Raw genomic sequence first — 263,188 nt, 5'->3', positions numbered from 1 at the left:
CACCCCACCTACAGCACTTACAGGGGGAATATGGGGCTCATTGAGCCTCCATAACAATGCAAATTTATTTAACCACCTCTCACTTCCTTTGCTTTCAATAGCATGTCTTCAGTGTTTTGGTTGGTTCTTTGGTAGACCGGGACTTTCAAACATTTTCAGAGTGCAACCCACAGTAAGAAATCTGTTTTACATTGAGGTTTGGAACAAACACAGTGAAACTGAAGTGTCACAAATCAATCCTTATCCTTACTATGAGTGATGCACTTTGGTAGTTTCTATTCTTTCTATTTCTTGTTCTCCTTTTAATGTTGGTTGCAATCCACTAAATTGAGTTTGGGATCCACTAATGGGTGCTGACTCATGATTTGAAAAATACAGTTTAGACTTTCCTCTGTGCCCTGTGTTTTTCTATACAACAGGGAGTTCATCTAGTTGGAGAAAGGCCATGGTGGGCATCACTGCCATTTTCCCCAGCTCATCCCACAGGGAAGGAAAGGGAACCAACAAAAACACCAGGAGGAGGGGTATGGATGGTGGGTGTGTCAGGAAAGAGCTTCAAAGGAGGGGCATGGTTTAGGGAGTCTCATGCAGGAGTGTTAAATTTCAGGTTTGGTTGGGGGTGCAGGTTTGGTGGGTGAGGAATGGGGAAGCAGAGAGGTGGGTGTAAAGATGGCAGCGTTGGGCAAAGAATCAGAAAGGTCCAAACCCAGCCCAAGGGTGGAGGGGAGGACAGGGAGGAGGAACCACCAGTATGAGATGGAAACAGAGTAAGTAGCAGAGGGGCTGCAGTGCGGGGAACGTAAGATGGGGCTCAGAGAAGAGAGAGAACCTGGGGGAGACGAACCTTGCTCAGGTAAGTGTGTTCAGGTTACTGTGGATGAAACCCCCCCAGAGTGTTTGCACCATCACCTGGGATGCAGGAGCAGCATGTACATTAAGATATGTCCAATGCTGGTGAGTGAGGCTCTCTGAAAGGGCATTTCAGCTCAGACGTACCCAAGCAGCATAAAGGTGAGCTGTTGGGGGATTCCACTGGCTGAGCCTTCTTCCAATAGCACTGGGGTGGCCAAGGAACCAGGCATCTCTGGGTCTGGTTGACCCCCTCCAAGTGCACTGAAGCACCCACTTAGTCATGAAGGCGAAAGTCTCTTTCTTGGGGTTGGGACTCAGAGGACTTTAGTGTTCGTCCCACTGCAGAGACCAAGGCCCTGGGTTCCCAGGAGGCCTTTGCTGAGGGAGCCAGAGCTCCTGGCTGAGCTCCTGAAGGACGGAGAGGGGGCTGCCTCTGAGCCGTTCGGTGGACCTGGAACAACTCCAACTCCAGATAAGGCAAAGGCTCCATCAGGGAATGCTTGCCTTTCTAGAGCCACATGGAAAACCATTTCCTGGCAAACAGGTGCTCCCTCTTCTGACCTCAGGGAGACACTGATCCAAGAACAGAGAATGCTTTGCCTTTGGGAATTAAAAAAAAAAAAGATTCACCATGTTGGAAACCAAATTTTGAACAATGATAATAGCTTTGTTTAAAAAAAAAAAAAGGCTTTGGGGACTTCCCTGGTGGTGCAGTCGTTAAGAATCCGCCTGCCCATGCAGGGGACACGGGTTCGATGCCTGGTCTGGGAAGAGCCCACATGCCACAGAGCAACTAAGCTTGTGAGCTACAACTACTGAGCCTGTGTGCCACAGCTACTGAAGCCCGTGTGCCTAGAGCCCGTGCTCCGCAACAAGAGAAGCCACCACAATGAGAAGCCCATGAACCACAGTGAAGAGTAGCCCCCCACTCTCCACAATTAGAGAAAAGCGCACACACAGCAACGAAGACCCAATGCAGCCGAAAATAAATAAATAAATAAATAAATAAATTATTTTTCAAAAGCCTTGGACTCCCCTGGTGGCGCAGTGGTTAAGAACCCGCCTGCCAATGCAGGGGACACGGGTTCGAGCTCTGGTCTGGGAAGATCCCACATGCCGCAGAGCAACTAAGCCCCTGTGCCACAACTACTGAGCCTGCGTTCTAGAGCCCACAAGCCACAACTACTGAGTCCATGTGTCACAACTACTGAAACCCGCATGCCTAGAGCCCGTGCTCCGCAACAAGAGAAGCCACGGCAATGAGAAGCCCATGCACCACAATGAAGAGCAGCCCCCGCTCGCCACAACTAGAGAAAGCCCGCATGCAGCAACAAAGACCCAATGCAGCCAAAAATAAATTTAATTAATTAATTAATTAAAAAAATTTTTTTAAAGCCTTGAGTTAACAGTAAGGTGAAAAACAATGAAATGAATAAAAATACATTTATTCAGTCAACAGAATTCATTTGTTTTGGAACACACTGTGTTTCAACTATGCTGAGTGTTATGAAAAAACTGTGTTGCTTTTTCCAACCCTGGATTGAACTTTGTGCTGAGCTTCCACTGGTTCTGTAGGTCATATTGCCAGATTTCCACATGGACATTTACAGGAGCCACTTATTTTCCCTTTGCTTCTTACATGTGTTTGTAGACACACAAGGAACCTGTTTTCTTCAGTCTTTTTTTTTTTTTTTTTTTGGTGGCCGTGCCGCGCAGTATGCAGAATCTTAGTTCCCCAACCAGGGATCGAACCCATGACTCCTGCAGTGGGAGCACAGAGTCTTAATCACTGGACCACCAGGGAAGTCCCTTTAGTCTTTTTAAAAGTCTCCCAGAATTTTCAATCTTGCCTCAACCCGAGGGGCGGAGAGATTGAGTGGAAAGAGCCACAGCATGGCCACCAAGGAACCTGGACTTGAGTTTCTGTCTCCCCCCAAAACTGGCTTGTGACCTCAGCTATGCCCCCTTAACCTCTCTGAGCTTCGGTCTGTGAAATGAGAGAATTGGACCAAAGCATGTGTCACCAGCCAGCTGGCCTGCTGCTGACTGTGCTTTGGCCCACGCGTGGTTGATCAAAGTTGTGGAAGTGAGGGGAGGGGTTGGGGGGAGGACATATTCTTCAGTCCCCCCCACTTGGCCCACCACTTCCTGCTGCCCTATTGTGTGCTCAGAGGCTCTGAAGGCCCTCCAAGTCATTGTTGGGCATATTGGGCCCTGAGAGGGTACGAGATTTTGGTCTACAGTGTGTGTGTGTCTTTCTCTGCTTTTGGATGAGTAGATACTCCACATCAGTGAGTAGTCCACCCTTGCACTGTGCATGGAAAGCCACAGAGAGCTGGGTCATCAGAGCTGGGACCCAGCCCCCACCAGCAGCCACAACAGCCACTGCAGAAGGGACTCCTCATTTATCTCCCCCAGGATCCACTGCTCAGATAGCTCCTGATTTTCCCCTTGACATTTCAGCCTCCAGATTTCATATCCTCTTTCAGTTCCTGCCCAGACTTGTCGTGGCTTTGACGTAAGTACAGCAGCGCCTGTTTTCCACCAGATAGGCTCTCTGAGCTCCGCCTCCCAGGCAGAGAGCCGCAGGTCTCATTAGAGCATGGAGAGCCCCATTTGGACTGAATTCCCTTTTACACACCTGCCTGGCCTCTCGTGTGGCTAGGAGGGAGAGGTGGGTTTCACAGGGAAGAGAACAGCTGGAACGTTCCAGAAGAACCACCTGGCTGGGAGGCCCCCAAGCACATGCAAAACAGCCAGGTTTCACTTGTAGATGTGTATAGCTCAGGATATCAGAAAATACATACTGCCCACTTCAAAAGTGTTTACAGAAACGGGGCCCAGGAAAGCCCAGCCACTGGCTTCATTGTTAATTGCACACTTGAAGTGAGGGTCAACCTTCTGACAAGCATGACATGAGCGCCCCTTCCTGAAAGGGAGCCACAAAAAACTCAGTTTCTAAAAATACCACGTGGTAGAGCGTTAAGAAGAACCACCTGGCTGGGAGGCCGAAGAGCAGAACGTCATGTGGACGAAAGACGGTGGCAAGAAAGGACAAGTGGTTTTCATTTTCTCATAGGAGAGTTACAAAATAAAACACTCTAAGGATGCAAAAGAGGGAGCAAACACTAAGGTCAAGGGAATTAAGAAACTCTCTCTAGAGAAAATGGTATTTAAAATAGGTTTGAACAGTTGATAGGATTCTATAGACAGAAATGGGAGCTGGGATTGGGAGAAGGTAACCCAAGTGGCAGGATGCCTTGAGCAAGGACCAGAGTAAGAACAGCTTACTAGGTGTGTTTGGAGAACAAGAAATAAACCAGTCTTCCTGGTGTATGAGGGATGCGTACCCGGGGAGAATAAGACTGAGAAGGTTGTAGTGTGCCAGGCCCCCACTGAGAGGCTGAGGAGCTCAGGACTGACTCAGGGGCGCTGGAGAGCCACTGAAAGGGAAGGGGTGATGGGAGCCTGAGGAAGCTTGGCCAGACAGGAGATGAAGGAGGCTGGAGGAGAAAAGGCAGGGCACCCAGAGAGGAGGCTGTGCAGAATTGCAAAGGCAAGTCAGCAAGTCTCAAGACTCTGAGAGAGGCGAAGAGCAGGGAAAAGAGGAGGAAGAATAGTATCTTCCAGAACTGGGAATTGCCTGGATGTATGTGTGGAAGGAGCAGGGCCCCAGGAGTTGAGCCTGGGCAGCTGTAAGAATAAACAAACCATGTAATATGGAGGGCGAGGTAATAGGCTTTCTGCTGGAGAAAATGAACAACAAGGTGGGTTTGGTTTTGGACACTTTAAGTATGAAGACATCCCAGTGGTCAGAATTGTGGTCCCGGAGCTCAGGAAGAGGTCAGGGTGTCCACTGTTAGCCTGACACTGTAAGAACAGAGACCATCCGTAGATTTGGGAGTCAACACTAAAAGACAGGAAATCGAAGTCATACCTTGGGTGAGATCACCAAGAAAGAAAGGAAAGAGAATGGAGAGGGCTGGAGGCTGGACCTTGAGAAGGGCTACATTTAGGGGTAGGAGGAAGAATAGGCAGCCAGCAAAGCAGCCTAGAAAAGATCATTGGTGAGGCAGGAGGAAAACCCAGGTAACCAAGGGCCTTAGAGGGTACCAGAGAAGAGATTGAAAAAGCATAGAATCGTCAACCCTCATGGCAGCCGACTGCAGAAGTGAAGCCGCTGCTGAATTGCAGTTCTGGGAATCACTGGGAGCCTTACAGAGAATAATTTGGTAAGGTGGTGGTTCAGGTACCAGAGATTGAGGAATACTTGGTGGAGGGGAAAGGAAAGCAGCAGCCATGCACATTGACCTGTGCTTCAAGTAACCCAGCAATGGAGAGAAAAATAAGGAAAATAAGGGGAGAAAAAATAAGGTGGAAACTTGGAGGAGACTCCAGGGAAAGCATTTTGATTGTTGTTATCTTAGGGGGTGTATCAGTCAGGATCATGGTAGGCTCTGCTGCAGTAATAAATTACCCACTAAATGTTAGTGGCTTACATGACAAAGATTGATTTCTCTCTTACAAATATTCCTATGCTGGGTAAGCCCTCTTCTCCACCTCAAGACTCAGTGATCCAAACTATTCCCATCTTGGGAGGCTATCACCTCAGCCAGTAGCTTCTAACTCACTGAGGAGGGGAAAAGAGAGTAGGAGGGTCATGCCCTGGCTTTCAGATGCTTCAGCTCAGAAGTGACCTGTTACTTCCACTCAAAGTCCATTAGCCAAGTAAGTCACATGGCACCACCTCCCTGCAAGAGTCTAGAAAACTGGGGGGAACATGTGAGTAGTCATCGAGCAATCAATGTCTCTGTTACAGGTGGGAGTGATAAAGAGAGATCTGGGTGTATGTATAGGTCTGAGGGGAAAGATTTAAGATGCAATGAAGAGAATAATTGATGAAGAGGTAGTAATGGTGAATCAGTAAAACGTGGCAGAAACTTTGCCAAGCAGCAGGGAAGGCATAGCTGATCTCTGTTAGTCCAAGGGTGCAAAATTCTCAGGACACCTGCCCTGGTGCCTTTCTCTGGCAGGTCTCCCGAGCACCAGGTCAGAAAGCAAATGTGTAGAATGCAGGGGACACGTTCCCCAGTGATGGGGCTGGCCAAGCAAGAAGGATGGAAGGCCAAGGCACGAGGAATTCAAGGAGAATGACCAAAGTACATGAAAATGGCTGACCACGAGCTCCAAGATGGATGGAGACACCGGAAGTGAGCTGCAAGAGTTGAGAAGACTTGAGGGACTGGTAGCAGGAGGACAAAAAGTATGCTCAGTGGGAACGGGAGAGAGGGAGACAGAGAAGAACACAGGGTAGTTTGTGGTCAGTATGTGTGCATTTCAAAGTTTGAGATTCTGCAGGAGGTAAACTTGTTTTTATTTTATTTTATTTTTTTAAATTTTGGACTGTATCGGGTCTTCGTTCCTGTGCACAGGCTTTCTCTAGTGGCGAGCGGGGGTTATTCTTCGTTGCGGTGCACAGGCTTCTCATTGTGGTGGCTTCTCTTGTTTTGGAGCGTGGGCTGTAGGCGTGGGCTTCAGTAGTTGCCGCGCGGGTTCAGTAGTTGTGGCCCGCAAGCTCTAGAGTGCAGGCTCATAGTTGTGGCGCATGGGCTTAGTTGCTCCACGGCATGTAGGATCTTCCCAGACCAGGGCTCCAACCCATGTCCCCTGCATTGGCAGGAGGATTCTTAACCACTGCGCCACCAGGGAAGCCCCAGGAGGTAAACATTTTTGAGCAAAATCTAGGGTGTCTATCATTTGCTTGTGAGCTCTATGAAGGTGGCAGTTGGGATGAAACTTTTAGTTACTGGATGGTAGGAAGACCAGGGCCGGGGCAGCTGGAGGGTATTCACGGCATGTTTCCCAGCTGGCATGGTGGTATTTCAACATCTTAACTGCTGAAATGGCTGAGTGAGTGCATATCAGCCCTGATTGTGACCACATCGCCTCATCTTTGCACCCCAGCATCCATCACAGGGCTTAGCACAGAGTAGGCACTCAATAAATGTTTGTCAAATGAATGAATGAATGGCAAAGGAATGGATTATGCCAATGAGCAGTGGGAGCAGAGCAGAGATAAATGTAAGTAGAACCGAATGAAAGGGAGTATGATCTGGAAGCTGGAATTATTAAGATGGGGAAGGGATGGAAGGGAAGCTTGTGATCTTGGAAGAGAGCCCTAGAGGTCAAGAGATTGTACTTGCAGTCAGGTAAGCCTTCCGGTGAGAAGTGGCTGCTAAGATGCACACCAGCCTAGAAGCAACAATGGGGAGGAGGAGGGGGAGACAGGGCTGCCTGCAACGGGAGATGTTCAAGGGTCCTGTCTTGGAGAAAGGTAGGGTTGGTTAACATAAGGAGGTTTGGGGAATTAGGGCAAGGTGCAGGGGGAGGGGGCCAGAGCTTGTTTACAAAGAACCAGACCAGCAGGTGACATCTTGCTGACCTGAGTGATTGATGTAGGCCTGGGGCAGGGAAAGCTGATGGAACCAGGGCAGAGATAAGAGGGGAATGAGTGGAGATGTTTGTTATGGGATGGGAAAGGAAAAGTCCAGAGTTGAATGGGAGGGCTGAGCAAGGGAATTCATGGAGGAAAGTAACAAGTCCCACCATTTTAACAAGAATATTGCTATAGCTATCTCTGTAGTCTTAAGCATCTTTGCCTAAGTGCTAGGTCTAGTCTGAAACCAGCTTGGGGAAGCTGGGGGTTTTGCTAGAGAAAAAAGAAAGAAACTAACACACAGTCAAAATTTTATTTAGAGTACAGGAAAGATTCTGTATTTATGAAAAGGTACTATAAAACTTAAGATGAATAAATATGGGTTTTTTCTTTCTTTTTTTTTTTTTGCGGTACACGGGCCTCTCACTGTTGTGGCCTCTCCTGTTGCGGAGCACAGGCTCCGGATGCGCAGGCTCAGCGGCCATGGCTCACAGGCCCAGCTGCTCCGCAGCATGTGGGATCTTCCTGGACCGGGGCATGAACCTGTGTCCCCTGTGTCGGCAGGCGGACTCTCAACCACTGCGCCACGAGGGAAGCCCTTTTCTTTTCTTTCTAAAGTAAAATGCTGGACTACAATCAGAATATTTAGAAGAGGGCTGGACTGGCACCTGTGATGGGGAAGTGAGGGCTTTTGAGGTTTCCTGGGCCTCAGAGTTCAGCCATGATCCTGCCCAGGATGCAGGCCTGAAGAGTAGGGCCCACCTGAGTGGTGTTTGCCCTGGAACCAAACCCAAGCAACCAGGAGAGTCATAAACCTGGAGCTGGCTGCACCTGCAGTCTAGAGAAGCGCCAAGCATGGGCTCTGTGAGAGAGGTTATTAAATCAAGCAGAAACCACCCATTTATCTACCCCGTCCTTTTTGCAGTAATTGGAAGGATTTTTGTTGTCCGGTGGCGGTTATTTTATTTGGGTTCCTCCCTCCATTGGAGGAAAGGCTGTGAGATAGCATTCAACAGGAAAGAGGGAACCAAGTAGGACTTCTGATTTTTTCAACTGTATAATATAAAATTCACCTCATAGTATCAATAGCACTATTTACAATAGCCAAGACATGGAAGCAACCTAAATGTCCATCGACAGATGAATGGATAAAGAAGATGTGGCACATATGTACAATGGGGGAATTCCCTGGTGGTCCAGTGGTTAGGACTCCGCTCTCACTGCTGAGGACCCGGGTTTAATCCCTGGTTGGGGAACTAAGATCCCACAAGCTGTGCAGTGTGGCTAAAAAAAAAGGAAACATATACAATAGAATATTACTTAGCCATAAAATAGAATGAAATAATGCCACTTGCAGTAACATAGGTGGACCTAGAGATTATCATACTAAATGATAAAAAAGAATATATATATACACATATATATGTACATTTATATAGTAGGTATAACTGAATCATTTTGCTATATACCTTGTAAATCAAGGTATATATACATTGTAAATCAACTATACTTCAATTAAAACATAAAAGGAATTAATGTCTACTCCAAATATATGTGTGTATGTGTGTATATATATATATATAGATAGATATAATTCACCAGGTTAACTATTTTAAAGTGTGTAATTCAGTGACATTTAGCACATTCACAATGTTGTGCGACCATCACCATTATCTAGCTCCAAAAATTTTCCATCATCCCGAAAGGAAATCATGGACCCATTAAGCAATCACCCTCCATTAACTCCTGGCAACCACTAATCTGCTTTATGTCTCTATGGATTTGCTTATTCTAGATATTTCATATGAATAAGAACCATACAATATGTGGCCTTTTGGGTCTGCCTTCTTTCACTTAGTACAATGTTTTCAATGTTCATCCATGTTATAGCAAGTATCAGTACTTCATTCCTTTCCATGGCTTCATTCCTTTCCATTCCTTTCCAATATTATTCCATGGCTGAATAATATTCCATTGCATGGATAGACCGCATTTTGTTTATCCATTCATCAGTTCTTAGACATTTCAGTTATTTCTACCTTTTGGCTATTATGAATGTTGCCACTGTGAATATTCATAGACAAGTTTTTGTTTAAATTCCTGATTTCAATTCCTTTAGATATAACCCTAGGAGTGGAATTGCTGGGTCATATGATAATTCTATTTAGCTTATCAAGTAAATGAACCCAGGTACATTTTTAAACCTTATAAGGGCTGAGTTCAGAAGTGCACCATGCATGGACTTCCCTGGTGGCGCAGTGGTTAAGAATTCGCCTGCCAATGCAGGGGACACGGGTTTAATCCTTGGTCCGGGAAGATCCCACATGCCGCAGAGCAGCTAAGCCCGTGAGCCACAACTATTGAAGCCCATGTGCCTAGAGCCCATGCTCCACAACAAGAGAAGCCACCGCAATAAGAAGCACGTGCACTGCAACGAAGAGTAGCCCCTGCTCGTCTCAACAAGAGAAAGCCTGCGAGCCGCAACGAAGACCTAACGCAGCCAAAAATAAATAAATAAAAATAAATAAATCTATTTAAAAAATTATTTAAAAAAAAAGAAGTGCACCGTGCATTTAACTACCAGGCCCACTGTTGCCCCCAGTGGTCAGTCTTGACTGACCAGACCCCTCAGTGTCTCCCATTCAAGAGATACTTGGGGTTCTCAAAGCCAAATCAGTTTTCATTCTCTTTGATTATAAAAATGTATGTAACATGCACTTTTAAGAAACAGATATCAGAAAGTAACAGGGAAGTGGGTGTCACACTCGAAGTTTGGGCATCCCAGTCCGAGATACCTCCTTCCTTTATTGAACAAAAACACTTCCCGATCACTGACCACGTTGTTTGGGAGGGTTTACTGTGGGCGCTACTTCTGGTGAGGAAAGAAAGCTGCTTCCGGTTTAGCGTGGGCCTGGGTCACCATGGGATGGATTTCATGAGTACAGAACAGGATGTCCATTTCCTGGCCTAAAGAAGATGGCTCGTGTGTGTGGCCAAATTAGGATTTCAGAAATGACCATAAAAGGCAAGGTTTCTGGTTGGAGCTTGAATTATTTGGGAGAATCTCTAGAAACCAAGTAAAAACAAGAATTCCAAGAACAAAGTACAGAAGTTCAGCAGGGCCTAAGACACCAGATTGTTTGAAATAAAGCACGTGCACTGTCAGTGACCTTTTGCCTGCTCAGGTTCTGCAAAGGCTTCTAGACCCTCACAGCCTGAGTACAAAATAAAACAGGTCTCGGCTCCTTCCCTCTCCCCCCTCAGAATTTAAAGATGAATTAGGTCACAGCAGAGACATAGCACCACAGAGGTGCTTCTAACCATCAAGTTTTTAAATTTCCATAGTCTTTTATTTCCACATTTCCAGAAATCTCACTTAAGAATATGGATTTTCCGAGACTTCCCTGGCTGTCCAGGGATTAAGACTCTGCACTTCCACTGCAGGGGGTATGGGTTCTATCCCCGGTGGGGGAACTATAGATCCTACATGTCGCATGGCGCGGCCAAAAAAGAAAAAAAAAAAAAAAAGAGTATGGATTTTCCTTGAACTCACTATCTTTCTTTCCCTGAGCCGCTTGACTTTCTATTCTTGAGAGGCACAAAGGAATATATCTTGCATGATTTCACTTGTATAAACTTCTAGAACAGACCCGACCATACTGGAGTGACAGAAAGCAGACCAGTAATGTCTGGGACCAGGATTGGTGGGGGGGTGAGCAGGTTGGCTGGGAGGGGGCACTGGGGAACTCTCTAGAATGATAGGAATGTATCTGGAATGATAGGAATTCACACAGGTGAATACACCTACCAAAACTCTTTGAACTGTACATTTAAGATCCATGTATTTTACTATATGTAAATTATACCTCAGTACCAGTTAATTAAAAAATAAAAATTTCATAGAGTTACTAGCTCTGTAGCCGAGTTACTTAAACTCCCCATGCCTCAGTTTCCCCAGCTGTGAGATGGCAATAATAAAAGCATTCTACTTCAAAGGTTGCTGTGAGGATTAAATGCAAGTTTCTTGAAGTTGTGTGTGTGTCACATGGTAAGCACTCCCCCGTTAGCCATTAGCTCTGTTCCTGAACCCATCTTTGTTCCCAGGCCTCTTTCCCTCCTGCTTTATTTCTGCGATGTCTTTTTCTTTTTCCAATTTTTTTTTCACATTTCCTTTTTTGCTCGATCCTAGCACTGATCTACATTTTCTCTTGAACGAACCACTCAGGTCTCGTGGCCCCAAGTCTCTCCCCGTCGAACCCAGCCTTCGTAATGATGAAGATCCATACTGATTCTGATCACGTCCTTCTACTACTCAAAAACCTTATTGCCCACAAAATAAAGCCACTTCTCAAGGGTGAGCATGCAAAGTCTTCCCTGAACTGGTCCCAAGAATTCTTTCCAGTCTTACCTCTTGCTGACATCATCATTGTTATTTTTTTAAATTTTATTTTATTTTATTTATTTATTTTTGGCTGCTCGGTATGGCATGCGGGATCTTAGTTCCCCAACCAGGAATCAAACCCACGTCCCCTGCACTGGGAGCTCGGAGTCCTAACCATTGGACTGCCAGAGAAGTCCAGACATCATCATTATTAGTATTTTAAAATAAACTCTGTCCTTCCTGCCACAATTGACCAGTGGTTTCCAAAGCTGGCCTTTGAATCAGTACCGACTTAGATGCCTCAGGTCCCATTTGGTAGGCCTGACATGGGACCAGGCACCCATCCTACTGTTTTTACATGTTTAGTTGCAGGCATAATGTCCATGCAGTGAAATGCACATATCTTAAGTATACAGCTAGATCCATTTTGAAAAGTGTCTGTGCCTGCCTACCCCACACCCTACCAAGACAGAACTTTTCACCACCCTAGAAATTTCCTTCATGCCCAGTGGTGTATTAGTAGAGGTGAACAACTGCTTCCCCAGGGGAAAAAGGCTCTGCTTTATTGCATTTCCTGATCTCTGTGGTGTGAATATTCCTACCATGGCCAATTTCAGGTTGTCAGTGTGATGACACTGAAAGCAGAGTCAGGAAGACAAGCTCACATTCGGTTCTTGAAAACCAGCACCAGCCGACTTCAGCACGGCCCCTTCCAAGTCCGTCTCTGCCACCCCGTCCCCAGGCAACCATGCATCTGTTCTCCGTCACCATAGATTCATTTTGCTTATTCTAGAGTTTCATACTAATGGAAGCATTTAATATGTACTCCTTTTGTCTGGTTCTTTCACTCAGCACGGTTTTGAGATTCATCCATGTTGCTACATGTATGGTAGTTCGTTTCTTTTTATTACTGAGTAGTATTCCATCGTATGGATATACAGTAGTTTATCTGGTCTCCTGGTGATGGACGCCTCGACTGTTCCCAGTGTGTGATGCTATGAATAAAGCTGTCATCAACATTCTTGTGCAAGTCTTTAATTTCTTTTGGGTAAATCCCTGTGAGTGTAATAGCTGGGTTGTAAGTTAGGTGTATGTTTAACTTTATGAAAACTGCCAGACTGATTTCCACAGTAGTTGTACAATTTTATACTCCTACCAGCCAAGTATGAGAGTCCTGATTGCTCTATATCTTTGTCAATACTTGGTGTTGTAAGACTTCACTTAAAAAAAAAAAAAAAAAAGAGTTCCTCAGGTCATTCTGTTTCACAGCCAGGCTTGGGAACCTGTGGGCTGAACTCCTTGCAGTTTCCTAAATATTAATGGCTAATATTAACTGAGCACTTGCTAAGTGTCTGGCTCTTCCCCAAGACCTTTAACAATGCTATATCATTTAAATATCACAACAACCCCGTGAAATAGACACGATTATTCTTCCTATTTTACAGATGAGGACAGTTAGGTACAGAGAGTTTGAGTAACTTGCCTAAGGTCACGCTCATATGTGACACAAGTTGGCTTAGAAACGGGCACTCTGGCTCTGGGCCCATCAGTTGAACCACTGAACTATACTTGCCCATACAAATTGTGTATACGGGTCCCCTGTTGGGCTTATCAATAATTGCTGCCATTATTATTTTCATTCAAATCCTACTCATCCTTCAAAGTTCAGCTCAAATTCCACCTCTTCCACCCAGTTTTCTCTGTCTCCCCCTCTCCTCCTGCCTCTGTGTAATTCCTCAATGTAATCATAAGTCCTTCAGAAATGGATGAGACTTCTGGGTTGTCTTATTTTTTTATTATTATTATTTTTTTTGTGGTACGCGGGCCTCTCACTGCCGTGGCCTCTCCCGTTGCGGAGCACAGGCTCCGGACGCACAGGCCCAGCAGCCATGGCCCACGGGCCCAGCCGCTCCGCAGCACGTGGGATCCTCCCGGACCGGGGCGTGAACCCGCCCCCCCTGCATCGGCAGGCGGACTGTCAACGACTGCGCCACCAGGGAAGCTCTGGGTTGTCTTTTATTTCTGTTTTTGACTGTCTTATCGTGCTCGCTGTATTTGTAAGATCACTGAGAACTGGGTCACTCCATGTTTATCTCTCTATTCCTGGCTTGTTGACCTGAATTTAATGTTTTTATAAATATGGTTGGCCCTCTATATCCACAGGTTCCACATCCACGTATTCAGCTAACCACATGGAAAATATTCTAAAGAAAATAATTCCAGAAAGTTCCAAGAAACAAAACTTAAATTTGCCCCACTCTGGAAACTTTACATAGTGTTTACATTGTATTTACAATTATTTACATAACATTTACATTGTATTTAGTAATATAAGTAATCTAGAGATGATTTAAAGTAGATGGGAGAATGGGACTTCCCTGGCCGTCCAATGGTTAAGAAAGACTCCACGCTTCCACTGCAGGGGGCGCGTGTTCAATCCCTGGTCAGGGAACTAGGATCGCACATGCCGTGCAGCACGGCCAAAAAGTTAAAAAAAAAAAAAAAAAAAGTATATGGGAGGATGTTGCATTGGTTATATGCAAATACTACGCCATTTTATAGAAAGGACTTGCGCATCCAAGGATTTTTCTATGGGGGAGGGGGTGGCAGGGGGGAGTCCTGGACCCAATCCCCCATGTATACGAGGAACAATTCTGTACTATAGGCAGGATCACAAAAGTCCTTTACAAGGAGCTGTCTCGTTGAGAGATAACTCAAGAGGGAATCACAGAAATTGGATTGCCTTTTCCCTAGTGAAAAGCACACCCCTTTACTTTCTTACTACTGAGCGAAAATGGATGTGCTGTTTTAAGGGGACCTGACGCTTGTCACAGCAGGCTACAGGAAACCATGTTATGTGGCCTCCTTAATTACCCAGTGAAGCTGTTATCTCCTGTCTGGCTGCCTGCTCTAAGGCTTCTGCTCGTTTTATCTGGCCTGGCTCCACTGGTTAGCTTCTAGCTAGTTGGAAGACTACCAGATTGTAATCAGTCATTTCTTCCATCCTGATGTATGAAAAACAGGACCAGCTACATAATTTGTGAGACCTGGTGAAAAATGAAAATGCAGGACTTCTTGTTCAAAATTTATTAAGAATTTTCAGAAGAGCATTAAACAAAGAGTAGAGTCCCAGAGGTGCCACACCCATGAAGCCAGCCTGGATGAAAAGGGACTGAGCCCTTCTCAGCCAACAAAAACCAGTCACAGAAAGCTGAGCATGGGGACAATTATCTCCAAAGCGCTTCACCTCCCTTCTTAGTACAAACACTGCTGAAAAGAAAACCATCTGTGTTCTGTGTTATATTAAGGCTGATTTTTATGGATTGAACTGTGTCCTCCAAAAAGATGAATTCCTAAGCCCCCAGTACCTGTGTATGTGACAGTATTTGGAAATGGGGTCTTTGCAGATGATCAAGTTGAGGTCATTAGGGTAAAACCCTAATCCAATATGACTGGTGTTCTTATAAAAAAAAGGGGGGGAATTGGTAACCAAAGACAGGCATGCATAGAGAAAATGACGTGAAGGCACGCACACGGGGGAACACACTATGACCACGAAGGCAGAGATGGGGGTGATGCACCTACACACCAAGGAATGCCAAAGATTGCCAGCATGGAACAGATTCTCCCTCATAGCCCTCAGAAGGAACCAACCCTGCCTGACACCTTGATCTTGAAACCAAGCGGGGCCCTGTGGGGCTCCTGGACACAGAGGCCTTTTGGTCTCCCATTTCTTGTAGGCAAGACTCCAGCCTCCATATCTTCCCTGAGTTCCAAAGGGCAGATTCGAACAGTTGCTAATCAAGGGGGGAGCAGCCACGAAGCCACCTGAGGCAAGATTAAAGGGACTAGAGAAGCTCCTCAAGATTAGGAGACCACTGGAGACCCTGCACACACCCGAATCTTGTCAGCAACCCCACCCTTTAGAAACTCCGCAGAAGAAAGAAGAATGTAAGACTATTACCGCCTTGATCCTTATTAAATACCCCTGACCACAAGCCCCAAATATGAGACCTCTCCCTACTCCCCAGGGAGGGGGGCACCATTCTTGAGGTGCTGGCCTGCTGTGTTCCCTCTTTGCCTGACAAAGAATAAAGCCACCCTTTCTTTCTCCTCCAAGACTCTGTCTCTGTATCTCATTTTGGCATCGGTGTACAGGGAGCCAATATTTTGGCATCAGTCTCAGACTTCCAGCCTCTAGAGCTGTGAGACAATACACTTCTGTCCTTTAAGCCACCCAGTCTGTGGTACTACACCCACTAACCACACCAGGTTCCTCCTGTTACCCTCCTTAACTTTGCCCCACTCTGGAAACTATTTACATAGTGTTTACATTGTATGTACAACTGCCAAGGTCCTGACACACCTGGCAAAACAGATGTCCCAACAGGATTAGAACAAGGACGGGCCAGCACAGTGTCAGTTTTGTTTTTCAAGACCTTTTTTCCTACAGAGGGAGGGAGTGTCTACATCAGCCAGGCCTCTGTGGTCACATTTTTAGGAAAACTGAGAAACCTGCCTTCCGTGACTCAGCCCCAATTTCAAGGAAGTTACGTGTTAGTATCCTATAAAGTGAGGCCTTTTTCGAGCGTGTCCCAGCCTAAGCTGGACTGTGGCCTGCTTGCTATTCATTAGGATGACGTCCCACAGTTAGGGGTTCAACGTTCAAGTCTGAGGTCACAGATGAAGGGGCAACATTGACTCGGATTCCTGCATCCTGAACCCCAGGAAGAATCTCCCTTCTTCCTGGCCCTTCTAAGGCGCGTCGGGGGCGCCCTTCCATGTGGGCTCGCAAACGGGGACTTTCCCCAGCAGTTCTTTGAGCTGAGGCCGGGGTGGGGGCGGGGCGGCCTCCCCTGGGGGGCCTGACGTCCCGGGCCACCCGGGGAAGGAAGGGAAAGGGGAAACGGGGCTGGTGTCAAAAGGGCGGAGCTGCTTCTTTGTGAGGAAACAATTTGCAGAGGCTGCCAAACCGGAGAGTCGGCAGGGTCGGCCCTCCCTAAAGTGCCGTGAGCAACCCGAGCCGGGGAGGAAGCCAGTGTCTCAGTGCCGAGGGGGCCCTGCGTGTGCCGCGCGCACCCCAGCACAGCCGCCGAACCCAGTCTCTCGGGCCGCGGCCGCGACCGTGGGTGACGCCACGGCGGCGGGTTGCATCAGCCTGCGCCCACGTGCTCCGCCCGCCCTTCCGCCCACGGAGCCGGGCGCCGATTGGGCCACGTTGGGGCAGTGCTCTCCGCCCCAGCCAATGGGTGGCAGCCACAGAGGGTTCCGTCCGCAGAGTCCGGGCGCGGGGTGCCTATAAAAGGTCCTCGAGACGGGCGCGCGCGCTCCACAGACGCGAACCGTTTTTGTGGAGGTTGTGGCGGCAGTGGCAGTTCCTGGCATCTGGGAGCGCCGCCAAGCCCACAGCACCGTCGACATGGAGCCCGAGCCCGTCACGCTCCTGGTGAAGAGCCCCAACCAGCGCCACCGCGACTTGGAGCTGAGCGGCGACCGCAGCTGGAGCGTGAGCCGCCTCAAGGCCCATCTGAGCCGCGTCTACCCCGAGCGCCCGGTGAGAGGAGCCCCCGGCTCCAGCTGCCAGCACTCCCCTAACTCCGGCTGTCATCCTCGCAGCACTCCTCGCGTCCCCCTTGGGAGGCCACGTCCTTCTCCCCTTTCCCTGTAACTTCTCGCTTCGCCGGCCTTCCACTGACGGCTGGTGCTCCCCAGGTCCCCTCTCCCAGGCCTGTGGTCTCCCCCTTCTGCCCTGCCGCCGTAGGCGCCCTCTGACGTGGCCCAGAGGCTGTCACTTCCTCGTTCTAGGCCGCCATCGTCCCGCCTTTCTGACGGGCCACCTTCCCCTGTCACCTCGCGTCCTAGGTCCCCAAACTCTAACGGCTGTCACACTCCCGCCATACCTCTTCAGACCCCTTCCCAGTCCCCTAGATCTGGCTTCCAGCCTTAGCCAACCCGCTGAAACAGCAGTTTGACCTTGAGTGAGTCATTTCACTCTCCAAGGCTCAATTTCCCCAAAACGTCGGAGTGACTGGGTGTTCCTCGTTAGGATGGCATCCGATGGGTAGGAATGAGGAAGCATAAGTGCTGCGAAATGAGTTTTCTGAATGTAGCCTCTCATTGCAGAGAGGTGAGAGCAGGGGCCAAGGCCCGGCCAGTGGCTAGAGAAACATGGTGAGCGCCCAGGCAGCGTGTACTTAAGGCTCCACACCCAGGAACAGGATGTGGCGCTTCCCCTCCCTGTGAGCTGGACTCCACAGCCTTTGCTTAGTCCCAGGGAGGAGCCCGGGGCACTTTCCGGTAAAAAGTGATTTAGAAGGAAAATAGGTGGAAGGAATCTCCTGGAGTCTGGGTTTTAAGACTCTGGTCCCTCAATTGCAGAGACTTCCTCGCTTTGTTTTGGTTGTCATATCTGTCAACATCACCCTTAGGGCCGCCCTCCCTCCCCACCACGTGATGGAGGCTATGAGCTGGACCTTCCTATATTTACTTTCTACTCTAATATTATGTAAGTGTCAACAGTGTACTGCCCACAACTGTAATTCTCCATCAAACAGGAGAGGGCACCAGGGCAGGACAAGATTGTGAAATTGTTCTTTCTTATCTGAAGTGTTGCAGCGTGTCAGGTTGTAGCTTATGGGTCAGGTTGGTTTTGTTCCATATTGTCAAGAACGTGGAAGTGAGTTTCCCTTCTGAGTCGTTCTTTTGAAATGTGCTTATTTATTTAATAAGCTCCCATTCCTCTAGCATTCGCCTTCGCACTATTTGCAATTTCACCATAGCTGCTCCCAAGAAACAGGTGGCAGTGCTGCTGCAAGAATGGCTATTAGGTACACAAATTGGCGAAGCAGGTGTAGCCTCTAGTTGCGTCATTTGGTAAAAGGCGGTGTTTTGGAGGAGGGCTTTCCTATAGGGCTTCCTTCGGCGAGGAACATCACTCCTATTAAGTCCGAGGATCCAAAGTTGTAAATAAAAGGTCTCTCAGGTCTGTATATTTGTGTTTAAAATTTTGGCTGGAGCACATTCGTCATTTGCTTTCTAATGTGAGAAGCCTTACTTTATAATAGTTGTTTGCTTAATATATATATTTTAAAATCAGCCTTCTGGATAAAGACGCAGAGTGTCGGTTCAGGCCTTTAACAGGCCTCAAATCACGGGCACCCGTGGTTTTCAAACCTTTTCTAGTGTGAAACTCTTTAATATAATGCAGGACCCCACCTATACAATAACATTTACAAGTCCAGGTTTAGAGCATTTACATATGAAGTTGAGTCAGTGAGAACAATGATGAACACAGCATCCAATATATTTCTGCAGTTTGTTATAGTTGCCCAGTGTCCAAAAAAAAAAAAAATCCTGATTTATGCAGATAAATAGGTACGGTTATTTTTTTGTTTGTTTTAAACAGCTTGCTTTATAATCTTGGGCTACTTGGCAGGAGCAGCTTTATTCCAAATTTTGCATAATTGGTTATTTTGGCAAGAGTAGATTGAGAAGTTGCTGGTGAGCTCCGGTGTACTGACTTTGGTATATATCACTTGAAGCCATTATTTAAGTCCAGTTTTAAATTTTATTTATTTATGTTTGGCTGCGTTGGGTCTTTGTTGCTGTGCGCAGGCTTTCTCTAGTTGCGGCGAGCGGGGGCTCCCCTTCATTGCGGTGCGTGGGCTTCTCATTGCGGTGGCTTCTCTTGTTGCCTAGCACGGGCTCTAGAGCACAGGCTCAGTAGTTGTGGTGCACGGGCTTAGTTGCTCCGCGGCTTGTGGGATCTTCCCGGACCAGGGCTTGAACCTGTGTCCCCTGCATTGGCAGGCGGAATCTGAACCATTGTGCCACCAGGGAAGTCCCTTAAGTCCAGTTTTTAAGGGAATTAAAAATGGATTTTAAAAGTGAGATTTGTATAAAAGTGTGTGGCACGACTGTGGTTTTAAAATCACTGGAATGGAGTAGAGGGTTCGGAATCTTGACTCTTTAGCAGCAGGAGACCTTGGACAAGTGAATTTTAGACTTTCCCCCTTAAAATAAGCATGCTAAATATAGGGTTGTGGTGTGGAATGTTACCACACACCGTCTCCGCTTTACCTGCATTTGTATGTTGGGAAAAGTCTCTTTGAGGGCTTAAGTTTAGAATTGCTTCATGTTATCTTGGGACAATGCTAGGTGGTTTTAGGGAAGGCTGACTTTCAGTTTTCTCTGAGACCAAACTTTGAGTTTTGAAGTTCGTTGCTGTAGGAGCCCCAGATTTGTGCTTTTTGTGGCAGAAAGCAATTTCCCTGGGAGTTAAGAAGTCAGGTAGCTTGCCATAGGTTTTGTGGACTGGAGGTAGTTTGCCATCCTAAATTTGTTTGCATGTTAGAGATCAGTTTAAAGTTAAGTACTTCCTAAGTAAAAGTTTTGTATATGGGGCCTTTGGAAAAATGTTTTCCTATGATGCTGGGAAAAACACACACGTTTAAATTATTTGTATAAAACAGCTTCTTCAATGTTGGGAACTTGAGGGGGCTAAATGCTGATCTGTGCTGCTCTTTCTTTCCATAAGCATCCAGAGGACCAGAGGTTAATTTATTCTGGGAAGCTGTTGTTGGATCACCAGTGTCTCAGGGACTTGCTTCCAAAGGTATCACTAAATATATTAACTTTTGAATGTTTTTGAGCACTAACAAGGTTGAATTCAGGTCCTAAAGTACCTCCTTATTTCTTTCAGCAGGAAAACCGGCATGTTTTGCATCTGGTGTGCAGTGTGAAGAGTCCTTCCAAAATGCCAGAAGCCAGCGCAAAGGTATGTCTGCTTTTTCATGATGATAGCAGTTCGTGTCATTCAGACTCTCAAGGTCAAAATAAAGGAAGTTGGATAAAACTCTTAAGTCTTTTTATCATATAATATTCTGTCTCTTCCCCAGTGAGAATCAGGAATAAGAAACACAAGTGAGAGTTCACTATAGTAGTAGTAGACTATTCCATTAGTGTTGTAGTGGAGAAGTGGAGCTCTGCAGGACACTCTTTTTTGGGATTTGATTTGATCTGTAGTGGCTGTGTATCCAGATCACCGAACTAGCAAGGCAGGCATGAATTTAGCACATAATAAATTTCTTCTAAGGAACCATTGATTTTTATAAAGGGTAAAAAATGACTATATTTCCTTTGGAAATTTTCATTGTGATTATTTGTTTGGATAGGAAAAGGCCACAGTCTTTATCAAGTGATCTCTTAAGACTTGCTTATGTTAGATGGTCAAAATCCCTCATTTTTCATTTCACAGTGTTAGTTCAAATATACGGTATTAAGGGACTTCCCTGGTGGCACAGTGGTTAAGAATCCACCTGCCAATGCAGGGGACACGGGTTCAATCCCTGGTCCGGAAGATCCCACATGCCACGGAGCAACTAAGCCCCCACGCCACAACTACTGAGCCTGCCCTCTAGAACCCGAGAGCCACAGCTACTGAGCCCATGTGCCACAACTACTGAAGCCCTCCCATCTAGAGCCTGAGCTCTGCAACAAGAGTAGCCACAACAATGAAAAGCCCGCACACTGCAACGAAGAGTAGCCCCTGCTTTCCTCAGCTAGAGAAAGCCCGTGCGCAGCAACAAAGACCCAATGCAGCCAAACATAAAAATAAATAAATTTATTTTAAATATATATATACAGTATTAATATTCTAATGTGGTGATACACTCTAAATTTGCATTACAACTGTACATCCTGAAACATCTGAATATAGTGTAAGAAATTCTTTAGGTTGCTGGCTGGGTTGTGTTTATAAATCTTACTGGTCAAATTTAATTTCTTAGTAAATTTAACACCATAAGATGTACAGAAAAAAACAGATGTATAGAGCATTAACAGGAAGCTTTCTCACCAATGATAACTTCATTGGGAGATTTTAGTGAAACTGCAGCATAGCTACTCTAGGAAAAAATATGGATTTTTTCTTAGTATCTGTATTGATACTGGGTTGAACAAATTTTAGAATATTCATGTAACATTGTATCTGTTTGATTTTGTCAAGTTCAGAGGTCAGGGTTGGGGACATAAGCCATTCACAGAGAAAGAATCCTTGAAGCTTGATTTCACACAGTTGCATCAGGCCTTTTGTTCTCATGTTCATGTTACACTTATCTAGGTTGCTGAATCCATAGAGCAGCCCGCAGGTCTCAATCAGGGACAGTCTCCTGGGGATTCCTCAAGTGACGGTTTAAGGCAAAGGGAGGTTGTTCGGAACCCTTCTCCCTCTGGATGGGAGAATATCTCGAGGTGAGTGTTGTAATAAAGAAGCAGGTTGTACAACATGAATGTGCATTATTTGCATCAACTTAAGAATAAGCTGGGGCCTCCCTGGTGGCGCAGTGGTTGAGAGTCCGCCTGCCGATGCAGGGGATACGGGTTCGTGCCCCGGTCTGGGAGGATCCCATATGCCGCGGAGCAGCTGGGCCCGTGAGCCATGGCCGCTGAGCCTGCGCATCCGGAGCCTGTGCTCCGCAACGGGAGAGGCCACAACAGTGAGAGGCCCGCGTACCGCAAAAAAAAAAAAAAAAAAAGAATAAGCTGTGTTTATACTATATAGTCATAGAATTTTTAAATGGACAAAATTTTGCTTTATAAGGGCTTCACTTTAAAGATCTCTTCTGTATTCAATTTTTCTTAATACATAGCCTTTTAGGAACATCTAAAAGGTGGAGACGCATGTCCTGAAAATCTGGGCATTTCTCCTCCTACGTGGGTGTGCTTCACATTGCGCTGGCCTCATGGTAGGGAATTAGTGCTGGTGCAGAAAAGCAGCTGTTGTAAGCACTGTGCAGCTGCTTTGCCGAGTGGCTTTGTGCTTTGTCTGTCGTAACAGTGGGTGACAAAAGGTGAAGGGATTGTTTGAGAAATGCTCTGCCAAGTACCGTGCCGGTGGTGCTAGGAGAAAAGGAGCAATTAGAGCTTTTCTTTAGCGCAAAAGCCAGAAGCGACTAAATGCTGTGATGTTCGGATTTCACAGCTCTTGGAACACCTTACTATGAAAGATCCTATGGGAAAAAACAGTTTATTAACTACAAGTTGAAACTCTGTTACTCCCCGAGTCCCCTGCCCACCGTTTCCTAGTAGGTTTTAATATCTGATTGTTGATAAAGTCAGGTGTTTGAGGAATGAAGAGTTGTTTTTTTTCTTAATGGAGGTTTTCAAGTATACACGAAAGTAGAGGGAACTGTATAATGAATCTCCATATAATGATCAAAGTTTTGCCATACTTGCTTTATCTATTCCTGCTTTCCATTTTTTCCTGAAGTATTTAAAAGTAATTCCCAGACATTATGCCAGTTCACTTCTACATACTTCAGGATATAACTCTAAAAACCTTTTAGTTATTTTGCGTATCTGCAGTGTCATCATCATCAGAGCTAACAAAAGCACTTTGTTATTTTCTCATTTCCATGTACTGTATCATTTTTAAATGATCAAAAACAGTATCGTACCAAGACCTATTTGTATTAGAATACAATTTTAGAAATATTCTGGGTATGGAATTTGGTTAAGTTCCATACCTAGCATATAAAGTAGATAATTGAATTCATTATTGGATAGAAACACTTAAAACTGCTTCCCTTTTTCTGGCTATATGATTTGAGAATTGAGGATCATATCTGACTATGAATTTTACCATAATAAAACTTGATTTCATCCAACAAATATTTATTGGACAGCCGGTGCATATAAGTTTGTTTAAGGATAGGAGTTGACCAGCAGAGATGACCACATAACAACTCCTGATCTTTCTGCAGTTCTGTTAGTTTGAATTTTGTGAAGTGATGCCAAAGGAGTTCACTGTGTAGGGCTCACAAAACCAGAGATGACTCCCACACACACCTTGCCCCAGGCTGCGCTGGATGATAGAAGCATGAGTTTGGTGTCAAACAGGTCTCAAATACAGCCCTACTGCTTACCGATTCGGTGACCTCGTGCAGATCCTTTGTCTTCCCTGAGTTGCACTCGGGCTCCCCTCTGTAAACGGCGGGGTGGAGAGCTCCCCCCTCACAAGGTTGTGGGGGATCCCGTGAGATAACAGCCCAGCGGCCTTACAAGGCACAAGTGGTCAGTAAGCGTGCATGGGTGGTGCCACGCATAACTCTGCTCCCCGTATAGTTCGGATCTAGGGGTGAGGGAGAAATGGGTATTTGGAGGAAAGGAGTATTTCCTGCAGAAAAGACTTTGGGAGAGGTGTGACTTTTTAGAGCTGCTCCCTAAAGAATGAATAGTGGGGTTTAGACCTTCAGTGAGACTCAGCAAGTCTAAAATAAGGGTGGGGATCCACTTAGACTGAAAAGGTCCAGCTTGTTTGTACATCATGGTGATGACATCATGAGACCCCAGTGCTGGGCAGAGGGCTCTTGTTTTCCCATGGGATCCAGACCATGGGAGGGGGGCTTTGTCAGTGCTTTCTGTGATTGTATTACACAGGTGCATCACCTGGAAATCTGCATGTAACTATCATAAAACTCAATCTTCTGTCTCTTTGTTTTGAATTCCTGATTGTAATTTAAACTTAATTTTCATTTATTCATACTAAACCAACTCAAAAAGAGCATTTTTTGAAATCTTTCATAGGCCTGAAGCTGCTCAGCCTGCGTTCCAAGGCCTGGGGCCTGGTTTCTCAGGCTACACAACCTATGGGTGGCTGCAGCTCTCCTGGTTCCAGCAGATATACGCACGGCAGTACTACATGCAGTAGTGAGTCTTTCCTCACGATGCTGGGTGTGGCCAGGGCTCCCAGAAATTGAGGGAACTCCCATCCATGTTACCCATAAAGTTAGGAAGGGCGGGATGAGTGTATTTTCATCACTTATCTGCAGAGGCCTTTCTGTGGGTGGAATAGAGTATAAATGATAACTACTGATTTGTGTATTGATGCATAGTTTGCTGACTGATCCATAGTTTGATGACTTTATTTAGAATATGTTATCTTCTCTTTTTTTCTTTTCAATTTGTGATATCTTTAACATTTTATGAAAATCTTAATTTGCTACTGCACCATATTTTCATGGTGGCCTTGGTGTTTAATTCCAGATGAAATTTACCAAGCACCTTCTCTTAGGAGTAGAAAAGGCATTTATAGATATGACTGTTAGTAAAGAAGTTCTTCACTAAGTTAAAGAAAAATCAAGTTTGTATATGCCTACTTAATAGTAAAAGATCCCTGCGTAAATGAGCTTATGAGAACAAGTCTTCATGGTGCCTTGCTCTCAACAGTATTTGCCTCTGTCATTTTTATTTTAGCTTAGCAGCCACTGCTGCGTCAGGGGCTTTCGTCCCCTCGCCAAGTGCACAAGAGATACCTGTGGTCTCTGCGCCTGCTCCAGCCCCTATCCACAACCAGTTTCCAGCTGAAAACCAGCCCGCCAATCAGAACGCTGCTCATCAAGTGGTGGTTAATCCTGGGGCCAACCAGAATTTGCGGATGAATGCACAGGGTGGCCCTATTGTGGAAGAAGATGATGAGATAAATCGAGATTGGTTGGATTGGACCTATTCAGCAGCTACGTTTTCCGTTTTTCTTAGTATCCTCTACTTCTACTCTTCCCTGAGCAGATTCCTCATGGTCATGGGGGCCACCGTAGTTATGTACCTGTAAGCAGATGATTTCACTTTCCCTTTTTTCCCTTTACTACAGATTACACTATGTGGTGACTCAAACCAAGTGCAGATTTTCCTCTTTTTTGAGCAGTCTCAGTCAATATTTAAGGAGGTGTATTTAAATAGTACGTCATTCTAGGATTTTCGATGCAAAGAATTGATAGCTTGGTTGCGCATTGCCAAAAACACAATTCTATGTTAATACAGGAACAACATTTTCTTCTTTTCCTCTAGTTAAGTTACCTGCCAGGCTCATGACCACAATAAAACAGCCATACTGAGGCATGGAAAGGAAAATTGTATTTGTGTTGAATAAGAACATATTTATCTTTTGTCAAGCTATAGCTGCCTTCTAGGATAAAGGTCAGGCAGTGGCTGTGGCATAGTCCTGAAGGGCCAGAGAGCCATCACAGACCTGGCATTTGGCTTTATCCATGGCTTAGAGCAGTGGTTCTCAACCAGGGTAGTTTTGCATCTGCCTCTACCCCCACCCCCCAAGACGTTTGGTGGTGTTTGGAGACGTTTTTGACTGTCACAGCGAGGGGGGTGGTCCTGCTGACATCTGGTTGGTAGCTGTTAAACATCCTCTGGTGCCCAGGACAGCCCCACAAGTAAATATCCAGCCCGGTATGTCAGCAGTACCACAGTTCAGAAACCCTGGCCTAGAGTTACATGTCCTTGTATGTGGTGAAAACTGACAGAAGAAATTTTTCCTCTATAGGAAAAATGGATTTTTATTTTAGTTTTAAAAAATCTTAAAAAAGAAATATTTAGAATAATGCATTAAGTACTCATATCCAGTATTAATCATTGTTACATTTTGTCATATTTGCTTCAAGACTTGGGTTTAATTGGATTTTTCAGATGCAACTTTTAGTTAATTCTTTAAATTCTATAGTCTCTAGAATCATATATGTAGGTGACTGAATCTAGGTCTTATTAGTATGTTATTACATATATTATAGTCATAGCTGTGTATGTATTTCCCCTTCCCCCTCTGTTCAGGTTTTCATGTGTAAGGCTTAGGTCAGATGAAGAAGTATTTATTGAGCACATACTATGTGTCAGATGCTGTTTATGTTGCTGGACACATGATAATGAATAAAGCCTAGTTTCCATAGTGCCTGTCAAGAACCTGACAGGTCAGTGAGAAGGTCTATGAGCCGGTGTGGTGGAATGTCTCTGCAGATGGGCCTGGCTGCGAGCTTCTAATCAGGTTCTGCTCTGATGAGAGGAGGGGAGCAAGGGGGACCTCATCTCATTGAGAGGACCCTAAAATTCTTGAGTACATGTCACTCTGATGTTCACTAAGATGGACTTTATATGCTTCCTTTGAAGGCATCATGTCGGGTGGTTTCCGTTTCGACAGAGGCCAGTTCAGAACTTCCCGAATGATGGTCCTCCTCAGGAAGCTGCAAATCAGGACCCCAACAATAACTTCCAGGTATGGAGCTTCCGCTGGAGCCCGGCGATCTTGGTGTGAAACACCGGGCTCTCGAGTCCTTAATCTTTAGATACCTTGTGGTGTACCATTTTATTAGGCTCAATATTTCAAGATTTTTTTCAAATTTATTCTTATAGCATTAGCTATTTTTAAAACATTGTGTGATAAAATCCATCAGGTATTTTTGTCATGTGGCAATTTGCATTTTGGCATATATAAGTAATGTTTTTTTTAAACTCACTATTTTTAGTGTTCATTCTCAGTAATGATATGTTATACCATGGAAACTGCTAATGGAGAGTTATTCTAATTAAGGATTAGGAACATAAGCCTGTCTCACAGAATAGGTTTCCTGGAAAATAACATACAGAAATAGAATTTTTAGGGACTTCCCTGGTGGTCCAGTGGCTAAGACTCTGTGCTCCCAGTACAGGGGGCCTGGGTTCGATCCCTGGTCAGGGAACTAGATCCCACATGCCGCAACTAAAATATCCCGCACGCGGCAACGAAGATCGAAGAGCCTGCGTGCTGCAACTAACACCCATCACTGCCGAATAAATAAATATTTTAAAAAAGAAATAGAATTTTTATAAGGCAGTTTAATGCATAATCCTAAAGGATATTCTTTTTTTTTTTTTTTTTTTTTTTTTTGCGGTACGCGGGCCTCTCACTATTGTGGCCTCTGCCATTGCGGAGCACAGGCTCCGGACGCGCAGGCTCAACGGCCATGGCTCACGGGCCCAGCCGCTCCGCGGCATGTGGGATCTTCCCAGACCGGAGCACGAACCCGTGTCCCCTGCATCGGCAGGCGGACTCTCAACCACTGCGCCACCAGGGAAGCCCAAGGATATTCTTTTTAATATAAAGTGTCACCCTTGAATCTGTTTTTAGAATCCTGTGTTTCCAGTTTTAGTTTTTTTTAACTCAGGACACTGCCAAAATTAGAAAAATATCCACATTTAATGAAGTGGCTAACTTAATTACTAGTTTAATAATAGTTGAAGATCTAGTTACAGTACTTCATTTGATCTGATACTTGCTGCCAGGAATATTGAAAACTATGAGAATGTTCCAGCACAGTTGTGCTACGGAGCCTGGAGAAGGAGCTCTGTCCAGCCGGGGATGTCGTCCCCGGGGTCCTGCCTACCTGGCTTGGCTTATGGGGCAAGGTGCCAGGGAGCTACTCTGCCCTTTCCTGACATTACTGGGTGCTTGTCACGGTCCTCTTTTCTCCTTGTGTTTTATTACCTGTAGGAAGACCCTGATCCTGAAATTGCAGACCCCAACCGCCTCCCTCCAGATAGAGACGTAGTGGATGATGAGCAGACCAGCCCTTCGTTTATGAGCACAGCCTGGCTCGTCTTCAAGACTTTCTTTGCCTCCCTTCTTCCAGAAGGTCCTCCAGCCATAGCAAACTGATGGTGTTTGCTCTCTGGCTGCTAGAGGCTTTGGCAGGCGTGGACTGGATCATCTGGCTCAGGCTAGATTTCCTTACCTGGATGTGGCGATGGCACAGAATTAGTAAAAGAATCAACAAAGAGGATGATATGCTTTTGTGATTCTACAAAAGCAGAAAGTAAGACGTGAAGCCATGATACAAATTGATGAACAAAAAATGCCTAAGGCTTCTCATGTCCTTATTCTGAAGAGCTTTAATATATATTGTTGTAGTTTAATAGACATTGTAAGTAGAAGGCATTAGTGTCGCATGTTTATGCCTGAGGAACTTTTCCAGATGTGTGTGTCTGCATGTGTATTTGTACATAGATGTCATAGATGCAGAAATGGTTCTGCTGGTACGATTTGATTCCTGTTGGAATGTTTAAATTACACTAAGTGTACTACTTTATATAATCAATGAAATTGCTAGACATGTTTTAGCAGGACTTTTCTAGGAAAGACTTATGTATAATTGCTTTTTTAAATGCGTGCTTTACTTTAAACCAAGAGGAGCTTTGCAGAGGTGAAAACCTTTGCTGGGTTTTCTGTTCAATAAAGTTTTACTATGAATGACCCTGGCAGAGGCTCCTGTCATCTTACCAGTTTACTCCGTGTCCATCACCTCTGGATGGTCAACAGCTGAGTTGCTGATTTTTGAGTAACCTGAATATTGTGCTTCTTTTTATTAAAGGACTGTTTGTGCTGATGAAGAATATAAGGTAAGGCCACGAAAGTTTTAATTTACTAAGATTATGCTTGTGTTTGCCCCCCATTTCCTGACTTAAACAGTACTGGCTTATGTTGTAACCATCAGAGTTAAATTCCCACGATTTAAAGTTAATGGCATTAAGTACCTTTCACCTGCTCACATGTCATGCTGAGCTTACTTCTGGACTTTAATCCTTCTTTTAAGTATTATTTTTGAGACTAATCTGAAAAGCAAAATGTTGGGTACTTTTTAACATGAGTGATGCTGTAAGTAGAATGCTGAAGGCCTGGGAGTGTTGTTTTGGGCAAAGTATAATCAGCTTGTGTCATGGTCATCATCATTTGAATGAATTGTGACTGGACACATTGACATCAAATAAACGTTCACTGAACAATTCATAGCCAGATGCTGGGTAGATGCAAAGCTGTTTTACGTATGGTCATGCTTTAAAAAGCCAACTAAGATAATTATAAGTAAGGAGTGAAATGGCATAGAGTTTCAGATAACACCTCCAGAACAGAGGAATGGTCAGTCAGGAGGTAGTGATTATTGATGAGTTACGAAGGCAATGTTTGCTTGAAGGAAGAAGTGACTTGAGACTGGAGGTTTTATAGTTTTACAAGTGAGGAAGTAGGTGACAGAAAAAGCCTGAGGAGCTGGAGAGAAGGGTCACAGCAGAAGCAAGAGTGCAGAGATGAGACTTCCCTCCTGCCATGAAGCTGGATTGATGAAAGTGGTCATTAAGAGTTGGTACGAAGGCCTTTTGAAACTGTTGGGTGAAAGATCCTATCGTTTTGCAGAGCAAGGGGCATCATCGTTTGGAAGAGGGGCCTGGAGCCCCAGGCAGCTGGTGGTGCCCAGCTCCTGTTTCTGAAGGAGTGGGGCCTCTCCCCCCGTAGTGTCGGGTTGCATCGATTAAACTCCAGATTCCACCAGCCCAAAATAGTTCCAGGATGGTGCTCCTGAGGACAGCTGACAAGGGTTCAGATTGTCCCAAACCGCACTAATACAAGAGAAGAACCTTCAGACAAGAGCCAAGGCTTAAGAGCGCTGTTGGGTGGGCGACATGGCAGAAATAACAGTGCTTCCACAGCAGTTACTAAATATAGCATAAGGATGTACTACATATCACTGTTAATACTTAGGAAATTATTGGTTTGGGTCTCTGTTGTTAAGTAGCAATTAAAAAGCTAAAAGCACAAACCAAAATTTTTCCAAATGTTAGCTCAAGCCATAGTAGCTTTTTAAGTTTGCATTTTCCAAGGTGTGTTTTCTTGAATCCTAGTTCTGTAGAAGAAACACTCCAGAAAATGAGCCCGTGGTCAAGTAAATTTGGAAACCAGGTTGATTCCAGTTGGTGGGTTTCTTCACTGCAGGATTCCCGGGGCCTTTAATATGCTGATGTACTTTTGAAGGAGGGTGTGTGGTCTGCGGCCCCTCTGTTCTGTGAACCTGCCCATGACTGAACGGAGTGCCACGGTTGGGGAAATGCAGTTGTTACTATTAATCAGCGCCTTGTTTGGCATTCTAAGCAGCAAACAGATGCATGGTGAGAAGTGATGGCATACATCCATAATGAACAATGGAGATAAATATTCTTTATATGGCCAGGGAGGGGATCAGAAGCCATGCGGATCTATAGTCTGACTGAGAGGGAGAGATAACCGGTCATCTTTGTCAGAAGTAGCTCTTTTACCCATTTCTAAGGTAGTTAGCCCTTTGTCAGAAGAAACTGTAGTGGCCTCCCTGAGGTAGTTACCTTGAGAGATGCTGCTGATTCTTCTCAGGACCTATGCCCACCCCACCTCTCTGCTTCTAGACCTATAACCAGACTCAAGTCCCAGCAGGCTTCAAGGAGTGAACAGCTTTTTGCTACACACTGAAAGAGCTGCATGATTTTTCGAATTTATACAGACAGATCTCGGGGGGTGCGTGGGAATGGATATTAATGGGTGCAGGTTAGTGGTGGAAGCAACATTGAGTTGGATCAGGCTGAATTTATTAACATGGATGCAGTAAGCAGAGATTCTGCGTTTACTGTTCTAGCATGAAGAGTGAGGAAGGACAGTAATAGTTTAGTTGGCTGAAATATAGTCTAACAGGTGGCCTACACTCAATGAAGTTGAAGTGCCAGGATTGCTTTAGGGAACTGTAGCAGAAGGTATTCTGAATCTTAGGAAGATTGGAATGTTAGAGTGGATTTTTTTTTAAAATATTTATTTATTTATTTCGGCTGCGCCAGTTCTTAGTTGCGGCACGCGGGATCTTCATTGCAACACGCGCGATCTTTTAGTTGCAGCATGAGGATTCTTACTTGTGGCATGGCCGCAGGATCTAGTTCCCCCACCAGGGATCAAACCCGGGCCCCCTGCATTGGTAGCGTGGCATCTTACCCACTGGACCACCAGGGAAGTCCATCGGAGTGGATTTATCATGTCAGACCTGCTCACCTACCCTGCGAGGGTCCAGAGGACACAACTTTCACCACAACTGTGAGAAATAAATTTGTGAGGGGAGCCCAGCGTCATTGCAGAGCTCTGTGGTCATTCTTCTCTGTAGGTCAGAAATTACAGCGGGAACCACAGTTACTGAACTAGGATCCTTAAACGCAATAGGGATAATCGGATTCCAGGGTGGCAGGGGCCAAGTGGTAGAACTTAAATCACCAGAGATAAGGTGGCTGTGGATACCATTTTGGTACCAGCGGAGTCTAAAAAGAAATAGAATCGTTCGACTTGCACAGACGTAGGGCATTGGCCAGTTGATCATGGTATCCCTTGGAAAGAAAGAAAGAATTGGGCAGGCTAACTGAATTATTGATCTGTGTAAGCAGAAGTGAACGGAAGTCTCAGTTGAATCACCCAAACAGAATTAGCTTCTCCATCAATTCCCGGACTTGAGACAGTTTCCAGACCCAGAAACCCTTGAATGAAGGGGGACAAGTCTCCTTGAGGAAGGACACTGCAACACTGGAAAAATTTACACTGTTTCGCCCAGCCTTCCCCTAAAGGAACCTGAAGCTTTTTATCAAGGTGACTATGCATTGGGGAAAAGGAAATAATCAGACTTTGGGGGGATGGCTGGACACAGCCTCTAAACTAAAACTAATTCAAGGAGACCCAAAACGTGACTGTGGTCCGCCAGTCAAGAGTAGAAACTTATGAGGCTTCCTTGGTGGTGCAGTGGTTGAGAATCTGCCTGCCAATGTAGGGGACGTGGGTTTGAGCCCTGGTGCAGGAGGATCCCACATGCCACGGAGCAACTAACCCTGTGCTCCACAACTACTGAGCCTGCACTCTAGGGCCCGTGAGCCCCAACTACTGAAGCCCTCGCACCTAGAGCCCGTGCTCTGCAACAAGAGAAGCCACCGCAATGAGAAGCCCGCGCACCTCAACGAAGAGTAGCCCCCGCTCGCTGCAACTAGAGAAAACCTGTGTGCAGTAACAAAGACCCAAGGCAGCCAAAAATAAATAAAATAAATTTTAAAAAAACTCAATTAAAAAAAAAAAGAGAAACTTATGGGGGTCAGGTCCATCTCACAGTAGGTCCAGTGGGTCCCTGAACCCATCTTGTGGTTATGTCCCCAGTTCCAGAATGTATAGTTGAAATAGACACACAGGCACATCTTGTTTTACTGTGCTTCACTTTATTGTGCTTCGCAGATAACTGTGTTTTTTTGCAGATTGAAGGTTTGTGGCAACCCTGCGCTGAGCAAGTCTATCAGGACCATTCTTCCAGCAGCATTTGCTCACTTCGTGTCTCTGTGTGATTTTGGTGATTCTCTCAATATTTCAAATCCTCCACCAGCAAAAAGATGACTCGCTGAAGGCTCAGATGATGATTAGCGTTCTTTAGCAATACAGTATTTTTAAATTAAGGTACGTACATTGTTTTATTAGATATAATGCTATTCCACACTTAATAGACTACGGTATAGTGGAAACATAACCTTTACAGGCACTGGGAAACCAAAAAAAGTTCATATGACTCACTTTATTGCGATACTCGCTTTATTGCAGTGGACTGCAACCAAACCCGCGGTATCTCCGAGGTGTGCCTGTACTTAGCAATGGGCAGAATCCCCACATTGGTTCCCTCACGTGTGGAGTGAGGCCTATTATGGTAGGAAAACCAAGTGGAAGTCACGAGAACTGCCTCTACCTAGGAAAATGGTAAATGAAAAACAATACTGCATCCCTGGAGGGACTGCAGAGGTCAGTGCCACCATCAAGGACTTGAGAGATGCAGAGGTGGTGACTCCCACATCTCCAACCCCCATTCTGTCTGTGCAGAAGACAGATGGATGACAGTGGATGATCATAAACTGATGATTGGAGGTGGCGGTTCCAATTGCAGCTGCTCTTCCAGATGTGGTTTCATTAGTTAAGCAAATTAACACATCCCCTGGTTCCTAGTTTGCAGCTACTGATCTGGCAAGTGCTCTTTTCTCAATACCTGTTAGTAAAGACCACGAAAAGCAGTTTGCTTTCAGCTGGCCAGACCAGCAATACACCTTCACTGTCCTGCCTCAGGAAGATCAGCTCTCCAGCTTGATATTATACTTTGATCTGCAGGTATCTTGATCACCTTTCCCTTCCACAAAATATCCCACAGGTTTAACATCGATGATATATGCGGATTCCATCTAGAGAACAAGTAGTAACTATAGATATACTGGTAAGACATTTGCATTGTCGATGGTGGGAAATAAATTTCACCAAAAGTCAGGGGCCTTCCACCTCAGTGAAATTTCTAGCGATGCACTGGTTGGTTGCATGTCAAGATATCTGTTTTTTCAGTGAAGGATAAGTTATTGTATCTGGCCCCTCCTACAGCCAAAAAACCAGGCACAACACCTAGTTGGCCTCTCTGGATATTGGACCTCTCTGGGTGTGTCACTCTGGCCCATTTACCAAGTGACCTGAAAAGCTGCCTATTTTGAGTGAGGCCCAGAACAAGAGAAAGATTTGCACCAGGTCCAGGCTGCTGTGTGTGCTGCTCTGCCACTTGGGCCACAGGATCCAGCAGATCTCCTGGTGCTTGAAGAGGCAGGGGCAGGCAGGGATGCTGTCTGGAGCTTGCGGCAGGTCCCTAAGGATGAATCACAGTGGAGGCCCTTAGGATTTGGGGGCAAAGTCCTGCCATCCTCTGCAGATAATTCCTTTCCGTTTGAGTAACTACTGAGCCATTGGATTTACATCTGCAAAGACTCTATTTCCAAATAAGGTCACATCCCAGGGTTCTGGATGGACGTGAACCCGGCGGGGGGGGATGTAATTCACCCTACAACAGGGAGAAGTGCTTTCCGGAGACACAACATTGATGTCATTGAACTGGAAGTTCAGACAGCTACCAGCCACTTTGGGCTCCTCAAGTCTCCAAGTCATCAGGCAGAGAAGGGAGTTATCCTGTTGGCTGGGGTGACTGACCCTGACTACCAAGAGGAAATCGGGCTGCTACTATACAATTAAGGGAGAAGATGTGCGGAATACAGGAGATCCCTAAGGCTACCCTGCCTTAAAGTCGATGGAAAATGCAATTAAGGCAGAACTGCAATTAAGGCAGAACTACTCATGGCCCTGACTCTTCAGGAATGAAGGTTTGGGTCACCCCAGCAACCATGACCAGCTGAGGTGCTTGCTGAGGGTGTGGAATGGGTAGTGGAAGAAAGTTGTAAAGACCAGCTACATCTATGTGACCAGTTGCAGAAATGAGGCCTGTAATTATCATGAATTATCTTGTAATTTTCATGTAATTCATCACCTTATTGTGCTGTTTGTATCTTCATACACAAACTTGTATAGATATATAGTAAGTATAAAGTGAATCTTTTTTTCTTCTTCCCTTATCGCCTTATCATGTAACATAAGATGAAATAATAATAGTTAACTTTACATAACAGGATCTTTCTTCCTAGGCCACGTGGCCTGCGGGATCATATTTCCCCGACCAGAGATCAAACCCGTGCCACCTGCAGTAGAAGCACAGAGTCTTAACCACTGGACCACCAGGGAAGTCCCTACATCACAGGATTTAAGTTACAGGATCTCATAGAGAAGAGTAACTGTCACCCAAGGACTTGGCATCCTCTTCTGGGGAAAGGATCCCTGTGTTTTGGGTTATAGACAGGATAGTTGCATCACATTCAATGGAAGCAAGCCTTTGTTATTTTCTTTATCTGGAGATTAAGTGTGGTTTAAGGACATGTGCGTGGGTAGCAAGTTGATAAAAGGTGAACTGGGCTAGGCCTAGTCATTCAATCAAACACTAATCTAGGTGTTGCTGGGAGGTTATTTTGCAGATGTGATTAACATCTACAATTGGTAGACTTTAAGGAGATTATCCTCTGCATCTGAGTTGGCCTCATCCAGCTAGCTGAAAGATCTGAAGACACGAATTGAGGTTTCCAGAGGACGAAGCCGTTAAGGCCACGGGTGGCAGTATCAGCTTCTTCTCAAGAGTTTCCAGCCTGCTGGCCTGCCCTGCAACGTCAGACTCACCTAGCCAGCCTCTACAATCATGTAAGCCCATTTCTTGAAAGACACAAGCAAATAATCTCATGGGTTCTGTTTCTCTGCTAGAACCCTGACTGATAAAGGGTCCCAGCTCTGGAGGTTAGGAGTCCTGCTCCTCAGCCTGGTGCACCATACTGACCAGTGGGGTTGCTGCCAGGCAGGCTGTGTCCCTTGTTCAGAATCAGGTGCCCCCTGACTCTGCTTGAGACCAAAGGCATATGGGGGCGGCTCCAGAGAGGTATAAGGCTTTGCTCTGTGCCTCACAAAGAAGGTTTCCCATTCCAGCAGTGGGCTGGGCAGCCTTGGGGAAATGGGAAGAGGTGGCCTCCGCTGGAAGCATGTCCTTAGGGTGGAAGGGGTGGGATATAACGGTGCAGGGAGCACGAAGTGAGGTGGGGCTAGCTGTCTCCGACGTGACACATCCAAGAGTGGCTTTGCCCGCATTGGTACCCAGTGGCCCGGCAGCAGCCGACTCAGACACTCTGATGCCTGTTGTACTCAGGCAAGCCTGAGTGTGCAGGAGCTTGCGTTCCCTGCCACACAGCTGGCTGAAGAGCACGCAGGCAGGCACGTGTCATGGGGTCAACACTCACAGTTATGCACTCAGGACCTTCGGTGCTGGGTGTTCCTGCCCTCATGGAGCCTACATCCTGGCAGGATGACAGAGACTAAAGAAGGAAACAAGTGGACATAAAATGACAAGTACTGGGGAAAAAACAGAGAAAGAAAAGAGAATAATGGGATGGGGGACACTAGTTAGCAGTGGGTTTGGGGAAGGACAAGTGGTTAGTGGTCAGGGAAAGCCTCTGAGGAGGTGACACCTGAATGATGAGCTGGAGCAAACCAAGCAAAGATTTGGGGAAGGGTCTTCCAAGTAGAAAGAGAGGTGAGTGCAAAGATCCCGAGGTAGGAACAAGGTCAGCATAGCCAATGCCTTAGAAGGTGGCAGGCGGCTGAAGTTGAGTGAAGGGGGTGGTGGGTGAAGGGATCCACAAGTGGGGGGACAGATCATATAGGGGCTTCTAGGCCATCGTAAGGAATGTGGGTTCTAGTCAAAGTGAGATGGGATCCATTGGAGGAGTCATAAGGGAGGGAACAGTATGGTCTGATGGATTATAGTTCAAGGAGCTGGAGTTTTCCAGGGTGGGGGCGAGGGAGGAGAAATGATTTACACACAAGGGGTATAGGAGGGAGGACTGCTCACTGAGAACCTGCGGGGAAGGCCTCAAATCCAAGGTCAGAGCAAGGAGCTGAGGGCATGGAGGAGAGTGCCAGTGACGACAGAAGGCAGGTGGGAGGATTTGGGGTCAGGGAGGACTAGGGGGTGGGTTGGCTGAGGGCTGCAGGGAGCTGCAGAGGGTAAGAGTCCTGGTGTGGGCTGACTGGGAGACCTGCACCTAGTGGTGCTGGAGACAGACAGGGAGGCTTTGGCAGGATGAGGCCAGAGAGGTCATCCCTAGGGGAGGGCAGAGGGTGCAAGGGCAGGAGAGCTGGTTTGAGCCCTGGGTCCTCTCCAGGCTGAGCCCCTGCTCCCTCATCCAAAACATAGGCCCCTAGGACATAAAAAACTGCTCTGTCCACCCCACAGGGGCCGTGAGGCTCAAAGTAATGCAGTGTTCTCCAAAGGCGGCAAACGTGCCCTGGGGTGGGTGTGCAGAACCAAATCTAGAGGGTCTATCCCTTATTTTAATAACCGTGTTACTTTTCAATGTATTAGATAAGCGTATTTTTCTACTTAAAGGGGAGATATGAAGTTCCCTTTTAAAATACATTTAAGTAAAAAAAAGCGAGTCGGTTTAAAAGGTTAAGTAAGTAACAGTCTAAAGCATGTGCAGAGAAGGCAGAAATCATGGCAGTAGTTTTTGAATGATGGAGGTCAGGAAACACTAAAAGCTTTGTGAACATACAGCCCATGAAAATGTTTAAAAAAAAAAAAAGACACGAATCTCATCGTGATCGTTTGTGTTTGGGTGACTCTTGTGGGTGCATGTGCACATGTGTGGGTGTGTGCGTCTCATAGGCAGATGTAGCTGGGGTTGGTGTGTATCGGCCTGTGTGTAGGGGGCCTGTGTGTGTACGTGGAATGCGCACATCCGTGCACGTGCACGCAAGGTTATTTGCATGTGCACGTGGATTGCTTTATCTGGGCAGGTGTGTGGGTACAGGTACACCAGGTATGCGAGCATCTTGAGTTACAGCCACCTCCCCCTCCCCAGCCCTCAGCGCTACCCAGTGGCACTGGGCTGGGCCGGAAGCCTGGGGCCAGCTGGTCTCCAGCCACCAGGGGGCAGCAGAGGCCAAGCAGGGCCTTCTTCAGGACGGGTGTCCTCTGAGTTTGGCATGCGAGGCCTTCTGAAGTCTCCCTCTGTCCTGTCCCCACTTCCCCTGATCGCCCCGGGCCTCTGCCAGATTAGCCAGTGGCCCGTGGCTGAGGCTTGCTGGAAGACCTAGGACTCAGAAAATGGACCTGTGGTCGTAGGTGGTTTGGAATTCCTGGGGTCATGGGGGGAAGGGACCCGGGTCCCTGAGGTGCTGGCATCTGGAATTCTGGGGGTGTGTACAGCTGGCTGGCCACTTCTGACTCTTCTGCAGGCTGGGCTCTGGGTCTCTTCTCAGGGGTGCTCTGTAGCTGTCTGTCTCCCCTACTCTCAGCCCCACGCCTGTTCAGAATACAGTTGAACCCTTGGGCTCACCCCTGGCTTGTGCCGAGTAGGCCCCTCCGAGGCTCCCAGGTTAGCATCGCAGGGGCAACTGGATCCTAGAGCCCTTCGGCTCTGTCCCTGCATCCAGGGCCACCACCCGCACTAACGGGGGAGCACCCCCAGGTCAGCCCAGTGGTGGCAGTGACTAACCCAAATCCCGGAAGCCCCCACAGTCTTTCCATCCACAAATACGTAACGAGGTCCTACTGTGTGCCAGGCACTGCTGCAGAAACTCACCTTCTAGTGATGGGCGACTTCTTCCCTGCCAGCCTTGAGCACCGAGGCCTCGCTAGAGCAGAGTATATTAACACCCAGCAGCTTTCCTCCCAGCCTGGAGAAGAGGATGAGCCACGATGATAAGACAGCCGACTGTGGGCCAGGCAAGCAATACCTCCTTTAATTCTCCCACCAACCCTAGGAGATGCGTAAAATGCGCCCATTTTATGCTTGAAGAAACTGAGGCTCTGAGAGGTTAAGTGGCTTACCCAAGTCGTGCAGCCGTGAGTGGCCCACGCTGGGAGCCACATGTAGCCTGCTCACATTCAGAAGTTCTCTTTCTTTAGAGACCCCTGGGCACAGCGTAGACACAGCCTCCTACTCTTTGTTGTGACTGAATATGAAGGAGCAAGTCAGTCCCCCAGGGACTCAAGGGTGACTTTATCTCCCCCATCCTTGCCCTCACCCCCACCCCAGGTGACCAAGTTAACAATCTAGTGTGTGTCCTTCCAAATAATCCGACATGGACCTACATATACATAATCAGGGTCTGGGGCTATCATCATTATCTGCTTTAGAGACATTTTTCTCCCTCAGTGAAACTGTGGTAAACTGAATAATGCCCACCTCCCCCCTCCCCCCACTAAAAAGATATCCCCGCCCTAATCCCTAGCTGACTTTTTGCACTTTCACAATCATCATGAGGTAGTATTCCATTTATACAAAAGGTCCAGAGCAGATTTGTGGTTGCCAGGGGCTGGGGGGTTGGGAGGAGTGACTGCTTATTGGGTGTGGAGTTTCCCTTTAGGGTGAAGAAGATGTTCTGGAATTTGACGCTTGCACACAACGCTGTGAATGTATTAAATGTCACTGAACTGTACCTTTTAAAATGGTAAATTTTAAGGTATGTGTATTTTACCATGATAAAAGTAAATAAAAGAGGATTAAATGAGATAATGTAAACAGCATATAGCTCAAAAATATAGCTGATACTATGATTATTAAGTTTTCAGAATTTAAGATGCAGGCTTCTAAGTTTGAAGGGATAGATTTTTTTAATTGAAATATAGTTGATTTATAATGTTGTATTAGTTTCTGGTGTACAGCAAAGTGATTGTTTTATATATATATATATTCTTTTTCAGATTCTTTTCCCATACAGGTTATTACAAAATACTGAGTATAGTTCCCTGTGCTATACAGTAGGTCCTTGTTGTTTATCTGTTTTATATATAGTAATGTGTATCTGTTAATCCCAACCTCTTAACTTATCCCTCCCGGCCAGGGATAGATTTTTTTTTTTTTTTGGTTTTGGTTGATTGCTTGGTTGGTTCTATTTGTTTTATTTTGCTTTTTAAACCTTTTTTTAAAAAATAAATTTATTTTATTTATTTATTTTTGGCTGCGTTGGGTCTTCGTTGCTGCGTGCGGGCTTTCTCTAGTTGTGGTGAGTGGGGGCTGCTCTTCGTTGCGTGGCTTCTCTTTGTTGCGGAGCACAGGCTCTAGGCACGCGGGCTTCAGTAGTTGTGGCCCATGGGCTCAGTAGTTGTGGCTTGCAGGCTCTAGAGTGCAGGCTCAGTAGTTTTGACGCATGGGCTTAGTTGCTCTGCGGTGTGTGGCATCTTCCCAGACCAGGGCTTGAACCCACGTTCCCTGCATTGGCAGGTGGATTCTTAACCACTGCGCCACCAGAACCAGGAGGCAAGATGACTATTTGCTGAATAATAACATCCACCATTCAAAAAAAAAAGGCCTTATTTTACTTTTTAGTCCATTACTCCCTGGGCCTCTCACACTCCCATGCCAGGCCCTCCAGCAGCCAGCTGCACTAAAGGATGGGCATGCCTCCCTCTCTGCTGTGGGTAGACCCGCGACCGCCAGAACCCTTGCCGGGGCACCCTCAGTCGCTGCCCTCCACGGCCCCAGGAGTGGAACATGCACAGCAGCCAGGAGGACAGTAGCCCGCCAGGGAGTCTTCCCGTTCCTGGGAAATGGAGCCCATTAACGAGGCTCCCAAGCCCCAGCCCATGGATGGGGATGTTGGGGATTCCTGGGCGGAATCTCTGCCCTCCAGCCCCCACCCTGGTGAGACCAGTGGGCACATGCCTGCTCATCATACCCTCGCGATGACTGTGGGTATGTACCCGCCAGGGGCTGGTGCCCAGGGGAAATAGGCCCCACCCAGCTGGGCCTTGGGAATCAGTGAGGCTCACCCAGCTCTGTGAGTGGGTGTATCACGTGGGGCTAGGGAGGGACCTGCCCGAGAGCAGTCTGGGCAAGCCCTCCCTTTGTGGATAGCATCCTGTCATATCCTTGAGGCCCTGGCTCCCTACCTGAGGACTCTTGAGAAGGAGAAATCAGCTGTTTGGTCTCAGTTGCTAAGGGGAATTCTTGGTCCCAGCTGTGAGTAAAACACTGTATGTTATAGTTTTTGAAAAATAATACATTCATGTGACCCAAAATTCAAAAGGCATGGAATTCCCCCACCCCTTTCTCCCAGACACTCAGTTCCTCCCAGAGGCAGCCCATGTTTTCAGCATCTTGTGTACCCACCCACGGATACTTTGTGCTGATCAAGCAAAAGCCTAATATAGGACTCTTTTTTTTTTTTTTTTTTGCGGTATGCGGGCCTCTCACCGTTGTGGTCTCTCCCGTTGCGGAGCACAGGCTCCAGACGTGCAGGCTCAGCGGCTCACGGGCCCAGCTGCTCCACGGCATGTGGGATCTTCCCGGACTGGGGCAAGAACCCGTGTCCCCTGCATCGGCAGGCAGACTCTCAACCACTGCGCCACCAGGGAAGCCCTCTTTTTTTTTTATTGGAGTATAATTGCTTTACAATGTTGTGTTAGCTTCTGCTGTACAACAAAGTGAATCAGCTATATGTATACATATTGGGTCCACTGCCTTTGTCTCCTTGGATGCAAAGGGCAACGGTCAACATTTTCCCATTTTACAGATGAGGCAACTGAGGTTCAGAGAGAGCCAGTGACCAATTCATGGTGACACAGTGAGTGAGTCAGGGGCCAACTAGACCCGATCCCTGACTCCCAGTGTGTGCTCCTACCCACCCCTACTCGGGGCTCGGGGACTTGTGAAAGCCCTCTGCACAGAATACAGACCTTATAGTTTAGGTCCTCCTCCTAATGTCCATCAGCCTCATCATGTAGAATATGTTAGTGCACCTCTCTGAGCTCAGATCCCTCACCTATAAAATGAAGATAATAATTGATATCTCCTTATGAGTTTATCATAAGAACCAAATAAGATAAAGCATGTAAAGAGCTCAGCACAGCACCTGGCTTTTCTACGCCATTCAACAAGCTTTTATTGCGGGCCTACTATGTGCTGAGCACCTACTATGCGAGGATCCAGTGCAGCCTTGATCCTGGCTCAGGGAGCTCTCAGCCTAGCAGGCTCACAATAAGAGCTCAATGAACGGTGGATGTTATTATTCAGCAAATAGTCATCTTGCCTCCTGGTTCTGGGAAGTGGAGGTGAGACCACCGTACCTGAGTCTCCACCCAAGTCTAGAATGTGGGACTGTGAGAGGAGGGGCTGGCATCTTGATCCCCACCCTCTGTGTCCCTGACTGGGGTCACATTAGTTGAGTAGGTGTTCAGTAAATATTTGTGGAATGAATGTGCAGAGGCAAAAACCTTCGTGGAGGAAAGCCCCTCACCCCCCTGCCACACACACACACACACACACACACACACACACACGCACGGACACACACACAGATTGCTCCAGGATGGGAGGACTGACAAGTGACTTGATTTCCTTTTCTCTGTGACTTTTGACTATGCAGATACCAGTGTTATATTTTAAAACTTAATTGATTAATATTTTAAAATGGAATGGCACAAGAGCTCATCCATGGTGAACCATGCTATGTGTCCTGTGACTGGTACTGAAGAGAATTCAGAATGGGAGGGGGTGGCAAGGACGAGGTATGTACTCCAGGAAGGTGGCCACAGAGACTGAGACCGTGGCACCAGGAGCCATGATCATTGTCAGCCTGGCTCCTGCTACCATCTTAGGACGTGGGGTTAAGTTCAATGTGGCAGAACGCCATTCTCTCGGTGTGTCCCCAGGCCTCCTGCCCCGCTGGACCTAGGCTTCCCAGACCTCCGGAGCTGCACCTGTGAGGTGCCAGGTGAATGCCAGCACGTCCCTCCATGTGTTCGCCTGTCGGTAGAGCTCCCGGCGGTGCGGGAGGGGGACACTGACAGTGAGTGCGCTGCTCGGGCCTGGGTGCGGCAGGCGTTCACTCAGAGTTGTTCCCTTCCTACCTCTCAATCCTCTGGAAGCCAAGGACATGGGAACCTAGATGGCAGGAGTGGTCCCGAAACCCCCAAAATTCTGATTCCAGCCTACTGTAATCGCAAAGAGACCTTGAAGGGTGCCAGCATGGGGCTGGGGGGGGGTACTCCAAGATAGCCCCTGGCCTCATTCCGCCCCAGAGAGAGGCTGTCGATGATGGAGGGGGTTTGGGAAGCGCCAAGGAGGGCAAAAGCTCTGGGGAGGCAGCAGGTCAGTGGGGGCAAAGAAAGAGCCCAAGGTGGGGAGGCCCTCTCACTGACTGTGTGGCCTCAAGTAGTTCGCTTCCTGTCTCTGGGCCTCAGCCTCTTGCACAGTTCAATAAGGGAGGCTAAGGGCAATGATCTCTAAACCAGAATACCGAAGTGTTAGGCACGTACCCCTGGAGGGCGTGCAAGAGGTTGCTGCGCGGTACACAGATGCAGCATTAAGTACCCTGGTACCAAATTCCAGCGAGGGAAAACCCACAAAGCTGTCTCCCTTTTTGAACTGAGTTTTGATTTACATGCAACAGCATGCCTCAAACTTAGGGTCATTGTCAAGCGAGAGTATCTGGCAACAATGAAATGTCTTCATTTTATTGTCATTATATGTTAGCCTCTTTCTATTTATGGCAAAAGAGATAACGTTTATTTTTACATACATTTGTTTAAGTAAAAAAAAGAATAAATTTTGTTTTAAGTATTAAGCAATTATCCAGATACATAGGAGAGGGCAAACATGGTGCCAGGTGGTAGAGGGGAGACAAGCAGAAGGTGGGAATCCTGGCTGGAAACCTCGCTCTGAACCGGAGAGAAGGCCGGAGGGGCAGTGAATTAGGCAAGACCCTCTGCCCCGGAAGTGCCTCCTGTCCCATGGGAGCTGTGCAGACATGAGCTCTGCGTGGGCCCGCCCACAGCTGCCCGAGAACCACGCTCGCTGCCTCCCTCCTGCCCCCAGCCCTGCTGGCCAGTGACCGCGCCTGCCCCAAAGGCATTTTGTACCAGGCGTTGTGTACCGACTTACCAAGCCTGCCCTCCTGGGGTGTAAGTACAACCACCACTGCTCTGTGCGTGCATCTGTCTGTCTACCCATTTGTCTGTCGGTCCAGGGCTCCTTTGGGGGGCACCCACTGAGAAGGAGACTCCCTGGCCAGAAGCCAGCTCTGATGCAGGGGCTGCCACACTGTAGCCCAGAGAGAGGACAGCCCTGGGCTGAGTGGAGCAATCCTCACTCTCTCCTGTCCTCACCTTCAAGTCAAGCTCTTTGGTGAGAAGGTCCCTGCGGGGCTGCAAACAGCCTGATGTGGGAGTTTGTGTTTGCCTGGGACCCAGGATCATTCTGGGGCTCGAGTTAAGTTTCAGAGCAGAGCCAGGTTGAGGGTCAGGTTAGAAGGTGAAGGTTAGGAGGTCCGTGTGTATTTGGTGTTGGGGATCCTTCCATGGCTGGAGTCAGGGGTTAGCATGAGCCCAGGATGGGGAGGCTCTGTCACTCACTCACTGCTGTGTGACCTTGGTCAGCTCCCCTACCTTCTCTGGGCCCTAGCCTCTTAAGGGCATAGGGAGGCTAAACGCAATGATCTCTAAAATGGAGGATGTCAAAGTTTGAGTCCCAGGACTACACACTCAGTTTGTATTTGGGGGAGGGGGTGTCCCGGCACAGCCTCGGTGACGCTGGGCTTAGTGTGTGGCTGGGTTCAGAGGCTGCCATTTGACTAGGATCATGGGGTTCCTGTGTGTTGGGATCCAGAGGCTAGGGTATGACTGGGATCTCTGGCCAGGGTCAGGGGTCAGAGCTCTCTCTCTATGTGCCCTGAGCATAGCCATCTAACTTATGCCAGAGTGAGGCCAAGTCCAACCCCTCATCCCAAAGAGGCTGAGCCACAGCTGAGGCCAGGGGACAGGGCACTGGTCCTGAACCTGCAGCCCCTCACCACTGCCTTCCCTTCTCATGAGCCAGGAGACCACCAAGGTGATCCAGACAGCCTCCAGCGATATCAAGGGCAAAGGGCCATGGTGATCCTTGGCCAAGTCAAGTAAGGTCTGCACAAGTGAGTCAGGCCTGGGGTGTGAACAGTTGGGGATTGGTGGGGAGTAGCCTGAAACTTGCCCCCAGCCCCCAGAGAGGAAGGGCAGCCAGGAGAACTCAGACCTCCCCACCTGACTTGACACCAGGGCCAGAAGCCTGGTATTGCACAACCTGCCCCCACCATGCTGCTTCAACCCACTCACCGTCCCCCAGTGCCCCTGTGGGGATTTATTGGAAGGTATCAGTCTCTCCAACAGCCCCAGTAAGATTTGGGCCTTAGAGGGAGGGTAGAGGGAGGCAGGGTAGTAAGATCTCTTGGCAAACTGAGTCTCCTGACTTTACCTGGGCTGAGGCTGTGCTATAGGCCAGGCACCTTTACAAACAATACCTCATTTTACCTTCAGCACATCCCTCTACTGGCCCTGCTTACTGAACAAGGAAACAGGAATTCAGAGAGGCTAAGCAGCTTGGAGGTCACACAGCGAGGCTAGCAGCGGCAAGCTCAGGTTCCAACCCAGGTCTAAGCACTAGGCTGGGCCCCTGGAACATGACACATCCACCTTCTGGGCCCCTCAGGCTGCAAGGGAACAGGTTTTGTGTCTGTGTATCTGTGTGAGTCCTCAGGGATGGGGAAGACACTGTTCAGGGACCTAATCTTTGTCCTAAAACCTCATCTTCCCCAACCGCCCCCCCACAAAGGACAAGCTCAATAAAGGTGGACTGATTTGCACAGGTAACAAACCTGGTGCTGGAGTCGGTGTAAACATTTTACTACCACTGGGGGGCGCTGGCGATGCTGAATGCCACCGTTACCTCTTGGGAGGAAAGCACCTGCCGCCAGCAGCTGGAGTGGGGGCGTCCCAGGTCTAGTGGGGCGTCCAACGGGGCTGCCCCAGCCCCGCACTCTCTGTGTAACATTAGACTTCAGTTTCCCTTCTGTAAAATGAGGATAAAGCCATCTTAGGCCTACATCACAAGAGGTCAGAGATGGCAAAGTTGCCTGGAGAAGTTAAAAGAGATATTACCCTGAATAAATCATCAACAATTCAATAAGACCAAACTTCCATGGAATAAATTTCATTAATATATAACTTATCCAAAATAAATATGGGTGGAGTAGAGATTAAATGTGATTGACCATGACTGATATTAGGTGAAGCTGGACTCAGCTCCAGGAGGATAGGACAGGGCTTTGCCCACTGCATCCCTGGGCAGCGCAGGATGACAAGAAGTGGAGATGTGACAAAAACACCCCCTTGCCTCTTCCCAGGCCCCCGACACCCTTCCTTATTTCCCTTTGTTCTCCCAGTGTCCAGATCAGCCACCTGTCCGTCACCAGCAGCCAGGTAGAGTTGGTGGAAGACAAGTCCACCAATGTCTCCATTCAGAATGCGCCTGTGATCTTCAAGGGGACCCTGGGGCGCCTGGAGATAAGCATTCCTGTTCAGCTGACATGCCTCTCCCTGGCCCTCTCTGGGCTGAGGGCGGAAAGAGGGTCTTGGGCCGTGGCCTCCTTGCAGGTTGAGGGTTCATCAGTCTGTCGACTTTGAAATCGACTCTACTGACCTTCAGATCAACACACACAGCTGAATGTGTGTCCTACTCCCTCTGGGGAGGCAGGGAGGCTGGACTCCAGGAATCCGCCTCAGCAGAGAGGGAAGGCTAGGCAGACCGAGGATTCTGAGGCTGCCAAAGACGGTCCAGCCTGGGAAGTTTGCTGGCTGGGGGAGCCCAAAGCTAGCCTAGCTCCTGGCTGGCCTGGGCAGCACATGGGTTCTGCCTGGAGGCCGAGGCTGCCCTGATGTGGTGTCAGGGGACTCTGCAGCCTGTGATTCTGGCAGTGTGTGGACCAATGCCCCTGAATGCTACCTATCTTTCCACACAGGCTGCTCCTGCATCTCCAAGGGGAGTGCAAGTAAGTACGCTGCCTCTGTGGCCCCCATTTCTACTTGTGCCCCTTCCTGTTAGCATGAGCCCCAGGAGTATGGAAGGGTGGTGTGTCCACTGCCCCTCCGAGGGTCAACCCCAGACCATGCCTGTGGCAGCCAAACCTGGGGGATCAATCTTTTCAGTGGGGTCATTACCTACCTCTCCCCATCAACACCCCCTTAAAGGCTGGAAAAAAATAATCGCTAACAGTTACTGAGAACTTGCTATGAGCCAAGCACTGTTCCAAGCTATTTGCATGGATTAGTTAATTACATCCTCACAACCCAACCCTGGAAGGTAGATTGTGTTATTAACCCCATTCTTACATATGGGCAAACTGAGGCACAGAGAGCTTAGGAAGGAAAGAAAAACTGATATCTGCTGGCATCCCAGGCATCACACAAGTTCGCAGCTACAATTCCTAGCCAAGCTAAGTAACTGGCTGAGGACACACAGCTCGCCACTAGGGTGTGGGGGCAGGATTTGAACCCAGCAGCCCCCCTGACTCTGGAACCTGAGATCCTGAGTACTCTACTCAGATCTTTCTCTTGGCCAACCCTCTGTCAAGCTGCTGTGAGCAGCCCTGATTCAGGCCCCTCTCTGCCCGTGGAGCAGATGGACACATGTGTGAATCTGGATTCAGGCATATCCATGTGTGTGAGTGTAACAAGTATGAACATCACAGGCAATGGGGCCTCCCGAGGGACTCTGGGCTGGTTAACACTCAGGTCTGAGGCTCCTTCTGAGGCTCAGTGTTCTTAGCTGTGAAATGGGGTTATAGCTGGGTTATAGGAGGATTCCAAGGCTGGCAGAGCCCTGAGCAGTGCCTGGCACACAGTAGGCGCTCAATGGATGCACAGGACTGGATCACCGCAGCACTTGCTCCCTTCAGGCCCCGGTGGACCAAGCAGCTGTTCACAGACTTCATCTCCTTCACGCTGAAGCTGGTCCTAAAGGGACAGGTGAGTGGGGCTCGCCTAGCCCTCTGGCCCGACCACTCGTTGTGGGGAGCAGTCCAGGGTTATGCCCCAAGGTTGGGTCCTCCTCCCCCCATTGCCTTTCCCTGAGAAACAGCCACCACTTCCCAGTGTGGTCAGTCCCCTGTGCCTGTTCCCAGCACTGCCACCCCCACGTGGCCCTGCCCCTCTTCTGGTCTCCTTTCCAGCCTGGTGAGCCACCTGCCCTGTCCGCCCCAGATCTGCGAAGAGATCTGCATCATCTCCAACATCATAGCCAACTTAGTCCAGACAAGGGCTGGTGAGTGTGCTTTGGTCTGCATGCCTTGGAAGGCAGTGGTGGGAACCAGGAGGCCACCTTTGGTCACTATGCAACCTTGGGACAGTCATTGCCCCTATCTGGGTCTCACAGCCCCTGTGTGGCTCTACCGTTTGGTGATTAGTTATGGTCAGGCTATGGCAAGTCACTTCCCCTCAGGGCTGCAGCCTGTCAGGCTGTGACCTTGGGCAAGTCACGTAACCTCTCTGAACCTCAGTTTTCTCATCTGCAAGATGGGGGTGATAATAGCAACTACCCCATACGGCGGTTGTGAGAATTGAGTGGGAAAAAATGTATATAAAATGCTTAAGATGGTACCCGGCCCAGTTGGTCCCTATTATTACTACTGCTATTACTAGCCTGGTACCCCCAGCATGAGCATACTGTCAAGTACTTCTCAAGCAGCAATAAACAACGGGTGAAAGCTAAGAGGAAGAAAGTGGTTTGGAGATCTAAGACTCCCCTGCCCTTCCCTGAGTCTCTTCCCTCCCTTCCCATACAGCCTTGGGCTAAGGGGGAACTCCCACAAGGCTGTGCAGTGAAGAAAAAACTACTCAGGACTCAGTTTTCTCATCTGTCCAATGGGGACATCACTGGGCCTTTGAGAGGGACCCAGGACAAGAGGAGAAGGTGATCTGAGAGGTAGGAAGCACTGTCCTAGTCCTAACACGAATACAAGCCAATGTTTGCAGAACGTGCTACCGACCAAATACTTGACTTAGATTAACTGTGGAATGCTCACAATCACCCAGCAAGGAAGGTAGTGCTAACACCCCATTTTATGGATGGAGAAACTGAAATTTAGGGAGTCGAGGGGAACCCCCCCCTTCCCCGAGCTGGGAAGCAGAAGAGCAGAATTCGAGCCTGGGCCATCTAAAAATTCCAAGTCCCTGTTCTTCCTACGTCATAACTGCTCCCACTGTGGTTGGCCAGCAGAGGGGGAGGTGGCCAGGCTGAGGGATGCGCCCGGCTCTTTGGACCCTGGCACGTAGTAGGTACTCAGTGAACAGAGGCAATAAAGGACAGTGAAACCTCACTGGGTAGACCCTCTGGGCTCCTGTGGGGGCCTTAGGAGGGGAGACCCATGGTGGCACCAGGTCCGGGGCAGTGTGGACTGGCAGTGTAGGGGTGGAGGAGGGGGTGGAGTGAGCATAATTCCGTCTTCCTGCATGCTGTATCCTTCCCCCGACCCCACTCCCATCACTGCCCAAACCTGGAACGGGAAACTTGCTCGTCTCTCTGGGAACACCACGCCAGGGGCTGTGCCATCAGAGTGCATGTAGGCAAAGCTAATGCGAGGGTGAGGCCAGCCTCCCTGGACAGGCCCAAGCAGCTGCCAGAGCACAGACAGGGCCAGGGGGCCAGGGGGCCTCACCAAGGGCATGGCTCTTGATGCAGTACTACTACACTCCCCCGCCACCCTCCAGCCCTCGTGCTGGTTCTGCACCAGGAGTTGGAAACTACCTCCCCAGGGCCAAGTTCGTCCTGCTGTCTGCTTTTATAAATAAAGTTTTATTGGCTCATGGCCACGCCCACTCATGTAGATGCTCTTGCCCATGACTGCTTTTGCCCTGCAGTAGCAAAGTGGAGTCATTGCACAGAGACTGCATGGCTCACAAAGCCTAAGATATTTACTATGTGGCCCTTTACAGATAAAGTTTGCCAACTCCTGGTCTGGCCTGTTGAACTCCATGACGCAGACCAGAGCTGGGGGTGGAGGTGACCTCCAGGTTTCTCTTGGGAGAAGATTAAGAGGAAAATCAGAGTAGCTCATGTTACTGGGCGCTCACCCACTTTTACCCGATTGTTCCATTAAATACATAGCTCTGAGGTGGATGCTCTCATTGGAGACGACACCGAGGATGCTGGGGGTGAGGCTCGGTCCCTGCCCACGGATCACCCAGCAGTAGAGGGCTGGGATTACAGCCCACATCTCCGACTCAGAGTCCCACACTCTGAACCACTCTTCTAGAAGGGCTCCTGCAGGGCAGGGCCATCCAGACAGACAGAAGTTGAGAAGAGAGAGAATGACAAAGTGCACCCTGTGCACCCCAGGACCCATTTTACAGATGGGAGCCCTGAGGCTGGAGGCTGGGGGCACCTGTGAGTGTTGGGCAGGGCCAGGAGGAGCAGGTGACTCAGGGCAGGTGCCCCATCCTGAGGCTCCACCCTGATCTCTCCCTCCCCACAGCCGACATCCCTTCGGATGGAGATGTCGGGTGGACATTTCCCTGACAGGATTGCCTGTCATCAAAACCACCCACCTAGGGTCCCATCACGAGGTGGCAGTGGTGTGAGGGCAGCCTCCACGCCCTCTCCAGAATCTGTTATTTGTAGACTTTTTAAAGATGGCCATTCTGACTGGTGTGAGGTGGTACCTCATTGCAGTTTTGATTTGCATTTCTCTAATAATTAGCGATGTTGAGCATATTTCCATGTGTCTATGGGCCATCTGTTTGTCTTCTCTGGAGAAATGTCTGTTTAGGTCTTTGCAGCTCAGAATCTTAAGCTTGCCCTTGACTTGCTCTTCTCATCATCCCCATTACTGAGTCCCTATTATGTCCTCAGTATTTCTGGAGCCTGTCCACTTTTCTCTGTTTCCATCTCCACCTGGGCCAGGCTACCATTATCACTTGTGGGGACCCATCTACAGCCTCCTGCATCCTGACATCTCCTGAATCTGTTCCCCACAGTAGCCTCCAGAAGCAAAGCTGATTGTTCACTTGTCTGCTTAAAACTCATCAAGAATAAAAGTCTTAGGATAAAAGCAAAATTCTCTGACGTGGGCTCCAGGGTCATGTATTTTCTGGCCCCTGTTTACCTCTCAATCTAGTTGTTTCGGACTCAGCATAAGCATTCAGTTTAAGGGATGGTGTCTTTCATCAGCTTTGGAAATTTCTCAGCCAATCTCTCTCCAATTATTGTCTCTCCTCTATTTTTTCTATTCTTTTTTTTTTTTTTTTTTTGCGGTACGCGGGCCTCTCACTGTTGTGGCCTCTCCCGTTGCAGAGCACAGGCTCCGGACGTGCAGGCTCAGCAGCCATGGCTCACGGGCCCAGCCGCTCCACGGCATGTGGGATCTTCCCAGACCGGCACACGAACCCGTGTCCCCTGCATCGGCAGGCGGACTCTCAACCACTGCGCCGCCAGGGAAGCCCTATTTTTTCTATTCTTAATATCTTGAATTTCCACTAGACGTATGTTGGGCCTTCTCATTCCATTCTATGTCTCTTAGTTGCTCTGTCATAGTTTCCATCTCTTTCTATCTCTGTGCTAAATTCTGAATCATTTCTTCAATTATCTCTTTCAATTCACTCATTCTTTTTATAGCTGTGTCTAATCCGTTTACTCATTCACTGAGTTTTTCATTTTAAAATTAATAATTTTCATTTCTAGAAATTCTATTAAGTTCATTTTTTAAAATTGAAGTATAATTGACCTTCAACACTATGTTAGTTCCAGGTGCACAACATAGCGATTCAGTATTTCTATAAATTACAAAATGATCACCATGATAAGTCTAAGTACCATCTATCACCTGAGTTATTACAATATTATTGACTATATTCCTCATGCTGTACATTTCATTCCTGTGACTCATTTATTTTATTTTATTTTTAAAAATTTATTTATTTTTGGCTGCTTTAGGTTTTCGTTGCTGAGCGCAGGTTTTCTCTAGTTGTGTTGAGCGGGGGTTACTCTTCGTTGTGGTGCGCGGGCTTCTCATTGCAGTGGCTTCTCTTGTTTCAGACCACGGGCTCTAGGCACACGAACTTCAGTAGTTGTGGACCGCGGGCTCAGTAGCTGTAGCCCACAGGCTTAGTTGCTCCGCAGCATGTGGGATCCTCCCAGACCAGGGCTTGAACCCGTGTCCCCTGCATTGGCAGGCAGATTCTTAACCACTGCGCCACCAGGGAAGTCCCCATTTATTTTATAACTGGAAGTTTGTACCTCAGTCTCCCTCACCTAGTTCATTCATCCCTCCAGCCCCCTGCCCTCTGGCGACCACCTGTTTGTTCTGGGTATCTACGAGTCTGTTTCTGTTTTGTTATGTTTATTCATCTGTTTTGTTTTTTAGATTCCACGTATAAGTGAAATCATACAGTATTCGCCTTTCTCTGTCTGACTTATTTCACTTAGCACAGTACCCTCTGGGTCCATCCATGTTGTTGCACGTGGCAAGATTTCATTATTTTTCATGGCTGAGTAATATTTGTTATACCACATCTTCTTTATCCATTCAACTATTGATGGACACTTAGGTTGCTTCCATATCTTGGCTTTTGCAAATAATGCTGCAGTGCGCATGGGGGTGCATATCTTTTTGAATCACTGTTTTTGTTTTCTTTGGAAAGATACCCAGAGGTGGAATTGCTGAATCATATGGTAGTTCTATTTTTAATTTTTGAGGAACCTCCACACTGTCTTCCATAGTGGCTGCATCAATACGCATTCCCACCAACAGTGCACAAGCGTTCCCTTTCCTCCACATCTTCTTGAGTTTATTTTCAAGTTTTCCTTTTCAAAATCTATCTTTTGTTTTTTCCCCCTGGAGTCCTATGCTTTCATTATGGCTCTATTTCTTTAATCATTGAAAAATTAGTTCCTTTGTAGTTTCTTCCATGTTCTATTATGTCAGAGCCTTGGGGTGCTTATCCTCTTGTTGGTTGTGTTTGCTAGCTCTCTCTCGTGGTTTCCTTGTATGGCTTGTAATATTTATTTTCTTAGAAGCTCACCTTTAGTGGATTTTGGTTTTTCTGTGGACAGACTCTGCTCCCTGAATCACCCACATTTCCTTAGAGAATAATTTTGCACTTATTACTGCCAGGGACCCCAAAGGTTACATCATCCATTCCTTCCTGGCTTTGTAGGTCCATTTCTCAGTTCAGGAAGTCCTGCACCATGCTGGCAGTATAAATACATACATAATTCAGAGCTGCACATCTGAATTATGCTGAACCCGAGCTGCAGGCTTGGGTTCTCAAGGTATACCCTCCCAGACCCACCTTGACGTTTCTGGTGGCTTCCTTTGGTGGGTGAAGTCATTTGGTCTCCTTTTCACTGAGAGGAGGTATTTCCATCCCCCCTCCTCTCACTTCTCTCCCTCTGACAGTGTTAAAACCTCATTTTATTTTATTTTATTTATTTATTTTTTTGCGGTACGCGGGCCTCTCACTGCTGTGGCCTCTCCCGCTGCGGAGCACAGGCTCCGGACGCGCAGGCCCAGCGGCCATGGCCCACGGGCCCAGCCGCTCCGCGGCATGTGGGATCCTCCCGGACCGGGGCACAAACCCACATCCCCTGCATCGGCAGGCGGACTCTCAACCACTGCGCCACCAGGGAAGCCCCAAAAACCCCATTTTAGTGTGGTCTGAACTCACATCCAGTGCCTGTCTCTCTGGGCCACCTTACTTACGGTTTTAGCTCTCATTTCCCTCTTCATCTTTAGTATCTGGGATTGTCCCTTTCTTTTGTATGAGCTCAGCTGTGTATTAAATAAAACTTTTTGTTGCAAGGTACCTATTGGTTCAATTTTTTGATGGGGAGAGGTCTCCCTGAGCCCAGCCCAACAGTCTGCAAATCGGAGGTCCTTTCCTCCTGCCCAGGCCACCTCGGGCCGTACTTCCCAGCCCCTGGCTGCCTGTGCATTCTGTGCACTGACCATGTTCCCCACCCACCACAGGGCTTTTGCACATGCTGTGCCCCCTTGCCCAGAGGCGTCCCCTCTTCCTTGCCCCATCTGATTACTCCTTATCCTCAGAAAGGGTCTCCCCATTCCCTAACTAGGTGAGATTTGCTCTCCAGGGCTCTCAAACCACAGCCTGGTGCATCCATCCTTTAAAACGCTCCTCAGGTGCCATTTTACATTTAGTTCTGGGATTATCTGATAAACGTTGAGCCTCCTGAAGGTAGAGACCAGGTCTATTGAGCTCTGCACTGTCCCCCATATCCTCACCCAGGGCTGAAGCATAGTCAGCATTTCATGAATATTGTTACACAAAAGCAATGGCAGCTTCTTTTGGAGGGTGACCATGCGCAGGTCCTTCTGCAAGTTCTTTACGTTGATTTTCTCATTTACTCCTTGCAACAACCCTCGGAGGTAGGTACTATTATTATCCCCATTTTATAGTTGAAGAAAGTGAGGCACAGAAGGCCTTTCCACACACTAAGAGGTGGGCAGGGCAAGGGATTACTTCACTATCACACAGGTGAGAAAACCAAGGGCCAGAGAGGGCAAGAGTGATGCCCAGGTCACTGGCAAATTAATGATGGGGTGGCCTGGGCCCCAGCTACTGCCCTAGCTGCTTCCTTTTTTTCTCAGCTCTGGGAACCCCGAGTCAGCTTTGTCCCTTGTGTCTCCAGAGGCAGTGGCCACAGCTGTTCTGATGGGCCCCCATCCTAGCCATGGGACCCCCTCTGTGTCTCCCGCTGCTTTCCCATAGCTTCCCCGCCAGCCAGGCCCAGGTAACTGTCTACCGCCTCAAGATGTCCAAGCTCTACTGTCAGAACAAGGGTATCATGGTTCTTCAGTGATGGTGTCATTCCCCTCCCTACGCCCAGGCAGGCAACTGTTTGTGGCTTACACTTTTTTTTTTTTGGCTGCACCAGCAGCATGTGGGATCTTAGTTCCCCAACCCGGGATCAAACCCACGCCCCCTGCATTGGAAGCATGGATTCTTAAGCACTGGACCACCAGGGAAGTCCCTGAGGCTTACACTTGAAGAGGTGAAGTGGGTACAGACTGAGGAAGGCAGGGAGATGGGGAGGCCGGTAGTTGGCAACCCCTCCACAGATGGACCTCTGAAACCTCCAAGTTCTTCTCACTGCTTCTGCTGTGATTGGTTGTTTCTAAAACATGGCTGTCCTCCTGATCATCAAAATCACACGACACAAGCTATGAATGGGGTACACGTGGGAGTTTTGACAGTTTTAGTAATATCTTATTTCTTAACCTGGGTGGTGGGACGTGGGTGTTTGTAACATAGGTCCCCAAACCACTGTCCATCTCCATTAGGGCCACATGACTTTCCAAATCCAGAATTTTGTGCATTTTAGAAGGTAGTACAGGTACATGCACACTGGATGTATTGCAGGGCACCCGCATGGGATCTGGGGTGGCACCCCACAATCAAGTCCACTGATATTTCTCTGCATATGAATTTTCACATAAAGCAAGATAAGTACTATAAACAGCCTTCCATCCAAATGGCCAGGTTTGCTGACAGACTTAAGAAAAACACTTGTAGTCTTCAGAGCGTGTTTGATTTTGTCATTGTAGGTAAGGAATGGATGATCAGTACTGCTCCTAATGCCCCTCTGCATGTCTTCAATATTTCTTCATACATGAAAACGGCAGACAAAAGTAATGTGGGCACAGAGTGGAAAACAGAGAAAAGTATAAAGAAAAAAACCCACCACGGTCATTCACAACCATGGCTCATTTGTTGTAACTTAAGAGATTAATGTTGGTATATTGCTATTAACCAACCTCCAGGCTTTGTTTGAATTTCACCAGTTTTTCCCCGATATACTTTTTCTGTCCCAGGATCCAATCCAGGTTAGCACATTGCATTTAGGTTGGTTTTTTTTAATCTTTTAAATTTTTCTATTATTTACTTTTTTTAAAATCTAGGAATCTGAAAAGTTTAGAGTACTCTTAACACCCAGCTGTAAACTCCATCTCCCAGAAGATCCCATTTCATTTCCCCTCCCCTGACTTTTCTCAGAGTCCCCTCTTGTTTCTGGCTCCTGAGGACTTCCCTTCTTGCTTTTGAGTCTGACTGTGGACATACATGCTTTTTAGGAATCTGTTAACCAAGACTTCTATGTGCTGGAGTGCTTCCAGAAGGCAGTTTGAACTGGCTCTTAAGGGGCAGGGAGAGTGCCAAGCGCAGGTGTCTTGCCTGGGGAACAGCAGTGACAGGACCAGGGGGAGGAAGGAAGCCCAGCGTGGCTGCGGGAAGGGTTGTTTGGGGGTAAAGGAGTTGCAGGTCAGGCCAGGAGTTAGGTTGAGATCATGTCAAGGAGACTTAAAGGCCAGAAGGAAGCAGTAGAAGCTCCAGAAGGCTTTGGGATGGGGTGTGGGAGGAGATGCCTTGGTTGGCGCTGGTGCGGGATCGCTGGATTGGGGAGGCGTCAAACTGAGCCTCTGCTAAAATGGTAGAGAGCGGCATGGCCCTCAAGGGTCAGCTGGACGCACCCCTTCACTGTACAAAGGGAGTTCCAGAGGCTGAGAACTAGAAGGACATTTGTTCAAGGTCACATGTCACATTCATATCAGAGTCAACAGTTTCTGTGGCCCCAGCATTTTTATGTATGTATGGATGTATTTTCAACAATATCTGTTGAGTTCTTACTCTGAGCCAGGCCCATATGGTTCATGACTTTGTGAAGCTTATAGTCTAGGGGACATAGGCAGAAATAGATAATAGCTAGCCAAACAAAAGACTATATAACCACTAATTGTGCCCGGAGCTATGAAGAAAAAAGGGGTGGGTGGTTGGGTGCTTATACAGCTCATAACCCCAAATCAAGAGGCTATTTGAAAGTTTTCTAGTGCTATGGGTCTCAGACTTTGGCCTGTATCAGAATCACCTCCAGGGGTTGTTAAAACACAGATTCCTGGGCTCATTCTCAGAGTTTCTGGTTTGGTGAGCCTGGGGTAGGGCCTGAGAGTCTGCATTTCTAACAAGCTCTCTCCCAGGTGGTAAAGCTAATGCTCCTGGTTGAGGATCCATACTTGGTCTCTGGAATGTAAAAATGCAGCTAAATCCAACTGCCAGCAGATGAAGTGTCACCTTGTTTTGCTGATGGTTTCATTTTGGAGGTGGAGGAAGTGAGCCATTCGGGAAAGTCCTGGTGCCGGTTCAAACCAGGAAGAAGCTGTTGAGAATGTGGATGAGTGAGAATCCAGGAGAGGATGTGCCACATAATCCCCAAGCGGCAGGTCCTGGGGAACTCCCTTTTGTTTGTAGAATATCAATGCTAGGCTGACCCCAAGAGTCCCCAGGGCCCACCTCTCCCCACACCTCTCCCATCTCTCCCCACACCTCTCCCATCGCTCAGCATAGAGAGTTGAGGGTCCTGGGCTTGGGGGTTGCTCTCTGCTCTGAAGAGGGCCCCTGCTCACAGGGAACCTGTTTTCTCTCCCCAGGATACCACCTGTGGGCTGCAGTCTGCAGGCCTGTGAGTCTTGTAGTTGCCCAGCCTCAAGACCATCGCGGATCTTGGACAGGGGATCTTAAGCAAAAATTCCTGGAGCGACACCTCACCGGTTAATGCCGGACGGGGCGGGGGTGGGGTGGGGAGAAGGAGGCTACCATTCATAGGGTAATTGACATCAGGTGGGGTCATCAGTTACCAGGGAAACCAGCAGCTGGGGCGTGTCCCTCACGGGCCCTCAGGTTAAGGACTATCAGGTGGGCAGTTGTTTCCCTTTAATAAACTAGCAGGTGGAGCCACTCTGGCCTAAGGATTAAAACAAGCACTAGCTGGGCGGGGAGCAAACGTGCGTTAACGTGAGTGGGGTGGAGGTGAAGCAGGGACTGGTCGAGCGCGGGATGTACAAAGAACAAGAGAACTTCTCGAGTGGGCTGACCACACACCATCACTACCATCCAGGCCTCCTGCTCCAGGAAGGAGATCTTAAGCCTCTTGGATTCCCAGTATGTCTGCAGAGAGGGGGTGAGTGGTTGACTCAGCAAATCCCTCCCTTGTCCCTCTGATGTCAGGCACAGGATATTGGTGGGGAAATATGGCTCCTTCCCTCCAGGACTTAGGACCTGACTTCTCGGGGGGAGAAGACTCCTACCTAGAGTCTTAATTCAGAGGAAGAGGCACCGTGAAGGATGGAGGGAGGGCATGGCCGGAGGAAGGGCCCGAGCAAAGGCCTGGTGGCTGGGATGGCAAATCTCATGAGAGAGCTCAAAAGGGCTCTCTATGGAGGGCCCTAAATATAGACGGAAGCACTTGAAATAATTCCTAGAGTTTCTTTTCTGAGGGATTGGGAGCACAATGGAGGGCCAAATTTTCATCTTTTTGACTTCAGGATTAAACTGACTTTTTCCACATTGACCAAGGTAGGTGGTCTTGGGTGCACCTGGAGAAATAAGCGCCATAGGGGGACTTCCCAGGCGGGCCAGTGGTCAAGGCTCCGCACTTCCACTGTAGGGGGCAAGGGTTCTCAGGGAACTAAGCTCTCGCATTCCTTGAGGTGCGGACAAAAAAAAAAAGCCCCATGTACCTCATGTCTTAGAGAAAGCGGGGGGCTTCCCTGGTGGCGCAGTGGTTTAGAGTCCGCCTGCCAATGCATGGGACGCGGGTTCGTGCCCCGGTCCGAGAAGATCCCACATGCCGCGGAGCGGCTGGGCCCATGAGCCATGGCCGCTGAGCCTGCACGTCCGTAGCCTGTGCTCCGCAACGGGAGAGGCCAAAAAAAAAACAAAAAAAAAGCGGACACAGAGTCCTAAAGGAAATCAGGCAACGGGACCAGATGATCCCTCCCTTATCTTGTGACCCTTCTGCCTGTGTGTCTGTTGGGATGATGCTGAGATTGCAGAAATGGAACCCTGGTGGTGTGGATTAAGGGGGTGGGGAGGGCAGGAGAGCACTGGCCAGCTGGCCGCTCCCCGGGCCTTGGTTCCTTGGACGGGATGCAGTCACAGCCCTCCCCAGGGCCTACGAGGGACCACTCAGGAGAGGTACCATTTGGGGGGTGGGGACAGGAAGAGAGGGTGGGTTGAAATGTAGTTTTTCATAGGCATATAGATGAATGCCCTGCAGGCTGTGGGGCCGTCTGCCCCATGGGTCACCTCTGTGCCCCAGGGAGTGCTCACAGTGGGCTCGTCATCTGAGGAGCAGTGTTGAGTCTACCCAGAACCTCCTGTGGACAAGGATCACCACAATGGGCACCCCTGAGGTCATATCTCAAAAGTCTGGGCTGGAGGAGGCTTTGGGGACACATGCCTGACAGGGAGGCTCTCATTCATCTTCTAGGCCCTTCCCAGGCGGAGCTGCAAGTGCCCCTGATTCTCCAGTCATCGAAGCTCAGCAGTCCTGGGTCCCCTTCCCTCAAGGTGCCTCCTCCTGTGGGTGGCAATGCACACCCATGACTTGGCCAGAGCGTGGATCCCTGTTCCTGCTTCACTGGAGAATATGGTTTCTGCCACCCCACGGATAGCTCAACCCCCCTTAAGGGCACAGGTCTCCTAATGGCACCTGATGTGGCAGGAAGAGCCCTGGGCTGGGAGGCTCATTCATGCCCGGCCCCAAGCCTCAGTTTCCCTTCCTATAAAATGAGAGAGTTAGACTTGATGATCCCCAAATTCCCTTTCCATGTTGACCTTGTAGGATATTTGTCCACATGAGATGACTCTAATGGTGGAATCTCAGGCTCCATTACTGGGGCGTGCAGGGGGTATTTTGGAGAAGGCCCTGCCCAGAGCTTTCTGTTTCCCAACAGGATACGCTGAGCTGACCCTGCTGTCTTTTTGAATATCTGCCTGTGCGTGTGACTTTGGTAGAGAGAAAGGGAGCAGGAGCTGGCTGGGTTTCTTTTTTTTTTTAAGGAGAGGTTTTTATTTATTTATTTATTTATTTATTTTTGGCTGCACTGGGTCTTACTTGCTGTGCGCGGGCTTTCTCTAGTTGCGGCAAGCGGGGGCTACTTTTTTTTTTTTTTTTTTTTTTTTTTTGCGGTACGCGGGCCTCTCACTGTTGTGGCCTCTCCCATTGCGGAGCACAGGCTCCGGACGCGCAGGCTCAGCGGCCATGGCTCACGGGCCCAGCCGCTTCACGGCATGTGGGATCTTCCCGGACTGGGGCACGAACCCGTGTCCCCTGCATCGGCAGGCGGACTCCCAACCACTGCGCCCCAGGGAAGCCTGGGGGGCTACTCTTTGTTGTGGTGTGCGGGCTTCTTGTTGCGGTGGCTTCTCTTGTTGCAGAGCACGGTCTCTAGGTGCATGGGCTTCAGTAGTTGTAGCACACAGGCTCAGTAGTTGTGGCGCACAGGCTTACTTGCTCCGCAGCATGTGGGATCTTCCCGGACCAGGGCTCGAACACGTGTCCCCAGCATTGGCAGGCAGATTTTTAACCACTGCACCACCAGGGAAGCCCTGGCTGGGTTTCTTAGCCTCCCCATCAGTCAGCAGAAAGCATCTCTCAGACCATCTCTCTTCCCTCCCCCACAGCACTGGGCCCTCTTCCCCACCCACCCACCAATATCCCATCTCCTGTTCTGACCAGCTTTCTGTATGAGGTGTCACCCGTTCTGTGTTCCATGTGGTTCCCTTGCTGGGTAGGAAATATGGGACCATAGGGGCTTCAGATCCAGAGGATGGCAGGGAGGGTAGGGGGCCCTCACAGAGGTCTGGTTTCTGGTAGAAGAGGAGGAGGATGGAGCCTCTAAAAAGCAAATCAGACTTTAACATGGAAGAGTAACCTCTTATGAGCACCAGCCAGACCACCTTATGATGCTCAAAGCGTGTCTTCTTCTTCCCACTCAGGCTAGAATACAAAAGGTTTCTTTCTGCCATCTCAGTCTTGGGAGGTACCAGCCTCCAGGGAGGGCATGTGAAGAAAATCCCTCGCTGCCACATTGGCCAAATGGAAGGGGGAAAAGCATAGGAAGACACTGGCATGTGCAAAGTCCCTAGGAGGAACCATGAGAGAGTCAAGAAACTTAAAGGAGGCCGGAGTAGCACAGAGAGCAAAGAGGAGAGGGAGAGAGAGGAGGTCAGGGCCCACATAATCAAGGTGCAGAGGAGGCCTGGCCTTTATTTTGACGGGCAGGAGAGACAGCCAGGAGGCAAGATCTGGGGTGGAGCTTCGCAGAGGGACACCTCTTCAGGTTTGGGAAGACTTGAGGGGAAGGCACCATCTTCTGAGCCCGGTTCCTTCCTCCTTGGTCCCCTCTAAATGCTCTCTTGGGCCTGTTTCTCTTCCTCCCTCAGGGTCCAAAGAAAGGGTCTGACCCACGAAGCTGACCAGGAGTGCTCCTGGGGGCTGGAAGGCAGGGCCCCTGGCACAAAGAGTCAGAGTGGTTTCACCAGTCCCCAGGTCCTGAGTCCAACATGGAAATTCCAGCCCTTGGGATGTAAGCTTTCAGGATAGTGACACCAGTTGGGAGATTCACTCCACCCAAGAGAGCACCCCCAAAGGGTTTGGGAAGCCCAGGCCCCCAACTTGATGCCCCAAAGACAGTATCAGGATGACCTGGCAGCCCCGGGCAGCTCCTTCCCCCAAATGAAAACTTTCACCATCACAAGGGGCAGACAGAGAGCTTGCTTGGAGTCTTGCCCCTTGTGGACCCCAGCCCAGCTGGGACCCTAGAAGGCCCTGGGGCTCATTTCTGCTCCAGAAAGGTGCAGCCCCTCAGCTTCCTTTGCCACTCCAGGCGCAGGAGAGCGTCTCAGCCAGGTCTGCACAGGAGGACTTACAGACATGGAACCCCAGAGCTTGCCAGGACAGCACTAACCTGCTGGACCCCTCCCAGCCCTGGCCCTTCCATCCAAGCCCAGAAACTCAGATCTAGGCCTATGACAAAAGACTGGGAAGTCCCCCAGCATGGGTGCGGGCATTTGCTGCTTCCTCCAGGGAGGAAACAAGGGCTGCCCAAGGCCAGGTCCTGTGGAAGCACATCCTGCCACCTGGGCTGCTGACCCAGGACAGGATAGGCCCCTGGTATTCGGGACCAACCTTGGGCAATGGGGAACACAGAGGGAAGGCTTGGCCTTCAAATCTGGGTCCAAATCCCAGTATCCTGAAATACTAATTTTGGGTCCCTCTGTACCTCAGTTTCCTCATCTGTTAAATGGGATGATAATAATACCTTCCACATAGGGTTCTGGTAAGGACTGTGTTAGCCTAGAGGGAGTATCACATGGTGACCAAGAGCAGGGGTTCTGGAGCTGCCCTGCCTGGGTCCAAATCCCGGCTCCTGCGCTGCTAGCTGTGTAATCTCGGCATGTTACCCTCTCTGTCTCTGTTTCACCTGTAAAAATGGAGATAAAAGGGCTGCCGTGAGGATTAAAGGAGCAAGCCCATGTACCCAGAACACTGTCTGGTATGTCCTAAGTGCTCACAAGTGCCACCTATTGGTTACACTCGACAGAGATGGTACTTGGCACACAGGTGCCCAGTAAATGTGGGCTCCATCCTCTGGTCCCCCTGACTCTCACATCTTGTGTTTCCTACCCCCAAATCCAAATACCCAAGATTCCCTTTGATCTCCCACCAATAAAATCTTATTAGCTTGTTCACACTCAAGTGTAAATGATGGACGGCCATTTAATTTATACCAGAGGAGCATATGCACACCTTCAGCCAAAGGAACAATGTGCTGATGGTAGACTCCAGGCCACAGGCCAGGCTGGGGGTAGGGAGCATTTGGGAAGGTAGCTCTCCCAGAGTCCTTCAGTGATAACCACCTCAGCAGGCCAGGTATCTCCAGGCTGGAAAGGGTATTGGGTTTAAGACCCAACTCTGCTCCTGATTGCTATGTGACTTTCAGCAACTCACCTGACCTGTCTGAATTTCAGCTTCCTCATCTGCCTAATGGGATAACTTGTCTTCTGCCATCCTCAAGGGGCTGTCCAAAATTAAATGCATCTGAAAATGGTCTGCATTTGTCTCTCAGGATTGTGGTTATTTGTCCACGTGTCCATCTGCTCTTCCCAGCCTGGATAGGGAGTAGGTGTTCAGGCCAGTAACACAGCAGGTGTTCAGTGAACATGAGCTGAACTGCAGTGCACATCCTGATCTTAGGGCATAATCCCTCCCGTGCACCCAGTCACAGCCACGTTCGCATTCTCATCCATTCCCCACCATGCCCCGCAGTGGCCTGGGGAAGCTTGGAATACCCCATTTAGCAGATGAGGAAACTGAGGCCTGGGAAGTCAGGGCATTTACCTGAAGTGGTGGAGCTGGGAATCACCCACAAGCACTTGACTGCAAAATCCGTGCTGTCACGTGATTTCTGGATATCAGAGTTGGTGCTGGAAGGGGAGCAGTTTCCCTTCTCACAGGGACGTGGGACCGGCAGAAGGAGACAGAAATGCAAGGACACCTATTGGCTTCAGGCACAGGCTACATTAGCCTGAACTTTAGGTCGTCAGATTCTCGTGACCTCTCTGCGTGGAGGGGTTCTTATCATCCTACAGATGGCAAACTTCAGGCTCAGCGAAGTAAAGGCATTTGGCCAGTAAGTTGAAGAGGACGACCTGAAGCCAGGGGTGTCTGACACTGATGGTTGTGCCTGTGACCATTACCATGCAGTGCCCTCACCCACACTCACACACACCCGGCTGGCTTGAGAGGCAGGGGGATAGAAGAGCTGGGAGTGAAAGCTGCTGCACTGTTGGGATGTCACGGGAAGGTGGGCGGATGACCTTCCTAGAGGGCAGACCTGTCCATGGGGATGGATGTATCCTCTGCAGGACAGGAGCTCCTGTCCCCGGAGGAATGCAAAAAGCCAGGGAGGTTGTAGTCAGCTCTGAAAGGATAGCGGACTAGCGGCCACTCAGGACTGCTGCTGACTCCCGCCTGGGGGAGGCTTCTCACCCTCTTTCTGCTCCTCCTGTCCTGTTTGTCCCACCTCTTCCTCATCTCTGCCTGTGTCCCTTGTGTGACTTGGACAAGTTCCTTCACCTCTCTCCTAAATTCATAGCGTTTAACACCATCCAAAGGGCCAAGGGCTCAGTAAGCGCAATTATGGTCGTTTTTCTTTTCTCCCCTCCCTCCATCCTGGCGAGCGCTGAAGAAAAGGAGGCTGGACCCCCTGGGTTCTAAGTCTCCTCCTGCACAGCAAGCATCTCCTTCCTATCGTGTCCCATTCCTTCTTAGTCTCCAGGGAGGCAGGGAGAGCCGAACTCAGCCCGGGGTCTACTGGCGCGACCCGGGTGTGCCAACCCCTCATCCCTTCGCCTCAGTATCGCATCCACGAAAGGGGCGAGCGCTCCCCGCGTCCCTTGGTGCCGTCTCTGGGTGTCCTCCGCACAGGTGGCTGAGCTCCAAGAGGCGCGGGACGCGGGCCCTGCAGGAGGGCGTGTGCTGCCCCCGCCCATCCCGCGCTCACGCCCGCGCCGGGGCACCGAGAACCCACGTGATTTCCCGGCAGAGGCAGCCGGCTCCCCTCACCCGCCGCCGGGCTGCTCTCCGCGCCTACTTTCAGTTTCGTGCACAGCGCGGCGAAGCCGGGAGCGCAGCCGGGAGCGCAGCCGGTGAGTGCCCACCACTTCGCGGGGCAGCGGGACCCGGCTGGGGCGAGCTGCGCAGGGAGGTTCGGGGTGCAGACGCCGCGCGGAGCGGGGAGGAGGGGATGCCAGAGGACTCTGGAGCTGGACGTACCCATGGCCAGGTAGCTGACCTGAGGGATGGTCGGGCCGACGGACGGCTGGACTGATGAACGGGTGGGTAGATGGGGCGCCGGTGGCGGGGGAGCGCTCAGCCTGCCACCCTGCAGAGTTTGGGGGATGAGTTTCGAGCCGCAGAGGAAAGCAAGTCTGGGTTACCCGGGTTGGCTTTCGGGACGCAGCTGCGTTCCCGCTCCTTCCCATTCCTCCCCACCTTCGCACCGCTCCTGTCACCTCCTGGAGCTTCAACTTCTAATTGTCTTTTAAAGAATTCAGAAGTCCCCGCTGCTCATTGCGTGGGACTTTTTAGCCTAAAAGAGCTTTTTATGATGGACAATTCCAAACATGTGCAAAAGTAGAAGGAATAGGGGCTCCCTGGAGGCGCAGTGGTTAAGAATCCGCCTGCCAATGCAGGGGACACGGGTTGGAGCCCTGGTCGGGGAGGATCCCACGTGCGGTGGAGCAACTAAGCCCGTGCGCCACAACTACTGAGCCTGCGCTCTAGAGCCCGTGCTCCGCAACAAGAGAAGCCACCGCAGTGAGAAGCCCACGCACCGCAACGAAGAGTAGCCCCCACTCACCGCAACTAGAGAAAGCCCGCGTGCAGCAACAAACGCAGCCAAAATAAATAAATAAATAAAATAATAAGTAAAAGTAGAAGGAATAGAATTAGGTTGAGCTGTACAAATATGTCCGTTTTGATATAACCAAGCTCCACATAACCGCCACTTAGGCTTCAACAGTCATCACCCCAGACCAGCCCAGTTTCGTTCCTACCACACTTCATTTTGAAACAAATGGCAAACAGACAGCATCTCAACCGAACTCTCCCACAACGTACTAAAATAAGGAGATTTTTAAAAGACATAACCACAATACCATCAGCATAACTTTAAACATTTTAACAGTAATTCCTTCATGTCAAATCTCACAGACTATTCCTGATGAGCGTTTTAACCTCATAAGTAATAGGTGAATACATGGGTGCCCTTTTGTTTACATGGGTGTCGTTTTGCTACTTGCTTTTTGCATTTCCAAGTCATTTTCAGCCATTTTCTCACCCAGGGGGCCAGGACCTGGAGTTTGCTGGGATGGCCATTTGGGGAGGTGCAGGGAGGCCCCCCACCTTCAGCACCGTTTGCATCCATTTTATACGTTGGGGTTCTTATGTTTCCTTTTTAAGAGGTTGCGGGTTCTGCAGGCTTCAAAAGCAGTTTGAAAACCAGCACTTCCAAGCCTCCCAAACCTGGGGATGGCAGGAGGTAGGGTGTACCCGGGGCCAGTACATGGAGCCTCATCCCTCCAAATTGCTTTTCTTTCTAAGAAGCAGTAAGCTCAGAAAACACTAGGCTTGGTCTCTTACCAGAGAACAGAGCGGGGGTAAATCTGATGATTTCATGGTGCATGCAGGCACCCCATCCAGCGTGCTTTCCTCAAAACTTACCGATAGCACCGACTGGTCATTGTTTATGCCCACCTGCCTCCCCTCCAAAGCACAGCACCAGGACTTCCCTGGTGCGCAGTGGTTAAGAATCCGCCTACCAATGCAGGGGACACGGGTTCGATCCCTGGTCCAGGAAGATCCCACATGCCGCGGAGCAACTAAGCCCGTGTGCCACAGCTACTGAGCCTGTGCTCTAGAGCCCGTGCTCCGCAACAAGAGAAGCCACCACAGTGAGAAGTCCGTGCACCCCAATGAAGAGCAGTCCCTGCTCTCCGCAACTAGAGAAAGCCTGCACAGCAACGAAGACCCAACGCAGCCAAAAACAGAAACAAAAACAAAAAAACAAAGCACAGCACCAGCTAGATTGGAGCCTGGCATGGGAGGCAGAAGGACCAGGGCTCTCAGCACCTTGAATTTGCTTGGACTATTTTTTCTCTTAGAACCTCGGTTTCTCATCTGTAAAATGGGGATGATAACATGTCCTTCAAGGTACTACACCAGCCTGAGGAGTGATGGGTCCTTGATGAAAGCAGACAAGTGGAAGGGAAAGTTCCTTGGAAGAGTTTCCCAATATGCTTAGCCTTATTCCTCCACCAGATACAGACGTGCCTGGCTGTTTGTAGGGCCAAGTCAGTCTCCTTACACCCAACATATATACCCACCTCCCCTCTGAGAAAAATTCAGCCAAATTACTTAGTATGTCTTCCCCTGTCTGTTATGGATTGAACTGTGTCCCTGAAAAAGATACGTTGAAGTCCTAACCCCTCTACCTCAGAATGTGGCTTTATTTCGAAAAAAGGGCATAGCAGATGTAAATAATTAAGATGAGGTCATACTACAGTAGGTGGGTCCTTAATTCTGTATGAATGGTGTCCTTATAAGAGAGGAGGCCAACATAGGAAAATCGAGACACATGGGGAGAAGACAGCCATGTGACACAGGCAGAGATTGGAATGAGGTATCTACAAATTAAGGAGTCCAAGAACTGCCCAGAAACCACCAGAAGCCAAAAGAGGCTGGCAGGGCCCACCCCTAGAGGCTTCAGAGGGAGCATGGCCCTGCCCACACCTTGGTTTCAGGCTTCTGGCCTCCAGAACTGTGAGAGTATAAATTTCTTACATTTTAATCCACCCAGTTTGTGGTTCTTTGTAGCAAAGCTAGGAAACTAATTTGCCATCCCAGAATCTCTCCTCTGCTTTCCACAGAGTCCCACTAAGGATTAAGCAAATTAAATACAGGTGCAAATACTTTGTAAAAACTTTTTGGAGGGCTTCTAAGGATGTAAACTACGGGTTTTCTTTACCGGATCTATTTTTTGAGTGTTGCTGGTAGCCCAAAGTCTATCTTGGATGAAACTCAGTCTGCAAGGCAAACACCCAAATGATTTGAGAAGGAAACAAAAAGTCTGAAAAATTGATCAGTCTGACAGTTAGTGCAGACTGTCTGGAGAGGCAAGGCTTTTGGTCCCTCAGACCACCCTGAAGATCATATCTCTGCCATCTACTGCCCTTAAAACCAGGAGGAAGTGGTGAGGCAGGCAAGCACTTGGTTATATGTGGGACTTGTTACTCATAAAATAAGCATGCTTAAGTAACCTGTATGCCATCTGGGGTTTCCTAGATCCTTGAGAGCCGGGTGAAATTGTCATGAACCCCCATTATGCTCTTTTGGGAGACCCTAAGTATTCTCAGGCTCTCTGTGGATCTGGAAGGTGGAGATGAATGTCAGCGTAGTTCTTCTGGCCACCTCTGACCCCAGACTCTTCTGCTCTGCAGTCATCCTCTCTCACTAGTAGAGCAGGGCATGAAACCAGTAGGTTTCCTGGGGTGAAAAGATGGGAGACCTGGGGAAACCTGAGTTCACTCGTTTACCCTGCCTGTTTCAACCTGATTCTCTGTGATGGGACTCCTGCTACATCCTGTGAGTCACTCCAAAGTCTTCTGATAAATTCCCAGACACAGGAGTCTTTCCCAGAAAGGTTTTTAGCAGCCCTTCCGGCTGGGATGCCTCTGACATTTGGCAAAGGAGAACCTCAATGAACTTGAGGGAACGTTGAGTTCACACTCAGGTGACCTCTATTCTCCGTTTGGTTTTCTTCCTTCCAGACTTTTTTCTATATGTGTATATTCCTATCTTTTTTAGTGGACTCATAACATAAAAACCAAAATGGGATTACACTTTCTAAACTAAATAACATGGAATTATGTATTAAAGGAAGATTAAATGCTATGATATCCTTTTTTTAATTGTTTAGTTTTTAGTAGCTAGTACATTCACATAGTACAATAATATAAAACAAGTAAAAAGGTATGTAATGAAAAGTAAGTCTCCCTCCCTCCCCAGTCTCCTGGCCACCTGATAACCCTTCCTGAAAACAACCAGTGTTATCAGGTTCTTATGTCTCCTTCCAAAGACAGTCCAGGTGGGCACATGGAGATATATATATATACATATATGTATATGTGTGTGTGTGTATATATATATATCCCCTTCTCACAAATGGTAGTATACTGTAATATAGTGTTTTTTATCTTGTTTTTTTTAATTTAATGTAATTTGGAAATCTTTCCACATCAAAACAAAACAAATCTGCCTTTTTTCTTTTTCTTTTTAACAGCTACATAGTATTTCAGTGCATGGCATAATTGATATAACTGTTGTTGGGCATTTAGGTTGTTTCTCATCTCTTGTTATTTCAATCAGTGCTGTAACAAATATCCTTGTTCAAGCATCGTTTTTGCCTACGTGAGAATAAATCTTTAGCGAAAACATCCAGGAGTGTGTTTGCAAGGTCAAGGGGAAAATACGGAGTTTGAACTTTGATAAATCTGGCAAATTACCCTTCTTAAGTGTTGTACTAATTTTCACTCCCACCAACATGTATGAGAAGGCCAGCTTCCCATCCATTCCCCAACACGTGTTATCAAACTTCTCCATATTTGCAGATCTGGTAGACAAGTAATGGTGTCCTATTTTTTTTTTCATTTCTCTTATTATGAATGATTTTGGGCATCCTTTCAAATATTTAAGGGTCACTTATAGTTCCTTTTCCATAAACTGTTCATATCCTTTGTGTACTTTTCCACTGAGTTGTTGGTCTTTTTCCTATTGAGCTGTAAAAGCACTTTACGTATTAAGGAAATTAGCTCTTTGTAGTATGAGTATACTGTCATCTTAAGTGGCTGCATAGTTGTCCAAAGAATGGCTGAACCGTAATCTTTGTTAAACATTAAATTGTATCTTGTTTTCTCCTACTACATATGGACTGTTTCCTCTGTTTTATGTAAAAAAAACAAGAGGTGACATTTTAATTCTTTCCATAGCCCTTCCCAGAATTCCTCTCAGGGAAGGACGTATTTCTGGAAAAATACCTTGATGGGATTGGGGTGGGTGGGGCTTGTGTGCAAAGAGGTCAGCAGGGACCAGGACATGGGGGGGCGGGGCAGACTCGTGGCATGGAGCATGTGTATGGGCTGGGAGTGCAATATTTGCTCCTGAAAAGAAGGAAGAAGGAGAGAGGAGAGAAGGGAGGATGAGGAGAAGGTGGAGAGAAGGTAGGCCACACAGGAAGAAGACCCCTAGAAACTTCTTGGGGGTAGGATAACCAAAGGGCATTTTCACTAGGGTGATGCCCCTACTTCCTGCGAGGTGGGTAACTGACAGCACAGACTCCAGCACCGGCTCCACCCTGCAGTCATTAACCTGCGCAGCACACATTTGCTGAGTTTCTACATGCCAGGCCCTGCTCTAGGTACTGGGCTACAGCTAGGAGTACGACAGAGTCCCTGCCCCGGGGAGCTGATGTGCCAGTAGAAACAGACAGTACACAAGTACACAAAGATGTGCGGTGGACATCAGGTAGTGGTGACTATGGTGCAGAAGGACAAGGCAAGCGAAGGAGCAGCCATGCTGGGGGCAGAGGGAAGGTTGTGTTTGGAACAGAGAGGCCAGGCATGACCTTTTCTTAAGGGGCTCTTGGGACAATTGAGGGGAGTGAGGCAAGGAGTCATGAACCATGATGGTGCCTGGAGTGGAGAAGGGAGAGGAGGAGGAAGGGAAGGAGGAGTTGTTAAACTCACAGTTGTTTAAGCCTCTTATGAGTGAATTTTTTTACCTGTAATTTAACAAAGGGCTGGACCTGGATCAGGAGCCCTCTGTCCAAGGAGCTCTGCCTGTGGGGAGGCTGTAAGCTTCCCCAGGCCATGGTATTTCAGGTGGCTGTCTGAGCCAGTTCATCTGTAGCAGGAAAGATGGGGCTGCCCAGGTTGACATCCAGCCTTGCGGTGAACATCCTGGTGACCAGAGCTCTGCTCGCAGTCTGGATGGTTTCCTTCAGCTCCGCTCCCAATGTGGACCTCTAAAGTGATATATGGACTTTAGTTTTATTTTTAATTTTTTTATTGTGTTAAAATACACATAAAATTTCCTATCTTAACCATTTTTAAGTGTACTACAGTTCAGTGCTTTTAAGGACATTTACGTTGTTGTGAATCCATCACCACCGTCCATCCCCATGACTCTTTTCATCTTGTAAAACTGAAATCCTATGCCCATTACCCAGTAACTACCCATTTTCCCCTCCCCCCAGCCCCTAGCAACCATCATTCTACTATCTATCTCTGTGGATTTGACTACTCTAAGTATCTCCTATAGGTGGAATCATACATTATTTGTCTTTGGGGGACTGGTTTATTTCACTTAGCTTAGATGTCCTCAAGGTTCATCTATACTGCAGAATTTCCTCCCTTTGAAAGGCTGAATAATATTCCATTGTGTGTATAATCACATTTTGCTTATTCATTCACCCATCAATGGACACTGGGCTGCTTCCATGTTTTACCTATTATGATCAATGCTGCTATGAACATGGGTGTACAAATATCTCTTCAAGACCCTGCTTTTAATTCTCTTGAATATATATCCAGGATCCAGGGTCATAGGGTAATTCTATTTTGAATTTTTGAAGCACCTCCATACTGTTTTCCACAGCAGCTACACCATTTTACATTCCTACGAAAAGTGCACAAGGGTTCTAGTTTCTCCACATCCTCACCAACACTTTTTGTTTTGTTTTTTTGATAGTTGCCATCCTAATGCGTGCGAGGTGGTATCTCATAGTTTTGATTAGCATTTCCCTAATGATTAGTGATGTTGAGCATCTTTTCATGTGCTTATTGGCCATTTGTATATCTTTGGAGAAATGTCTGTTCAAGTCCTTTTCCCATTTTTTAATTAGATTGTTTTGTTGTTGAGTTTTAGGAGTTCTCTCTATATTCAGGATATTAATTCTTATCAGATATATGTTTTGCAAATATTTTTTCCCATTCTATGGGTTGCCTTTTTACTCTGTGGGTAGGGTCTTTTGATGTATGATTTTTTAAATTTTCATGAAGTCCAATTTTTCTGTTTATTCTTTTGATGTCTGTGCCTTTGGTGTCATCTCCAAGAAATCACTTTCAAACCCAGTGTCACAGCTTTCACCCTATGTTTGCTTCTAATAGTTTTATTATTTTAAGTCTTACGTTTAGGGCCTTGATCCATTTTTGGTTTTGTTTGTTTGTTTGTTTAATTATTTAATTATTTATTTATTTTTTGGCAGTGTTGGGTCTTCATTGCTGCACGTGGGCTTTCTCTAGTTGCGGTGAGCGGGCTTCTCATTGTGGTGGCTTCTCTTGTTGTGGAGCCCGCCTTCTCTAGGCGCGTGGGCTTCAGTAGTTGTGACACTTGGGCTCAGTAGTTGTGGCTCATGGGCTCTAGAACACAGGCTCAGTAGTTGTGGCGCGTGGGCTTAGTTGCTCTGCAGCATGTGGGATCTTCCCAGACCAGGGATTGAACCCGTGCCCCCTGCATTGAAAGGCGGATTCTTAACCACTGTGCCACCAGGGAAGTCCCCCTTGATCCATTTTGATTTAGTTTTTATATATGGTGTTAGGTAAGGGTCCAACCTCATTCCTTTGCATGTGGATATCCAGTTTTCCCAGTACCATTTGTTGAAAAGACTGTCCTTTCCCCATTGAATGGTCTTGGCATTCTTGTCAAAAATCATTTGACTATATATGTGAGGGTTTATTTCTGGGCTCCCTATTCTGTTCCATTGGTTTGTATGTCTGCCTTTATGCCAATACCACACTGTTCTGATTACTGTAGCAAGTTTTGAAATCAGGAAATGTGAGTCCTCCAGTTTTGGTTTTTTTGGGTTTTTTTTTTCAGGATTGTTTTGACTATTTGGGGTCCCTTGACATTCCATATGAATTTTAGGATGTGTTATTTAATCTCTGCAAAAAAGAAGTCATTGGAATTTTGATAGGAATTGCATGGAATCTGTAGATCACTTTGGGTAATACTGACTTTTTTTTTTTAAGGAAAATACTTTTTTATTTTTAGTTTTAGTTTTTTAATATTTACTTATTTGGTTGCTCTGGGTCTTAGTTGCAGCTCACCAGCTCCTTAATTGTGGCACGTGGGCTCCTTAGTTGTGGCAGGTGGGCTCCTTAGTTGCAGCTCACTGGCTCCTTAGTTGCAGCACATGGGCTCCTTAGTTGCCGCTCACCAGCTCCTTAGTTGCAGTATGCGGACTCCTTAGTTGTGGCATACGAACTCTCAGTTGTGGCACGCGTGTGAGATCTAGTTCCCTGACCAGGGATTGAACCTGGGCCCCCTGCATCGGGAGCATGGAGTCTTAACCACTGCACCACCAGACAAGTCCCAATATTGACATTTTAACAATAGTGAGTCTTCCAATCCGTAAACATGGGATGTGTTTCCATTTATTTATGTCATTTCTTTCAGCAACATTTTGTAGTTACATTGTACAGATCTTTCACCTCCTTGGTTAAGTTAACTTCTAAGTATTTTATTCTTTTTGATGCTATTATAAATGGAATTGTTTTGGTTATTTCCTTTTCAGATTGTTATCCTTCATATTTAGAAACACAACTGATTTGTTTGCGTTGACTTTGTATCCTGCTGCCTTGCTGAATTCATTTATTAGTTCTAACAGGTTTTTTGTGGAATCTTTAGGGTTTTCTACATAGAAGATCATCTGCAAACAGATCATCTGCAAACAGATTATTTTACTTCTTCCTTTGTAATTTGGATGTCTTTTATTTCTTTTTCTTGCCTAATTGATCTGGCTAGAACTGCCAGTTCTGTGTTGAATAGAAGTGGTGAAAGCAGGCATCCTTGCCTTTTCCTGATCTTAAAGCAAAAGCTTTCAGTCTTTCAACATTGAGTATGATGTTTGCTATGGGTTTTTCATATATGACTTTTATTATGGGGAGTAGTTTCCTTCTATTCCTGGTTTGTTGAATTTTTTTATCGTAAAAGGGTGTATAATTTTGTCAAATGTTTTCTTCTGAATCAATTAAAATGATTGTGTGGTTATTTTCCTTTCTTTTTTTTTTTTTTTTTTTTCTGCAGTACGCGGGCCTCTCACTGTTGTGGCCTCTCCCGTTGCAGAGCACAGGCTCCGGACGCACAGGCTCAGCGGCCATGGCTCACGGGCCCAGCCGCTCCGCGGCATGTGGGATCTTCCCGGACCGGGGCACAAACCCGTGTCCCCTGCATCGGCAGGTGGACTCTCAACCACTGTGCCACCAGGGAAGCCCTCCCTTCATTTTGTTGAGGTGGCATATTACATTGATCAATTTTCATATGTTGAACCATCCTTGCATTCCAGGAATAAATCTCACTTGGTCATGGTGTATAATATTTTTAATTTGGTTTGCTAGTATTTTGTTGGGGATATTTGCATCATTGTTCATAAGGGACATTAGTCTCTAGTTTTCTTGAGTGTCTTTGTCTGGCTTTGGTATCAGGGCAGTGCTGGCCTCCTAGAATGAGTTAGGAAGTGTTCTTCCTCTTCAGTTTTTGGGAAAACTTTTGGGAAAAGTTTGAGAAGGATTGGTATTAGTTCTTTTCTAACTTTCTGGTAGAATTCACCAGTGAAGCCATCAGCTCCAAGACTTTTCTTTGTTGGGAGATTTTTTTTATTGCTGATATATCTCCTTACTAGTTATAGGTCTATTCAGATTTTCTACTTCTTTGTGATTTAATGTTGGAAGATTTTGTGTTCCTAGGAATTTGTCCATTTCATCTAGGTTATCCAGTTTGTTGACATACAATTGTTAGTAGTATTCTCTTACAATTCTCTTTATTTCTTTAGAATTCGTAGTGATGTCCCCACTTTCTGATTTTAGTAATTTGATTCTTCTTTTTTCCTTAGTCCAAAAGGCTTGCCAATTTCGTTGAAGTTTTTGAAGAACCAACTTTTGGTTTTATCGATATTCTCTATTATTTTTCAGTTCTCCTGTTCCTTTATCTACACTCTAATTGTTATTATTTCCTTTCTTCTGTTAGCTTTGAGTTTAATTTGCTTTTCTTTTCTAGTTCCTTAGGTTGTAAAGTTAGGTTGTTGATTTGAGATCTCTCTTGTTTTTTAATGTAACATTTATAGCTATAATATTTCCCCTTAGCACTGCTTTTGCTGTGTCCCATAAGGTTTGGTATGTTGTGTTTTTGTTTTCATTAATCTCTAAGCATTTTCTAATTTCTGATGTGATTTCTTCTTTGATCCATTAGTTGTTTAAATGTGGGCTGTTTTGTTTCCACAATTTTGTGAATTTTCCAGTTTTCTTTATGTTATTGATTTCTAACACCATTGTGGTCAGAGACTATACTTTGTATGATATCTATTTTTTAAAATCTATTGAGACTTAATTTGTGCACTACATATGGTCTATCCTGGGAAATATCCCATGTGCAATCAAGAATGTGTATCCTGTTGTCATTGGGTGGAGTATTCTGAATATATCTGTCAGATCTTATTGATTTATTGTATTGTTTAAGTCCTCTATTTCCTCACTTATCTTCTGCTTGATTATTCTATCCATTATTGTGAGTGGGTACTAAAGTTTCCAACTATTATCCTAAAACTGTCTATTTCTCCCTTCAGTTCTGTCAGTTTTTGCCTTGTATGTTTTGGTGGTCTGTCATTAGGTATGTGAATGTTTATAATTGGTATATTTTCTTGCTGAATTTAACTTTTTATTAACATATAAAGTCCTTCTTTGCCTCTTGTAACCTTTTTTTGATTTAAAGCCTACTTTATCTTGTATTAGTACAACCACTCCTGCTCTCCTTTGGTTACTATTTTCATGGAATATCTTTTTCCATCCCCTTACTTTCAATCTGTTTTTGTCCTTGAATCTCAAGTGAGTCTCTTGTAGACAGCATATAGTTAGATCATGTGTTTTTATCCAGCCAATCTCTGTCTTTTGATTGGAGAGTTTAATCCATTTACATTTAGGTTATTACTGATAAGGAGAGACTTATTTCTGTCATTTTGCTGTTTGTTTTTTATATGCCCTATGGCTTTTTTGTGCCTTATTTTTTGCATTCCTCTCTTTTTTTGTGTTTAGTTAACTTTTTTGTGGTGAAATGTTTAAATTATTTCTTAATTTTGTGTATATTCTATAGCTATTTTTTTGTGGTTAACATGGGGATTACATTTAACATCTTAAAGTTATAACATCTGATTTGAATATAGTGGCTTAACTTCAATAACATACAAAAACTCTGCTACTTTACAGCTCCATCCCCACTGCTTTCTGTTGCTGATGTTACAAAATTACATCTTTATACATTATGTGCCCCAAATATAAAATAATAATTTTTTAAAAAGACATTAGTCTCCCAGTTTATGTAGAAAGCAAGATTTGGAATTACAAACCAAAGTTACAGTACTGTATACTAGCCTTTACACTAATAATTGTTTTTCTTTACATGTAATAGTCTCTTAAATCCTGTAGAAAACCAAAAGTATAGTTACAAACTATTGCTACAATAATACTAGCTTTTATAATTGTCCATGTACTTACCATTATTGCTATCTTTATTTTTCCTTATGACATTGAGGTACTGTCTAGTGTCCTTTCATTTCACCCTGCAGGACTCCCTTGATCATTTCTTGCTGGGCACATCTAGTGGTCATGAATTCCCTCAGCTTTTGTTTATCTGGGAATGTCTTGATTTCTCCCTTACCTTTTTTTTTTTTTTTTTTTGGCTGCATCAGGTCTTAGTCGCGGCACGCAGGATCTTTGTTGAGGCATGTGGCATCTTCCGTTGTGGTGAGCAGGCTCTTTGTTGCAGCGTGTGGCCTTCTCTCTAGTTGTGGTGTGCAGGTTTGTTTTCTTTCTCCTCTCTGGTTGTGGCACACAGGCTCCAGGGCGTGTGGGCTCTGTAGTTGTGGCGCGCAGGTTCAAGAGTGGGTGGGCTCTGTAGTTGGCAGCACGCGGGCTCTAGTTGAGGCATACGAGCTCAGTAGTTGTGGCATGTGGGCTTAGTGGCCCCAGGGCATGTGGGATCTTATTTCCCTGACCAGGGATCGAACCCATGTCCCCTGCTTGTAAGGTGGATTCTTTACCACTGGACCACCAGGGAATTCCCTCTCCCTTACTTTTGAAGGACAGTTTTGCCGGATATAGCATTCTTGGTTGACAGTTATTTTCTTTTTGCACTTTGAATGTATGGGCCTACTGTCCTCAGGCCTCCAAAGTTTCTGAGGAGAAATTTGCAGATAGTCTTATTGAGGAGCCCTTGTATTTGATGATTCACTTCTCTCTTGCTGCTTTCAAGACTCACCCATTGTCTTTGGTTTTTGAAAGTCTGCTTATAATGTGTCTTGGTGTGGGTCTCTTTTAGTTAATTTTACTTGGAATTTATTGAGCTTCTTGAATGTTTATATTCAGCTTTTTCATCAAATTTGGAAAGTTTTTAGCCATTATTTCTTCAATTTTTCTCTCTGTCCTTTTCTCTCTCTTCTTCTGGGGCTCCCATAATGTGTATGGTGGTCCACTTAATCATGTCTCACACATCCCTTAAGCTCTGTTCACTTTTCTTCATTCCTTTTCTTTCTGTTTCTCAGCCTCGATAATTTCCTTTGTCCTATCCTGAAGTTCCCTGTTTCTTTCTTCTGCCTGCTTAAATCTGCCTTTGAATCCCTTTATGAATTTTTCATTTTAGATACTGCATTTTTTTCAGCTCCAGAATCTCTTTTTGGTTTCTTTTTAGGTTTTCTATCTCTTTACTGATATTTCCATTTTGTTAACACATCATTTTTTTGACTTTCTTAGTTCTTTACGTATCTTTAAGGCAGTTGTTTCAAAGTCTTTGTCTAATATATCTGTCATTACATTTTTTTCAGAGACAGAGTCTTTTGAACTGACCTTTTCCTTTCAGTGGGCCATTGGTTCTTTGTCATGCTTTGTGATTTTTCTGTTGTTGCTGAACACTGGACATTTGAATCTAAGAATGTGGTAACTCTGGAAATCCTATTCTCCTCCTTGCCAGGGTTGCTGTTTTTTGGTTTTTGGTTTTTGTTTATCATTTTTGGTTTTTTGTATCGTTGTGAACTGTCTCTGTGCCCATGATCAACCTGAGGTGTTAACTTAATGCCTTCTTATGTCTTTGCTGAGCCTTTCCTTGGGCATGTGCAGTCACTTTGTAATGTTCCCCATATGTGCAGTTGTGTCTGAATGTCCTAGTCTTAAATGTCTGGCTTCCAAAAGGGGAAAAGCAAAATTGAAGGAGGGAACAAAAGGCACAGGCCCTTTAAATCTCCCGGAGGTCAGTTCAGCTGGAGGGGGAGGGGCTTGCCACCACAGAGGGGGTGGTGGAGTGACAACAATGGCTGCCTGCTTCTGTCTGCACCTCTGAGATCAGAAACAGCAGTCAACAATTATGGTACAAATCTCCGGTATCTGGAGGACAGGGTCCTTTTTACCCACCCTCGCTCCTGCAAACTGCGTGCAAGCTGCTCCAGGAACATGTGCACAGCTGGCTGCCACAAGACCGAGGGGTGGGGGGGTGGCTACCTACTACTGTACTAAGAGCTGAAATTGACCAAAATGAACCAAAAAAAATTTTTTTATTGGAGTAAAATTGCTTTACAATGTTGTGTTAGTTTCTGCTGTACAATGAATCAGCTATATGTGCACCTATATCCCCTCCCTCTTGGACCTCCCTCCCACCCTCCCATCCAACCCATCTAGGTCATCACAGAGCACCAAGCTGAGCTCCCTGTGCTATACACTAGCTGTCTGTTTTACACATGGTATTGTATTTATGTCAAACCTAATCTCCCAATTTAAAATTAACCAAAATTTAAGAGTCCAGATTAACCCTGGAAGCTGTAAGCTTTCAACAGACTCCAGAGTTCCAAAACAGTTGTACCAGATTCTGCTCGTACAATTTTTGTCTAAGTGAGGAGACAGATTCCTGGTGCTTCCTACTCTGCCATCTTCCCCGAATCCTCACTGGAATCATTATTTTCAAAATGTTTGAGACCGGGTTGCTAAATTTCTCTCCTAGAAGACTGTGTGGATATAGAGGTTGCAGGCAGCTGGAAAACTGCCTGATCCCTCAACACCCATCTCCTGTGGGGAGGGATGGAGCTTGTACCATCCCGAAACCCCAAACCCCCATCAACCCCTTGCCCCTCATGCCAAATGGAGGGAGGACTCCAATCATGGTGAGCTGGTACTCTGAGGTATTCAGATCTTGTCACTGCGTCTTGTTTGAAGAGAGAGATAGCTTGCCGTTTTATTGGTCTCACAGTCGTCTTTTCCCTAAGTTCTTGAAGGTGTCCTGTGCATTTCTCAGCCTCAGAATTCTCTTCTTGAAATGGGCAGGTAAAGGTTTGCCTCGTTAGAGACTTACACGATAGAGTCAGCAAGATGCTGTTTAGGAGGTGCATGGAGGAGGCGTTGGCTGAATCATAAAGTGAGAGCAGCTGTCCTCTTTTCACTTCTCTTTAATCCTTCCTGTTTAGTCAAGGAGAAAGTCTCAGTCGGCCGCTAATGTCTGTAAGGCCTCTTACACTCCTGATCAGCTTATCCACAATGCGAGGCCAGGCCTCAGGCCATAGGCAGCAACGCCCAGGTCCCGTTCAACGGGCATCATTTTGGTTTTGTTTCCCTTGGGTTTCTCTTTTAGGGGTTACCTTCCATGCAGGGCAAATGATACTTTAGAAAATCAAGTTCAAAGTGAAATGATTTCTAGAAAATTTTTAAGGAAACGCTACTCTGATTCTCAGATAAGGCAAAAATGTCCTCCAACATGGGTAAAAAAGTCTTGGAAATTGTATTTCTATCCCTAAAGGGTAAGATTGTGGGAGAGTTCACGTTATATATTTCCACAATGTTTAGAACTTTTCAAATGAGTGCAGATTATATTTTATAGCAGGAAAATAATCAAGAGCTATGAGAATGATCATTTCGTTTGGAAAGAAGATCATTGGTTGAAGGCAGTATGGTGCTTCAGTTAGGAAAGCGCCTCTGGGTTCGGCAGAGGTTTTAATCCACTCTTTGCTTCTTGACATCCCAGAGTCCATTTCTTCATCTGTAAAATGAAGGCAATATCTGCCTTGAAAGGTTGATTGAGGATCCACTGAGGAAATGCAGGTGGAATACTGTAGCATGATGCCCAACCTGTGCTGAGAACCCAATATATGAGATTAGCATCAACTAGAGTCAGCTGCAGATGGGCAGTCCCCTCACTGTGCTATAATCTTTATATGAATTATTGTCCCCCATCCTCAGAATGACCCTGCGAAGTAGATGCAAAATCATCACTGCATTTGCAGATGAGGAACATGTGTTACAGGGAGGTTAGGAAACTTGCCCTAGGTTGAGCAACACAACATGTTGAGATAAGGATTTGCACCCAAGCCTCCTGACCCCAAAGGCTCTTTTATCAGCTCCACAGATCCCTGTGAGATGGGCTGATATTAACCCTGCTTGACATACAAGTGAACCATGGTCCAGAGAGGTCAGGGACTCGCCTGGTGTCACCTGACAAGTCAGTTTGGGGCAGTGGGGCTCAGAACTGAGGCTCCAACCAACCAATCCCCTAACCCCCCGTCCCAGCCCCAAGCCTTTCTTCTACCCGTGTTTTGTGTGTCTGGGCACTGTCAGCTGGCATGGGAGAACATCAGTCAGATGATCCATCCCGGAAGCAGAATTCCTCTTCTAACTTCAAAGAGTCCAGCTTTCTGGTCACTGATCTTCAGTCTTCTTTCACTTTCAAAAAAGTGTATTCAGTTTAAACCATACAGGTAATACGTGACTAAAGTCTCTTTGCAGAAAGCTAAACGCCTTACACATCAGACTAAAATCTCCATTACTCACTGCTTCCCGCCCCAGGTCCGTCCTCTCCCAGTTTGAGGTAACCAGTTGGGTGTGTTGCCTTCCAGAACTTTATCTAAGCCTTCGCATTAAAAAAAACAAGCACGGAAACTCCCTGGCGTCCAGTGAGTAGGACTCTGCACTCTGACTGCCGTCAGGGAAATGAGATCCCACAAGCTGTGCTGCGCAGCCAGAAACAAAAAACCTAAAACAAAACAAAACAACAACAACAAAAAAACCCCCAAAACACTTAAATTGGTCTCACTCACTGCGAGGCCCTGTTTTAAGCGCTTTACATGTATTAACTCATTCACACCCCTGTGAGGAAGATACTGTTATTATCCTTGTTTTATAGATGAGAACACTGAGGCTCAGAGAGGCTATACGACCTGCCTGAAGCCTCACAGCCTGAAAATGGTGAAAAGTTTAGTCCCAAACCTAGACAGCCTGGCTCCAAAATTCATGCTCTTACCCTCTAAGTTATAAAAACATGTTATTATAGAACTGGAGTATTGGTGTTTTGTTTTATATGTATTCTTCAGACAAATGATGTCATATTATGCATATCATTATACGTGTGTCTTGTCTATTCAGTAATACATATGGAGGATCCAGCCACATCAGTGGCCTTCATGCCCATAACCCAGAGGTGTGGTAAACCAAACTATATTAGGTTATGAGTTGTTCAAACGCAGCTGCAGGATTTTCTTATGTAGTGCACTCTGTGCCTTGCGGGCCGTGTGGCTCTCCCTGTAGATTTCTGCCAAGCAGTTTGGTTGTAGAGTCAAAGGGCGGACACATTTTTTTTTTTTTTTGGCTGCGTTGGGTCTTCGTTGCTGCGCACGGGCTTTCTCTAGTTGCGACGAGCGGGGGCTACTCTTCGTTGTGGTGTGCGGGCTTCTCATTGGGTGGCTTCTCTTTTTACGGAGCACGGGCTCGAGGCGTGCGGGCTTCAGTAGTTGTGGCTCACAGGCTGAGTAGTTGTGACGCGCGGGCTTCAGTAGTGTGACTCTCAGGCTCTAGAGCGCAGGCTCAGTAGTTGTTGCAACGGGCTTAGTTGCTCCGCAGCATGTGGGATCTTCCAGAACTCGAACCCGTGTCCCCTGCATTGGCAGGCAGATTCTTAACCACCGTGCCACCAGGGAAGCCCAAAGGCCGGACACATTTTAAGTTTTAGAAATCATTGCCAATTTGCCTTTGAAAGCGGGCAGACCAATTTCCAGGCTGTGAATTCGAACCTCAGGATCTAACTTCTCTTCTTTACATCCTGAGCCTTCTTCATCCCCTAAATTCCAAAACCAGCACAAGATTCCTCCGGGATCCTCGCTGACCGCATGGCTGGAGATGAAGGCGTATTTCCAGACCTCGGCTCCGTCTTCAGTTTGGTGTGGGCATGAGGGGAGGTGGCAGGGCCACCGAGCGGGGGCCTGATGCTGCGTGCAGGAGGAGTGTTAGTTGTCAGTAGACACCCTTAGGGTCTCATCTAAATATGGCCACCTCGGTGGCCTTCCCATCCCCAGCCTCTTAGCAGGCAAGAATCATTCGGCTCTGGTTTGCTGGGGAAGCAAGACACCAGGTACAAGGGAGCAAGGAGCCATTCTCCCCACTGGGAGTGGAGAGCTGGATGACAGGGTGGCCTGGAGCAGTAGTCCCCAAGCTCACCTGGGCTGCCTCCAAAAGTGCTGATGCCTGTGTTCTGCCCTCAGAGGTTGTGCTGTGATTGATCAGGGGTGTGGCCCACTGGAAGTTTTTTTTTTTTGTTTTTGGTTTTTTTTTTTTTTTGCAGTATTTTTTTTATTAGTTTCTGCTTTATAACAAAGTGAATCAGTCATACATATACATCTGTTCCCATATCCCTTCCCTCATGCATCTCCCTCCCTCCCACCCTCCCCATTCCACCCCTCCAGGCAGTCACAAAGCACCCAGCTGATCTCCCTGTGCTCTGCGGCTGCTTCCCACTATCCAGCTACCTTACGTTTGGTAGTGTATATATGTCCATGCCTCTCTTTCGCTTTGTCACAGCTTACCCTTCCCCCTCCCCATATCTTCAAGTCCGTTCTCAAGTAGGTCTGTGTCTTTATTTCTGTCTTACCCCTATGTTCTTCATGACATTTTTTTTTCTTAAATTCCATATATATGTGTCAGCATACAGTATTTGTCTTTCTCTTTCTGACTTACTTCACTCTGTATGACAGACTCTAGGTCCATCCACCTCATTACAAATAGCTCAATTTCATTTCTTTTTATGGCTGAGTAATATTCCATTGTATATATGTGCCACATCTTCTTTACCCATTCATCCGATGATGGACACTTAGGTTGTTTCCATCTCTGGGCTATTGTAAATAGGGCTGCTATGAACATTTTGGTACATGTCTCTTTTTGAATTATGGTTTTCTCAGGGTATATGCCCAGTAGTGGGATTGCTGGGTCATATGGTAGTTCTATTTGTAGTTTTTTAAGGAACCTCCATACCGTTCTCCATAGTGGCTGTACCAATTCACATTCCCACCAGCAGTGCAAGAGGGTTCCCTTTTTTCCACACCCTCTCCAGCATTTATTGTTTCTAGATTTTTTGATGATGGCCATTCTGACTGGTGTGAGATGATATCTCATTGTAGTTTTGATTTGCATTTCTCTAATGAGTAAAGATGTTGAGCATCCTTTCATGTGTTTGTTGGCAGTCTGTATATCTTCTGTGGAGAAATGTCTATTTAGGTCTTCTGCCCATTTTTGGATTGGGTTGTTTGTTTTTTTGTTATTGAGCTGCATGAGCTGCTTATAAATTTTGGAGATTAATCCCTTGTCAGTTGCTTCATTTGCAAATATTTTCTCCCATCCTGAGGGTTGTCTTTTGGTCTTGTTTATGGTTTCCTTTGCTGTGCAAAAGCTTTTAAGTTTCATTAGGTCCCATGTGTTTATTTTTGTCTTTATTTCCATTTCTCTAGGAGGTGGGTCAAAAAGGATCTTGCTGTGATTTATGTCATAGAGTGTTCTGCCTATGTTTTCCTCTAAGAGTTTGATAGTGTCTGGCCTTACATTTAGGTCTTTAATCCATTTTGAGCTTATTTTTGTGTATGGTGTTAGGGAGTGATCTAATCTCATACTTTTACATGTCCCTGTCCAGTTTTCCCAGCACCACTTATTGAAGAGACTGTCCTTTCTCCACTGTACATTCCTGCCTCCTTTATCAAAGATAAGGTGACCATATGTCCGTGGGTTTATTTCTGGGCTTTCTATCCTGTTCCATTGATCTATCTTTCTGTTTTTGTGCCAGTACCATACTGTCTTGATTACTGTAGCTTTGTAGTATAGTCTGAGGTCAGGGAGCCTGATTCCTCCAGCTCCATTTTTCGTTCTCAAGATTGCTTTGGCTATTCGGGGTCTTTTGTGTTTCCATACAAATTGTGAAATTTTTTGTTCTAGTTCTGTGAAAAATGCCAGTGGTAGTTTGATAGGGATTGCATTGAATCTGTAGATTGCTTTGGGTAGTAGAGTCATTTTCACAATGTTGATTCTTCCAATCCAAGAACATGGTACATCTCTCCATCTATTTGTATCATCTTTAATTTCTTTCATCAGTGTCTTATAATTTTCTGCATACAGGTCTTTTGTCTCCTTAGGTAGGTTTATTCCTAGATATTTTATTTTTTGTTGCAATGGTAAATGGGAGTGTTTCCTTGATTTCACTTTCAGATTTTTCATCATTAGTGTATAGATGAATGCCAGAGATTTCTGTGCATTAATTTTGTATCCTGCAACTTTACCAAATTCATTGATTAGCTCTAGTAGTTTTCTGGTAGCATCTTTAGGATTCTCTATGTATAGTATCATGTCATCTGCAAACAGTGACAGCTTTACTTCTTCTTTTCCGATTTGGATTCCTTTTATTTCCTTTTCTTCTCTGATTGCTGTGGCTAAAACTTCCAAAACTATGTTGAATAAGAGTGGTGAGAGTGGGCAACCTTGTCTTGTTCCTGATCTCAGTGGAAATGGTTTCAGTTTTTCACCATTGAGGACGATGCTGGCTGTGGGTTTGTCATATATGGCCTTTATTATGTTGAGGAAAGTTCCCTCTATGCCTACTTTCTGCAGGGTTTTTATCATAAATGGGTGTTGAATTTTGTCGAAAGCTTTCTCTGCATCTATTGAGATGATCATATGGTTTTTCTCCTTCAATTTGTTAATATGGTGTATCACGTTGAGTGATTTGCGTATATTGAAGAATCCTTGCATTCCTGGAATAAACCCCACTTGATCATGGTGTATGATCCTTTTAATGCGCTGTTGGATTCTGTTTGCTAGTATTTTGTTGAGGATTTTTGCATCTATGTTCATCAGTGATATTGGCCTGTAGTTTTCTTTCTTTGTGACATCCTTGTCTGGTTTTGGTATCAGGGTGATGGTGGCCTCGTAGAATGAGTTTGGGAGTGTTCCTCCCTCTGCTATATTTTGGAAGAGTTTGAGAAGGATAGGTGTTAGCTCTTCTCTAAATGCTTGATAGAATTCGCCTGTGAAGCCATCTGGTCCTGGGCTTTTGTTTGTTGGAAGATTTTTAATCACAGTTTCAATTTCAGTGCTTGTGATTGGTCTGTTCATATTTTCTATTTCTTCCTGATTCAGTCTTGGCAGGTTGTGCATTTCTAAGAATTTGTCCATTTCTTCCAGGTTGTCCATTTTATTGGCATAGAGTTGCTTGTAATAATCTCTCATGATCTTTTGTATTTCTGCAGTGTCAGTTGTTACTTCTCCTTTTTCATTTCTAATTCTATTGATTTGAGTCTTCTCCCTTTTTTTCTTGATGAGTCTGGCTAATGGTTTATCAATTTTGTTTATCTTCTCAAAGAACCAGCTTTTAGTTTTAGTGATCTTTGCTATCGTTTCCTTCATTTCTTTTTCATTTATTTCTGGTCTGATTTTTATGATTTCTTTCCTTCTGCTAACTTTGGGATGTTTTTGTTCTTCTTTCTCTAATTGCTTTAGGTGCAAGGTTAGGTTGTTTATTCGACATGTTTCCTGTTTCTTAAGGTGGGATTGTATTGCTATAAACTTCCCCCTTAGAACTGCTTTTGCTGCATCCCATAGGTTTTGGGTCGTCGTGTCTCCATTGTCATTTGTTTCTAGGTATTTTTTAATTTCCTCTTTGATTTCTTCAGTGATCACTTCGTTATTAAGTAGTGTATTGTTTAGCCTCCATGTGTTTGTATTTTTTACAGCTCTGATTGATCAGGGGTGTGGCCCACTGGAAGTTTTAAAACCCCGGATGATTCCAACATTCAGACAAGTTTGGGACCCACTGCCCAGGACTGTGCTGGGCAGGACCCTTCTCACGGAGGCCTCACCGGCCACTTTCTGTGGGTTCTGGGCCCAAACTGCCAGGGCTGAGCGGGAGAGGCAAGGCCACTACCTGGCCACCTGCCGTCTGAGCCAGGCCAGGGCTGCCTGTGGACACCCCGGTTTTTGCGGGGCCGGGTACATCCAGAAGCCCTCGGGGGTCTTTTGGTGGAGAGTCTGAGCCTTCCGAGCAGGAAGGTAGCTGGGGTAAAGGAGACAGTTTCAATTCTAGTGATGGGGGCTGGGACCCAGCTTCCTGGTCTCCAGTGACAAGGAGAGAGAAGCCTTGTTGGATTTGGAACAGGGATCTCCCAGGCCCAGGCCTGAGGCCCAGAGTGCAGGCTTGTGCCACCTCCACAGGGGCTTGGAGGCAAGAAGATGTTTGTTCAACTCCCAGCTCTGCGACTGTCTAGCTAGTGACCTGGGGAGGTCCCCTCACTGCTGGGGGCCTCGGTTTGTGCTTTGGTAAAGCATGTGACTGCATTTTAAGTCCTGCAGGACCCTGTCATTGTGAGGGACAGTAAGGATGATTGTTTTCACGGGACCAGTATTCCCCTGTGCCATCACCCCCCACGGAAATGTGCTGCGCCAAGGACCCCTCTTGCCCGCTATGCCAGCTTTTGTGGGTGGGGGAGGAGATGGCCGCTGACGTCCCCCTGAAGGTAACTCCTGTGGGGCCCCATGAGAAGAGGGTGATTCCTGGGGTGGGGCTGTATCGGTCCCCCAGAAAGCACCCACTGGGTCAGTCTGGTCCCACTTCTGCTTCTTATTTGCTGTGAGTGTCAGCAAGGCCTTCCTTTCTCGGGACCTCTGTTTCCCAATCTATAAAATGGGCCTGGCATGGACCCCACTACCAGGATTCTTCCAGCTCTCTTCCCCTTTGCATCTGGGCTCAGGCATCCTCTGAAGCCTCAGACTATGATCAACCACCCTGGGGGGAAGCAGAGGCCCTGGGTTCCCGGTCGTCAGCCCTGTAAGGCTTGGCGTGGAGGATTCCCAGAGGGCTTGAGGGCCTCTGTGGACTCTGGTCCACCCTGGTGTCCCCAGGCCTGACCTGTCCACTCAGTCCTGAGAAACCAACTTCAGTAGCACTTTCTTTTCTCAATTTCGGTGACATTTTGGTCCAGATGTCTTGAGGGGATGTCATGGCCGGGGGTACTGACCCCACCAACCGTGTCCTTCCTGATCCTGACGTTAGCATTGGCAGCCTCCTTAGTTGTGTCCCTCTCTTCCCGCTGCCCGGCCTCAGTCGCCCCCTTCTGTCCTCTTTTCTCCCCACCCGGGCCCAGGAGCTGGGGCAGTGCCCTGGGGGGACAGGGCTTCCAGCCTCCTGATCCTTGGCCTGACCCTCCCAGACAGCCCCGGGAACAGGGACAGCAGGTGGTGTCCCCCTTGTAGAGATGAGGAAACAGATCCCAGCAAGTGGGAGGGGTGCTGCCAGCACCTGTTACTCCTGAGCCCCAGGCTCAAACGGGTTTCCTCTCCATCCAAGCAGGAAGAGGGAAGGAGCAAAAGAATAGCAGCCAGGGGCTTCCCTGGTGGCGCAGTGGTTGGGAGTCTGCCTGCCGATGCAGGGGACGCGGGTTCGCGCCCCGGTCCGAGAGGATCCCACATGCTGCGGAGCGGCTGAGCCCGTGAGCCCTGGCCGCTGGGCCTGCGCGTCCGGAGCCTGTGCTCCGCAATGGGAGAGGCCACAACAGTGAGAGGCCCGCGTACCGCAAAAAAAAAAAAAAAAAAAAAAAAAGAATAGCAGCCAGAAGCATGTGACTCAAACCCTATCTTCTCCTCCCCCCCTTCCTTCCTTCTACCCTGTGCTAGGGGCTGGGGCTACATAGGAAACAACAAGAACAACCACACTGGTAATAATAGCTAATGGGCCAGATGCCATGTCAGCGGTTTTGCCTGCTTCATCTCCCAGCGACCTTGCCAGGTAGCTATTACCCCCAAGGCTGACCCTGCTGGTGTTCCCTCTCACCAGTCTACTGGACCCCCTCATAGGCCAGTCCCCCCTCCCCCATCCATTGTGGGTGTAGGCCCACTAACACCTGCACCCTGCCCTGAAGGATTGCCCTTGGCTGATAGGAATGCCCCTCCTCCACCCCATAGGCATGGCCCGTAGCCAATGAGTGGCAGATGTGGTGGATGTGGGCGGGGGAACAGCACAGCCCCCTTGCCTCTTGGCAGGACAAACTCTGGAGTGTTGTTCACATCCCAGAGTTCCCTGTGGTCAGGCTAAAACTAGACTGCTCCTGAATCCACATCTGTGCTTAACTTCTCCCCCTACCCCATCCTGCTTCCCGTCCCACCTTAATAAATAATTTGGACAGACACCCCTGTCTTGGGCTCTGCTTTTAGCAGCCTGACCTAGAACATCCCCATTTTACAGATGAGGACGCTGAGGTACCAAGCCATGGAGTAACCAGACCATAGCCACACAGCTGGTAACTGTGTAGTAGAGACTCAAATCCAGGGCCCTGGTGCCAAGGTATTTGCCCTTATCCAGAATCAGGCAGAGTCCCTGCCCTGGAGGTGTACCCAGCTGCTGAAGGAAGGGTGGGCCAAGAGGAAATGATGATGCAGAGTGACAAGCCCTGCTGTGGAGGAGAAAGGAGAAGTTGCTAGGGAGGGAAGCCCAATATTGGGGGTGCCACTCGGTCTGGGAAGGCAGCTGGGAAGACTTCCCTGAGAAGGGAGCAAAAGTCGATTGGAGCTGGGTCCAGAGGAGAAGGAAGAGTTTGCAAGATGGAAAAAAAGGGCAGGGCATCATTCAAGGCAGAGCAGGGCATGTGTGCAAGGCAGGGGGTTGTGAAAGAGGACGGCGGGGTGGGCATGGAAAGATCACGCCCATGGAAGCATGGTCACATGGCAGGGCAGCACGGGTGGTGTGAGGGGGCCCGGAGATGGCCAGGACCCAGACGGTGAAGGACCATTCATCCTTTGAGCCTTTCTTCGGCACCTGATGTGGACCTGCTTTGTGGAAGTCATGCTAACGTGGTGCCACTTCGTCTTGCAGGTGGTGGGAAACTACAACAGGTTTAGACAGAAATGAGGCCAGACCAGAGCTGAGTTTTAGAGACAACTCTGGCCAGAGGCGTGTGTGCTGGCGTGCGTGCACGTGTGCATGCCTGTGGACTGGAGGTGGGGGGTGTCTCCAGGTGCAGGGAGCAGCGATGGCAGAGGCCCTGGGACTGGGGCAAAGGAACTGGCTGTGATTTCTCCACTCGTCCCCTAACCTCCACAGCAGTGGCGTTCCCTGGATGGCAGGAGAGATTCCCCAAGAGCGCCCCGATGCGGGCAACGGAAGGGGCTGTCTGCTTAAAATTGAAGCCAGGGGCTTCCCTGGTGGCGCAGTGGTTGAGAGTCCGCCTGCCGATGCAGGGGACGCAGGTTCGTGCCCCAGTCCGGGAAGATCCCACATGCCGCGGAGCGGTTGGGCCCGTGAGCCATGGCCGCTGAGCCTGCGCATCCGGAGCCTGTGCTCCGCAACGGGAGAGGCCACAGCAGTGAGAGGCCCGCGTACAGCAAAAAAAAAAAGAAAAAAATTGAAGCCAGGATGGAGTGATCCTTCCATGCCCACCCCTCAGTGAGACTAGCACCCCAGCAAGGTCCCCTGCCCTTTTCCCTCTTGCTGTCTGGACCTGGAGTGGCGGGAGCACCGGACTGCAAACCCACATGCCTGGATTCCCTTGGCGTGCTGACTGTTTCTGATTGTGTGATGCTGGGCGTTTCACTGCCTCTCTCTGAGCCCCATGTTTGATCGCCCTATCCCAGGGATGCATTGGTGATTCTTAGAAGTAACACTTTTTTTTAGCCGGAGATCCTGGTGCTAAAATGCAAATATGAAGGCTTGAGAGTTTATTGAGGTTTATTTTCTTTGTTCTATTAGCAGCGCTCTGCTATCTTGCTTTCTGTAGAGCAGTAATAAAATTTTATGCATTTGGGTAACATGAACCCATAAACTTAACATCATTTAAAATTTGTAATTTAAATTCATATTTAAATTTAAAAACTGCTGGCCATGCATGGAGAAATTGATAGAAGCACAGTGACTAAGAATGTCTCTCTCATTCTTTGATGGCTATCCCAAACCACATAGATACCAACATAGGAGATTTGAAAGACAACCAGTATAGGTGAGGTAATAGATATATTCGATTTTTAAAAAATTAATCTTGTTTAGGTAATACATGCGTACAACATAAAATTCTAAAAGTTCCCCTCCCTGGGGACAATTACTATTATGAGTTTCTTCCAGAAATATTCATGTATTTAGAAACATACACATTTTTTTTCTTTACACGAATGCAGCATAGGTACCCTATTCTGCCCTTGACCTTTTTGAAAATGTGATATATCTTGTTCCATATCATTCCACATAGTTCTGCCTCTTTCTTTTTAATGGCTGCATAGTATTTCATTGCATGGATGTGCCATAATTTTTCTTTCTTTCTTTTTTTTTTGGGGGGGGCGGCTTGGCCTGCAGGATCTTAGTTCCCCAGCCAGGGACTGAACCTGTGCCCTCAGCAGTGAAAGCGTGGAGTCCTAACCACTGGACCCCCAAGGAATTCCCAGGACCTTGTTGTTTATCTGTTCTTCTAGTACTTTCATGGTTTAACTTTTTACATTTAAATTTTGACTCCATCTAGACTTTATTTTGGTACAATTTGTGAGACAGAAATCCATCTTTATTGAAAAAGAGTATCTTTTAAATGTTCAAGGAATATTTTAAAATTTCTCATATACCAAGCCAAAAAGGGAACTCTCAACATATTCCCGAAAGCAGAAATTAGATAGGATTTATTCTTTGTACAGTATAGTAAAGCAAAAAATTAATGACAAAGATTTTTAAAAGAACTCACCCCTCTATTAAATGACTCAGGTCAAAATTATAATTTACTAGTAATCCAATATAAATTTGCTATAAACAATATAAATTTATGGAAATTGGCCAAAAGTTCTTTTAAAAGGAAAAAACTCAAAATGACTGAAGGCATAAAGTTCAGAAGTTTAAAGAATAACAGTCTCAGTAAATCAGGGGAAAGAAATAAGAAAATAAAAACAAAAATTATAAAACTAGAGAAGGGAAAATGCTACAGAATTGATAAAAGAAAACAAAAGTTTGTTTTTTAACATAAGAGATACCAACTGCTGGCAAATTTTATCAGGAAAGAAAGACAAAGTGAGAGAAACTAAGTACAAAAATGTGAAATTTAAAAGTACAAGAGGGAATTCCCTGTTGGTCCAGTGGTTAGGGCTCCATGCTTTCGCTGCTGATGGCTGGGTTCAGTCCCTGGTCGGGGAACTGAGATCCTGCAAGCTGCGTGGCTTGACCAAAAAAAAGAAAAGTACAGAAAAAATACTATACACAACTGTGTGCTGCATACTGTTTGAACATTCTTGACCAACTAAGCAAATTTCTCAGAAAAAGCCCATAAACTGCCAAAAGTTAATTTAAAAGTAAGTGGAAAACAACCAACACAGTAAGGGGAATGTTAAAGTTATCACATTTGATTTTTCTTTTAACTGTTCAAACCACTTGATGGTGTTGAGAAGAACTTTGGCTTTTCCTCAGGGTGCGATAGGAAGGGGCAAATGTATGTGGCGTGGGCCACATTTTAACTTGACCATCTGGCTCTCTGTGAAGGATGTTGGGGGTAGGCCTCCTGGCGCAGGAATCCAGGTAAGAAATGATGGTGCCAGGTCTAGGTAGCAGTGGAGGAAGTAAGATTCTGTGATATGCTTGGAAAACTTAAGCCACCTTTGGCCTGAGCTTGAGGAAGCTTGAGGCCGCCCTTCACTGGAATGGGGAAGGGGGTGGGTGGGAGGGGCAGTTTGGGAGGGGAGATCAGGAGCTCAGCTTTGGACCGGGATTTTTTTTTTTTTTTTTTTTTTTGGCCACACCCCACAGCATGGCATGCAGGATCTTAGCTCCCCAACCAGGGATGGAACCTATGCCCCCTGCAGTTGAAGCATGGAGTCTTAACCACTGGACGGCCAGGGAAGTCCCTGGAAATTTTTAAATGCATAGGAGGCATCCAAGAGGAGTAGCTGTGAGAATTAAAATAGATAAAGCCTAAAGGCACTTGCCTGGCATTTAGCAAATATTCATTACATTATCTGTTCAACTTTTTCAACGCTTTCCCAGTGAAAATGTAGTTTTGTCCCTATAACACACACAGAAACATTAAACAAAAAGTAGAATAAAGTATTTCCTCGGTGTGTATGAATTACTTTTTAATTTGAATTTTCAGTCTCTATCTGTCATACTTAATGCAGATATTTATCCTCACTTATTGCCTTCCTAATTCTGTTTTCGTTTTAGTGTTTCACATTCTGTAGGGAACTTCCATTCATGTGAGCAGCACTGATAGTTTCTTGTGCTTACTCAGCATTGTGAAATTTCTCTTCCTTACACATTGGGGAAATGTCTATTCTAGTTTTTAATGTGAACGTTTTATGGCTTTGAAAAACAAATTGAAATGCACCTGTTGAAAAGTTTTAATGGTACAAAGTGGTCCAGAAGAGAATGGTCGTCCTTCCGTATCCCTATCCTCGGTTGCTCAAGTCCCTTATATAAAATGGCATAGTACAGTTGGCCCTCCGTATCCGCGGGTTCCACATTTGAGGATTCAAATCCACAGATGCAGAACCCACAGATACAGAGAGTGAACTGTACAGTGTAAAGGGCTCTCCTTTGCCTGGGTCCCCCAGGTTCCCTCCCCAGACACAATCCTGTCACCAGTTACTTGTGTAACCCTCGAGTTGGTCTCTATGTATGCAAATGCACATGGCACATTTAAAACATACATGTGCCATAGCTTTTAAAAGTTGAATTCACTTACTAGTATACTTTAGAGCTTTTTTCACTTAGTATGTTTTTGCTGTTCATCCATGTTGCAGTATGTATTGTTACTTTGTTCCTTTTTATTACTAAATAATATTCTATTGTATAGATAGATACACCATATTTTGCTTATTCATTTGTGAGTTTTTGGACATTTGGAGTGTTTTCACTTTTTAGCTATTAGGGATGATAAACATTTCTGTACATGTTTTCATGTAGATGTATACTTTCATTTCTCTTGGATATAAACCTAGGAGTAGAAAATTGCTGGGTTATAACTCTCTGTTTAACATTTTAAGGAGTTGCCAAACTTTTTCAAAGTGGCTGCACCATTTTGCATTCCCACCAGCAGTATATAAGAGTTCCTGTTTCTCCACATCCTCATCAACACTTGTATTCTCTTCTCTTTCATTACAGACATTCAATGGGGGTGTGAAATGGTATCTGGTTGTGGTTTTAATTTGCCCATACGGAAAAATTTAATTTAATTACGTAACTAAAAAATAATTCTTAAAAAAAAAAAGAAGGGGCTTCCCTGGTGGCGCAGTGGTTGAGGGTCCGCCTGCTGGTGCAGGGGACACGGGTTCGTGCCCCAGTCCGGGAGGATCCCACATGCCGCGGAGCGGCTGGGCCCGTGAGCCATGGCCGCTGAGCCTGCGCGTCCTGAGCCTGTGCTCCGCAACGGGAGAGGCCACAGCAGTGAGAGGCCCGCGTAACTCAAAAAAAAAAAAAAAAAAAAAAAGGAAATCCCCTGGCGGTCCAGTGGTTAGGACTCCACGCTCTCACTGCCAAGGGCCCAGGTTCAATCCCTGGTCAGGGGACTAAGATCCCACAAGGGGCACAGCACGGCCAATAACAATAGTAATAATTCTTTCCATTTAAAACACTTGTATTACTATGTGTTTTTTATATAGTTGGTTTACATACAATGTTGTGTTAGTTTCAGGTATACAGCAAAGTGATTCAGTTACACATATATGTATATACATATATATATTCTTTTTTTTAATAATCTCTTCCATTATACCATTATAGGTTATATATGTGCTGTGTTTTGTTGGTTTGTTTGTTTTTGGCTACATTGGATCTTTGTTACTGCGCGCGGGCTTTCTCTAGCTGTGGCAAGTGGGGGCTACTCTTCATTGTGGTGAGCGGACTTTTTATTGTGGTGGCTTCTCGTTGCAGAGCACAGGCTATAGGCACACGGTCTTCAGTAGTTGTGGCATGCGGGCCTTAGAGTGTGTGGGCTTCAGTAGTTGCGGCGTGTGGGCTCAGTAGTTGCGGTGCATGGGCTCTAGGGCACACGGGCTCAGTAGTTGTGGCATATGGGCTTAGTTGCTCCACAGCATGTGGGATCTTTCCAGACCATGACTCGAACCCGTCTCCCCTGCATTGGCAGGTAGATTCTTTTTTTTTTTTTGTATAGTATTTTTTTATAAATTTATTTTTTTTATTTATTATTTTTAGCTGTGTTGGGTCTTCGTTGCTGCCTGCAGGCTTTCTCTAGTTGCGGCAAGCAGGGGCTACTCTTTGTTGCAGTGCGCAGGCTTCTCATTGCGGTGGCTTTTGTTGCGGAGCATGGGCTCTAGGCGCCAGTGTCAGTAGTTGTGGCACGAGGTCTCAGTAGTTGTGGCTTGTGGGCTCTAGAGAGCAGGCTCAGTAATTGTGGCACATGGGCTTAGTTGCTCTGTGGCATGTGGGATTTTCCCGGACCAGGGCTCAAACCCATGTCCCCTGCATTGGCAGGTGGATTCTTAACCACTGCGCCACCAGGGAAGCACCGGGTACCATAAAGTTTTAATGACAGTTACTTTATAAAATGCCTTTGTTTGGAAGCCTCTCCATTATTGCCTGCCTCTCCCAATGAATAGTCTTTGATATAATTGCCTTCGTTTTTTTTCTTTTTATCTAATTCTAATTCAAAATGTTTATTATGAAATAGTTAAGACATACAAACACTTGTCATATCTGCCATTTTTTGTCTAAAAGACCATTATTATAATTTTACCAAGTTCTCAGAAGTATCCTACAGTAATATATTTAAGGCATTGCCTTAAATATGTCTATTAACTTAGAGGGTTTTTTCCTTTCACTTTCTGTAGTCACAGGCAGGCTTGTCTTAGTCTGTTATAGCGGTTCTGGCCGTCATAACAGAATACCATAGACTGGGTGGCTTACACAACACACATTTATTTCTCACAGTTCTGGAGGCTGGGAAGTCCAGGATCAAGGTGCCAGCAGATCCGGTGCCCAGTGAGGACCCTCTTCCTGATTTGCAGATGGGTACCTCCTCCCTTTATCCTCCTCATGTGGCAGTGAGCAGAGAGAGGAAGCACATCTCTCCTGCCTTTTCTTATAAGGGCACTAAACCCATCATGAGGGCTGCATCCTCATGACCTAATTACCTCCCAAAGGCTCCATCTCCAAATACCGTCACACTGCAGATTTAAGCTTCATCATATAAGTCTGGGGGGAACACAAACATTCAGTCCATAGCAAGGCTTTATTTCAATTTACTCATGCTTCTCTCCATTTCTTCTGTTAGAATTTGACAGTTTTCTTTTAAAAAAAACCATTATTACCTCAGTAGCTCTTCAACAGGCCGTGTTTTTTTTTCCCTTGTTTCTAACTACAGTACTTATCTCTGTTATATTAGAATATGCTCTCCTTTTTAAAAATTTATTTTATGAAGTGTAGTTGATTTACAATGTTGTGTTAATTTCTGCTATATGGCAAAGTGATTCACTTATACATATATATATATATATATATATATATATATATATATATATATATATATATGGTCTTTTTCCTATACTTTTCCGTTATGGCTTATTATAGGATATTGAATATAGTTCCCTGTGCTATACAGTAGGACCTTGTTGTTTATCCACTCTATACGTAATAGTTTGCATCTGCTAATCCCAAACTCCCAGTCCATCCCTCCCCCACCACCCCTCCCCCTTGACAACCACAAGTCTGTTCTCTGTGAGTCTGTTTTGTAGATAAGTTCATTTGAGTCATATTTTAGATTCCACATATAAGTGATATCATATGGTATTTGTCTTCCTCTTTCTGACCTACTTCACTTGGTATGATAATCTCTAGTTCCATTCATGTTGCTGCAAATGGCACCGTTTCATTCTCTTTTATGGCTGTGTAGTATTCCATTGTGTGTGTGTGTATATATACATATATATATACATATATATACGTGTGTGTATATATATATATATACACACACACACCACTTCTTCCTTATCCATTCATCTGTTGATGGACATTTAGGTTGCTTCCATGTCTTGGCTATTGTGAATAGTGCTGCTATGAACATAGGGGTGCATGTATCTTTTCGAATTATAGTTTTGTCTGGGTATATGCCTAGGAGTGGGATTGCCGGATCATATGGCAACTCTATTTTTAGTTTTTTGAGGAACCTCCATATTGTTCTCCATAGTGGCTGCACCAGTTTACAACAGTGTAGGCGGGTTCCCTTTTCTCCACACCCTCTCCAGCATTCATATACTTTTTAATGCCGGCCATGCTGACTGATGTGAGGTGGTACTTCATTGTAGTTTTGATTTGCATTTCTCTAATAATTAACAATGTTGAGCATCTTTTCATGTGCCTATTGGCCATCTGTGTATCTTATTTAGAGAAATGTCTATTTAGGTCTTCTGCCCATTTTTTCATTGGGTTTTTCGTTTTTTTGTTATTGAGTTGTATGAGTTATTTGTATATTTTGGAAATTAAGCCCTTGTCCATCACATTATTTGCAAATATTTTCTTCCAGTCCGTAGGTTGTCTTTTCGTTTTGTTTATGATTTCCTTTGCAGTACAAAAGCTTGTAAGTTTGATTAGGTCCCATTTGTTTATTTTTGCTTTTATTTCTATTGCCTTGGGAGACTGACCTAAGAAATTGGTACGATTTATGTCAGAGAGTGTTTTGCCTATGTTTTCTTCTAAGAGTTTTATGGTGTCATGTCTTATATTTAAGTCTTTAAGCCATTGAGTTTATTGTTGTGTATGGTGTGAGGGTGTGTTCTAACTTCATTGATTTACATGCAGCTGTCCAACTTTCCCAGCACCACTTGCTGAAGAGACTGTCTTTTCCCCATTGTATATTCTTGCCTCCTTTGTCAAAGATTAATTGACCATAGGTGTGTGGATTTACTTCTGGGCTCTCTATAGAATGTGCCCTCTTGATGTAGATTGACCTAAAGTCTGGAACTTTGTTTTTACATTCCTCATACTTCGGAGATAATCAGTGCACACTACTCTGATCTTTTGCCTTTCTTCCGTTCTTCCATGTACTTTTTAGCCATCTTTTTTCTTCTCTATTCCTTATTGTTAGACAAGATCTCTAAAGCTATATTACGTAGGCCTTTGTGCCAGAGATCATTTTATTTTATTTTTTATTGAGATATAGTTGATGTACAATATTATGTAAGTTACATGTGTACAACATAATGATTCACAATTTTTAAAGGTTATACTCCATTTATAGTTATTATAAAATATCAGAGCATCGTTTTATTGTCCTCTTGGTGAGATAGTGATCGATGCCTCTGGGTTTTCTCATTAAGAAGAATGTTTGCTCTTGATTATTTAAAAACTTCTTCATGATGTATTAAGAGAGAAGACTGCACATTCTAACCTCTTTGGAGTTTTATTAGGAAAGGAAACTGACATCTGTGGTAAGGATTATTCTATTTTCATCCAATAAATTAGCTGTAATAAGTCTGCTGAATTTGAGGGGCCTGCAGTGACGTCACAAGTCACCGTAAGGGGAATGTTCAAGTTGGAAGAGGAAGAGGGGCATCCTCTGGGCCAGATACGGCGGGAGGTGACACCAGGGAGGGCTGGGCTGTGAACAGTCCAGGGACAAAAAGAATCTTGGTTGGGGAAGAAGATCTGTACCTGAAGACGAGGAGACTGTTTCTGGGTCGATGTCCTCAGCGGTGTCAGGGGTAGGGGTCAGTGCCTTCTTTACAGAATTCCTCCTGGAACTTGGAATAATGATGGGGAGAGTGCACTGTCTCCTCTCTCTTAGGGGCCTGTCCTATGGAAAGAACCTGAAAATCCAGCTCAGGGACTCGGCCCAGGAACCCATGAGACCCTCTCTGTGGACATCGTAGAACATCTATGATGAACCAGGAAGCCAGGTAGGTGATCATTCCCCTTTGCCTCCTCTCTTTCCCTCCCATCCACTCCTTCATCCCCCACCTCCTACTGCCAAGACTGCTCCCTACTACTGCTCCCTGGACTGCCCCCAATATAGCAAAGTTACCCTTAGTCACCCTTCAGCAAGAGAGTGAGAATCATCAGACACAGAACATCAGCAAGGACCTGCGTCAGCATCTACCCTTTTCATGGATGATGTGACCAAGGCCCTGACAGAGAAGAGATTTGCTCATATTAAGAGTGTATCAGTTAAGATAAGCTAGTGTATGCTGCAGTAACAAACAACCTCCAAAGTCCCCGTGGCTTATGACAACAAAAGTTATTTCCTGGTCTCAGTTCTTGTCTAATATGAATCGACTGGGGCCTCTAGTCCACATTATCCTCTTTCCCGGACTCAGGCTAAAGGAACAGCCAGGATCTGGAATACTGCTGGCCACTGTGTTAGAGGAAAAGAGAGAACAAGGTGAACTTCTGCACAGACATGACGTGGGTCATTCTTTAGCATATTTCATTGCCAAAGCAAGTTTCATGGCCATACCCAATTTCAAAGGGGCAGAGAGATGCAATCCAACCAAAGGCCTAGAAAGAGAGTATCTGTGAACAGCCCTAATTCCATGAACAGAGAATTAGTTACAGAGCTGGGACAGGCACACCCATCTCCTAACTCTGGGGCTGAGGCTCTTTCTACTATAAACCTCTGTCTCCAAGGCTATTTCCCACAGACTTCCACAGTGACCAATAATAATATAATGTGCTTTTTCTTCCAGGGATGGTTATTTTTAAAGAACTTAAGGTCTTACCCCCAGGGGATGGAGCACTCATGGTGGAAACAATGGGATCATGTTAGACTGGCTAGAGGGGAAGTTCGAATTTGAAGGACTTTCCCAGAAATTATACCATCCAGGCCCTCCTCACTTCTGCCTGGCACCTTGCTGCCCTGGATGATTTCTTTATGGGCCACATGATTTTGGACATTATAGCCCAGAAAAGAAGCTGTGCCCTAGGCCATGTTCACATCCTTGTGCCAAGATCACACAAAGGGCAGGGATTAGCCCTTGTCTGGTGCCACCTAGGGATCGCAAGCCTTGGAAATTTACTGGCCTGAGAGGGAAGAAATCTCAGTTCTGAGCCTGGCTCTGCCATGGACTTGTATGATGACCTTGGGCATGTCCTTTACCCTTCCTTGGCTTAGTCTTTCCATCTCTTCAGTGGGGATGGTGATCCCTGCCCATGCCGTAGATGTGAGCATGTTTCATGAATTCTAAAGCCCTGTGCCTGAGCAAGGAGTTGTTGCTATTAGTTTAGTTGGGGAAGGGTGACCAGAGGGGCTGGGGACATGTGCCCAGTAGGCCTCTGCCGAGGGTCAAGGGAGAAGCTGGGGTCTGAACCCCAGGACACATGGTCTTTGCCCCAGCCTCTGGGGGTTGGTATGGCTGGCCCCTGGGCAGGCCTCCTACCTTTTTCAGAGTTAGAAGTGGAGTCTCTGGAGTTGTGATAATTAGATGAGACACATAAAGCATGTAAAACAGTGCCTAACACATAGTAAGTGCTTTCTGAGTGTTTGTCTCTATTATTAAGGAAATAGTACCAGAAAGTACATTTGGAAATGTTATAGTATATTCCACTGTATTATGGATAACCGGTTAGTTAATCTCCCACTGTTGAATATTTAGGTTGCTTACAATTTTTTCTTTTTTTTTTTTTTGCGGTACGCGGGCCTCTCACTGTTGTGGCCTCTCCCGTCGCGGAGCACAGGCTCCGGACGCGCAGGCTCAGCGGCCATGGCTCACGGGCCCAGCCGCTCCGCGGCATGTGGGATCTTCCCGGACTGGGGCACGAACCCGTGTCCCCCACATCGGCAGGCGGACTCTCAACCACTGCGCCACCAGGGAAGCCCCCAGGCGGGGGACACGGGTTCGTGCCCCAGTCCGGGAAGATCCCACATGCCGCGGAGCGGCTGGGCCCGTGAGCCATGGCCGCTGAGCCTGCGCGTCCGGAGCCTGTGCTCCGCGACGGGAGAGGCCACAACAGTGAGAGGCCCGCGTACCGCAAAAAAAAAAAAAAAAAAAAAAAAAAAAAATCCTGCAGTGCACAGCTTTGTAACTAAAAATTCTGTGTACCTCCATGATTGTTTCCTAAGGCTAGAGTGTTAGAAATGGAATTGCTGAATCAAAGGGCCTACAGACTTTTTAGGCTTTCACTACATGTGTCCCTTGCCTTATATTAGTACTCCTACCAGCAGGTTGTTTGAGAGTTCCGGTTTAGAAGGGGAGAATTTGCTTAGAGAGAGAGAGGAGACAGTCTGTATTAGCTAGGATTATATTTCACTGTGAATAGCAGAAAGGCCCAAGCAACAGGGGTTTACACAGAATAGAAATGTATTTCCTTGTCATGTAATAGAAATTCAAAGTCAGAGAGTCCAGGGCAGGAAAGCTTTACCTTCCATCTTCCTCAGTACTGGCTTCTACCTCATAATCCAACATGGTTGCCCAAGTTTCAGTCATCACATCGGCATTCCAGCCAACAGGAAAAAGCAAAGAATGATATACAATATTTCCGCCTACATCCCACTGGCCCAAATTTAATTACATGGATACATCTAACTGCAAGGGAGGCTGAGAAATATAGTCTATTCCAGATGACCAGGGAATATTCAGGGGTTCTAGTACTAAGGAAGAAGGGAAGAACAGATTTTGGGGGACAGCTAGTTGTCTCTGCCATGAGCTTAGCTCACACAGAGAGCAGCACAAATGCGTCCATGGAAACAAGAATGAGTAAAGCATCGTCAGGGCATTATCCACGGGGGATGAACTAGACCATTCCAGAGCCAATACATAGGCACAGATTAATTTTGCAAAAGATGCAGAAGAAGGAGATTAATTTCTGGGACCGAGCTCTGGGCAATGGCATTGAGACTCCACGGAGTGGCTACTCCTTTGTCTTCTGTGTCTGTCTCTTCTCTTCCCCTCAGATGTAGGGGGTGGTTTGTGACTGCCCCTCTTGGCTTCCCCCAAGCTGAGTTGTCCCCCAGCTCACCTGCCTGCCTGGTCCCCGCAGGGCTGGGCTGCACATGGACCCCATCAGCCTCCAGCTGGGCACCGAGAACCTGTGCGGATGTCTCGTGAGGCTGCTCAGCAAAGACCCAGAATGGCTGAGCGCCAAGGTGAAGTTCTTCCTCCCCAACGTGGACCTGGGCTCCGGGGACCAGTCCCCAGACCCCACACAGAGGATCATCCAACAACTCAGCAAACTGCACACCCAGGGTCAGAGCACCTGGCAGGAGTTCATCCACTGCGTGTGCATGGAGCTGGACGTACCACTGGACCTGGAGGTGCCGTTGCTGAGCACTTGGGGCCACGGAGACGGTAAGAGCGGCCGTGAGCAGTGCAACGCCGCCAGCTAGCACCGGGGCGTGGGGAGCCAGAGAGGCTCAGGTGGGGCCAGGACCTGTATGGCTCAGAGACAGCATGGCCAAACCAGGAGCAAAATTCCATGTTTCTGCGCACCTCCCGGAGCAAATGCGCTAACACCACCAAATCTGCTGGGGACCTGGAGGACTCCTCCTTCCACATTGTACCACCCCACTTGCCCAGAAAGGCAGGATGCACAGAGAGAAAGGACCAGGTGACTTCTTCCTGCCAGGAAATTCCAAATAGCCTGTAACGCCCAAGAGGTTTCTTTTAGCAATGCAGTCAGAAAGTCATAGAGAGAGCCCTCTGACTACTGCTTTTGCGCAGGCTGATTGAACTCTGTTCTGTCCAGCGAATATTTCTTGGGCTCTTTCTATTTACACAGCACCGTGGGGAAGCACAGAACATTGAGGGGTGACGGTGTTCTTGGAGAGAAAGTGAGAACTTACTCAAGAACTCTACAAGGCAGAGTGCAGGGCAGGCGGGGGGGCACAGTGTACACACGCGTGGATACACACGTACGTGCATGCACACAAGCAGGCATAAATGCGTGTGCATGCACACGCATACCTGTATGTGCACAAACCTTTAGATATGCACACGTGTCTGCCCCCAGCTGCCTTCAAGGCTCACCACCAGCTGTGCCCTCCACAGGTCGCTGAGTGTAGATTTCTCCCTTGCTGGGAACCCACCCTGAGGGATGAGCCCCGAGCCCAACATGGGGCCAGAGCTGGTCCCAGGGCATCCTAGCACGTGCTCATAGCATATTATCTCCTCCCCTCTTCCAGGCTCCCCCAGGCAGCTGGAAGTTGGCGAGGAAAGCCGAGCAGACTCTCAGCTCCACCCTGGTAAGGCCCGGGGCTGGGGAGTGGGAGTGGGGGTGAGCATGCGAAGTCCTCACCTCAAACCCAGAGCAGGCTGGTGGTGGCTGGTCACAGCCGTTTCCCATAAACCAGCCTCCTCATCCTTGGACCCATCTGCACGCTTCCCAGGTCCCTCACCACGACTCCCAGCCTCACCTGCACCCCCTCTCTGCCCCTCAAGTCTTTGGCCTGTCCTGATACATGTTCCCAGGGGTCTAACCTGGAGCCTCCTGGGAGAGTCTGAAGTTGTCAGCCCTTGACCACTGCCAGAATCCCCTCCCTGGTTTCACTAGGGGAAGCCCGTTCTCACTTCCCTGTCCCCAAGCCTCAGGGCCTCGTGCTCCAGCCGCACAGACTCAGGCCCCTCACCATTCAGACACCGGCAGGCCTGACACTAACCACACCCAGGGAACCTCTGACTGGTTTTCTGATGGAGCGCAGTGAGGTCAGCGATCAGATGGTCCGCCTCACTGATTCATAGGCCACACTCTATTCAGAATCTTTCTTTCGTTTTTCTTTTTATTGTGGTAAATTACATGGGATAAAATTTACCATCGTGACTACTTTTGAATGTACAGTTCAGTGTATTAAATACACTCACATCGTCGTGCCACCACCACCATCCATCCCCATAATTCTTTTCATCTTGTAAAGCAAACTCTACCCATTAAACAATAACTCTCCATTCATCCCTCCCCCAGCCCCTGGTAACCACCATTTACTTTCTCTCTCTATGGCTTTAACTACTCTAAGTACGTTGTATAAGTGGAATCGTACAATATTTGTCCTTTTTGACGGGCTTATTTCGCTTAGCATAATGTCCTTAAGGTTCGTCCATGTTGTAGCAGGTGTCAGAATTTCCTTCCTTTTTAAGGCTAATATTCCACTGTATGTGTAAATCACATTTTGCTTATCCATTCTTCGTTTGGTGGACTCTTGGGTTGTTTCCATATTTTAGCTATCGTGAATAATGCTTCTATGAATATGGGTAAACAGATATCTCTTCAAGACCCTGCTTCAATTCTTTTGAGTATATATCCAGGACCCAGGGTCATATGGCAACTCTATTTTTAATTTTTTGAGACACCTCCACAGTGTTTTCCACAGAAGCTTCACCATTTTACATTCCTACCAACAGTGCACAAGGGTTCCAGTTTCTCCACATCCTCACCAACACTTTTTGTTTTCTGTTTTTTTGATAGTTGCCATCCTAATGGGTGTGAGGTGGCATCTCATTGTAGTTTTGATTCGCATTTCCCTAATGATTAGTGATTTTTAAAAAATACTTATTTATTTATGTTGCACTGGGTCTTAGTTGTGGTATGCGGGATCTTTAGTTACAGCGTGCAGGGTCTTTAGTTGTGATGTGTGGACTCTTAGTTGTGGCATGCGGGACATAGTTCCCCGACCAGGTATCGAACCCGGGCCCCCTGCATTGGGAGTACGGAGTCTTACCCACTGGCCCACCAGGGAAGTCCCAATGATTAGTGATGTTGAGCACCTTTTCATGTGCTTATTGGCCGTTCATATATCTTTTTTGGAGAAATGTCTGTTCACGTCCTTTGCCCATTTTGAATTGGCTTCTTTGGTTTTTTGTTGTTGAGTTTTAGGAGTTCTGTCTATATTATGGATATTAATCCCTTATCAGATATATGTTTTGCAAATATTTTCTCCTATTCTGTGGGTTGCCTTTTTACTTTGTGGGTAAGGTGTTTTGATGTATGATTTAAAAAATTTTTATGAAGTCCAGTTTTTCTATTTATTCTTTTGATGTCTGTGCCTTCGGTGTCATCTCCAAGAAATCATTGCCAGTCCCGGTGTCATACACTTTCATCTTATGTTTGCTTCTAAGAGTTTGATTGTTTTAGGTCTTACGTTTAGGCCCTTGATCCACTTGGAGTTAGGTTTTGTATTTGGTGTTAGGTAAGAGTCCAACTTTATTCCTTTGCATGTGGATATCCAGTTTTCCCAGCACCATTTGTTTAAAAGACTGTCCTTTCCCCCACTGAATGGTCTTGGCACCCTTGTCAAAAATCACTTGACCATATATGTGAGGGTTTATTTCTGGGCTGTCTATTCTATTCCATTGGTCTTTATGTCTGTCTTTATGCTGATACCACACTGTTTTTGATTACTGTAGCTTTGTAGTAAGTTTTGAAATCAGGAAGTATGAATTCTCCAGTTTTGTTCCTTTTGGGGATTGTTTTGACCATTTGGGGTCCCTTGAGATTCCACATGAATTTTAGAATGGGCTTCTCTATTTCTGCAAAAAAAAAAAAGGCATTGGGATTGTAATAGAGATTGCATTGAATCTATAGGTCACTTTGGGTAATATTGAAATTTTCAACATTATTAAGTCTTCCAATCCACGAACATATGTTTCATTTATTTATGTCTTCTTTAATTTCTTTCAGCAACATTCTGTAGTTTTCATCGTACAAATCTTTCACGTCCTTGGTTAAGTTAATTCCTAAGTATTTTGTTCTTTTTGATACTACTGTAGATGGAATTATTTTGGTCATTTTCTTTTCAGATTGTTCATTGTTCATGTATAGAAATGTAACTGAGTTTTGTGTGTTGACTTTATATCCTGCTACTTTGCTGAATTCATTTATTAGTTCTAATAGCTTTTTTGTGGTTGTCTTTGGGGTTTTCTGCATATAAGATCTGATCATCTGCAAACAGAGATAAGTTTACTTCTTTTTTCCAATTTGGATGCCTTTTATTTCTTTTTCTGGCGTAATTGCTCTGGCTGGAACTGCCAGTTCTATGTTGAGTTGAAGTGGTGAATGCAGGCATCCTTGCCTTGCTCCTGATCTTAGAGGAAAAGCTTTCAGTCTTTGACCATTAAGTATGATGTTTGCTGTGGTTTCAGAACCTTTATTTCTATAGAAATATTGACTTTTTACTTATAGCTGTGCATGGCTATAACAGAAAACATCCATCCCGTAACCCTAGCTCCCCAATAAACCAAGACTGTTTGATACCTGGTCCCCCTGTCCCTTATCACTGAGCTGGAATACTTGTCACCTGGCTGTGACCAGGCCTGGTTGATATTTAGCTAGTGAGTCCGTTATTAGTAAAAGACTCATTAAAATATTGAAATACAAGGGAATTCCTTGGTGGTCCAGTGATTAGGACTCAGTGCTGTCACTGCCGAGGGCCCAGGTCCAATCCCTGGCTGGGGAACTAAGATCCTGCAAGCTGCTCAGCACAGCCAAATATATCTTACACTGATTCCAGCCCCTCTTCGGGACCCCTGGGTTTCCCTGCAGACCAGCATCTAAAAATTTAACACATGGCGGGGCAAGGGGCGTGCTCCAGCGGCCGTCCTGATTGCTCACCAGTGCCTGGCTGTAGGAGTGTCCTGCTTTACTTCCTAAAATCCTTCCATAGCCCTCTGTCTTTCTTCCTCCTGTCCTTTCTGTCTCCCCTTCCTTCTTGTTCTCCTTCTTCCTTTCTTCCTTTCCCAACCTCTTCAGAAAGGTATTAAAGCGACTCTTGAAAATCCATGCAACCAGACAAGAACTCATGAAACTAGTAAGAGAAGTGAGGAAATTTGGAAGATGTGAAATAAGGGGGATAAAACACACTGGTACAGGAGGGAGGGCACAGGCCTGACCAAGCCTCGTGGAAGCTCCACTTTTCCAACCAGCAGTGCCCTCGACAGAGCTGGGTGCTTTCCAAGCCATTTAGTGCTTGAGGCTGTTGGCTGTGGGTCCTGCTTCCTGCATTCTGGGCTGGAGACCCTCAGGCCCAGAGCCTCCAGCCCTCTCACTTGGGCCTGGGACCCCTCTGCCAACAGGAACTGATGCTGATGCAGCCTTTGCCTGCTGCCTGCCTTCACTCAGTCCCTGAGTGTGGATATACTTGTCTGGCTGCTGCCTGTCTGTGGAATGGAGCTCCCTGAAGGTGCTGGCTACCCCCTCAGCCCAGGCGCCCAGACCTCACCCCTTACTCCTTCCTTCATTCTTTCCAGGCCTTAAGCGGCCTCATCAGAGCTGTGGGTCCTCACCTCGCCCAAAGCAGTGCAAGAAGCAGCAGCAAGGTGGGTACCAAGGTGGGGAGGGACCCGAACACTGGATTGGATTGCCTTGGGGCAAGGACACAGATCCTGGACTCTGTCCCCTGATAACAGGCTTCCAGTCACGGGCCCCCTGACTCTTGTCTTCCAAGCTCCCAGGAGAGAAGAAGAGGAGGTCCTGGGTTGGCAGAGCAGAGAGCTAGGTCTGGCAAGGAAGCACCTTGCCCAGTGGGCCACAGCGGGGCTTCTCCAGAGATGGCTCAGCTGAAGGAGCTCAAGGCATCCCAGCAGGTCGCAGCTTCGCCATCCAGGCTTTTCCGGGGACACTCCCATGTCCTCAGGCTTGAGGGAGCTCCAGGGATGTGACCAGCATGACCTCAGAACTGGGCTCCCATTGGCCAGTTTAGGGCTGAGCTGGATAGCAAGGCAGAAGCCTTGGGGGTCCCTGGGAAGACATGGGGGCTGCTGTGGACCGGTCAGGCCAGGACAGAAACTTCTGTAATTCTCCACCAGTTGTCCCACCAGCTGGGAAACCCAGCCCCATGGGGCATAGCCAGAGGATTCACAGCTGGTCACAGGATTCATATCTGTATAAAATAGGACACTATGTCAGGCGCCCCCACCCAGCAGGGGTATCCAGTGTCCCCCAACAGTGGCCCTGGGCCCTCCCCTGGGCCACCCAAGATCTCCCAAATGACCCTGCAATTAAAGTCAACACCTGGCAATATAAGTATTGACTATTGACCAGCTTCCGCAGTTCTGATTGTTCAGCGCCTGGGCCCACAGGGTGTTAGTGTTCATCATGGGCATCATACAACTGAAACACTGTGGGGATGGGGGCCGTGGACAGGTTACTTCGATATCACAGTGAAAGCTTGTTCCAATAAGATATTGCAAAGGAAGTGCCCTCTTTCCGCTCCCCCATCTCACTGAAAACTTTACACCACTTACATTGTTGCAAAATAAATAGAGCCGTGGTCCACACTTCCCCATTCCTACCTCCCTGTGTAAATGGCTGCCAGAGCCTGTGCTTCTGTAGAGCCAGTTAATTCTAGGAATTTGGGGGGCACAAGAGCACCTGTGTGCTCTTGCCACCCCCACCCCCATACGTACATGGCCAAGGGTACAGGCTCCCAACAACCTGATACTGTGGTGAGTGGCGCGGGGAGGCCTCCCGCTCTCATGCAATCTCCCTGTCCCCTACAGAGCTGGCCAAGAGGTACCTGCAGCTGCTTAGGACTTATGCCCGGCAGCGCTATGCCGACAGGACCCCCAGGCCAGGGCAGCCGCTTGCCTTCCCCCAAGCCTACATCCCTCCAATCTTGCAATGGAGCCGGGCCTCAGCACCCTTTGACACTCAGGAGGGGGCCATTACAGGGGACCCCAAGGCAGAAGATGGCACCGACGTGAACATTCGGGACCTCTTCAATACCAAGGCCAACAGGGGCCCAAGAGTGACGGTGCTTCTGGGGAAGGCGGGCATGGGCAAGACCACGCTGGCCCACCGGCTCTGCCAGAAGTGGGCTGATGGTCAGCTGGACCGCTTCCAGGCCCTGTTCCTTTTCGAATTCCGCCAGCTCAATGTGATCACAGGTTTCTTGACGCTACCCCAGCTCCTTTTTGATCTGTACCTGAGGCCTGAGGCTGGCCCCGAGGCCGTCTTCCAGTACCTGGAGGAGAATGCTAATGGAATCCTGCTGATCTTTGATGGGCTGGACGAGGTCTTCCACCCCTGCTCCAGCAAGGAGACTGCAGGCCCTGAGGACCCAGCATCAGCCCTCACCCTCTTCTCCCGCCTCTGCCATGGGACCCTCCTGCCTGGCTGCTGGGTAATGGCCACCTCCCGTCCAGGGAAGCTGCCCGCCTGCCTGCCCACCGCGGCGGCCACGGTCCACATGTGGGGCTTTGACGGACCACGGGTGGAGGAGTACGTGAGCCACTTCTTCAGCGACCAGCCATCCCAGGAGGCAGCCCTAGCAGAGCTGCGGGCAAACAGACGTCTCTGGAGCATGTGTGCCGTGCCCGCTCTGTGCCGGGTCGCCTGCCTCTGCCTCTACCATCTGCTCCCGGGCAGCTCTCCAGGCCAGTCTGCGGCCCTCCTGCCCACCATGACCCAGAACTACGTGCAGATGGTGCTAACCCTCAGCCCCCCAGGGTTCCTGCCTGCTGAGTCCCTGCTGGGTCTCGGGGAGGTGGCCCTGCGGGGCCTGGAGACAGGGAAGGTCATCTTCTCTGCAGGTGACATCCCTCCACCCGTGGTGGCCTTTGGGGCTGCCCTCGGCCTGATGACCTCCTTCTGTGTGTGCACGGGGCCTGGGCACCAGGAGACAGGCTATGCCTTCACCCACCTCAGCCTGCAGGAGTTTTTTGCTGCCCTGCACCTGATGGCCAGCCCCCAGGTGGACAAAGATACACTCTCCCAACATGTCACCCTCACATCTCGCTGGGTGCAGCGAACCAAAGCTAGACTGGGCCTCTTAGACCACCTTCCCACCTTTCTGGCGGGCCTGGCATCCTGTGCCTGCCGCCCCTTTCTCAGCCTCCTGGCACAGCGGGACGAGGCCTGGGTGGGTACCAAGCAGGCAGCAGTGGTACAAGCACTGAGGAAGTTGGCCACCCGCAGGCTCACGGGACCAAAGGTTGTAGAGCTGTGTCACTGTGTGGGTGAGACACAGGTGCCTGAGCTAGCTGGCTTCACAGCCCAGAGCCTCCCCCATCAAATGCCCTTCCACAACTTCCTGCTGACCTACGCCGACCTGGCTGCCCTGACCAACATCCTAGGGCACAGGGATGCCCCCATCCACCTGGATTTTGAGGGCTGCCCCCTGGAGCCCCGCTGCCCTGAAGCCCTGGCAGGCTGTGGGCAGGTAGAGAATCTCAGGTGAGGGTAAGGGCAGGGGAGCTCTGGGGAGGACCTGGGAACATCCCTGGGAGAGAACTGGACTTTTGGGAGAGCGGAGGCCAGCCAGTCTCGGCAGAACCCTGCTGAGGAAGACTGAGGAAGAATCTTGAATATCAGAACAGATGGGTCCTTCCTTGCTGCCCCTTAGCCTGCGACACAGTGAGGAAGCTCTTGCCCCTCCAGGAACTCTGGGGTCCAGTTAGATCTCCTCTACTTATGGTTTCTGGATTCAGTCTTTCCCTCTTTTTCTCTCAGTCATGGGCTGGAGCATCTGATCCAGGCTGTGCTATTAGACCCTCTTTGCTTTGGATAGGGTATTTAACCTCTCAGCCTGAGTTTCTTTATCCCTAAAATGAATCCGTAATAATACCTACTTCATAGGGTTGTTGGGAGAATGAGATGAAATAATGCATGAAAAACACTTCGTGGCACAGTTCCTGGCACAGAGTAAAGGCTCGATATGTGTAGTAGCTAGAGAAAAGTTTAGGCTGCAATAACAAAGAATCCCTCCCCCCCATATACAGTGGATTAAATAATGTGGTTGTTTTTGGTTTTTTTCACTCTTATGGAAGACTCAGAGGTAAGTGGTCCAGGTCAGTGGGATGGCTCAGCTCCACATGGCCATGAAGAGACCCAGGTCCCTTCCATGGTTGCAGCATCATCTTGGGCATCTTGATCTGCAGGGTCAAAGCTGGGTCACAGACACATCTGTGCTCTGGCTTGGGGGAAAGTAAAGAGAGAACACGGATTAGACATGCCCAATGGGTTAAAGCTCAGTCCTGGAAATAGAGCACATCCTTTCCACGCATGTTCCACTGGTGACAACATATTCGGAGTCGTATGGTCACACTGAGCTGCAGGGGAGGCTGGGAAACACCACCTCTGGCCGGGAAACCATGTTCCCAGTTATAGCTACAGCAGAGAATGGATTTTGGTAGACGATTAGCAGTGTCTGCCATAATATGTATTTGTTACTACTACAACAGTTACAGCAACAACTACTACTATTGCCATTACTGGATTAAATTCCATCTCTCAGAGGAGGGAATGGATGATGAGCCCTAAGCCCTGCCCACCATTGATCTTCTGCCACTTCGCCTCTTCCCGTGGCAGCTTTAAGAGCAGGAAGTGTGGGGACGCCTTTGCCGAAGCCCTCTCCAGGTGCTTGCCAACAATGGGGAGCCTGAAGAAGCTGGGGTGAGTCAGGGCTGGGGACCAAGATGGATCCTCAGCCGGCGATGCTTGGGACTCTCCTCCCGCCCCTCAACCCTACAGAGGGCAGATTCCTGGTCGGTCCCCTTTCCCATCCCCATTCTTCCCACTATCTTTGCTTACTTACCCTGTAGGTTAGCAGGAAGTAAGATCACTGCTCAAGGCATCAGCCACCTGCTACAGGCTTTGCCCCTCTGTCCACAGCTGGAAGAGATCAGGTGAGTGAGCTCCAGGAAGGCTCGCTGGCTGAGGGGAGGATTCACTGTCCAGGTCCCAGGGCCCCCCTTGAGCCTGGACTGGGTCCTGTATATTCCATTAAGGTCTGGCCACTACTTTTTCAGTGAGACCCATAGAGGAGAGGCATCAGTCCAAGAACTGGGTGGGACTGGATCCAGACACAAGGCTCCCAGAGACCCCAGAGAAGTGCTAATATTTTGGGACATCTTGAAGGAGCTTGAGTTTTGAGGGTCCCTCCCTTCTTTCTGTGACCCTGAGAGAAGGGATGGCGTTGTGTAGGCAGGTGCTGTGTGGGTACACATAAAGGCATGAAACACACACATACGTCCACATTCATGCACATATGTGCACACACACTTGCACTTGCCTGCTCACTTAAGTATATGCCACACATACATGCACATGTGCAGCACACACATGCCTGCACATGTTCACTATTTCTGATCCTTTGTCCTGACCAAGTGATTACACACAGAGGCACCCTTATACTCTTCAGCTGTTTTGTCCCTCTAGCTAGGAACCCAGGCAGGGCTGTTTGTGGACCCCATTTGACAGGTGGGGAATGTGAGGTCAGAAAGGAAAGTGCTTGGCCTAGGGCTTTGGGTGAATCAGGACCAGAGATGAGGCTGCAAGCAGCATCCCCTGCATCCCAGTCTGCTCATCACCTGGGAACCAAGAGGCCCTGCTGAACTCAGGCCTCAGGCACATCCCAGACAAAGCCTAGAGAGCAGGGTGCTGGCTCCCCTCATCCCACCTCAGGAGGCTTTCACAGTCCATCATCTGGATCCCTTGGGCCACCAGGCAGAAACTCTCCCAGAGGGACTGAACTGGGATGGAAGTGAGGCCAGCAGAGGGCCTTTCCTCCTAGCTGGGCCTGCTGGATACCACAAACTTCTCGTAGGCCCCTATCTTAAGTCTCCTGCATGAAGATAGCCACGCCTGTCGCCTGCCACCTGGGGCTCCCAAGTCTCTCACCCCCAGGGCTAAGGGACTGGGCCTCGGTCTTCCTACAGTTTTCGGGACAACCAGCTCAAGGACTGGGAGGTGCTCAGCATCGTGGAGGTACTGCCTTGCCTGCCGTGGCTCCAGAAGCTTGAGTAAGCCATCTTTCCACCACCCCTGCCTGAGTGACCTCCCCCTCCCTTGGAGAGCAGAGAGAGTCTGGGGTGGATGGGATGGGGGATTCACTCCTGACACCTTTGCCACAATCGTGCAGCCTGAGCCTCAACAATGTCTCCGTGTCAACCCTCCTCTCCTTGACAAATGTGGCAGTCACATGCCCCACCGTCAGGACGCTGCAGGTCAGGTGAGCAGGAGGAATGGGGTCCTGGCCTTCAGGGTCTTGAGAAAAGGGGAGGAGAAAGTGGGGATGGGAAAAGGAGGAGGCCACTGGTCTGCAAGACCTACGTGTGCATGCATGAGTCTGTTTTACTCACATCAGTATCTCCAGAGCCCAGCTCAGGCCTGGCACCTCGTACTCAATAAATAGTTAATGAGTGGAAAGATAAATGGATAGACGGATGGATGGGTGGTTGAGGGAATGAATCAACAAATCTAGGAACAATAGGCAGAGTGGAGGGAATCCTGAGTCCCGTGTCGCTCTCCGTGGTGCTGAACTAGCCAGCTGGGGTCACGGGATAGATGAAGTGTCATGCCTCTTAAATCCCAGCACTGTGGCTCCTATAGAAACTCTCCGCATTCCGAACTTTTATAATTTTTCTAGCAAAAGTTGTTTTCCTGACTTTTTAAAACACTCAGGATTTGTGTAGCAACGACATAGTCACAGTTTTACATGTCTGCTATGGAGCACTTTTGCCAGTTCTGTTGTTTCTCTGTCGATTACAAAATCAGCTCTCTCTGGATGTTTGGGGCAGCACAGGGTGGTAGGGCTGGTGTACTGGTTTCACGGCTAAGTGTCTGACCCTGCAGGGAGGCGGACCTCATCTTCCTTCTCTCCCCACCCACAGAGATGGCTACAGAGCTACAAGGGTAAGAAGCTAGGGATGGGGTGGGTTTGGGCTCATTCTGAGAAGCAATCTGGGATTAGGTAGTTGTGGGGAAAAGTGGCAAAAAGAGCTTAGGAAGAGCTGGAATACAGGGATTTTTCTTGCTACTGCTCCCCTGGGAAATGACTTACTTCTCAGAGTTGGCCAAGGACTTAGCTTCCTCTAGTGTCTCTGGACCACATCCAGCTCCTGTGATGAGCGGGCATCATCAGAAGTCTCAGAGTGAATCAGACCCTTAGGGAGGACACGAAGATGTGGTGAGACTGGTGATACTATGCAGGGAAAACTCTTCCAATTAAAAAAGGAGGAAGGCAATTATGGTACCAACATCTTAGACTTGTTCTGAGAATTAAATGAATTAGCACATTTAAAGTGCCCAGAGCACTGCTGGCATCCAGTTGCCATTCAAGCGCTAGCTGTTCCAGCTGTGCATGGATTCCAGCTTGGCCAGTCCTTACTGGGCAGAAATAGGGAAGTTGCCTTCCCATTAAAGAACTTTCTGTGTTTCCCTCACACGCCTCCTTGTGAGACTCAGAGACACATGAAGTTGTATGGCCTCATGCAAGTCCCTCCCCTGCTCTGAGCCTCAATTTCCTCACCCATACAGGGATCTGGGAGGACCAATGTCTTTTTACCCTCTGACTGCATAGAGCTATGATGCCCGGTACGGTAGCTACTAGCCCATGTGGCTATTTAATTTTATATTAATTAAAATTAAATAAAATGATCATTTCAGTTCATCAGCCACTTTAGCCACATTTCAAGTGCTCAATGGCCACAGGTGGCTAGTGGCTCGCATAGTGGATGGAACAAATAGAAAACATTTCCATCATCACAGAGAGTTCTTTTGGACAGCACTGATCTAGAAGTCTATGAAAATCCATAATGTTCCAGCACCCCTACAGACCCCAGTCCTCCCCTAGCCCAGTTGGAGAGAACACTTGGCGGTGCCTTGGCTTCCCAAAGCCTGCACCCACATGCAGTCCATGCTCCTGGCCTTCTGAATCACAGATGGTACATCTACAAATGGAGACTATGGCATCTTAGACAATAGCAGCTTCTTTTCGCTAAGCTTGCACTTTGCTAAGCTTGCCTATGCTGGGCACTTGACCATACATCGTCTCATTCAGTCCTTCGATCACTCTATGTGTTGGATGTTGTCATCCCACTTTAGAAAAGAGAAAACTGGGGCTCAGATGGGTGAAGTGACTTACCCAAGGCCATACAGCTATATATGGCAGAGCCAGAATTTGAATAAAGGTCCCAACTGACCTTAAACCTTTTTCCCTGCTGCTTTGCTGAATAGCACCTTTAGTACCTTCAGGCAGCCATCTTTGTTATTCATTCACTGTGGGTCATGCTATAGGGTCTTCAGTTCCTAGAAACCAAGGGAAGAGGTTTGGTCCATCAGGCCCTGGACTCCTGAGCCCAGGCCAGTGTTGGATTTGTTCTTGCCAGAGACCCAGACCTACGGGGAAATGCCAACCAGAGGAAAGAGGCTCAGAGGAGAAGCCTGACACTCAGGTACCTCAGTGGGATGGGATCCGTTGCTTTGAGGGGAGGGATATGATACGGGGGGAGGGTCCCTTCCCAGAGGAGGCATGGCAGGGGCAGGGAGGATAAAAGGAAAAGCAGATGTGGAGCCGGGAAAGGACATGAGTAACCCATCCTGGCCTGAACAAGGAGCACTTGTCATAACAACAATAATAGCTGTAATTTAATGGGCCCTTGCTTTGTGCTTGGCACTGTAGTATTTTATATCCATTACCTCATTGTGATTCTTTTGAAAACCCTGCAAAGTATACATTATTAGTCCCATTTGATAGAGGAGAAAACTGAGTCTCAGATAGGTTTGGTGCCTTATCCCAGGTCACCCAGCTACTGAAAAACAAGGCCAAGATTAGACCCAGGTCTGCTGGCCTCCTGGCTGCTGCAGCTCCTTCCTGGTAGCTGCACTCAGAGCTTCAGGAGGCATAGCATAGCTTCTTACCTTGAGCTTCTCGGCCCTACCCCTGCCGCAGCCTCCAGAAGTGTCAGCTCGGGGTCCGTGATGTGGAAGTGCTCATAGCCCAGCTCCGGGAAGGTCCACACCTGGATGAAGTGGAGTGAGTATGATGGGGAGCGCGGGACAGGAGACAGAAAGGGAGGGCAGGGCAGCATAGGCAAGGCCTCAGCTTTGGGTGGACGGTGTGGGGAAGGGCATGCTGCTTCATTAAGAATTTGGGGGAATCAGATCATCCTAACAGTTACCATTATTTAGCACCCGTCCTGTCCCAGGTGGTTTTACATACATCCTCTCATTTAATCCTTATACCTCTATGATGTAAGTACTGTTACTATGTGCATTTTATAGTGGAGGAAATTAAGCCACGGAAAGGTAAATTTGCTCAAGGTCACAAGGCTAGGAAGAGTCTAGGCCAGGGTTCAGGCTCAGACAGTGTGGCTCCTGCCCTCATCTTCACTGAGATCTGCGAAGCAGAAACCTCATCACGTACAGTCTTGTCTTCCAGACCACAGCCCTCAGGGTCCCCTCACCCTGTCTTCCTCCCAGAGTAGCATGAGGTGACCTTCTCTTTTTGGGCTGGAGAAATTCCCATGATGTCCAGCTCCTGAGCAGAGCCTTTGAGAGTGGGGTTTGGGGATTGGTGGAGGTCCTGTCATGTCACCGGGAAGGGACCCCTGCCACGATCATCCCAGGAAATCAAATGGGCATGAAGGTGGGGTGATGGAATGCCATCATGTATTTTGAGTGGCCCCACCCTAGGGCAAGATGGACGGGGTGAGGGCTGCCTTGATGACCAAAGCTTGAACCTTGACCTTGTCCCATTGGGAGAACCAAGACAGGATTAGAAGGTGGTTTTTACCCAACTCACATACTTCCACCCACCTCGCCACCATCAAGCCTGTCCCTCCCCCAGTTTTCTCACCTGCAGGTGTGCCCCATCACCCACCTGGTTACACAGACCAGACACCTCTCAGCTCCCTTGCCCTCCTCCTATAGCCAGTCCATTCTGAGTCGACCTACCCCCTATATAATTCTCAAAACCGTTCTCTTGGGGACTTCCCTGGCAGTCCAGTGGTTAAGACTCTGCGCTTCCACTGGAGGGGGCATGGTTTCGATCCCTGGTCAGGGAACTAAGACCCTGCATGGTCTGGGACTAAGATCCTACATGCCGTGCAGCGCTGCAAAAAAAAAAAAAAAAAAAAAAGTTCTGTTTTCTCCATCCTCTTCATCCACCTCCCTAGTCCAGACCACTCTCATCTTTCACTTGGATACCTCCTCACTAGGCTTCCATCCTGGCCACCTCCACCTGGCAGTGAACTTCTTTTTACTGCCTGCCCCCTTCCCAGTGCTCAGGATAAGCCCAAATCCTAAAATCCTGTGTGATCCAGCACCATGCCTCCAACTCCACAAGCCCCATCTGACCCCACCTTCCCACTCCATCTTTAATGCAGACATACCGGCTCTTTTTCAAGTTCTCTAATGTGCTATGCCATAGAATCTTTTTTTTTCTTTTTTTTAATTGAGGTACGCGTGCCTCTCATTGTTGTGGCCTCTCCCGTTGCGGAGCACAGGCTCTGGACGTGCAGGCTCAGCAGCCATGGCTCACGGGCCTAGCCGCTCCGCGGCACGTGGGATCCTCCCGGACCGGGGCACGAACCCGTGTCCCCTGCATCGGCAGATGGACTCTCAACCACTGCGCCACCAGGGAAGCCTGCCATGGGATCTTTGACTGTGTTGTTCCTACTGCCAGGAACACCCTTCCCCCATCTCTCTCCCAGCCCTTACCTATTGAACTCCTAGTTTTTCTAGCAAGTAGCTCAAACATCAGGCAAGCCTTTCCTGGTCCCCAGACTAGATCAGATTTCCCTATAAGCGTGGAGCTCATCACAAGAAGTAATTATGTAGGTTGCAGCATAAAGAAACAGTTGAGGATGGGACCTTGAAGTCAGGCTGCCAGAGTTCAAATCCCAGGCCCAACTCTGAGCAAGTGTTTTAACCATCGGTTAACTCATCAGTAAAATGAGGATAATAATAGTGCCTACTTCGTAGGGTTGTTATGAGGATTAAATATCCAGTAATTGTAAGAGCATCTAGGACAGTGCCAGGCATGTGGTACGCAGTCTTTCAATGTTCATTATAATTGAGTCTCATTTGTTGGAGGGATGCTTTGACTGTGTGAATGCTGAGGGTCGAGGGGCAGCACAGGACATCAGACCCCTCTGTCTCAGCCTCTCAGGGAACCAGCTGGAAGATGAAGGCTGTCAACTGATGGCGGAGGCTGCACCCCAGCTGCACATCGCCAGGAAGCTGGAGTGAGTCGCCCACCCCACTGTCGACTACCAGGGAGGGCCCAGGAGAGCCCCAGCTGGTCCCCGCCACCCCTGGTCCCCGTGCCCACAGTCACCAGAAATAGTGCTGCTCCACCGACCAGCTCTACTTTTTCTCCCAGCTGCAGCGTAGTTGGAGTGGTTCAACCATGCCTTGCCTTTGCCTCTGGCATGAGCCACTTTGTTCCAGTTGTTAAAATGCCTTGAACACGTAGAACGTGTTCACTGTACATCAGTAGCTTGTATTCCAGTTTGTCCTGACAACAGCCCCGGGGTGGGGTGGGATGCAGAGTTGTACCGGGGCAGTGCTAGGGTATTGGGTGGATGGGTGCTGGGCTGTTGGAGTGGGAAGTGGTACGGTGGGATGTGGTTTGGGGGTGAAGGGGTGGGTCGTTGTGGTAGTGGAGTGAGAAGAAAGGGTAGTAGGCTATTGGGCGTGCTGTGGTGTTGCACGGTGTGGGCTAGGGGTGCTATTTGGGGGGGTGGGATGTGTTGGGGTCTTAGCGTCGAGGGGGAGTGGGGGAGTGTTGAGGTTAGGGTATCAGTGGTTTGGAGTCTTGGCTTTACATTTAGACCCTGGCTCTGTCACTCAGTAGCTCTGTGACCCTGGGAAGGTAACTTCATATCTCTTGGCCTCAGGTTCCCCATTGGTAAAATGGGATTAAAATGGTGGTTATTTTTCAGACCAGAAAACTGAGGATCAGAGAAGCAAAAACAGCGAGTCAGCTCTTACTGCTCCAGCTGGAGAACTTTATTCTCTGTGTGGGGCAAGAGGTCATTTTTTTTTTTTTTGGTTAAAGACTCAGGACATTCCACGAGTGACAGCCAGCCAGCTGCTGAGCCAGGAGGAGGCGGCTGGAGCTGTGTGGCGCTGGGGACTCCAGCCACCTGCTAATGGCCGTCTCCCTCCTCCTCTCCGCAGCCTCAGCAGCAATGGACTTTCTCTGGCCGGGGTGTGCCGTGTGCTGAGTGCAGTGAGCACGTGCCGGACTCTGGCAGAGTTACACGTCAGGTAGGGACTCCCAGTGGACCGCCATCACCCACTCTCACCTCTAGCGTGGAGCTCTTGGGCTCTCCTGTCATCCTCTCTAAGTCCTTGGAATTCTTTCTGGCCCCAGGCCTTTGAGACCTGCAGAAGATGCTGCTAGTGCCCCGCCCAGACCCCTTTACAGCTGGGCGCCCGTTCCCAGCTGCTGTGGGTGTTGGCTGCGCACAGCCTATACCTCCTCCAGAGAAATGTCCTGGGCCGATAAGAGCCAGTGATGCCTGGGAGGTTACACACCCCCTTATCCTCCCAGCCAGGAGTGGCCAATGACAGAGGCAGAGGTATAACCCTCTGGCCCCGTTACCTCCGGTGGGACAAACTTCTAGTGCTATTGACGTTACCAAGTCCAAGCTCACTCTGCTCGCCGCACACAGGCCAATGAATCTGAGACGAGGTGTTTAGGCAGACTGAGAAGATGGCAGACTAGTGTCTCTGAGAAACCATCTTATCACGGTTTGGATGCCAGTTTCTTTTATAGAACAGAGAGGGGGAGGAGATGAGGAAGTAAAAGGGCCATAAGTTTTGCAAATATCCCCTGGAATGGCCAGCCTTGGGGAGGGGACGTGCTAATTTCTTCTTTCTTGCAGCCAGCCACAGGTGGACGGGGTCAGGATGCTTCCCTGAACAAAGGCACTTTGGTTTAACATTCAGGCAGAGGGGCAGGTTTCTCCAAGGCAGGCCATTACGTACAGACAGTATCCTTTTAGTGAACAAAAGCGACGGGAAGCAAAGGTTAAAGTAAAAGAAACAGATCCAACAGGTAGTCAGATCTGGCTCTTCTGTGTTGCACTCATGCTCCCTGTGGGATCAGGCTGAGGACCTGCCCTGTTCTGCTTCCCTCGGTCCCTTACTGGTTTCTCCTGAGATCAGACCCTCAGTACATCATGTACACGGTGACCAAGTGACTCTGCTTCTAAGGGAACCCGACCTCAGACAGGGCCCAACCTTATTTCTGTAAGTCTCCGCATTCAGTCTGGGCAGCTGAGGACAGATGCTAATTAATGTCAACACAGTCCCCACCCATAGGGGCTCTCCTGCTTTAAACACCCCTTAAAGGAGGAAGGGAGACCAGATTCACCTACGAGGTGGTACTAGGGGCCTTGGTTCACTGTATATAATGATTCAGTAAAGGCCCCTAGGGCATTCCAAATGACACTCCATTCACTTCTAGGAATTTATAATGAAGAAATCACCGTGACTGTGCAAACACTTTGACCTGCAGGGATGTTCACCTCAGTATTGATTATAATAGGAAAAAAATGAAAATAACTTAAATCTTTAACAGTAAGATATTAGTGATACTAGTTAAGTAAACTAAGTTGCCTCCAGAGAGAAGAACTGATGGAACCATTATATAGCTGCAGCTTTAGTGTGGAGGGATGACTCTGGCATATTAAGTAAACATAAAAATCTTAATTCATCGGGGAATTCCCTGGTGGCCCAGTGGTTAGGACTCGGTGCTTTCACTGCCGTGGCCCAGGTTCAGTCAGATCCCACAAGCCATGCGGTGTGGCTAAAAAAAAACAAAAACAAAAACTTAAACATTTTTTTTTAATTCCTCATTTTATTTTATTTATTTATTTTTCATTGCGGTACGCGGGCCTCTCACTGTTGTGGCCTCTCCCTTTGCGGAGCACAGGCTCCGGACGTGCAGGCTCAGCGGCCACGGCTCACGGGCCCAGCCACTCCACGGCATGTGGGATCTTCCCAGACTGGGGCACGAACCCGTGTCCCCTGCGTCGGCAGGCGGACTCTCAACCACTGCGCCACTAGGGAAGCCCCCTCATTTTTATAATAAAGCTTTTCAATCAAACTGAAAGCTAGAGAGAATGGTATAATGAACTCCCAACTCCCACCAATAATTATCAACATCATGTAACCCTTGCTTCATCTGTCCTTTGAAATATTTAAAAGGGAATTTTTAAAAGGGAATCTGTAAATTTAATCCCATCTTTTAAGAAAGAAAAAGAAAGAATATTAACTGCATTAAGAAGACAGAAGACTTGAAGGATCCACTCCACATGTTATCATCAGTGATAATTGATATGTGGAAGAGATTGTGGGTGATTTTTCTTTATTTTCTTCTTATTTTACTATATTTTCTAAGTTCTCCAGAGGGAAGAAGAATAACTTTTATCATGGGAAATATATATATAACATTCACTTGGAAAGGCGAGGTTAGGGATGCTCTGGACTCTCAGTGCATGTCCCGACCTGGCAGTGTGGCCTCACCGCACAGGGGTGAGGACCCTCAGGCGAGAGAAGACATCAGGGCAAAGTCGGAGGAAGTGCCGCAGCTAGAGGTAGGGGGATGGTACCTTAGAGGTTCCTGGAGGCCAGGCTAAAAATAAAACGCAGCAGCAGCTGGGCCTCCCAGCAGCTGCTTCCTCCCTCCCCTCCTGTCTGCAGCCTGCTGCACAAAACCGTGGTCCTCACGTTTGACCCGGAGCCGGAGGAGCAGGAGGTGACCCAGAAAAGGTAGGACCAGGACCGTCCCCTCCTTGGCCGCCACAGCTGGACAGTGTAACTCAACAGCCGGGGGACCTTGACAAATTCACGAAGGCACAAGAAGCCAGCAGGCTTGGCTGGGGATGAAGCGCTAAGGGGAGGCTCAAAGGACAAACTGCCTCCCCATTTCCCAAGTGGTACCTGAAGAGAGCCCTGGGATGCCAGATGCAGACGGCAGACTGGGGCAGGGTTGGGGTAGCCAGAGAGCTACACGTGGGAGACGGAGGCCCTTCAACCTAAACCCAGAGGATTGCCTGGCGTGTAGCTCTGATTCTGGTCAGAACTTCTGGCTCCCGTTGGCACAAGGACCCTTTAGAGGGTGTTTGCCTCCACCAGGGCTCCTTCCTGGATTGCCCCAGGCTGGCACCTGAGCAGAGACTCAGCTCTTTGCTCCTCAGTGTGCACCTACAATCTCTTCTGTAGGGTCTGAGCTTTAGAAGGCTTGCTTGCAGCTGAGGCTGACATCTTTGAAGGCACTGCTGGTGATGAGATTAATGATCCTAAGAGCCAAGGTTAACTGAGCACTTACGATGCACCAAGCAGCAAACTAAGACAATTCACCTGTGTTCTCCCAGTACCAGGCTAAGTGATTTGTCCCAGGTCACACAGCCAGGAAGCCGAGAAGCCCAATTGGAACCAAGGTCTGACTGTCCCCAGGCCTCATATAGGAATTGAATGGTGGGAAGTGAGGCTAAGGCTGGAGTCTGAGGCAGTGGATGAGGTGTCTGCTCAGCATGGCCTTGGTGTGTGTCCCTCCAGGGCTGCGTTTCCTGACAGCCTTACGTTCCAGATGCCCTCTGACCCGCTCCTGTGCGCCCCAAGGATCAGGTACCGTGATGGCTTGCAGGCCCCGAGCATGGTTCCTGCCTCCCCCCTTCCTGGGCACAGAGCCTGTCCTGGGTCCCCAGTGCCACGTGCTCCCCAGAGGACACAACCTGCTGTCATGTCCTGGTTTTCCTGCCTCCCATCTCCCCTGCCCAGCCCACCCCAGAAGGGGCTCACACGGCAGACCCCCAGTCACCTTCCCTGCCCACGGTTCCCACCCCCGTTAGCTCCCCTGACCTCCAGTAGCTGAGGGGTTGTGGGAACTCTGGACGGAGAAAATGGGGAGCGTGCAGCCCCTTCGTTCCTGATCCTGGGGCCTAGGCCTGGGGACTCAGCTTGGCCTTCACAGGGCTCCCATCACAACTCTTCCAGCCTCCTCTCTGATTCTGTGTCCATCTGAATGCCCCTCCCTGTCTGTCTGTCCTTCTCTGGCACTCAATTTCTCTCAGTCTCTTTCTGCGTCTGTCTCCTTCCCTCTCTCTCTTATCTCAGTGTCTCTCCATCTTGGTCTGCCTCTCTCTGTGTCTCTGACTCTCTCTGGCTCTTCTCTGCCCATGTGACATCTCACGTGTGCTGTGTGTCGGTCCCTCTTTGCCTGTCCGGGTGCCCGATGCATCCCAGTCCCCTTTCCACAAGCCTCTCTGCCTGTGTATCTGCGGGTGGGGGGCCCTGCTCGCCTCTGTTGAGCTGGGCAGGCGCTGCACGGCTGTGGTCCTACCCTCCCTAGGCTGACACACTGTGCCTTGCAAGCCCAGCACCTAGAGCACCTCTGCAAAGCACTGGGAGGAAGTTGCTGCCTCCGTCACCTCGAGTGAGTGGTTGCTGGAAGGCGGGTGGTGGGGCCCATCAGTGGGTAGGTGTTAGTGTGTTGCGTTTTGTTCTGTGTTTTAAGATTTAGGGTCATCTATTCTTTCCCCGCTGCAATCAGGAACCCCTTAGAGAACCTGGTGAAAGTTGTGACTCTTCCCCCTAAAATACAGGTTCCCCCATATTTGACACTCTCTGAAGCCCAAGCCTAACCCCTCAGGGGTCACAAACCTGAGGATGAGAACCCGAGGGGAGGGACTTCCCTGGAGGTCCAGTGGTTAAGACTCCACGCTTCCAATGCCGGGGGCACGGGTTGGATCCCTGATCGGGGAACTAAGATCCCACATCCACATGCTGGGAGACCCCAGCTGATCCAGTGCCATGTGCTGAGATCCGGCCTGGCAGCCCAGGACCGTATCCCAGTTTCAGGAGAAGCTGAGTGACTGGGGTGGAGAGGCGAGCTCCTACTGTCTCCACCACCCCCCACCCCCGCCCCTCCGCTGACCTGTCCTCCCCGCTTGCCCCTCCCAGCTTATCAGGCAATGCTCTCGGGGACAAAGGTGTCGCCCTGCTGGCTCAGCTGCTTCCAGGGCTGGGCGCTCTGCAGTCCTTGAAGTGAGTAGCCCTCTGGGCAAAGCCTCTGAGGTTTGATCTCGGGATGAGAGCATGTGTGTGGGAAGGGGGGATGGAGGTGACGGGGTGGGGGGATATTCTGTGTCCCATCTCACTCCCTCCTGGGGTTATCATAAAGGTTACATCAGACAATGCATGTCAACCACCGGGGCCAGTCCCTGACACGTGGCCAGTGCCCAGGACAGGATAGTAACTACTGCATTTCTCACTAAAATAGACACTGGTCTCTGTGACTCAGCAATCCAGCTGCTGAGTTAAGCCTTCGTTTCTCAAACCTGTCTCCCTGTCTCTCTGCACAGGCTCTCTGGGAGGCCCAGGCAGGCAGGGCTGGGAAGTATTACCTGATTAATATAACAGCTGGCAGCCATTCTGGCCCTTGGGGGGGGCGGCGGGGAGGGGCCGTTTGACGGGGGCCCTGGCCAGGTAGGCAGGGAGGGTTTGGACTAGAGAAGACACCCAGAAGAAGGGTGCCCGGGGAGACTTGAGAGCCCTGAGCACCTGGCAAAGAGGGGGGAGATGTGCACTACGGGAGGGAGGCCCTGGAAGGAGGCCGTGAACCCCCAGACTCTGCCTGCAGCCAGCCAGAGTTTCTAGGCCCTTAAAGGTCCCTGTGCTCCTGGCTCACATGCCCCCTTCTCCTCCTCCCTGGCTCTTCTGGGCCCAAGGGAGAGGCTTCCTGGCCTCAGGAACCTGGTCACAGACCCCAGGTTCCCAGTGTCACTGGACAAATTACATCACCTTCTCTGAGCCCCTGGTTCCCAGTCAGTTAACACATAAACTCTGGAGGCAGTGGCTGTGGTTTTCACTGTAACCAATGCTGTGGCCTGTGGGCACTGCCTGCTCAGGCCGCCTTTCGTTGGGAAGCTGGGACCAGAGGAGGCTGCCTCTGTTCCCGGTCAGGGCCTGCAGGGGGCGGGGGGGAAAGGCCTCACCGCCATTGCAGGCAAGTTTTATGCAAATTGGAGCTTTCGGGCAAATCCCCCATGACCTTCTCAGTACTGAGAATGCCTGGTGTGATCCTGGCCTGTGAGGTCTGCACTCGCCTGCCAGTCTCCCAGTGCCTGAGGAGTGCAGCGTTAAGTGGCAAATATAAACCACCAGGACAGACTGACCACGAAAGAAAGGGAAAGCTCTGTTCCTGCTCCTTGAACAAGAGGCCCCACATTTTCACTTTGCACTGGGCACTGCCCCTCCTTGATCAGGTGGGGAAACTGAGGCACAAGTCTGGCTCAAAGATTCATCATAGACGGAGGGAACCACTGAGTTCCAATCTCAGCTCTGTCACCAACATGTCTCATAATCTTGGGCAAGACCTTGCTGCTCTCTGGACCTCAGTTTCCCCATCTGTGCAATGGGGAGTTGGCAGAGGTGCTCTGACCACCCGGGGTTCAGTGTGTTCCATCGTCTGGAACAGGGAGGGACAGCCTGCCCCTGCCCTGTGCTCGGACCACAAAGAGGGTGTTTCTGAGTCCTGGGTGACCTCTGTCAGCCTCATCCCTCTGTTTCTCCAGCCTCAGTGAGAACGGTTTGTCCCTGGATGCTGTGTTCAGTTTGACCCAGTGCTTCTCTACTCTGCCGTGGCTTTTGCACTTGGACTTCAGGTGAGAGTGTCCCTGGGACCCCACTCTGCCCCTCATCTGTCCCATTCATGATATAGCATCCTCAGGGCCCTGGTATGATACCAGGTCCAGTGAACATGCAATGAGTGTCTGTGAAATGAATGAATAGACGAATGAGTGAAATATAGCTCCAGGGACACTCAAATTTCTCCAAATTCACCACAGGGCACAATCCATCGACTCTCCTGTACTTACTCTCTGGGTTGTCCTGGGAGACTTTTAAGGAAACTGGGAGCTCCCTGGTGGGAGCTTGAGTTCTCAGGGACCTGCCTGAATTGTGGGGTCTCTGGAGCTGATGAGAGTGTAGAAGGGAAGGCACCTAGCCAAGCGGCCCTGGCGAAGGCAAAGCACATCATCCATGGTTTCAGGTGAAGTCCACCTATTCCTCCCCTCCCCTCTTCCAAGAATGGGTGTTACGGTAGCAGACAGACCAGGTTCAAATACAGGCTTACCACTTACCTGCTGTGCCACTTTGAGTAAGTCACTGCATCTCTTGATACCTCAGTTTCCTGATCTGTGAAGCAGGGGTAAGAATACTTCCTTAAAACCATAAACAAGACGAAAAGACAACCCTCAGAATGGGAGAAAATATTTGCAAATGAAGCAACTGACAAAGGATTAATCTCCAAAATTTACAAGCAGCTCATGCAGCTCAATATCAAAAAAACAAACAACCCAATCCAAAAATGGGCAGAAGACCTAAATAGACATTTCTTCAAAGAAGATATACAGATTGCCAACAAACACATGAAAGGATGCTCAACATCACTAATCATTAAGAGAACGCAAATCAAAGCCACAATGAGGGGCTTCCCGGGTGGCGCAGTGGTTGCGAGTCCGCCTGCCGATGCAGGGGACGTGGGTTCGTGCCCCGGTCTGGGAAGATCCCACATGCCGCGGAGCGGCTGGGCCCGTGAGCCATGGCCGCTGAGCCTGCGCGTCCGGAGCCTGTGCTCCACAACGGGAGAGGCCACAGCAGTGAGAAGCCCGCGTACCGCAAAAAAAAAAAAAAAAAAAAACCACAATGAGGTATCACCTCACACTGGTCAGAATGGCCATCACCAAAAAATCTACAAACAATAAGTGCTGGAGAGTGTGGAGAAGAGGGAACCCTCTTGCACTGTTGGTGGGAATGTAAATTGATACAGCGGAGAACAGTATAGAGGTTCCTTAAAAAACTAAAAATAGAACTACCATACGACCCAGCAATCCCACTACTGGGCATATACCCTGAGAAAACCATAATTCAAAAATAGTCATGTACCACAAGGTTCATTGCAGCTCTATTTACAATAGCCAGGACATGGAAGCAACCTAAGTGTCCATCAACAGATGAATGGATAAAGAAGATGTGGCACATATATACAATGGAAAATTACTCAGCCATAAAAAGAAACGAAATTGAGTTATTTGTAATGAGGTGGATGGACCTAGAGACTGTTATACAGAGTGAAGTTAAGTCAGAAAGAGAAAAACAAATACCGTATGCTAACATATATATATGGCATCTAAAAAAAAAAAAGGATCTGATGAACCTAGGGGCAGGACAGGAATAAAGACGCAGATGTAGAGAATGGACTTGAGGACACGGGGACAGGGAAGGGTAAGCTGGGACGAAGTGAGAGAGTGGCATGGACATATATACACTACCAAATGTAAAATAGATAGCTAGTGGGAAGCAGCCACATAGCACAGGGAGATCAGCTCGGTGCTTTGTGTCCACCTAGAGGGGTGGGAGAGGAGGGTGGGAGGGAGACGCAAGAGGGAGGGGATATGGGGATATATGTAGCATATAGCTGATTCACTTTGTTATACAGCAGGAACTAACACACCATTGTAAAGCAATTATACTCCAATAAAGATGTTAAAAAAAAAACAAACACTTCCTTACCTCACAATTTTATTGTGAGAATCACAGGAACTCATATCGTGGTTGCTTTGTATGTATATTTATTGTCCTATCTGCTGAGAAAACAGGCCACCGTCCACGTCTTCCTTCACCCAGCCTGTCTGGTCTCTTACTGCTGCCTGGGAAGGGGGCCCTCGGCCCTTTCTCAGGCTGCCGCCTCCTCTCTGCCTGCAGCTCTGAGAGCCAACGCGTCATCCTGAGAGGTGATGGAAGAGACAGGTAAGGAGGGAAAGCTCTGAGGTTGGGGGGGGCCTCCCCTCTCTCTCTCTGGTCCCCATTTCTTATAGGTGCCCCCAACCCCCAGACCGACCCATGCTGACTGTTAGCCCAGGTCTGGCAGGCTGGAATTAATCACTTCTGTAACCCCTCCCCCATATGAATTTGCAGTAATCAGCTGCTTTCAATCTTTTCTAAGAAGGAGTGCACATGGGAGGGAGGGGCTGACGGGTGATGCTGCAGCAGAGCAGGTGTTAGGAGAGCGGATGTGTGGGAGGGTAGAGGGGAGCCGCTGTGTTTCTGCCACTGAGGACCTTTGCAGCACTTTGCAGCGTCCTGACTTCATATGAATCCCTGCCCTTTCACATTCTGAGTATCACATTAGAGAAGCCAAGAACCGTTGGTGCTCTGAAAAAGTTTCCACATCTTTGCGGTCAAGTTAGTTCTTCGCAGGTGTTCTCGGCTGCCCCCTAGTGGAGCCCGGCACCCTGGTCTCACCTGGGCAAAAAACACAGGGCTCCTAAAGCGGGGCCAGCTGGGCAGAGTGCATTTCCAGCTAATGTGTTAGAGAAAAACACTGCCGTAGCAGGTGGGCTGCCTGAAACCGGGGTGGTATTGCTTGCCGAGCTAGGGTCTCCATTTCTGGGAACTCTCTGGGTTCTCGAAGCCAAAAGAATTGAGGCACGGATAGGTGGATGATACCAGTGGTCAGAAAGAGGAGGGCTCTGTCCTAGCTCCCCTCCACCTGCTCAGGTGCTGCCCACCTGGACAGGTATAAGCTGCTGGCATCCTCACTCTGGCTTCCCTTCCCTGGGCCTCAGTTGCCCCATCCGTACAGGGAGGGGCTTGACTGTCCCGAGGGCCCCTTCCAGCCCCGGCTAATGAGTCTAGGCTTCCAATGTGGATGCCTTGAACTTTCCTTTCAAACTGATTTCCCCACTCCTAGAGATCTGTTGGCTGCTGGATCTTTGCCAGAGTTCCAAGCTGGAGCCCAGTTCTTGGGGTTCGGTCAGCGCCGCATCTCCAGGAGCTTCTGGTACCATCTTACCCACTTCTTGTTTAGGGGTAACCACAGTGGGGTAAGGGGTGAGGGAGTGGAGAGCCTGGGGGTTGGGAGACAGGGGAAAGAGAGTTTGAGAGAAGGGGGAAGAAGTGTGAGGGCTGGTGACGGGGGGCTGCTGGCTCCGGCGTCCCCTGTAGAGAAGATTCTGCACTGTTTTCTCTGAAGACTTCCCAGCTCTGCCATGAGGGGCTGTGAGACCCTGGCTGGGCTCCTCCCCTCTCTGGGGCTTGATTTCCTCACCTAAGAAGAGAGACACGTTAGCTGGGGCCTGAACAGGGTTCTCTGGGGACGGGGTGGGCAGGATCCCAGGCAGACGGGCCGGCTCGTGCAGAGGCCCAGGGGAGTGAAGGCTTGGCTCTGGGGAAGCATTTCTGTGTGGCTAGAGCTTATTATACAGGGAGAGTGGAGGTGAGTGAAGACATGGGAAAGACGTTTTGCTTTTAGCCTAAGGATAATGGAGGAACCACAGAGGGTTTTCAGCACAGGAGAGGCTGCCAGATTTGTATTTGTTAAAGCTAAGATGCTGGCAGGGTGGAGGATGGCAGGGAGGCAAGAGGGGGAACCCAGGGGGTGTTCAAGTGGCCCAGGCGAGTGACAACGATGGCCTGGATGTAGGCGGGGGCAGTGGGGAGGACTTGGGACTGGACGAGGGCAGCTGGGCGCTCAGGGGGCCTTGACTGTTTCTGTCGGAGTGGGGGGACTGGGGGCTGTAAGGGGTGGAGAGTGTGCCCTGTTGGCACTGCAGGGGCTGGCGGCCTGCAGGTTGGGGAGGAGAGTTGTTGGGAGAAGCGGGGAGCCCTTGGGGCTGGACAGGGACCCTGAGCCCTCCCTGACCCCGTCGCCCTGCCCGCTGCCCCTTTTCAGCCTCAGGGAATGTCAGCTGGAGCCCTTGAGCCTCTCCCGCCTCTGTGAGACTCTGGAGAAGTGCCCGGGGCCTCTGGAAGTCAAGTAAGTACGGAGGACGCAGCCCCAGGGGCACAGCGTGGGCACCTGCCCAGTGACCTGGGGTGGGGTGTCCTGGTTAGAGACCGGATGAGTCCCCCCTGGTCCCTTCCTGCCAGACCCCGTAGCCCTACGCCATGGGAGTTCCCTAACCCATTGGTGGAAGGCTCCTTGCCTCCCAATGGCCCCAGCTTCAGGCACCTCGTCCCTCCCACTGAGAGAGGCCGTGCCGGGCCCAGGGCTTCATCTCCCCATCGGCTCAACTCAGGGCACCTGGGAGCCCCAGTCTGCACCCCTCCACCCCTGGAGCCCCACCCTGGCACCCAGCTGGGCCTGCCTCTGTGGCTGGAACCTCTCATTCTGAAGGCCCCTCCTTAGGGCATCCCCCAGCCTGGGTTACCAGCTCACCCCAGAACGCCTGGGTCTGTGACCAGAGACTGGGGTTAGAATCAGGAGTCCTGGCTCAGCCACCAACAAGCTGGGTAACTTTGGGCAAATGGCTTTAACCCCTCAGGCCTCAGCTTTGTCATCTGCAAAGTGGTCGGTCAGACTTTCCTTCCCTCATCATCGTTGTAATTTTATTACAATAATTACCTTAAAATAAAGAAACCCAAGACAAACCTCCCTCATCTAAATAGCCCTGTCCCTCATCAACTCAGTGTTGTCATTTGTCCTGGTGACCTTCTCCATTTGCATATACAAGTTTTTTCCTGTTCGAAATCACAGGCCAGCTGCATTCTGCAGTTTCATTTTACATCGCCCCATATGTGTTTTTCCATTTTGCTACAGTTTTTTTTTTTTCTTGCTTTCTGGCTCCCGTCTCAAATGCCTTCTGGTCCTTGCAACAAGCTAATTATCCATGTTGACACCTGGGGTGTGTCCTTCCATACTTCTCTCCATGTTCAAACACTTATGGATACAGAGGAAGGCGGTTTTGATGTAAACAGATACAGGATCTTAACAAGATTTGCAGTGAACTTTGTCTCGTAATAGAACATTGTGGCTTTCCTAGAATATCAGGATGTGTGGAACCAATGAATTTTCAAATAAACCATTTATTTTAGAATAGTTTAAGGCTTGCTTTACAGAAATGTTGCAAAACTAGAGCAGAGAGTTCCCCCCACGCTTGCCCCTGGTTTTTAATATCACCCATCACCATGGTACATGATGTGTACATTTTGGCATTCCAAATGCCAAAATAAAAGTAAAGGTTCTGTTGCTTAAAAAACAAACAAACAAACAGTGTAAACCCCACATTGACCCCAAGCAGAGCCTGGAGCACTGTGTGTATTTGGGGTCCAGCAGAAAGCCACTGGTGTTTGTGGTCAGACCACCCCTCAGTGAACGCCTCTGCTCTGCCTGTGCTCAGCGCCCCAGGCCCAATCCCGGGACAGAGCGGGTAGAGCTGAGCCTACAGCCTGGGCCCTGGCAGAGGCTCCTCGCTTCCAGTTCCAGAAGCATAGGTGGCCCCTTTTACTGTTCCCCCCAAGGTGAAGCTGGGTCCCCCTTCAGCCAGACAGTAATGCGATGGAGATGGGCCAGGCTCCTGGCAGCCCCAGTGAGGGGAAAGGGCAGCCTGCAGGGGACAAAGAAACAGGGACAGAGAGAAGGCGCAGCAAAAGGGGAGAAAGGCAGAAGGAAACTACAGTCCAAACGCCTCTGGGGCTCAGGAAGTGGCTCTAGACTCCCAGGGACGGCTGTATGTAAACCCCAAGGTGCTTAGAGACTCTGGTTGACCCAGTCCTCCAGCCAGAGCAGAGACCAAAGGATGGGTATCAGGAGTTTCTCCTAAGTGGACTGGCTTCTGATGAATTATCTAGACAAGTGATCAGCTGGTTGGTCTGGTTTTGATGGGCAGTCAGGGACCCGAGCTACCCTGCATCTCTCCTTTGCTGACCTGTTAACGTTCCTGAATTGCCAGCATTACGTTCACTACTTTGGGTTAAGGCGGCATTCTCTTCTTAACAGGTGTGTTCTCCAGGGTACCAGTCTTCATGGCCCTCAAAATGATAATCCTACTAGTCCATGCCTTTTGGGGGGAAAATGTCTATTATAGCCCTTTAGAAATTCACAGTGCACGAGGGCAGATTAAAGCCTCTGAGAAGTCCTGCAGCAAAGAAAACTAACGGGGCTTAACCCAGCATTTTCCAAGCATATATGACCTTCCTTTTCCTCCTGCCTCAATGATAACTCAAGGACCCCAGTGTTCAGAGGGGGTGTTTTGGGCAGTCCTGGCTTAGGACCCATCTAGCTTTTCCCAAGGTTTCCCCACCTCATTCAGATGCTTTGTTTCACAGATTGTCCTGCAAGGTCCTGAGTGACCAGAGCCTGGAGACCCTGCTGCACCACCTACCCCGGCTCCCTGAGCTACGCCTGCTGCAGTAAGACTGGTTTCCCCATTTCACTGTGCAGGGCCGAGGCTCTTGCATTGCGACGCCATCCCCTCCTGCCCCCTCCCTGCTTCTCTTGGGCCGTTTCATCCTTTTACCTGGCACAACTGGGAGCTCAAGTCTGCTTCCAGCTCTTCCCTAATACCTTATCAACCTCAGGGGGGGAGTTATTTGATCCCTCTAAGCCTCAGTTTTCTCATCTGACAAATGGGACTAATATTCTTCAACCCTTCCCCCAAGGTTGGGATTCAAACAAGAGAGTTGCTCTAAAAGCACCTTGAAGAATGGAAGGCCTGTGACAAATGGGCCATCATTCTCCTCTCCACCCACAGAAAGGTCACCTACTCCTATAAAGAGACTTTATAGTTGTAGGTCGTGTATATATCACACACCAGTTGTTGTTGTTTTTTAATTTATGTATTTTATTTTCTTAAATTTATTTTTGGCTGCATTGGGTCTTCATTGCTGAGCACGGGCTTTCTCTAGTTGCGGCAAGCAGGGACTGCTCTTCATTGGGGTGCACGGGCTTCTCATTGCGGTGGCTTCTCTTGTTGCAGAGCACAGGCTCTAGGCACGCGAGCTTCCGTAGTTGTGACTTGCAGGCTCTAGAGCACAGGCTCAGTAGTTGTGGCGCACGGGATTAGTGGCTCCACAGCATGTGGGATCTTCCCAGACCAGGGCTCGAACCCGTGTCCCCTGTATTGGCAGGCAGATTCTTAGCCACTACACCACCAGGGAAGTCCCCACACACCAGTTTTTAAAGGTCACCATCTAATTCTGTAAAAGGGGAATTTAAGCAGCATCCCCAAAGTATTTAAAACTCTATTTTCTAATTTCAGCTCAGACTGGTTAGAATTTAAAAAGGATTTACTTTAAATATTTTTCCAACAGGGGGCAAGAGCAGCTACAGCTGATACGGAAAAATACAACAGAAAATTAAATCATACCATTAAAAACATCAATATAAGTACTCCTGCTAAGGATCTCCGGGACACCTGAGACAGCTGACATCACATCCAGGATCTCACTTATGCCTGAGTCCTTTTGGGAGGGGAGGGAGGAGATGTGTGACTTCCCAGAGGTGGGCAAGTGTGGCAGAGCCCATGTCAAACTACAGAATCCACTATGGTCCCACCCTGACAGGAAAGGACGGATCGGGAAGGGTTCCTTTGGACACAGAAGTTGTGGGCTAACGTGAATAGATAGGAAACCTCAGACCAGAGAGGGACTTCTCTATGCCCAAGTCACACAGCATCAGCCCCCAACTCCTCATCTGTCTTTGGAATGAGGTAGCCAGCCTGATCCTCACCAGTGCTTAAGCTTTGTATTGGGTTGGCCAAAAAATTCGTTTGGGTTTTTCTATAGTATCTTACTGAAAAACCCAAACAAACTTTTTGGCCAACCCAGTATTATTCAGTCCATACTGTTTGTGCACTGCTGTGGACCAGGCACTGCTTGGGGTGCTGGAGACACAGCTGAGAGAGAAAAAATAAAGACAAGGTCCTTATCTTCTTGGAGCTTACCTTGTAGTAGAGGGAGCTGGTCAACAAGCAAAGTGAAAGCAAATAAGATGAATTCAGAGAGTGATAAAGTATTTTTCTAGAGAATGTGGTAAGGAGTGATTGTGGTGGTGATTTAGACAATGGCAGGGGTGGTCAGGGAACGCCTCTGAGGAGGGACGCTGGGGTGCTACCTGAAGGAAGAGAGGGAGCCAGCCTTTTGAAAAGCAGGGAACAGCATTCCAAGGAGATGGAACAGCATGCATGAGGCCCTGAAGCAGGATTGAACTCAATGGGCTCAAGGAACAGGCAGAAGGCCAGTGTGGCCAGAGCACAGTGGCCGGCAGAGTTGTAGGAGAGAAGGTAGAGCAATGAACCCTGGCCGGGTCACACAGGGCCTGGTAGCTGTGGGGAGGAGTGTGGGATTTTGCCCAAGGCAGAGGAACGATTTGTGTTTTCAATAGCTTAGTCTGGCTGCTGGGTAGAGAAGGGACCCGGGACAAGCGTGGAAGCAAGAGCAGGGAGGGGGTTGTACAGCCAGGGTAAGAGATGATGGGGGCTGGGAATTGGTGGGGAGAGAGGGAAGTAGGTAGATTCAGGGTGGATCTTGGGGGTGTAACTAACAGGACAAGCTGATGGAGGGTTTGTGGAGCGAGGGAAATGGAGACACCAAGGATGCCTCCAAGGGCAAGGTGGAAGCATCTCACTTTCTCTAAGGCAGTGGTTCACAGCTGGAGGGCGATTTTGCCCTTCAGGAGACATTCGGCAATGGAGACATTTTTGTTGTCATGATGGCAGAGGGGGCGGGAGGTCATGCTCCTGCTGGCATCTAGTGAGTAGAGGTCTGGGATGCTGTTAAACTTCCTACAGGACAGCCCCCACATCCAAAGGATTATCTCTGTAATGCTGAGCTTGAGAAACTCTAAGGACCTAAAGCTTCCTGCTCCTTGTCAGCAAGGACTCACCTATGAGTGCTTGGGATAAAAACAATATAATAATAACAATAAGCGTGGGTATCGTGCTAGGCAGTGCACAAGCGTGATATGATTCAGTCCTCATGACACCCTAGAGGAAGGTGTGTAAGTAGTTCTGTTTTTCAGATAAGGAAACTGAGGTTCAGAGAGGTTAAGTCACTTATCCAAGGACACACAGCCAGTAAGCAGAACTAGGACTCAAACCTCAGTCCACTTGACCTCAAGCTCCTATTTCTCCCTCTTGAGTTCCTGTCTCCTTCCTTAATGCCTGGCTGACCCACCAGCCCCCCCATCCTTTTCATTCGCCTCCAGCCTGTCCAGGTTTCTTGCCCACTGATCTTGCTTGGTTCCAACTTGCTCACATAGGGCCCCGCCCCTTTCCTTCTCAGGCTGACCCAGATGGAACTGTCCCCAAGGAGCCCCCTCCTGCTGGCTGACATCTTCAGCCTGTGCCCGCGGGTTCAGAAGGTGGATCTCAGGTGAGCATTGCCCTGGGACAACCGGAACCTAGGAGGGTGGTGCCTGGAGTCTGTTGGATGTGAGGGGCTAGGATGGAGATAGTGGGACCCAAGTCAGAGACTCAGCTGCTGGAGGAGGGGGGCCTGCCCCCTGGGGGCGTGCTGAGGCTGTGGTCAAGGGTGGCTGACCCAGGTGCTGTCTACTCCAGGTCCCTGCATCACGCGACCCTGCACTTCAGGTCTAGCGAGGAGCAGGAAGGCGGGTGCTGTGGGTAAGTCCCCCGGAACCGTGCCCGAGCAGCCAGTGGGGATTGAGGACGAGCAGACTTGCCTCCTGGATGTCCAGAGCAGAGGACACACTGAGAGGGCTGGGCTCCGTCATGGGCAAACAAGGAGTCCACAGACAGCAGACAGGATTAGAGCTCAGGGGCCTGGTCTGAGGAAAAGGACTTCACAACCTGCCCCCCAAGCTTTAAATCCCAACCCCACAAGGTCCTGGCACCTTGGGCAAGTTCCTTAACCTCTCCGATCCTCAGCTTCCGCAGCTGGAGAAGGGAGACACTATATTGCAGGCCGTTGGCAAAGAGGAATTGAGGCAATGTGTAAAGCAGGAGAGGCACTCATGGTTATGAGTGTCCCCCTGCGCCACACCGCTGACTCTTGGACCAGTGCTCTGTGGTTGCCTCGGTGAGAGGGGAGCCAGCATTGCACAGGATAATGGGGCCAGGGAATAACCTCTAAGTACAGAGATGACATTTCTGGTAGCTATTTGATGCCACTGGCTCACCGAGTGACCTTGGACCAGACCCTCTCTCTGCGTCTCAGCCTCCTCAGCTGCGAAATAACAATAAATAAAGAGCTGATGTTTGCTGAGCATCTGTAGGGCACCATTCTAAGAGCCTCATGCAGATTACATCCTATAAGCCTCACAGCTGTGGTCATGCAGCAAGAAGGGGTACAGCTGGGACTTGAATCCAGGGAGTCTTATAGCGCTCCTGGCCCAGGGGCAGGCAAACTTCTTCTGTAAAGGGTTAGATTGTAAATATTTGGGGGTTTCCAGGCCATAGGGTCTCTATCACAGCTATTCAACCCTGCCGTTTTAGCTTGAAAGCAACACAGACAATATGTAAATGAAGGCGTGTGTCTGTGTGCCAGTAAAACTGGAGTTATGGACACTGAGACTTGAATTCCATGTAATGTTTATGTGTCATGAAATGTTACTCTCCTTTTGATTTTTTTCTCAACTGTTTGAAAATGGAAAAACTATTCTTAGTGTGCAGGTCTTATAAAGCAGGCGGTCTTGGGCTGTAGACTTTACAATTCCTGTCTTAACCCAACACTATCGTGACTTCTAGAATACCTTCATAGTTTCCAAGTCTGTGATTTCCAAAATGTAGGACAAAGACCAGGATGGGATGGTTGGGCCGATAGTAGAGTACTTCAGCTTCATTGAATTCCTCCCTTTTCAATTCTCTGATTAAGGCCAAGAGGAAGCCTCAGTTAGGTGTTAGCGTGTCTACCACACCTCTTAACATTTGCTAAGCTCCCTTTTAAACAAAGAGAGAGCTCTCAGCAGGTGCCAGTGTCTGGCTTGAATTTAATGATGATATATTTCTCCTATTTCCTGTATCCTTATGCTTATGGTCTGTTTGGGGCAGGCAATGCCAGTTTTCCACTGGAGTGAGTGATACAGGGCTTCCTTTTCCAATAAATGCATCAAATAAGAAGAATGAGCTGATTTAAAACTATGAAGTCAACAGTAGGGCAATAGGGAATTTAGGACTATGGAAAAAATCATGAAGGAGAGTAACAATGATAAAAATTTTAGATACTGGTTTTAGGTACTTTCTCATTTTAAGATTTTTTTTTTAAGTTGCTGGCTGGCCATAAGCTGTTCATTTACCTTACTGTGTGGTCTCGGTGTAGGCCTCTCAAAGACACTTACTATTCCTTTTGATTCCAGCATCAATAACCCTCTGTAGGAGCAGACATCACCCTTAGTCTCCTCCACTCCACCCTCATGTCTGTCCATTAAAGTGACCCCCAGGAGCTGTAGTTCACCTTGAATCAGAATCAGTCTGGAGAGCCTTGTTCCTAGAGCTTTTAATTCAGCGCGTTTGGGTTGCGTTCCCAGAATATGCCTCTCACCAAGTTCCCAAGGGATGCTGGTGGGGCTGGTCGGGGACCACACTTTGAGAACCACCTCCCCAGAGGGAGAATGTTGGTGGGATCTGCTGTGGAGGGAGGTGGGAGTGGTGGATGCTGGATGTTTCCAGAGAATCCAAGCTTGGGTGAGGCCCCACTGAAACTCAGAGGCCACACCCAGGACTAGCCAGGGCAGAGGGTCTGAGTGGCCCCATCCCCGGTTTGCACCCCTTCCTGCAGCAGATTCACAGGCTGCGGCCTCAGCCAGGAGCACGTGGAGCCTCTCTGCTGGTTGCTGAGCAAGTGTGAAGACCTCAGCCAGCTGGAGTAAGTTGGGCAGGAGGGGGGAGAGGAGCCCAGGAGCATGTGCCTGGGTGGCACCGAAGGGGTGTGTGTGCATGCGTGTGTGTGTGCACTCAGCACCTCTCAGGACCAGCTAACAGGGCATGCATGGGATGCCTGGGACTCAGTCACGTCCACATGGTTTCTCTGTCCCCATTTTATCCCTACCATTCCCCACTGCCACCATGGTGGAGCTAATTCAGGGTATGCCCTGGATCTAATTTGGGGATCCCTTCACAAAGGGCCACAGGAGCCCCTTGGCCTCATGTGGATCAGGGCACTGGAGCTCTGCTAGCTGGTGGGGCCTGAAAGAAGGGATCCGTTGGTTTGCCTGGCAGGTGGTTAAGAGCAACCAGTGCCTCAGCCTGCGGAGGGCCCTGGAGGGTGGGGATTTGTGGGCTCTCGTATTGATGAGAAGTGGTATCTGTGTGGCCTGGCTTGGGTGCCCAAATAGTACAGCCCGCATGGGTAGGTGAAAAAAAGCTAATACCTATTGAGTAGTTTCTCCACTGCCCTAAGTGCTTTACATATTCTTTTTATCCTTCCAACAACCCTAAGTACTATTATCCCCATTTTATAGATGAGAAAACTGAGGAACAGAGAGTTTAAAAACCTGCCCTAAGTCACACAACTAGTACGATGCAGTCTTTGCTCAAAACTGTTAGGAGTCCAGCTTAGGACAAGCAGGCAGGAGGTAAAGAGAGCTGTCTACCCGAAAAACCACAATTTAAGTTCCTGTTGTGATGTGGCCAAGGAGAGAGATGTGGCTGATGAAAATCATGTATTTTAAAGAAAGATGAATAAGCAAGATGTCTTCAAGTTTTTCTGTTTTTTCATTATAGAGGGAACTTTTGCTTATTTTAAAGATTACTTTATTAAGTGGCTTCCTGAGACAAACTAGTTTTTCATTTTTTAAACTTCTCAGGAAAAGACAAAATAAACAAGGCTTAAAAGTGTCATAATCAGGGGCAAAATGAGTTCAAACATGCAGGACAAAAATCAGATATTCCCAGGCACGCTGATTATATTGTTTCTGAAACCGTAGCTAAAACCGTAGAATGCCACAATGAAGGGAAATAAGAAAGTCTTCCAGTGCAAGTTCAGATATTGCATTCTCAAATTAAAAGAAGAAATCTGATGGATAAATACATCCTCCAAATATCTTTCTTTTTCCTGAATTTACTCTTGTTCAAAAATTATGGCTCCCAACGGATGCAGGCCAAGTGCATAGTAAAAGCTAACTGGTTTTTCTCTAACCCCTGAAAGCCTGCTGGAGGCACATGGGTCCTGGGAGTGGTCACCAGATACTGAAGGGGAAGATGAGGCTGGTTAACTGTGGTGCTGGCGAGGGGGATGGTGGTGATAATTCTAGTGGTGATGGAGGTGGTGATGCCGAGTAGCAGTGATGGGATGGTGCTGGTGGTGATGACGGTGCTGTTGGAACAGAAGTAGTGCAGAGTCGGGGAGGGGATAATGGCAGTGCTGGGTGGGTAGAGTAGCAGTGATGGTAACTGAAGAGAAGGCACGTCTGAGCACCAACAACCTCCTTGTACCTCTTGCAGCCTCTCAGCAAACCTGCTGGGTGATGCCGGGCTCAGGTGCCTCCTGGAATGTCTCCCTCAGGTGCCCATCTCCGGTTCACTTGAGTAAGTGACGAGCAGCCTCAAGGACAGCAAGGAGGAAGACTCCCCAGGGCCAAGAACATTAGTGGGCTTCTTTTGAGGCATCCCTAGAGAACTGCAGAGGACAAGGGCTGGGGAGGGGAAAGGGCTGATTCTTACCTTGACCCCTGCCTACCTTGGGTCCTTTCTTCCTTCCCTCATTGCCCACTATGGGCAGAGCTCCCACCAGACACCCAGGAGAGGCTGTGACTAAAGCTTGGTGACCCAAGTTGACTCCGGGTAGGGAGCAACAGTTCATCCCTGACCAGCTGCTGGATCTCAGTTGTCCTGGCTCTTGGTCCATCCCATTCCTGAAGCTCCTCTGACCAAATCTATGGGACACGGATTTGGGGATGTCGCCACAGCAGGGAGGGTCCCTAGGAAGTCATCCTCACTCACTCAGTCTCCCCAGTGACCTGGGAGACTGGCGGCCAGAGCCAGGATACAACCTGTTGCTAGGCAGCTGGGCTTTGTGCTCTGGGCATCCCTGACCCCTGTGGGGCTGGAGTTGCCAGCCTGGCCTCATCATCACCCGGTCTTAGACCACAGGGGCAGCTCTCAAAGACTCATAGTCTGGTGCCTGACCTGCCCCGTGTGGGGATAGCACCCCTCTGGCCTCTCTCTGGACCTCAGTGTCTCCACCTGGAGAACGGGCGCTCGGACATTGAGGACGCTCCTCTGGGAGATGACAGCTGGAAGGGAAGAGATGAGGGGGGCTGGGCAGGGCTCCACTGAGGTGCTTCCCCCCACCCCCCCATCCTGAACCTCTTTTCTCTTCTAGTCTAAGTCACAACGGTATCTCTCAGGAAAGTGTCCTGTGCCTGGTGGAGACTCTCCCCTCCTGCCCACGTATCCGGGAGGCCTCAGTGAAGTAAGGCGACGTTGGTGCCACTTGCTGATGGTGGGGAAGCAAGACTCGCACACTCAGTGGCCCTCCATCTGTGTGACTTGGGCAACCTCCGCCCCTCTCTGAGTCTCAGGGTTCACTGAACGTGGGATCATAGTTTCCATCCTCTGAGGCCCGTGTGCCACAGGGCCTAGGGAGGCCACGGGTTAGGGAACGCCAGGTTTGGGGTCCTTGAAGAAGGAGGTGGGAGTCTCCTCGGGTTGGCACCGGTCTCTCCTCGGGTCGGCAAGGGTCTCTCCCGTGGCTTCCACCCGCCCTTGCCCTTGAAGACCCAGCCCCCTTCCCTCCCGCACCCCCTGGCGCCTGGGTCCCAAGGATGCCGGTGAAGCTGGGCCCTCGGCTTCCATATACCCCTCTCTCTGCAGCCTGGGCTCCAAGCAGAGCTTCTGGATTCACTTCTCCCGACAGGAGGAGGCTAGGAAGACACTGAGGTAATTTCTGGTCTGGGGGGATGGGAAGGGGGGATGGGGGAGAGGAGGTTGACCCTGTGGTGGCCTCCATGCCTCCTTCCTCTCTGGGTCCTCCCCTCCTTCACACACCCTGCTTCAAGCTACTGCCTGGGTTTGCCTCTCCCCCACATCTGCCCCCAATCTCCCCTTACCTCCAGCCCCTGGGCTGGGCCTTTGAGTGGTATTTGTGTCCCTTAGCCACGTCCTAACTATAAGTCTGGAGGCTTCTGAGTTAAGAGATCAGACTCTGGAGCCACTTGGGATAAATCTTAGTTCTACCCCTTACCAGCTGTGTGACCTTGGACAAGTGACTTAACCTCTCTGTGTTTCAATTCCTCATCTGTAAAATGGGAATAATAGTGAGACCTACCCTTTAGGGTTATTGTGAGGATTAGATGAGTTAATATATATAAAGTGCTTGGAAAGGCCCTGGCCTATCTGAGTGTTGTGTACATTATTTATTATTACTGTTATTGTTATTTCCCCCGGTAGCCTTGAGCTCTCTCTCTCTCTCTCAGCCTTGGGTTAGTTCCTCTACATGTCTTACTTCACCTTTGGTCGTGGCCTCTGAATCGGTCCACTGCCTCTGGCTAGGCCTCCTCCAATCATCCCACAGCACCTGGAAGGATCTTCCCAATACACACATCTGACTGTGGTACTCCATTGCTCTAAGCCCTTCGGTGGCTCCCAGTTGCCCTCAGGATAAAGTTCAAATTCCTCGGCCTGGTCTTCCCCCTCAGAGTCTGATCTGGCTGTCACCTCCCACCATGTTCTTCCTCACTCCCACTCCACACACACACCACCCTTACACCAAGTATATACACACCACATACCACCCCCACACACACACAGCACAAGTGCGCACAAATTCAGCCACAAGGGATCTTTGTTCACCAAACACGCACTGCCTGATGAAGCTTCCCTGCTTCTCCATACTCAGCCTGACGTTCTCTTCCCTACCTTTTCTGAGATCAGATTCTCCTAATCCTTTATGACCCAGCTCAAATGTCAGCGCCTCCTGGACTCCTCTGGTGGCACCTGTCCTATGAGAGGGAGCGGCCCCGTGGTGCTGTGCTGGGCCCTCTTCTCAGCCCACCTGTCCGTGAGACAGTGTCCCAAGGCCTGTCTGCTGGCCACACGGGGCCAGGCAGTGGGAGGGCAGGGCCACAGCAAGAATCCCAGTCCCTCCTGCCCCCGAGGGAGCCTGGACTAGGGTGGTACTAGAGACTAGGGAAGCGGTCATGGGTTTGGGGTGTGGAGTCAGGCTGACTTGGATTGAAACCCAAATCTGTCCCTACTTCTTACCAGCTGTGTGTCCTTGGGTTGGCCACTTTCTCCGTCTGTAGGTGATGCTCTTGGGGTTCAGTGAGATACTACACGTAAGGCAGGCACTCCTGCGTGCTCACATGGTGCACCCAGAGGCTGGCACAAGGCCTGCCTTATAGTCAGGGCTCAGTAAATAACTCCTCGCACTTTCTTGGGAGGTGGTCTCTCCAAAGAGAAGAGAAGCTCCCAGAGCAGGGGTTGCGTCTTTGGACTTTTCTCAGGCCTTTGGTCCAGGCCTTTGCACTCAGTGGAGGCTCCCCCGTGGGTCCTGGCAGCAGGACGGCAGTCCCAACAGGCCTCGCCAAGCTCTGTCTCTTGCCCTCCGCCCTCAGGCTGAGCGAGTGCAGCTTCGGGCCAGAGCACATGCCCAGACTGGCCACTGGCCTGAGCCAGGCCCTGTGGCTGACGGAGCTCACGTGAGTGACCAGGCCCAGCCCATGGGGGCAGCTGAGGGGTGGAGAGTCCCTGCCAGAACCTCTCTTGTAACTGACCTCTGTCTGCAGGCTGACCCAGTGCTTCCTGGGCCTGGAGCAGCTAACCATCCTCCTGGGTCTGCTAAAGTGGCCGGCAGGGCTGCTCACTCTCAGGTATAGCCTGCCCGTGACCCTGGGAGGGGGCCGTGGTGGGAATGGGGGGCAGAGGTGGGCTCTGAAGTGTGGGTCCCCCCGAGGTCATGGTCTTAGCCATTTCCTGCATCCAGAGCCCCGCCACCCGCATGTAGGACCACCCTGCCCATTAGTCCCAGAAACCCGCTCAGGCGCAGAGAAGCCGCCCTCACCAAGGTGGGGCCTGTATTTGGGGACTTCAGAAAAAGAGGGAACTGAAAAGGACACTGAGCTGAGGTCAGAAATAACATGTAACAAATATCATGCTTGTATGTTCACTGCGATCATTTTAAAACTTTCAGAAAAACAGAAGATTCCAAAAAGTAGAAAAACAATTTTGAAAACTCATATTCTCATCACCTAGTTTTGACAGTTCGTGGTTTTCCATATTTACCTCGAAGTTTTACTTTTTAGCTGAAGCGTCTTAAAGTAAGTTATAGATCTCATAAAATATCACTCCAAAATATTTCACCACAAGTCTTTAAAAAATAAGGACATTTTCTACATAATCACAGTGGAATTAGGACACCTACAAAAATCAGTAGCAATTCCTTAGTGTCAGGTATTACCCAGTCCAAGCTAAAATTTCCCACTGTCCCCAGATGGGACCGCTGGCTCTTTGGATCCAGGATCCGGTCAAGGTCCTCATTTGCATGGAGTGGTGATGGCTCTTCGGACTCTTAATGGGTGAACCGTTGACAAAACCGGTCCCCTGTGCTGTAGACCATCCCACTTTCTGGCTCTGTCTGGTGCTTCCTTGTGATGAACAAACATTGAGTTTGTTCCTCTAACCCCTGACTTTCCTGGAACTGGAAAGGCTCCATGGGATTTGTGTCTAAAAATACCTACTTCATGGCCAATGCTGTGCACTTCTCAACTCAGCCCATGATGAGGCACATAGAGTCTGGTTGTTCCCCAACATGACATTTTTAAAAATTGTGGTAGAATACACGTAAGATTTACCATCTTAACCATTTTTAACTGCACAGTTCAGTAGTGTTAAGTACGTTCACGTTGCTGTGTAACCGAAACTTCATGCAAAACTGAAACTCAGTACCCATTAACCGCCCCCCCATTTTCCCCTCCCCCCGGCCCCTGGCTTTCTACTCACCTTTCTCCTCTGTTTCTGTGGATCTCACTCCTCTAGGTGCATCATACAAGTGGAATCATACAGTATTTGTCTTTTTGTGATGGGCTTATTTCACTCAGCATAATATTCTCAGGGTTCATCCTTGTTGTACCATATTATAGAATTTCCCTTCCTACTTAAGGCTGAATGATATTCCACTGTGTGTACACACCACATTTTCTTTAGCCATTCATCCATCAGTGGACATTTGGGTTGCTTCCACCTTTGGGCTATTGTGAATAATGCTGCTATGAACATAGGTGTACAAATATCTCTATATCTCTGCTTTCAATTCTTTGGTGTAGAATCGCTAGATCACCCCAAATAGCATTTTAAAATAAAACTTGTCTTACTCTAAAAATAATGTGTACTCCTCGTAGAAATTTGTGGAAAAGCCAGAAGAACGTAGAAGAAAATAGTACTTAAAAAAAAAAATTCAACATAACTTTAGAAGCAGCAATGTTTTAAACAGCTCTCTTTTTTCCTGCTTCTAAATTAATGCATACAAGGACTTCCCTGGCAGTCCAGTGGTTAAGACTTCACCTTCCAATGCCTGGGGTGTGGGTTCGATCCCTGGTCGGGGAGCTAAGATCCCACATGCCTTGTGGCCAAAAAACCAAAACATAAACAGAAGCAATATTGTAACAAATTCAATAAAGACTTTAAAATAATGGTTCACATCCAAAAAAAATCTTCAACTTAATGCATACACATTGTAGAAAGTTCAGAAAATATTGAAAACTAAAGAAGAAATAAAAAACACTTCAAGAGAATTCTACAATTGAAACAATCACCATTAACATTTAATATACTTTTCTCACAGCTCTGTCTCCCTGTTCCTCACCATATGTGTTTTTCCCTTTCCATATATATTTTTCCTTTTTTAAATACAAAATTGGGATCATGTTTCATATACAGTTTTATTTCCTTATCTTTGCAACGTGACGTTATGTAGAGCTTTTCTTAAACCTAAAAATATTGTTTAAAAAACTAACATTTTCCCTTTGGATGGTTGCATAACTGTTAGAACAAGGATGATGTTAATTTTCTGTTTTATGCTTCTGCCTAATTTTAAATTTTATTGTTTTAAAAATCAGCAAAACCCAAAAAGCCTCTGGGCAGCCCCCTTGGCACTTTCCTCCCCGCCCCCACTAACCCTAGGCGACCTTCGTCTGTGTCCACCTCTGTGACAGGGTGGAGGAGCCATGGGTGGGCAAAGCCGGGGTGCTCACGCTGCTAGAAGTCTGTGCCCAAGCCTCAGGCAACATCACTGAAATAAGGTAAGTCCAGGGAGGAGGCCCCTCAAGTTCTTCATCTTTTCATGACCATTGGGACCATCCGTCATCTAGACATTGGTCTCTTGTCCTGTGGGGTAATAGCTGCATCCCTAGTGAGTTCTCTGGGTCCCCAAGATGGCAGGAGCTCCTGGGGCATATGTGAGGGGCTACACATACTTGTTGGGGCTTGTGCAGTAGGCAAGCTGCAGGACCAGAGAGAGGAAGGCAGCCCCAGGTTCAAGACAAAGGGCTGTTAGATCCCAGACAGACACTGCTGGAAGTCCATGCTGGTTGTCTGGAAGGGGCCCCTGGTGACAGTAACACTCACCATGGCTCTGTGACCAGAGGTGCCAGAATCCCATGGACTAGCTAAGAGCAAAGGCGCTGGTGTCTCACTGACCTATGTCCAGATCCCCACTGGGTCTGGGAGCTCAGTCGGCTGAGCAGCCCTGGTCCCAGCAGAGCCGATACGGGAAAGCTGCTGTGGGCCTCACGCTGGCTACCCCTTCCCTCCTCAGCATCTCCGAGACCCAGCAGCAGCTCTGTATCCAGCTGGAATTTCCCCATCAGGAGAACCCAGAAGCCGTGGCCCTCAGGTGAGACCCAGTACCTGGGGCCCCAAGAGAGAGGCTAGTGATGGAGGGAGGGGGAGAGCGGAGTACTGCTGCTTCTGACCAGTAATTCTCATGCCCCTGCTCAGAGTCCTTTGATGCCCAAAGTCTCTACATGGCCTGTGAGATCTGGCCCAACCTACCTCTTCATGCTATCTATCCCTACCCCAAACCCCAGTCTAGGCTCCAGCTAAGCTTCCAGTACCTTAAACACCACCTTGCTCTTTTTGACCTCAGGCCCTTTGCACAGGCTGTTTCCTGCCCAGAATATTCTCTCCTCCCTTTCCTTCTTCATCCTTCTTCACCTGGCTAACTCGACCTCATCCTTCAGGTCTCAGTTTAAATGCCACCATCTCAGGGAGGCCCCTCCAACCCACCCAGACTTAGTCAAGTCCTCCCATCATCCATTCTTACAGATGCCTGGGTTCACAGCTCCTCTAATCCATATAGCACGTTTTTGGAAATTAAAATGTCACCTCTTTGGAGGAATGCAGCCCTGCAAGTATACATTGTGAGGACTAGACCATACCTGGATCTCAGCCCCAACTCACTTCCTTGGCTGGGTCTCCTTATGCAGTGAACAACCTGCACAGCCATACCAGGTGCCCCATCCTGACCTCTCCTTCATAGTACTTCCCATGATTGATTAGTAAATTGGGGGACTTTATTTGATTAGCATTTATTTACCACCGTAAGAAACGCTCCTTGCAGGTAGGTACTGAGTCCCCAGTACTGAGCCAGGTGTTTAGAAGCTGCTGCCTCCCTCTCCACCTCCAGGCTGGCTCACTGTGACCTTGGGACCCACCACAGCCTTCTTGCTAGGCAGCTGATGGAGACCTGCGCCCGGCTGCGGCAGCTCAGGTCAGCACCCCGAAACGCTGTCTGGGGCCCTGAGTTCTCTGATTGACCCCAGTGCCCGCTCCAGGCCATAGGTGAGAGGCTGGCCAGTGCAGGATGGAGATGAGCAGAACGTGGGGCTGTGCTAGCATTCTTGCTTCCCTCTGCAGGAGAGAATCACACCTGGCCAGTGGGGGAGAGCCCTAGGCTGGCAGAGGGGAGCCCTGCCCCACTGGGAGCTCTTGGGTGCGCCTTTCCCCTCTCTTGGCCTCCCCATCTTTGTGTAATGTTTGATCCCTGAGGTGTGTCCAGCCTGAAATCCTCTGGAATATGCTTGGGCCTTTTCAGCTTGTCCCAGGTGAACCTCTGCGAAGCCAGTGCTCTGCTGCTACAAAGCCTCCTGCTGTCCCTCTCTGAGCTGAAGAACTTCCGGTATGCAGACAAGACTTCCACTCAGGGCCTCCCCCGCCCGCCCCGCCCGCTGCAGCTCAGCCCCGCCCCCACACTTCCTGTTCTCCCCAACCCCGAGCTCAAAGAAGCTCTGTGTCCCCATCCCATGGGCTGGGACCACACATGACCCTGGAGATGATGCCAGGGTTCATGGTCATCTACATGGCCATGTGGCGTGAAGGTGATTCCCTTTTGAATGCTCTTTCTTTTCTTTATTATTTGGAAATAATTGCAAACTAATAGAAAAGTTGCGAGAAGACTGAGAAGGACCTCCATATGCCATTTTCCCAGATTAACCCTTTGTCATTATTTTTTCACATTTGCTCTTTTCTTCCCTTCCTCCTTCCTCACCCCTCCCCTCTCTTCTCCACCCCCCGTTTCTTGTTCTGAACCATTTGAAAGTAAGTTGCGTAATTATGCCCCTTCGCCCCTTAATATTTCAGTGAATTTCCTAAGAACAAGAACATTCTCTCCCCTAATCCAGTAAAAGTATGAAATTCAGGCAATTTAACATTGATATCCTACTATTATCTAAACTACAGTTTATATTCCAATTTTGCCAATTGTCCCAATAATGTTTATTGCATTTTTTTTCAGTCCTGGATTCCATCCAGGATCACACACTGTGTTCCGTTGTCATCCCTCTTTAGTCTCCTTCAATTTGGAATGCGTCCTCAGCCCTTCTTTGTGTTTCATACTGTCATGACATTTACATGCCAGTTATTTTGTAGAATGCCCTTCTGCTTGGGTTTCTCTGCTGTTTCCTCATGCTTAGATTTAGGTTCTGCATTTGGGGCAGGAATATCACAGAGGTGCTGCTGTGTTCTTCTCAGTGTGTCACATTGGGAGGCACATGATGCCTACTTGTCCCTTTACTGGGGATGTTAACTGTGATCACCTGGTTAAGGTGGTGTCTGCCAGGTTTCTTCACTTGCACAGCTACTGTTTTTCCCTTTGTAATTAACCAGTTATCTGGTAGGAAGGTACTTTAAGATGATGTAAATATCCTGGTCTTCCTCAAACTTTCACCCACGAATTTTAGCATCCATTGATAATTCTTGCCTGAATCAAATATCACGGATGATGGTTGCAAAGTGGAGCTTTTGTAACTCTCAGTTCTCTTTTAATTCAACCGTTCGCATCAGGGAGAAGGTCTCCTCCTGGTACTAATATATCTTTAACACCCTCTCCAATACCTGCTACATTTTTTGTTTAAATAAAGATGCAGAGCTCATGGTAAACGACAGTTAACTAGCTAGACTTTACAGTGATGCCTGATTATGGCAGACATTGTGAAGCTGCTACCTGAATGATTGTGGTTTAAAGAAGTATTCAACTAATCCATGTTCCTGCCTCCAAGCTATGTCTTGACTTAAAGATTCCCTGATGGGAGAGATTTATGAAGGGAAGGAAGGTCCCCTCCCACTGCCCACCAGGAACCATTCCCCACCCCACCTCCTTGCCCTCGGCCACCAACATCCAGAGCTCCCAAGACCCAGAGCTCCTACCTGACCTGCCTCCCTTTGACCCCCACCAGGCTGACCTCCAGCTGTGTGAGCTCCAGTGGGCTAGCCCACCTGACATCTGGTCTAAGCCACTGTCACCACCTAGAAGAGCTGGAGTGAGTTGTGGGGTGGAAGGGTCCGGGAAGGGATGGCCCAGCAAAGGCAAAGGGTGGGGAGGACAGTTGTGCCTTTGGTTAAAGTGGGTGGTGGGACTTCAGCCTATCGCTTTTCTCCCTGATGAAGCCTGGCATCTCTGGGTGTGGCTTGGGGAAGGCTGAGCACTGGGTTCTTGGTCCCAACTTTATCACTCACTCAGAGTGACCTTGGGCGAATAACTGTGCCTCTCTAGACTTGGATAGCCTCATCTGTAAAATGGGGCTCATCATCCTTCTCTGCCTAGAGCGGCTCTGGGTGTTGGGTAGAGAGAGAGCTAAGGGGCAGAAGGGATCATTGCACGTGTGTGTGTGCGTGCGTGTGTGTGACTTGTCCCTGGCTTCGTCTGGTGCAGCCCTCATCCAGGGCATCCTTTGTCAGTTGGGTCAGCTGTGACTGCAGTGCCCATCCTCGAGGACCCCAGAGCCTGACCCTTGGAGCCAGGAATGTCCCTGTGCAGCCTGGATAGGAAGGGTGGTCTGGGATCTGTGGACCCAGAGCCAGACTCCTGGGGGGAACTGAGGTGGTAAGGGGGGCTGATTTGACAGCTCAGCTCCAGGGGCTGGGCAGGCTTGTCTAACCCTCACCTCATGCTTGGTCCCCTCTAGCTTGTCCAACAATCAGCTTGGCGAGGAGGGCACCAAGGTGCTGACGGGGGCCCTTGAGGGCAAGTGCTGGCTGAAGAGGCTTGAGTAAGTGGTGGTGGTTAATGGGGGTGAGAGCAGGGGAGGTGGGAGCATGTCTAAGAACCTTTGCATCTCTAGTGAACACCACTGTCAATCTCCTGGATGGACCCAGCTGAGCTGAATGCCCTCCCTTTTCCTTCCTTACCTGGCTCTGGGTGTTATCAAAATGCTTGATCATAAGAAACAGAATTCTCAGTCAAAGCAACCCAACCCAGAAATGTATTAAATCGTGTCACAGAAAATAACAAGGCAACTGATTTCAGGCTTGGTTGGATCCAGGTTCTCTATTTGTTCCCCCTCGTCCCTCCCTCCCTCTCTCTCTCTCTCTCCCTTCCCCTCCCTCTCTCTCTCCCTTCCCCTCCCTCTCTCCTCCCCACCCCCCCCCCCCATCTCTTGCCTTCATCCTCAGGCAGGCTGTCCCTGCAGCTGCAGGTTCACTTTCTACCAGCCAAGTGGAAAGGGAGCACCTTTTTCCCTGTACCTACAACACAAGTCCCTAGAATGAGTCTCACTGGACTAGCCCAGGTCACATGCCCACCCCTAAACCAATCACTGTGGCTCTAAGCACACGATAATCTGATTGGCCAGACCTGGGTCACATGCCCATCCAATTATCTGGACTGAGTCAGGGGTGGTATTTCAGGGGACTGTTAACACAAGACAGGGAAACAAACTCTGGGCAGAAAAAAACCCCATAGATGACCACTGCCATGTGCCTACAATCGTTTCCTTAGTAACTGGCAACTTTTACTCTCACCTATAATTTGGAGTCACCAAATTCTTAGAAACGCTGGAAACAGCCTCAGTCTAAAGGACAGGTCCCCATCCTGCACAGACGTGACAGTATCGAGACAGAACACTTGACAAGGCATCTTCTGCTTTTAATCTCTAAGTTTATCCATTGACCAAAAATACACACGAATTATAAAAAGTTCCATCATCATAGAAATATGTAACAACGAACGTGAAATCCCTGGCATTGACACCCCCTGGGAAAACTTCTGTAAATGAGCAGTTTGTGAGTTTTCCTCCAGATTTTTTTGGACACATTTTTGAATACAGTTTAAAAGCAGCTCTCTGACTTTTTGCCCCTTAACAATGAATGAAATTCTTCCACTTTGTCCCTCTTTGCATATCCTGGCAGGGGTCAGGGGGTGGTATTAGGGAGACCTTTGACCAGAGGGTCCACTGTCTTCCCACTGAGATGTTTCTTTGGCTTCACCCCATGTGCCTGCACCTCTGCTCAGCCTCCCTTTCTTCTGGAAGCTTTTATTTGGGGTGGAGTTGGAGGCCCAATGAGGTCATCCATTGGCTCATTCATGTGTTTAACATATATGTGTGTTCACCTGGGCACCCGGGCCAGAGCCAGGAGCTGGAAGTTCTTCAGAGAACAGGGCATGCGGGATCTTAGTTCCCTGACCAGGGATCGAACCCATGCCCCCTGCATTGGGAGCGCAGAGTCTTAACCTCTGGACCGCCAGGGAAGTCCCAATGATTCCTTTCTGTCTGAAGGAAAGGGATGGATCTTCACTCCCCAGAGGCCTCTTCCAGTTTCAGATCTGTCATTTCTGAGTGTCTCCTCTCCAACAAGCAGCTCACCTCAGATCCAGCCAACTTTTCCCACCTGTCCCTCTGGGTGAAATGGTTAGGGGTGTAGGTGCTAGTTAACAGCCACACCACCTGGGTTCAACTCCTGGCACAGTGACCAACTGTCCCAGTTTAGCTGGGACAGAAAGTCCCGCATCCTGGAAAACTCCTCAGTTCTGGGCAAACCAGGATGGTTGTCACCTCTCGGTTCTACCTCAGTGCGTGAGCTTAGGCAAGGTACTTAACCTCTCTCTGTTTTCTTCCTCATCTTAACTCTGGGGATAATAGCTGGACCTATCCCCTCAGTGATTGTGAGGATTAAATGAGATCACACACATGAAACACTTAGAACAGAGCCTGGCACAGAATTCACACTCTACAAGTATTGGCTGCTCTTATTATTATCATTATTATTATTACTGTTATTATTATTATTCCCCTCTCCTGCCCAAGGTGGGGCCATAAGGAGCATGATCCATGGGTAACACATGGTTGGGCCCAGGAATGGGAATCCTACAGTCTTGGGTTCTGTTCCTGATGCTGCCACTTTCTGTGTGTGACTGCTGGGCCTCAGTGTGCCTCATCTGTAAAATGGGGATAACTGTGTATCATATCATCTCTAAATGGCCCTTAGTATGTGCTTGGCATGTGGTCGCTATGATTACTGATCAGTAGTCTGGGTCTAGTGTGATTCAGAATCTAGTACTGCTCTCTGGATGACTGTAATAATTCTTACAGAGAAAACAGCATTTGGATTTCCCAGTGCAGTTTTGTTTGTACAGTTTTTGGGTTTTTTTTACACCGTGTGGATGTAAGTGGCTGTCTTGGAGATCACTGGGCATTGCTGAGCACTCAAGGTCTGCGTCAGGGACCCAAGCCCAGCATGCCAAGTCTTCCTGTGGCCTCCTCTCCTCCAGCCTCAGCCACCTCCCACTGGGCGACTCTACCCTGGCTGCACTCACTCAAGGACTAAGCCACATGACCCTCCTGCAGAGCCTCCGGTGAGTGACCAAGTGACCCCATGGGAGTGAGAAGGAGGAGGTACTTCCAAGTTCTGCTGGGACCACCCATCTGGGGAAACACTGGGGCACCTCCCTGAGAACCCTCTGTGGCTCCTGTCCTCGGCACATTCCTATAACCCTCCCAGGTCCGTGTCACAGCTCTTACCTTTTACTGCCACCAGCTTCCTCTGCGCTACACAAGTGACCTGAAGGAGCTGAGCCCAAGTCCTAGGACAACCCTTCATGTGCACAAATTCATCCTCTGTTCTTGTTCATGTTTCTGATTCACGGATGTGGGTTGCCTAGATTCTGCATTTCAAGCTCCCAGGTGATGCCAGTTCTGGGGGCCACAGACCACACTTTGTGTAGCGATGGTCTAGCCTCAGAGCTGATGACTGTGATATTCTGCCCTTGTGCCCCTGGCCACTTTGAGAAACAAATAGCACATGTTCTTTTCATGTGATTTTTCAAAATATGAAATATTGTGACTCTAAACAAACCCAAGCAATGACACGAAGCATTGTTTTGTTTTTATCCAAGTCCCCGTCCCCGACTCTGGCAGGGTAGAGCGTGTAGGAGATGAGCTCAGAGAGTTTGGGGGACCAGGTCATTTCACCCCAAATTAATTTACCGAAAGGCAGTTCCCTAAAAATTAATTTGCAAAACAAAAGGCAACAAAACAAACAACCCTCAGACTAATACCTCTGCATCAGCTGTTTTGTTTCATTTGTTTTTTCCCCCCATTCACAGAGGCAGGGTGTGGTCAAGTGCAGAAAAGACCATAAATAGACTGGGTTTAAGGAAAAGCCCACTATTTTTATAGATTAGAACAGGATGAGTTGTGAGAGACACGTGAAACTGACATTCAGCCGGGCTGGCCTGAAGATCCCTGACGTAGGGGCACAGGCAAAGCCTGGCCAAACCAAAAAACTGTGGCCACTGCTCCAGGCCAATGGCTCTGGCCTTTCATTTCCACCTTGCCTGTGAGGCCCTGGGAGTCTTTGGCCCATCACGGCTCCTCCCTGGGCCTCGGAATTCTCCTCTGGATATTGGGTACAGTCTGCCCACCTTGCCCATCCCCCTCCCTCGGAAGTTTTGTGACTGACATATGAGTTCCTGGATGTGTAAAGGCTTTGCACACTGTAGAGTTCTTAGCACTGCACTTGCAAATGCCTTTACTCCTGACTAAGGCTTCTTCAGTCTGAGCAGGAGTGATATCGGTGACGTCGGCTGCTGCCACCTTTCAAAGGCTCTCAGAGCTGCCACCAGCTTGGAGGAGCTAGGGTGAATTGCCTGTCCCTCCCCCAGACCCAAGACAACTTTGGCAGGGGAAGATGACAGAAGCAAGGGGCTCCCTGAGGACACTCTTCACTTCCTAGTCTCGTCACCTTCACCCACTTATATACTGCATCACCCCAGACCCAGAACCTTGGGAAACCCAAAGATAGGATATGAGAGTGTTGATTGCAGCAAGAAGGATTTAGGTCAGACACCAGGGAGAACATCCTAAACAGAAGACAAGAGTTTGGAGTCCTCACCCAACACAGAGTGAGGGGACTTTATCCCCGTGGCTGAGGCCTTTCTCTAGACGTTGGCCTCCTCTTCTGGGATGAGGACACGGACAGGATGAGATGGGTGGCAGGCTGATGGCTGCAATTCCCCTGCTGTTCTCTCCCCAAGCTTGAGCCACAACCAGATTGGAGACACCGGTGCCCGGAACTTAGCTGCTGTCCTGCCGGGACTGCCTGAGCTCAGGAAGATAGAGTGAGTGGCCAGCCCTCCTGACAGCGGTCCTCAGCAACCACACCATGGTCCGGGGAGACTCTGGCTTCCCCCCCTAACCTCAGTGTCCAGGCCCTGGGGCTGGTTACCTCCTGGAACTGTTGATCTGGGGACCTTGAGCCAGCCCAGCCCCTGCTCCCCCCTGGGCCTCTCTGTCCCATCAGGCTGGGACACTGTGTGGTGAGAGTGCTGTCTCTTAGGGCCCTAGCAGTGGGGTTGGCGGGGGATGGGGGAGTCAAGGGTCTGATGTCTCTCCCTCCTCAGCCTCTCGGCGAATGGCATCGGCCCGGCAGGGGGAGCGCGGTTGGTGGAGTGTCTCCCGCTTTGTAGGCACCTACAGGAGTTGATGTGAGTGTCTGCCCGGGTGGGCTGCCCTCTGTGTCCCCACAGGCCACCTGGCCCTTGGGTCCCCCAGTGGGCACAGGGCAGGGGTCTGGAGCAGGGCAGGGGTCTGGAGCAGGCCAGCCTGGTGCTCAATTTCATCCTCTCCTCTTCCAGGCTTGGCTGGAACGCCCTGGGAGACCCCACAGCCCTGGGGCTGGCCAGGGGGCTGCCCCGGCACCTGAGGGTCCTGCAGTGAGTGGCCCCCTGCCCGCGGTGTGTGCAGGGTTAGCGGGAGGGGTTCCCCTGGGAGCACTAGGGGACCAAGGCCCCCATCGGCTGAGCTGCCCTGCCTTAGGGGAAACTGTGGCGTGTGCTGGGGCTGGCTGCTCCTGCCCCGCCAGCTTCTCCCCTGCCTCTGGAGCCTGGGGCCGGGAGATCAGGAGACCCAGCCTCGTCCTGGCTCTGCCACCGGCCCCTTGTGGGCCCTCGGCCAAGCCCCTGCCCCTTCTGAGTATCAGTTTCCTTGTAGCTCAGCGTACCCTGTGAGCCAGTCTCCGAGGGTGAGTGAGGAAGTGTCAGCAAAGGGCTATGCAGGATAAAAGCGCCCTGCCACTTTACAGTTTATGTCCATGCTCTCATCTGAGCCCTGTGAGGCCGGGATTTCTACTTGCTCCATTTTCCAGGCAAGGGAACTAAAGCCCGGAGAAGTGTGGAAAGCTTACCCTATTAATACATCAAGGAGCCAGGCCTTGAACTTGGGATCTCAGACCCCAAAGCCAGGGTCCTGGATACCCACCCAGGTCCTATGTGGGTGGGGAGAGGGGTTAGGGTGGCAGTTACCCAGAGACTGTCTAAGGTCTGGCAGTGCAGCCTGAGACAAGGCTCAGGGTGGGGGGATCTAGCCCCCCCAGTTCCCATACCTGGTCCCCCAGGCTCTCCTCACCCCTTCCCTTTCCTCAGCCTGCCATCCAGCCACCTTGGCCCAGAGGGAGCGCTGAGCCTGGGCCAGGCCCTGGATGGATGCCCACACATGGAAGAGATCAGGTGAGTAGAGGCCGCGGAGCCTGGGCAGGGGGCCAGGCCCGGAGGGTTGGTCTGGGGCTTCCTCTCACGGGTGTCTCCCCTGCCCTGCAGCTTGGCAGAGAACAACCTGGCCGGAGGGGTCCCACATTTCCGTCTGGGGCTCCCAGTGCTCCGGCAGATCGAGTAAGTAGCCTCCTCTGACTACCCGGGGAGCTGGGGTGCAGTAGGGGGCAGTCCTTCTCTGGCTGAGCCTGGTACCTGGGAAGGCTTTTGAAGTGACAGAGGCCTCAGGTATGGGGGGAGCCTGGAACTAAAAACAAGGGGGCGCTTTCCTAAGCCTCCCAGCCTGCCCCAGCCGCTGGCCACTCTGCTCCCGCCTGCTGTGATTGCAGGGTGAGGAGAGGGGCACTAGGCTGAGGGTGCCCCGACTCAGATACCTCCATCCCATCCCCTTCTCCATCTCCGTCTCCGTCTCCAGCCTGGTGTCGTGTGAGATTGACAACCAGACTGCCAAGCCCCTCACTGCCAGCTTCGTGCTCTGCCCGGCCCTGGAAGAAATCATGTGAGTGCTTGGGAGAGCCCTGAGCTGGGCAAAGCGGGCACCTGGGGGCCTGGTTCCTTCCTCCCTGGGGGTCTTCCCATCTTGTACAGGGAAGGTCATTCTTGCTCAAAGTTCCTCTCGAGGACGTTTTAACACTTAAGCTGTGAGTGTTGTTTGTCTAAGCCGTTCAGCCTTTCCTGCCTGTTTCCCCACCCGTGGAGGGTGAGGGGGCAGTGGACCAGATGGAGATGGTCAGGACCATTTCCCGATTGTCCCTTTGGGAAGCATCTGGATAGACTACCTCACCGGGTTTATGGAGCCTTGATTTACGAACCACCTGTTGGTAGTGAGGAGTGGCTGAAACCAGCAGGCCCCCCGACCTGCCCACTGGCCATGCCCACCTCCCTCTTGGCCATCAGAGGTGCTCGGACCTTGGGACCTGGCAGTACTGCCTCAGGGATAAACTAGATTGCCAGGACTAGCCTGGGACCCTGAGCATGGTGGAAGAAAATGGGATTTCCTTAAGTACAGGACACAAGGGATTACAAGACTTTAGGTTTGCATCCTAAAGATTTTAATTCTTCTCATTACTTTACACCAAAGAGAAAGTCTCAGATCAGGGCTAACTCACCAAACACTGGTGATTATCCCTTTTTAGCCAGCAGGGGGCAGACCACAGGGTTAGCGCCAGGGAAGGACACAGGTTCCAGCTAGAAGTTAATACTATCGTTTGCACTGTATTTATCCTTGTAACTACCTTCTACTTAGGGTCCTTAACACAAGTCTTTCATTGATAGTAGTGATAAATGTTTCCTAAGATCAGTTTCTTAAAGTGAAAAAAAAAAGAGGGGACGGAGGACTGATTTAAAGAAAAATATGAAACAAATAATATAGGCGGTAGGTACATGGATGTAGCATGGAGGCACATGCACGGTGGAAGTTTGGATCATGATGTTTCCACAGACCTCGTGTTCTGAACTCTCAGGACAGCCAGCTCCTAAGCTGTCTGGGTTCTGAGGGATGACCAGCTCGGGAATGGGGCTGGGAGGTAGGAAGGAGCCTCCTGTGCCTTGTAAAGTCTTCAGGGAGGGCATGCAGGACCCCGTGGCACTCCCCCATCCCCGTGGCCCCCAGCCCTCCCCACCTGCCCCCTGTCTCTACCCTCACTGCTCTCCTGCCAGTGACATTGGCACCCCTACCCTGCAGGCTGTCCTGGAATCTGCTCGGGGATGAGGCAGCTGCTGAACTGGCCCGGGTCCTGCCGCGGATGGGCCGGCTGAAGAGAATGGAGTATGAGGGGCATATCCGGGGAAGCCAGAACGGGGTGGGGAGGGCCAAAGCGGGGGGGGGGGGGGACCTGTGTCCTGGGGAAAGCCAAGAGGCCACTGGGTCAGGGCCCTGACTCCCAGGAAGCCCTCCTGGACTTGCTCACTCCTGTCCACTCCAAGCCCCTGTCAAGCTTAGCTCTCCCTGGGTCCCGGACTTCAGCCTTCCCGTTGCACTGCTGAATGTTGAGCTCTCTAAACACACGTGTGGGGAGCCTTTGTTCTCCCCGCCCAACTTGGCACAGGGAAGGGACGCAGGGAATCACCCCTCCGGCCGCCTCCTCCCCATCTCCCCATCTCACGTCAGTCTCTTTCCCCTTCCTCCGCCATCCATCGGGAAGTCTGGAGAAGAATCGGATCACAGCTTCTGGAGCCTGGCTCCTGGCTGAAGGGCTGGCGCAGGGCTCTGGCATCCAAGTCATTCGGTAACAGGACTTGCAGGGGCAGGGATGGTTGGGGCTGGGGTGAGCACACCAACCTCTACAATGTAAAAGCACCTCCTGTAGGAGAAGGCAGGACCTGGGTCGGGAATTATCAAAGGGGGCTTGGACCACACCATCAGGGATTTGGCAGCAAGCAGACCTGGATCAGATCCCAGCTCTGCCCGTCGCCGATGGCGTAACTTTGCATCAGTAACTCACCCTCTCTGAACCTCAGTTTCCTCCTTTGTAAAGTGGAGGTAGTGATAGTATCTACCTCAGAGAGATGCTCTGCAGAGTAAATGATTATATAAAGCGCTGAGCGCAATGCCGGGCACATAGTAAGCACTTAAAATGGTGGCTATCATCAGGGCCACCACATACAGTTGTATAGGTGGTGCACTGAACTTCAGGGTGTTGCCTCTAAGGGACACCACTCACATAGCAGACGTGTTAGGTTTCTAGTAGTGGTGAAGTGCCTCGCTCTATAAAACAATATATTATGACAATTTCAGATGATGGAAGTAAAGTGTCTTAAAGAAGGGGAGCTTTTTCCTTATTTGTCCAATGTGTCCTATGAGCATGGCCTGGGGAAGAAGCTAGCTCCCGGGGAAGAAGATTGAGTGGAGGGGACTTCCCTGGTGATCCAGTGGTTAAGACTCCACGCTTCCTCTAAAGAGGGCATGGGTTCGATCCCCGGTCAGGGTACTAAGATCCTGCATGCCGTGCTTCGCAGCCAAAAAAAAAAAAAGATTGAGTGGAAGAAGTCTGGGTGGGCATGGGGGATACCATCTCCCTAAGGTAGCCATGCTGGCCTAATACCTGCTGCTGCCTGCCAGGTAACTCTGGAAACAGCTCTTACCCTTTGGGGCCTTGGTTTCCCCATCTGTAGGTAGGACAGAGGGCAGAGACAAGACAATAAGTGAGCAGCTCCCGGTGCTGAGAAGAGTCTGTCTCTGTGCCCCACAGCCTCTGGAATAACCCCATCCCCCCGGACACGGCCCAGCGTCTGCAGAGCCAGGAGCCCAGGCTGGACTTTGCTTTCTTCGACCACCAGCCACAGGTCCCTCATGGCACTTGATGGCCCCTCGAGACCTTTTGAATCCAGCCGAGTGATGCCAACTTCCACCCACCAGGATAAAGGACTCAGGAAAAGAGCTTCAGCTGGCTGTCCCTGTACCCTGCCCCATGAGGGAGAGACACATTTTTTTCTGCAACAGTCTTCGGGGAGGACTTTTTTGGCAAGAAAGAGCCTAGTATAGCCAATAGCCTACCCTACATCCCATGGGACATGCATGACCTGTCAGAAACATGTAACACAATGAGCATGTCATGGTGTGATGCATGACACAGAAGGTCACACGTGACAGCATTCCATGTGACATTGCATGAAACCTGCAGTGTGGCCTGTGGGTTAATGTCATGGGTCTTAGCACTACATGTGATTGGTGGTCCATATATAAGACATGACAGATGTCCACGTCATGTGCCATGTGGCTGGCCAGATGCCCTCAGGCAGGTCCAAGATCTAATTTATTACTTTTTTAAACCATGTGTGTATTTATAAATTGCATTTCCAGAGCAGCTAGGCCAGAAAATATCTTCCACCCAGAATGGGATGGGGAGAGCATCCAAGCACTGACCAGCCCAGTGGCCTGAGGGCCAAGGCCGTGGGCCAAGCCAGGGGTTTAGCCATGAGGCTTCCAGATGAGTATCCTCCTGCCTCAAGCCTCAGTTTTCCCATCTGTGAACTGGATTACCCACTCTCCCTTATTTTCCAAGGACTTTAGGCCCAGGTCCAGGTCGAGCCAGCCTGACCTTGGACAGGCCCAGTCCGTGCTGTGTAAGGGACGAAGCTATGCCTAAGGGTGCAGAGGGTGGGGACTGCCAACATATTCAGGTAAGGCCACTGGATCAAGCCACTACCTCAGCAGAATCTGAGTGAGCTCCCAGGGGCTGCATGTGTTACACAGTGTTCTCATTACTTCCAAGAGGGCCAAAGGGTGGCCCTGCTACACTGTAAGCCAAGTTTGACCAATAAATGTGGGTGATCTTCTAGCCTCTAGCCTGAGTCTGATGTGTCCCACCACCTCACCAAAGTCAGAAGTGGTTCACCCTCTGCCCTGGAGACTGGAGAGCAGGGCAGACTACAGAGAGAAATGCTGAGAGGAACCCTGGCCTGGGAGTCAGGAGGCATGGAGTCAAGTCCAGACTCTGTCTCTGTATGTGGTCACGTGATCGTAGGCAAGTGACGACGTCTCTCCAGAGCTCACCCGCGCCACGAGGGTATTGTAGAAGCTCATAGTGTTAGAAACAGTCTTTGTTTGGCTTGCAAGTGTTAGAAACAGTCTTTGTTTGGCTTGCAAGTGTTAGAAACAGTCTTTGTTTGGCTTGCATTATATTTACACTCTTTTCTGATTTAACTGTCAGTATTTTAAATTGCAAACTTTGACCCAAAATTCAGATTTTCAGCTTCTCGTAGGTGCTAGTCCATCATTCCCACTCAAGAGTAATCTGCTGGGGACGTATGACTGTGTCCTTTAGATGTGGCGCACATCCCTCAGCTTGCCGCAGTCCCCACCACTCCCCAGTGTATCCCCTCTCACTATTGCTGCTTGCCTGGTCCTTGTGAGAGCCTGGGAACTCCTGGCTAAAGGAGTTCCACAGGCAGGTGGTACATCAAGAACATGGTTTTGGAAGTCAGACGGGCATGGAATGGAATGTGACTTGACCCCTTGCTGCCTGTCTTCAAGGCCAGGATCTGTTTCTGTACATGTAAGTAACACCCCTGGCCCCCAGGACTTTCAGAGGGGTCAGGGAAGCAAAGTGTGCAAAGTCCCTAGTATGAAGAAGTAGGTACTGGTTACATGCTCGTTCTCTTCCCTTTTAGGGCTGGATGTCGTATGAAGTGAAGAGGTGTTTGAAATGGCAGGAGAACAGCACCGCCTCTCCATCACCTACCTGTGGGTTGAACAAGTCCATATCTGGGGAGCCTTCCTCCAGAGCTGCACTCCACTGTGAAAAGTGGAGCAGGGAGGGTGCAGTTACTACTGAGCACCACTGGAGGGCAGGCTGGCCCACGGGCGAGTCCTGAGATAACTTCACCACTGTACCCAGAATGAAGTTAGGAAGTGATGCTAGAGGCTGTTCCCACCTGGCTTGGGAACCTGGGATGTCCCAGCTGGCTTGTGGCTCACCTGGATGGCTTGGCCCTGACCTTTGCCACCCTCCATGTTGTCCTCGGTCCCCCGCCAAGCATGAGGAGAAAGTCCTCCAGCCAAGTGCCAAGTACCCACACCCCACACAGGGACACCTTTATCGGGCCAGGATCAGGGCACACTTGGCATCAAGTGGGGCCATCAGCCTGGTCCTGGGGCAGGGGATGGGCAGGTAGAGGAGCCAAGAAGTTTACCTGGAAACCTTGAGTCCCAATTCAGTCTTTCCCTTCCAGGAAATGATGCCGAGGCCATCAGGGTGCGCCTTCACGCCAAGGGGGGTTGTACTGCTTCCTCCCCTTGCCTAAGACTGGAGTATGAATTCCACAAAGCCTGAGGAGCCTTTGACTGGGGAGGTCACAGATGAGGAAGGAACAGAGCGCCGACCAGAAGCTCCAGCCCAGGTGAACCGCACACCAAGCAGAGCCCAGAGCTCAGAGACACTTCATTTGCTGCTTATTTGTTTTCCTTTTCCCTTCTTCTTTCCCCTTTAGCTCTGCCCAAGTTCTAAACTCCAAGAAACTTGCAGCAGCTGCCCTGAAATACACCACAGTACTGTCAGCACTGCAGAGCCGCCTGGGCCCAAGTCAGGTGAGGTCACCATGCTCATTTCATTAAGAAACTTCCTCTCCTGCCACCTACTTGTTTGGAGGCCTGGACTATTTTTCTACCCCATGCTGATGAGGTCTCCCTGCCCCTTTCCTCCCCAAAGTAAGCTCAGTTTAAACAGATCTATGAAAACAGATGAAATTCAAAGAAAAGTAAGGCTCTGGGCCAGTAAGCAGTGTAATCAAAATGGTGCTCCCCGTTTCTACGCATGAGTCTTCCCACTAAGAAGGTAATCGGGCTGGTAATTTCCCATGTCTAACTGCCAGGCTGGGATCAGCTCATTTTGCTGCTTTGTCACTTGGCCTCCATCCTATGGTTTTACAGATTGAATATCCACCTTTCTGATGGGAGTCACAGAATCTTCCTTCCCACCCACTCCGGTCTCAAATCCTCCCAAATTACCCCCTCTGTCCTTCCCCTAAACATCCACGTGTCTGAAATCCACTGTCCAGGCCAGTACCTCTCGAACTGAAAAATCATAGTTACAGACACTGCAACGTGCATTGAATCATCTGTGGATCTCGTTAATTTGCAAATTCTGATTCAGCGGGTCTGGGGCGGAGCCTGGGATTCTGCATTTCTAAGAAGCACCCAAGTAATGCTGCTGGCCCACACTTAGTGAAACTGCAGACCGGTGAGTAGATCTCAATCCTGACTGCACATTAGAATCACCTGGGGAGCTTTTTTTTTTTTTTTTTTTGCGGTACACGGGCCTCTCACCGTTGTGGCCTCTCCCGTTGCAGAGCACAGGCTCCGGACGCGCAGGCTCAGCGGCCATGGCTCACGGGCCCAGCCGCTCCGCGGCATGTGGGATCTTCCCGGACCGGGGCACGAACCCGTGTCCCCTGCATCGGCAGGCGGACTCTCAACCACTGCGCCACCAGGGGAAGCCCCAACCTTTTTTTTTAAAAACTTTTTTCTTTCCAGTTTTATTGAGATATAAATGACATACAGCACTGTATAAGTTTAAGGTGTGTGATATAATGACTTGATTTACATATATTGTGAAATGATTACCATGATAAGTTTATTAACATCCGTCATCTCCTATAAGATACAAATAAAAGAAAAAAAAAAGTTTTTTCCTTGAGATGAGAACTCTTAGGATCTACTCTCTCAACAGCTTTCAAATTTTGTGACTCTAAATCCCACAGGTGCTGCCCCAGTTTCCTCATCTGTACAGTGAGGGCACAAGCAAAATGAGCCAGAGCACAAGGACCTACTTTCTCCAGCTGCAAAGATGACCTTATGCTTCATCTCTACACTCCCTCAGGTGGGATCTGAATCCTCTGTCTCCTGCCTCACCTGGCTACAGTTCTGTAGGGCTTCACCCTCTGGGACCTCCTCTAGACCCATAGCCACAACCTCAATAACAATGTCCTCCATTTTACGAATAAGGCCCAGAGAGGAACAAGATTTGCCCAAGATCCCACAGCAAGCATTCAGTGGAGCTCAGATTCCAACTCTGGAACACCAAGGGAGGGAGGACGTTGGGGTCATCCTGGCTGGGGACTTAACTGGTCTGTGGGTCTGTATGTTCAAAGAGAAGGCTCCCCAGGAAGGCGAGAGGGCCATATGACCTTCCTGACCTTGCCTTTGGCCCCCAGCTCCTCCCTTGCCTGGCCAAGGCCAGGCCTGAGGGCGGTGGCCCCAGCCAGAGCTGTGTATGCCCTCTGGACACATCTGGAGCTTCCTACAAAAGACCTTGCAGTGGCTGGTTTGGTACAGATCCTCCCAGGATTGGGCCCAGGGACAGCTGGTCTTCCACCCAACCCCCAGCCACGCCAGTACAGCACCCCACCACCCCAGTGTGTCTCGAAGCCCCCCAGAGCTGGAGTCCTACCTCCCGTTCAGCCCTTGGAAGCCACACCTTATTGCTCATCCCACACAAGCCCCAGCCCTTCCCTGGCTGCCCAGAAATCAACCTTTGCCCTGAGGACGAGGTGACAGAAGAGGAACTTTCACAAGAGAACAGAGGCCAACTGGGGTCCCCAGGTTGAGTGTCTTAAGCCAGAAGTATCAGTCTCCTGGGCTGTGCCGGTAGGCCCCACCCCTGCGTGCACATGCATAGTATAGTGCAAGGCTGGGGCTGATGGAGATGTCTGGGGCTGACTGGAGGGCCTGGGGAGGTGGAGGGAGGCATGGGCATCCTGACCCTGGAAGGGGATATCCCTGCATTAGAGTGACCACAACCCTGGATCTTAAAAGTAGCAATAACAACATGCTAGCCCTGGGGTCTAGGCATGCCTGGTACCAGGCTAGACACCAGATACTAAATCCATCCTTACATTTTACACAGGAGGAAACTGAGGCCCAGAGCATTGAGTGATGTCACCCAGGCAGTAACTGGACAGGCTGAGATTCAAAGCCAGGGCCATGACTCTACGCCTGAGATGTAGGAGTGCAGTGAGCCACAGCTACCTCTCTCCGTGAGATCCCTGAGGGGATGTCTCCATCGCTGATGTGTCTCCACATCAACCCCCTTTGTGGGCAGATGGTATTTTCCAAAGATGGCCACTGTAATCTCTCCCCGCCCACATGCTCTTCCTACAAATGACAATGACACTCCTCTCACCTAGGGGCGGGGTCTATGGAGAGAGCCAGTGGCTACAGCAGAAGTGACATTATATGAATTCCAAAGCCGCGTCCAATAAAAGATAATAAGGCTTACACCTGGTTCCCTTGGGATACTCATTCTTGGAACCCAGCCACCATGCTACCAGGAAGCCCAGGCCACATGGAACGGTCACGGGTAGGTGTTCCAACTGAGGTGCCAGCTGACAGCCAGCATCAATTTCCAGACAAATGTGTGTGAAAGCCTTCTAGGTAACTCCAGGCCCTGGCATGGTCTGACTGCAACTGTTTGAGAAATCCTGAACAAGAACTGCCCTAGCTGAGCTCAGAGGCCCCCCAGAGTCATGAGAGATGATAATGCTTGGGGAGATTTGAGATGTAGCATAGATAACAGGGACACCCTCCATCCTCTCCCCGCTCACATACACCTGAGTCCAGCCAGGGCCTGCTACGCAGGTGGTGCTATTTCAAGTCACTTTAATTCACAAGCCATATGCGCATGCGTGCACATACCCTAATATCAGCCTATTTAGGGAAATTGAGGCCTCCCAATTGTGCACAGAGAAGTCTCTATCAGGGCAAGGAAAGACTTCAACACTTTGTAGTAACAGCCTTGTATTGTGTGTGGATTAAAGACAGACTGCAGAATCAACCCATGATGGACACTTGGCCTTAAACAACTGACCTCTGGGCTCTCCTGAGCCCTGACATCTTTTTAAAAAGCTTTATTGAGATATAATTCACATACTACAGCATTCACCTCTTTAACGTATACAATCAATGGTATTATCTACAGTTGTGTAACTATCACCATAATTTTAAAACATTTAAAATCATTGCTTTCTTTCTCTATGGCTCTGTCTAGTCTGGACATGTCATATAAATGGAACCATACAATATGTGGTCTTTTGTGACTGGCTTCTTTCACTTAACACAGTGTTCTCAAAGTTCATCCATATTGTATATACGTCATACCTTTCTGTGGCTGAATAATATTCTGTTGTATGGAGAGACCACGTTTTGTTTATCATTCATCAGTTGATGGACCTTTGGGTTGTTTCCACTTTTTGGCCGTCCTGAATCATGTTGCAATGAACATTCATGTACACGTTTTTGTATGGATGTATGTTTTCATTTCCCTTTCCTAGGAGTGGAATTGCTGTGACCTGTGGACTTTGTACTCCGTCCCCTTGGCCAGGGATCAGGTATCTTTTTCCCCCTCAGCAGGCCCAACTACCTCATCCTTCAGGTCTCCGAGAGGAAGCCTCGCTGACTCCTCTGGCTGAGTTGGTCTTCTGAACAACCCTGCCTCAAACCTTTGCACTTTTCATACAGTAATGATTGCCTGGGCCATGGTCTTGCCCCCGAGAGGTGAGCAGCTTGAGGGGAGGCACTCTCTGCTTGGGTTCACCACTATCCATCCCAGTGCCTGGCTCTCCTGCTCTGGAGCCAGGAAAGGAGAGGGATTCTGGGGGCCAGATCAATCAGAAAAGGCTTCCTGGAGGAAGAGGGGCTGCAGCTGGGTCTAAGAACACCTCTAGATTGGTTTGCCCCACAGCTGGGCTGAGGGCTCTGAGGACTTTAGTTGGAAGAAAGATGAGAGTCTGGAGAAAAGAAGGATGGATGGAGGTCGGGGTGGGGGTGGGGGGGAGGCAGGCAGAGAACAAAGCCCAGAGCCCTGGGGCTGTTTAGCAGCCGCCCTCTAAGGCTGCAAAGTGCCTGTGACTCAGACGTGGAGGGAGGTTCGCAGGATGCAGCGTTGAGTCTCCCAGTTAACCCTCACCTGCCTAGAATGGAAAACCCACAACCCAAGTGTTCTGCGTTAACTCCCAGTCTGTGAGCCCCAGGGCCAAGGGCTGTGGACGTGGTCTTGAGATCCCCGAGCCAGCTCTGTCCCCCACAATCTGGTTAAATGAGGCTCCTCTGTCTGAGGCACTGGATAGGCGAGGGGCGGGGGGAGCGAGCACATAAATACTGCCGAGTGGCCTGCAGCACGAGCGCCCAGCGACAGACGAATTTCTTAAGAATTGGTGCCTCTTCTAGGGAAAAGAAGGCCACCGCCGAAGGGCGGACTCGGCGCTAAGGTCTCAAGGACCCGCTAGACGCCCTCCCGCTGACTAGCCCCAGGCACTGTTCGAACTGTGTTTATCTTATCGTCTCCGTCAGAGAAATAACGCTTGTGTCATCTTCCCAGTCCCTGGCGGTAACAAGAAAACGCCGAGCTCTTTTACTATCGAAAAAAAAAAAAAAAAGGAAGAAAACACAGCGATCCTAGTGCTGCCCAATACAGCCCAGAACCAAACCCCGTGGTGTATCCCCCGAGGGCGCAGCGTTGAGCCGAACAGCCCTTGGGGTCGAGGCTGCAGGCGGCGCCCTAGGGCCTGGCAGGCCCGGGCCGACCCCACCCCTCGGATCCCGCGTCGGCAGCCCTGAGCGCACAGTGCAGGCAACTCGGAGGTGCCAGCGGCTCGGGCGAGGCCAGCCTGGGGCGAGTGCGAACCAGCGGCGTTCCGATCCGCGGAGTCCTAGCCTGGAACGTTCAGACCCTTGGATCCCGGCCTCGAACATTCGGGGCCCCGAGGCACTGACAACCCGGAGTGCCTGGGCGCGCCAGCCACGGGCGGCGGGCGGGCAGGATAGCTTCCGCGCTCCGCCCGTGGGAGCACTCGCCCCTCCAGGAAGCGCCCGCCTCGCCTCCCACTTCCCGCCCCACGCCCGCCCCCGCCCCCGCCCTCGGCCGAGGGAGGAGCCCGAGCAGCAGCCGCCGCCGCCGCAGCCACTGCCCGCCCGGCCGGGGAGGAGGACCGAACCTCGAGCAGCTGCGAGCGCACGCGAGCTGGCCATGGCCGCGGGGGCAGCGCCCTGAGCCTGTCCCGCGCCCGCGGGCCCAGCCGAGCAGGGGAGCTCCCGGGGATGCCCCGGTGGCCCGGAGTGCGGGGAGCGGCAGCCGCGCGGTGAGGGTAGCGGGACCCGGGGTGAGTGGGGCCCCGGCGGGGAAAGGGGCGGGTGGGGCGCCCTGGCGCGAGGGCTCAAGTTCGGCCTTGGGGTTCGGCTTCTGGTGCCAGTGGCGCCTTGGAAGGAAGCTGGGTTCCGCTTCGGGGGACTGCGGGACCTCAAGCCCCCTCCCTCCACCCGCGCTCACCCGGACTCCGGCGTTTGGGTGACTGAGCTCCGACCCGGCCACGCGGGGGCGCTCCGTCTTCGCCCCGACCGCGGGGGAACAGAGGGCAGGGTGCCGAGAGGACGGTGGCGCCGCCCGGGGTCCGAGCCCAGCGGTTTAGGGACCCTCCTACCTCCCCGGAGGCGCCTGGGGGCTTCAGGAAGGTGGAGTCCCGCCACCATCGCAGCTGCGGAAGTGCTGAGTTCGGGCAGGCGCGGGGCCCACTCCTCGCCCCCCGTGCCCTACTCCCAGCCCCCCAACCCCCCTCCGTCCCAGGCCCCAGAGAACTGCTAGAGAGTCAGCTCCCTGCGGGCGAAGGGGGAGCAAAGAGAGGGAGTGGAACTGGGCAGCTTCCCAGAAGTCGGAGTGTGTTTGCAAACTAGTTTTTTCTCAAACGCTGTCTGGCACCTGTGTGTTTAGGGTGGGGGCGGGGAGGGGGGAGCATGGCGAAAGAGAGAGCAAGGCCCTTTCTTCCTTCCCGTTCCTCGTTCCCCGTTCCCCGTTCCCCCGCAGCGCTGCTTCTCTGAAAAACAGATGGTTCTTACTTTCCTCTTCCCATTTCATCCCCCAGCCTTGTTGGACAAGCCCCTTTGGGGAAGGGGCTGTGATTTCCCCAAGGTGACAGGTGGCACTGGAACCCAGGGCTCTGTTAGCCAGGTGGAAGTTCTTCTTACTGTCTGGGGCTCCCCCAGCCCTGTTATGTACTGGGTGAAGTGACAAGGGCAAAGGACCTGGGAGAATTAGCTGAGTGACCCTTTGTTTGTCTGCCCTTAGTTTTTGCTCCCCTAGGGGTGTGGGCTGTCACTGAGGGATGGGGGGCTTTTTCTGTTTCTTGGAGCACCCACAGCTTCAGTAATTGGGGAGAGGAGCCAAGCTGTAACCTTCGGCAGCTGCACAGCCCTAATGGAGAGCTTGGGAGACCTGGGTCTGAACGCCTACCCAACAGTGGGCTCCTGGCCTAGACCTTCCTCCCCTCCGAGCCTCCAGGTCCTCATCTGTAAAATGGGCTAATCGTCCAGGGCCTGTGCATATGGAGGCTGGGTGCAAGCATAAAAAGTGGTTTTATTGCAGTTCCTCTGGTATGGAGCCCAGTGAGTGCTGGGAGTGTCCCAGGCATGTGACATAGCTGGCCGGAGTGGGAGGGGTCACCCAGGCAGTTTTCTCCATGGAAAGAACTATGGGCTAAGAACGTGGACACTTGAGTTCTCCTGGCCCTCTGCCGTGTCCTGTTTGGGTGCCTTGTCCCTCCTAGGGCTTCAGGGCGTTTCCATTGGTAAAATGAAGCAAAATTTGACACAATCCAGTTTACCGGGCTGCTGGGAGACTAGAACCTGGGCCAGGGAGCAGGTGTTCTGCAAAGTTGGGTGCACTGGTGGTCATGGGACCTCCCTCCCAGAGGCCACAAGAATTAAAAATCCAGGGACGTAAGAAGAGGGTCGGGGCTAGAGCCTCAGTTTCTGTGCCTGTAAAATAGTGAGAGCAATTCTCTGTACATCTTTATGATCTTTTAGGGTAGTTGTGTAGCTCTTTAAAGGTAGTTGTGAGGATTAAATTAGACAACAGAGGGCTTGTGCACCAGCGCTGTGACTGGTGCCCAGTAAGCGCTCAGTAAATGTTAACCATCGTTATCATTATTCATGGGAATATTAGTAAGCCTGACGTGGTTACTGATTTAGGATTCCTTCTGGGATTTCCTCAGGCCAGCTCGCTTCTCTCTCCCCCACTTCCTTCCTGGAGAGAGGAGCCTCGGAATCCAAATGTTGGACTTCTGGGCTGTTCCGGGGCAGGCAGGGTCCTGAACAGGAAGGTGCCACTAGGCTGAAGAGAACACCATGGGGGATGGTAGATCCAGTGGGGTGGTCCCGTTTCCCCCACCTTGGGCTGGCCTCACAGGGCTCTAAGGGGTGATGGAAAACAGAAGAGCATTCTCTAGGAATTCCCTCAGGAGCAAGGTTGCCAGGCAAGGTCCCCTACTGTGAAGCCCTCAGCCAGGGCCGGGGTCCCATCTGCCTGATGCTCTCCTCTCCTCTAACCCTTGCAGGGGCTGCTGAGGCAGGGCAGTCACTTCAGGAATCCATCTCCCTCCAGCTGGGAGACTATGGCCTCAGAGAGGGGGCAGGATTCCTCTCCTCCTGCCGGGTCCCCTGCAGGACACAGGGTGGGCTCCTTGGAAGCCAGGAGGCCAGGTCACCCTAGGGTCTTGGCAGGCAGCAACTGGAGAAGACGATCATGTCCCACCCATGCCGTCCAGAAATAGGGTATGGAGTCCCAAGGGGATTCATGGCTTCCTGAGGTCCTACAGGGCCTGAGGAATGAGCGGGGGTCCAAGGCACCTCCTGGCTCCCAGCCAGGTGTCCTCTCCCTTCCTTGGGCCACCCGGCCTCTGCTCTGTGGTGGCGTCAAGAGGGCTGTGCTGGCCCATGTCCTGGAGTGTTTCTCCATTAGCCTTGTCCACACGTGCCTCCAGAGCCCTGAGATGAAACTAGACTAGACGCTGATCCCTCGCCTGCCATCACATCACCTTGTTTAATTTTTCCCGAGCCATTAGCAGCTCTCTCCCGACATCTGATTCATTCAAGTGTGTGTCAGTTTGTTCTCTGCCCTCCTCCCCAGGGGGTCAGCTCCAGGAATGGCAAGGGCATCCTGTGTCCATCTTGTTCAGGGCTCTTCCCCTGCACTTACTGGCTTAATGGCTGAGTCCGCCCCTCCTTGTGGCCTCCTGTTGAATGGGTCTGTGATGTTGGGTGATGGAGCCTAGAAGAATCATGAGCTCACCCTTTGGGGTTTCTGGAGGAATCTCTGTCTCACCATACTGAGTGCTGGGGCACTGTCAGAGGGCAACGATGGGGGAGGGGCAAGTGCTGGCCTGGGGGAAGGGAAAGTCGTGAGTCTGGGAGAAGGTGGGATTCTCCCGGCACTGAAGGTCTGGGGGAGGTGGTCATGGCGGCTGCTGACCTGGGTGGGGTGTCACCTGCTGCCGTTGCCTGCAGAACCAGAGGTCTGGGGTGTGCTGGGGAGAGTTACCCATCCCCCAGGTGACCTGGACCAAGTCTCTTAACCTCTCGGCCTCGGTTTCTTCATATAGAAAATGGGGAGCTTTAGACCAGAAGCTAGCTGTTCCCTTGCTTTCTTCATGTGGTTCTTTTTTTTTTTTTAATTTATTTATTTTTATTTATTTATCTTTGGCTGAGTTGGGTCTTCGTTGCTGCGCGCAGGCTTTCTCTAGTTGCGGTGAGCGGGGGCTACTCTTCGTTGCGGTGCACGGGCTTCTCATTGCCGTGCCTTCTCTTGTTGCGGAGCACGGGCTCTTGGCACGCGGGCTTCAGTAGTTGTGACACATGAACTCAGTAGTTGTGGTGCACGGGCTTAGTTGCTCCGCGGCATGTGGGATCTTCCCAGACCAGGGCTCGAACCCGTGTCCCCTCCAGTGGCAGGCGGATTCTTAACCACTGCACCACCAGGGAAGCCCCTTTCATGTGGTTCTTAAGGCAGCCATGAAAGGGGTTGTAAACCAAAGAGGGCTTTGCCCAGTTGGCGTGATTCCTCTCCCACCTGTGGCTTCGGGTCCCTGCCTTCCAGAAAGGCTTCCCTCACCATGCAACCATCTATTCGTCACTCAACAAATGTGTTTTGTTTTGTTTTAATAGTGTAATATATCAAGGGTTTATTTACTGTTTTAGGTAGAGCCACAGATTTGTTTATTCATAGACTTTAAAATTTTTACTTTATATTAGAGTATAGTTGATTTACAGTTTGTGTTATTTAGTTTCAGGTGTATAGCAAAATGATTCAGTTATACATATACAAATATCCATTCTATTTTTTTAAATAAATTTATTTATCTTATTTATTTATTTTTGGCTGTGTTGGGTCTTTGTTGCTGTGCGCGGGCTTTCTCTAGTTACGGCGAGCGGGGGCTGCTCTGTTGCGGTGCACGTGCTTCTCATTGTGGTGGCTTCTCTTGTTGCGGAGCGTGGGCTGTAGGCACGCGGGCTTCAGTAGTTGTGGCACGTGGGCTCAGTAGTTGTGGCACGCAGGCTCAGTAGTTGTGGCGCATGGGCTTAGTTGCTCCGCGGCATGTGGGATCTTCCCGGACCAGGGCTCAAACCTGTGTCCCCTGCATTGGCAGGCGGATCCTTAACCACTGCTCCACTAGGGAAGTCCCATGTATCCATTCTTTCTCAGATTCTTTTCTCATATAGATTATTACAGAATATTGAGTTCCCTGTGCTATACAGTAGGTCCTTGTTGATTGTCTGTTTTATATATAGTAGTGTATATATAACCGTAAGTTTGGTAACCATAAGTTTGATTTCAAAGTCTGTTTCTGTTTTGTAAATAAGTTCATTTGTATCATTTTTTTATATTCCACATATAAGTGATATCATATAATACTTGTCTTTCTCTGTCTGACTTACTTCATTTAGTATGATAATCTCTAGGTCCATCCATGTTGCTGCAAATGGCATTATTTCATTCTTTTATATGGCTCAGTAATAGTCCGTTGTATATATGTACCACATCTTCTTAATCCATTCCTCTGTTGATGGACATTTAGGTTGCTTCCATGTCTTGGCTGTTGTAAATAGTGCTGCAATTAACACTGGGGTGCATGTATCTTTTCAAAGTATGGTTTTCTCTCGTTATATGCCCAGGAGTGGGATTGCTGGATCATATGGGCTCTAGAGCGCAAGCTTAGTAGTTGTGGCACGTGGGCGGCTTAGTTGCTCCGCGGCATGTGGGATCTCCCTGGACCAGGGCTTGAACCCCTGTCCCCTGCATTGGCAGGAGGATTCTAAACCACTGAGCCACCAAGGAAGCCCAGCACCACTTATTGAAGAGACTGTCTTTTCCCCATTATGTATTCTTGCCTCCTTTGTTGTAGATTAATTGACCGTAGCTGCATGGGTTTATTTCTGGGCTTTCCATTGTTCCATTGATCTATAAGTCTGTCTTTGTGCCAGTAACATACTGTTTTTTTCTTTTTTTAATATCTATTTATTTATTTGGCTGCGCCGGGTCTTAGTTGTGTCACACGGGATCTTTTAGTTGTGGCATGCGGGATCTTTAGTTGCGGCATGCGGGATCTTTTTAGATGCGGCATGAGGGATCTTTTAGTTGTGGCATGTGAACTCTTAGTTGCAGCATGTGGGATCTAGTTTCCTGACCAGGGATCGAACCTAGGCCCCCTGCACTGGGAGCATGGAGTCTTAGCCACTGGACCACCGGGGAAGTCCCAGTAATATACTGTTTTGCTTACTGTAGCTTTATGGTATAGTCTGAAGTCAGGGAGCCTGGTTGCTCCAGAGCCATTTTTCTTAAGATTGCTCTGGCTATTCAGGGTCTTTCGTGTTTCCATAGAAAATTTAAGATTTTTTGTTCTAGATCTGCAAAAAATGCCATTGGTAATTTGATAGGGATTATATTGAATCTGTAGATTACCTTGTCATTTTGATAATATTGATTCTTCCAATCCAAGAACATGGTATATCTTTCCATCTGTTTGTGTCATCTTTGATTTTTTTCATCAGCATCTCATGGTTTTTGGAGTACAGGTCTTTTGCCTCCTTAGGTAGGTTTATTCCTAGGTATTTTATTCTTTGACACGATGGTAAATGGGATTGTTTCTTTAATTTCTCTTTCTGATCTTTCATTGTTAGTGTATAAAATGCAACAGATTTCTGTGTATTAATTTTGTATCCTGCAACTTTACTGAATTCATTGACGAGCTCTAGTAGTTTTCTGGTAGCTTCTTTAGGATTTTCTATGTATAGTATCATGTCATCTGCAAACAGTGACAGTTTTACTTCTTCTTTTCCAATTTGGATTCCTTTTCTTTCTTTTTCTTCTCTGATTACCATGGCTGGGACTTCCAAAACTATGTTCAGTAAAAGTGGTGAGAGTGGAATCCTTGTCCTGTTCCTGATCTTAGAGGAAATGCTTTCAGCTTTTCATCGTTGAGTATGATGTTAGCTGTGAGTTTGTCATATATGGCCTTTATTATGTTGAAGTATGTTCTCTCTGTGCCCACTTTCTGGAGAGTTTTTATTTTTTATCATAAACGGGTGTTGAATTTTGTCAAAAGCTTTTTCTGCATCTATTGAGATGATCATATGATTTTTATTCTTCAGTTTGTTAATGTGGTGTATCACACTGATCGATTTGCAGATATTGAAAAATCCTTGCATCCCTGAGATAAATCCCACTTGATCATGGTGTATGGTCCTTTTAATGTATTGTTGGATTTGGTTTGCTAGTATTTTATTGAGGATTTTTGTGTCTATCTTCATCAGTGATATTGGCCTGTAATTTTCTTTTTTTGTGGTGTCTTTGTCTGATTTTGGTATTAGGGTTGTAGCAGCCTCATAGAATGAGTTTGAGTGTTCTTTCCTCTGCAGTTTTTTGAAATAGTTTCAGAAGGATAGGTGTTAACTCTTTGCTAAATGTTTGACAGAATTCACCTGTGAAGCCATCTGGCCCTGGACTTTTGTTTGTTGGGAGTTTTTTTTTTTTTTTTTTTTTTTTTTTTTTTTGCAGTACGCGGACCTCTCACTGCTGTGGCCTCTCCCGTTGCGGAGCACAGGCTCCGGACGTGCAGGCTCAGCGGCCATGGCTCACGGGCCCAGCCGCTCTGCGGCATGTGGGATCTTCCCGGACTGGGGCACGAACCCGTGTCCCCTGCATTGGCAGGCGGACTCTCAACCACTGCGCCACCAGGGAAGCCCCTTGTTGGGAGTTTTTAAATCACAGTTTCAATTTAAGTACCTGTGATTAGTCTGTTCATATTTTCTATTTCTTCCTGGTTCAGTTTTGGGAAATTGTACCTTTCTAAGAATTTGTCCATTTCTTCTACGCTGTCCATTTTATTGGCATATAGTTGCTTGTAGTAGTCTTTTACGATCCTTTGTATTTCTTTGGCATCCGTTGTAACTTCTCCTTTTTCATTTCTAATTTTATTAATTTGAGCCCTCTCCTTTTTTTTCTTAATGAGCCTGGCTAAAGGTTTTTCAATTTTGTTTATCTTTTCAAAGAACCAGCTTTTAGTTTCGCTGATCTTTTCTATTGTTTTCTTCATCTCTATTTCATTTATTTCTGCTCTGATCTTTGTGATTTCTTTCCTTCCAACTTTGGGTTTTGCTTGTTCTTCTTTCTCTAGTTGCTTTAGGTGTAAGTTTAGGTTGGTTATTTGGGATTTTTCTTGTTTCCTGAGATAAGATTGTATTGCTATAAAATTCCCTCTTAGAACTGCTTTTGCTGAGTCCCATAGGTTTTGTATCATTGTGTTTTTGTTTTCATTTGTCTCTAGTTATTTTTTAATTTCCTCTTTGATTTTTTCAGTGATCCCTTGGTTGTTTAGTAGCATATTGTTTAGCCTCCATGTGGCTGTGTTTGTTTTCTTTTTTTTTTCTTTTTTTTGCAGTATGCGGGCCTCTCACTGCTGCGGCCTCTCCCGCTGTGGAGCCCAGGCTCCGGATGCGCAGGCCCAGCGGCCATGGCTCATGGGCCCAGCCGCTCCGCAGCATGTGGGACCCTCCCGGACCACGGCAAGAACCCACGTCCCCTGCATCGGCAGGTGGACTCTCAACCACTGCACCACCAGGGAAGCCCTACAGTTTTTTTTCTTATAATTGATTTCTTTTTTTAAAAAATTAATTAATTAATTAATTTTATTTTTAGCTGCATTGCGTCTTTGTTGCTGAGCAGTGGCTACTCTTTGTTGTCATGTGCGGGCTTCTCACTGCGGTGGCTTCTCTTGTTGTGGAGCATGGGCTCTAGGTGTGCGGGCTTCAGTAGTTGTGGCACGCGGGCTCAGTAGTTGTGGCTCGCGGGCTCTGGAGTGCAGGCTCAGTAGTTGTGGCACACAGGCTTAGTTGCTCCACGGCATGTGGGATCTTCCTGGATCGGGGCTCGAACCCATGTCCCCTGCATTGGCAGGCGGATTCTTAACCACTGTGCCACCAGGGAAGCCCCCTGCTAGTGTACTTTTTTTTTTCAGCCTTTAATGAGGCATTGGCGCGTGTTTGCAGAGCCTGGGAGAGGGTAGTGGGAACACAGAGAAGGGGATGAACAATACAGGTCACAAGGTTTCCGCATGTATTTTTCTCACTGTACTGCTCTCTTCTCCCTGCAGTCCTGTCTATATAAATCTAGGGGAAAAACTCTAAAGTCATGCACTGGGTGCCTTCGGTGTAGAGGCCAAAATGGTTTGCTGTTTTTTTGTTTTATTTTATTTTTGGCTGCGTTGGGTCTTCATTGCTGCGCGTGGCCTTTCTCTAGTTGCAGGGAGTGGAGGCTACTCTTTGTTGCGGTGCGCGGGCATCTCATGGGGGTGGCTTCTCTTGTTGCAGAGCATGGGCTCTAGGCACTCAGGCTCAGTAGTTGTGGCACGCGGGCTCAGTAGTTGTGACCTGCGGGCTGTAGAGCGCAGGCTCAGTAGTTGTGGCGCACGGGCTTAGTTGCTCCACGGCATGTGGGATCTTCCCGGACCAGGGCTCGAACCCGTGTTCCCTGCATTGGCAGGCGGATTCTTAACCACTGTGCCACCAGGGAGGCCCAGTTTGCTGTTTTTTCTAAACCTACTTTGCAAATGAATGGGGCGGAGTGAGGCTCTAAGTGTTATGCAGATTGTGAAACTGAGATTTTGGATGGTTAAGTGACTTTTCCAAGGTCACAAAGCCATAGAATGGCCAAGCCAAGGCTTCAGATGCACCCCCTGGGTCACTCCCAAGTGCATATAGGGTGAATATGCCACCCCTGCTCTTCACCAGGTCCTGAAACCAGGTGTGTGATCTCAGTTGGAATACTGTGGGTTTTGGCCAGGTTGGAGTCTTGGCCAAAACCCAGATTGGGACTTGAACCCATGTGGCCGAGTGGTTTCAGGACTTAATGAAGCTCAGGTACTTGATGTCTCATTGCAGAAAGAATTCAGTGAGAGACAAAGTGATAGGTAAGAAGTGGATTTATTTAGAGAGAAACACACTCCACAGAGTATGGGCCATCTCAGAAGGCGAGAGCAGCCTGTTTGTTCTTTAAATTTTCTAGCTCTTTGTTAAACATTTCTTATATCTTCTTGGTCTGTGCCTCCATTCTTTTTCCATGATCTTGGATATCTTCACTGTCATTACTCTGAATTCTTTTTCAGGTAGATTGCCTATCTCCACTTCACAGAGTTGTTTTTCTGAGCTTCTATCTTATTCCTTCATCTGGAACATATTCCTCTGCCATCTCATTTTGTCTAGCTTTCTGTGTTTGCAGTCCCACAGGCTGCAGGATTATAGTTCCTCTTGCTTCTGGCGTCTGCCCCCATCTCGTTGTGGCTTCTTTGTCTTCGGAAGCACAATATCTTTTGGTAGGTTCCAGTCCTTTTTTGTCAGTGGTTGTTCAGCAGCTGGTTGTGATTTTGGTGTTTTCATGAGAGAAGGTGAGCTCAGGTCCTTCTCCTCCACCATCTTGTCTGGGCAGGCTCCTCAGCAAATGTTTTTTGAACAGCTCCTCTATGGACTGTGCCGAAGCTGGGGTACAACTACAGAGCTCTGAATGGAGTTGGGGGGATAGAGTGAGGCAAGCAAATGACAGAGAGACAGGAAAACTTAAGATGGTGGAAAATGCCATAAAAAGAATGAAGCAGGGTGAAGTGATTGAGATTGGCGGGATGGAGGGTGGGGACATCAGGGAGACTTCTGGAGGAGGAGGTGTGACATTTAAGCTGAGATGTTAACCTATGGCATGACATTCATGGCTGTATCCCAGCTTACCTCGTTCCCAGCAGGAACTAGGATACTTCCTGGATATGCTCCATGGATATTTTTGAATGAATGAAGGAGGGAGGAGTGCCCAAAGCAGAGGAAGGAGCACATACAAAGGCCCTGAGGTGGGAACGTGCTCAGTGTATTCCAAGAGCCCTTTCTCTCCACCACGCAGCTCTCTGTCTCCTTCGGAGGCTCTTGTGTCTCGTCAGGAGCTAGGGGCATCTGGCCCGCCTTCTGTGCTCTGGCTGTCCCCGCCCCGTGACACAGGAGAGTGCATGCTCAGCCCCCAGCAGATGATGCTATCCAACCTCTCCCTCCTTTGGGCCCCCAACAATCTTTCTGAGTCTAAGTCACATCCCTGTGGGCACCCTGAGGGCTGTGCTGGGCAAGAGCACAGTGGACCCCATCTCCTTTCAAACTCTGGTTTGCCACTGACCAGCTAAGTGACCTTGGGCAGTGTATTAGTTTCCAAGGGCTGCTGTGAAGCCACCACAAACTGGGTGGCTTCAAACTACAGAAATGTATTCTCTCACAGTTATGGGGGCTAGAAGTCCAAATACAAGGTGTTGGCAGGGCCATGCTCCCTCTCAAGTTTCTAGGGGAGGGTGCCTTGTTGCTTCGTCCAGCTCCCGGTAGCTGCAGGCATCCCTTGCCTTGTGGTGACATCACTCCAGTCTCTGCCTCCTTCCCATGGCCGCCTTCCCTCTGTGTCTTAACATCGTCCTCCCTTAAGGACATCAGTCATGTGGGAACAAGGGCCCCCCGTACTCCAGCATGTCCTCATCTTAACTCTTTACATCTGCAGCTACCCTGTTCCCAGATATGATCACATGCTGATCCTAGGGGTTAGGATTTTAACACCTCTTCTGGGGGACACAGTTCAACCTCTAATAGGCAGGTTACATAACCTCTTTGTACCTCAGTTCTCTGTTCTATGAAATGGGGTGGTAATAATAGGGCTCCTCTGCTGGGGTTGCAGGATGGCCTGCACAGAATGGTGGGAACCTCTGGACAGGGCCAGGCACACAGGAAGCACGCGGTCAATGCTGTTATTTCCATCTTCTCAGTGAAGGTTTCCTGGGAGCAGCTGGCACTGTCCTGGGCCAGGAGGACTTACTGAGGAGGGCCTGGGGCTGGGCTGTGGGCCTCTTGCCTGGGATGCGGAGGCTCAGAGAGGCCCCTCCCCGCTGTCTGGATGAGAAGGGGCGGGTGGGCGCCTCTTCAGGGTGGCGGGGTGAAAGCCGTTAACAGAAGGTGGGGAGCTCAGTCCGCAGAGGGATGTGAGTAGAGGGTGCCCAGCCACTGTAGGCGCCCACGAGGGGATTCAGGTACTGAGCAAGCCCAGATGACCTTTCAGGCCCAATCAGCCTGGAGCTCCTGGGCAGGAGCTTGGGGCTAGAATCCCAGAGCAGCCCAGCAAAGACTGAGGGGCATATGTAGACTCCCCAAAGCCAGAAGGGGCCTGAACCCTGACAGGCAGGGAAACTGAGGCGGAGAGAGGAAGGGACTTGTGGGGAGTTCACATAGCGAGTTGGGAGCCCCTGTCTCCTAGTCTCCCCATGGTAGGCCCCTGGGTGGGTGTGGATGCCAGGGGGTAGGGCCCCAGGGCTGGGTCCCAGTCCCTGAGGCTGCCCCACAGTCCCTTTCAAATGAAGCTACTTTGGAATGACTTTGGCTGGTGGTCATTGTCACCATGCCCTCCTCCCTCCATTAGCTTGGTCCCCCCTCTCTGAGCCTGGCCAGATTCACCCCGAGGTCCCCGAAGTACTTCCTGCATCCCAGAGTCCATCCACGCCCGTCCCCTGTAGCACTTGCTGGGAAGCAGGAGGGCAGGGCGTTGCCTGCCGCACTTTGCAGATGAAGGAGCTGAGACCTAGAGGGAAGGGGGAGCAGAAGCGGGCAGAACCCAGTGCCTGGGCTCCTTGGGCGGTAGTGTGGAGGCTGCCTCTCAGCCTGCTGGACCAGCTCCTGGGGCAACAGGCTGGAGATAACCCGGGATCAAGCCCTTCAGAACAAGGCTCAGCTGAACCAGGGTCCTGGGGATCTGGAGGAGGCCCCCTTCCCCAGAGTCCAGAGCTTAGTGATTTGGTGGTGGCTACAGAGAATAGCCTCCCTCTGGGTGTGCTCTGGCCACAGCTGGGAGCCTCAGGGGAGCTGGGGGTGGGGGGCGTCAGGGCTGACCCCTGCAGCAGCCTCCTCCCCATGCCGTCTGTATCTGTATTTATCCCCATGTTGGCCTGGCTGCCTGTTGGGAGTGCAGCGTCTTCAGAGCTCAGCAGCTTTAGCTAAGGTAGGGAAGTGATTTGTGTCAAGATGCTGCCCGCCCCCCACCTTGACGGGAGCACTAGTCTGCTCTCTAAGGGGCTGTGCACTGCCTGGCAGGAGCCAGTGCAGCAGTGGGTGTGCAGCGAGGGCCCCAGGGAGTATTAGCAGCTTGGGGATGGACCCCCCCCACTTCAGAGAACCAGCGCTGTGGGACATTGGGGTGGTAGGGCTGCGGCTAGAAGGTGGTACCAGATAAACTGTAAAGCCTTTCAGCTCAGAGATTCAGAGAACTCCTGATTTCCGAAATCCCAGAATTCCCAAACCCTGGGATTCTGTGAATCTGTGAATCTGTAGGCTTCTGCAATTCCAAGATGCCACAGATTCTCTTCCCTTCCCCTTCACTCTTCCTTCAACTTGCAGCAAACGTTTGTCGAGCTCCCGTTCTATGCCCCTCTGCGCTGGAAACAACAGAGATGAAAATAAGATCTGGTCCCATCTTTAAGCTCAAGTGAGGGTGACATTTCCTAAGCCAGTGGTTGCAATATGGTAACAATGTAAGTGCTTCCCTCTCCAGGGCCAGGGGCTCAGGGGGCACTTTGTAGAGCAGTCCCCAAGTTGTGTTTTTTTAAAAAACGTTTTCTTGAAGTATAATATACAAAATAGAGCAGACTTCCTGCTCAATGGCTGTTCACAAACCAAAAACATCCATGTTAGCAGCCCCTAGACTGAGAAACAAAGGTGACCCTCACTGAAGCCCCCTGGTAGCCCCGTCCAGTTACTCACACCCTCCTCCACTATCTTGCAATGCCCCTCCAGCAGCATAGACTTGTTTTGCCTGGGTTTAACTTCATGTAATGAGATTATACAGGATGACATGCTCCTTTGCGTCCGGCTTCCTGCCTTCAATATGTTCATAAGACCTATCCATATTGTTGCTGTCCTTGTGCTTCCTTCATGCTCGTGGCAGTGTAGTCCACTGTGTGCACGTTCACCATTTATTTATCCCTTTTCCAGATGATAGGCATTTAGGGGACTCCCGGCCTGGGGCTATTACAAATAGTGCTGCTCTGAAAGTTCTCCGGTGTGTCTTTTGGTGAACATATTGCGTGTTTCTGCTGGGCGTTGCTGGGTCATCATAAGGGATGCATTTATTTAGCTTTGTAGTCGCTGCCAAACATTTCTGCAAAGCGGTTGTACCAATCTACACTCCTGTTGGTGACGTGTGAGAGTTCCAGTTGCTCCACATCCTTGTCAACACTTGGTATTGCCAGCTTTTTAAATTTTATCCTGGGGGTGGGGGCAGGAAGGCATAGTGGCATTGATTTCGTTTGGTTTTGCTGAGCTGAGTTTGCAGAATGACAGAGCTAAGTGAAGAAGAGGGAAGGGCATTCCAGGCAGATGGAGCAGCATGTGCAAAATTACAGAGGCATGAAAAAGTACTGTTGGAACTCTGTGTAGTAAACAGCATAGCTAGAGCCAGAAATGTGTTGAGGCAGTGCGGTGGCGGGGGTGGGGAGCAGGGGGCGGCGGCTGTCAGGGTGTTTGGACATTGTCCTGAGAACAGTAGGGAGTCCCGGAGAGGATTTTCTCATTTGAGCGAGTACCTGCAGTGTGTCAGGCATTTTGTAATTTACATTTTTTTAAATTAGTTTCTGCTTTATAACAAAGTGAATCAGTCATACATATACATCTGTTCCCACATCCCTTCCCTCTTGCGTCTCCCTCCCTCCCACCCTCCCTATCCCACCCCTCCAGGCGGTCACAAAGCACCGAGCTGATCTCCCTGCGCTATGCAGAAGGGTAAGCTGTGACAAAGCGAAAGAGAGGCATGGACATATATACAGTACCAAACGTAAGGTAGATAGATAGTGTAATTTACATTTGATGGATAAGAAAACTAAACTGAGACTCAGAAAGACCAAATGACTTGTCCTGAGTCATATTAGCAGAGGCTCTGGAATGCACGTCCTTCCAAGCCTCAGTTTGCTCTTCTGGAGAATGGGAGTGGTGATAACACCTCAAGGATGTTGTGAAGCTATAGAAGTTAAAGTCCATAACACACTGGGCACAGGGCCTGGGGCAGGCATTATTTATTATTACTCTCATGTTATATCCTTTCTCCATCACCGCAGCCATACCACCCCCTCTCTTCCCTGCCAGCTGACAGGGTGGGAGTGGGCTCTCCTAGCTCCCACAGTTAGGAAGGGCTGGCAGAGAACTCTAGCTTCAGCACCCTATTTTCCTGCCCCACGGCAGGTCTTCTAGGACCTGAAGGTTGCTACAATGGTTAATCTTATGTATCACCTTGGCTAGGCTATCGTGACCAGTTGTTCAGTTAAACACTAGTCTGATGTTGCTGTGTAGGTATTTTTTAGATGCGATTAACATTTAAATCAGTGGACTTGTGTTAAAGCAGATTATCCTCCATTACGTGGGTGGGCCACATCCAGTCAATCAAAGGCCTTAAAAGCAAAGACTTAAGGTTTCTCCCAGAAGAAGGAATTCAGCCCCAAGACTGCAACATAGAAACCTTGCCTAGTTTCCAACCTGCTCGTCTTGCCCTGTGGATTTCGGACTGAAGACGGCAGTATCAACTCTAACCTGAATTTCCAGCCTTCAGTTTTGCCCCGCAGATTTCAGACTTGTCTTCTCCAACAAGCTCATGCGTCAGTTCCTTAAAAGAAATCTCTCTATATATATGTAGATATCCTATTGGTTCTGTTTTCTCTGGAGAACCCTAGTACAGTTGCCATTTGACTTCCTGGATCTTTCTCATCTGGGAGATGGGGTGAAGGAGGCAACTTAGATCTGGATGCGTTCAAGGCATGTTCTGACCCTGTAAGTTCAGTAAATGCAGCCATCAGGGCTAGTGGGGACCAGGCATCTGGTTAGCCGAGGGTTCCAGTTACCAGAGTGTCACCATCTAGACCAGAGGCTGCAAACTCAGACGTCTGCCGAGACCTGGTGGGAACTCAGCGTGTGAAGTTGGCAGGGCTTGTATGGGGACCAAGTATGACATCTGCCTAATTAGGCCAAGAGCGGGCTAAACCAGAGCCATCCCTGCGGTATGGTCAGCCACTGGTGGGCCGTGTAGCAGCCTCCCGCCTAGGAGCTTGGTGTTCAAAGTATGGTCTCAGATGGGCCGCCTCAGCAGCGCCAGGAAGCTTGTTAGAAGTGCAGACTCTCAGGTCCTTCCCCAGACCTGCTGCATCAGAATCTGCCCCACCTACCCACCCCTCTGGGATTTGTGTGTTACGAGGAGGGCTTGTTAAAGCACAAATGCCATTCTGGGGACTCTGAGCAGGTCTGTTTGGGGCCCAGGAACCTGCCTTTCTAACAGGCTCCCAGGAGATGCTGAGGAGGCCCATCCGGGAACCACCCTTGGAGCGGAGAGAGCCTGCGGCCACCCCAGGATCCTCTGTTGTCACTGATTAGACCCCACTGAGCAGGATTTGCTGCATGATGAAGACCCAGGAGCCCTCAGCCCAGGAGAGTAGCACCTTGAAGGGTGTGTGGGTGTGGGGTCTGAATCTGTTACTCCCTCCCTGGCTCCCTATCTACCACTTTGGTCTCCCTTGGCATCTCTGAGCTGTGTCTTCCAGCTGAGAAAGGGAGCCTAGAACCATATCCTCAACGAGTTTTCACTCCTGGTTCCCTTTACATACACCATAAACTTCACACACCTCTCCCCCCGCCCCCAGCCATCAAGAATCGCTGATAATAGCACAAGCTGCATAGTGTCATTCTAAATGCTTTACCTCATTTAATCCTCGACATCAATACCTGATGAAAGCACTTTTGTTGTTCCTGTTTTTATAGAAGGGGAACAAAGACCAGAGAGGCTAAGTAACTCGCCTGAGATCACACAGCAGGTAAATGACAGAACCAGGGATTCAAGCCCAGCAGTCTGAGTCCAGAGTCAGTGCTCTTACCCTCAGCACAGTACCGACCAGAGGACCGCACCCCTGTCCTCGTAACTGCTGCCAACAAGACTGTAGAGCGTTACTTGCTGCAGTTCGCACTGAAAACAGAATTTCATTTTTCAGATATCAGGTTGAGCATGCTTTGGCAGAGGGCACAGGATGCCCCCCAGTTCTGACAGGCCATCCCGCTGTTGCACTTGCCCCTGCAGTGGGGGGCACCTCGGCACTGCCCCTCCCATCTCCCTCTTCCCCATCTGGGCCTCCAGGTCTCCACCTCAGCCGCTGCCTCCCCCGCCCCCTACCGGCTCTCTCCCTGTACCTGCCTCTATTGGTGTCTCCCATCACTGCCCGTCTCTGAACTGGGGCCCCTGCAGGCCACCTCGGTGTCTCTTCCCCACAGTGGGTGGGGTGCACAGCCGGGCTCCTGGGTCCTGAGCTGCTGGGGCCAGTGATGGGCGGGGAAGTTGGAGTAGGGCAGCCCTAGCTCTTAGCCTCAGCACCATTCTTCCCTGGCTTAGAAGCACCACTGCCCCCTCCTTGGGCCTTGGTTTCCACCTCTGTGAAATGGGACATGAACCCCTCTAGTGCTGGCCTCTTGGGGCAGTTATGATGGTCCCGGGACTGAGAAGGGGCTTTATGATCTCTCAAGTGCTGTGTGTAGCGGGGAGGTGGTTGTGATTCCTCTGGGGCTGCAGGTTAAAGAGCCTGCCTGAGGGGCTCCCTTCCTCATTCATTTGCCACAGTGTAGGTGCTGCTCTAGGTGTTGGGGAAACAGTGATCCCTCCCTTGTGGAACTTACATTCCAGACAGTGCACAAGGCAAATAGACAAATTAGTAAAAATGGTTGTAGATTGCATTGATCTGTGAAGGAACCAGTGTGGGGCTGAGATTGCATTAGCTTGGGTGACCAAGGAAGGCTTCTGAGGAGGTGACACGAAGCCGACAACTAAGACCTGTCATGTGATGGGACTTCCCTGGTGGTTCAGTGGTTAAGAATCCGCCTTCCAGTGCAGGGGACACGGGTTCGATCCCTGGTCGGGGAGCTAAGATCCCACATGACGTGAGGAAACTAAGCCCACGTGCCGCAACTTGAGAGAAGACCGCGTGCCGCGACGAAAGATCCTGCATGCTGTAACTAAGACCCGACGCAGCCAAATAAATCAATTAAAAAAAAAAAGACCTGCCATGTGAAGAAAAGCATTTCTGGCAGGGGAAAGAGCAAGTGCAAAGGCCCTGAGGCAGGAGAGAGGTTAGCGTATTTGCAGAGCAGAAGGAGGCCAGTGCAGCTGGGGCACAGGGAGCGAGGGAGAGTGTGGCATAAGGTTGGGTCAGGTCAGGCCCTGTTGGCCTGGGGAGGATTTGGATTGTGTGACAAGGAAGGGCAGCCACTGGGAGATTTTCAGGAAGAGCTGCCACTGGGAGATTTTCAGGAAGAGCTGTGGTAGCATCTGATTTGCATGTTTAAAGACTCCCTCTGGCTCTGGCAGGGTGTGGAAAAGAGAGAGTCTGGGGGCTGGGGTTCCTCAGGGAGACCTGACATGGGCCAGGGAAGTGGAAGCGGGGAGATGGGGACGATGCTGGATGCATCTTGGCGGTGGAACCGACAGCAGTAGTAGGGTAAGGGGGATGAAAGAAAGAGAGAGGTCAAGGAGGATGGGTTCCTAGGTTTCTGGCTAAAACTGGAATGTTCTAGACCTGTGACTCAGCACCAGAGTCTCCAAACCCTGTTCTTCTGCCTAAAGGGTAAGATGTCTTAGGAGCCCGGGCCAGCGGACCCTGTGGGAGCTTAAGCCTCAGTCTTGTTCATTGTTGAAGCCTGAGAGAGTGCTCAAGGAATGTTTGCTGAATGAATGAATGGGAATTCCCAAGCCCTGCCCACTCTTTGCCTCAGTTAACCCATCTGTAAAAGGGACTGCTAGTTTTGTATCCCCGCCTTCCAATTCCTTCCCCGGGGCTCTGGTCACCCCAGAAGGCCTGTGTCCATCTGGGCCAGGAGTCAGGACCATCCACGAGCAGGCCCCAGCTCCCCAGGCCCCCTCTCCAAGCCTGAAACCTCAAATCACCTGTGCTGCGGTGATGCCCCAGGGAGGTTTCCATCTTGCCCAGATGCGCATGGCAGGCCCAACCCTCCCTTGATGACACCTTGCCTGCCTGCCCTCCTGCTGGAGTAGGAGGGGAGGGGGCCCGGCCCAGCCTAAGCCGTGGTTTCTTGTGCCATTGCGTCAGGCCTCAGGGTCTGGCCTGCCTGCCCGCTGCCGGCCAGCACAGAGGGGCCCACTCTGACCCCCGCCTGCCCCAACTCCAGACATCATGTGCTCCCCGTTTCGGGGATCCAGAAGCTTCCAAGCAGAGGGTGAGTTGGGGATGGGGGACCTGCCCCTAGCTGGGGGAGGAGTGCCCCTTCCCCGCCCACTCATCACTCACTCTCTCTGGGGCCTGCAAGCTGATCCAGGTGGGGCCACAGTGGGCTCTGAGGAGCCTGGCCCAGCCCGACTGTCCCCTGGACCTGGCCCTCCTGGCCACACCCTCAGCCAGGCTGGAGCCAGTGAGGGGTAGGAGGACAGTGCAGTAACCTAGGCAAGGGATGATGGTAGCTCAGACCAGGGGGAGGGCGGGGGAGAAGTGGCCCCAGAGTGTCCATACAAGCGCTTGCCTTTGCATCTGTTAGCCTGCGGGCATGTGTGTGCGTGCGTATCGGTGTGACGTGCACAAGGAAATGTGTGAACCTGGGTGTGTGTACCTGATACCCCTCAGGTACGGGATGAAAACAGAGGTCTCTGACTTGGCAGTATGGGGGATGGTGGCCCAAATGGCATCTAGCATGTCATGAAGGGGGCTTGTGAGGTGGAGAGGGGTGGGTGAGCTGGAATCCACCCCATTAGTGATGATGGGAGAGACAGGGGTGCGGGCAGGGTAACCCCAGAGGAACTGGTGACCTTGGGGGGCGCCGGGGTCTTCTTAGCCTCAGGCTCCCTTTGGCCTGGCTGACTCCCCAGATGCCCCCACCTGGTTCTAGGTCCCCACCATGCCCAGCAGTCCCCTGGCCCTGGGGCCATATGTTGGCCTGGGAGTCTGGAAAATTGGTTCACAGCCTGCCTCTGTTTCCTGACTGTGTGACATTGTACAGGTGACTTCTGCTCTGAGCCTCAGTTCCCTTATCTGCAAAATGGGGGTGACTCTTGTGCCCCACCCCACCCCAGGTAGTTGTAAGCATAAACAGGTGTTCTCTCAGCCTCTGTGTGGATGAGTCCAGCCCCCAAACACTTACCCACAAAGGCCAGGTTCCAACTCCTTGACTAATATCTTATCCCCTGCCGAGTGGGTCACTGGCCCTGCACTGCCCCAGAGGAGGGAGGTGAGAGGAGGCCATTCCTTCTGAGAGCATGACCCCACCTGACCATGCTGACCAGCAATGACTACAAGCTGAGCACGTCACCCACATGATGTCTCTGATCCTTATTCACTCTGGCGGGGCAAGTCCTAAAATCGCCTCACCCTCCAGAGGGGGACACTGAGGCTCGTTCATTCACTCTAGAGTGTTTACTGAGTGTCTACCAAGTCCCAAGAACTGTGCCAGAGCTGGGATCCTGCGGTAAGAAGACTACCCAGCTCCAGCCCTCTAGGACCTCATGTTCCAGGCTGGCTGAGAGCTGCGGAGGGCAGCCAGGTCCTGCGGGCTGCAGGCTCCCAGAGGGAGCCGGGGCTTTATTCGGAGAGTGATGGAAGTCTTGGAGGGTTTTAAGCAGAGAGGTGACATGGTCCAATTTGTGTTTTTAAAAGCTCACTCCAGGGGCTTCCCTGGTGGCGCAGTGGTTGAGAGTCCGCCTGCCGATGCAGGGGACGTGGGTTTGTGCCCGGGTCCGGGAGGATCCCACATGCCGCGGAGCGGCTGGGCCCGTGAGCCATGGCCGCTGAGCCTGCACATCCGGAGCCTGTGCTCCGCAACGGGGAGAGGCCACAACAGTGAGAGGCCCGCGTACCGCAAAAAAAAAAAAAAAAAAAAAACTCACTCCAGCCCCTGTGGGGACACAAGGGGTGGTTAGACTAAGGAGAGGCAGCAGGGAGGCTGGCGAGGAGGTGGCTGTCCTCCAAGCGGGAAGGACCGAGCCACAGTGGCAGTGCTGGGCCCACTCCCTCTCCCTCTGACCCCAGCCCGCTTCCTGAGCGCCAGCCCCTTGCTGGGCACACAAAGCCCTGGTCTGCAGGAGGCCTGCGTGAGCGTGGTCCCCTCTTCCGCTCCAGACACAGCGCCCTGGGCATACCTGACAGAGAGAGGATCTGGACAGTAACAAAGCCAGTGCTCAGCCTCCGCCCTCCCACCGTCTGTCCCTAGAACAGAACCTCATTATAGTCACACGAGCCCAGAGCATCAGCGCAGCACTGCAGTTTGCCTGCAGTATTTATTCTTGTCGTGTAAAAACTAGTTTCCATCGGAGGGGCTGGAGAGCTGCGTGTGTGCCGCAGGGTGGCCATGCCAAGTCAGGGAGGGATGAGCAAATTCGTGACCCGGCGAGGGGAACGGGGAATAGGGATGTCCAAAATGGACATCTTGCCGGGTGGCTGATGCTGGAAGGCGGGCCTGGGTGAACTTCAGATGTGCCAGTGGAAATAAGATCTGACCACACCTTGTAGGACTGTGTCATGATGTGTCGTTAGCACATGAGGAAACTGAGGCACAGAGAGCTGAGGATAAGGACCAACTCAGGCAAGATGTGAGCGATATGGAGCGTTTGTCCATTCGTTGATTTATACACTTACCTTTTTTTTATCCAACAAATGTAAACTGAGTGCCTCCTATGGACCGGTCACTGTGCTTAGGCTGGTGATACAGGATGAACAAGACAGATAATGAACAAAGTCAAGTTTTGGATAAGTGACCAGAAGGTAGCTTCCCAGTGGCCAAAGCAGTGAGGGAAACCTGAGCAATTACAAACTCCGTTGTAGCCGCAAGATGCCGATATGCCAATTGCTCAGGAGAAGCCCAGGTTTTCCTGGCAAAATGAATGGGATGCCTGTGTCCACTGTGATTTGTTGCTGATCTGACAGGGGCAGCTTGGACCTGTGTGTATCTCACAGGTAAAGACGGACCAAAGCAGAGAATGACTTCAAAGACAAACTAAACACACCTACCGGAGACTCCTTTTTCACGCATTTCCTGCATTCTTTCTCCAAGCTTTTGCCCATGTCATCCTCCACACTGCCACCCCGCCCCACACACACTCCTTTTGTTCCATCTTTACCCACATCTTGAGGGTCAGGTGGTGACGCCTCCCCAGGGTGGAGTGGCGTAGCAGATGTCTGTCCCCTCTCTGACCCCCAATGCTGTCCCCTCAGACTGCGAGGAGCTGCTGCCGCCGTTGCCGACCCCCATGGCCTACATGCCGGGTGGAGGTGCCCCATCACCGGGGGTGGCCCCCGTGGGCTCCCAGTACTGCGTGTGCAAGGTGGAGCTGTCAGTGAGCGGCCAGAACCTGCTGGACCGGGATGTCACCTCTAAGTCCGACCCCTTCTGTGTCCTCTTCACAGAGAATGATGGCAGGTGGAGCGAGGTGAGGCCCCTCTGTGCGCAGCTGCAATGGGTGGAGGGTGGCTCGGTCGCTGGGGAGGGGCTCTCACTGGATCCCAGGGACCTGGGGTCAGGCCCTTGGAAGTACTTGCAGTGTGGGCCGGGGGTTACTTAGAAAATTGTTATTCTGAAAATCAAATTTTATTTAAAATGTTTATAACAGTACTTAAAATAATTATATTTGTGTTTATTATAATTCATAGATTTATATTTATATAGTTTTATATTTAGTGTTCTATAATATTTTAAGTTACTGTAATATATAGTTAAAACCTTAGAGTTTTGCAAAATGCTTGCTTTCATTTTTAAAATAACTTTCCCCTCTTATTCCTAAATGAGCACAGTCAGTGAGGAGCAAACAGAGAAATAGGGAACTCAGGCTTTGGTCCCAGAGCTGGACCAAGACCCAGCTCTGTCACTCCCTGCTGTGTGGCCTTGGGCAGGTGGCTATCCCTCTCTGAGCCTGTCTCCTCATCTGTGAAATGAGGATTTTCTTTCCCTGCCTACCATGGAGAGTCCCAGAGCTGGGGATGTTGATGGTGCCACAGCCAAGGACTTCTGAGCTGGAAGACTTTGGCCTGAGGGCTGGGGAAAGATGCAGCTTAAGGAAGGATATTGAGAAATCCAAACTGTTAAGACTTTCAGTGTTTAAAAATGGCTTTGTTTCCTATTCCGAAAGGGGTCTATATTCATTGCAGTAAATTTAGAAAATCCAGGTAGACCTAGAGAAGAAAATCAAAATGGTTGGGAACCCGCCTGTCAGGGAGAACCAACTGTTAATGGTTTGGTATCCAGCCTTCCAGATAGTTTTACATGCACATAAATTTTCCAAAATATGTTTCTATTTTTCATAGTTATTTAATGAGGCCTCGGTGGGCGTCCCACAGAACATACTGTGGTTTACAAAGAGTTTCCACAGATGTTGGCTCCTTCTTATGATGCCAAGGAAATGGGCTGGGATTGTTGACCCATTTTACAGAGGAGAACTGGGGCCCAGAATGGGGAGGGACTTACGTGTCTCACCGAGCACGTTGGTGGTACAGCCAGAAGTGGGAGGTGGGGCATGAGGTCAGCCGAGGATTGCTGGGGGAAGCCCCAGGCCTGAGGCCAGCATGGCCAGAGTCCCCTCTGACAGGTCTCCGGAACTCCCCCCGCCCCCGCCCCGCCCCTCGGGGAGTGATGTCCTCCCCCACTGCACCCACCCCCACTCATGGCATGCCCCCCACCCTCCCTGACAATCTTGCTCCCACCCAGGCCAGACACCCTGGCTAAAAATAGCTCAGGGCCAAGACCTCTTCCGTCCCTGCTGCTCTCTGGCCCTTGGAAATGGGATGGGTGGGAGGAAAAATCAACACAGCCCAGGCCCCAAAATAGACTGTCACCCAGACTCCGCGGTTTGGGGCTTCAGTACAGAGAGGCTGGGAGGCGGGGTTCCAGTCCCAGCCCCACCAGGGTCCCACAGTGCAAGGCCCTGCCCTTCCCCAGGCCTCGGTCTCCACACTAGGTGGGGGGTGGGGGCCGCTAGCTTCCTGGTTTTGACATTCCAGGGTTCGAGGAAGGTACAGACACCTGCCTCCAGGGAGATGGGGAGCCCCTGACCTCACTCCCCCCTAAGTACCCCTCCTTCTCTCTGTTTCTTCTCTCAGCTTCCATGTAAAATGTGGTTTGAAAAAAGGGTTCTCCCCAAATAAAAAGGATGAAAGCCACAGGTGTCAAATCCTTTCATTTTACAGAAGGGGAAACTGAGGTCCAGATGGGAAAAGGGACTCCCTCTGTCACTTAACCTAGGCAGGGACAGGGTCCGACCTCTTACCTTGGAACCTGGGTATAGAGTCAGGACCAGTGTGTTAAAAGTGTGAATGGTGGGCTTCCCTGGTGGCACAGTGGTGAGAGTCCGCCTGCCGATGCAGGGGACAGGGGTTTGTGCCCTGGTCCGGGAAGATCCCACATGCCGCGGAGTGGCTGGGCCTGTGAGCCATGGCCGCTGAGCCTGCACCTCCGGAGCCTGTGCTCCGCAACGGGAGAGGCCACAACAGTGAGAGGCCTGCGTACCGCAAAAAAAAAAAAAAAAAAAAAAAAAAGTGTGAATGGTAGAGTCAGGACTGGGTTCAAATCTTGGCCCTGCCCTCTAGCTGTTCGACCTTGGGTGAGTCACTTAACCTCTCTGTGCTTCAGTGTCCTTATCTGTGAGCTGGGAGTAATGATTGTTTCAGCCACCTGGGTAACTGGCCATGAGTGCCTAGTACAGAATTGGGTGTTCAGCAAGTAAGCACCATGATTCCCTGTAGCCCAAGAAGGGTTGAACCAGCTACTTGACTCTGACACCTGTTTCCCTGCCCCCTGCCAGTATGACAGGACAGAAACTGCAGTCAACAACCTCAACCCCGCTTTCTCCAAGAAGTTCGTCCTTGACTACCACTTTGAGGAGGTGCAGAAGCTCAAGTTTGCCCTGTTCGACCAGGACAAGTCCAGCACGCAGCTCGAGGAGCATGATTTCCTGGGCCAGTTCTCCTGCAGCCTGGGCACGGTGAGCCGGGCTCCTCCAGGAGGGCGGGGTCAGTGCAGTGCCGCCATAAGTCACCTAGCTCCCAAGGATGGGGCAGCCCCCTGGAGAGTCTGCTGCTGCCTGCTTTCCCTGGTCCCGTTTTCCCGCCTGGCTCCCGAGGCGGCATCACAAATGCAGACAGCCTTGGGGGCCAGCAGGCACAGAAAGGGGGAAGTAGGCAGGTGGGGTTGGGGCCAGGCTGAAGTGTTCCCCTCGGAAGACACTGAGCACAGTGCCACAGAGGAGTGGGGCGCCCTGTGGCCAGAGCTTCTTAGTGGTAGAAGTAAGCAAGTGTGGTCTTGACTTCCTGGGATGGGAGCATCTGACCAGCAACCAAGACACCCATGATAGTCCCACTTGATGGCTGCCTCACTGTGTGACCTTGGGCCTCTTCCTTTCCCCCTGTGGGCCACATTTCCCCCTCCAGCTCACTCCTTGGTGAGCTTATGGAGGTTGCAGGGCTAAGAGCTCCTGATACAAGTTCCGATCACTGTTAATGGCTATGTGCCCTAGGGCAAGCCCCACACCCTTCTGAGCCTCACTTTCCCCATATTTTACTTGGGGATAGTGATGACCTCTCTGCCCAGTCTATAGGGATGGTGGGTGAATAAAATGGAAAATGCTTCAAGAGGTTCTAGTAGAGACTGAAATGCCCTGGGCCTTCCAGGAGATGATGTTCAATGAAAAAAGCAAGGGCCCAGCAGTTGTGTAAGGAGTGGGGGTGTGTCTCTCAGGGTCCCCGCCATGTGTCTACACCCTCAAAGGGTAATGGAGGAGAGAGCTTTAGGACCAGTGGGCAGGGGCAGGAACCGACAAGGGCTGAGGAAACCTTTACAGGGCTGACACCTGCCAGAAGCCCAGTCACCCGTAGCCTGGAGGGAGGGGCGGGGCAGGAAGTGGTGTGGCCAGGTCCTGGGGAGAGCTGTGGCCACCATGGGGAGGCCTCTGGACTGGAGCTGAGGCGGATGATGAGCAACAAAGCTTCCGCCAAGGCTCAGCCCAGCCCTTCTCCCCTCCTGCTCTCCTAGCTCCTGCTGGCACCCCTGTTGGCTGAACCCCAACAAGCTGTAAGACAGGGGAGCCAGGTGATGCAGTCCTCAGTGGCATAGAGAAGGTGGAGAAGGGCAGAGGGTGGACCTAGGGAGAAAAGCTAGCACAGGGAGACTAGGGACATGCTCACATTGGCACAAAGAAACACTGGCCTTTTCCCCAAGAAGCAGAACTGTGGTGGCACATGGAGGGTGTGGGAATGGGGTGTACAGAGACGGGTGGGAGGGAGACTTTACAATGTGTTCCACTTGTCCTTTCTATATTGTATGGATCCTTGAACGCTGTGTGAATGTATTCACTATTCAAAGCAATGAAAATACATAGGAAGAGTCAGGGTTTGATCCTCTCCCCCTGAGGGAGGGTGGGGGTCTCTGGATGACTCTGGGGGAGGCAGTTACGCAGCTAACCTCCCTTCAGCAGTCTCCAGAAAGTGAGCCTCACAAGAGCCTTTTCCTGGGGACATCCAGGTCAGCAGAATCCGACTGCTGGGATTCTATCCCAGCTGTGGGACCTCGGGCAAGTGTCTTAACCTCTCTGGGCCTCAGTCTCCTCAGCTGCCCGGTGGGGTTAGCAGTGGTTGCTGTCTGCCTCCCATGGCGGGGATCACGCAGGGGGAGGTTTAGCCAGCGCCTGGCATGGAGTATCATGCTGTGAGCAGTGCCTGTTGAGGATTTTTTCCTCCCTGGGTCTCCTCCCCAGCCCTCAGAGTGAGCGCCTCTCTTCTCTCCCTCCAGATTGTCTCCAGCAAGAAGATCACTCAGCCTCTGCTGCTAATGAATGACAAGCCTGCGGGGAAGGGCTTGATTACGGTACCAGCCCCTCTCCCCGCTCTCTGCAGGCCCCCCACACACTGCCCACTGCCCTCCCCCATCAATGAGCCACTTCACTGGCAGATAATCACCAGCTTTGTTTGGAGTAAAAAGGCCCAACTTACAACTTAGCAACAGGTCTCTTAGCAACGGGCTCCTGGCTCCACATATGATGTGTTGGGGCTGCCAAACTGGGGAGTGGGGGGCACTGCCAGGGGTCCCCACGGTGGCTGCCCAGGCAGGGGCACTCCTCCTCCTCCCTGGAGGCCTCCAGAGCCCTCCCTGCATCCACTCCCGGCACTGGCCCCTTGGGCGTCTTTCAGGCGTTTCAGGGCCTTGCCCATCGGAACTCTGCCTGTGGCTGCAATGCGCAATGATTCCTCTGATGCGCAGTGATTCTTGCGATGCGCAGTGGTTCTTGCGATGCGCAGGCCCTTTGAGCGGCTGAGCTCTTCGGTCATTAGACTCCCGGAAGCAGGGAAACCTGGTTTTACAGATGAGGGAACTGAAACCCAGAGAAGAAGTGCCCTTGGGCGGTTCAGCTAGTGAGGTTCGCTCCTGGATTGTCCCTCTTCAGAGCCTGTGTGACGCCAGGGGTTCTGGAGGGAGGAGGGCTGTACCTGTGTGTGTTCACAGGCCTTACTCCCCTGCCCTGGAGCCTTCCTGGCTCCCCACTGCCTGTGGAGCCATGCATTCCCGGCTGGGAGGGAGCCAGCAGTCTCAGCTGTTTTTTACCCCGTTCATGTCCATGGCCTGGGTTCAAGGCAAACTGAATTCTTAGCATACCCTGCACTTACCCCAGGCCCTCATCCACTGTTCCTGCCACCTGGAATGTCCCCTCCCAGCCTCCCCGACCTCTTGGGGTTTAAAACCTCCCCATCTAAATGCCTCCACAAGCCAGCTGCCCTCCACATGGAAGCCAGCCCAGAAGGACCCCACCCAGCGGGTATGCCATACTCCGGCATTTCCAGCAGTTCGCCTCCAGACCTGGGTTCTGTCCTCTTGTGAAATGGGGGCAGTAATAGGGCCTACCCTATGGGGTTGTTGAGCAAGTCTTAGCTGGAGGGGAGGAAGGGGAGAAGGGGCCTCTAGCCTGGCCTCTGTCTGTGGTTCTCAGGGTCAAATAGCTCATTAGGTGAGGCCATCCCAGAGGTGTGGGAGCAGAGGAAGTCCTAGCCGAGGGAGGGCCCAGCCCACTTGGGTTGCTGTTAGCCAGAGGGCCTTCCCTGCCACTCTGGGGAGGTGAGAGGGAGAGGCCCAGAGAGGGCAGATGGCAGCCTCGAGGTCACCCAGGTGGTGCATCACTGGCTGGCCTGGGGCAGAGGGCCATGGCTGATGGGGAGGGCATGGAGGATAGATGAGTGGAGTGAGCTGACGAGACAGCAGAGGGAGCTCGGGTGGCCCCTTGCCTGCCCTGGGCCTCAGTTTCCCTGGCTGCACAGTGAAGTTGTTAGAATTTCCGACACCTTGGTGTTTTGAGGTGGTTGTGTGTGCTCCCTGGATCTGCAGTGGGGACATGAGAGGGTCTGTCAGGCTGCTCGCTGGCCCAGAGCCTCTCCCTAGGGCTCAAGACCACCCTCCATGTTTGGTCCCTGCTTCATCTCCCCCCCACCATCTCATGGCCCATCTCTTGAGCCACATTGGGGTCACTTTCTGATTCCTCATATCCAGAAGAGTTATTACCCCCATCTTCCAGAAGATGGAAACTGAGGTTTGAGGAAGACGACAGACTTGTCCCAGGTCACCTGGCACTACTCTTCCCCACCACTCCCCTCCTAGCCCTGGAGAATTGACTCCTGGGGCAACCTGTGTCCACCCTGCCTGAACGGAGGCCAGAGGGAGTCTCAGGACAGACCCCGACCCCCGATGTTCCTCTGGCCTTACAGATTGCTGCCCAGGAGCTTTCAGACAATCGGGTCATCACGCTGAGCCTGGTGGGCAGGAAGCTGGACAAGAAGGTGAGGCAGGCAAGGGAGGGGGCTCTCCATCAAGGAGCAGCAACCCTCCCCCAGCCCTGGGGTTGTGTGGCCTGGGACTTCTGGCCACCACCTTCATTGCCCCTCCAGGGACAAGTCCATAGCACACAGTCCTACTGCCACCCCAAATTAGGACTGCTTCCCCACTGAGGTAGTGAGTTTCCTATCACTTAGAGATATTCAAGACATGGCTGGAAACCCACTCGTTGGGGCTCCCCATCCCACGTAGTGTAAATGCTAGGGTCCTTAGAGTAACCTACAGGACCCCATCTGATGTGTCCTCAGCTCCCCCTGACTCCCTGACCTCACCCCTTCCTCATTCCCTACTTTCATTCTGTTTTAGCCAAATCAGCCTCTTCATTGGCCTAGGATTAAACCAGGCACCGTCCTGCCTCAGGACCTTTGCACTTGCTGTCTTTTCTGCCTGGGATGTTCTTTACCCTGAATATTCTCATGACAGGCCCCTCTCTCACCTCCATGTCACCTCCTAGTGAGGCCTTCCCTGAAATTGCAGTGGTCCCTGATTTCCCGCCCCCTCCTCCTTTATTTGTCTCCTTAACACTAATTGCTGCCTCATGTATATTACTTACTCATTTATTTTATGTCTCCCCCTCTTGAATATAGCCTCTTTAGAGTCCATGTTTTCTTAAATAAATGGAGTTTTAAAGGACTCTTCTGCTAGGATAGTTTGTTTTTCAGAATCCCACTAAAATGAATTAAAATCCCATCCTGCTGGGTGCCTCCCTCTGCCCTGGGGACAATCTCCCTCTTGACGTCCTGCCCCACTGAAGATGCTGGAATTGTAACTTCTACAGGCTCCAGGTCTTAGGGTCTCTGAGCCCAAGCTCTGGTAACCCCAGGATGGGGCAGTTTCTCCTGGGGCTGCTGCTTGGTCCCAGGGGGCTGCAACTGCCCTGGGCGTCTGCTGAGCCCTGCAGAGGCTGAGGAGAGAGGGGCCAGGCTGGCTCTGCCCACAGCCCTCACTCCTGACGCCAGGTGTGGGAGGCAGCAGGGCCACACCCCCACCCCATCTGAATCTGGTGGAGTTATGCCTTCCTCACCCTCATTCTCCCGCTTCCTCCAGGACCTCTTTGGGAAGTCAGACCCGTTTCTCGAGTTTTATAAACCAGGAGGTGATGGCAAGTGGATGCTGGTCCACAGGACTGAGGTGGGTGTGTGGGGCTCCAGGGGTTTCTGAGCCAGTGGGTCTGTAGTCCGGCCACACCCGACAGCTCAGGACGGGGCTAGGCAGTCACAGTCCTGCGGTACACAGGAAAACCCAAACTGGCCCCTAAAGGACTTGTTCCCTCCCCATCACAGGGATGCTCACTTCCATCCCCAGAGGCACGGCTGTGGGTCTCTCCACCTTGCCACTCCCTGTCCCATTGGGCTGGCCCAACCCCAGAGCTGTACCGGCCCTGGGCCTGAGTTCACCCTTGCCCCTCACTGTCCTGCAGGTGATCAAGTACACTCTGGACCCCGTGTGGAAGCCATTCACTGTGCCATTGGTGTCCCTGTGTGATGGGGACATGGAGAAGCCCATTCAGGTGAGGGGGGGCTATGGGAACTCTGCTGCCCGCCCTACCAGCTCCGGCATCCTGGTTACCTGAGGCTTCCTGGGGGTGCCTTGGCAAAGCTCTGGAAAAAGAACCCTTGTCGGGGGAGGGGCAGGAGACCTGAGTCCTTGTCCCAGGTCTGCCTGACCCTCTGAGTGATCTGGGCAGGGTCCTCATCTCTGTGATTCCCTTGTCTAAAATGGGAACAGAGTGACTGCTCTTTTTTTCCCAGAGGGCTGTGTGCTGCTAGCTAGGATAATGAATGTAGAATCACCTTGGAAACAACCAAGTGTTGTTGCTTTGATGAAGGTGATGATTACTAGTCTCTACAGTCCTAAGTCCTCAGGGGCCATGTCTGAAAGCAAACGAGGTGGGGCGAGGCCCTGAGACCATGTAGGGATCCCCAGGCAGGGCATCAGGAAGCTTGGGTTCTAGTTCTGGGTCTACTACTGCCACTGTGAGACTTTGGGCAAGTGCTTCCCACTCAGAGCCTCAGTTTACCCATCAGTACAATGGGTACAACAATTCCTGCCTTCCTTCTAGGAGCGTCATGGCAGCTAAGTTAAAGAGCATATCAAGCTGGGACTTTCTGTGCCCATCTCAGGAAGAAAATACCAGTCTAGGGAGGACTCCAGACCATGGCCCATGAGGCCAGGTGGGCCACAACCCAGGATAGATTAGCAGCCCAGCGTCAGGTCTGTGAGGTGTGCAGCTTCCTGCTCCAGAGGGAATGGCCTTCATTACTAGAGCAGGCACCCTTTCTCCTTTTCCCGGCAATCATGGAAGGCTTCCTGCAGGAGGCAGTTCAGGAGCTACCGGCATCATCCCAAGCCACCTAGTCAGATCTTGGGGGGAGAGGGAGGTACCACCCCCCAAAAAAGGCATGGGATTTGCTCAGGGAGCTGAGAGGAGCTGGCGAGTGCCTCCTGTGGGGCAGCTCTGGGGTGACCTCGCTGGACCCACTCCAGGTTATGTGCTATGACTATGACAACGACGGGGGCCATGACTTCATCGGTGAGTTCCAGACCTCGGTGTCACAGATGTGTGAGGCTCGTGACGGCATCCCGGTAAGATGTGCACATGTGCGTGACCCCAGGACCTCGGCAGGGGATGGGGAAGGGGCACAGGTTTTTGAATCAGGCAGATTGGGGATCAGATCCCACCTCTCTGCCTTATGACCTTGAGCAAGACATTTAATCTCTCTGAGCCTCAGTTTCCCCATCTGTCAAGTGGAGGCAGAAGAGTAGAGTGGGAATTAAATGAGATTAAACAGGTAAAGTACCTAGAGCATAGTGAGTACTCGGGAGCTGTCTATTTAACTCTGAGAAGTCAGGCTCTGGGCGACAGTTCTGGGTGCATGAGTGGACATGACTTGGATGAGTTGTCTGGGGATGGAGGGCAGATGCACATCTTCTGACCTTGGGCAGATATAGCTTGGCATGAGCCCAAGGTGGCAGGAACCATTTCTGGGGGGGCTTCCTGGAGGAGGCATGCTGCCCCTTGGTCAATGCTGTGGAGTAGATTCTGGGGCCCAGGGGAGGGTCAGTCCCCACAGAAGCACCAAGCTGAGCTCCTCTTTCTCCTATGTTGCCCAGCGGGAGTTTGAGTGTATCAACCCCAAGAAGCAGAAGAAGAAGAAGAACTATAAAAACTCGGGCGTCATTATCCTGCGTTCCTGCAAGGTGAGCCAGCGTGGGTGGGCATGGGGCACAGTCCCGGTTTGGGGCCACACAGAAGGTATATCACTGCAGAAGAGACAGAGCGTTGGGTTTGGAGCCAGCAAGGCCTGGGTTCAAATCCTGGTTCTGCCATGTCCTGGCTCTATGACCTGAGCTTAACCTCTCTGGGCCTCAGTCTCCTCATCTATAGAATGGGAAGGTTAACCAGGTAAAGCATGTAAAGTGTTAGTCTCATATCACATTCCTTTGTGGAAGTCAAGGAGGGCATGTGATGACCTTCCAGGGTGTCCTTGTTGGAGCGTAACTGTAGGGAGTTACTGCTTCCCAGGCTTGCCCGTTGCATGTTCAGCATCAGAGGGGCAGAGGATATCAGGCCAGGGTGCCCTGTCCTCTGGCAGTGACATTAGTGAGGGCTGAGGTTACAGGACCGTGGTGTAACTGGGGCCACTGAAGTCCACAAAGACAATGAAGTTTGCACCGGCAGTGGCCAGGCTGAGGTCAGGGGCCAGGCCCCCCTGGATATCTGGTGGCCACGTATCTGCTGGAATCGGGTAGGACGTTAAGGAAGGCAGCCCAGGCCAGAGCAGCAAGAACCCTGGATGCTGGGCCTGAAGGTTCCAAGTCCTGACACTCTCTCTACCAGCTGGCCGACCCCAGGCCTCAGTTTCCTTGTCTGGAGACTAGGATTTACGTGACCATTCAGTGAGGTCACAACGTAGCAGTGCCCTGTAGAAGTTAAGCTGGCAGGTTCAGCATCATGATTTCGGGTCCTTGTTTCTGAAACTTGGGTCATTCACATCCCTCTTCATGATTTTTTCCACCTGCCTTGTTATGTTTTGTATTCAGCCCCTCCTCCCCCCATTTTGGTGTCTTTTTTTACTTAAATACATTTATTTTGAAAGGAACCTTTCTAACGCCACCAAAATTGGAAGGCCAGTATTCTTTGCCAAAAGGAGGCAGAGACCATCCAAATGAACAATGTTTTAGCAGCTTTATTAATTATTAGTTTATAGCAGAAGGCCTTGAGCCAGAGGCCTGGCCTCTCTCTGTTCAAAGTCGAGGTTGGTAAGGGCTACACTGGGCCCTGGGACACTGCCTGGACTCATCGTGCGTGCATGCGTGCGTGCGTGTGTGTCCCACCTATTGGTAACTGTTGCTCTGAGTGCTTTTATAGAGGGATTTGGGTTTTGTTGTAATCAGATCAGGTCCATCTGCCTTTTTCCGCCTCCTTGACCCCTGTCAGGACACAGAGCAACAACTCCCCAAAGGTCACCTGTGGAGTGTGGCCAAGTGAAGGCGAGCCCTCAGGTACAGGGCAGGGGCCCACTCACCCCTCTGATTCCTTCCAGATACACCGGGACTACTCCTTCCTGGACTACATCCTGGGAGGCTGCCAGCTCATGTTCACTGTAAGGCTCTCCCCCATCCCACCCCACCCCACCCCAGTGAGGATCCTCCCTAAGGGCTTGGGCCATGATTGCAGCAGGAGGGACTTGGGATAAACTTCGGGAATGATCCCCCCCCAGGGCAAGGGGTGTGTCTGGCCCAGAGGAGAGGGTATAGGTGGATGGGCCTGAGTCAGGGCTTAGCTTCGGTTCAGGGCCTGGCTGCCCAGCCCTCAGAATGTCACTGGTTACACTTCCTCAGAAGGAAAAAAAGCCAAATTCCTCCCCACTTCCCTTCCTGCCTCATCTGCTGTGCCCTCATCCTTGCTCACTCAGCTCCATCCACACTGATCCTCCCCCAACACGCTAAGCTGTACTCTGTCTCGGGGCTTTGCATTTGCTGTTCCCACTGCCTGGAATGCTCTTCCCCAGAACCTTCTCTTGGCTGCTGCCCTGCCATCCTGCAGGCTGTGACACAGAGGTCACCTCCCCCAGATGCCTCCTGTTCCTCTTGTCACTTCTCCTGTTTTATTATCTTCAGGGCACTTGCCACTCTGAATTTTCTTAAGTATTTCTCACTTGTCCCTGTCCCACTAGCGACTAGTGACTGTGAGTGTCCTGAGTGCGGGGCCACTGTTTTGTTTTTTTTTCCCCTCCACCCTCGGTGTATCACTCAGTGCCTGGCACATAGCACCTGCTCAGTATATGCTCATTGGAAGAATGAATTGTCACTCTGCCGGTGGCCTGGAGTGTATGCCCCATAGACTTCTCCCGTTCCTCACCCGAAGGGAGGCCTCAAGCCCAGAGGAGAACTCCTGCCAGGGTCCCATACTCTGCTCACCTCCCACCTAGCCTCCCTGCTCTCTATCACTGCTTCTGATCCCATGGGGGCTGGAAGTCATCTGCAGGACTATAAGGCGCAGGGGATTGGCCTTGTTGACCTGTAACCCCACTGGTCACCACAGCCCCCCCTCCCCTGCAGAGTGGCCGGGCCCTATTATTCCTCCTGCGTGCATGTGTTCACTCAGCAAATGATACCAAGCACCTCCTGTGTGCCAGACTCCAGGCCGTGCCCTTGCAGGGGTCCCTGACTGATCCTAACTGAGTTTTCAGGTGGCCATCTCATGCCCTGGGTTCCTCTCCTAGTCCTCCCCAGCTGGGCAGTCTTGCCCGCCCCTCTGTGCTGGAATTCCCTCGGGGCTGAGACAGCAGGTGGAGCCCAGTACCCTACCCACCCGCCAGCTCCAGCTCCCTGTGGGGCACCCACCTGGTGCTCTGTGCCCAGCCCTGGGCCTGGTTCCAGGGCCATGTGTCTTACCTGCAGTGATCATCCAGTCTGACTGGGAAGGCAGGCACTGCCCTACCAGGCAGCCCCAGGTCCTGGTGCCCCTTGGTGGTCTGAGGGGTGATGAGGAGATGGCTTGGTGCAGGGGCGAGGTGTCTGGGAAGGCTTCAGTGGGGCAGTGGCACCTGAATTGGGCCTGCAAATTGGAGGAGAATTAGATAGGGAGACGAGGTGGCCTGGCTCTTCAGGTAGAGGGAAACTCATGAAAAAAGGCCTGGAAATGGGAGTAGATGAGTGTGTGGGTTGGGACAGTGACGGGGGAAAGGAATTTGGGGCTGTAAGTTGGCTTTGTATCACATCTGGGCAATAGACTTTATGTTTGGGCAATAGGGAGCCACAGATGGCATTAGAGCCAGAGGAGTAATACAGTCAGACAGTTTCCAGGTTTTGGACCATCTTTTGGAAGGGTGGGTCAGGGCTGGGAGATGAAGTGGGCTTCCTGTGTCCCATCAGCCTGTCTGTTCCCTGGAGGTGAGGTAGGGAGCTGGAGTCTCTGGCCACACTGGGTGGCCTTTTCCCCCACTCTGCAGGTTGGGATAGACTTCACAGCCTCCAATGGAAATCCCCTCGACCCTTCCTCTTTGCACTATATCAACCCCATGGGCACCAATGAATATTTGTCAGCCATCTGGGCTGTTGGGCAGATCATTCAGGACTATGACAGGTAAGCTTGGGGAGGGACTCTGACTAGTCAGCTTGGGCTCCATCCATCCTGGGAAGTTCAGCTTTTCAAAGCTAGAAGGGACCCAGAGATCATCAAACCTAGGAATGAGTAGCATAGGACATGCATGCAGTTACCATCCCTTCCTATACCTGTGGCAGACATTGCTAATCAACTGCTGATCTCTGACCTACTGAGCCCAGATCCATACTGAGATCCTTCTCCACACGGTACACCGAGTAAGAAAATGAGTCAGGATAGAAAATGAAATCTGTTTGCTATTGCTGCAACCTCCACTGTTAGAGCTGGGGGAAAATGGGCCTAGGATGTAGATAGAGAATTTATCCAGTCACCCAGATCAAGGAACTGGAACCCAGACATCTTGATTCCTGTACCTGCCACCTAATGGCCTAACAGTCTCACTTCTGTTGGGAACTTCAGAGGAGCAGCCAGCTCCTCTGACCATGCTTCCTGGAGATCTTTGGGTGGGGAGGGGACAGCGGAGAGTCAGGGAAAGCTGTGTAGAGGGTGTGGCCACCAACAGGATGGGCCAGATGCAAAGTCAAGAGGGCCTTGGAGGATCCAGAAGTCACTTGAGGGTTGTGATGTCATCCTCACAGATGGTGCTTGTTCGGACCTCCAGGTCAGAGTGTGGAATGACCAGGAGGACACATGGGGAGCAGGGGAGAAAGGAGCAGGTCCCACAGATTTGGTGGGAACAAGAGCAGGCTCAGGAATCCTGTGTGCACTTCGGCCTCCTGGAGAGAGGCAGCCTAAGGTGCAGCTTCTGACTCCCAGGGGGCTCAGGGCCTAAGGGGTGGCTGTGACCCCAGGCCACATTAAGAGAGGTGTGGCATGCAGAGCAGGGGAGGTGGAAGTCCCCACCTGCATGGTTGGGTGGAGGAGCCTGCTGTTGCTGCTCCAGAGACCCTTGTATCCAGCTACCCACTCAGCCCCTTTGCTGAGCCTTCTCATGGGCATTCAGGCGTTACTGGACACTTGCTCCACCCCTACCCCTCTTACCCTCTTCCCCATCTCAGGGAGAGGCACTACCACTCACTGAAACCCTTCACTTCCTTTCTTTCCCTCATCTCCCCCATCATTCCTTCAGGAAATCCTTTCAAAATATGCTTGAATCCAGCCTCTTCTCCCACCCCTACTGCTACCAGCCTGTTTGAGCCACCATCACCTCCTGACCAGAGCGATTCAGTAACCTTCTCACTGGTCTTCCTGCTTCTGCCCTAGTCCCTGACAGTTTGTCCTCCACACAGCAGCCAGAGGATTCTTCAGTAAATACATGTTGAATGAATGAACAAATGAGATACAGTCCCTGCCCTCAGGGAGACCCCATTTGAGGAGGAAGATAGGGAAGAAATCACTGGGGTTCCAAGAGACCGGTTTACATGTGAGACAGGAGCTGTGGGAGCACCAAAGAGAGAGGCATCCTGGGGTCTCAGGGAAACCCACAGAGAATGGGCCATTTGAATTGGGCCTTAGAGGATGAGTAGGAGTTTGCCACAGGGAACAGATTGGGAAAGGTAGTTCAAGAAGGGGTGCAATAGGATTGAAGTTGGAGCGTGAAGATGCCCTGTGTGTTTGGGGAACAGTGAGTAGCCAGTGGCCAGGGCTGGGGGACTGGGGAATGAGGGAGGGCAGGTAGAAAATGAGACTAGGCTCTTGGGCTAGATGATGAAGGGTCTTGAATGCCAAGCCAGTGTTCTCATTTTAGAATTTTTCCCAGCCATAAAAGGGACGTCAAGAAACAGCCAGTACATTTCACTTGCATCATGACTGTGGTTTAGTGATTGCCAAGGTCCCCGTTTGAGAAGGATCTAGAAGCTGTACTCAGGCCCATGGTTAGGAGTGCTGTGGTTGATTAGCAATGTCTGCCATAGGTGTAGATGGGGGTCAAGCCTCTTATTCACCAGATACCCAGAAGTGGGTTTGGGCTCAATAGATCATTCAAACAGAGCTTTTTCTAGAGGTGGTGAGCTTTTTCTTTTTGTCCGTGGAGGTATGCAAGGCAGAGTGGGCCCAGCCCTGGGTAGGGGGTTGGGAGGGTGAGCGTGGGTAGATGAGGCCCCTGTCTGGTTGTCTCACAGTATTTTTTTCTCCTTTCTCTGATTAGTGATAAGATGTTTCCAGCTCTGGGCTTTGGGGCGCAGTTACCCCCAGACTGGAAGGTAAGTGAAGCCAGACTGTTTTCCTTTTGGCTGAGATGGGATTTGCATGTATGGCCTCTCTGGGATCTGCTTTGGAAAGGTTGGGCTATGGCCCAGCTGCCCTGCCTTCTCTGCGTTTACCCCAAACCTACACACATTTCTCAGCTTGAACCTCATGCAGGCAGTGGGGCTAGAACAAGGAATAAGTTATGATATCTGTCCCCTGGTACCCCAGTCAGGTAGGGAAGATGCTAGATTTAGGAAATAAAAATATAGGATACCCAGTTAAGTTTGAATTTCATATAAACAAGTTGTTTAAGTATGTCCTAAATATTGCCTGGGACATACTTATACTAAAAAATTATCCATTGTTTATCTGAAATTCAAATTTAACTGGGCATCCTCTATTCTGTCTGGCAGCCCTAAAGACAGGCAGTGTCATCAGTGCTGAACGGGGCAGCAGTCCCTAGAGGAGGGCCCCAACCTGGCCTGGGGGTATCAGGAAGGCTTCCTGGAGGAGGTCAGGTCTAAGCCAAGAGGGGAAAGGAGAGTAGGAGTTTGCAGAGTGACTTGAGGTGGTGACGTGGCAGGTAGAGTGTTCAGGGCAGAGAGAATAGCCTGTGCAAAGTCTGGGAGGCAGAGGGAGCAGGGTGGTTGGAGGAACTGAAAGAAGGTGGGCGTGATGAACTCTCCATGAAAGATGGGCAGGGTGGGGAGAGATGTGGCTGGAGAGGTGGGGAGCCAGCCGTGCAGCAAGCAATGGGTGGGTCTACCTGGGGTGTTATTGGCATTTTTGAAGGCTCACTCTGGCTGCTGAGTGGGGACTGGCTGGGGTGATGGTTGGCAAGATGGAGGGATGGAGAGAAGGGGCAATGTCCATTACAGGTGAAAAAACAGAGGCTCAATGACTTGTCCAAGGTTACGTTCAAAACAGGGAGCCTGAATTCCAACTGGGCAGGTGGACTCTCATGTCTGTTCTCAGAATGTGCTAACCTTCTGATGAGAAGCCTGCGGCTGTGGGCATAGAGGACTCCTAAATCTACATGTATGTCTCAGCCAGTGGCCCCTCGTCTGCCCTGCTGTACCACATGCTGTTTCCAGAGTGAGCGTTCCCCTCACATCCTCTCCGGGGAGGGCAGTTTTCACCTAGAATTTCAGGGAGTGGCTCTGTGGCCTGCTGGCTATTGTATGGTAGGGGGCAGGACCCTGTGGGACCACAGCTGGGCCTCTGGGCAGACACGGTCATGCCACTGGGGGCAGGGCGGGCTGGTGCAGCCAGGCCCAGCACTATCTTGTTGCTAGGACACCAGCGAGCTTTCAAAGAACTCTGGCTGAATGAGATGTTTTCTTGTGCAAAAGCCTCCTTGGAAATGTCACAGGGCAATTCTGGGGAGGCTGGGGCTTGGCCAGGCTGGAGTGCCCGGTGGTGCCAGAAGGGGTGCTGGAACGAGGCTTGGAAAGGGCAGATGCTCTATCCCACCTCCCCTTGCTGCTGGAGCTGGCCAGACCTGGCCCCTCCCAGCCCCTTACCTTCCCTCTCATTCTAACTCACCTTACTGTGCCACATGAACCTTCTTCTGTTCGTTCCTACCTCAGGGTCTTTGCATGTGGTCTTCCCCTGGCCTTTTACCCCCTTTTACTGACTTCCCATTGCTGCTGCTTAGCCGAGAGATCATTTCCTCTAGAAGGACTGCCTTGAGCGTGCACACGTGGGGCCCCTCCTCCCTGCCCCGGAACTTTGTGGTCACTCTGTATGTGTTGATTTGCTCATTGTCTCAGGGAGGGCACTTGGTCTCCTCCTTGCTGTGTCTGGCTCCAGGCATGCAGCACGTGATTGTTGACAGTAAATTTGGGGCCCAGTGGCCTGAGCAGACAGAGGTGTTGGTTCTCTGAGTGTGGGAAGTTAGAGGGAGCGTGCCACTCAGCTGCCTGCCCTCAGGACCTCAGTCCCTCCCTGGGCCTGGTCCAGGTGAGCCCCAAGAGGACCCCTGACCTGGGTAGTGGCTGAGGGACTCAGGAAACATTGGCCTTTCAAAATTAGCCAGAGTTAGTCAGATGAAGAGAGGGATCAGGCTGAAGGACAGGCCTGACCAAGGTCTGGGGTGGAGAGGAGCACAGTTTATAACTCTCCCCACTTTATAGATGGGAAAACTGAGGCTCAGAGATGATGGTCACTCTGAGATCCCTTCGACTCCCTCCATGCCACCATCCACTGCCCTGCCAAAACCAGAGGGAACAGCCTCTTAAGTAACTCAAGACCATGGGCTGGGCCTGGCCAGGTGGGGTGAACGGGACCATTGATCGTCAGAAGGCAGCAGGGAGTCCCAGGGCAAAGACCTGTGGCTGGCCAGTCCCCAGGGGCCCCTAATCGGCTTGGGGTGGCCTCCAGGAAGCTTGTCGTGTTTGCTGGCATTTCTCAGGCAAACTAGGGCAGCAAGTGTGGGAGGGGGCTGGGCTGCTACAGACAACGTGAACTCTTGTCCCCCAGATCTGGTCCCGGCTCTGCTGTGGCTCACTCGTGTGACCTGGGCATTCCTTGGCCCCCTCTGAACCTCAGTTTTTCCACCTGTGAAATGGAGCTGCTGGGTGGAGTAGATGACTTGGGAGGCCTCCAGGGTAGATGGGTAACCTGCTACAGCCCCACCCACTCGACCACCAGGCCCCACTCGCCCCTTAATAGAGGAAAAAAATGGAGAAGGAAGAATTTGGGTGGCCGAGAAAACAGAATATTAATCCATCCCTATCAGGAGGTGGCTTTTCCCCCTTGGTCTGTAAAATCTCCTAAAATCTGATTTTGCAGGAAGTCGTTGGCCCAAGGGAGGCCTGTTTCCCTGGCAACCGTTTTCCTCTCTCAGCCCCCTCTGTACAGGCCCCCCCTCTTAGTCACTATAGAGGCTCATGAAGTTTCCATGGCAACAAGGACCTCCAGCCCCCACACCTGGAGCCCGGGCCGGGGACAGGGTGAAGAGGGCCCCTGGGCAGGAACAGGGCCCAAGCGGGGCATCAGGGGAATTGCTCCATGTCAAGCACTCAGGGCTGAGGGAGCAAAGAACAGAAAAGTCCATTCCCCTGAACAGGTAGGGATCTTCTCCTCAGGCTGCCAGGCACAGGGCAGTGCTGGGGTGAATTCCTCTGCTGAGTCCTTCCCATCTTGGCCAAGGAGGGCTCCCCAAGGTCAGCGGCCCAACCCCTTTACCAGGCTTGAGGGGCCTGGGCCTCAGGTCTGTTCTTCTGTGTGGCCTCGGCACCTGGCTTCCCCTCTCTGGGCCTCAGTCCGTTTACTTGTAAAATGCGGATGTCAGGCTTGGTAGGGCCTCCCAGCACCCCCCTGCAGTGTCTCAGAGCTAAAGCGTCTGCCTGGGATCGTCTGTGCCTGGACTGGAGTGCTCCTCCAGCCTCTGAGGGTGGGGGTCCCTTCCCCCTGGGCATCTCTTCACCCTCCCATTTAAACTCCTCAGGAGAGGAACACCTTCTCGGGTTAGTGGGTTTATGGATTGTGAGCTCAGGAGGCAGCCTAATTTCAGTTCTAGTCCCAACTCTCCCCTTCAGTAAATATGGGAACATTCTGGTCCATCCTCTGTCTCAGTTTTACATCAGAAAAAGGGAGTAATACCAGGCCTTCCTCTGTTGGATTGTTGCAAGGAAGGAGTGAGGGGATGCTAGCAAAGCCCTGAACGTGGACTGTGGCACACGGTTCACAGGGAAGGGGCCGAGGGGGGGTTTTGACGGAGGCAGCAGGGGTGGGAGGGAGGGTCGTCTTCCCATCTGAGGTCTGGCTTCTCCTGAGGCCCTGGGTTCTGCAGCCACCGAAGTCTGACCCACAGTCCTGAATGGGGTCTAGTTATCAGTCCCTCTGTGGGCTAGCAGCATCCGGGAGTGTACAGGGTCAGCCTCTGATGATGCCCCCGGGCTAGGGGCTGGGTCTGCAGGAACTGGGATATGGCTCTCTATTCCCTGCCCTTCTGGCCCCATTATGCTTCCTGATCCCCCAGTCCAGCTTTAAGTGGGTTGTCAGCTAAGCCCCAGTTTGGCTCGCTGGCATAAGGTGGGCTCCCTTCCAAGCACTCGTGCTTATTAGTAGGATGGGGGAAAGCACTCAAGGCCCGAAGAAGTGGAACTCTCGTTATAGCCCCACCACAGTGAAAGCAGGTGACATTCCAACTGCTCCTTGAACCCGCCACCCTCAGATGCATCTCCACCCTACTCAGGGACTCTTACCACTCACCCCCGCCCCCACCCCCGGCTGCTTTGGGTCTTCATTGCTGCCTGCGGGCTTTCTCTAGTTGCGGTGAGCGGGGGACTACTCTTTATTGCAGTGCGCATGCTTCTCATTGCAGTGGCTTCTCTTGTTGAGCTCTAGGCGCGCGGGCTTCAGTAGTTGTGGCACGTGGGCTCAGTAGTTGTGACTCTCGGGCTCTAGAGCGCAGGCTCAGTAGTTGTGGCTCAGGGGCTTAGTTGCTCCGCAGCATGTGGGATCTTCCCGGACCAGGGCTTGAACCCGAGTCCCCTGCGTTGGCAGGTGGATTCTTAACCACCGTGCCACCAGGGAAGTCCCTAGGGACTCTTATAGTGGGGGCGAGGAGGCATAGACAGCCCTGACCCCTCGGAAGAGATTGGGGTGGTGTGGAAGGTTCTGTTTCTTCTGTTACAAAGTGAGGGTGGTTGGGCCTCTCTGTGGGTCAGACCTAGCAGTGGAGGTGAAAGCAGATGCAGGGGTATCAGTAGCCTTGACCTGGGGTCAGGGTGGCAAAGAGCCAGGTTCCCTCAGAGGGAGCCTTGCCTGGCAGCAGGTGGGCCTGGGCCCAGGTTTAGGCCAGGAGGCTTTCAGCTCAGCATTTCCTCTGCATTTCAGGTCTCCCATGAGTTTGCCATCAACTTTAACCCCACCAACCCCTTCTGCTCAGGTGAGTGTCAAGCCCACCTGCATCTCCCCTGGGTTTACGCCAGGCCTGGCCATCTCCCTGGGCAGACGCGGGGGAGGAGTACGGGTTTCTGTTCTTTTCTCTCCCCTCCCCTCGTACTTGCTCAGTGTGGCAGATGGGGAGAAGCTGGAATTTGGAGTCAGGTGGCCCTGGATTCAAGGCCAGCTGCTGCCCTTTTCTGGCTGTGTGACCTTGGAGAGATCACTGCACCCCATTGGGCCTCTGCCTCCTCACCTGCCTCAAGGAGGTGTGATAGCAGGGTAGCTCACCTCACTGGGTGGTCAGGTGAGAATTAAGGGAAGTGTTGACAGAAAGCCCTGTGTAGGCCAGGAGGAGGTGAGAGCAGCAAATTACACACCTGCCTCTCACCTCCCTTCTGCCCTCACTGGGAGGGCCCGTTCTTGTCCTGCCCCACCCTGTTCTCCCCACCTTCCACAGGGAGCCTTGGCACCTAAGGATTGAGCATGGCCTGGGCGGGGGTGCTGGGCAAGAGGGAGGGGCAGGCAGCAGAAGTGGTGCCTGTGCTCTCCCTGCCCCAGGCCTAAGAGGATTTCTGAGCCTCCCAGAGTCAGTTAAGAAACAGTGAAAGAGAAGGGGCTCCCAGGTGGGTATGGAAGAGGGTAGTTCCTGACACCATGAGAGCTTTCAGCCTAGGACTTGCCTTGGGTGTAGCATCTACCTTCCCTGGGAATCCCTGAAGCTGGGTCAGGTTTGTACTTGGAAGGGAAATGCATCAAGTCACCACGATGGGGATGATGCTGTGACTCAGAAGCCATGGGCCTCTGTTGGCTGAAATCGTGGCCCTGTCCTCCTAGTGGGGCCTGTCTGGTTTGGAGCAGGTCTGCCGAGATGTTTTATCCAAGTTCAGACTGGTCAACCTCATCTCTGGCCAGAGGCCTTCTGGACAGGACAGCAGAGCAGGGGGGTATTCTTAGCCTTGTAACGGTGGCTATTTACAGAGCACCTACTGTCTGCAGAGCCGTGCAAGCATCTCAGTTCCCCCAGCAACCTTGAGAAGCCATAGCGTGTCCAGAATGGACCTCCAGGTGGCTCCCTGTGACCCCAAAGTGTCACCGCAGGTTCTGCCCGCCCCTTCTCTGGGAGGAGCCTGCTGGACACCCTCCTGCCAGCTTCCCAAGGGTGTAGATTACTAGTCTCCTTGACAGACAAGGAAACAGGCTTAAATAACTTTCCCCAGGTCCCACAGCTAAGAAGTGGTAAAGGCAGGAATTAGAACTCGGGTCAGACTCCACGTTCAGGGCTCTTTACTTTACACCACTCTGGCCCTGCCCTCTGGAGCTTCCAGTACCACAGGGCCCAAACTGGCCACGGCAGGGGCATTTGGGGTGGGCAGCAATTGGGATGAGAGTGGGTGCAGGGTCAGGGAGGACCTGGCTGATCCAGAGTCTTCTCCCCGAGGCAGGCGTGGATGGCATCGCCCAGGCATATTCGGCTTGCCTGCCCCACATCCGCTTCTACGGTCCCACCAATTTCTCTCCTATCGTCAACCACGTGGCCCGGTTTGCGGCCCAAGCCACGCAGCAGCAGACAGCCACGGTGAGTAGGTGATCACTGGCATGGATGTGCACGATAGGGCTGGCACAGGCTGGGCCTTCCCTGCCAGATGGAGATCTGTCCTTCCTACCCTACCCACCCATGGGGCTGGCTGGCGAGCTGGATGTTGTTCTGCCTCCCCTTGTTATAAAATCCTAGGTGAGCCCCGGCCTCTCCACCTTAGTTTACCAGCAGGGATGGGAAGGGGGTTGGAAGTAGCTCAACTTGACTGGTTCTGGATTCCTGAAGCACAGACTCCAGGACAGACAGCAATTCCGTTCGTTCAGCGCTTAGTAGGAAATAGGGGCTGTGATTAATGGGAAGTCCCTCCAGGCAGAGGGAAACCCGGAGACTGTAGTCCCTGCAGCCCTCAGGCTGACCCTCTGGGCCACCTAGTTCCCATTAGAGCAGCTGCCACCTCATGCTGAAGGGTTTGGAACCGTCTGGCCTGGGTCTGGCACTCAGTGACGAGGCTCAAGCTTGAGGCTGCCAGGGCTGCTGTGTGGCATCTGGAATACATGGCAAACGGCCATCCTGGGCAGCTTCATCCCACGTCCTCTCCCTGCACCCAGCTCCAGGCGCAGTGCTGGAGTCACCAAGGGTCACCTTACCCACCTTGCCCGCCATCCACCAGCCCCTGCCCCAGGGCTACTGCCGCGAGGAGCTGAGCCAAGTCTGGGAACCCGGCACCTGACCCTAGGGTGGTGGAGCCCAGGCTGGGACGTGAGTCCGACTCCCACCTGACCAGGCCCCCGAGCCACCGCCACAGCCTCTGCCCCTGTCTGGGCTTCCTCCTCCCCTGGAAGGAAAGGGATGCTGCACAAGTGCTGAAGTCCTTTCCTGACTGTCCTTTTCACTCTGCCTCCAAAATACTATCCTCAACTCGCCTGCTTCCCCATTGCCATGGCCACTGTCATCTCACTGGACACTACGGCCGCCCCTCACCCCTCCTGTCCATGCTCCTGCTAGAGGGTCCTTTAACTGCGCACATCAGATGCTACCCCCTCCTGGCCTCTCCTCCCCGCAACCCCACACCCCTTCCTTTACTTGTAACCATTCCACCACTGACCTTGTTCCTATCCCTCAAAGACACCAAGCTTGTCTCCCAACAGATCCTTTGTCCTGCCATCTCTTCTGCTTGGAGGTTCTTCTCCCCTCTCCCTGGCTTGCTCTGTCCCATCCCTCAGTGTCCTTCAAACGCCACCTCCCTGCAGCCTTCCTTGCCTACCCACCTGAAACGTATCCCCTGCCTTCTCTGTTTATTCCTGTCTGGACTCTGATGACGGTGGCAACATCTCCTTCACATACTCTGCGTTTCTGTCTACTGGGTGTCTCCCTGGTTGGCCTCTCAGCCCCACAGGGCCAGGCTGTGTCTGTGTGTTGTCCGTCATCTACTTGGTGGCCTATGCTGTGGCTCGTGTTCTGGGAACGGATGGATTTAAGTTGGCCCCTGTCGTGTGCTGTGCACTGTGCGAGGAGCTGGGAGGAGGTGACTCAGCCAGGGCCTCTCTCAGAAGGAAAGGAACCTGGTCCCATTGGGACTGCCCAGAGGAGGGAGGCACCTGCTCAGTCACTGAGGAGGTAGAGGTTGCCTTCCCGAAGATGGAGACAAAGATAAAGGAAGGGGAGGTTATGAGAAAGAGGACACCAGGGCCAGTGTGGGGAGGGCAGGACAGTAGTATGTGGTCTGACTGTCTGGGAGGCAGCAGAGGGTCGGTGGGAAAGGGGGTCCTGGGGTCAGCCTGCCAGGGTTTGAATCCAGCCCCTGCCCATCCCTCACTGGGTGACCTGGGTAAAACTTACCCTCTCTGAGCCTCGTTTGTACCATAGGAATACTAATAGGACCTACCTTAAGGAGGTGGTGTTAGGATTAAATGTGATAACACAACAGCTGGCACCCAAAGAGACCTGAGGATGAGGAAGGACAGGTGGCAGAGAGTTCTGGGAAGAGCACCCCAGGCAGGGAGAATGGCAGATGCCAGGGATGGACCGGAGGGAGGTCAGTGCACGATGTTGGATTGAAGGAAGATGGTCCTGGTCGTTTCTGCTTCAGGGAGCGTGACTTGCTCTAGTCCTGGCCTTGGTGATGGCAGCTGAGGGCCTGAGACAAGTCCCTTCCTGCTCTGAGCCTATTTCCTTTATGAAATGGGACAAGTAAGCCCATCTGAATGGGACAATAACTGGGGAGGACCTGGGAGTGGCTTTTTTAAATTCCTGGGGTGCTGGGCTAGAATTGGATGGAGAGGGCAGAGTGAGGGGCTGCCCCTCAGCTTGCACACCGTTTGGATACCTGCTGCCAGCCAGGCCATTGTCCCACCCAGACTTTTATCTGCCTGAACCAGCTTTCAGAAGGATGGAAGAAAGGCCTGCATTCTTGTTTAAGGGGAAAAAAAGGGGCGGAGCAGGAATGAAGCCCAGTGTTCCTCTCGGGCTCTTTCACCTGCCAGGCAGGGGCAGGACTGGGCAGGAGATGAGGTCCTGGGGAGAAGGGGCCTGTGTCTGCTGGATCCTAGGTCTGGAGGGGCTTGGGCCCTGGGGACCACCAGGAAGGTGTCTTTGCATTCTGGGGAACAACTGCTGAGGGCCCTCCAGAGGGAAGAACTGGGCCCTTTCTGTGAACAAGTCCTAATCCTCACAGTACCCCAGCCGCTTTCGTCGTGACTAGGTCCTCCCAACCTGAGGAGGCAGCCTTCCCTGGCTCCCTCACCCTGGGGAAGCGCTGTCACCCACCCCAGCTGTGTGACTAGGCCAGCATCTCTGGGCTGCAGGAGGCGAGCCAGGGCTCTCTACTGGCCTCTCCTACTCTGATGTCCAAGAAGATACAGATAATTCTCTAGCTCCTGCCTTTACTCCGTCCATCCATGCACAGAAGGTGGGGATGCCTCAAGGTTTGGAGGCCCATCGACCTGGTTCAAACCCCAGCTCCCACACTTCCTGTGTGACCCAGAGCAGGTTGCTTATTAAGCTCTCTGAACTTCAGTTTTCTCACCTGTATAATGAGGACGATGGAACAGTACCTGCCTAATAGAAGCATTGCAGGGATTCAACGAGCTCAGCATCCAAATTGCTCAGCACAGCGCCTGGCACACAATAGCACCTAATAAACGTGAGGGGATGAGTCTTAGGACACCTCTTGGGCCGGCATTTGGTGATGCTGAGCCCATGTAGGCCTAAGGCAAAAGGAAATAATTTGTGCATTACCTGATGCTTCCATACAGCTGCTTTTTGGGAAACACTTGTGTGGCTTCATCCTCCCTGTCCCCCACACACAAACATGCATGCACACCCACGCACAGGAAATCAAGAGCAGATGGTGGAAGCATCTCTCTAGGCAGGCCTGTGTTCTCCCATTCATTCACGCAGCTCATCTCTACCGCGTATGTTTCTCTGCAGCACTGGGGAGACCATGATGCGCAAGCCACGGCCTCTGCCCTTCCAGGGCCTGTGGTCTTGTGGGGAGCCAGGCCAGGAACAGCAGCTGTCATGCCAGCCAATTAAAACTGTGATGACGGAATTATAGGATTATGAAGGTGGCATCTAACCCAGACAGAGGGCTCAGGGCAGGCTCCCTGGAAGACTGATGTCCAAGCTGAGACTTGGAGGATGCTTAAGAGTTAGTCTCATAAAGGGTGTGTATGTGTGTGCATGTGTGGAGTGTCCCAGGCAGAGGGAACAGCATAGGCGAAAGCTTGGAGGCATGGTGTATGGCGTAACTAAGGGAAGGAGTGTGATGTAAGCGGGGTGGGTGGGGGTGGATGAGGTTGAGAAGGTAGGCCAGCTCCCACAGATGCCTTTGAAGCCAGTAAGGAATCTGGATTTTCTCTTAAGGGCAGTGGGGAGTCACTGAAAGGTATTAAGAGGTTTGGGTGGTACCAGGGGACTCCTACTGTGGGGCCTCATCCTTCCCTCTGCTCTGACCCATGTGACTTGGGCCTTCCCATCCATGGCCCATTGCTGGTTGGCTACCTAGGCAACTGGTGCCATAGTGGAGGGGGAACTGGGAAGCAGCCAGCACTCTGGAAATTTCCCTCCACTCCCCAAGGTCCTCAGCAGCCAACTTCTCAGAAATAAGCTAGGGGTGAGTGCAGCTTCCCTGGACTCCGCCTGCAACTGTTACGGTCAAATCAGTTTCTTATAAATCAAATCACATGTTAAATGCATTAGGGGAAGTGGCTATTTACAGCCCTAGAAGCCTGAAGAAGCTCTTGGGTAAATGCTAGAGATACTCTGTCCTTGAAATGTGTTGGAAATTTGGGGTTTGGGTTCGACCTGGCAGCAACTGGCTGTGTTTATGGAGCCTGCACAGGGTGCCAGGCCCATGAGATGCAGAGGTGTGAGGGGAGGGGCTGCCCTGAGGGGCTCTTAGGGCAGTGGGGGGAGAGGAGCATCCAGAGAAGCCCGCCCCAAGGGGTAATCACTGGCAGCGAAAGCAGAGCTCAGGGCTTGGGGGAGCCTTCACATCCACTCGGGATGGAGGAGTAGACGCTCAGAGAGGTCTTGGAGCTGTGGCTGGGGAGGGTACGCCAGGCAGAAGGAAGAAAACCAGGAAAGGCATGGAGGTGGGAAAGCTTGGGGTAGGGTAGACCAGTTCTATCCATGGGGACAGCAGAGGCCCTGCCCGCCTCCTCCTGCCCGATTCCACCCTTCTTTCTCCCCTTCCACAGCCCCCCCTCCCGCCGCCACCTCCCCTCTGATCTGTCTTGGGGATGGGATCGTGGACCCCTGGGGTTGCAGTAGACCTCAGAGGCTCCTGGACAACCTCATTTTTGCCTGGGATGGGCATGAAGCCTAGGACTTGTCAGCAGAACTTCGCTTCTCCCTGCCAGGCCCCACTACTGGAGAGACAGCTACTACTGGCCACCGCTGCCATTGTGGAAAGAGCCCTAACTTTGGAGTTAAGGCTTGGGCTTGAATCTCAGCTGTGCCATTCCTGGCTGTGAGTCCTTGAGCAAGTCACTGAACCTCTCTCAGCCTGTCTCCCCAACCTCCAAAAGGAGAATCCCAGCGTGGGGATGACACGGAGCACGTGTGGTCACCATCACCGTGACTCACCTTTTCAATTGGTGCCTACTGTTCTGCAGGAACCCAGGCCATGGGGAAGAAGGCTCCAAGGCTGTGAGGGAGGCCTCGGCCTGCGTGCTCCAAGTCTCCTAATGCAGACACGTGGCTGGTGGGAAGGGAGAGCCAAGAGGGCCATGTGGGGAGGAGGGTGGGAGACAGCCATCTGAGCTGGAGGGGGCTTGGAGACCAGTCCCACCCCGAGTGGTGAGGCCTGTCACCCAAAGCCAAGTATTCTTTTCTGTCCTCATTGCTAGGCCTTTCAATCCTTCCCTCCTGCCAGCCTAGGTGCCCCAGAAATACTGCCATGGACTATTTTGGTGGAATGGAAGTCGGGTTAGAGGGCCACTTAGGGAAGGGGTGCTGGCTAGGATGATGGTGGGCTATGAGGGGACAAGGGTCTGGATGAGCTTATGAGGTGCCCCTCAACCCCAGGAATGGGGACTGGCAGCAGCAGCCCTCCACTACAGGAATTCGGGCTGCCATCTCCACAGCAACAGGTATCCATCCCCAGCCAAGCTTTCGGTCTCTTAAAGGCACAGTTCAGGAGTTGGACTACTGCTGTCGAGGGTTGGGGGTTAGGATGGTGGCATTCGTACCTCCACACGGTTCATTCCTTTCAGGTTGTGCTTGGGGGACAGGCAGGAGAGCAAGGCATCCTAGATGGTCTCTGTATGTTTCCCAGGGAGGAAACGGCTTCGCTGGGTGAGAAGGTGGCCAAATGCTGACTTGGGGGCTGGCTTGGTTCTGCCCTTTATAGCTCCATGACCTTGACTAGTCTGGGTCCCCATTTCCTCTCCTGAAAATCAGAAGGGTCAGAAGAGAAGGCAGAAGCCCCAAACAGAGAACATTAGGGCAACAAGGGCTTTTCTGTTCATCTTATGTATGGGGAAAACTGAGTTCCCCAAAAGGGGCCAGAGGGTGCTAAGCACAGAGCCAAGTTGAAAATGAGGTCTTAGGCAGCTAGGAATGCTGGGGCTTCTGCCCACAGATCATCCAGTGAGATTTCCTGAACTTCATTCACTCACTCCCCACCTCCACAGTCTATGCTATGGCCACCAGTCACCTACACTAATTATTCAGTATTTTTTTCATGTAAATAATTTTATAAAGAAACTATAACCCACTGTAAGGTAAAAGTTACTTACCACTTGCCATAGAGAGTAATAAAAATAAATACACCAGGCTGCACAGTGGTATCAAAGTCTACCTAGAGACTGCTGTCCCTGGAGCTCTGAGCTTCCGACCTTTTCTCTCTTTTTTAATAAGGAAGGTTAGCAAGTGGGACACACGAGCACCAAACTGAGAGTTCCTCCTGGGTGCAGTTGGTAGAACTCAAAGACCACTGCAAAACCAATACCCTTCCCACTGTGACTGATGCTGTGGCTGGGGTGTGCCCCCAGGTCTGCTTGTTGCCAGCAGAGTCCCACAATCCCAGAAGCACTGACCTAGATGATCTGCTTAGCTCCTGCAAGGGGTCTCTGAGGCCGGCTGTGCTAATGGGGAACGAGCAGCGTCACAGGTGTTCACGTGAAGGTGGAGCAGAGAAGGGGAGGCTGCTCCCAGAGTCCACAAGCCAGAATGCGTATTCCTCAACAGTCGTGGGCCTCACTCCGCCACAGATGCAGCTGTCGATTACCGAGCTGCTGCCACATGGCCGGCGTGGTCTCTTTGAGAGGTGCAGGAATTCCCACTTTGCAGACAAAGAAACTGAGGCACGGCGAATTGAGTCAGTTGCCCAGAGTCCCACAGTGTAGCCACTGTCAGAGCCAGGCCTGGAGTCTGGGGCTCTCAAACCCCCAAGCTGGGGAGTCTGACATTGCACAGGGCAGGAGGAAGAAAGCAGTTTGTGCTTCCAGCTGTGACGGAGGAGAGGCCTACAGGGCCCAAGCACCGAGAGGTGGCTGCCTAGGGAGGTGGCTGGGGTTCGGCAACAGCTCAGGGAGACGAGCCACCTTCCTCCCAGGGGTCAGAGGGTTTGGGGAGATTGGGAAAGGACGGAGGGGAAGGGTGGCCAGGGGCCGAGGGCTGTGCTGAGTGCCTGTTGACCCCCTCCGCAGCAATACTTCATCCTCCTTATCATCACGGACGGTGTCATCAGCGACATGGAGGAGACGCGGCACGCCGTGGTGCAGGCCTCCAAGCTGCCCATGTCCATCATCATCGTGGGCGTGGGTAACGCCGACTTCGCTGCCATGGAGTTCCTGGACGGGGACAACCGCACGCTGCGCTCCCACACAGGGGAGGAGGCAGCCCGTGATATCGTGCAGTTCGTGCCCTTTCGAGAATTCCGCAACGTGAGTGTGGGCCCGGGCTGGGGAGGAGGCAGTTACAGGACCCCAGCAACCACAGTTAATCATCCAGGATGAAGGCGCTGGGATTGTCTGCCCAATCCTAGGCTCCTCTACCCTCAGCTCCGTTGACTACGTACCTCCTGAGAGCCTATTACCCGCCTGGTGCCATGCGAGGCCCTGCCCCCAGGTGAGGCCATATGACAGTTGCATGAGCACTTGCTTCAGCAAGCTGACGGAACTCAAGGGAGTAGTGCCCAGTCCAGACTGGTGCTCCAGGACAGGGGTTCCCGGAGGACCTGCCCTCTAAGCCTGAATCAGAAGTCGGCGTCATCCATGCAGGGGAAAGCATTCCAGGAGAAAGATGAGAGCAAGGCCCAGAGGCGTGAGGGGCTTTCCTGGAAATCAAACCTCACCCACCGCCTCGCTTCAGGTGGAAAACAGGGCCCATCTTAGGATGGCCTCCTCTCGCTAAGGGCCGCTCTAGGAGGAACCGGTGGCCTCCCTTGCTCCTGGAGGTGGCTCTGGTCCTATCTGCAGGTGACCCAGGTCTGCTTACAAGGAGGCTGGCATTAGCTTCCTGGTTGCTGTCCTTGCAGCTGGGCCCGCAGGCAGCCCCAGAGGGAGCAGTCTGTCAGATGCCAGCCCGGGGCCTAGCTTTCATTTGACCAGAGGCACACTGTATAGCCTTGGGCAAGTCCCTGACCTTTCCTCCTGGCCTCAGCTGCCTCAGCTGTAAGCCTCAGGGTGCTGTGGCTCAGGTCCTGGGAGCCAGTCCCAGCAAGAATTGGCCACTCGGATTTGTAACCACTGGTGCTCACATCTCTGCCCAGTACCCTCTGGGTTTGCCTGAGCTGGTTCAGTTCCTTCCTCTGGAGCGTGAGCTTCCTGAGGACAAATGCTGGGTGTTGGCCACCCAGGCACTGCATGGACACTGAACGAGCTCCTGGTGTGCCCAGCCTGTGACTGGGTGCCGAGCAGTGAATCAAGACAGTCACAACCCCTTAATACCAGCCAAGAAGGTGCTCAGGAAATGTCTGCCAGATGAGTACGCCATGCAGCTCACCTCCACCATCTCTTTCCCCCCAAAAGCCTCCCATAGACAGATTCATCCTGAAACGTTACTCCTAGGCACCTCGAGTGCTCAGGTAAGAGTAACACTTAATGTGAAGGAAAGCACTGCTAAGGGTGGGATTTCAGGCCTGGGCTGGGCTGAGGAACGCTAGTTTTAGACAGCTCTGGCCCTCTGCTCTGGTTTTGTCCTCCAGGGACACCTTCTGTACCAGCTCCCTGGGCATGGTGCCCCTCACCACTTCATCCAGTGATCCTTTCTCTCTCCTCTCTCCACCCCATCCTGCAGGCGGCAAAAGAGACCTTGGCGAAAGCTGTGCTGGCAGAGCTGCCCCAACAAGTTGTTCAGTATTTCAAGCATAAAAACCTGCCCCCCACCAACTCGGAGCCCGCCTGAGTGCCAGCCCTCACCCAGCAGCAGCATGCCAGCTGGGCCTCCCGCCCTCCCCAGGAACATGCACGCTCACCCTGCTTCCTTGTGGGTGGCCTTTTTTTTTTTTTTTCTTTTAAACTGATCCACATTTTTATTTTCTACAACCGGACCTCCACACCCCCAACTTCCTCCAGCCCAGCTGGGCTTCCTTTATTGGAGTCGACTGATGATACTTCCAGGCCAAACTGGCTTCCTCTCCTCCTCTTCCCCACCCTTGCCACTCTTAAGTATTGAATGTACTTTGTATAATTTTAGTGGAATTGTTATTAAAGAGAATAAAATTTTTACAATCATAACTGGCTTTTTCCAAGTAACTAGCTGCAGACTCAAAGGAATGTGTCCCCGGTGCATACTGTGTGGTAGCCTGCACCTAATTCCTGTTCTGTTTTTTAATACTGTGACCGTGTTCTACTTGTTATACTCAGGGTAATAAAGGAGTTTCAGATGTCCCTGTGTCAGCTCCTTCCTCAGCTGGGACCTGATGGGCTCACTCATCTGGGAAAGGAAACATGAAAACCCCTTCCCCCCAGCAAGCCTGTGAAATTGGTATAATCACTTCTACTTGGGGACATGCATTCCACACAAACAGTAATGCAGCTGTTAAACTGGCACAGAACTTGGCACATCGTACACGCTCAATAAATATCTGTGGGGCAGTGAAATGCACGGTCCCTCCCCAGCCTTCTGGGCCCCAGCAGAGCCCATGCTGGCCCAGCCAACAGCACATGGTACCCCACCCTTCTTCCTCGTGGTCCACGCTGTCTTACGTACCCCACTCCACCACAGCAGTGGCAGTCGCTGCCACCCATGTGCTCCTCCTGCAGGTCTCCCAGGCACTGGAGTACACCCTGTGGTCTGCAGCATGTGAAAGCCTCTCTGGCTTCAGGATGCTCAACAGGGTTGCTTCTGTCCCTGCTCCAGCAGCCGTTGGTTTCTATCGCACACCCCACCCTGGGCTTGGGCCCAACCTCACGAAACCAGCTAGGCGACGCATCTCTGAAACCCCAGCCGTCTGGCCTGTTCCCTTCTCTCCTCCAAAGAACACATCTTTCTCTTTTGTCTACCTCCTTCTTAGAGCTCCAGTCAGCCCCTTTGCCACAGGCTCATGTGCAACCAACAACTCACATTCATATTAATAAGCACATTACAGGCATAATCTTGAACCTTTCCACCAGCCCCTGCCTGTGACCATTTCAGAGATGAAGAAACAAGCAGAGAGGCTAATCGAATCTATTAGAGGCAGAGCCAGAACTTAGCTCCAGGTCTGGCCAACTCCACAGAGCCCACACTTGTTCCACTGCACTGAATGTCTTCCTGTGACTATGAGGCAGTCTTCTGCTCAACCTGCTGCTGAATTTGTCCTTCCCCTCCAATGAAACTGGGCAGTCAGACATCTCAACCTACTCTCCCAGGTCAGCAACTCTTACCAGTGGTCTGCTAGGCCTGGCTGGTGCGCCAGGCAGGTTCCTAGCTCCAGGTGCGTGGTAAGCTGAGGAGCCGGTGTTTATCTGGTGGGAGCAAGCGAGGGACATCTGTATCCTAGGCTTCCAATGCCTCTTCTGATTCCGTGGCCACCAAAAACCAGCTGAAATATCCTCGAGGGACACCTTCACTTCTCCTGAGAGGGCTGCAGGACTGAAGGGAGCCGTGATTTCCTCAGGGACCTTCGGGAAATCACAGCACAGCAGCCCAGAGGCCAGCTCGGCACTGTGGGTAGAAACCCAGGACCAGCGCATCTGCCTCCTCTGGTTCACACCCAGCCCTTACTCAGGACAGCTGCAAGACTACGTAATGGTTGAAATAACAGCACGTGACTGCTTCCTTTACCCTCCCGTTTGGTAGCTGAAGTGTCTAGCTGGATGTCAGATCCAGGGAAGTTTGTATCCAACTCAGCCTGTCAAGTTCTGATCGACCAGAGGCCTCTATAGTGGAAAAGCCTTCTCCTCCCAGCCCCACATCCCCTCCTTAGCCCTCAGGGGATGGGTGTATTGGGGCGACAGCTGATGCAGACCTCTCCCTTACACCTCCCCATGGGAATAATTTACCAGATTGGTGAAGCTATGGAGACTGACATCTACTGGGCCGGGTTAAGGTAGACTCCCTGTCTTGCATCAGGGCCCATCATAAATGCTCCAACTCCTATGAACCACCTACCTCAGTGTGGTGCCGACAGCCCCCACTTCGCAGCTGCACGAGGGAGGAGACCCAGCCATCTTTCTTCCCCCTTCTCTGCCTGAGGTTGGGTGGATCAGTCAAACAAGCCTTCTACTCCCAGCTGGTTTGAGTTCACCAGGGAAAGGAATGTCCTGAACTCCTGACCAGGCAAATCACCACTTAAAAAACAAACCAAGATAAGTAAGTCCTGGGGATGTAATGTGCAGCATGGTGACTATAGTTAATAATAGCAGATTGTATATTTGAAGGTTGCTGAGAGAGTAGATCTCAAAAACTTTCATCACAAGAAAAATATGTTTTGGTAACTATGTGTGGTGATGGATCATTTCACAATATATACAATTATTGAATAATTACATTGTACACCTGAAACTAATGTTATATGTCAACTGTATTTCAATAAAAACAAACCAAGCCTTGGTGCTGCTATTTGGTTCTTGCACATGGACAGTAGGATGAAAAGTGAACTTGGAAATCTGACTAAAAGGTTCCTTTACCCTTGAATCACCTCCACTGAGGCGTGGGCACTGGCATTTGTTTTAAAGTTTCACTGAAACCACAGAAAACCAGACTTAGAATTAAAGGCTCAAATTAAAATTCTGGTTCTGATACTTACCTGTGTGACCTTGGGCAAGTCACTGAATCACTGTGAATTTCAGTTTCCTCTATAAAATGTAGAGAAGGGCTGTTTCACAGGACTTTTTTTCAGGATGAAAGACACTACAGTCTGCAAACATCTCAAACAGTGCCTGGCTCGTCCATAGCGGGCCCTCAGTAAATGCTCACCGATAAACAAACTGATATAAGGGATAATGATGTGCATGACCATGTCTAAAACAGTGAGGGAGATGCCCAGCTGATGGCTAAAGCTCACAGTGGAGGTTGTCTCTGGGTTGTGCTGCCCATGGCTCTGTCAAACTCTGATGCTGGGCCACCTTCTGCCTATTAGTGCTATGACGCTCCCTCTTTCCCTAAACCATTGCTCCAGCAGGTAAGGGAGCAAAATACCAGCCCTTGCCAGCATCACTAAGGCATAAATGTGCGACTGGCTTCTTGTGTTCAACACTATGAAAGTGTTGCCAAGATCTAGCCTCCCACCAAGCAGAACTTGCATTCCATACTGTTACGTGTAAGTGGGCTGGGCATGCCAAGAAATTAAGAAAGATCCAAGTCCAAGTGATGGTGCACTGCCACTGAGCTCTCTGTCCTTTTTGTTTTTCTGGAGGGGCTTAAGACGACAGCTGAGCCACATACCCACGGTTAGGACACCCGAGCCAAGGAACTGGGTGTGCCTGAGCAATTAACATTTAGCTAAGAGGGAAGCACACGGCAGAAGTGGGTGGTTGGAGCTCTGATGACCAGATCTGACCTGTCGTCATGTCAGTGTTCTACCTGCAACTGAGAAATGCCAGTAGGATGGATAAACCTGCCATAAACCACCACAGAAGCTCTAGACAATCTACCCAGAAATGGGGGAGGCCGAGGGTAACAGTACTAATGAGGACGGCTACCATTTTCTGAGCACCAGATACCACACCAAGTACCTCTTATAGATCCTCTTTCACCCTCACTAGGAAGTTGGTGTCCTGACTCCTATCTACTGAGGAGGAAACAGAGGCCTGGAGAGGTTAAGGACTTTGCCCAAGTGATCCAGCTAGCAAATGTCTGGCTCCAAGCTCATAGCCACTGTGGTGTAGCCACAGAAGGAAGAACCAAGTTGATTCCTGAGAGGTAGCCAGAAGGGAAGAACCCACGAGGTGGAGAGGGAAAGAAATGAGGACGCAAGAGACTAGCCTAAGCCACTCCTAGTTAGGGACTTTCAGTCTAGAGTGCTCCTGAAAAAGTCTAGAATGCCCTCCCAACTCTGTGTTTGAGAAGCCAGCTTTCTCTCCTCCTGGGTCTGGGCCCAGGGAAGGCAGACATAAACAGGTCACCAGCCAGCTCTGTGGGTCCAGTCACATTGCCCTCCCTGCTTTTTATAAATGGAAAAATGGATGCTTTGGATTCCATGCTCCCTTCCTCCCCACCCAGGCGGGTGACAGGGCCAAAGGTAGATGCTAGCAGGAAGTGCTTTAGAGAGAGGCCGTGGTATGACACAAGCTAGAATCCAGATAGAGCGGGCAATAGGATTCCTCAGAGACAAGCTTTCTCCCTCACATGGTTCAAAGCTGTAAGAAGACTATCACTCAGGACAATGCAAGCAGGTTTTAAGAAACCACCCCAAACCTGTTTTTATCCCTTATTACCTAGTTATAAAATCCCAATTATCTATTAAGGCAGGAGAGCTGCATCTTGTGATTTAAAGCAGTGTTTCCTTCCAACCCGGGTTTTCCTATTCTTCTTTGGGTTTGAAACACACAGTCTACACTAGATGTTTTCCAAGGTGACTTCCTCTACTGGGAGACCAGACTTCCTCCACTGGGAGACCAGACTTCCTCCACTGGGAGACCAGACTTCCTCCACTGGGAGACCTGCTTTGCTGGTCATGGTTTCTACAGAGCCCGTGCCTCAGCTCCAGGGCTCTCCGCTAACAGGTACGGCGAAAGATGAAATGATCACCGGTGACTCTCAACTTTTTCTGAGATACCAAGAGCAGAAATCTCAGTCTGATGAGTCTCAACCTCCTTGACACAATCTAGCTGTTACAGTAGATGGGGACGGAGATGGGAGCACAAGATCCAGTACAGGAAAAGCAAGATCTTATTCTCTGACAGGTTTATTAGCTTTCAAATTAATGTAGGTTTTTAACCCCTGCAACCCTTTGTCAACTTCTCCCAACATAGACAGAGGCAATGAGATATAGTAATGGCCTCTTAAAAGTCAAACCAGGGACTTCCCTGGCGGCCCAGCTGTTAAGACTCTGTGCTCCCACTGCAGGGGGCATGAGTTCGATCCCTGGGGTCGGGGAACTAAGATCCCGCATGCTGTGTGGTGCGGCCAAAAAAACCCACCAAAAGTCAAATCACATAAAGATGGTGACTTTGGTTCCTCGGTCTGCCTCCTGAAATGATCTGACGCTGCTCTGGGTACGGGCTGTAATAGCAACAGCACAACTGCAGGATAACGAAGCAGAGGAGCAGACAGCGCCACACAGTTTTACCTCAACGTCTTGTTTGTAAGGATGGAGCTGATGTGCCTGTACTGACAGTCAGGAACAATTAGCACAGAGTAGCTCTGAAAAGGAAAAAGAATTCACAAGGCATCGGTTACGGGTGAAGGGAAGTCACCATCTGCCAGCGGGCACCAGAGTGTCACTGCTTTGGGAGGGAAAAGGAGTAGGTTTGGAGGAGATCCAGGGGCCTCTCTGCCCACGTTAAAACTGAGTAGCTTCTCTGCCTGCCAGCATCACAGTGTCAACACATTCTGTGTGTGTCTCTCTCCGTCTCACACTCAAGGAAGTAGAAACAATTGACGTAGGAACCCAGCGGAAGAAAGAACCGCCCAGGCTCACTCTTCTGAAGCAGGGGAGCCTACAGCTTTTTGCTGTTGTTGTTAAAAGCTCACGGCCTACCTCTGTCCTCAGGGCCTCCATACCTTGTCTCCCCCTGCCCTTCCCTCCCTCCCAAAGGGAGAGCCCCTGCCTCCCTTTAGGGGATGGAAGTGGAGCAGCACCTCTGTATGGAAAGGGAAGAGCAGGAAGGGCAGAAGGTCAAAGCAGAGGAGAGGACAAGTGTAGCACCTTTAGTCTAGAAACAGCTTCCATAGTTAGAAGCCACAACTAGAAATGTAGCCAACAGAGAGGGGCCTCAACAGGTTATAGCTAGAATATGCAGGTGGGTCCCACTGGCTTGCAATATTAGAATTCCAGGAGCTGCCAGAAATAAGTCACCTCATCCACACACCTACCAGCACTTCTGATCTCTGGCTACAACAAAATAAGGCCTATGTTTGTTACTCTAAGGTTTAGAGTCTTAAATGGAATTAGGCGGAGGCAGAAGGAATAGCCAAGGGTAAGGGAAAACTTCACAATGAACGATGAGTGTTAAGTGACACCCCCTGCGGATGTAGTTTAGAACCTTTACTTAGTCACACAACATCAAGAATAGGTTAGTTCCAGGGCAGCGTGCCATTCCATCACCTGGGACCTTCTCTTCCCCCTGCACAGTCCACAACGCAGTATAGTCAAACGGCGCCTTCGTCTAGAATAGAATGTTTAAATGATACCTGTTCAATAACTATCCTTGCTTCTTTGTGGCGTTGGGAAAGGAAAAAAAAGAAACAAAAACCAAAAAAGCAACAGAACCCAAACCCTTTGCAAGCCGCTTGGCACCTATCTTCCCAGGGCATTCTTAGTGGAATTTCTTCTGGGCCCTGACCTCTGCCCTACTTCATCAGTGAGCACAGAGGCCGTGGGACAGGTCTGGGCATCTGTACTGGAGTAGAAAGAGAAAACAAACACAAGTCGGGCCACAAGGGATTCTGGCACATTTTTAGATGAGGTTAAAAATGTCACGGTGTGCACAGGGCGCAGGTAAAGGACTTATCTGTGGGAGGTAATGCCTGTAGGCAGAATAAACTGTCCAGTCTACTCTTGGGGAGGAGCTCCCTGTGGTGAGAACAGAGGAACTAGGGGGCCTCGAGGAAGGTGTTGGTTCGGAAGATGGAGGAGACGATCTTGCCGGTAGCGTTGATGGTGCCTTCGCTGTCTGAGCTGGACTCAGAGTCACTGCTCCCAGAGTAGGCGCCCAAACCTGGGAGGATGCCAATACAGACGGCAGCGGAGGGGCAGTGGATGGAGGGACCACTCAGAGATGTGCTTCCAAGAGACACACAGGAAGGGGCTTCTGCAAAAAAGGAGGCACAGGACTGTTACTTCATCACCCTTTTCCAAAGGTGATGGTGTGCTTTCCATGTGTAGAGGGCTTTATGTTGGAAGCCTCAAAACAACCCTATGCAGTCGACACTATCGCCATCCTCATCTTAATGTCCCTCGTTTACAACTGAGAAAACTGAAGCCACAGCAGAGAACATTTTAAGACCATGCAGAATATCACCAAGTAGCTGGGGCTCTTTTCGCCCCAGGAAACCCAGAGTCACAGTAGCACCTCCATGACAGAAAGCCTCAACCTAGAAAACACAGGACTTGAAGGTTAGAGGAAAAGTTAAGAACTCTCCTCCACCCCTTCTTCCCTGTTTCCAGCCTCATTTAATCACTACAACAACCTGGTATAGAGAGATCCCCCATTTTGCTGATGACGGAGGTCCAAAACCCGGCTAAGGTTAAAGGCCACTTAGAGTAGAAAACATAAACTAAATTTGAATCAAAAGATAATGTACTAAAATGATCCCAGAGCTCACTGCAGAGTAAGGGTTGGAGTTCAAACACTGTATCAGGCTGACAAGCATATTACCTTCTAGGGTTTTGCCTTAACAAACCCCTAACACTTCATGTAAATGTGAAAAGGATACATGGTTCCAAGTATATGAAATCAGGAGTAAGCAAAAAATATCACTGAGAAGCAAAGAGAGATCTCCAACAGCCAGTATACATAGTTCATTTGCTTATACAGGAAGTACTAATAAGGGGAGGAAGCTGCTAAAGATAAGTAATGTGAAAACATGGAGATGTAGAAAGTGAGAGCTCACAATGATTGCAGAGGCTACAAGAGGTAACAAGGCTACAAGAAAACAGGCAAATATTTACAATAAGTATCACAAAAGCTAATTTGTTTACGATATAAAGAGTTCTTCCAAAACCAATAACAAACCAACAACTGAACAGAAAACTAGACAGAAGACATAAATAGTTCACAGAAGAAGAAACAAATGACTTTTAAACATAGGAGAATAAACAATATATGGAGGAATAGGCATCTATATATGTTGCTGAGGGAATGTAGGATAATTCGGCTAAGTCCTTCACACTTAAATGATGTTCATGCAGCACTGTTGACAGTAGAAACCAAAAGGTTCATTAATAGAGGACCAGTGTAATGGACAGGTATTCAGCCATTAAGAATAATAAGGCATCTCTGTGTGTAATGGTATTGAATGATCTCTAAGATACCATGTGTTAAATGAAAGAGGAAAGGGTGAGTACAAGTTATAATCTGGGGGGGGGACATTAAATATGCATGATAATGTATGAAAAAATACATTAAAAACTGGTAACAGTGGCTGCTCTGGGGAGAGCAACTGAGTGGCTGAGGACCAGGGAAAACTTCACTTTTTATTCCACACTCTTGTGTCCCTTTTCAATTTACTATTAGGTATATATAACTACCTATTTAGACAACTTTTAAGAAAGCCAAATGCCACAATTCAAAGAGTATCCTAGGCCATTTAATTCAGAAGGAACAGCCCCTCTTACCTCTGTAATCCCTGTATTATAGCCAGGAAGGCTGTAGAAGACTGACAGTCCTAATGGCTATCTTCTCCTTATCCATATTCTCCTCATCCATATTCTCCTCAGACTATAAGTCTCTGAAGGGTAAGGGCTCCTTCTTCTCTATCCCATCCCCTGGGCATAGAGCAGAGGGCCTGGCACAGAGCAGGCCAACATTCACAATGTGTGAGAATGCAAGAAAATGCATAACAGAGTTTCACTGCAAATGGCTAAATTTTGGGGGTGGGAGTGGGGGTGGGGGAAATGTGAAAATTTGGGACATAGCATCAAATTATAAACCGTTCATTACCTGAACATTCATTGTATTACTATTTTCACACATACAAGGATACTTTCAGTATTCTGTGAGAAAAATTGGGTTGTTTAAAAAAAAAAAACAAACCCTGATATCATAAGGGTAAATCAGTTACTTGGAAAAGTAATTTATGTGAAGTTATTCAGTGAAATGTGTCCTTTTATTAAGTATTTCAAGGGTGAATTGAATTTTAGGGTCTATCTTAGAAAAGAAAGATCAAGTTCAGAGTACCTGTGGAGGACTGGAGCCGGCCTAAGGGAAGGATGGAAGCCAGCCACAGAAATGTAACCAAAGGAATCTGGACCACAGGGGCATTAGCAGAGTTTAAGCAAAAGGACCAAATCTCCCAATTATCTAGGAAGTTTCAAGAAAGAAAAGAGATTGCAACTCTAACAAATTTCATTCCAAAAGCAGTTAACTGGGACTTCCCTGGCAGTCCAGTGGTTAAGACTTTGCCTTCCAGTGTAGGAGGCAAATTTGGCAATATTTTTCTAAGTTACAAATGTATATCTGACTCAATAATTCTCCTTCTAAGTATTTAACCTGACATATTGCAAATGTGAAAAATGATGCATGTTACAGGGTTATTTAATGAAACATCATAATAGAGAAAGAATGGAAACAATCTAAATTGTTCATCAATAAAAAATGAAATAAATATACTATGGTACAACCATACAATGGATTACTACACAGCCTTAAAAAGGAATGAAGAAAAAAAAAAAGGAATGAAGAAGCTCTTTATGCACAGGTATGCTATGATTCCCAAGGTAAGTAAGCAATGAACAGAAGAGTATGTTAATTAAAATAATGATGATGATAGGAAATGCAAAACAACATATTAAGTAAATCCTGCCAAAAACTCAACGTGAATTGACCAAGCTCTAGACCTAATTACCATTTTACAGGAAACACAGGCTATAAAGGAATCCCATGGGGATGCAATTAGCAAAATCTAGAGTGCAGGAAACTCCACAGGGCAGAGGCCCAGTTTCTTCACAAGTAAAATATAAAGGAAACAAAAAATAAATTAAGAAAGAGGAAGAACCCATAGGTTAGATGAGACTTAAAAGACAGATTAGCCTACTGTTAAGATGCGATAAAATGGCAATATTCCCAAACTGATCTACAGATTCAAGCAATCCCTATCAAAATCCCAGCTGCCTGAATTGACAAGTTGATCCCAAAATTCATATGGAAATGCAAGGGACCTCAAATAGCAAAACAATACTGAAAAAGAACAAACTTGGAGGACTGATACTTCCTGGTTTCAAAACTTACTACAAAGCTAGAATGATCAAAACTGTGTGGCAGGGAATTCCCTGGCAGTCCCGTGGTTAGGACTCCATGCTCTCACTGCCAAGGGCCTGGGTTCAATCTCTGGTCGGGGAACTAAGATCCTACAAGCCGTGCAGCACGGTCAAAAAATAAAACAAAACAAAAACAAACAAACAAAAACAAAACTGTGTGGTGATGGCATAAGGATAGACATACAAATCAATGGATGAGAAAAGTGAGTCCAGAAATAAACCCAAACATGCTGTTCAGCTGATTTTCAACAAAGTGTCATGACAATTCAGTGGGAGAAAAAACAGTCCTTTCAACAAATTATTGAGTCAAAAAATTAACACAAAATGGGTCAAAGATCAAAATGTAAGAGTTAAAACTATAAAACTCTTTGAAAAAAATATAAGTGTAAATCTTCATGACCATGAATTAGGCAACTGTTTCTTAGATATGACACTTAAAGTACAAGCAACCAAAGAAAAAATAAATTGATGTCATCAAAATGTAAAACTTTTGTGCTCCAAAGAACACTATCAAGAAAGTGAAAGTACAACCCCACAGAGAGACAATATTTATAAATCATCTATCTGACAAGTGTCTAGCATCCAGAACATATAAAGATCACTTACAACTCAAAAATAAAAAGACAAATAACCCAATTTTAAAATAGGCTCAGGATATGAGTAGATATTTCTCTAAAGAAGATAAACAAATGGCCATTAAGTACACAATGCCAACATCGTTAGTCATTAGGGAAACCCCAATCAGAACCACAATAAAGTATCACTTCACACCCAATGGATGGATATAAGAAACACAATAACAACTGTTGATAAGGATGTAAAGAAACTGAAACCCTCATATACTGCTGGTAGAATATAAAAATGGTGCAGCTACAGTGGAAAACAGTGTGGCAGTTCCTCAAAAAGTTAAACATAGATTTACTGTATGACCCAGCAATTCCACTCTTAGGTATATACCCAAGAGAACTGAAAACAGTTTTTCACACAAAAACTTGGACATGAATGTTTATAGCAGCATGGTTTGTAATAGCCCAAATATGGAAACAACCCAAATGTTCATTAATTGATGAGTGGACAAAAAGGTAGCATACCATAAAATGGGATATTATTCAGCTGTAAAAAGTACTGATACATGCCACACCATGAACTATGAAAACATTATGTTACATGAAAAGAAGTCAGACACAAAAGGCCCTATATTGTATGATTTCATTTATAAAAAATGTCCAGAAAAGGCAAATCCATAGAGACAGAAGTTGATTGGTGGTTGTTAGTGGCTGTGGAAGGAAGAATGGGGAATAACTGCTAATGGGCATGGAGCTTCTTTTTGCGGTGATGAAAATGTTCTGGAATTAGATAGTGGTGATAAATACACATTCTTCTGAACATATTAAAAACCACTGAACTGTATCCTTTAAAAGGGTGCGTTTTATGCTTTGTGAATTATATCTCAATCATTTTTTTAAGCCATATAAGCCAAATACAATGTCTAATCCTTCCTTGGATACTAATTTTTTAAAAAAACAGTTGTCGGATCGGAATAAAAATGGTGGGGTAGCAGGATGTGGAACTCAAGCTCTTCCCACAAATATATCAAGAATACATCTACAAATGGAACAATTCTCATAGAACACCTACTGAACACTAGCAGAAGACCTCAAACACCTGAATGGACAAAAAAGATCTCCATGTACCCAGGTACGACAAAAGGAAAAAAAAAAAGAGAAAGTAGGACGGGTCTGGCACCCCTGGGAGGGAGGTGAAGGAAAGTAGAGGTTCCTACACCCTGGGAAGTCCCCTCATGGGCGGGGAGATCAGCTGGGACAAAAAAGAAGCTTCAGAGGCTCAGAGGGACAGCACAACAACTAGTTAGTGGCAGGCAGGACAGAGAGAGACCTACACAGTCTGTGTCACCACTCTGCACACCCCAACCTGAGAGGCATGTCCACTGGTATGGGCAGGGGATGGGTGCTGGAACACAGGGTTTAGAGGACAGACCTGGGGAGAGGACTGCTGTTGGCTGTGCAGAGACAGCCTGAAGGGGCTGGAGTGTGGGGTGCCGCAACCAGGAGTGTTCGTGGCAGAACCCTGGGCTGCCAGAGAAGTGAAGCGCCATTGTTAAGTGGCATGCAAAAGGGAGGGGTGGGGCCAACATTGCAGCCTCTTTCCCCACCTGCCGTCTCCTGCTTCCTTGGGCTCCATGCGGGGCCCCACCCCAGGCCAGCTCATGCATCCAAGCTGCTCCGGCCCCCTCCTGCCAGAGCAGGCTCACACGCTCCGGCCACTGCCTCAGCGGTCTTGGGAACAGATGCCAGTGGGTTGCCCACACGCAGAGGTGGGGCTGAAATCACAGCTGAGCCCCAGGGGTCATGAAACTTAGGAAGCAGAGCTGAAATCTCTCCCCACGGCTGTGCAAACCACAGATTTACACCTACACTGCCGGCTCTGTGAATTCAGTGCCTGCGGAACATCTGAACGGACAGCTGGTGCTCCCGTGGCTGGAACAGGTCTGGTCTTAGCAGCTATGGGCTTTGAGGGTGCGTACACACAGGGGTTGGGCCAGGCCAGGGTCTGAGCTGCCTCTATAGCTCCCACAGCAGGTCCAGGTGTGCAACTACTGCAGTCCTGGGACACAACTTCAGTGGATCTGTGCTGGTGGCCTTGTGAAAACAATGTCTGAGAGGCACCAGGGCCAACTGCCGGCATACCCACAACTGAGGTGGGGCCTAGGGCAGTGCCAACAACAGTGTACTTTGTGAGCCCACACAACGGATGAAAGGTGACAAAACAGAGCACACTCACAGGTGAACGGCTCCAGTGGAGGAATACTCAGTGGCTCCTCTCCCAGTGGAAGCACTCCAATCCCACATACCTCAAACCACAGATCAGAAACACAGCTCAGAAATGGAGCTGGGGGCTTCTACTCCAACAACTAGGGAGCAGGCCCTGCCCTGGACAGGGCAGTGACAACCACAGAGCAAAGAGGAGGCCCTGCTCAATAGCCAGTGCAGGCTCTAATTACCACAGCATCAGTCACACCTCCTAGCAAGGGGATAATGGCCTGCATACACTGAGAAAAGAGGTGGCAAGCAGCCATACTAAAAGCAGCCCTCACACCAAAAATATTAAACACACAGAGGCTACACAGGGATGTTCCCACTTAAAAATAGCCCTCTAAGACCACAGTAGATAACTGTTTCTCCTAAACTCATAGAGCAAGAGAAATATAAGTAAAATGAAGAAGCAGGGGAACCACTCCCAATTAAAAGATCAAGAGAATTCCCATGAAAAAATAAACAATTAAACAGACATCTTCAGTCTAATAGACACCAAGTTCAAAAAGGAGATAATGAAAATACTGAAGGAATTAAGAAAGGCTATCAATAGAAATGTAAATTACTGTAAAAAGGAACTAGAAACTATAAGGAGGAGCCAAGAAAAATTAGATATTTCACTTGAAGAGATGAAAGCTGAAAGGCTATGAATAGTAGAATGAATAATGCAGAAGAACAAATAAGTGATCTAGAAGATAGAATAATGGAAATCATCTAATTAGAACAGCAGACAAAAACCCAAATTAAAAAAAAAAGAAAGCAATATAAGAGACTTATGGGATAATATAAAGCATGCCAATCTATGCATAATAGGGATCCCATAAGAAGACGAAACAAACCTAAAGAAGGAAACAGATATCCAGATACAGAAAGCATAGAGGATGCTGAACAAGGTAAACCCAAAAAGACCTACACCAAGACGTATTATAATAAAAATGGCAAAAGTTAAAGAGATGATTCTAAAGGCAGCAAGAGAAAAACAAAGAATCACAAGGGAACACCCATAAGGGTACCAGCTGATTTCTCTACAGAAACATTGGAGGCCAGAAGGGAATGGCAAGATATATTCAAAGTCCTGAAAGGGAAAAATCTGCAACCTAGGATACTCTACGCAGCAAGATTATCATTTAGAACAGAGGGAGAGATAAAGAATTTCCCAGACAAGTAAAAACTAAAAGAATACAGCAATACTGAACCTATCCTAAAGGAAATATTGAAAGGTCTTCTCTAAATAGAAAGTAGTAAGAATCTATAGGAAAGAGAAAATCACAATTGGAAAGTAAATCACATAAATAAGACAGTACACAGATTAAAAAAAAAATCAAAAAATTTCTGTGAAAGTGATGATAACGACAATGAACAGCAAAAGGATGAACATGAAGATGCAAAAGGGGACATTAAAATCATAATATGTGGGGAGGAGAGTAAGAAAATGTAGATTTTTTTTTTTTCTAGAATGTGTTTGGGCCTATATGACTACCAGTCTAAAGCAAGTAGACATAGGAAGGGGTTAACATACTTGAAAAACAGGGCAACCACAAATCAAAAACATACAATAGATTCACAAAAACCAAAAAGAACATAAGCATAATACGAAAGAAAATCATCAAACCACAAAAGGAAAAACAAAAAGAGACAAAGAAGAAATATAAAATCAACAGGAAGACAAGGTTTAAAATGGCAATGGATACATATCTATCATTAAATATCTTAAATGTCAATGGACTAAATTCTCCAATCAAAAGACACAGTGATCATCCAAACTGAAAATAAATAAGGGAGCCTGAACCAAGATGGCGGAGTAGAAGGACATGCTCTCACTCCCTCTTGTGAGAACACCAGAATCACAACTAGCTGCTGGACAATCATCGACAGGAAGACACTGGAACTCACCAAAAAAGATACCCCACATCCAAAGACAAAGGAGAAGCCACAATGAGATGGCAGGAGGAGTGCAATCACAGCAAAATCAAATCCCATAACTGCTGGGTGGGTGACTCACAGACTGGAGAACACTTATACCACAGAAGTCCACCCACTGGAGTGAAGGTTCTGAGCCCCACATCAGACTTCCCAACCTGGGGGGCCGGCAACGGGAGGAGGAATTCCTAGAGAATCAGACTTTGAAGGCCAGTGGGATTTGATTGCAGGACTTTGACAGGACTAGGGAAAACAGAGACTCCACTCTTGGAGGGCACACACAAAGTAGTGTGCACATCGGGACCCAGGGGAAGGAGCAGTGAACCCAGGTGAGACTGAACCAGACCTACCTGCTAGTGTTGGAGGGTCTCCTGCAGAGGCGGCGGGGGGGTGGATGTGGCTCACCGTGGGGACAAGAACACTGGCAGCAGGAGTTCTGGGAAGCACTCCTTGGCGTGAGCCCTCCCAGAGTCTGCAATTAGCCCTACCAAACAGCCCAGGTAGGCTCCAGTGTTGGGTTGCCTCAGGCCAAACAACCAACAGGGAGGGAACCCAGCCCCACCCATCAGCAGTCAAGCAGATTAAAGTTTTACTGAGCCCTAACCACCAGAGCAACACCTAGCTCTACCCAACACCAGTCCCTCCCATCAGGAAACCTGCACAAGACTCTCAGATAGCCTCATCCACCAGAGGGCAGACAGCAGAAACAAGAAAAACTACAATCCTGCAGCCTGTGGAACAAAAACCACATTCACAGAAAGACAGACAAGATGAAAAGGCAGAGAGGGCTATGTACCAGATGAAGGAACAAGATAAAATCCCAGAAAAACAACTAAATGAAGTGGAGATAGGAAACCTTCCAGAAAAAGAATTCAGAATAATGATAGTGAAGATGATTCAGGACTTCGGAAAAACAACGGAGGCAAAGATCAAGAAGATGCAAGAAATGTTTAACAAACACCTAGAATAATTAAAGAAAAAACAAATAGAGGTGAACAATACAATAACTGAAATGAAAACTACACTAGAAAGAATCAAGAGCAGAATAACTGAGGCAGAAGAACAGATAAGTGACCTGAAAGACAGAATGGTGGAATTCACTGCTGCAGAACAGAATAAAGAAAAAAGAATGAAAAGAAATGAAGACAGCCTAAGAGACCTCTGGGACAACATTAAATGTAACAACATTCACATTATAGGGGTCCCAGAAGGAGAAGAGAGAGAGAAAGGACCCGAGAAAATATCTGAAGAGATTATAGTCGAAAACTTCCCTAACATGGGAAAGGAAATAGCCACCCAAGTCCAGAAAGCGCAGCAAGTCCCATACAGGATAAACCCAAGGAGAAACATGACGAGACACACAGTAATCAAATTGGCAAAAATTAAAGACAAAGAAAAATTATTGAAAGCAGCAAGGCAAAAACGACAAATAACATACAAGGCAACTACTCCCATAATGTTAACAGCTGATTTCTCAACAGAAACTCTACAAGCCAGAAGGGAGAGGCATGATATACTTAAAGTGATGAAAGGGAAGAACCTACAACCAAGATTACTCTACCCGGCAAGGATCTCATTCAGATTCGATGGAGAAATCAAAAGCTTTACAGACAAGCAAAAGTTAAGAGAATTCAGCAACACCAAACCAGCTCCACAACAAATGCTAAAGGAACTTCTGTAAGTGGGAAACACAAGAGAAGAAAAGGACCTACAAAAACAAACCCAAAACAATTAAGAAAATGGTCATAGGAACATACATATCAATAATTACCTTAAATGTGAAAGGATTAAATGCTCCAACCAAAAGACACAGGTTTGCTGAATGGATACAAAAACAAGACCCATATATATGCTGTCTACAAGAGACCCACTTCAGACCCAGGGACACATACAGATTGAAAGTGAGGGGATAGAAAAAGATATTCCGGGCTTCCCTGGTGGCGCAGTGGTTGAGAGTCCGCCTGCCGATGCAGGGGAAGCGGGTTCGTGCCCCGGTCTGGGAGGATCCCACATGCCGCGGAGCGGCTGGGCCCGTGAGCCATGGCCGCTGAGCCTGCGCGTCCGGAGCCTGTGCTCCGCAATGGGAGAGGCCACAACAGTGAGAGGCCCGCGTACCACAAAAAAAAAAAAAAAAAAAAAAAAAAGAAAAAGATATTCCATGCAAATAGAAATCAAAAGAAAGCTGGAGTAGTGATACTCATTGGATAAAATAGACTTTAAAATAAAGAATGTTACAAGAGACAAGGAAGGACACTACAGAATGATCAAGCGATCAATCCAAGAAGAAGATATAACAATTATAAATATATATTCACAAAACATAGGAGCACCTCAATATATAAGGCAACTGCTAACAGCTGTAAAAGAGGAAATCAACAGTAACACAATAATAGTGGGGAACTTTAACACCTCACTTACACCAATGGAGAGATCATCCAAAATGAAAATAAATAAGGAAACAGAAGCTTTTTTTTTTTTTTTTTTTTTTTTTTTTTTTTTTTTGCGGTAGGCGGGCCTCTCACTGTTGTGGCCTCTCCCCTTGCGGAGCACAGGCTCCGGAGCACAGGCTCAGTGGCCATGGCTCACGGGCCCAGCCGCTCCGCGGCATGTGGGATCTTCCCAGACCGGGGCACGAACCCGTGTCCCCTGCATCGGCAGGCGGACTCTCAACCACTGCGCCACCAGGGAAGCCCGAAACAGAAGCTTTAAATGACACAATAGACCAGATAAATTTAATTGATATTTATAGGACATTCCATCCAAAAACAGCAGATTACACTTTCTTCTCAAGTGCACACAGAACATTCTCCAGGATAGATCACGTCTTGGGTCACAAATCAAGCCTCAGTAAATTTAAGAAAATTGAAATCATATCAACCATCTTTTTGACCACAACGCTATGAGATTAGAAATGAATTACAGGGAAAAAAACATAAAAAACACAAGCACATGGAGGCTAAACAATACATTACTAAATAACCAAGAGATCACTGAAGAAATCAAAGAGGAAATCAAAAAATACCTAGAGACAAATGACAATGAAAACACGACGATCCAAAACCTATGGGATGCAGCAAAAGCAGTTCTAAGAGAGAAGTCTATAGCTATACAAGCCTACCTCAAGAAACAAGAAAAATCTCAAACGATCTAACCTTACACCTAAAGGAACTAGAGAAAGAAAAACAAACAAAACCCAAAGTTAGCAGAAGGAAAGAAATCATAAAGATCAGAGCAGAAATAAATGAAATAGAAACAAAACAATAGCAAAGATCAATAAAACTAAAAGCTGGTTCTTTGAGAAGATAAACAAAATTGATAAAACATTAGCCAGACTCATCAAAAAAAGAGGGAGAGGACTCAGATCAATAAAATTAGAAATGAAAAAGGAGAAGTTACAACAGACACTGCAGAAATACAAAGCATCCTAAGAGACTACTACAAGCAACTCTATGCCAATAAAATGGACAACCTGGAAGAAATGGATGAATTCTCAGAAAGGTATAACCTTCCAAGACTGAACCAGGAAGAAATAGAAAATATGAACAGACCAATCACAAGTAATGAAGTTGAAACTGTGATTAAAAATCTTCCAACAAACAAAAGTCCAGGACCAGATGGCTTCACAGGTGAATTCTATCAAACATTTGATAGAGAAGAGCTAACACCGATCCTTCTCAAACTCTTCCAAAAAATTGCAGAGGAAGGAACACTCCCAAACCCATTCTATGAGGCCACCATCACCCTGATACCAAAACCAGACAAAGATACTACAAAAAAAGAAAATTACAGACCAATATCACTGATGAACATAGATGCAAAAATCCTCAACAAAATACTAGCAAACAGAATCCAACAACACATTAAAAGGATCACACACCATGATTAAGTGGGATTTATCCCAGGGATGCAAGGATTCTTCAATATACGCAAATCAATCAATGTGATACACCATACTGACAAACTGAAGAATAAAAACCATATGATCATCTCAATAGATGCAGAAAAAGCTTTTGACAAAATTCAACACCCATTTATGATAAAAACTCTCCAGAAAGTGGGCATAGAGGGAACCTACCTCAACATAATAAAGGCCATATACGACAAACCCACAGCAAACATCATTCTCAATGGTGAAAAACTGAAAGCATTTCCTCTAAGATCAGGAACAAGACAAGGATGTCCACTCTCACCACTATTATTCAACATAGTTTTGGAAGTCCTAGCCACGGCAATAAGACAAAGAAATAAAAGGAATCCAAATTGGAAAAGAAGAAGTAAAACTGTCACTGTTTGCAGAGGACATGATACTATACATAGAGAATCCTAAAAATGCCACCAGAAAACTACTACAGCTAATCAATGAATTTGGTAAAGTTGCAGGATACAAAATTAATGCACAGAAATCTCTTGCATTCCTATACACTAAGGATGAAAAATCTGAAAGAGAAATTAAGGAAACACTCCCATTTACCACTGCAATGAAAAGAATAAAATACCTAGGAATAAACCTACCTAGGGAGACAAAAGACCTGTATGCAGAAAACTATAAGACACTGATGAAAGAAATTAAAGATGATACCAACAGATGGAGAGATACACCATGTTCTTGGATTGGAAGAATCAATATTGTGAAAATGACTATACTACCCAAAGCAATCTACAGATTCAATGCAATCCCTATCAAGCTGTCAATGGCTTTTACGGAACTAGAACAAAAAATCTTAAAATTTGTATGGAGACACAAAAGACCCCGAATAACCAAAGCAGTCTTGAGGGAAAAAAAGAGCGGGAGGAATCAGACTCCCTGACTTCAGACTATATTACAAAGCTACAGTAATCAAGACAATATGGTACTGGCACAAAAACAGAAACACAGATCAATGGAACAAGATAGAAAACCCAGAGGTAAACCCACGCACCTATGGTCAACTAATCTATGACAAAGGAGGCAAGGATATACAATGAAGAAAAGACAGTCTCTTCAATAAGTGGTGCTGGGAAAACTGGACAGCTACATGTAAAAGAATGAAATTAGAACACTCCCTGACACCATACACAAAAATAGACTCAAAATGGATTCGAGACCTAAATGTAAGATCGGACACTATAAAACTCTTAGAGCAAAATATAGGAAGAACACTCTTTGACATAAATCACAGCAAGATCTTTTTTGATCCACCTCCTAGAGTAATGGAAATAAAAACAAAAATATACAAATGGGATCTAATGAAACTTCAAAGCTTCAGCACAGCAAAGGAAACCATAAACAAGACAAAAAGACAACCCTCAGAATGGGAGAAAATATTTGCAAACGAATCAACGGACAAAGGGTTAATCTCCAAAGTATATAAACAGTTCATGCAGCTCAATATTAAAGAAACAAACAACCCAATCCAAAAATGGGCAGAAGACCTAAATAGACATTTCTCCAAAGAAGACATACAGACTGCCAACAAACACATGAAAAGCTGCTCAACATCACTAATTATTAGAGAAATGCAAATCAAAACTACAATGAGGTATCACCTCACACCAGTTAGAATGGGCATCATCAGAAAATCTACAAACAACAAATTCTGGAGAGGGTGTGGAGAAAAGGGAACCCTCTTGCACTGTTGGTGGGAATGTAAATTGATACAGCCACTATGGAGAACAGTATGGAGGTTCCTTAAAAAACTAAAAATAGAATTACCATATGATCCAGCAATCCCACTACTGGGCATATACCCAGAGAAAACCATAATTCAAAAAGACACATGCACCCCAATGTTCACTGCAGCACTACTTACAATAGCCAGGTCATGGAAGCCACCTAAATGCCCATCAACAGACAAATGGATAAAGAAGATGTGGCACATATATACAATGGAATATTACTCAGCCATAAAAAGGAACGAAATTGGGTCATTTGTTGAGATGTGGATGGATCTAGAGACTGTCATACAGAGTGAAGTAAGTCAGAAAGAGAAAAACAAATATCGTACATTAACGCACATATGTGGAACCTAGAAAAATGGTACAGATGAACCGGTTTGCAGGGCAGAAGTTGAGACACAGATGTAGAGAACAAACGTATGCACACCAAGTGGGGAAAGCTGCGGGGGGCTGGGAATGGTGGTGTGATGAATTGGGCAATTGGGATTGACATGTATACACTGATGTGTATAAAATTGATGACTAATAAGAACCTGCTGTATAAAAAAATAAAATTAAGTTAAAAAAATTTTTTAAAAAGGCACAGAATGGCAGATTGGATAAAAAAACAAGAGCCTACAATATGCTGCTTACAGGGGACACACTTTAGGGCAAAGGACACACACAGATTAAAAGTGAGGGCATGGAAAAACATCTTTCATGCAAACAGAAATGATGAGAAAGCGGGGGTCACAATACTCAGACAAAATAGCCTTTAGAACAAAGATAAAGAAGGACACTATATAATGATAAAAGGATCAATAAAAGGAGAGGATATTATACTTGTCAACATATATGCACCCAACATAGGAGCACCAAAATACATAAAACATATACTAACAGACATAAAGGGAGAAACTGACAGGACTACAACAACAGTAGGAGACTTTAACACCCCACTCATATCAATGGACAGATCTTTGAGACAAAAAATCAATAAAACAACAGAGGTCCTAAATGATAGAATAGAACAGTTAGACTTAATTGATATATTCAGGACATTACATCCAAAAAAAGCAGAATACACATCCTTTTCAAGTGCACATGGAACATTCTTTAGGGTTGACCTGGGCACAAAACAAGCCTAAACAAATTTAAGAGTACAGAAAGTATTTCAAGCATCTTTTCTGACCACAATAGCATGAAACCAAAAATCAACCACTGAAAAAGAAACAAAAACAAAACAAAAAAACAATTACGTGGAGTCTAAACAACATGCTACTAAAAAAACCAATGGATCAACAATGAAACCAAAGAAGAAATTTAACAATACTTTGAGGCAAATGACAATGAAAACACAACCATACAAAATCCATGGGATGCAGCAAAAGCAGTTCTTAGAAGGAAGTTCATAGCAATATAGGGGCCTTCTTTAAGAAACAAGAAAAATCTCAAATAAACACCATAATCCACCACCTAAAAGAATTAGAAAAAAAAAGAAGAACAAACAAAACCTAAAGTCAGCAGAAGGAAGGAGATAAGAAAGATCAGAGAGGAAATAAATACAATGGAAATTTTTTTAAAAATAGAAAAAAATCAATAAAACCAAGAGCTGGTTCTTTGAACGGGTAAAGAAAATTGACAAACCTCTGGTCAGGCTTGCCAAGAAGAAAAGAGAGAAGACCCAAATAAACAAAATAAGAAGTGAAAGCAGAGAAATCATAACAGATATCACAGAAGTGCAACAAACCATAAGAGAATACTGTGAACAATTATATGCCAACAAATTTGACAACCTTGAAGAAATGTTCAACTTTCCTACAAACATACAGGCCACCAAAACTGAATCAAGAAGAAACAAATAACTTGAGCAGACTGGTCACTAGAAATGAAATAGAATCTGTAATAAAAAAAAATCCCGGGCTTCCCTGGTGGCGCAGTGGTTGAGAGTCCGCCTACTGATGCAGGGGACACGGGTTCGTGCCCCGGTCCAGGAAGATACCACATGCCATGGAGCGGCTGGGCCCGTGAGCCATGGCCGTTGAGCCTGCGTGTCCGGAGCCTGTGCTCTGCAACGGGAGAGGTCACAACAGTGAGAGGCCCGCGTACCGCAAAAAAAAAAAAAAAAAAAAAAAAAAAATCCCTACAAACAGAAGTCCAGGACCAGATGGCTTCACTGGGGAATTAACCAAATATAGAAAGAAGAACTTATAGCAATCCTTCTCAAATTCTTCCAAAAAACTGAAGAGGAAGGAACACTCCCAATGGGGTGACATTCTATGAAGCCACCGTCACCCTGATACCAAAACCAGACAAAGACACTACAAAAAAAGAAAATTACAGGCGAATATCTTTGATGAATATAGACGCAAAAATTCTCAACAGGGGCTTCCCTGGTGGCGCAGTGGTTCAGAATTCGCCTGCTGAAGCAGGGGACACGGGTTTGTGCCCCAGTCTGGGAAGATCCCACATGCCGCGGAGCGGCTGGGTCCATGAGCCATGGCCACTGAGCCTGCGTGTCCGGAGTCTGTGCTCCACAACGGGAGAGACCACAACAGTGAGAGGCCCGCGTACTGCAAAAAAAAAAAAAATTCTCAACAAAATATTAGCAAACCAAATCCAAAAACACATAAAAAAGGTCATACACCACGACCAAGTTGGATTCATCCCAGGGTCACAAGGATGGTTCAACATACTCAAATCAGTATGTGGGAGTTCCCTGGTGGTGCAGTGGTTGAGAATCCGCCTGCCAATGCAGGGGACACAGGTTCGAGCCCTGGTCCGTCCGGGAAGATCCCACATGCTGCAGAGCAACTAAACCCACGCGCCACAACTACTGAAGCCCGCATGCCTAGAGCCAATGAAGTTAGAACACACCCTCACACCATACAAAAAAATAAACTCAAAATGGCTTAAAGAATTAAATATAAGACAAGACACCATAAAGCTCTTAGAAGAAAACACAGGCAAAACACTCTCTGACAGAAATTGTACCAATGTTTTCTTAGGTCAGTCTCCCAAGGCAATACAAATAAAAGCAAAAATTAAAAAATGGGACCTAATCAAACTTACAAGCTTTTGCACAGCAAAGGAAACCATAAATAAAATGAAAAGACAACCTATGGACTGGGAAAAAAATATTTGCAAATGATGTGATGGACAAGGGCTTAATTACCAAAATATACAAACAGCTCATACAACCAAACAACAAAAAACCAAACAACCCAATCCAAAAATGGGCAGAAGACCTAAACAGACATTTCTCCAAAGAAGGCATACAGACATGAAAAGATGCTCAATAGCACTAATTATTAGAGAAATACAAATCAAACCTACAATGAGGTACCACCTCACACTGGTCAGAGTAGCCATCATTAAAAAGTCTACAAATAACAAATGCTGGAGAGGGTGTGGAGAAGAGGGAACCTTCCTACACTGTTGGTGGGAATGTAAATTGGTGCAGCCACTATGGAAAACAGTATGGTGGTGCATGCGCACACACACACGCACGTGCAATGGAATATTACTCGGCCATAAAAAAAGAATGAAATAAAGCCATGTGCAGCAACGTGGGTGAACCCAGAGATTATCGTACTAAGTGAAGTAAGTCAGAAAGAGAAAGACAAATACCACGTGATACTACTTATATGTGGAATCTAAGATATGGCACACATCAGCATAACTATGAAACAACAAAAGACTCACAGATATAGAGAACAGATTTGTGGTTGCCAAGGGTAAGGTGGGATGGGGGAGGGACGGATTGGGAGTTTGGAATTAGCAGAGGCAAACTATTAATATATAGCATGGATAAACAACAAGGTCCTTTTATATAGTACAGGGAACTATATTCAATATCCTGTGACCAACCATAATGGAAAAGAATATGAAAAATATATATGTATAACTGAGTTACTTTGCTGTACAGAAGAAATTAACACAATATTATAAATCAACTCTACTTCAATACAATTTAAAAAAACAATTAAGTGATCACAGTGTTGCATTTCAATCTTAAAAACAAAAATCAACTGTTAAGAAAAAAATGTATGGGAAAACTGAGGAAAATGAATACTAATCTGATACTTGATAACATTTAGGAATTATTATAATTATTTCAGGTGTGATAATAGTATTGCAATTATGTTAAAAAAACAAAGAATCCTTATTTTTTTAGGGATACATACAGAAGAATTATAGATGAAATAATGTGATGTCTGAGATTTGCCTCAAAATACTACAGTTGGGAGATTTAAATGAAATAGGATTGGATGGGGAATTCCCTGGTGGTCCAGTGGTTAGGACTCAGCACTTTCACTGCCATGGCCTGGGTTCAATCCCTGGTCGGGGAACTAAGATCCTGCAAGCCGTGCAGTGCAGCCAAAAAAGAATAATAATAATAAATAATAAATAAAACTTTCTTTAAAAAAAAAGATTGGACATGTGTTAAAAATTGTTGGGACTTCGCTGGTGGTGCAGTGGTTAAGAATCCACCTGCCAATGCAGGGGACAAGGGTTCAAGCCCTGGTTTGGGAAGATCCCACATGCCACGGAGCAACTAAGCCCGTGAACCACAACTACTGAGCCTGCATGCCAGTTACTGAAGCCTGTGTGCCTAGAGCCCATGCTCCACAGCAAGAGAAGCCACCGCAATGAGAAGCCCGCGCACTGCAACGAAGAGTAGCCCCCGCTCGCCGCAACTAGAGAAAGCCCGTGCGTAGCAACGAAGACCCAATGCAGCCAAAAATAAATAAATAAATTAATTTTTAAAAAACTGTTGAAGGTACATGATGGGGTTCATTATACTATCATCTCAATATTTGAATATATTTTAAGTTATCTATAATAAAATACTTTAAAAAAAAGAGAATATGTGTAATTGCTTATACATACATAGAATAGCTCTGGATATATACATACATACATTAAAAATATATAATACTATTTCCCACTGGGAAGGAGAATTGGATGGAAGAGGACATACAGGTAGAAGGGAGGCTCTTCGCTTAGTATCTTTTTCAAAAGTAAATTCTAGAGTAAAAAGATATCAGCAACAGTTCACCACTACTGGAGTTCAGTGGATATACTTTTTTAAATAATCATAATTTTTTTGAAAGAACAAAATATATTTTAAAATATCCATTTTTTTGTGTGACAGAGAAATAAATGTAAGCCCTGTTTTATCGATGACCCTTTGAGTTCAGCTCAGAGTCTCAATTCCACAGGGAGTCAGGAGTAGAAGAACTGAAAACACTCTTGAATTTCTTATCCTTGATTCAGTCCTGAGTAACACTCACTTTCACTTATAACTTTGTGCCACTTAATACAGTAGCAGATTTGATCAAATAAAAGGAACCACCAAAGAAAGTGTACTCCTGGAAACTGTATTTAGTAGCCTCTTGGTTCAATCCAATCCAACCAACAGCAGGAGCCAGGCATTCTACCTCTCACTGGTAGCCAGCCAGGTGAAATGAAGAAACTTGACATTTAAGGGAGACAGAGAAAAACTCTTTGTGAGTAGAGGTGATATGACCAGGGCTTTGGCTTTGTAAGCGCTCCTGGGACAACACAATTGTCATTTATCAGTTCCACTGGTTTCTAACATATTACTTTGCAGGGCAGCTGACATATTGCTAGGTTTAAATCCTGCACGGTCTAAAACAGTTTCGTAAGTTAAGTTTAGGTAGGTTTGCTTAGAGATGCACGCATTCCTCCACAGATACAATGCATTCCAGCCTTTTACCATGGTTCACGTATATGATGAGTAAAGAACGAAATGAAAGCTGCCACCCACCTTGATTCTTGTCATCTGGGTCAGGGTCCGATTTCAGTCTTTTCACACTGTTGCCACTCTCTGAGCTGTAACAAAAAAAATATGGTGATTTGAGCTAGGTCCAATCTTGGGGATCAAACTTTGGGAATCAGGAGCTCCAATGACTATTTATATGGGTCTTAGGCAGCCTCAAGGAGCTGAGATGATCTGAAATGAAAAGTCTTCATTTCAGGTTCTTAATCTCCTTCCAGTTATATTATTGTTATAAAGATAATTTAAACCTCTGACCAATTCAAGGGGTGAAGCATTACATCTTCAAGCATCACCAAAACATCAGATTCTTTGTTGTCATCATTCATCTTGGTTAGAACCACAAATGGACTTCAAGAATATCTGGACATGTTTATATATGACAAAAATTTAGTTAAGTTATTAAAGAGTGAAGGAAATATCTTTAGTGACAGGCTAGAGATTCTGAAAGTCACCCAAAAGACCTTCACTAAAAGAATATCTAGAGAATGTACTTCTCTCACCATGCAGCTAGAAGGCACAATGCTCTCCAGCTCCACTGTTACCACTAATATTAAGTAATGTTTGTAAATTCTTACCTAATAAAAAATTTAGGTCCAAAAAAAAAAAAAAGAATGCACTCCAAAGAGGAAGGAAATGGTCCCAGGAGGAAGGCCTTAATCCCAGAAGGAAGGGATGGTGAACAAAGAAACTTGAAAATAACAATCTAAACAAACAGTCTATATAAAAAAACAGCATCTAATTTGTGGTGTTAAACATGACCATGCTAAAGTTCTGGACAGCATGTAAGGAAGGAAGAAGGTGACTCTAGCTAAAAGTTCTAAGGCCCATGGATAATTTTGCAGGGAAGTAAGATAGCTATTTACTTTAGGTTTTACTAAGTATTCTTGATAAATTGCAAGGTAAGCCACCAAATGAATAGAAATAGAATACAAAAATCCAAACAAGTAGAAAGAAAAGAAAATGAATAGAAGATTTTAAAATTGTAATCAATTTTTATAAAAAGAATACATGGAAAAACAATTTTTAAGTAAAAAGACAAATAACATTAAGATAGTAGAAGCTGGGGAGTCCCCTGGTGACCTAATGGTTAGGATTCTAGGCTTTCACTGCCACGGCCCAGGTTCAATCCTTGGTTGGGGAACTGAGATCCCGCAAGCCATGTGGCATGGCCAAAAAATTAATTAATTAATTTTTAAAAAAGATAGTAGAAATTGTATAAAAAATCCTAATAAGTCCAAGCCTACCTATAAAGAGAGTTTAACAGACTAAAATTTAAATCAGCTATTTATGAGACACACCTAAAAATTTAGAAGCAAAACAAACAACTTAAGACCCAGAAAGACTGAAAGTAAAGGAAAGGAAAAAGAGTTAACCACGGCAAACACTAACCCAAAGAAGACTGGGGTACCTATATTAATATTAAGGAAATAGACTTTAAGACCAAAAGTATTATAAGGGATAAAGGAGGTTAGTTTATAATGAAACAAAGTTTAATTCACTATGAAGAAATAACAATCCTGAACATCTATGCTTCTAAAAGAGCTTAAAAATATACTATGTTCAACAGACTAAAGAAAAATCAAGAAATCATTACTATACTGGGAGATTTCAAAAACTCCCCTCAAGTACTGATAGAACAAGCAGACAAATATGTAAAGAAACAGACGATCTGAACAATACAATCAATTAGTTTGTTTTGTTGTACCTACATAGAACCCAGAACAAACAATTACAAAACACAGATTCTCCTCAACTTGGAACATTCACAAAAATTAATCTCAGGAATAGGTCACAAAGCTAGTCTAAAGCAATTTCAAAAGAATCAGCACATATAAACCATAATGCAATTAAGGGAGAAACTGATAACAAAAGATAAAGATTATGTTTCATAGACTCTAAGACACCACTGACTATAAGGTATTAAAATGTGAGGGAGAGGCTTCCCTGGTGGCGCAGTGGTCGAGAGTCCGCCTGCCGATGCAGGGGACACGGGTTCGTGCCCTGGTCCAGGAAGATCCCACATGCCGTGGAGTGGCTGGGCCCGTGAGCCATGGCCGCTGAGCCTGCGCGTCCAGAGCCTGTGCTCTGCGACGGGAGAGGCCACAACAGTGAGAGGCCCGTGTACCGCAAAAAAAAAAAAAAGAAAAGAAAAAAAAAGTGAGGGAGAAACAGGTTCATCTTAGAACCAGTGAAATATGGTTAAGTTACTTCAATATGTTTGGAAATTTAAAAAAATGTTTCTAATTCATGAGTCAACCAAGAAATCATAACGGATATTTAAAAGTACTTAGTTGGAAATACAAAATTGTATACAATGAAAGCTGAGGAAAAATTATAGCTTTAGATGCTTATAACTGAAATGAGCTGAAAATTAATTAGCTTGGTATCTGACAGTTGTTTATAACAGAAATAATAAAAGTATAAGTTTGAAGAAAGTAAAGAATATTCCAAAGAAGGTAGAAGATATTGAAGAGCAAAAATTAATAAAATAGAAAAAAAAGAAGTAAACCCAAAAGATCTTTGAAAAGACTAATAAAACTGAGACTACCCTCTCATGAAAATAGTGAAAATAAGAATAAAAGTATAATTCATCAATATCTGGGATGAAAAAAGGACAATTACAGACAGAACAGCAATCAGAAAAAGAAGGAATACTGACAATTTAGCTAACACACTTGAAAAAAGACAAAATGAGCAAATTCCCAGAAAATATAACTAAATAAAACTGACTCAAAAAGACATGGAAGGGCTTCCCTGGTGGCGCAGTGGTTGAGCGTCTGCCCGCCAATGCAGGAGACACAGGTTCGTGCCCCGGTCTGGGAGGATCCCACGTGCCGCGGAGCAGCTGGGCCCGTGAGCCATGGCTGCTGAGCCTGCGTGTCCAGAGCCTGTTTTCCGCAACGGTAGAGGCCACAGCAGTGAGAGGCCCGCGTACCGCAAAAAAAAAAAAAAAAAAAAAGACATGGAAAAACATAGATAGTCCTATAATCACAAGTTAAAAGAACAGGGACCGGGGCTTCCCTGGTGGCGCAGTGGTTGAGAATCTGCCTGCTAATGCAGGGGACACAGGTTCGAGCCCTGGGCTGGGAGGATCCCACATGCCGTGGAGCAATTAGGCCCATGAGCCACAACTACTGAGCCTGCGCATCTGGAGCCTGTGCTCTGCAACAAGAGAGGCCGCGATAGTGAGAGGCCCACGCACCGCGATGAAGAGTGGCCCCCGCTTGCCACAACTAGAGAAAGCCCTTGCACAGAAACAAAGACCCAACACAGCAAAAATAAATTAATTAATAAACTCCTACCCCCAACATCTTAAAAAAAAAAAAAAAGAGAGAGAACAGGGACCAAAGTGATTTTATAGAGTTCTACCAAACTGCCACAAATGAACACTACTATCCTATAGAAACTCCTCCAGAAAACAGAAAAAGAAGGAACACTCCCTAAATCATTCTGTGAAGCTAGGTTTAATCTACACGTCAAAATCAGATAAAGTGGGGGAAAAAAAATACAGGCCAGTCTCCATCATGATTCCAGATGCAACAACCTATACAAAACATTAGCAAACCAAATCCAGCAGAGTTTAAAAAAAAAAAAAGAAAGAAAAGAAAATACATCACTACAAGTTGGGTTTATCACCAGGAATGCAACATTAGAAAAATCTTTATTTTTTCACTGTAACAGTAAAAAAGAAAAATTTATTTTATCAATTCAAAAGCACAAAAAAATTGACAAAATTTAACAATTCATGGCTACCAAAAAACCTCTTATTTGAAACTAGGAACAAAACTTCCTTAACCTTAAAGGATATCTGAAAAAACAAAAACAATAAATATTATTCTTAGTGGTGAAAAAAGTTAAACATTCTGTTTAAAATCAGAAATAAAACAAGGATGTGTGCAGTAATTGTTTCTTTCTAACATTTTACTGGTCGTCCCAGCCAGCACAATAAGATAAGAAAAAGGAACTAAAATGTATTAAGGAAGAGAATAAAACTGTCATTATTCACAAATGGTGACTCTCTACATAGAAATTTCAAAGAATCCACTGATAAATTATTAAAGTTAATAAGAGTTATTATTAAAGTTAATAAGAATTGTGAGGCTGGATGTAAATATCCCCAAATCAATTGCACTTTTATATACCAGCAACCAAAAAAATATAAAATACCTAGGAATATGGGCTTCCCTGGTGGCGCAGTGGTTGAGAGTCCGCCTGCCGATGCAGGGGACACGGGTTCGTGCCCCGGTCTGGGAAGATCCCACATGCCGTGGAGCAGCTAGGCCCGTGAGCCATGGCCGCTGAGCCTGCATGTCCGGAGGCTGTGCTCCACAACGGGAGAGGCCACAACAGTGAGAGGCCCGCGTATCGCAAAAAAAAAAAAAAAAAAAAAAATCTAGGAATAAATCTAACAAAAGATGTGTACAACTTTTTTGGGGGAAAAAAAACAACAAAACTATAACTTTATTGGATGACTTTAATTAAAGGAAACAAATAAATGTAGATATATGCCATAGATAGAGAAAGACTCAAATCCATAAAGATCTGTTCTCTCCATAAATTTATCAAGCAATTTAATAACATTCCAATAAAAATCCCAATAGGGATTATTAAAGAATTTAAACTAAAACTAAAATTTATATGGAAGAATGAAGTGGCCAAGAATAGACAAGACATCCCTGAGAAGAATGTAAGGGGACTTCCTCTACCAGATATCAATATCTGTACAAAGCTACAGTAATTACACAGAGTGATAGTGGTCCAACAGATCCTAGGAACAGAAAAAAGAGTCCACAGACAAACCCGTATAGGTATGGAAACTTGTTATAAGACAGAGGTGACACTGAAGATCACTGAGGAAAGGCAGAAGTATTTAGTAAATTGCTAGAAAATTGGCTTTTCATTTGAAGAAAAAATTGCAATGTGATCCCTACCTCATACCCTTCACAAAAATCAATTCCAGATAGATTAAAGACTAATATGTGAAAGACAAAAATTCTAAAACTTTTACAAGAAAAACTATATTATGACCTCAGGGTAGAAAGAATTTCTTGAACAAAATATAAAAGGCTCTAACCATAAAAAGAAAATATTAATGGATTTGACCACCTTAAAATGGACCACCTTCAAAAGGTACAAACTTCCAGTTATAAAATAAATAAGTACGGAGGATGTAATGTACATCATGGTGATTATAGTTAATGATGTTATATTGTATATTTGAAAGTTGCTAAGAGAACAGATCTTAGAAGTTCTCATGACAAGAAAAAAATGTGTAACTATGTGTGGTGATGGATATCAACTAGACTTACTATGGGGATCATTTCACTATATATATATGTATATATATCTCATATTATTATCAAATCATTATGTTGTATACTTGAAATTAATGTGTTATATGTCAATTATATCTCAATTTTAAAAAACTGACCACCTTAAAATTAAATATATTTGACCACTTTAAAGTAAAAAGATAAGCTATAAACTGGTGGAAAAAAATATCAGGACTATGTTTAAAAACAAACAAAACCTATGAATCAATAAGAAGAATACAAATAACCCGGTAGAAAAATGGCAATATAAATGAACAGACCTTCCACACAACAGGACACATGAATGGCAAATCAACATATGATATGTCAACTACATTTGTTAACAGGGGAATGCAAATTAAGACCATAAGGAGATACTATTTTATAAATCACTTTATTGTTGTATTTGTGCTGTCCAGTAGGGCAGCCACAAGCGACATGTAGCTATTTAATACTTAAAATGTGACTAGTGTGGGGCTTCCCTGGTGGCGCAGTGGTTGAGAGTCTGCCTGCCAATGCAAGGGACACGGGTTCGAGCCCTGGTCTGGCAAGATCCCACATGCTGCGGAGCAACTAGACCCGTGAGCCATAACTACTGAGCCTGCGCGTCTGGAGCCTGTGCCCCGCAACGAGAGGCTGCAACAGTGAGAGACCCGCGCACCGCGATGAAGAGTGGCCCCCACTCGCCGCAACTGGAGAAAGCCCTCGAACAGAAACAAAGACCCAACACAGCAAAAAATAATATAAATAAATAAATAAATAAATAAAATGTGACTAGTGTGGCTAGGGAACTGGATTTTAAATTTCATTTAGTTTGCATTAATTTAGATAGCCACAGGTGCCCAGGGACTAACATATTGGACACACAGCTCTAGAGAAACAGATGTACATATGTAACAAAGCATGTCCTTGACCTGTCAGCACCATCCGTCATAATTCAAACATTCATTCACAGGAGAATGAACAAATTCTGGTATCTCAAATAATGCACTATTATACAGCAGTGAAAATGAATGAATTATAGCTGGACATACACATACATACACACACACAAAACTGTTTCAATCAGAGAAACAATTTGATTGAAAAACCAAATTCACAGAAGGTGGTGTGTATATAATGAAATCATTTTTTATAAAGTTCAAAACAAGCAGCTATTATATTGTTTATGGGTACCTATATAGGTAGCAAAAAACAAAAACAAAGAAAACCCCAAAACTACTAAGACTAAAGAAAGGCGGGCTTCCCTGGTGGCGCAGTGGTTGAGGATCTGCCTGCTAATGCAGGGGACATGGGTTCGGGCCCTGGTCTGGGAGGATCCCACATGCTGTGGAGCAACTAGGCCCGTGAGCCACAACTACTGAGCCTGCGCATCTGGAGCCTGTGCTCCGCAACAAGAGAGGCCGCGATAGTGAGAGGCCCACGCACCGCAATGAAGAGTGGCCCCCGCTTGCCACAACTAGAGAAAGCCCTCGCACAGAAACGAAGACCCAACACAGCAAAAGTAAATAAATAAATTAATAAACTCCTACCCCCAACATCTTCTATAAAAAAAAAAAAGAAAGGCAGAAGAATGGTAAACTAGATATAGGAAACTGGCATGAGGATGGCAAGGCACAGAGACAGAATGGGGAGGAGCACAGAGGCAGACTCATATTGTTGATAATGCTCTAGGTCTTAAGTTGGGTGATGGGTTCAGGGGGGCTTGTTTTATTACTATGTTTCATAACATACATCAGGCATCAGACTTTCACCAAGCATCGGAATTATCCATGGAACTTTAAAAATTAGACTTCCAGACCTCATTCCAAACTTACTGAGCCACACAGAATTCGTGTGAGGCAATCTACAGTATTAACAAACTCCCAGGTGACTCTAATAAACCCAAGGCTGGGTAGATTAGGAACTCCTGCCCCAGGAGATTAATTTATCACCTTGCTACACAAAACAACAATAAAGGATGATCTACTAAAAGTTGATCTAAGGACTAAGAGAGCTACTTACAACACACATTCTGCTAGAAGCAAGACACTGCCTTGCAGTGAGAGGTAACTAACTGACCACCTAGAGAGCCCTTTCTTGGTATAGCCCAGTACAACTGACCCACATCCAAATCCTCAAAGACACTAGGCCAGCAAGAAAGCTTACATGAAAACTTGAAAGGAATAATTCATGGCTGGGGTAACTGGCCCTTTTCAGGCTACTGAATAGTCCTCCCCTTGGCTGCTATATCATGACAACATTTTTACATGTAAGCAACGTTCCTAGCAATGTTCCTGGGAACATCAGCAGACAGAAGGTGTGCCAAACCACAAAACTGCATCAACACACTTTCTTCAAAACATGTGGCTGGTCGCCAATATACCATATTGATTTTCCTAATAGTCTGCACTTAAGCTTAACATCCTTTTGCCTGTGGTAGGGTTGGTCAAATTGAAATGACCAGATTTAATCACTTTGGTGCCATTTCAAGACTTGAAAAGAGAGGAGCAAACAAGGCAGTGCTGCCACCCCACACCAAACAAGCAGAGCCCCAGCCAGGTGTGTAACCCTGTCACAGCTGCCATGTTCTTATAGATCATAGTGCCCTTGCCCCAGCTCTTCTCCCTTCCTGGGATATTCTGCTTCCCCGTCTGCCTGTCAAAGCCCTAGCTGTCTTACCTAATCAATCTCTTCTTTCTAAGGCCTTAACTTCCCCAACATGAGCACATATATCCACCTCCAGGCAGTTATTCCTCCTCCATGATCTCATTACACCCTATATAAATCCTTCCATAGAACTTGCTACCTTGTTTGCCTAGAAACAGATGCTCAAGTACTGAACTCCACCTCTCCTGCTACTTTGTGACCTTGGACAAAGGTTCTCAACCTCTGAGATTCTCAGTCTCTTCATCTGATAACAACTTGTACTTCACAGACTTGTTGAGAGGAATAAAAGAAATCATGCATGGAAAGTACTTAACACAATGCCTGGCACATGGCAGGCATCCAATGAAGAGTAGCTATTATGTTGAATGAACAGAGAGACAAGGGTCAAAGGATATAGAAGACACCAAATCTGGTAGGGGAGAGAGAGGTAAGACCACCAAAGGAACTTCACCAAGACCTATGCTTAGGTAACCTTTTGTTCTGGCTACCATTCATCTGGCATTTCAAAGCACACAGTCAGAAGGAGATTAAAGTTGTGTGAATTCGGGCTGACCTCTTATGCTTCACAGCTCCTGCCAACAGCTTTGCCTGGGAGAACTTGGTCTTGGTTTCTGTGGGTTTCACAGCCACTTTCTTCTCCACTTCCTTCTTGTTTTCTTGAGAAATTCCAACCTTGTTGAGATTACTGTGAGTTACAGGTTAAGGGTCAAACTAAGCAAAAAGAAGAGCTACAACAGGACAATGATAAATCAAGAGATGGAAGGCAGATATAACCCGTGAGCACTTCAGCTCTGCCATGGAATGTTCAACCTACTTATTCTAAAAATGCCCTCCCCTCCTTATTCTGCCAGTCAAATCCAGCTGATTTAAAAAGAAATGAAGGGGGGCTTCCCTGGTGGCGCAGTGGTTGAGAGTCCGCCTGCCGATGCAGGGGACACAGGTTCGTGCCCTGGTCTGGGAGGATCCCACATGCCACCGAGTGGCTGGGACCGTGAGCCATGGTCGCTGAGCCTGCGCGTCCGGAGCCTGTGCTCCAACAGGAGAGGCCACAACAGTGAGACACCCGCGTACCGCAAAAAAAAAAAGAAATGAAGGGACTTCCCTGGTGGTCCAGTGGTTAAGACTCTGCACTCCCAATGCAGGGGGCCCGGGTTTGATCGCTGGTCAGGGAACTAGATCCTGCAAGCCACAACTAAGACCCGGCACAGCCAAAAAAATAATTATTTTTAAAAATAAATAAAGGTGACTAGGAGGAAAACAGCAAATCAAGCCCAAAATAATACAGAGAAGCAAACTTTTTCCCTTTGATTCTCAATGAAAATCTGAGTACAGCCAGAAAACCTGCTATTACCAAAGACATGGCCAATATCATGCTTGCTGGAGAAAACAAAGACCTTGAAGAATGCAACAGAAAAAATGTAGCTTCCCTGAAAACATAAAAATATTTGCTTTTTCCCCCAAGGGTAAAATCAAATTTTGCAGTGTCCTATGACTACCAGTGGCATTCAATTTTAGACATCATGAAGACTAACTCCTACTCTGCTGGTGCAAGACAACATCAGAATCACCTTAAGGCTCATTAAAAGACAGAGTCCCTCCCCTGTCCCAAACCTACTGAATAAGGACCTCCAGAGGCCCAGGAACCTGTTTTAAACACTCTCAAGATGATTAAATGAGAAACCCCTGTGCATATGCAACACAACACAGGACTGAAAAGTTGTTTTAAAAGCATAAAACAACCAGTTCACTTGTAACATACTTTTTTCACGCTTGATGTCAATCTCTGGCCCTCAAGCTTTGCCAGTTTCTTTTGTTCTCCCCACCAACCCCCTCCCCTCCTTCCCTTTCATGCTCTCCCACAACATATCAATCAACAGATAAGTACTGAAACATGTATTGGAACATCTTACTTAAGATGCAGTAATGCCTTGCTGGAACAATAGTGACATCTAGTGCCCAAGATATCTAAGAAGTATGTATTATCAGCCCAAAAGGGTGGGGGTAGGAGTATATGGTCTAAGCTATTCCTGTATCTTTGAATAATGGAGAAATTGGGTACCAGAAATTAGGAAATTCTAATTCTGATCACTCTTCAGACACTAACTCGATTCTTATGGGCACCAGTTATCTTAAACATTTGTAATATTCAATACAGATTATGCATAATGCTCAGTACTATTCTGAGTTTCATCAATTTAATGTTTTTAAGGTCATCATGGAAACTGATAATATGTTAATACTAAATGTTCATTTTTTTAGAATAAAAATGAAGGAAACAGAAATTTCATCCTTCTAGTACAGAATACCAAAACCAATGAGCATGCTGTGATTTTTACCTACAACTCCATCACTAAAGGAAACTCTCAAAGAAAATTCTTAATATTAAATATTGAAAAATAAAACAAAAATGGAAAAAATATAACAAAACCACACATTTATAATACCAAGACAAAGACAAAAACCAACACTTAACTTTCTATTCTTTTGAAGTGAAGAAAAGCCCTCAACCTCTTCTTTTTTGGTGGGCAGGAAGGGAAGTGGTAGTTATATATATATATATTTTTTTGCGGTACGCGGGCCTCTCACTGTTGTGGCCTCTCCCGTTGCGGAGCACAGGCTCCGGATGCGCAGGCCCAGCGGCCATGGCTCACGGGCCCAGCCGCTCCGCGGCATGTGGGATCTTCCCTGACCGGGGCACGAACCCGCGTCCCCTGCATCGGCAGGCGGACTCTCAACCACTGCACCACCAGGGAAGCCCTATATTTTTGATCCATATCCAAAGCATAAGCCCTTTTTTCCCCTAAGTCCCTCTCCCCCTAAAATGCTTTAAATACACAAACACATCTCAAAAACCTCATGGAATGCATTAGATGAGCATTTTTTTTTAAATCACATTGTTTTAAAACACACATAATATTAATAAATACTGCTCTAACCTGAAAGAAACAAGAGTTCTGTTGTTTACACTGGCACAAACCATAGCTTATTTGTATTCACAAGTATCACATTACAAAATGTATCATTTTATAGCAACCAAGCAAAGCCAAGAACCAGCTCCTGATGTAGAGCTTCAATAAACAAATGTCTAATCCTTCAATTCCTATTTCAACATGACTCTGGCTACATGCATGCTTGGGATTAGCACATCAGTGGGTTGGAAGGCTTGCTTTGCTTCAGTTTTTCTAGACAGTCAGAACGTTCCAAGTTTCCAATAAAAACTAATACCCTGGGCTTCCCTGGTGGTTCAGTGGTTAAGAATCCACCTGCCAATGCAGGGGACATGGGTTTGAGCCCTGGTCCAGGAAGATCCCACATGCCGTGAAGCAACTAAGCCCGTGCGCCACAACTACTGAGCCTGCGCACCTAGAGCCCGTGCTCCGCAACAAGAGAAGCCACCGCAATGAGAAGCCCCCACTCTCTGCAACGAGAGAAAGCCCGCGCACAGCAACGAAGACCCAACACAGCCAAAGATAAAAATAAACAAAATAAATGTGTATATGTATTTTTAAAAAGCTAATACCCCTGAAGCCTCTTCAATATTGTGCTGTAATGTTACCAGGACAGAAAAGTATCTTTGGCCTCATGGCTGCCCTGTTCATTCTTCCCTTTGAATTGAAAACTGAAAGGCCTCTCACACTCATACCACACCAACAATACTCTCCAAAATGCTGCTTCGGGAGACACTCTGTCTTATTTGCTTGCCTACCAAATTAAGCACATGAAACAAGACATAATTCAAATGAGAGTGTAATATATTTTTCTTTAGAGGAAAAAGCCAGGTGCCTGAAACAATGCAATACATATATCAGCCCATCTCAGATATATCAATGCATAATATCATCCTGGGGTCACCACGGAACAGAGTTCGGGAGGGAAGCTTCAGAAAAATCAAGCTCAATCCTACAGTTGGGATGGAGGTGTGACTTTCCATCAACTCCTATCTTAGTGTTATACCAGAATTCCACGAGAAGAACTGGGACTTGAAGCCAGGTCTTTCGCTACCAGTTCAGAGCAGGCTTTGTGGCACCGTGCTGCCGCCTTATCTCGATCACCGTCAGTCACCTTGTCTTAAACCAGATCCCTGGGAATCTGTGCACATTTTTTCCTTCATAACTTTTTAATGGAACCTATTGCACACTCTCTGCAAAAAATACCAACTAGCACATACACACAGTCATATCATCAATCTTGGAGGTAAAGCCTGCTCAGTCACACTAGTGAGGTTATTCAACATACAAGCATGAAATACTCAAATTAGCTTTCTCACAGAAGGAAAAAGCTAAGGTGGCCCTTTTAACCTCTCCTATGAGTCATTCATTAATATATTCACATATATACTGAGAACTTACTATATGCCAAGCACTGGAGAAATCAGTGGTGATCAAGTCCTTGTTCTTATGGAGCTTACTTTATATTCCAGCAATAATGAAGCACACAAACCAGTAAGCATATAAATTAAGATTTTCAGGTAGTGACAGAGACCATTAAAAAAATGACATTATAGGGCTTCCCTGGTGGTGCAGTGGTTGAGAGTCTGCCTGCCAATGCAGGGGACACGGGTTTGTGCCCCGGTCTGGGAAGATCCCACATGCAGTGGAGCGGCTAGGCCCGTGAGCCATGGCCGCTGAGCCTGCGCGTCCGGAGCCTGTGCTCCGCAACGGGAGAGGCCACAACAGTGAGGCCCGCGTACTGCAAAAAAAAATAATTAAAAAAATAAAAAATAATAAATGACATTATAGTCAGTGATGGGTGTGGGTACAATTTTAGATGGGGTGCTCTATGAGTAACGGAGCTGAGACCCAAGTGTCATGAAATGCCAGCCTTGTAAACTGTGAGGGCAGAGCATTCCAGGCTGAGGAAATAGCAAATGCCTCACAGAGCTCAGTATGAGAGGAACATAAAGAAGGCCAGTAGGCTGGAGTATAGTAAACAGGAGGAAGAGTAGTTCAAGATACAACAGGGTGGTGGGTTGGCCAAAATCATGCAGAGCCTTGTAGGACCTGGTAAAGAATGCAGACTTAAGACTAAATGCAACAGGAAGCCACTAATGTTTCAAACAGGAAAGTGATATGATCTCACGTATGTTTTCAAAAGTTCCCCAGACTATTGTCTAGAGAATGGATTGTGGGGGAGGACAGCAGAAGCAGAGACAATTAGATGGTCACAGTAGTCCAGAGAAGGTCTACGACAACTGCAGTGGCAGCAGAGAAAGCAAGAAATGCAAGATTTGGAGTACATTTTGGAGGTAGTTTTTGGCCCAGGCACCTGGGGGTATAGGAGTACCATTACTGAGATTGGGAAGACCAGAAAAAGAAGAGATTGGGAGTGGGGTGGGGAGGGAGGTGGTGTGATGAGGGTCGGGGTAATGAGGCACGGAATTGAGAATTTTGATTCAGCCAAGTTACATCTAGGATGTCTATTAAGACATTCAAGTGGATGCCAAAAAGGCAATAGTGAACCAAAGCAAAGTTCTCTTGGATGCTTTCTCTACCCACCTATGGGGACAAACCAGGCTGTGTCTGTAGGGAAGGTCTTACAAAGGACACAGGAGGGCTGCTAAACATTTCCTTTTAAAATGTAGAAGCCAGTTTCTCCCCTGGATGAGGTTCACTGCATCGCCCACCTGTTTCAGAGTCTAATCCCACAAGGCAAGAATACCCTGGTTCTGACTATCAGGATTTAGGCCTTTAGTTAATCCTAAAGGATCTGGACTTTTGATTGCAACAGATTCCTGCACCCAACATAACTCTACATATCACTACCAGTTATTCAGAGTCCTAGGAACATCAGTGTTGAAAGGGAACTAGAGATCACCAGGCAGAAGACCCTCATCCTACTTATGAAGAAACTAAAATGCATAGATGTTGATGAGAAACTGACACCTTATACATTCCTCACAAAGTACAAAGGATATTCTGTATTCCTTCAGTTCTTTCAGTTCTTCTTCTCTTCGCTGCTTTTCTATTAGTTCCTGCTGCCGAGAAACCTCATCAAGGAAGTTGGTCTCATCTTCGTCTAAGCCTCTTACCATGTTTTCTGAGGAAATAATTAAACAAGGAACACTTAACAGGCTAAAGTAAAAATATAGTCAAATAAGAATTTTCCTTGTCCTATTTTTTAATAAATAGCAGATACTTCAGGGGATTAGAAGAAAGAATTTGTAAACACCAAAGCTTTTGGATAACATGACATAAAATCAAGGCATCTCTCCCATTACTAGATATTAGCATAAAATTAAAATGGGTATCTTGAGTTCTAAACAAAAATGTTCATTGTGGTCTAGATGGTAGAAAGTTGTCTCTTTTCCACCAAATGAGCATCTAAAGACAATTTTATCTAAAGATAATCAAGACAATTTCATGGCTGGTTAATAAAAGTGTTGCACAGGGCAAAAGCGCACCAAAAAGGCCCTGCAGAGTCCCTTGGACACTGTGTTTTCTGAAGCTTACTGAATTTGAACTGTTCTTCATACTCCTGCTGCTTCCTATCTTTCTGTTCCTGTAGCCTTTCATATAGAGACCGAGGGTCATAAACCTCCTCTGGGCATTCTGAAAGAAAGGGAGGGGGAAAATTCATACTTTAGAATCCTTTCATATTATTTTGGAATCACAAAGGATTTTAAAGATAAAGTCAAGTCTCTGCATGATCTGAGGGCAAAGATAACACAAAAATAGTACAAAGTCCACAGCTTCCCTTTGGACCTCAGAGAGGGGCCAGCAGTTCTCAAAGCCAACTATCAATGTTAATAGGCCCATGGCCTGAGACAGTTAACTGGATGAGGGATCCACCCAAACCCTGCATGGTAGCAGCAGTCTCAGCTGTTCAGATCCTGGATCCACCTGAACAGATGGAATAGACTAGCGGAATCTCCTGGAAGACAGTGTGGCAGAGTGGAAAAGGCAAAGATGTGAGGACCCTGGTTCTGCTCCCAGCTATGGAGACCTTACACAGGTCCCTTGAGCCTCAGTTTCTCTACTCTAAAGCGAAGACATTAATACCCACTTTGCAGGGTTGTAAGGATTAAAGGTCTACAAGCCTCTATACCTTCTGGATCTTCAGGTTTTCGAACTTTCTCCCATTCTTCTTGCCTCCTTTTGCGCCGTTCATCTAATTCTGCCTCAGACACAAACCTCTTTTTGATAACAAGGTTACCATCATCCCCTCCATCCATAATGGAACAATCAGTCTACAAAAAAAAAAAAACCATTTCAAGTGAGAACTGCAATTAAAATTCTAAAGAGAAACAAGAAGATTGAGCTCTGTCTCCCCCAGCAATAGACTACCTCAAAATTCCTTTCAACCTTGAATTGAGAAACCCTCAAGCAGTTTAATTTACAGACCATTGATGAAAGCACATGATTACATTTTCCTAATGTATCAAGTAGTTTTATCAACATCTATGTTATCTACAAACTCAGTGAGAGGACCTGGAATAATTCTCATGATATGCCACAGTAAATTTTACATTCCAGATTTTTCTCTGTCCCTCTAATATACACAAATTGGCCTCCTGGGCGCGCTGACATTGTTCCTTCTTGAAATTCCTGTTTCAGGGATATTACACCACCTTGATTCACCTGTTTTTATTTCCAAGTAGATTCCGAAAGAAGAAACTCGGATATTCAAGGAGGCTTAGAGATGAGTCTAGTCCATTCAGCAGGGAAGTGATATGCCTAGAGGCACACAGACCACGAGTGGAGAAAGTAAGACTAGAAGAACCCAGATCTCCCCACTTCAGGTTCCATGTCCTCTGTAGTCTACTAAAATGACTCCTCTTTCATCTCTTCCTGACCTTCCTCCCTGTAAACTCCAAATCTGCCCCAGTTAAGATTCTATCCTCCATCCTTCTTTTTTCTCATTCCCACAATCACCTCAACCACTTTATGTACTTTAGGCCCAGAGAAGTTAGGTCATTTGTCTAAGGTGATAAAGGTGGTGAATGGTGGAGCTGAGAATCAAAGCCAGGCCTGAGAGCAAAAATTCATATTCTTACCCACTTCACCATACCCCTTCCCAGAAACCAGGGATCCTCCTTGAGAAGAAGGACATGTCAATTTCAGCTTTCTTCCTATATCAAATTCCAGTGCTGAGAATGTTCATGAAACATTTTTCTCTAGTAAAGATGAAAATGGAAACTGAGAAAATAAATCCAAACATGCAGAACAAAAGAATAGTCTCCGCCTAAATCCTACTGTTGAAATTTAGTTCAACGAAACAACAATGAGAAAATTTTTAAATTTACTAGAAAGAAAACCAAATCAATTGACAGAAGCTGTTGCTCCCACCTAAAGCCCACAACCTGGACACTTCTGATTTAGCATTACTTGATGTCTCCAGCCAGAGGCCTACTACAGAGACAGAATTGTTCTGTCTCTGTGACCATGCCAAAAATTCCTCAAGTTCTGCATAATGACCTCTTATGGAACAAGAGCCAACATTTTCTTAAATCTCTCTGGCAGAGAAAACATCAACTATGTAGAACTCTAATGGATGGGAGAGACATATTGGGCCCTCAATGTCCCCTTTCTTAGCTGTAGCTCTCCTTTCTCACCCTAAATTGGCTGTCCTCTCACACTTATTTCCTGGTAAATAATTCAGAGTGCAACGGGTCCTTAGAGCCCACCTCAAACAATTCTCCATCTGGCAGCAGAACCCACCATCCATACCCAGGAGATTTTCATCCAACCCATACTTTAAAACTGTACTCCCTTCCAGGCAGCTGACTCTCTCTCTGAGCAGATCTGACTAGTAGGATAGTTCTTCCTTAAACTGAACTGAAATCTGTCTCCCTATAAATTCCACACACAGGTTCAATCCCCTGGGACTACACAAAAGGAGCCAAATCCCTTTTTCAACATGACAATGCTGCAGTTGTTTGAAGACAACTCCCAGTTTCCTCCTAATTTGTCGCTTTTCTAGGTCAAACATTTCTAGTTCCTTTAATCTTATAAAATAGAGAATAAAAGTGTCTCAAAGCAGTGAACTTAACAAATTGCACATGATTTAAACCTGGGAAATAAATTTTAGGATATGGTAATGCAACTGGTATGCCAACAAATGCATCTCTTCACTCTCATTACACTTAAAAAATGAAAATATTAATACTGAAAGAACTCTTCTAAAAGGCCAAAATAAAAACCTAGAATCTTACATGCTTCAATCTAAATAAGAATTCAGAGACTCTTAAGATTATTCTTATAATGTAAAATTAAGGAAGTAAAACCATTTATTTAATTTTATAGCCTGTTGAGTTTTTGGAAAAAGAAGAACCTACCTTCATTTAACTTTAACAAAGATCCCTGAAACTCAAGGGGCAGAGCCTTTAGGATACATGTAAACAAGGGTTTGAATTTGAAACAGAAACTCTAGAAAAATAAGAATCTTCCCAACATTTATCAATTACTTTTGGGAAAAGACAAATTTATGGGATTCCAAGACATTCTTACTCTCCTTTTCATCAATCTTTTTCTCAAAAGTGTTAGAATTCGGGACTTCCCTGGTGGCGCAGTGGTTAAGAATCCGCCTGCCGAGGCAGGGGACACGGGTCGATCCCTGGTCCGGGAAGATCCCACATGCCATGGAGCAACTAAGTCCGTGTGCCACAACTACTGAGCCCAAATGCCACAACTACTGAAGCCCGCACGCCTAGAGCCCGTGCTCTGCAACAAGAGAAGCCACCACAATCAGAAACCCGCGCACCTCAACGAAGAGTAGCCCCCACTCACCACAACTAGAGAAAGCCTGCACACAGCAACAAAAACCCAACGCAGCCAATAAATAAATAAATAAAGAGATTTTTTTAAAAAGTGTTAGAATTCAATTTCTACCCAAAGAGTTTAGCCTGTACTATTTCCCCATCTTTCACAAATAAGGACAAAATCAAGGATCACCGTTGGCTAATGAAAATGAAAACAAGGCAGAAACACATCAAAAAAAGGAAATTTAAAGACAATGGATTTAGAATTTGACAGAGAAACTCTACTTCTCTCAAAGGGTTGATTTCCTGAGAAAACACTCACACAGTAAAAACTAATGAACACTTGTAAAAAATCTGTTCTTTATTTTATTTTTTAAATAAATTTATTTTTTAGTTAGTAGTTTGTGGGCTCCAGAGCACAGGCTCAATAGTTGTGGCGCACAGGCTTAGTTGCTCCGTGGCGTGTGGGATCTTCCCAGACCAGGGCTTAAACCCGTGTCCCCTGCATTGGCAGGCGGGTTCTTAACCACTACGCCACCAGGGAAGTCCAAAACTCTATTCTTTAAAGCTAATATAATCCTGACATTCCCTCATTCCCAAAATAAAACTAGATGGCCACACCTAATTATAATAAATTTCTGTGAGTTTAAAAGGGCCAAGACTAAACCATAGACTGCTTTATCCATCTCTTTCTTCAATTAGCACATCTTCTGTAGGTCCTCATTCCCTGGCACTTCAACTACTGTTGTTCCCTTCTTGCCTTCAATGCCACCAGTGGCCCTCTGGCTAATTAATTTTTATATTAGGAGAGGTTAAAGTACACAAAATGTTCATGAACAAGTGGTCATACTCTGGAGTATTCTGGATAATATTCAGAATATTTCTTCTCCAGAAATATTCAGGTCTTTTCAGGATTCAAAACTTCACTGTCAATAAATATTGCCAAGAAGTCAGCTTAACTTCAGACACCTTTCACTACAACCTAATCTAATTCAACCAATATATAACAAATACCTTCTGTTGCAGTCTCCTTACAAGAGGTAATGATACAGGTAATGATGAAGACTACAGACTCTGAGATCAAGAGACCTCGGTTCTGCCACTTATAAGTTGTATGATCCTGGACAAGTCACTTAACTCCTCTGAGCCTTAGTTTCCCAATCCACAGACTGCACTCACCAACGGGGATTAAAATAGTACTGCACAACATAAAGCTTTTGTGAGGATAACAAGAGAATTCATGTAAAGCACTTAGCACAGTGTTTGGCACCTGCTTAAAAACGCTTTGAAAGGTTTGCCATTACTTCAAAGTGCTATGCTAAGCTCTGGTTATGGGAGTGAGAGAAATACTGTCTGCACTCAAGGAGTGCAGGAGAAATAAATCAGTGATATAAACAACCATGATATGTGAAGTGGGAAAGGGACCACAACAGAGATTAGGAAAAACGTACATGTAAACATATTTGGTAATTCTATATTTCCCCTTTACTGTGGTTCTCTCTTTTACTGTTTTATTATTAATTCAATTTAAATAAACTCAACATTATGCTGAATGCTGAACTGTGTCCAGCACTGTGCCAAATTCTATGGGGTGATAAAGAAAATAAACTTTAAGAGTTAGTACTCTTGCACTAGTTAATACCAGATTAATAGTGTATGTAATGAATTACCAAAGTGAACAGTACAGGTATGAGGCAGTAGTAATGAAGGGCACAAACATGGATCAATCAAGTTTCCCAGGCTGAAAACCTGGGCATGTATCTAGACTCCTTTTTCCTTTTTCTCTTACATGCCACCAGTCTCCAAGTTCTGTTATTTCTACCTCATAATGATCTCTTTCTAATTCATCCTCTCCTTTAAGAGTCCTTTCTTTTCTAATCTCTTATTTTCAGGGCCTCATCTTGCATAAACTACTGCAGGAGCATTCCATTAGTCTCCCTGTTTCTCCTCTGGCCCCCATTCCAGCTATTTATTACTCTACTATAGCACTTACCCATTGTGTTTTATCATTTATGACTATTCCAACAGCCCTTTTTATTCACAGTGCTTATCAGCACAGTGTCTGCCATACGTTAAATATAAAGACATACTTACTGAATAAACCAACCATGGAGAGGATTTGAAGAATTTGGGCAGGGAGGAATGCTCTCACATGAATATTCTTAGATACTGTCCAATGTAAATTATAGAAAATGGTAGTCATTAAACAAATATTCACCAAAGCGTCTTTGTCCCATAGGGAATTCTATTTAAACACTATACAACTTGTGCAATAGGAAACACAAGACCAAAGATTACATCACGTTACTATATTAGATAACTGACGTCTTCTTCAAGAATAACTCTTGTGGGACTTCCCTGGTGGTGCAGTGGTTAAGAATCCACCTGCCGACACAGGGGACACAGGGTTCGAGCCCTGGTCTGGGAAGATCCCACATGCCACGGAGCAACTAAGCCCATACACCACAACTACTGAGCCTGCACTCTAGAGCCCACGAGCCACAACTACTGAGCC

The 263,188-nt window shown here is 48.5% G+C and overlaps 4 protein-coding genes across 4 annotated transcripts; 3 read left to right on the top strand and 1 right to left on the bottom strand.

Moving 5' to 3' along the window:
• The first annotated feature begins 17,045 nt into the window (after positions 1-17,045).
• HERPUD1 (homocysteine inducible ER protein with ubiquitin like domain 1) lies at positions 17,046-28,742 on the top strand. The gene is made up of 8 exons (XM_079724301.1): positions 17,046-17,223; positions 20,206-20,283; positions 20,371-20,445; positions 21,790-21,920; positions 24,255-24,377; positions 24,924-25,274; positions 26,619-26,724; positions 27,979-28,742. Exons 1-8 carry the CDS (start codon positions 17,089-17,091, stop codon positions 28,141-28,143), a joined length of 1,164 nt encoding a protein of 387 aa, XP_079580427.1. The 5' UTR covers positions 17,046-17,088; the 3' UTR covers positions 28,144-28,742.
• Positions 28,743-97,139: 68,397 nt separating this feature from the next.
• Positions 97,140-156,218, top strand: NLRC5 (NLR family CARD domain containing 5; the record flags this gene model as incomplete). The annotated part of the gene is made up of 48 exons (XM_079722897.1): positions 97,140-97,159; positions 100,236-100,543; positions 101,377-101,436; positions 105,431-105,499; positions 106,682-108,356; positions 109,491-109,574; positions 109,724-109,807; positions 110,840-110,923; positions 111,043-111,132; positions 111,756-111,815; positions 113,291-113,356; positions 113,854-113,937; positions 116,066-116,149; positions 117,087-117,176; positions 119,619-119,687; positions 120,293-120,358; positions 120,477-120,545; positions 121,270-121,353; positions 121,881-121,964; positions 123,494-123,583; positions 125,685-125,729; positions 126,673-126,762; positions 127,654-127,737; positions 130,029-130,112; positions 132,984-133,073; positions 133,262-133,324; positions 135,438-135,524; positions 137,102-137,185; positions 137,982-138,071; positions 138,473-138,538; positions 140,215-140,298; positions 140,386-140,469; positions 142,810-142,896; positions 143,412-143,489; positions 144,282-144,365; positions 144,690-144,773; positions 146,329-146,412; positions 147,058-147,141; positions 149,640-149,723; positions 151,404-151,487; positions 151,770-151,853; positions 152,004-152,081; positions 152,790-152,873; positions 152,964-153,035; positions 153,331-153,414; positions 154,600-154,683; positions 155,060-155,143; positions 156,107-156,218. 48 exons carry the CDS (start codon positions 97,140-97,142, stop codon positions 156,216-156,218), a joined length of 5,622 nt encoding a protein of 1,873 aa, XP_079579023.1.
• An 8,212-nt stretch (positions 156,219-164,430) lies between these two features.
• CPNE2 (copine 2) lies at positions 164,431-217,235 on the top strand. Its single transcript, XM_079723981.1, has 16 exons — positions 164,431-164,510; positions 185,967-186,181; positions 188,546-188,725; positions 190,528-190,602; positions 192,489-192,560; positions 193,663-193,746; positions 194,036-194,125; positions 195,103-195,201; positions 195,730-195,816; positions 197,163-197,222; positions 199,074-199,207; positions 201,333-201,387; positions 206,219-206,270; positions 207,712-207,845; positions 214,961-215,197; positions 216,552-217,235. The coding sequence occupies exons 2-16, from the start codon at positions 186,002-186,004 to the stop codon at positions 216,657-216,659; spliced, it is 1,647 nt and encodes a 548-aa protein (XP_079580107.1). The 5' UTR covers positions 164,431-164,510; positions 185,967-186,001; the 3' UTR covers positions 216,660-217,235.
• A 5,650-nt stretch (positions 217,236-222,885) lies between these two features.
• PSME3IP1 (proteasome activator subunit 3 interacting protein 1) lies at positions 222,886-258,981 on the bottom strand (the record flags this gene model as incomplete). The annotated part of the gene is made up of 7 exons (XM_079723350.1): positions 222,886-223,654; positions 243,004-243,068; positions 251,530-251,661; positions 256,859-257,012; positions 257,426-257,524; positions 258,021-258,162; positions 258,970-258,981. The coding sequence occupies 7 exons, from the start codon at positions 258,979-258,981 to the stop codon at positions 223,437-223,439; spliced, it is 822 nt and encodes a 273-aa protein (XP_079579476.1). The 3' UTR covers positions 222,886-223,436.
• Between the last annotated feature and the right edge of the window lie 4,207 nt (positions 258,982-263,188).

This window comes from Hyperoodon ampullatus, assembly GCF_949752795.1.
Source record: "Hyperoodon ampullatus genome assembly, chromosome: 18".
NCBI classification, from domain to species: Eukaryota; Metazoa; Chordata; class Mammalia; order Artiodactyla; family Ziphiidae; genus Hyperoodon; species Hyperoodon ampullatus.
The sequence above is the reverse complement of the archived record's forward strand: the minus strand, read 5'-3'. Positions and strand labels throughout refer to the sequence as shown.

Coding starts and splice junctions, on each gene's coding strand:
- HERPUD1 (XM_079724301.1), top strand. CDS start 17,089: ATGGAGCCCGAGCCCGTCACGCTCCTGGTGAAGAGCCCCAACCAGCGC. Junction 24,378..24,923: donor CGGCAGTACTACATGCAGTA/GTGAGTCTTTCC, acceptor TTTTTATTTTAG/CTTAGCAGCCACTGCTGCGT. Junction 26,725..27,978: donor ACCCCAACAATAACTTCCAG/GTATGGAGCTTC, acceptor TATTACCTGTAG/GAAGACCCTGATCCTGAAAT.
- CPNE2 (XM_079723981.1), top strand. CDS start 186,002: ATGGCCTACATGCCGGGTGGAGGTGCCCCATCACCGGGGGTGGCCCCC. Junction 195,202..195,729: donor AGGCTCGTGACGGCATCCCG/GTAAGATGTGCA, acceptor TATGTTGCCCAG/CGGGAGTTTGAGTGTATCAA. Junction 215,198..216,551: donor CCTTTCGAGAATTCCGCAAC/GTGAGTGTGGGC, acceptor CCCATCCTGCAG/GCGGCAAAAGAGACCTTGGC.